Source organism: Odontesthes bonariensis, chromosome 10 (assembly GCF_027942865.1).
Source record: "Odontesthes bonariensis isolate fOdoBon6 chromosome 10, fOdoBon6.hap1, whole genome shotgun sequence".
Taxonomy (NCBI): Eukaryota; Metazoa; Chordata; class Actinopteri; order Atheriniformes; family Atherinopsidae; genus Odontesthes; species Odontesthes bonariensis.
This window is the reverse complement of record NC_134515.1, coordinates 27,267,411-27,522,281: the sequence shown is the minus strand read 5'-3', so window position 1 is coordinate 27,522,281 and position 254,871 is coordinate 27,267,411. Positions and strand designations below refer to the sequence as shown.

Here is a 254,871-nt window from a genome sequence, read left to right as displayed (position 1 = left end):
AAACCATGAGCCAGAGGAGGGGGTTTGTTATTCTGTCCATGACTTTTGTCTGAACTTATTTAGATCACAGTTCAGAGGAAAGTTTCATGATGATAATAACATTTAAAAAAAATCAAATGAAAACAAGGACATCTAGAAAATGTGCTTTTTCACTTTGCCAAGAGACAGATGAGATGTGAGTGCCACCAGCAGATGTTAGCTTACCATAAAGGCTGGCCTTAGGGATACAGAGTTTGCATGTTATGGTGATTAACTCCCTATACCGAAATCTCTAAAGCCAGCTAAATTACATTGTTACTCTTGAAGTTATAGTATTCCATATTTTTCTTTCATTCTTTTTTGGGGTTTTAAAGTGGGGCTGTTTTAGCTATCAGTGTCTCAACTGCAGCTGTCATGCCAGTTGAGACCTTCTCAAAATGAGGTCTCAGAGAAGCAACTCCAACCTTAAAAGTTTCATAGAAAGATTGTATTTTGTGCCACCTCGCGTTAGCATCAGACAATTGTTTTCACTGTCACTATTTTTTCCAACCATAAAAACACATCCATACTAGCGGCCGAACATATCCTGATCTGCTGACCTGTTGGACAGATTACCGCTAGACATTTCTTTTTGCTTTTCCAGGATCTACACAAATTTTTGTCCCATTGTTGGCATTTTTGGAATCAGACCAGCAGAGGTGTCAGTCTCAGCTAATGAGTGGCAGAATACATTACTTATCCACCACACATGATATGGAGCAACGCAGCCATTCTTTAGTTGAGAAAATACTGACTAAGTAAACAGCTGCCTGATACAAAAGTGGCACAGTGGACCTTTTGATTGGATTGCTTTGATATGATTGAGTTTTGATTAGTTTTAGATGGAGAAAAATCCCTCCTCTGTGGCCCTGTACGTGTTAGATTAGCTCCTCTGTCAGATTTCCTCCCTGATTTTCCAAACTGAGAGCACTGTCTGCCGTGTATGTTAGGTACAAAACGGCTCACTTTTAAGTACTTCACACAGTATCACTGAAAAACAACAACTGAACAGCTGGAACTGCTTCATTTGTTGGGAATTTATTTCCTGGCACTTCAGACAGGCAAAGGTTGACGTGGATACACTCGGATATAATGAGCTTTAGTGAGTTTTAGATGTGCTTTACTTGGTTTTGTTGAAACCTGACTGTTTGCCTGTCCCAGTGTTAATACTTGACTAACAACACGGCTGGGAGATAGCATTGAGTGCCTAAATAAGATATTGAGGTTATCATGGTCTCGGTGAGTAAGAAATCCTCCAAAAATGACGACCTATTCCTTTAAAGCTTACTCACTAACTTAATAACAGAATCTGTGCAGGTTGTTTACCAGCTCCACAAGCCTCTCAGACAAAGAGACAACACCCATCTATGTGTCACACATGTATTTATTCGCCTCCTCATTCCAAATGGAAAATATTTTTTATAACACTATCTAACAACATATAACTACACACTGACTGTACAAATCTGTGAGAAAACAAAAATGTGGATGTGTTTTTTTTTTATGGCAGTATTTTCTTTTTCATTAAAAAAAAAAAATAATAAAAAAAATTTGATTTTATTACCATGCATTTCAAAACACATAACTGCACCAACAAGACAAATTGATCTATAAACAATATGGACATAATACATTCTGATCAATGTTTAAAAAAAAAAATGAAGAAGTAGAAAAGACAAAGCCTGTTCTAATGATCTAATCAGCTCTTGTCATGTCACATCTGTGAGCATCTTTAAGCTTTTTTTTTTCTCGACATCCTAATCAAGACGATGAAAATGAGGATTGTTCTTATTCTATGACCTACCGATTTGTGTAAGGCAGTAGCTAGTTCCTGTTAAAATACATGTTGAATTTTTTTTTCTTCTTAATCTTTAATACACAACAGGGTTTGATTCCAGTGTACTTGTGCAACATCTTGACACATTCTCATCTGCCTGTACAATTCTTCAAGGCACATGGGAAAGTCATTCAAGAGTGTCATCACTGTGTTCAGAGCTTACTGTAACATGAGGGCAATGTAGACCCTCTCTGCAAAAAGCTTCACGGACTGCGTTTTTTGGCTGCAAAGAACTCCTGTGAACAGCCTGTGTTTCAGCTCCAGTTCCCTTCATGTGCTGCTGGACATGGCTTTGTTTGTGCCAAACGTTTGGCTTGGTCCTCCTCAGTGGATGCTCATGTAGCTCCCATCCAGGTAAAATCTGTGAGTGCCGTGAAACAAGAAGGTGTCAGATCTACTGTGTTTTTCTCATATTTTCAAGACAAGCCACCAATCTAATACTTGAGATCATTGTCAGGGATGGAAGTGGAAATACAGCAATAACAAAAACAAAAAAAAGAGAAAAACAAAAATCACAATATTTAATGAAGGTGTACAACATTGTCATGGCTTAATGGAGTAAGTGGAAACAAGTGACTGTTGGAACGCTGCTCATGGAATTTGGTACTAACATTCATGTCCCTGTCAGGATGAATGTTAAAGTGATAAATCAACTGCATTTATGGTGCTTTACTGGTCTTGCTGACCACTCAAAGTGCTTTTACACCTATTCAAACACACACACTCATAAACTTCTTCATAGTCTATACAGTGTCACCGGCTGAGCAGTGTTGTTGTTTTTCTATCTCACACATTTAAACGATTATCTTTTACCAACATCAGATCATGGTTTTAATTGGTCAAATACTTCACTGTGGTAGTACGCTAAATCCAAATTCATCAGGAATTCAGGTGACAAACATAGTATACATTGGCATGTCAACATCATCAGGGTGTGTTAGCATGCCTGCATTAGCATTTCAACTAATGCTGGACCATTAGCATTAGCAAGCCCAATGCATCTGTGTCCAATTACAGCCCCACAGAGCCACTAACATTCTTATGGACCCATACTCTTTGAAGTTTTGCTAATCTTTGTCTTTGCCTTGATGTCTGTTATGTGCATGATTGTCTCTACCATGGCTGGGACGTTTTAGGTAAATACAAAGACGTTGTCTGACGTGGTGGGAAAAAAAAGCGCAAACCACAATATGAAGAGATGATTGAATTAAATAAGCTGCACAGGAGTAACACGTGAATGAAGATAGGACATCAAAATGGAGATGACTGGCAACACAACAATAAGCGACCCGCTGTGGTCTCACCCTTAAGTGCTAGAATTGTTGTCTGATGGCTCATCTGTACTAGTGGCTTCAGCGCCAACCACATCTACTGACTCTGATTTTTTAGGCATTGTGTCAGACTCTTTGTTTTCGGGAGAACATCTGCACACATGTGGGCATTGATCAAAAGTCAGGAAGTGAAGGAGGGGAGAAGGAGAAAGAGAAAAGATCCTTGTGAGAACATTTTAGCTGAAGACTTAAAGATTGCACAAGCATTTTATTTAACTCATTCAAATGAAAATCTAGGATTATCTGTTAGCGTTTGATTGGGTTCCACTTGCATCCACGGTGTGTGGAGATTGAGTGCAACACTCACCTGTTATGTGTGGGACTGCGGTTGCACAGCGAGGTCTCAGTTCCAGGATGAGGGTGCTGAGGTGTGTCGGATGTATCAAACTCTGTCAGGCCAACTGCCAGCTGGTTGCGCCAATTTCCTGTGCTCTCTGCTGAGGAGACTATAAGAAACAACAGAACAACAAAAGCTTTGAGCTAATGTTGGAGTATTACACTCCACTAATTGTTGTTTTGTTTTTTTTAAACACAGCTGAGTTCAAATGAATGTGATCATTGCGAAACAGACAATTACCTCTAATACGGAATGACAACATGTTATTACAGTGTTGTTACTGCAAATTAACAAATAAACTTCGCTGTTTAACGTTATGGGCGTCTGAGGACCAGTGATATATTCATTAGCACAGCATCAGTATGGAAAACTTTAGACTGACATGTACTGTACATGGAACTGTTATTTTGAATGATTGTGTATATATATGTATATATTTTGGTCTAATAATTACACATTTAATACCAATCAGTTTAGAATAACTTCAGTAATACCACTCACTGTTCCACCAGGTTGTGCCTTTGGTTTCCTTAGCAAGACGATTTTTTTACAAATTGACACTATAAATACTGCCATACTGAACTGGGTTGAATTAAACTGGAATGAAGTGAATAGAATCAGACTGGAATTGGAATTAACTGGATTTGATTGGATTATGATTGGATCCTTATCCCTTAGAAGCAAACACACTTTACTTCGTGTTTATTTTAACCGTGAATGTTGGAAAGTAATTGTAATTAGACCAAACCCAGGCCTATATTTCTCCCACATTATTATTCTTTACTGCTTGGACAAGGGACTGGCGATCATAGTGTACCCCACCTCTCACACAGTGGTGGCTGGGATAGGCTCCAGCCCACCTAAATTGGATAAAGCAGGTGTAGAAAATGGATGGATGCATATATGTGTGGAAAAACTTTTGATACAACACATGAAAAACCTCCATTAGAGCACATAAACAAAATTGTCGTGGGTCAGATAAAACCATACATTAGTGAAATTAAAAGAATATGACTGATTTCTTCTAATTAACTGCGAGCAGCAACCTAATGATAAAGTATACATTATTGTGAATTCTGGTGGGCAATAGATTGAAGTGTTCAGGAAAAGCATCACACCTGAGGAGAAAGAAGTGGTTCTGCTGGAGTGGCTGAAGGCTGCCGGCATGGTTTGGTAGCCCAGGCTGAGCTGAGAGCCGTTGTCAAAGTCAGATCCGGCCATCAGTCCTCTCCCTCCCTCTCTGTGGCCTCTGCTCCGGTGGTACCAGCCTCTCAGGTGTTCTGCCACCAGGGCCTTCTGCATGTTTTTGGCCAAGAGCTCGTTTCTGGGCCCCTCTCTGCTCCGCGGTGGTCTCACTGTGGCGTAAGGATTCTGAGAAAGACTATCCGCCCCATCACTGCTGTAATGCCTGAACCTGTCATGTCCATGGTAGCCATTAATTTGGTAGGATGGGTTCACATTGTAGTGGCCTTCTACCTCATTCTCATACACGTAGGCACCATTAGCATAAGGCTCCATGTCTGGACAGGGGTAGCCGGCGACATAGTAGGCACTGGGCGTATAGTGTGTTGAGGTCTCGCATGAATAATTACAACCAGAATGGTGCTGGACCAAGTTGGGCATGCTTCCAGTATTACCGTACACTTCCATTTTCCTGTGAAGACGATGCATGGTTGAGGTACGAGAGTCCAGTGTATTGTAGTGGGAATTAGCTGCCCCACAGTAGTCCAGGCTGGACTGGCTGGTGTAGGAGGAGCAGTCTTCTAACACCTCGGTGCTGTTGCTGCGGTCAGCTGGTGACAAGATAAAGACTGGCTTCTCTAAGTCTGTGTCTTTCCTCAGCCGGGGCTGAGATTCCAGACTTCCACTGCGATGCCTGAAGCAATGAGGAGACCCCTCCAACCTGGAGAAAGGACACAACTTTTAAACTGTCAAAAGTTTGAGGTAAGATTTCTGGAATTGGCAGAAGCATCAGAGAAGAATCAATAGAGGGTTGGCAGTGCAGGAGAACAAAGACCATACCTGAGCTGGCTGCTGCTGTAGGCATTGCGGGTCATAACCGGGGTGGGAGGCATGCTGCGTGGATCTCTAGGAGGTCTTGGAAGGGTTTTATAGGGACTACTGTTGGTGGAGGAGACCTCTCGTGAATTCTGGTGGTAATGGGAAGCCTCCTGGCCATCAAAAGCTAATCTAAAAGGTTGCAGTGTTAAGAAAGGATAAAAAGAAGGATGATGTGTGAGAAAAGAAATGAGGCTGCAAATATGACACAACAAATATTCTGGACTGTGCCAATGCATGATGTCATTCCTTCACTCAACAAGAACAACATAGCTTTAAACTAAATCAAAACTTGTGAAACCAGTTACAATTTACACAAACAGAATAGTTTGGGCCATAATATTTGCTACGCACCTGCTGTGGTTCTTGAGGTGATTTCCTGCTGGAGATCCTTGCCTCTCTGTGTCATAGTCGGCTCCCAACGATCGCATCGGACTCAGCTGAGGGGAACCTTGGACAGACCGTGACCGTGGCCTTTGACCCGCACCATCGGAGTCATCTAAATACAGACAGAAGAAATGCTAATGTGCATTTTTTATAATTGTGCGTGTTAAAGTGTTTGTCTGTGCGTAGCAGACACAAAGCATTATCAAATTTCTAGCAAGTCTAATCTTAGCACCCAATGTGTGTTGTCTGACTCACCATCATCCAGTGGGAGACTAGACAGGGAGCTACAGTTTGATCGAACAAGTTCATCTGGTGAGAAAAAAATAACTCCATGTACACTGCAAGTATGGCTAAATGATTAATGCAGCAACACGCTCTACGTGAACTTGCAGCTTACCTGCTATGATGACTGATGCCCGCTGTGTGGGCTTTTTTCCTTTCTTGATTCTGTACTGGTTCATCTCATTCTCTATCTGCTGGAGTTTGTGCATAGCATCCAGACAGTTTCTCCTCCTCTTCTTCTTGACAGTTTTGCACAGTTCTGACTCATTTGCAAGCTTCTTGGCTGCCTCCACAATCTTTTGTTGAAGGGCAAATCTGCTCTCCAGGTTCCTCAGGAAGGGGTCCTGTATCAATCATGAAACGAGGCCCAAAGATTACATTAAGTGATTCAGAAGACGCATGTCAGACAGTCTATTATTGTCATATGAGTTTGCTTCTGATATGACTTAAAAAAGGTTACTGAATAGTTTTAGTTTGGTAATAATTCTGTCATGTTCTGCTCAGCGTAAACTAAAATTAAACTAAAGAGAAGCATGGGAAAAATTCTCTTTGTATAAACTAATTGCATAAAGAGACTAAAAACAACAGTGACTCCCAAACTCGTTTGTACCTATCAAAGACATCTAAAAGAAAGTTCTAAAACCGCCGGATGCTGATGTTTTTGGAACAATAAAACACGAGTACTTCATGTATTTACTATTTTTAGTTGTACTGTCAAGTATTTGACAGTACAGCAGTCAACTTGTTCCAATCATATTTGGACACTCAGTCAGAGGCCTTTGGTGTAGCACCCTTTTTGTTTAATTTTCAGAGTGCAGTGTACTCTGATAGACTTCAAAAGTGGTTCTTCAGCGATTGATAGGGGGAATCCAGATGTTGGATGCTGGTGATATTACAGTCACTCATAATATAGAAGCAAAGCTTGTTACAGGGAGGAACATTGAAACAGGGAGGAAACCAAATAGTAACTGAAAGCCAAGTGAAGTGAATTATTCCATAAACACCCTTCTAAATAAAAGTACAAAATGCAGATTAAGGTCAGAATTCTTACTGCTAAATGGTACCCAGGACACTAAAATGTGATCCCAGGTGCTCCCGAGAAGCACTGTAATGTATCGAGTTGGTAGTAAACGTATGTAGGTTCATCTAAACATAAAGAATAGTGTGCAGGTTTCATTGAACTTGCCACCAACTGCAACATGTGGGTCAGGGATGCATAATAGAAGCATATTAATAGTTTTTGAACAACTCTGGAGCTTAGAGTTAAGATAATGCTTTGGGTAAGCAAGCAATATATTACAATATCAAACTTTAACATACTCTACTAGGTACACGAAAAAGGTAAACTTGCCGCTACATTCAATCAAAAGGAATGAGTAAAATACAGACCTCATTGTAGGGGAAAAGGTCGTCTAACTTAAAAGCAGTGCCAACACGTCGTCTGACCTGCGGCGGTCTCTCCCCTGAAGAGAGGGGATACTCCTTTGGCAGCTTGCCAGTTAGTTCCTGAAAGCAGAAAACAACAAGACCTCTGGACAGTGAGATGAACTGCACTGAACAGCAAAAGCTATGAGTCTATCTGGCACACAGCAACAAGGTTTCATCAAGGGAGTTCAACAGACCGAAAAGATTATTTATGTAGCACCTCTGCAGAAGGACTGTAATTTAAAAAGACTTCTCACCGCCTCTCTGAGGCAAATCTTCTTTAGCTCTTTTGTTTTCTTGGCCAAAATATCTTGGATCTCCTGTTCTTTTTTCCTCAGTTCAGAGAGTTTTTCTTTCTTCTGTTCCTCGCTCATTTCTGAGTCTGCAGAACCTGCAAATACAGTTATGACAGAGTTTTTGCCAACACAGAACACTGCCCCCTTGGACCTGACAGTCACGCCTTTGTTACGATACTGCATCGTCAGCTTAGTCTTTAATATGTCACCTTAAAGTTTTTATTCCTCCAACAGTTCAGAGTTTTAACTCCAGACTTTTGACCACAAATGTGATCTGAAATAATCAGTTTTCTTTGAAAAACACACAACTTAATGGGCTTAATGAACAATAATAATCAGAACCAACCTGTAGACACCAAACTCCCGTTGCTGGCTGTTATAAAGTTATTTTTTAGGCATACATCTCCCAGTCTGTTTATTTTTGCCCCTCCATGCTCTGTGAGATCCATGGCAATTTCCTCCAAATTTCGAGCTGGTCCAACTTTAGCCTTCAAGAATGAAGAAGCTCGTATAAACCAAAGATTAGGGGAAAAGAACATTTAAAAAATCTGGCAATGTCTCATGATTAACACTTACTTTGCTTTGCTTCCTGTCCAAGTAGAACTGGTGCTGACTAATGGCCATGACCCAAATGGTCTTGATCAGAGAATGGCTGGCATACCACGTGTGGATGAGTAGGCCTGTCTGTCCAAAGGTGCGTTTGGTAACCGCTCTCCTGAACAGAGCGCAACAAAACGTTTGAGAAACAGCAACTGCAACTAGATGGGTAATCTCTTTGCCAGTCAGACATAAAAAAAAAAAATAATAATCATTTTAAGAAGGAGCTCCTCTGCTGCTCACCTGTGTGGGTCATTAACTTCTACAGCAAATTTTTTCTCTCGGAAGTACAAGTTTTCCAGCTGCTTCCACTGGTATAGCTGGAGGTAAAAATATACAAAAACACTTTCTGATTAGGGAGACAGATGCAGTGCTTAAAATGAACAAGAATTCACATCTGTCCGCAAACGCTTTAACCCTGTTGAATATCCGTGTGGCGACATGAGATACATTTCTTGGGGAGGAAAAAAGAAAAATGTGGCTCAAGTGTTTTGGCTGCTCTTTTTCACCCACAGTCATTAAAGAGCCAGACTCTATCATGAGCTGTCATTACAGTCTGGGCTTCCAAGTCTGCAATAATGCAGGTGTTGGAGTGAGAAAAGTCCCACAAAGGGGACATTACATGAAGACTCATCACGGTGCATAACCCTTTTTCATCCTGTGCATCCCCCTATTGGCCAGGTGCTCGCAGACAACAGCCAGATATGAATAATCCGTCAGGGTGACTGACTCACTGACTGTCGGAACAAAAACTCAGAATGACACCAATTTAACACAGTTAAGTGTGGGGAGGCAAACAAATAACCAGTCTTACCTTGACAACATGCTTCTGAGTGTGATTAAACTTTAACTCTACATACACAGATCCAGTATCTGCAGCATTCCCTCCACAGCGGACCACACAAAGGAACACAATGTCCAGTCTTACCAGTGCAATAGATGTTGGCTGTAAATCCGTAAAAAGTAAAAATGCTTCCCTGGTTTTGCTGTCAACACGGACACATACTTTGCTTTGCCTTCTGTCAGCTCCTGACTTGTCTCTTCAGGTATTCTCTGAACATGCATGAAAACGCTTAGATCCACCCCCCTTTTCTCGTCGACATCACCGGCTCACTCCCTCTCCTCGTCTCCAAAAACACACACACCGCAGCTGACTTCTTGCACAATTTCAGGATGCACCAGGCACAGCTGGCATGCATCATGTTGAGCGATTACAGAACACACAGGAAGACAAAGTGAGAACACTCACCTTTGCGCTGTGTTTTCTGCACATACCTGCCCTGGCACACACTGGAGTCGCAGACTTGAAAACATTTCTGACAGATCACTCATATGGGTGTTTCTGCTGTAAACTCGCGAGCTAAAGCAACACTTATGAAACGAGAAAAGCAAGTTCTTACTGTCTGTACGATTCTGTGTCCAAAACGCACAAGCCTCATCAAAATGAACTGACTGATTTCTCTGACTTGAGATTTTTGGCATTTTTTTCAAGTCTTGCCTCGTCTGCTGCAGCTGAAGCCAAGCTTTTGCTGAGGTGAAAGAGATGATTCATAAAATAAAGCCTGTGAATCACCACGCTTCGGTGCAGCAGCAGCAATCCTTACCAATACCCTGTACGATCATGTTCTGAGTGAGGTTAGAGAAGCAGAGAAGAGACATAGACACGGCTATGTTTGAGACTCAGCACGCTGCAGGGAAGCTGGTTTACCTTTCGGGGTTTTAATTTGTCCTGCAGATCATACTGGCCGATGCCCTTATAGCTGATTCCAAGCCACCAGGGGATCCCTTGTTTATCCTGTGTGGAGAGAACGCACCTTATATTGTTGACTTAATTCCAGTTGCAACAGCTGTCATTTCCTATGAGTCACATAAAAAGACCTACCTTAACCTCATAATAATGCACACCATACGTCGGCAATGATTCCACTAACGTCAAATACCTGGAAGAGAGACTTATTGAAACCACCACCTGCCTTTTTCACATCTGCATGCGGTTTACCTTTGGAACGTGTTAAAAAAAAAAAAACAAGTAGGAAGCCGATCTCTGTCCGGTGAATTAGTGCAATCTGACAGCAACCGAAGGGGAGCTATTGATTTCTATCAGATGATGAAAAAAGGCGTGCCGGGGAGAGAAAGAGGAATAGGGGGAGGGCTAATGTAGATGAAAGGAAGATTAATGAACTTAAAGCTTAATATAATTCACAGTGTAATTACCAGAGTTGATGAAATTAAGGGAAATGCACACTTTTGTTCAACACTTACTGCACAATGGCCTGTCCTCTGGAGACACCTTTCAGCTGCTTATAATTTTCAATTACTCGATCCTCACTGTGATGTCATACCAAAAGACAAAGACTAAAATGAGTTGGTGGAAAATAGAACGATGGCTACAATTATTAGTGTTAGTTTATCCGATCAACTGAAAAAATTTAAAACTTTTATGTTTCTTCAGACATTCAGCTTTGCTTCATTACATATAAAACATCGGACTCAGCTAACAGCCTTTTACAACACTTTGTGTTTGCTCTACAAATACAATGCTGCTGTATGCAGTAAATACCTCTCAGGCCTACAACCTGCATTACCTAAAAGACATTAGTCTGGGCAAGATTTCGAGTAATCATTCCCTGAAAGCATACCAGTATGCCAGAGATGGGTGTTCCTTGAGTACTTTGGTGGGAAGAGTTGGTAGTTTCTTCATATCAGCTCGAGTGTTTTCATCACTGAAAAAAAAAGAAGAGAAATATTGTGACAGATTTTTGGAAGAGCTGGCGATCTAGATATGAAATATGCAGGGATTTATAAGTGCTGAGGACGGTGACTCAAGTCTCCCACATCGATAAAAATTCCCCTTCTCAGTGAATAGCTTGTAAGAATTCAAGTAGGATATTTGAGGACACTTTGCAGGACTTACCTTGACTACAGTACTGTGAAGAAGTCTTAAATCAACCCTCTTTTCTTTAAACTTTGCTTCCAAGGGCACAGACTTTTTTTGTAATCCTTTTAAATGATCTCAATCAATAGTTCTTCAGTCCAGACTTTCCACCTCCCCATTTTCAGACGAAGTGTGTGTTTGTTTGTTAAGACCTATGCATTTCATGCTTGAATTCAAGCATCAAAATGGCACCTGATTTAAGGGATGAACCAGTGTTGCGTCTAAACATAACAGGCAAATTAGCAAAGCTCCATTTTTAGCTTGTATCTTGAGGTCTTTTCTTACCAGCAGACTGTTGCACAGACACCACATTTGTTTCCGTTTCTTTAGTTGCATTAAAGACAAATGCCAAAGATAACACAGTTTGAAATAAGTTATTGTATATTTTGCACCAACAAGGTGATTCCCAAAGGGCTACTGGATGAAAACTCGGCATATCCCAGCAAGCTGTGCTGTCTATCCTTAAAAAGATGAAGTAGGACAAGAGGAGAACAAAAGAAGAAGTGACACGTCTACAAAACTATCTACAGCAGATTAACAATATCTGAAAGTGATGTCCTTAAGAAACAGGCGGTAAAAAAATCATCCAAAAACCTGACACAGGACCAAAGAGATGCATCTGGACCTTCAGTTGATCAATCTACTGTTCACTGGAGCCTGATTAGAAATGGTCTCCATGGAAGGGTGGCTGTCAAGTAGCCATTCTTAAGGAAGGGAAACAGGGACAAAAGGCTGAGTTATGCCAAATGACCCGAGAACTGGGTGAAAAATCAGTAGCAACGAGTCTTATCGAGTGATGAATCCTTCCAAGAGCCTGGACTTCAACATTATTGAAGCACAAAGAGAACGAAACAAAAGGCAGCAAAGATCCAAAGAAGAGCTTTGGAATGTCCTTCAAGAAGCCTGGAGAACTGTTCCTGAAGACTATCTGAAGAAATAGCAAGAAAGCTTCTCTAAGAGAGTTTAGGCTGCATTGAAGAATAAAGATGGTCATACCAAATATTGACTTTCAAGCTAGTTCAAAGTGTACAAACTCTTTTTTTGGCCTCATATATTGCATTTCCATTTCTGTTCTGTTTCAATGAATCACTGCACCTATTTCCTCTTTTCTTGTAACCAAATAAATAAACGGGGATGACTAAGACTTTTGCATTGAAGCTGTTACTAAAGTCTCTCTTATCTCACAAAAAAAAAATGGAAAAACTTTTTCACATGTTTGGTTGATTAAGTGTGTTACTCTTTGTGGTTTACCTTTAAAGTGGTACAGAAATAACTGCTTTTGTGATTTGGCCTATATGAAATAGAATGATATACTTTCCTTGGCATTATAAGGTCACTTAATATACAAGTATATATATGATGTAGTATAAGTAGGGCTGGGAAACGATTACAATTTCTAATCTAATTAATCACATGATTTCCCTGATTAATCACGATTAATCGCATTTGTACGCAAAATCCAAAAATTCATTCAAAAGTAGTGTATAGCTATTAGCATTTAGTTTTATTTTAAATGAATGAAAGTGCCATAACATTTGTTGTGCAAACACACTTTTAACATCAGCATTTTTATGTAGTTTTTATGTAGAAGCCTCGCTCCACTGTCTGTTTCGTTGAATGACTTGGTGGTATCAGCTGTGTGTTTTGCCTTTAAGTGATATTTTAGACTGAAACTACTACGGTGAGAAGACAATTCAACTTGGCAGTGTTTACAGATGACTTTGGTTCTGTCGACTCCGCCGTCTGGAAGAACTTTAAAATGAAAATGGCCGAGTAAAAGTTCCGTACCCTTCTCCATATTTGGTGGATCCACTGGAACCAATTCCGCAGCAGACAGCAACAGACTTTTACAAAATAAAAGCCTGTGAGCAACAGTCTTTTACAATCATAAAATAAATAATAAAACCTGCGTTAATGCACGATAAAATATTTGTCTGCGTTAAATAATTAACGAGTTATAACACGATAATAACAAGTTAACTCGCCCAGCCCTAGGTAAAAGCAATATAACAATTTATTTTAGAAGCTTTAAATATTACATTATACGTTATCTCCACCTCAAACAGCTGCACCATTAAGTAGACATCTATGCATCAACGTGATAGATTTAATGTTATTATAGGCAATAATACAGTTTGACACAATAGGTTTATTCTGCATAATCAAATTGTAAAGTACTAAATCTTATGATATCAATAAATATTGGCTTAAGTAGGATTTGTTCCTGTATTACAGAATTATATTTCTTATCAAAAGGTTTGAATTCTTCTCCCAACATGTGATGAGTTAAAGAAAAAACCTGAGCTCTTCATCTGGTGGCTGTGCTGTGCTGTGGGGGGATATGTTTGCGGTCATGTCTGGGTCCCCTTGACTCTTTAGAGGGAGGAGTCCCGACAAATCAAAAAAAAGCTATCCCCTATCTCGATAGGAACGATCTCCTCCAGGATGATCCTGTCCTCAGAGCACGAGGCCTCACTGCGCTGTTCAGTCGTCAGATCTCCATCCAATTGAACACCAACTGAACACCAATGTGAGATTTTGGACTGACACGTTAGACAGCGCCTTCTTTGAAAATTTATGCTCAAGCCATGCTCGATCATCATCACCATGACCATCACCAAAACAACAAAAAAATGAATAAATGAGGGAATAATAAATACTTTGAAAGAAACAAACTAAACTAGTGTCAAAGATCTGAAGTAATGCCACATGTGGTGGGCCATCATTATACTGATACAAAGTATATCAGTTTTTTTCCTTTAATTTTTCACTAACCTGTCTCTTAACGAAAAAAATGTATGCTTTTCTTGAGTCTACAGAATATTAAATAGAGATTTTAATTGGAAATTCCTTCAAGTTAATGAATAACAACATTGTCTATGTATTTCTGAACCATCTTCTTTCTGCAGCTGGTCAGAGCCAGGTGGCAACATGCACAAAGGCCATCAGTGGTTCTCTGAACACAGCAACCATTATATTATCAGTTAAACAAAGCTAATAGCTGCTGTGTGCATTGTAAAGGTGTCTCTACTCTGCAGTACTTGGCTCCTATCAGCATTGTGAGATTCATTAGTTGTCTGGTGCAAGCTTCTCAGCACTCTGTGGTGAGTCTCACATAGTACCTCTATTGATTTTTGTTGTCTGTGCTGGAGAAACAAGTGACCTATTGAATGTCTTCGCTAAAAGCTCACTATTTAACCGCTGCTGTTAAATACTTCTTACCCTGCTCGTAATGTGCTCTTACCTTGTATAGTCTCCTTTAGCCTCCTGATGATGAAAAAACAACAACAACACATTGTTAGATTATACGTTTCTAGATGCAGCATTTACTGTCTGTTTAAGAGACTATGAAAAGCACCAACCTGCAAAGCATTTGCAGCTAATTTGAAGACGTTCTCAGTTTCCACTTCGATAATCCCCTAAAAAACACGATTGATAAAAGGATAAACAACAATTATAGAACGCTTTCCATATCCAAACATAGAATATTCTCTCTGCTGCCCTACTATAACCTTTGCTTATTCACAATCTGAACCCTTGTGTTTTTCTAATTTCTCACACTGTGCGCTTTACATTCCAACCAGCAGAGTAAGAAAAGTGTGCCCTGCAGCCAATGTCTGCTGGGCTGACGTTCAGGGTCCAGAGACAGTGAGTCATCGTAGAGCTGCTAGCAAAAAACAACTATAATAGAATCCTTTTTACTGTTTCAAACCCCACAGTAACATGGAAAGACACTTACGTTGTAGACAGCAGATTTTGCATTCAGGTAGAATAACTCCACAGTTATGATGTCCTTTAACTGCGTTATGTTTTCTACATAAAACCTGGAGAGAATAAAAGCAAAAACTTAAAACACACATATTATGGATTTAACTGAGATCATTTGTTACTGCTTCTGACAGTAAGGACTCATTCAAATGTGTCCCTTTGAGCAAATGAGACACCGAAAAACACCAGGACGGTCAAAGGTTTCCAGTTAAGGAAATCCACATATTGTCAAATTTGGGTTGTTTTTGAACAACAAACTACTCTGGAAATTTTGTTGACAGCTTCAGTATCATATTTAACGTCAGCAATGTGGCACTCCCTGCTGGTATGCCAATGCTTTGCATGAAAAAAAATGAGTGATTACCTGACCAGGAAGTTGAGGGCGATGGCACCGGGCTTCTTTGAAAAGTCGTGCTCGAGAACTCTGCGGTCCATCTGCAACCACTTACACTGACCACTGCAAAAGAAAGCAGACGCAAAAGCATCAGAAGGCTGTTTTCTGCAAATGTGCACACACGCAAATCTTCATACTGCTTCAAAAGAAAAGAAGAAAAGAATTTGCAATTTACGTACTTGTCGTCAAAAAATGCAAGTCCGAAGAATTCTTTCTCTTTGAGGTTGAAGTGGGAGGATACCAAGTCGAGGAGTTCGTACGACAGCAGCTTCGGCTGTGATGGGAAGATTTATTCTTAGACATCTGGAATTTTAGTTAATAAACATCCCTACTTAAATTATCTGAACTATTTTCTTGACGAATTTGCCAAACAGACCTTTGTTCCTGCACAGTTTCAGACTGAGAGGTCAATTCGCACTGGAGTGAGACTATCCTGCTGTGCTCATCAAAAAGCGGTCCTACTTTACATAAATCCATAGCTTATATTTTGCCAACTGAAAGCAAGTGGGAGGACACTTTTTCCACACTTATTCATCTCTTTGTGTGTTGGGTCATGTTTCAGGCTGTCCAATGAATGTAAGTCCTATATGTGCTCTTTTTAACTCTTCTGTCTCCTTTATCTCAGGAGAGAAATATCTGGTTCTTCCGATGCTAAATGCTCACTTGGGTTCACCTGCCAGTCGCCATATCAAAGATGCTCATACTGCACCAAACACTTTCACAAGTTTTTTACAAATAACGCACATCACACATCACAGTCCTTGCATTGTTATTACACAGGAGCATTCGTACCTGTACCAGCAGCTCTAGCTTCCTGTCATCCAGCAACTGAACTTGGCACAGTCTGCCCTCAGTCATCTGCAGGGTGGGGGGGAAAAGAGGAAGTTCAAGGCTTATGACACAAACTGAGAGCTATTTGTAATCGCAGGGGGCAATGACGTCAGGATCTTGTGTGTTTGGGATGTTTTTGCCAGTGTGGGAGTAAAAAGTAAAAGTGCACAATAATCAAATGACACGCCACTGCAAAACAGTTACTGCAGAGTTACTGCACTGACAATCACTCACCGAAGGCCCCGTTGCTGTGGTAATGACAATGAAGCCATTGTCTCAAGGATTTGTAGCCATAGTAACCCAAAGTAGGATTTAAAGTTCTTGCATTTTGCTTTTGGTCCCTCAGCCTCTCTGCAGTAGCATTATAGTTTAAAACACTCTCCTTCTATTGAACGCCTCTATAGCTAACGTTTCTCCTTACTTTGCAGTTTAAGATTTTTCAGAGAAAATGTATGATATTTAGGATGTTGCTGCAGATTAACTTGCTATAAGGTCATTGGAATTTGCTTTACCTTCATCTGATTTAACATGAAAACGGTGCTCAGACATGACCACAATTGCAATAATAAGACATAATATGTATTAGACCAGAGGTCTTCAACAGGGGGTCCGCGGAGGTACTGCAGGGGGGTCACGAAATCTTTGGTTGATTAGACGATTTTTAACATTTAAAAAAAAAAAATAATAATAATTATTATTTATTTTTTTTTTTTTTCAAACGGTTTTTTCTCACAAATTGTGTGCAAACGTGTGCCATCCACAGATGGTTTGAGGATTCATTGTCCCATATACATGCATGTTTAAAGTTAAAATCTGTGGATTATTTGAATAGCTCAGTGTTGTATGCAAGATGTTTGTTTATAAATGGCAGTGGCACGGCCACCCTGTACCTTGCACATGTTTAAAATAAAAACATGAATATATTAACCTGTGTATTATTTGAATAGCTTAGTATTGAATGTACAATAACAGAGTAGCTATGTTTATACATGGCACTAGGCCCCGTTAAATATAAAACACAATTGTATGCCATATAAATAGTAGGGGGGTCCCTGCTCCAACTCTCCATCAGTTTGGGGGTCCCTGGCCTGAAAAACGTTGAAGACCCCTGTATTAGACTAACACTTGTTTTTCTACAGTTTGAGCATTTTTACCTTGACATATTTTTCAGATATCTTTTTATGTGCTTTACTTCTTCATAATGTAAATTGACTACTATGAGACAGACGTCCAAAGATAAAGCAATCATCTAAAATATATTTTGCTGTGCATTAAGAAAAAAGAACTTTGTGGAGTCTGATCTCTACATTGGTTCTGAAAGGCTTCTTTGTTCTAAACATACATGAGTTAAACATTCAGCTTTTGCAAATAGGACTTGAACTAAAGGTGTAGACTTTTGACCATAGTTATTTTTCACAACAGTAAGTTAAAATCAAAAAAGATCCAGCATTTAATCAAGTTCTAAACAGAAATCAACTATGAAATAAATCACAGCTTCACATAAGATTCAGACTAAAGTCAGCATCTTCAAAACTGTCTCATTTTGTCCTTTAAACTGTGCCTCTGCTCTGGATAAAGTAAGGCTGACAGGGCTACAAAACAAAGTAAACGCTATACACCAGACACATCACTTAGCCAGAAAAATGACAGATCGAGGTCAACCAGTTTTCCCAAATAAAAAAAAAGAAGCTCCCCAGCCGAAAAAATGTTCACTACATAGATCCAGCTGCCTCCTCATCTGACAGAATGAGGCTGATCACAACTTGTTACACGTGAAGTGAACCAAACAGCTGCTGTACCTGGTAAATCTCTCCAGGGAGAGTGCAGGTGTGGATGCATCCCTGACGAGCTCTCATCCTTTACACAGTGTCTCTTCTTGGATCTGTGAAATTGTTTGCTCTGACTGAGCCGATCAGCCAGCAACTTTTTCCATTGCGGATATCGACTGAACAGCCTGGCATTTTCTGTGTGTAGCGACGGCTTATACCGTGTGAAATCAACAGCTGACCTACAGTAATGAGGCCATGCTGAGCCAGACGCCGGAACGCGGTTTCGGGTTTGTTGCATCTTAATATGAGCAATATGGGTCAGACGGGGAGGCATGAGTGGTCAAGCATGTCTAAATTGTCTGCTAATACAGTTCAATCCACTTTCAAATGACTGTGCTTTCATCAGTGTGCTATGTGGCTGAGTTGGTTTGAAACTGGATATCAGGTTTCTCTTTCTTTTTCTGTGCATTTTAACTGAGTGATGTTATTTCATTATAGAGGTTGAAGGGACAAAGGCAACCTCTTCTAATTCATTCTTTTCCAACTCTGCACTTATAAATTATTTTAAAAATTGCCCTGCTTCCTGAATGGGGTGATACTCTTTCAAATGATGTAATCGGGACCGTTTCCACACGCTCTTTGTCAAAAGCAGCTCCCTGAATGACGCATCTGTCTTACTGCCACAGCTACAAATTTTGTTTCACGATCCAAATGAAAAGTGCTTATTCAATAAATCCAATCATTTTTGAGTGGGCCTGCATGTGACAATCACAAGAGCATGATTACATTGATTTGGGCTTGATTCAGTTATGACCGCATCCCAGTGGGGTCACGTTATTAATTTCTATAATAGAAATGACAGTACTCCTGACTGACATGTACAGTAAAGACTCTGACCACTAGATGGTGCAGACATTATTATTTCATTAAACGAAGATGGAAAATGGCTCCTTAAGTAAACATTGAGCAAATTTTACAAGCTGTTATTAGCTCTGCAGATGCAGATGAAGAGGGCGAGGAGGAGGCGGAGTTGTTTTTTTTTTTTTTAAGAATCTACACCATTAATCATCTGAGAGCTATAATCACTGCACAAACTGCTATTTATATCTGACAGAGCACCACAGCAACCCTGACTAACGCTGCAATTTCTCAGTAGTGACACACAGAAGAGACTCCCTATCAAACAAAACCCGGACACTAATGACAACAAAATTTCAAACTGGTGAATACTAAATAATTACACAACAGCAACCATTTCAGCATTCATTGGGGATCTACAAATGTATGCATCGGAACTGGTATAGCTCATTATTCAACCAAATGCAAGCTACTCAATCTCAATAAAGGGTCAGCCTTCACCCTGTGGGGTTAAGACAAGCACAGGCCCGATCATGTAAAAAAGGGCATGGATGAGGGGGATGAAAGAAAAGTCAGTTTTTTTGTTTGTCTCTCCAGAGACAGGACAGGCCCTGGCTGAGTATTGTGCTGCAGGGTGCAGCTTCTGGCCTGAGGTTGGGATAGAGACGGCTTGTTATACGTATGTGTTCCACAAATATCCCAGTGGAGACTTGAAGAGGGTGCAGATGTGGCCTCGGTGCACTCCATGTAAGACATAACCCGGTAATATAAAGAGATGTAAATCTTCCTGACGGTTTGCAGACATTGTTAATGTTCATTTTATAATCATGCCAGGCAAAATGTCAACCTTGAGGGGTGAACAATAGGCCAACAGAAGAATCTCTCTGTCTCCTGAGTAAACCGGCTGACAGGTTTTAATACGTCACTCTGGTTAAATGTCATGTCCAGACTACAGCCTGTCTTATCTCAGTTTCCCATTTTCATGCATTATTGATGAAGGCTGGTATCAAACACAAGTCAGTGTCTGCTTCCCGTGCTTACATGTTCTTTTGAAGACACCTGGTGCAGTCATAAAACAGTTTTCCAACTATTCACCATTTTTTTCCAACTGCGCAAGATTATGGAGACAGAATTATCAAGAAAACAATATTTCATCTTATACATTGAGTGACACCAAGTGACATAAAAATGAATTCAAAGCAAACCAAAATATCTGTAAATACAAGTTGTGACAGACAAATAAACAGGATGTGACATCCAAAACAATATGTTGCTGAAGGGAAACATACAACAGCCTTTTTCATAGTTCCAGCTGACCTTAGTCACCTGACCCCGACTGGTAACACTACAGACCCCTGCAGAGTCCAAAAGGAAGGTTTACTGATTTTACACATGAAGCTATTTTGTGGTATTAGGGGAGCACTACTGCATATGTGGTAAAAAAAAAGGTTAATGGAATAATGGAATAGCTCTACCGTCTAATGTCAAGTATTTCATGAAACACCATTAAAACACTGGGAGAAGAGATACCAGCATTTTACGGCAATTAATTTTCTCAGAACATTACTTATATTGGGCTAGAGCAAATGACTAAATGCAGTTAGACCCTAAAGTTTAGGGCCTAAACCCTAGTTGGTGACCGAGGTTCAATGCCACCGTTAGGGCTGTAGCGATACACTGATCTCACGATACGATACGATACACGATATTCAGCCAACGATACGATTCGATACGATTCGATACGATTCGATACGATTCGATTCTATACGATTCGATACGGTGCGATACGATACGATACGATACGATACACAATATTCAGCCAACGATACGATTCGATACGATTCGATACGATACGATTCAATGCGGTACGATACGATGCGATATGGTGCGATACGATACGATGCGATGCGATACGATTCGATACGCTTACATCATTTTCTGGGGGGGAAAAAAGGGACAGTGTGATTTGACATGAATCGTCGCTGATTGGACTGGTGGTCCAACCTTTGAACCGGAAGGACAACACAGCCAGACAAACAGAAACAAATGAATATGTCACAAACGTGAGAGCTATGCACTTTATACAACATTTTTATGAACTAATTTATCACTGTTTTGTATAATGTGACCCCCTGGCATTGTATTGTATTACCTTAATGTTCTGTGTTTTCACTAATTGTAACGTCTGACTTTTCAATAAAGTTTGCTTTAAAAAAAATAAAAATTAATTTTACAAAAAATCGATTCTTTATCGGGAAACGAAATATCGATATATATCGCAGTATCGATAAAATTGCTCAGCCCTAGCCACCGTGTTGAGTTTCTTTGTGCAATTCAAACAATGGCAACTGAAAACAGAAGTTACAGGATGCAACAACAGATCTACGAATTATTGAAGTGCTAATAAATGCAAAAAGAAGCAGTCACTTCTTCTTAGATGACTGCAAAAACAAAAAGACGAAAGTTGTGTGAGATGGTGTGTACGATCCCCCGAGCATGTGCCAACTAAGCACTGCTAGAGCATGGAATATAACTACAGAATTATTCTGTTAGAATTAGGAGCCCGGTGCCATTTGCATCTATGTTGTGTTGCAACTACACGTTTGCGTCGGTGCAGTGTGTTTTTATGCAAAGTCCCATTTGCATTGAGTTTGAAGTTGGAACCCTGAACTGAGAATGATTCCCCACCTAAGTTGAGCATGTTTGACCAATTTCAAGTTGAACATCTAGGTGGATTTGCTAAATGGCGATGCTAGCTATTAGCAACAAATGTGGATAAAAATGGTAAAAATGAGACACAAATTGACAGAACTTCTAATAAACAGTTGATTGGCAGTTCTATCCATATCCTCTAAACATTTGGGGGCTTTTGATTTGAACTCTCCTATAAGAAACTTACTGATTTTGACATCTGAGTTCAAATAGAGATCACCATTACATTTCTGGGGAAGTGCAGGTCAGGTTATTATTGGGAAGCTGCAGCGTCACCGTTGGTTAAATAGCTGATGCCCTAAAAAAGTGCCCCCTACACATAAGTGCATCACAATATGGTGGAAAATAAGTCTCCACTGCTGCTCTGAGAAGTAGGGTTCCTCCTTATTCTCAGGGCAGCATGTTCTGAGAAACAAGATGCCATTGTCTAATGCTCAACTGCACTAACAAGGGGATTGTTATTCTGCAGCTCAACTTACTTATAGTATCAGAGCTTCACTGATCTAAAGTGAGGGTAAGTTAAGTACAACCTGAGCAACTAAAACTGTAAGCATACTGGAACAGTCAGGATATTATTATAATATTTCAGCTAATCTGCACAATCTTTGTACAAAGCTGGAACTTCCTTGTCCACAGCTGTAGACGACAGTAGACAAACGAGTATTTGTTGGTTGTTGGTTCATCACCTTCCTCAGAAACAGATATGTGCACAGAAAATACCTCATTGTGTTGAAATTGCAGTTATCTACTGTAATTGGAAAATGACGCAAACTCATGCAAGAGAGAAACAAAAAATTAAGGTTCCCACCTGATGACCCCAATGACATGTTGGTCAGCACTGATCCATATAGGGATTATAGGGAATTATTCACGGAGACTGGTCCATTTTTTTTCTTTAGCACAAGTTTCTTGTGTTTACCTTGAAAAAAAACTATGATATTGGTACAACTTCAGTGTAAATTTAAAGCTGTTTGATTCCTTTTACAGAAGTCATTTGAGTCAGTGTGAAGTCTGCAAGTCTCAAAACAAAAAAATCTGGGGGTGTGGAGTTTGAAAGAAGTGAAGTTAACAGACCTCTGCAGACCACTTCTCATCTGTTGGCCACTTCTGGCAGAAATCAGCCAAGCCTCTGAGCAGTATGCAGTTGGGCTACGTGGGCGTCAGGTGTTCAAGAGGAGGAAGAATGCTGAAACAACTTCACGTTTGCATCCACTGTATCGATTTTCTTGTTTTTCTCTGACAACGTTAGCAGGGCTTAAAATAAATGACTGAAATTGAAATTAATCATTTGAATGAGAGATTCGTTGTTTAATTAAGGCAAGACAATAAATGTCTGAGAGAAATCCCTCTCAAAGGGTGATTAACTAACATTTGCATTAGCCAATTAAAATGAGAATTCACCACTTAAAATGCTCAAAGAAAAGAAGGAATCCAAGCACAGAGCAAGGAGCCCTGGTTACAGCAGCGGTGAGCTGAAGGATTATCTTCTCATCTCAAATCTCATCATGACTCATTCTGTCAGCGGTCAAAAGGTATCTGTCTGCCGTCATCTCGTAAAGAGAAGCCGTCTGGCTGTTTGTTATATCCGGGAAATTCATGAACACAATGAGGCTCAGGATATTATGAAATAACCTAGTATCAGTATCATTTGGTATATTTTCTTCTGGCTGTCATACAATCAAAAAGTAGCAGCAGCTCGACGCACATTGTTTCATCACCAGCAGTCACTGTGACAGTTGTGGTCATAACTTCTTATAATGTTCTCCTAAACATGGTATTGCTGGCATTTCATAGAGCTCACAGTACTTGAAATGTACAGCCTCAGCTGCTGTTATGAGATGTCGATGTCAATAATTGTATATTTAAATAAAAAATTAAATGCTAAGTGCTTTACTCAAGGTAAGCTGTTCAAAATGAATTCGGTCTACGTTTTCCAAGAGTTTCTGCATAAAACTGTTTTTGCAAAGGATAAACAAAACAAAGAGTCTGCAGCCACAAAGCTCTCTGAAACTTAACGGAACATGCACATTAAAAAAGCTGGCCTTTAGTTGGTATAATCCAATTTTAGCATGTTTTTATGACGACAACGGTGTTAAACAAGGAGTTAATGCCATACATCAAAGTCAATTTGCAGCTAATTGATCAAAAACCAAGGTATATTGAAATATGAATAAGTTGCATTTAAAAAAATAAAATAAAGTCAAACTCAAGGTAACTTTGAAAGGCCTTAGTCAGCTTTAAGTCACCTATATCTCCCATTTTTTCTTACTATTGACGGAGTAAAGCAGTGAAATCACATTGGGACCCGAGCTGTTGATTGTGAACATTTGAATATGTAATCAAGCTAGACAGGAACAGGAGTTAATCTGGCTCTTAAGAGGTTTTACAGCTTGTATCCAAATGGAAAGAGGGTCATTTGAACGTGCTCACCTAGTGAATTTCATAGCAATGCCTCAGTTATAATTTGACCTGATGTGGATACAATACGAAATAGCATAAGTCAAGCATTGACCCTCGTAAACTATGGCCATTGAGAGCCAGTGAGGCCTAAAGGTCGAGCTGTAAGTGACTGAATGTAAGTACCTCCAGTGAAGAAATGAACACACTGGTACAGAGTGTGATAGGAAGCTGGCATGTCACAGTTGAAGGAGTGACCCAGTTGGATACTGAGAGGGTGACCCATATCTAATACATCTTTTCCTGCTATCACGGGATTTTCAACTAATCAGAAGGAATATTTTCTGTGACCTCAGTCAAACAAACCATGTCCTGTGAAGACAAACTCATCCAAAGGTTGATCGGAGTTGATATAGATCAAGATAATCAGGTTATAGATCTCTTGTATGCCTCCATCTGTTTCAATGCAGCAACTGAGTGCAGAGTTAAAATGCTAGTCAAGCACACATCAGTGCACAGGACTGCTAGAAAATAAAGATGAAATTAAAAGCAGTCTGCATGCTTGCAGTTTTTCCGAGCTATGCCACATTTTGCTTCATTCTCACAGTTTAAAAAATGTCCCCAGTGATAATACTGATATCACAAACTGCAGAGTTTCATTACAAAGTACTGCAGTGACTTTCTGCAGAGCTCAGGGACGCAGCACTGAGGCATGGCTGTGAATGGGTGGGAAAGTGGAACATGACTAAATGACATGATACAGATGAAGAGTGCCTGCAATGAGGATCATCACATCACTTGAGCATATACTTACATAGCATCACTTTGTATCTGCTGACTTTATTTTCTCTGGAAACATATCCAGGGCTCAGATAAATCTATTAAAACTGATCATTTTCAGGACAGCTGCGTATGAATAAGGAAAAGTTCTAACCACATATCCACACCTGCTCAGATCTAACTAACTAACTCCCCTGTTTACTGCTCCACTATAAGATTTCACCTTCTCATATATTCATCAGATTTACTCTGTGTCTTAAGTATGTGAATACAAGATCACTTGTCCACCCAAAAATAGATCTCCTCCTCTCTGTCTTTAGCACATTTCTCACAAAGTCTCAGGAGGCTTTGATTCCTGAATGTAAGGGTTCCAACTGAGCACTGAGACATCTCTTAGGAGCATCAAACAGAAGAAGGAGCGTCACTGCCTCCTTAGGCTGTAAAACTGACAGCAACATAAAGATGTTCATGAATTCCTGTGTGTTTGGGGTGTGACTAATGCCATACAATTTGATGCAGAAACTGGTTTAAACTGAAAGCATGTCTTTTATCAGCTCTTTGCAATGTCAAGCAGTTCGTCAGAAATGCATGAAAATTCAACTGCGATGATAAATGACAGAGGACATCCTTTCCAAGAAATCGGGAGAGCGAAGTTTTTGCGCTGGGAATGAGTGTCGTGTGGAACCAACCATCACAACAATTCCTGTTTACACTGCCTGGTGCTTTAAATACACCCTCTCTTGTGTCTCTTCCTTCAGCTCTGAGATAACAGCGGGAGGAATCAGCAGGTCAATGTCAACCTTAGCTGTGCTCATCCTTGCTTGTCTCTGTCTCTGAAGTGAAAATAGAGATGAAGAACCCGCTAGAACACTAAATCTAAAAGAAAAAGAGAAGATAGCACACACAGTTAACAGGAAGGTTGGGCTGGCCTGCCAGCAACAAAATTGTTACAACAGGTTTGTGTTCTTGCAAACCTGGCCTGGATCACCATTCGAACAAATTCACATGCATACATGTTGGCATGAAAACAATATTTAAAAAAAAAAAAGGAATTTCTCCAACAGCCCTGGAAAGGGTCAAATGGTGGTTCACTCAGCATTTTTAATATTCACCAAGACACACTTCCTTAATCAAATTTTCACACTGCATGACTCATTCAGTCCAGTTTAGCTTCTCTCTTTTTCCAACATAAACATACATGCATAAATTTCACTCAACGTCCTGCCTTTTTCTGTTATAATCTGCAGTGTAGCTCTGAGTGTTCTGTACAGAGACAAACCCACAAGGGCCACTGTGCAGGGAGAACAATGAAAGTGCTACTGTAGGTTACTGTACATGGGTGGTTTCCACCTGAGCCCCATCACCACACGGATGTGTCAAACAAAACCTTTCTCCTCCTCATTTCCCTGAGGAAACACACCGGTTGGCGCTACCAGCCAAACCCATGCAGTTGTAATCTTCACTGATGCTCTCCCCTCGGATCACATGCATGCATGACTGCTTATACTTTGTCTCCTCGCAGCTCTGAGGCGGGTCGATTGTGCCCAGCCACATCACATACAGTATTGCCTTACCTTTGCGTTACTTATATCCTGCTTTAGGTATTGATAAGGTAGAGTCTCCCCTGCATATTGATCATCCCCGTTCAGCTTTGTCCACGACCGTTCTTGGCAGGGAGGAGAGTCGCCGTGCAGCCGCTGTCCATGCTCATCTCACGGTACTATCACAGCGCACACTCGCCTGTATTCAGCCAAACTCACCACGCCTTCACCCGCCGCCGGCTATTATGTGAACAAGCCCCGCAACCCCTCCCTCCGCCGCTCCCTGCCTCCCTCCCTCCCATCCAGCAGCTGCCGGCCGGCCTGGTTCACACTGGATCCCCATAATAATGAAGTGTGATGGCCTGAAGGCTGTGTCTCTGCTGCATCCTTTACTATCATTTCAAGCTCGATCCGGGGTCAGATAGGATGTTCAACTTCATGTGCAATTAAAACCTGCTTTCGTTTGCCATGTTCTGTCTTTGTTTTTTCTTTTTTTTTTCAGATCTGTGATGACAGTTACATTCAAAATGTATTTTTCTATCTATTTTTCTATCTATTCAGAATCCTTGAACGGAAGTTGTGTCTTTACTCAATAATGATTTTATGCAAGTTATCACACGACATCAGTTTGTAATTTTTTGGTGGATCTTTCTTAGCTGTTACCATGGTAACACCTGCTCTGGTTGAAGTCCTTATTAAAGAAAAAATCTGAAAAATATAAAAAAAATTATACCTATAAATAACAAACAACAATAATTGCCAAAAGTCAAATACAAGCACAAATCCATAAAAGATGGTGGGTGTTCTGTGTGAAATGTAAATAAAGTCCACACATGTCCCAAAAGAAATAGGCACAGGGGAACAAAAGGCTGGAAAAGTAAGTGGCACTAAATAGAAATGGCTGGAGAAACATATTGCTTCTTATTGGGATAACTGGCAACAGATCAATAACATGATTAGTGCAAGAAAAGAGCCCCTTAGAGAGGCTGAGACTCTGAGGAGTAAAGATGGGCAGAGGTTTCGCAGTCTGCAGAAAACTGCGTCTATTGTGAAGCAAAATCGTGACAATACTCTTCAACATGAATTTGCAGACTTTGAATATTCCATCATATAACACATAATATCATCAAACGATTCTCAGAATCTGAAGACATCTTTTGCAAAAGACATGGCCAAAAATATCATTGAATGGCAGTGGCCTTTGGGCCCTCAGGCAGCACTGTAAGAACAGGGATGACTCTGTCATGGAAATCACTGCAGGGGCTCAGGAATTCATTGACTGTAAACACTGTGCCTACACTGTGCCAACCACAAATGCAAATAAGAAGCCATGTGCGAACATGATCCAGAGATGTTGCCATCTTCTCTGGGACAAAACTTTTTAAACCGGACTCAGGCAAAGTAAGAAATTGTTCTGTGGTCAGATCAATCTCCAGGGATCATCCAGCCTGTTACCAGCACTCTTTTCATACACCTGCATTTCTGATGGTATGGGGGTGCATCAGTGCCTATGGAACTGGGAACTTGCACATTTGGAATTTGCACAATCAATGCTTAAAGGTATTTACAGGTTTTAGATCAACATAAATTCCTATATAACTCTATGCTCCCATACAGAGAATGCCTTTTTCAGGGAAGACATGGCATATTTCAGCAAGACAAAAACCACAAACTGTATCTAAATCACATACTGTATTACAACAGGAACAATCCGGGTTCTGGACTGGCCAGACCTTTTACCGATTGAAAACATTTGGCACATCATGAAATGCAAAATGCGATAAAGAAAACCCATGGCCTTCCATTACATCTTTTATGCTCATTATCGCATTACATGCTTTTCAGTGCTATAAACATGACTTAAGTAAATCTTACCGTTTAGCTTAGATTTACCGTGTTAGCAAAGAATTTCTCACTTACAGATATAGTCCCTTTAACCAGAGATTAACAGCTCTAAAATATGTGCCACTGACGGATTTAGCGTGTGTGACAAAACTGACAAAACACAGGAAATGATCCAACAGTCTTTGCTAACATCTTTTATTTTGTTGTAGTATTTATGACCTTCTCCACCCGCTGCAGGCAAATATGGTTTGCTAATGAGCACTGACACTGTAGTGGCAAATAAAAGCATTTGATGCATGATCTGGACTCTGGGGCTTATTTTTAGCACTATGTTTGAAGCACGTTACATCTCAGCCTGTAGAATAAGTTGACCTAACTGAAATGCGGGTCAAACTCAGTATTTATGAAAGAAAATTTCCATGTGGTCCAAGAACAGAATTGAAAAATGAACCATATGTAGTCTTTGTTTTTATAGAAACTGGTGGCGCCACCTGTTATGCACACACTGTATGCTGAGCAAATATCGAAACCAGTTTGTTGCCAACTTATTACACTATCACACCAACTGTTACTTCACACATCAAGTGATTTCCCTAACATGAATGACATAGTGCTGCTGAACCAGATCGTAGGTTTGTGTTTCACATGTGATAGTGATACCTGCTCAGGACTGAGTACACTACTGAAATATTTATTACTGTCTGCACTCTTGCTCAGCTGGTAAATTTCCCCCCAAAAAAAGACACCACAGTCGTCCCAAAAATAACATTTAATTTTATTTCAGTAAATGCTAAGATTTATTTTCTATTTTTAACAATAAGAATATGAATGTATATCAAAGAGTTACAAACTCACAGCAGTAGACAGAAACTGCTGTAGCCTGCAGACAGTACCAGGCTTCCCAAACAAAAAAACAGCCCACAACCCTCTTGCTAATGAATTTCTGACAACATACATGAATAAGTGTCTCATTAATATCCCCCAAAACCATCTGTCCAGCGTGCCTCCTCCTTAAAGAAAAATACTCACATTAACAAAAGAGCAGGATTCCCTCGTTACCCCTGTTGCCCTCATTAAGATTTAAATTCTATCATCAATGGAAAACTGCAATGCTTTAATTAATTCTGGAAATGGATACATTCACTATTTCAGCTCTTCTCTGGAATGGCAACAATATAAACATTTAGCCTGCATTTTATGAAAAAACAAATTACAATGTAACCGATAGATCTGTGGTGTCCAAGAAAGAAAATGAACACACCTAAAATACTCTCCAAATCATCTGTCTTCGCCATTTTGCCCAACGACAATTACATTCCTTCTTTGTTTATGACTACTGCATGTAGTGTACTGTGTAATTTGAGATGTGCACTAGTGTTTTTTTATGCGCAGTTGACTGTGTATATCCAGCTACCTTTCAGCTTCCTTTTAAACACAGTCAAATGCTGCTTGTCAGATGTGTCATGCAAATGCATTCACACTGTTTAAAGCAACAAGGAACAACTGAACATAAAGACTCAAAGCCACTGTTAGTCATTTGTCAATGTATAAAAAAAAGAAAGAAAAATAAAATAAAAGTAATTGTGCAGAGTTGTTGCTGCTGGCAGGAATGACTTCCTGTAACGTTCTATGTTGTGCCTGAGCTGAAGAAGCCTCTGACTGAACACACTTCACAATGTTATGTAGAGGGTGTCCATTATCTTGAGCACCTTTTTCAACATTCCTCTTTTCATAATCAGCTCCAGTGGCTACAGAGCAGTCCCCAGCACAGAGCCAGCCTTCGTTATCAGTATGTTCAGTTTCCTTTAGCCACTGGCTCTGATGCTGCTGCTGCTGCTGCTGCTGCTGCTGCTGCTGCTGCTGCTGCTGCAGAGCACCGAATTGTGCTGGGAGTTGGAGGTGTACAGAATCCAAAAAAATTGAGAGAAGTACAGTAGCATGTGGTGCTCCTGTGTTGCTGACCGCCTTTATCAGACACTCAACCTTTCACTCTCACAAACTGGTCTGTTTCTGAGGTGGTCAATAAACCAGGAGATTGTGGAGGCATCAACCTCTATTTCCTGCAGCTTCTCACATAACACTGCAAACTGAATTGTATTAAAACCACTGGGAGAAATCAAAGAACACGATTCGCACAGTGCTGCCTGTTTTGTCCAGAAAAGAGTGGGCTCACTGAAGTATCACAAAGCTATAATGGATCTTGAAAGGTGCTCACATACTTACTGATTTGAGCCAGGACAGCTGTAGTTGTTGCTGGACATTTGTGTGCAGCCTAACACATTGTTGTTTTTGACCCCCTTTCAAGTTAAACCTTCATCTTGTGACATATGTGTTGTTTGGTGTTCAAAATTATGCAAATATGATAAGTTCATAAAAGCATTTCTTTGGCAGCATAATAAAACTGAAGAGTGTTATGTCAATGATGAATTTATTTAATAATATTGAATAATTATTTGATGTCCATAGAGTTAAATGCTAAAGCCTTATTTGAATGTTTTGGCTGGTTGGAGTGGAAGTCTTTATAATGAATGATAAACAGATGGGTGCTTCAGTCATAATCCCATTATATTTCAAAACATGATATAACATTAAAGTTGTTTTATAGTTCCTATCTTATTTTTGAGTGAATAGCATTATCGTGCATAGATTTTTTGGTTTCACATTTGTACATCTAATACCATTCCAAGAGTAAATACATCTTTTTCTATTGTAGTTTAAAAATAAAAGGACAAAATTTCAGGGAAATATTCCCTCCAAAATGTCAGTGTCTTGATTTTGATTTGTTGAAAGAGGAGACAATGGTTTTCTACTTTGTGAGTACAGGCTATGTGAACTACTTTACAATATCTAAATTGATTCATGCTAGTTTCATAGCATATTCTTTTTTATGTTTGTAACTTCAGAATCGTATTCTTGTTGGACTGTGCATCAAAGATAGAATAGTTTGAGCTGAAGTATGAAATATTTACGTGCAGGACCCACTTGAGGAATCACAAAGGGCATTGTAGTCTACAAACTCTGGGGGTGTCCCACAGCTGGGGGCCATGGGTAATCAGTGCCTCTATTCACCCAACTATAACATCTAGAATAATGTGTATGTGTGTGTAGTCTATTGTGTGTCAGCCTGTCTTCTTTAACCCTGCAGCACTTGCATCGCGTCTTCTGCTCTGACAGACAGAGAGCTTTCTTTTCTGTCTTTTGTCTCTGAGCAATAGACAAACTTTGATCCTGTTTGGAGTCCTGGTTTGAAGTTTGAGGCTTCATTTTGGGTTTCTAGGATTTTTCTTTCCAGCAGAGGTAAATTTGCATTGATATGCGTTGGTAAAATACCAAATATAAACCAGTTCGGCAGAATAAGGAGAATGCAAATGCTTGTACTGAACTTCCACTGGATTTCCATTTGGCCCCTGCAGACATGCAACCCTAGCTTTCTTGGCATTATACTGCCCCAAAGTGGTGGAAAGGAGTTCAACTGAGGAGACTGAAAATAAATAAACAAATAAAAAAGCTTGGCTTGCAGTGGGCAGCTCATGGGGCTGTAGAGGAGACAAGCGGCATATCAGTTATATCAGTTTGTCTGCACAGAGAACAGAGAAAAGCAGAAGCATGAGAGTCAACAGAGTCTCCGGGTTTGTTTAAGTGTAGTTTGTGGAAGCTTTTCAAATGGTTTATGTTGTTTTGATGCAAAAGAGCACATTTTGGTTCACAGTCACATCCTTCAAACAGATTTAGTCGATCCTTAGTTTGTCCTCATGACGTCATTTTCAATCATTTTATTGACTGTGCATTACATCATCAGCAGATGATTCATACTTTGAGCCTGGAGTGGTTTTTGTTGTCATTCTGCACATGCACCCCTAAAGAATTTGTTCATCGGGACTTAATAGTTATAACAATTGATCCTGCATTGATTTCCCTCTCTCATACAATAATTTTAATTTGTTTTCACAAATTAAAAATGGTTGTCATAAAAGTCGTAAAAGTATACATATCAGAGTTTAAATATATGTAGATATATATATACATTATATATATCTGCATATGAATATATGAATATGTACATTCATATGAAAAATTAAATACACCCTCTTTCAGTGCCAAGGATTACATTTCAGGACATAATGAAAATTCATGTGGTCCCCATAGGATCTTAAAACAAGGTGGAGGTGTGGTGGTTGGCACTGTTGCCTCAAAGCAAGAAGATTTTTGGTTCAAATCTCAGCTGGGGTCTTTCTGTGTGGAGGATGCATGTTCAACCCCATGCTGGTCCAGGTTGTCTCTGCGTACTCCAGGTTCCTCTCACAGTCCAAAACCATCCATCCATTTTCTATACACACTGAATCCATCGGTCAGGTCGCGGGGGGGCTGGAGCCTATCCCTGCAGTCACGGGGCAAGAGGCGGGGTACATCACAGGGCCACACAGAGACAAACAACCACACACACTCACACTCACTCCTAAGGACAATTTTAGAGACACCAATCAACCTAACATGCATGTTTTTGGACAGTGGGAGGAAGCCGGAGTACCCGGAGAGAACCCACCCATACACAGGGAGAACATGGAAACTCCCCACAGAAAAGCCCCAGCTGGGAGTTGAACCTGGAACCCTCTTGCTGTGAGGTGACGGTGCTAACCACCACATCACCGTGCAGCCCCAAAACCATCCATGTTAGGTTGTTTGATGTCAACCATGTAATGGACTGGTGACCTGTCCAGGGTGTATGTCCATCATCTTGCCTGATGGCAGCTGGGATAGGGTCAGACCTTGTAATGCTCAGACAAACTAAGTAAAACTCAACAGCTCTATCTCCACAGGCCTCAATTTGCATGCTAAATGTTAATGTTCATGACAGTACAATTCGAAATAGACTGGAAAAGACAGACTTGCTTGGAATGGTTGTTAGTAGAAAACCCTTGTCAACATGGCAGCACAGCTTAGGTTTGTAAAGTTGACTCAGAACAAAACAAAAGACTTCTGGAACAATGTCTTCAGGGCAGATGAGACCAAAGTTGAGATGATTGGTCGTAATACACAGCATGATATTTGGAGAAAACCAAACACAGCAAATAAGTGCAAACACATCCAAATGTCAAGCACAGTGATGGAGGGCTGATGATTTGGGCTTGGTTTGCAGCGTCAGAATCTGGACTCCTTGCAGTTATTGATCATTAAGTCAATCATTAACTCCTGTGAATATCAAAATTTCCATCTATCATCAATACATGCTTAATCCAATTCAGGTTTGTGGGTGTGGGGACACATACAAGACAAACAACCATGCACACTGATGTTCACTCGTGGTCATTTTAGAATCTCTAATTAACCTAACATGCATGTTTTTGGATGGTGAGTGGAAGCCTGAGTATCCGGAAAGAACCCCTGCATACATGGGGAGAAGAATGCAAACTCCACACAGAAAGATCCCAGCTGGGATTCAAATCAGGAACCCTCTTGCTGTGAAGTGACAGTGCTAACCACCACACCACCGTGCAGCCCCTAACAAAGTATTCTAGAGTCAAATGTGAGGCCATCTGTCCGACAGCTAAAGCTTGGCTGAAACTGGTTCATAGAACAGGGCAATGATTTCACAGCAAATCTACAACATAATGACTGAGAAGGGGAAGAATCAAGGTGTTCCAGTGATCCAGTCAAAGTCCAGACCTAAACTACAGTGTTGTAGAGAGATTGTGAAAGAGCTGTACAGAAAGGAATGCCTGCAAATCTCAATCAAACAGAGCAATAAAAAAAGAACAGTGGGCCAAAATGCCTCCACAATGATGTGAGAGCAAATGAGTACTTTGAGTTATTGCTTCAATGGGTGGTTCTACAAACCAGTGAACTGTTTAACATACTCAGTTTTTCACACACTGATTCCGCGCACTTTGGTTTAGTTTTTGTCATTCGTTTAAGGTTGTATTGGCCGAATTTTAAGACTTTTTAAATTTTTTTGTAAAGCCTTTTTTAATTTCTTTTATGTGCTGATACGCAAAACTAAGAACTGAAAGACTAACTTGATTTTGTTCATTGGGGTGTAATGTGATCTAGCAATAAGCTACTGTAAGTCATTGATTGATGTTTATAATTCCAGTCAGTATTTCATCTAATTGATAAAAACTAATTTTAAATAATAATAGTTATCGTAAAAAAGATCATTTATTTTGGGTTCAAACGTTGACACTTCAATTTGACTTAGTGAGCAAGTTGATCTGTAAAAATCCCCTCGGATGCTGCAGCCAATCAAAACCAGGCCCAGGTGCATCTTGGTACTTGTAGTTCCCATGACGCCCGCAGCACCACAGCCGTGCCGTTCTCCCCGCTGCGGGGGACTACAGAGCTCCGGGTCCTGGACAGAGGCGGCTTGCGTTGACAGTTGGTTGGTACTCGGAGAAGTACAGCGGCGAAAACATCGTCCGGCTGTTTCTTTTGTAAGGGTTTACGGTTTGCCAAAGGTTGACACCCGCAAATATGCAGTCCGAATCGGGAATAGTTCCAGACTTCGAGGTTGGAGAGGAATTTCAAGACGAGCCTAAAACGTACTACGAATTGAAGAGTCAGCCCCTGAAAAACAGGTCAGTTATTTGGCTGTGGACAGTTATTTCCCACGCTGGAGCGGTTTTTGGTGTTTAGGTGATAATTACGCTGCAGTCTTTCTGAGAAGTGTCCTGAGGCCGAGCATGTATGAGGCTTCCCCGGTGATGTCGCTGGAGCTGGTCCCGGCGCTGAGCTCTGAAGTGACATTCGGAGTTGCCTCTCATTCCGTATGGTTATCCTGCTGCTGGCATAAAGTTATGCAACACTTGGGTGTTGTCTTGTCAACATCAACTTCAAATATTAGCTTGGAGAGACGCAGACAGGTTAGGGTTTAGTGAGATCCTGCTCAGCCTCTTTTGTGCTGATGGTTGGCATACGGAATGCATGATGGCATGTAATTGATTCCCATAAAAAAAAACCAAAAAAAAAAACACTGAATTATACACGTGAAATGCTGCTTCATAGCAACAGGGGTGGTAAAAAAAAAAAAGCTTGTATCAAAGTCCTGCAATATATAACAATAATCTATCAAATCTAAAAAAAACTGAAAAGGGGAAAAAACTATTAACAGTGTTTTTTTGTTTGTTGTGGATTTAAGCCAATGTTCACTGGTCAACACTAGTTAACATTGATGGAATAAATCAGCACCAAGATACAACTATGGTAGTTTAAACAGTAAGCAGTTGTCAATCAAGTGTTGGGCTATCATATAACTAGTATATTAGCAGTTTGCAAGCTGAAGTAGAGGATTAAGAAAGTACTGCAGACAGAAAAACACAACAACCCTACAGGACTGACCAATTTCCAGCTTTGGCATACTGATTCCTATCCAAACAGTACCCACTTTGCTGAGTCAGGTCTCTGTGGTCTGATTTCACCCTTTTTCTCTAAATACTGCACTGCGAGCATAATGTCTTTGCGTGTCTGCTTGCGTGCAATAATCGTTGCTGTTAATGAAATGAAGGTTGCGTGTTCACTAAGGTTATATCAAAGGTTTCGTTCAATATTTTGTGTAATGTAGCCCGGAGATGGTTGTTCTGGAAAGGGCAAAAAAAAAAAAAAACAGCTGTCTGGTTCTGTCCAGCCAGCAACACGTCACAAATTAACACTCTTGTTTCTTGTTTCTCAGCAAACACTTTCCAAGAATGCGAAAACAACCCCTTTAAGGAAAAGAAAGGCCGGCATCTTGACTTGACGGACAGTGGCCTGGCTAATCTTAGAGCCTAATAGCTGTGATGCTTTTTGACTTCAGACACGAAAATGTGCACTAAACATAGCGTCTTATTCTTAAGTCGTGATGCAACAGTATGACTCTTATGTGGGAGTTTCAATACGTAATGAATCACGTTCAAGTTTTGCTGAACGGTGTCAGATTTTCTGTGTCTTGTGTCAACACCCCTCTGTTTAGAGGTGGTAAGCGTAGCCTGATTGTCAGGGCTAGACGCACCACAGGACAGTGCACCACTGTCCTCAGACAAAGCAGATTTTTCTGCTGTCACCCCCCCCCCCCCCCCCCCCCCCCTTCTCCGTTCTCCATATTTTGTTAAAGCTTTGCTGTTTACCCCCCCCCCTCCCAAAAAAAAAAAGAAGTTGAGAGAAAAGAGCCAGGAGAACATCCTGGATGGTGCTAACCTTTAACCCAGTTCTGCATTTCTTCAACTAATGTCTTCAATTTCTTCATTAGTTAAATGACATTACACTGTTACACATCCATGGGCTGAGCCTGAGCTGCGTTGTGCTGCAGCGGCCAATCCCAGTCCTGAGCTGAAGTTTCGGTGCTGGATTGTTTAACAGTATCCCTCTGAATATGTGAAGCTGTCTGAATGTTTCATTCGAACGAAGGTATCCCACTTCCTCTTCCCATCACATGAGGATGACCCAGCATAACAATAGTCATGATGACTGTGTTGTGAGACATTATTGCGCGCGGTGGATAAAATTAGTCTCATCGATTATTGACTTGCCTGACGTGTTGTAATAGCTGCCTCAGCCGTTTCTAAACTAGAAGTCTCGGGTGTGACAAAAATGTCATCTCAGCTTTTGGCAGATCGGTTTGTTCTTCTCGCTGCCTCTGAAGCAGTTTGACAGAGTGCGCAGACGATGTGCCAGACATTTTGTGCCTTTAAATAGATGTGAGACACACAGTGAACTAGTCTCCTATGCAGTGTAAATAAGTGGTGTAAATATAGCGGTGGAAGTGTTACATCTGAAACTGTGATTTTGCAGGAGAGGGGGGGGTATTTTTTTATTTTTTTATTTTTTTACCCTCAATCAAACCGATGATGAGAGCTTTAAAAGCTCAACTTGGGCCTTCTTATGCATGTCGCAACCCGACAAAAGACCAGCATTTGGATGTAAAATTGTATGAATGAATATTACAGAGTCGTAGACCTTAAAGTACAAACCATCCTGGTCCTGCAGGGACTTGGAGGTCACATCCTAAGCAAATTCTTGCTTACAGAAAGACAAACGGAACTCAACTGTTGCTTTACGGGAGGCAGTTGCACTACGCTGTAGTCAATGAAGCCATCAAATACATTTTCATCTGATTAAATGCACAGTTTATCCAATTTTGAGGGAAGCGATCTCATTGAAATGTCTATGAGTCTCTGTATGCGTGTGTGTTTGTCAGCAGCCATCAGCGTTGGTGGGTGTATTGCTGAGTTCACGGGGGGAGCGCAGCACTCAGTTTGAGTTCACGCAGATGGGCGTTTCTGTCTGAAAGTTCTTTTTTTTTTTCAGACTTTCACAACTACCGATTACCTGCAATTGATTTGTTTAGGGACCAGAGGCAAACTTCCCAAATTTCGCTGCAGTTATAGAAAAACAGTCCAAACCAGATAAGACTCCAGGTAGGTATGTCCAAGCAAGAAACTGATTCAAGCTGAGTTTCAGCCTTTTTTTCATTTTTGCAGCCAACCCAAACAACATGAGCTGTGCTCCTGATGATGGCCGATGGTTGACATGCATCACAATGACTTTTTTTTTCCTAATTTTGATTTAAAAGTCCCTGTACGAATAAGTTTTTGCATTTAATGTAAACTAGGTATGGTTTAATGTGTGACATCTTATGCCTTTTCAATGCAGAGACCCATGTGTAATGATTATCAAAATAATGTCAAATAAAGGGGAGTCTGGTGTAGGTCAGGAAATATGTGACTCAGGCTGCGATCAAAAATGCCAGTTTTTATCCTGTAAAATTGTACGAATACCCACAGTGATCACAGTACTTTCTCTTTTTCATGTTTGTTTCAGACACAAGCGACATACAAAGAAACAGATGAGTGTGTTTTACGTGGTTCTGTGTGCTCATCTCAGCGCCTTGATGCACAGGACATAACTGCCCAGTGCTCATGTTTCTGAAATACAACGGACTGTGACTGTCCCATATGAGTATTTGGCACTTTGAGGTGATAATTCTTGAATTCGAATGGGTCAATGACCTTCAAATATTCCCCGCATTGGAATGGATATTCGAACTTTGAAGAAAAAGTGACGGCTCTTAAAATCGTCAGTGCAACAAGGGAAAGCGAAATCTGCTGTGTCGGTAATGCACACGACTTAGAGACATGTTCCGTTGTCATATATCTTATGTGTGTGTCTTCAAGCTCAGAGCTTCACCTTTGATTGGTGTTTCATTAAAAAAAAAAAGGTATTATTAACAATAATTAAAACTACTTACAGGGGAAATGCAGAGTAATTCAAGAATGGAAGTACTTTCTCTCCTCTTATTCATTTCTGAAAATCAGATTGGCACATCAGTATATTCATCAGGTCCTCTCCTTTGTCGTGTGTGACAGCCATGGCAGTAAGTTCCCCATAGGTTCTTTTTTTTATTTCAGTTTGATCAAACTGTAAATATGTAAGATGGTTGTCACTGTTAATGTTGCAAAATAAGCTAAGAGTTTGCATATCCATCAGCGACCTGCCAGAGACAGGGCAGAGCCAAAGGTTGAGGGTTATGAAAGTTTGTGTTGGGAGCAGCTTGTTCCCGGGAGGAGTACCAGACAGAGATACCAAAGAGGCCGGAGAGTCTCATCCATGATCTAAGTAAGACCAAGAGGCTAATTGACACAGACAGGTGTTGTGGCTGGAGTAAAATACTGTCTGAACAGCATGTCCTGCAGACGCAGCCTCTCCTGAGTGTCAACCTCCTCTTTGGCTCTTTCAAACACGTTTTCTTAACATTTTCTGACTGAAGTAGCTTGCAGATTCATGACTTTTTTTGTTTTGTTTCGCATTCATGTGTGCAACAACACGGACTTGTGATCTTTGTCTGCCTCTGATGGTGACCACTTGGAACTGCATTGACACTGAAAAAACACGACTTTCTCTGTGTTTTCGGCTGTTTTGCTTTGAGTTTACATTTTCATCGTAGAAGCGTTTGAGCCACACTGTAGAAGAGAAACTGCAGCTGCACCATAATGCCTTTGGGGCTACAACTGAACGCGATTTCCATCATCAGTCGGTCTGCAGAGTACTGCTTGAACGAATTGCTTGTTCCGTGAGATGTAAAGATTTGCTTTCACATGACAGAAGAAAAATCTGCAAAACCTTACAAGCATGAGGACAGAGTCGGTGAATCTTTTGCACAGTCACTGCAAAAGCTGAGCAGCTGAACAATCTGTAACCCCCCCTATATGCACTTGTTTGACTTTTTTTTCTCCCCCAGGGTCAGGAGACACAGTGTAGCATATATTATTTTCATGGTCGTTGAGAAAAAGAGAACTGATCAATATTTTTCAGATGTGAATCATTAACACGTTTTCTTTTTACAATGCAAGAATGTCCCGTTAATGTCACCTTCATGGAGAAATAAGGGCAATTCATCACAAAGAGTCACAAAAACCTGGAAAGCGTACGCACTCATCCAACCCTGCCGTAGGAAGGTGTACGGTGTCCTCCTCCTGGTTGACCTTGAACACATGGTTCTCTACTTTTTAAAGTGCAGGGAAAAGAGGGAGCAGGAGCTTGAACAAGACGTCCCGCTGACAGCAAATGAGGGAAATTAAGAAGGGCACAGAACCTAATTATAGGAACAAGACTTGAAGTTATACCAAAGTGCCAGACCATCTCCTATGATGCTTTCACAGCTTATACTCTCCTCTTTTTGCTCTGCTACTGAAGCTATCAATCTCTCCACCAACAGCGTTTATTTTCGGATAAAATGGGCTGACACTATTCTCAGATAGTGTGCATTAAACACCATTTTTTAATTTCATATTTAGTTAATTTCAGCTGAGTGTCGATGTAAAGGGGATCATTTCCAAGCTCCTATTTTGAGAAATATGATGGAACATGAATAGCAATATCATTTTTGCAACATCAAAATGCCCAAATTAGATGTCACACAGACAGTATCAATATCACAAAGGAATTTTGGACTTGAATGAGGTCAAGAACTGTGTATCGATGAGGGCTGCATTCCACTCAGAGGAAGTTCTGCTTTTTGTGCACATTCTGCAACTAACAAGCATTCAGAGGTGCAGAAGGGGAATACACCCGTCTGCATTCATATGTCTTGGAGTAGCACGACAGATTGAAGTATGTGTTTATCTATGCTTATGTCAAATCATCATCATGATATTAAAGAACGATATCACATGTTTTCCTAACATTGTGCAGCCCAGTGATTACCCATCCAAAGGCCATTTTGGCAAAAATGTTTGATCTTATGAGTAAATCTATATTAATATTGTTTAGGGTTTGATCCTCGCCGGGTAAACACTCTTAAAGTCGACAGTTTTGGACTTTCGCACCACTTGTACTGCAATGTAGTCACATTTTATTGTGTCATTTTATAGTCCAGGAGAGGACATTCTGTATAACGTCAAACTGACAAATCTTTATTTATTTTTTAACGTAAACATTTATTTTTTGTGTTATTTTATTCTTCATACTCAATACAAATGAGAATATCACCTACATATACCCACTTTTTCAGTGGATGACTCTTTACTACATCACCATGATTTGTCTTGCTGATATAAGCAAAACCTTCTCTGAAGAAGAAATTGTCTGGATGGCAGCATACGTTGCTCCAAAACCTGTACATATCTATGTCTATATCTATATACTGTATATATATCTTGTTCATCTTTGGGATGCTCTTTTTATATCCAGTCACATTATAGACCAGTTGTCAATTATACTATACCATGGGTTGATATGAAGCTAGCATCAATTTCAAAATGAACAGGGATTACAATCGAAAACAAAACAATTTCTCAGTTTCAACATTTGATTTGTTGCTTTTGTGCTATTTCCAGTTGATTTGCATTTCATTGCACTGTATTTTTGTTTAGATTTTAAACAGGTTTCGGAATTGCCAAAGACGAGAAAAAGGCCACACGGCCATGAAATGATATCAATGGTTGCGGGTTCATTTCGTGTCACCTGACCTTGTCTTTTCTCTACCCGTGAGGCTTGATATCGGTTTAGTTTGTAAACCGTTTGATGAGGTCATTAAGTCTCCCTTTTAACACGATCCATTTTGTATCGAGGTACTTGGCATACAGTATGATTCAGGTATAATGCATGATAATACATAGCAATTCAATGCAATACCACGCATTAAGATTTGTTTAATGTAGATATTAATTTTCCATTCTAAATTGAAACAAGCCTTTCAATCAATTATTGAAATCGGTTAGCTACCTTCAAACAGATGTATTTAAGTCACCAGTGGCAATGTTGCAGACTCACCGTTCTCACATTGACACGTAACTCAAAACTCGGCTGACTTTTAACTGAGGAATTGGGCCATTGACTGGTTCATGGCTCATTTAAATTGATCCAAGATTCATGGTAAACATAATTATATCTGTAACATTCGAAAAAGATTCATCTCTACACCCCTACAGTTTATAGTTTGTAACTTTTGCTGGCAAGCAACGATAACATTGCGTTTTTAATGTCGGCTGATGCAAAAATTGTGCGCTGAGTCTGTTCGATCTGCAACAAAACCTTAGTCAACTCACTTTTGACTATAGCAAAGAGAAGAGGGTCAGCGTTGGTAAATATCTTGAGACTCGAGCCCTTACAATCACTGACCAAGTTCGTAACCTTGGAGTGTTGATAGACTCAGATCTGACTTTCAGCAGCCACATCAAAGCTGTCACCAAGGCAGCTTTTTACCACCTCAGAAACATCAACAGAATTAAAGGTTTCCTCTCCCAAAAAGACCAGGAGAAACTCATTCATGCATTCATCTCCAGTAGACTCCATTACTATAAAGGTCTTTTAACTGGACTTCCCAAAAAGAGCATTAAACATCTGCAGTTCATCCAGAACGCTGCTGCTGGAGTTTTAACCCGGACTTAAGCCCAATTCGCACGGGATAAGTATTACCTATGGACCCCCCGTAATTCGGAATAATTGCGGAGAATGTCTGAGTTCTTAGTCCTGTGCGAATGCGCCATGTCCGTGATTTGTGGGGTAATAATTCGGCCGCGAATTACCTACTGTATTTCGGCGAAACACAGACGTCCTGTGGTAATTTAAGTCCCGTCTGAACGCACACCTGTGTGTTCAACCTATGTGTACAACCAGGTACAACGGGGCAAAACAGGAAGCTACGACAATTACGGAATATCCGCTCATGATGTCTGTGATTTCAGTAAATTACAGACTTTTGCTTGTCCCGTCCGAATGCGCCACAAAAAATTACAGAGGTGCGGGGGTAGTTGCGAATTACCAGTGATCCATAGGTAATACTTATCCCGTGCGAATTGGGCTTAAGAGATCTGAACACATCACACCAGTTTTAAAATCTTTACACTGGCTTCCAGTCAGTCACAGAATAGATTTTAAAAGCCTGCTGATGGTTTACAAATCCCAGAATGGTTTAGGCCCAAAATACATCTGTGATATGTTCAGAGAATATAAACCTAGCAGAGCTCTTAGATCCAAGGACTCAGGTCAGCTGGTCCAGTCCAGAGTCCAGACTAAACATGGAGAAGCAGCATTTAGCTGTTATGCTGCAAACAAGTGGAACAAACTGCCAGTGGAGATTAAACTTTCACCAAATGTAGACATTTTTAAATCCAGGTTAAAAACATTTCTTTTCTCATGTGTCTATGCATGAAATCTGCACGATATCTTTGAACCTCTCTAGACTGTTGCTTGTTTTTAAATTCATTTAAATTTTTTTATTTGTTTCTTTTTATATTCTTTTATGTATTTTTAATGCTTCCTACACTCCCTGCTGCAATGTTTTTATTTTATGTGAAGCACTTTGAATTGTTTTGTACATGAAATGTGCTATACAAATAAATTTGACTTTGACTTTATAGGATCAGACCAAGCACTGTTTTGTTAGTACATTCGAATTGATCCAGGGGTAAAACCCGGGTTCAACTTATATCAGGGAAGCTTTAAACCCCTACTGTTATATATTTTCAGATGAATTGCCTTTGTGTACTGCTTCTTTGGGGTTTTTCTTAATCTCACATAGTGTTGTGCAGTAGTATACATCCAAGTGTTTTGACCAGGGGGTTTCAATTTAATCATTTGTCGGACCAGTTCTCGGTTATAATTGTTTGTACAATTTTTTTCCTGTTTTTCTTACCATGGACGTTGGTTGTTTGTTTCTTGAAAATGTCTTACTGTGTGGCCTGGGTACAAAGCTGAGATAATTGATGATCTAGACATGCTGCTTCCCATTATCACTGATTAGCTTGCTAGTTGGTGACTCCAGTGACTGATGCCAACTGCAGCAAAGTGGTGCGTGTGCGTGTAACGCCACGACGGGTCAGAATCAAAGAGTCGTACTTGAGGAGAGATGTTGCGCAGTCTGTCACTGCCTCAATTTCAGGGGAGATAAAAAAAAAGAAGGTGACAGGATTGTCAGTACAGTCACTTTGAAGGACTATATTTTTCCAGTGTTTTTCTCACATACCTTCTAATTTGACATCTCACCAATTTGTTGTTTCACACTTCCCTTGCCTGCTCTGGCTTTTTAGCAACGTAGCATTCCCAAGTTATTGTATTTTCACAAAATCCCACTATGCTCGTCTTTTATGCTCAGGATAAAAACTTAAGCACAATGGAAAGAAATGGCAGAGGAAGTGTATCAAAGAGATGGAAAAAGCAGCCACTAGTGGAGGAGAGCTTGACGATAGTCTTAGCTATTATTTTCTGAGCTAGTTACAAGACTGAAATATAGTTCAATCAAAGACCATGTGCAGCCCTGTTGCTTGATAGGCTCACCGATTGAGTATGTTTAGACATTCAAAAAGTTCCTCTTCATGCGTGCTTCTGTCAGTTAGAAAATATGTCTCTAATTTGAAAAAGAAGAGAAAAAAATAGCTTAAATTGGGCAAAGTTTCTCAATCTGTAGGAATGTGTGTTAATACTTTCTTTTCTGTTTACAATTTGTAATCAGCAGGACATTTAAAACCTTGAAGGATTAATTATTTCTTCATGAGTAAAGAAAATGACTGAAACGATGCATTTGTATTAGATTACCTTGTAGTTAAAACAGTATTGTAAGTTGACATCTGGCCAAAGGTTGGGATGTGAAACACTCTCACGGCTGAGCATCAAACCAGCTGTTTTTAAACATAGACCCTTCTGCAGCGTCACATCCAGCTGAAGAAATGATAAGCTATACATTGTATGATTAAAATCCAATTGAATTAGCTCTACTTGATGAGTGCACAAACAACACAAATAAAAACAGGAAGCGTTTATTTGCTCGTGACATTTTGGAGATGCAAGTATTTCAGCTTCCGTTCCACACGTGGCGGCACATGTCTCTGAGTGAAACAGTATCTGTGTGGTCTCACACCGTGTGCTAATGGACAGTGTGTTTCCAGTGGGCACTGGCCCTCTCCTTCCCTCTGCTCTGCTGTTGCCCTGGATGGGGCTGGTCCTCTGCCGGGGACTCTGAGAGGCGATTGGAGACTCCAGGACGGGCCCCGGAGCCCCCCCCCCCTCTGACACACTTTCGGGGCTGCGCCACCAGCATGACTTTCACCGCTCTCCAAGGGCGGGCGGTGCACCTTTAGGGAAAAACAAACAAATATGGACGCTGTAGGAGTGCAAGTGTACAGACCCTGCTCATTTGACTGTTTGTGAGTATGGCTCCTCAGCATCTGTGATATTGTTGCCATGCAGTAAGACAGCATTTTGTAATCTGTCTGTGGTACAAGACTTCAGTGTGTGGAAAGTAGATGCAATCAAAACTGTAGAAGACTTCTCCTCACACATGTTCTCTTGAATATCTGAATGGAAATTGTTTGCAGTCGGTGATTGATTTATTAATATCACAGTTAAGAGTTTAGGAATGTCTATTCATGTCTCTTATAAAGATTAGAAGTTACAACCTTTGCTCAGTTTTGCTTAATGGTTTGCGAAGCATGATTTATCTCGAGTCAATTAGAAGTGCAGTGCATCTGTACTGCAGGATCTTTTCCTTTCAGAGCTCAGTGATTTGATTGATTTGTTGCTCTACTAAACATTGCTGCTTACCTTCTCTTTTTCCAAGATGCAAAACTAATCCGTGTCACTTTTGACTTTATGTCATTAAATCCTGCATCAAAGTCTCAGCTCTGACTGACTGATGGTGGATATGATGGAGCACCACAGTGAGCACAATCAGACAAATCATGAGTTGGTGTGGGTGGGGCTCTTTAAGACTGTACAGCCATTGTTTTGTTTTTTTGTATTTTTCCCTTCAGGATACACACAAACACGGGAGGAGGTGTGCGCGCACACAAGAGGGAGAAGGTTAAAAAGGGACAAAAGAGCTTTTTATGCGTTTCAGTGGTTTGTCTGGCGAAATGCCACCAAACAAAAGGAAGAAACAGAGGGACAGAGAAGTGGAGGATTGCTCTGTGGAGATGTTTCACTTAAGGATTGAGCCCGTGATCTAGAAAACATTCAAATAATCCCACGATTCAGCTATTATTATTTATGGTCAGTAGAAGTCGAACAAAGTTGACGTCAAGCGTGGATTTGTTTGGGCGCCACGTTGTATTCTCGCTCGCTCTTAGGATGTCTTTTGTATGCACAGACCCCGATTAACTTACTTCAGGACAGTGTTTCTGCACTCAAAATGTGGAACCAGTCTCTAATTCATGTCTAATCAACATAAACAAGTATTAAACAAATTTATCGACTGCAAGTGACAAAAACAAAAGGAAATGTTAAAACAGATTTTTACTATTCACTAAATTCACTACACACAAGATCGTAAAATTAGCACATTGGGAAGTTTATTAGGCACAATTTTAGCTTGTTAATCAGCAGGTGTCGCATTCACCGTTGTGATTACTCCTGGCCAGGTCCATCTTCTTTCTGCTTTTTCCTTTCTCTATCGCTTCTCTTCTCTACTGGATTTGACTGATTTTAGCCAAACGTAACAAAATCGAACCAGGCGACAATTCTCTTAAATGTAGTTAATGGGAGAGCACTCCTTCACATTCTCTATTTATTCTGCAGATTTTAGCTTAACACAGATATCTTGACATTGGTGTAAGAATAATCAAATAAAGAAATTGTAGCACAGAAATGCCGAAGACACAGTGTGTGGGATCATGTGGGGATATGTTTAAGGTATGCTGAAGCAAAATTAGATACATTGTCCACTAGGGAGCGCTGAGCAATTAATTTCATAGCTATAAAATGCTCCCTCCAATACATATCATCATCACATTCCTTCAGAAAATCAGTTAAGGGATTTACATCAAAGGAAAATGAAGCCGACTGGTGGTTGAAACACTTACCTCTTAAACAAATGTTTAAGCAAGCTAACATGCCAAACTAGGAACGTCAACATCACCAGTTGTAGCACCAAAGTTGCTTAGTTTAGCATCCGAGCATGATGAACATCATTTTCGCTAACATCAGCAGATGTGTTTCTGTGTTTTCTCTGACTCTGGAGAGACCAAGAGAAAAAAGTTTTTTTTTTTTAACTCTTTTGTGAGTTGAAGTGCAGTTGCACCTTCAGGATGTTGTTGTGTTTGAGTCGACCGCCTGCAGGGGCGTGAAAACGGTTTTGCCCATGAGTCACTGCCAACGCTGCCGAAACACAAACATTACTGCATTAGTGTGTGTCTGTGGGGTGATGTGCAGTTAAGCTGGAGGAGCAGCATCTTTAAAGATGCCTGATTAGAGATGTTTTTACAGCATTTTGTTTATGAGCTGAATGCTATCTCTTAAACTTTGTATGTCTTTGAAAAACAGGGCACCGCTTGTATATTAATCACTGCGCTCATGCACAATAGAAACAAATGACACAAAATGTGGACCACCCCAGAATCTTTGCTCCATGGCACCACTAGTGGTCAAAATGTTGTGCATAAAAGCATCTAGATATGTATCTTTTGACAATGAAAGCATTCATGGTATCAGAATAAGATTGAACATATTTGGGGATAATGACTAATGTTGCTGCAGGATATGTTGGGTTTGGTTTCAACACATGTAAAACTATACGTTCATCCATATTTAGACAGTAACACTGTTATTTTTATGTTATTTACCAAATCATTTTCAAGTTACAGTTATGTGACAAATATGGTTTTGATGAGTAGACTCATTTTCATTTGAGGGTATACACATCCTCATTGGAGGGAGGGTTATTTTTTCCTTATAGTCTGGTTCTGAGGACTTTGAGACTAATGGACATCATTGAAGAATGAGTTTTCTTCTTTGCGATGCTTTATCAGGCGTTTATCGCTGCTCTCTGCGGTTGTAGTTTGCTTGTTCGTCTTTCTGCCTTTAGTAACTTAGGATCCGCCTCTTTGCCCCCATACTCCTTTGGCAGGAATATTCTACCACTGTTGCCTTTCCTGGATGTCCAGACTTTTTATGATGCCGATCTCACGAGTTCATTCTATTTTTTTTCTCCAAATCTGCCAAGCTGTTGCTTCGGCTGCTCCTAATGTTCCCGCTGTCTCTCCCATGTGTTTATTTTGTTTGGAACCTAAGGACGGTCTCCTTCACTTGTGCTGAGGGCCCCTTGGACCACGTATTGTTGATTTGCAGCACCCTACATTTAGAAATAATGAAAGAATAGCCACAGCTCCATTTCTATATATTTGTTCAGTTTGAACACAAATATCCTCAAATTAAAGCTAAGCGTCTGCACTTTGATTCCATATTCACGACATCAGTTGAACTGGAATACGTTTTGGTCGATAGAATAGCATGTGAAAATATTTCTGCACCTAACTGTACGATGAAGCATTCTGTGATGATGATATGCATTGTTGTTGCATGCATTTTTTTTGTATGTGGTCACATGGTTTCCTACCAAAGAAACATTTCTTTCAACAGAACATTACGTTGTTAACAGCAAACGATAATCATATCCCCTTATTTGACATTTAATAAAGGTGAAACCACAGAGGTCACCAGTCTGCCCACCGCTGCAGCAGCGGTTTGTAATGCTGCTGAAATGTGTTTCACAGCTGAAGAAGGTGAGCGGCGTCGCAGACGACAGGCTTTGTTCCCGAGTGGATCGGTCTGCTGTGGCATTATGTAGCAGCGAGGACATTTTAGGGGTCCTTTTGTTGCCCTTGTGCGGTCATTAGCTTTGTTAACTCACTAACCCTAACCTCATAAATGAAATCCAGAGGATTGCAAAATGCAGAGTTTACTTCTGATCTGTATTTAAGTAGAAGTACACAGATAAGCATAAGGTACCTGAAAGCTGTACTTAAGAACAGACCTTGATTTTGGGTATTTGTACTTGATTCCTCGCATCATTTATGTTAAAATAGAGAAAGATGTTCAAACTGATTAGAATGACTAAATGATCTGTGACAGAAATCTGTCACCGTTTCATACAGAACAACAGGCTGTCCAAAAACCCAAAGATGGTCAGAAAAGCAGCAAATAATCCCACTTAACAATTAAAACGGGACCAGTGATTAACAAATTATGAAAGTTAAAATCAAAATATGGCTCTGGTAGTTTTGCCTGCGGTTCCAAATACTCAGTGAAAAGAGTGGAACAATTGAAAGAGTTTCTGAATTCAAACATTCAAACAGGGAAGCAGATTAAAGAAAGAAAGAAAACGCAAAGCCTTTGAGCTCTGGCAGTGGAAATGACAAGTTTTAACATTAGATCCACTTTGTTTGAAATTTCTGGGATGAAAGGAAACACAATCACCACAAGTCCCACAGACCGAGGAATTAAGCATATGAACACTAAACCTGATTCCGAGCTCTGGGTTAAGTACAAAGGAACCCTCAAGAATAAAGAAATTGCTGTCAGATTCAGAGACTCAAACGGCAGCAACACTTTCATGGAGCAAGCTCCAATATGTTTGTTTGACATTATGTCCTGCGTGTTCTATGATATAATACTGCTCCGTCAGGTATAAGGTGCAGGCCTCGGTCTGTTTGGTGGGAGAACATGAGATATATGCAGTGTCTGGGGGATATTTATGGTATGTTGAGGGCTCAACACTCACTGAGTACGCTGCAGACCGAGGCTGTGTTTGACTGCACTGGCTAATTAGTGCGATTACTGCACAGCTGGATTGGCCAGACGTTTTACTGGGTTTTTTCAAAAGGATCACTCACTCGATGAAGGCTTCATCCCGACAACTTCTGCTTCAGCAGAGTCTCTCTATTTTAGGACTGCAGGACTCTGTCTGGGGAGTAGCCATCTAAATTTAAGAGAGTGGGAAAACTGAAGCAGCCTTTTCTTCAGCGTTCCTCTTTCTGTGCACATTTGCAAGGCGCTGTGGGTCGCTGCTCTCTGAAAGCATGAGAATTGTACTGTCTTCTATTTTGAAATGACATTTCAGTGGATGCATTGATAGGGAGGGGATTTAGGTTGTTGCATTTGATATTTCAAGTGTGTCATCTGTAAAGAAATTTGAAAGAATAAATTAAAAAAATCCCACAGTAGGGAAAAGGGCTCCTCATAATTTCCTCTACTTGCTTCTTTTGTCTGACCAGCTCCTGCTAATAACTGACAAAGAAAATGATTGGCATGTTACACGTGATGAAACTACAGTCTGTTGACTAATTGTTGCGGCTTCACAAACAGACTTTTCTTTTGATCTTTGCCCCTCGCTGCCAGTTCACTTTCATCGCGTTAGCGTCAGCCTCCCCTCCATCTTCTTCTAGCGTTTTCTGCTCTTTTTGCTTGACCTCTCCTTCCCTGGTTGACCTCAATCTACCCTCTCCACTATCGCTCTCCATCTTTTCGCCTCTCTTCACACCACCGTTCTAATCGGCCCTTGGCCTTCTCTCTGACCCTCTCTAATCATTCATCTGGCGTCTCTCTCCTCCCTCCACAGCAGTCCGTCGGACCAGCACAGCTCCTGCAAGCCCCCACTGAGCTCCTCGGCCATGACATCACGCATCCTGCTGCGGCAACAGCTGATGCGGGAGCAACTTCAGGAGCAGGAACGGCGGGAGCAGCAGAGACAGCAGTCCTCCCAGTACCCACAAACCACAGTGACCCAGACCCCCGCCATCAATGTCAGTGTCCCTGTCAGTTTACCACCTGCTGCACAGGTGCCAATGGAGGTGCTTAAGGTAAGCAGCCATGGCTCTAGTTGTTGAAGGCAGGGAATGTGGCAGCACGCTTAATTAGCAGTATAGTTTCCATCTCTGGAAGTTGTATGCGTCATGTTTGCAGTCTGAATGGTCCAGCTGTATTTATAGATATCGGTGACTCGTGTGTAGACAGTCAGGCAATCGTGGTTTTACTATAACTGTGTGTGAAAGGAAAAAAAAAAAAAAAAAAAGAAGAAGAAGAAGAAAAAAACACGGGTGAGTGAAGTGTGTTAAAATGCGTATATGGGGATTATCTTTTCTGAGAGAATTCCTCTTTAATGCATGCTGTGCTTCCAGCCATTTGGATTTAGCCATCTTTAATCCTATTTGCTCAGCTACATTCACATCTTTTCATAGCTTTGATTCCCTGGCAGTCCGAGGGACAGGCGACTGTTAACGTTTTCTGTGTGAGTACAGGACATTGTGTTTGACGGTGGATTTCAACAAGGTATTTCGGTAAGTTTGTCTTCCTCGTCCGTTTTTATGTGAGAGGTTAAAACGCACACAAAAAAAACCCAAAACGTGTCAGGGCTGTGTTGCGTAAACAGGAGCGTGTTCGTCTGGGACAGAAAATTTCTGTGCTGTCTTGCTACTTTTTGGTCGTTTCTAGTATTTTTCTCGTACCTTTTCCTTTTATTCTGTGATGTGCCACGTGAAGAAAAAGCTTGATGTGTGGTGGTGATTTGGGAAGTTTTGCACATGTAGTTAAGGGATTATTTTTAGTTGATCCTGACAAAGCATGTTGGAGTTTTGTGTTTGTACTTTCATGGACAATCGTGTTTTTACATCATTACGAAGAGGTCAAGGTGTTGCGGTGTATGGGGAGTTAGTCATGAGTACTCATGCCTAACAGTGTAATCTTGTGTTGGCTTCTATATTTTCATGCATTTTGGATTTTGCATTTCCCCGTGACAACAAGGAAGCGTTTGGTTTTGCCTTTCTTTGGATCTGTTCGACCATAGAGTCTGAATTTGATCAATTAAAACATGAAGACATGTACAAATATGTAACACCGTTAGTGCATTATATGTCAACACATTTGACAAACCTGGTTGCCAAAACGTCAAAACGTCTCGCATCATTAGAAAAATCTAAGTCTCTTCTTTTTTTCCCATGGAAGTGATATAAAATGATGTTATGTCAGACGTTGTTGTGATAAGATTCAAATAGATGTAGTAATAGTCTGGCTGCTACGCAGGCACGAGATCAGAAGTTGACGAGGGACATCTCCTCAGACCAAGCATGGAAGAAGATTCTTTTGGCCATAAGATCGTGTTATTTGATTACGTCAACATTCAGCAATTAATAAAAAAATGCCAAATATTGCAGTTTCTCACTCTGAGAAAAAAGGGGGAACAACAGTGAAATCCCTCAAAACTTTTTTGTATTAAATAGGTTCATTACCGAAACCCTCATAATTAGACAATTATCTGCAGTCTTCCTTAGATAACTATCACTGTAACTGGTGTGGAATTGATACGCCGCCAGTCACAGATCCACCCCTGAGACCCCCCTCTGGGAATGTCCTCCTCCGACTTTGAAAACCTCCGCTGTAGATCACAAGTCGTCGTTCAGCCCCCTTCACTGAAAAAGAGGAGCTTTGATTGAAGGATAGATCCAAGTTTTAAAGTTTTAAACTGGCCTTAAGTTTCTCTACAACCTCTTAATTAAAGTATCGTATCACAAAATGCGAGTTACTGGGAAATCTTTTTGCTGCGTCAAATCGATCAATCCAAATTTGGAGATTTCATGGTTTCTTGCTCAGCCGCCCTTTCGTCGCCCTGGACGTGTGTGGCATGCACCAGCAAAGCGGTACAAATACAGTATATCCATTGAAAACAATACCCTGCAGCATAAACATTACTTGCTTTCCATAATCTCTTGCTCTTTGAGAGGTTTAGGACGCCCCCACCCTGAACCCCTCACCCTGTACGACATCAAATTAGAGTAGTTTCTCTGCTTTGGCCAGAGCTTACAGACATTCTTCTTTGACTGAAGTCTTCATATGAAAAGGCCGTTCCAGCTTGGCTCTGTTGAGCTGGGTTAACCTGCTCCCCTGTCTGTGGATAGATTAGCAGAGTCCACACAAAGCTCAGGGGTACCAGGCAGAGCTGCTGGACCTCAGAAAGTGCAAACATTAAGCTCAGATGAGTTTATCTAAAGACTGATTGGACCCTTAATTAACCAAGTGACCTCTGACCTTGTGAGGAATAAGTATGGGATCAGTTTAGGGATCAAGACAAAGGCCTTACCACACACCAAACGCTAATTCAGTAAAGAATGCTTGTAATTAGCCCTCACTGCCTTAATTCCAGGGCATATTTAAGAGAAAAAAAAAACACTGCTTTGAAATTTGTGTGGGGTTACTTCCTAAAAGGGTTAAAAAAAATGGTTTCTTCTTTCTTTTTCTTTTTTTTTTTTTTTAACAACGGATTTATGTTTTCACAAAGGGAACAATGTGCTCCTCGATCCTGTACTACTTTCTTTTGGATTATACAGTCAGTGCAGCTCGTGACCAGAATGCAACAGAAATGATTCAGTTTGCTTTTTATTCTGTCAGTTCTTACAACAAGTCATGAAATAAGCGAGCACATTTCCAATCAGTTTGAGGTATTCAATTCAGTGTAAACATAAGTCAGTCTGCGTTGTGCACTGTAATCACTTCATGAAACAAAGCACACAGTATTATTTTAAGTGCTAATCTGCCCACACCAGCCTACGCGGCTAAATGTTCTCACACTGTTTTATTATTAACAATCTATTATTAGCTATATATTAGGAATTAATCAAATAATCCACGCCAGCGTTATCTAATGTGATTTATGCTGATTTGGACCCAACACTTATCATTTAAAGACGCAAGGTTTTTATTAGCCTACGGTTCTGATTTACCACGCTTGTGCGTAATAGCGTGACAATACGTCAGAGGGAGAGAAGACCACAAGTTGCTGAGATGAAGCCCACCGACATTAGCATCACAGTTGTTGTCTGCGAGTTCTGCAAAGCACGTTAGCAGCTTAACTGTGAGACAAAGTGGCCTATTCTTCTCGTTTGCATAGCAAATGGGGGCAGTCTTGTTAATGTATCCTGGTAGGACCATCATGGAATGCCTGTAGCATTCAAGTAAAAAGAAATACAAATCAGTGTTTGTCATTCTGCGTTCACCCTGCGTCCTCTGTCAGTACAGCAGGACGCTTTGTGCTTGTTTCTGCCGGGTTTCTGACTCTTTCGGGGTTATGTTGCTGATGCCCTCTGGCCTGTCGAGGGCTGAAAAAGAGCAGGGAAACAACAAGCTCCCTTGTTTGCTGCGGTTGCAGATGCTGCGAGTTAGAAGTTGATGTCGCATTTCCAAACAGTGTACACGAGAAAGAGTGTACAAAGTAAAGTTGGACTAAGTAAAGGGAAGGTCCTTTCCGCTGGCTGTACAATCCCTCTGGTGTTTTTTATTTTTTCACAAACCTACATAATGTATGATAAATGTCAGAGAGGCCTCACCGTGCATGTTAGACCAAGGCTGAATCCGTGCTGGACCCCACATCGTTATGGCTCCTCGTACAGTTTATACAGTGACCTCCCAGAAGCTTCTTCTGTGCACATGTCTCCACTTTATAAAGACGCCATGGAAAAGATCCCATTTTCACCTTAAAAACAGAAAATGTGTAACACTGAGCATTATTTAAAAAAAAAAACAGTATTGACAAGGCCAGGATGTTCCGGCCTGAGGTCTGTTGGCCCTTAAGGGGCTCCAATGAAGTCACTTGGAGCAGTGAGATCATCTAATAATGTGTGATAATTTAGGAAATCCCTGAGGACAAAGCAAACTTGAAAAAGCTCAAATGCTCATTTCAGTCTGAAGATGAAATGAATCGGAATTATTATTATTTTTTTTTTTAAATGTGGATTGCTGAGATTCACAAATTTAGTTGTCTGAATGCTCCACAAAATGTGAGGGCACAGAATGCAATGCACTAACCATATTTGAACTATGAAACAAAGAGAGCTGAAGCCCATCTCAGTTGTCTTTGGGCCAAAATAATGAACATTTAGGATAGATCATTTTTTATCTGTTTAAGTATTCATTTGTTTGTCTGTGTAGAAGCCTTTTAACCATGTGCTGTAAAATAGGTTCAAGTAGTTGTCCTTCTGTTGAATTGGGGCACCTTCATATTTTGTTGGGTGCTCATAATGGCCTTAATGCCCTCTTTGTTTCTATTTTAGGACTCAGCCACTATGTAAGATTGAGGGTGGGAGGGGGGTTGTATGGGGCTCCTACAGTAATCCCTTGTACGCGTTTTTCTTTCTTTTTTTTGTTTCTATTTTTAGACAGCGCCCGCTATCATTTCAGAGGAAGTGTGAGGGGGAAAAAAAAAAGAAGAAACATAAAGACAGAGTCAGAGGATCTTTGTGTCTGCGTGCAACAAAAGTCTCTCTGTAAATACAGGGTTACAGTTTCTAAGCAAGGGGTCTGGAACCCCATCGAAAGGTCATAGATAAATCTGTGCAGATGGGAGATCATTAACAAGACAGAAAAGAACTGAAAAAAAAAAAAACTATTTTGCTCTCGTAAAATCATTCTATTTCTTGTGATTGATTTCGAAACAGAACAATGAACCAACCGAAGAAAAAGTCAAACTTGTAGACATCTGTGATAATTCACTGAACAAAGATGTTGTTCAAAGTAAAGCTATATGGCAGTATAATCCAGTGTATTATTTGCCAAAACTGGGTTATGGGAACTATTGGGCGTCAGAAATAATATTAGCCCATTGCTATCCATGTCCACACCCAATGAAACGCAGAGCTGTACATGGTGTGTACACCATGGTGTGTACACACCATGTACAGCTCTGGGAACAGAATCACTATTCTATATCAACGACTACAAATCAGCAGCTGTAAAATCACCAGATTATCACATCTCGGGACGGACCAAGAAGAAAAGGCTTAAGAAGCCGGTGCCCTTATATCTCACAAAACTCTACTTTTCAGTCATTTTCCCACTGCTTTATTATTCCCACTCAGGAAGTACAGCACAAAATTCAATGGAAGCACCCGGAGTGTTGATGAGAGCCAACCGATGAGGCAGAGAAGATTTACGTTTCCCCTCAAACTAAAGTTACTTTCAAATGAATAAAATACAAGACATGTTACTGATTTGAGATTTTTTTTCTCTTAGGTCTTAAAGAAGATTTACATTCAGAGTTTGTCACAATGAGTAATCCTCTTTCCTCTGGGATGCTGGGGGGGGGGGGCGGGGGGGGGGGGGGGGGTGTGTCCACTGAAGATGCCAGTTGGCAGATCTGAATCAGCTCAAATGAAGCACCCTTTTTACACTGGTCAAAAAAGCCGCTGACACCTGGGCGTAGAGATATATTTAGGGGAGTCAGGGCTACAGAAACACACGTTTACTGTCCACAATGAATTGCATGGAGGCTCTGTAAAAAAACAGCAACAAATCAGAATCAAAACATAGAAAAAACGAGTCAATTTTACTGTATGCAAGACACCTTTGTAGCTTTTACTTTGTGGTGCTGCATGGGGTTGACATCCAGGGTCCAGTAAAAATAATAACCTTGTCTAATTTTCTCAGAGTCGTGATTATCAGAAACTGTGGTCCAAGTTGTTGTGGTTATAGGCTTGTTGCCAGGGAGGTAACAAGCTGTAGCTCTAAGGGCATTTAGGGCAAATACACTGTTACAGGCAATAGGAACAGAATGAATTGGCTTGTTTTAGAAAGCATACTTATGATTAAAAAGCATGTTTAAACATACTTAATTTGGTGTAAAAATGGTATAAGGAACAAACATAGTGTAGTTTTAACCAAACCAAACTGCTTAGATGGGAAATTACAAATGCATACTGCAGATATGGGATATTTTTTCTCCTTACTTTGTTAAATTATGCAGCTTACATTCTCATGGAGGGTGTGTCCTGCTGGGGATTCAACAGATAAATCTCCACCGTATGTGTTACACTCGGTGTAACGTGTAGCTGTTTAATCTTCAGTAAAAGTTTTTGATACTACAAGGTGAAAAAATGAAGCGAGCGTTGGCGTGATCCTTGATTCTCTATCACCATCGCTCTGCTCAGAATCAATGCTCTTAAAACGTTGGTTTTCAGAGTGGGTGCACAGTCCTCTGAGCTCCAACTTGCCATGTTGAGTATTCACAGAATTGATCCATGCTGCGTAACTGCAGTACCGGCACATAGAATCCTGTAACAAAATTATTATCAATCACGTAGAGCCTAGTGTGGCCATAATTTTAGATCTGAAAAAAAATAAAATGAGGGACAATATCCTGGTTTCTGTTTTTTAACCACAATCAACCTTAAGGCTTAAAAATCGAATTTTCAAAGTTTGTTTACGCATTATTTAAGCTTGCATGGCAACAAAACTGGGTGGTTAATTTATGGCTAAAGTATATCCACCTGGATTAGGTTTCTAAATAATCAGTCTGTAATGAGGATCAGCGCCACTGTGCTTCAAAATGTGTAAAGCGTGCCGCCATATATATTTTTTATTTGATTAAGTAGCTGGAAAAACTGACATGTCTGACATGCTAGCTTAACAATACACTAATGTGAGACAAAGGGATTTTATTAGTGATCGGCAGTAATACATCACGTTCTTTGGCCCAAAGCATGATATCACTCTTCTTAATGAGTCATTGACACACTGTGAATGTGCCCCCCTCAGTGTTGTCAGCTTTGCAACCTTGTGATGAGGATTTACAGCGTACCTGCAGGATATACGTTCTGTTAATGTGGCTCACATGAGCATCCCCTGCAGAACAGGGGAGGCTGAATCTGTGCGTGGACTCATGCTGAGAGAGTTTCTGTTCTGAGATGTGGAGAGAAGTCTGATACCCTGACCTAATGATTATTTGCAGCGACTCAGTGGCCAGTGTTTAGTGAACTGCATTTCGATACAACAGCTGTGCCCTTGATTTTAGTTTATTCGACTCAGTTTTTGCAGGCGTTTTTGGAAATTGCGTTGCATGTTTTGTAAAGGTAATTCTGCACCGGGCCACTTTCTGTGGAGAAGTGTCTCTAGAATTTTCTGCCCATGTGAACGCATAGAAGCAGTTTGAAACATCGTAACGGCACCAGTTTATGCACAACACATCACAAACTGTAACCTCAGTGCCGAAAACGTATGAATCAAACACACTTCTAAGTGTCAGATCAAAAGGTGAGCATTTCATTCACCATAAACAGCGGAACAGTTGTACTCGATTACATTAGAGTGTAAAGGTACACCTAATAAAGCGGCGACTGTTTCTGCATAATTACTCATGAACTGTGAAATTAAAAGGTAAAAGTTTGAACAAATCATAAAACAGGTCACAGTCAAAACAGTCATTTTGAGAAAGAATACAATTCAATTGTAACATTGCAAACAGCCCACACAAATACCAGTTCTATATTTGTATTATGGGACTGAAAATAGCCAGTGCTGTGACTGAATTTGCTGCTGTTTTCTGTCTATTAGACAACTTTACCATTTCAGTTGTCTAAAGCAGTATTGAAGGACTGCGGGAGAGGAAATGTCAGAGGTAGCTAAGAGTTCGTGTATAGCTTGTGACCTCCTCAGCTCTTTTAATGAAACCAGTCCTTTGGGCTTCTGCGCAACAAATACACCAGTTTGAAAACTAGAGTAGCTTTGACTGCTGTTCGTTAGTTTCGAGACGCATGTTCAATGCCGATTAGAAATGTCATCTCGAGACACGAGGAGACGCAAGCTGCAGACAAACAAAGATGAAACAGACTTCATTCTTTGTGCTCCGTTGAACTGGGAGCACACGCCAAGCATCCACATGGGTTACAAAGTGGATGGGGCAGAGCAACAGCCCCAGGCAAGTTTCAGTTAAAGAGGTGGCCCTGCCAAACAAAGACTCTAACTGTTGGCGCCACATCCTGACATCAAGTGATACACCATAAAAGAATAAATACAGATTTTACATAAAACAACACAAATTTGAAAAGGCTCATTGTGCTCCCTGAGATTCCTTGACATGCATAGCTAATTGCTTTTCTTGCCTTTTAAAAGATGAGCTGGATGTGTTTCTCCTCATATTAGACGGCTTAGTTTTCTGGAGCAGCCGAAGAGGAAGCAGCTACAGCACTTCTTAGCCTAGAAAGAAGTTAAATACAGATCTGTTTTTTTTTTAATCCTTCAAGTCTAAAAGAGGAAATGATGCTTGAGATGCTTGGATACCAGCCTTATGAGGTATGTCTCAAATCAATATGCTCAAGAAAAACGCTATTGTTCAGGCTCAGTTCTAGTTTATCGGCTTTAGAACAATCCAAACGTGCCTTTATCAGTGCGGATGCAGTGTGTCTCAACGTTTTCTGATGTTCTCTGGTGTCGTTACTTTCTGAACCACAGGATTGCTGAAAATATTCAGGCAAAATATGGGAAGCTTTAAATATACGTAGACCTCCAAATGTGAGCTGAAGCGCGGCAGCTCCGCTCCGTTTAATGTGTATTTTTATTTATTTATTTATTTTTATTTGTATTTTCATTTTCATTTTAATTTGGAAATGGCCGACAAACACTGTTTTTATTATCTGCCCGCAGAAGCTTTTCTGGATCAATCTGCCATATATAGGCAGCACAGAGACAAATCACAACTCACAACATAATGTTTCAAAAGAAAAATGCATAATGCACCGTAGAACTTGTGGTCTGTGTCCAGTCTATTTTTAGCTGTGTACGAGACGGGGGACAAGGAAGACTTTGAGCTAAATTTAAAGTTACTTTAACTTGACAAAAGACAACTTTGTCACAACACATTATCATGAAAAGTGACGTTTGCGATGTCAAGTTGCGCTTGCACTCTTAATTATTTTCAATATTACTTCTCTTTTTTGTCTTCTTCTCACATCTTTTTTTCTCTGCTATCTGCTCGTAGGTCCAGACTCACTTGGAGAACCCAACCAAATATCACATCCAGCGCTCGCAGCAGCAGCAGGTGAAGCGGTACCTGGGAAAGCTTGGTTCTCAGGCGTTGAGCTTGCCCTGCCCCAACCAGTCCTCTGACCACGGGGGCATGCCGCCAGGGCCGGGCAACAGCGCCCCCAACAGCCCTATGGCCTTACTGACCCTCAACTCCAACTGCGAGAAAGAGGTGAGGTCTCCTCTTCTACATTTCTGCTTTTCCTTCTTCTGATCGTAATCTCATTTAAACATGTTGGCCTGCGTGATGTTTCAGATGGATGATGTCATTGACGACATTATTAGTCTGGAGTCCAGTTACAGTGACGATATCCTCGGCCTGATGGACCCAGGACTTCAGATGGCAAACACGGTATGTGTGCATGTGTTTGTGGGGACTCATCAGCTGTGCTGAGCCTGCACACAGACTGACACCTCGCTTTGTTGAAAGGTTTAGAGATCACTGGATGACGAGGAATGTTAAAGGAGGCGGATCGACAATCTGCGCGTTGATGGAAATAGCGACAAATGGGCTTAACGACATAGCCATGTAGATTCCACAGAGCCAAGAAATAGTTCTGTGCTTTTTCACACAATTTTTCAAACAAAATAGATTATCTTTTATAGAGTGATGCATTATATAACACTCAACCTTTCCTGACAGTATTATTGGCTTGTTTTTAATGTCACCGGCCTTTTGATTATACCCGTACTGCGGACTCTTTTAGTATCAACCCCAGGCAGGTTTGGTCTTTGCTCAGCAGTGTTTTTTGCGGTGTCTTCTCAGATCCCCGTGTCTGCTAACCTCATGGACATGTACGGTAATCAGGGCATGTCCCAGCAAGGTCTGCCCATCAGCAACTCCTGCCCTGCAAACCTGCCCAACATCAAAAGGGAATACTCAGGTGAGCAGGACAGTCTCTCACTGCAGAGGACAAAGCAAATGATTAAACGTCTGTCTTTTACTCGTTTGTGTGAAAATGATCCATAATATGTATTCAGCTATGAATAACATGAATTTATGTGAAGTCCTACTGTCCAGGCCTTCGTGCAGCCAAAAATATCTTTTTTCCTCTATGTTATGATGTTGACCTGACTTTTTTGTTTCGATTCTTTGCATTTTGATGATTAAAAACGCAACATTGTTCATCACGTAGTGTCACAATCTCCGGCCATCATGCATATGCTGGATAAGTCTGGATCCTGTGGCAAATTTGACACCTATCAAAGGCCTGAAGGGTTCCCTGTGGGTACGTCAGAATATTAAGCTTCAAAATGTACCAGACGTTGCACTGTTGACTTCCTTGACTAATCAAAGAATTTGCTCCAGAAGCAGAGGTAAGAGCGATGGCAAAGGAAAGGCAGAAGAAAGACAACCATAACCTGAGTGAGTTTTAATGACCATACGATGCATTCTACCTCACTCGGAAACGGGAACTTAAATGTGGTTATTGTCACTGTGTTATTTTGTTTTTGCTTCGACCGTCACACAAAAATGATCCAAAAAGCGTCACATTGAATAATTCTTGATTCGATGGTTATTAATTGCAATTATTGATTTTCTTTTCTGTTTTGTTCTGTAGTCGAGAGACGACGACGGTTTAACATCAACGATCGAATCAAGGAATTGGGAACTCTGATTCCAAAGTCCAACGACCCGTAAGTCACCCGTCATTATCAGATTCCTTGCAAACAAAACATTCGTCAGCTTGTGAGCAAAAGACAGAAAAAAATGCAATTAAGGATGATACAGCAGAAATGGCCCCCCCTGTCAGTCGAATGTGGAATGCGTGACCGGTTTAAAAAAAAAAAAAGAAACAGGAATGATAGGAATCGAAGCGCAGGGTGAAGGAATAAGGCAGCATTTCTTTCAAATCTGCATCAAACTAAACTCACATGTTGTATTCTGCACTGTGAGAGTACGAGGTGGCTGTCATTGTTTGATCGCTTAATCATCCACACTGGTTGTGACTAAATCTCCCCTTTGCACAGTGAACATGAAGGAGATGAGGGAGAAAAATCCTGAGTCGTGTGCAAACATTCTAAAGTTCAGCTGAAGCTAGTAGGAAGTCAGCATCTTCCACGATTAGCTGTGTAAAATGCCCTCTTTGTGTTGCCGTGTCTGCAGCGTCCAGTCGAGGAAACAATGTCAGAGGGAACGCACGAGGGGGTTTTTTACACAAAAACACTGTAACATCTGAAGCTAACACACTTGATTTGTGTAACTGCTCGTCCTCGTATTCACTCCAGCTGAACTTTAGAAAACATACTTCCCCCATATCATGTGACTTTTAATGAGTTAACGCGTTTAGTTACACAGATCTCTGGGTTTCACCCCAAATATTAAATCAGTCATTAAATATTTAAAAAAATCCTCTGGGATAGTTTCCTAAGTTGCTAAATTTGATGTGCAGACTATGAGGTTACGGACATATTTGCCATATCTTCATGGAACTCCGCTGTTTCGCTGGTGGTACTTGGGAAATCCGAACTGCACGTCATTTGTTATGTCTGTTTGTTCTGCTAAGCCAGCTCAAACTCAGAGATTGTCTTTAACAAGCAGACCTGGATTAGATTACAACACATCATGAAAAACTAAACACACAATCGCTTTAACGTGTTCAAATCGCCTATTAGAAAGTCCCCTTGAATTTAAATGCATGATACAATCGTTTGGGTGTCCGTTACCGAAGGGCTCCGCTCACTTCTGACCCAAACCCGGAGCACCTCTGAGTGGAACTGTGGAGGAGTTGGATCTATAGCAGGGATCTTTCCCATTTGGTCTCGGAGAGATTGATTTTACACCTTCAAAAAAATTCTTCTGCAACTTTCAATTCCTCAGAGGAGCTCAGGGTCATCCGTATGACGGCTTGTGATCCCGGTGCTTCCACCGCAGCTCTAATCCTCGTTCCTCCTCATTATTCTCTAATCTCTCTCATTTCGTGCAGCTGAACAGTACTGAATCGACCGAGCGCTGTAACAGCAGACCGGGCACGCTTTAAAACTCAACTCAGTCACATTATGAATGGTGTCCCTTTTTTTTTTTTTTCCTTCAAATAAATAATTAAGTCTTTACCTGAAAGTTCCAACATGTACCACATTTGCAAAAAATGTAAGAATCACTTTGTCACCTGAAAAAGAGGCACCTACTTCTCCTCCTCACAGGCCCACTCGATGCACAGCCATGTTAAAGCTATCTCAGAGTGTGATCTTTCCCCATGTGCTTTGAAGCGGAGGCCGAGGCGGTGTTTATTCAGTTGTTTGGAATCTGCAACGTTCCCTAGATCTCACTAAACCATACACTCGGCTCCTTTTGAAGATATTTGTGGAGTTGAGGACGCAGATTGTCTGATATCAAAACTTGGGATCTGAGAGATCCGTCGGAAAAGTATGAATAATGGCGCCTCTGTGATTTTCCAGAGACATGCGCTGGAACAAAGGCACCATCCTGAAGGCATCCGTCGACTACATTCGGAAACTTCAGCGGGAACAGCAGAGGGCCAAGGAGCTCGAGAACCGTCAGAAAAAGCTTGAGCACGCCAATCGACATCTAATGCTGAGAATACAGGTAGAGACTGATGATGATATCTGTGACAAGACAATAATGTCATGTGTAGAAGTGTAAAAAGAAGGAATTGACAGTGAAAGAGGTGGGCCCATTTTTTTTTTTTTACTCCCATTCACTTGAAATGATGCATTACACGTGTATAGTGCAACTCAGGTGGTCGAAGAGGAAACTGTAGTTCTGCACCTCATCTTGTTTTCAAGCTTCAGAAAACCTAGCGATTAAAGACAATAAATCTGAATCAAAGGGTCAACAGTTGCAGATCTGTGAGCGCGCACCTGCAAATAGTCTGAGTTCAGATGCAAAGGCAAAAAAATGCTGCTGTTCCAGTGTTGGCAGCAACTGCTCTCACACTCCAAAGCAACCCCCCCCCCCCCCAAAAAAAAGGAAGATGGACCAAAAGGCCTCTGACTACTGTAGTGTTTAAATGTATGGTGGTGTGCTTGGTGAGGTTGTTTCGATGGATTTGGCAGTGCAAAGACAATGAATGGCTGTGTTGAATCTTACTTGTAGCTGAGGACTCAAAGGCTCACAGCTGCGGCTGTGGCTAATTCAATTTCGATTATGTGGGGCGTGACGCTCGTGCATATTCAAGTCAGTTGTCTGATGGGAGGGGCTTAGAACAGATAAGGAAGAGCGGAGAGCCGCAGGGGGGAAGGTTGTGTGTTTATAACTGGGGTCTTTGGGAGATTTGACAAGAGGGTAAAAAATCAAGGTACATTTCTCACAGTCACAGTCATTGTGGAATTTTTTCATGTAGTTTGGGAGTCACAACTGCAACAGACGCCTCCACTGACTAAACGCGCGTGTTTGTGTGTGTTCACGGCTTGTAGGAATTAGAGATGCAGGCGCGGGCTCACGGTCTGGCCATCACATCTTCAGCACTCTGCTCTGCTGAGCTCAGGGCGCGGAGCATCAAGCAGGAGCCTTCTCTGGAGGACTGTCACCAAGACCTGTACACGCTCCACCCCCATCACCAACACCACCCCGCCTGCACTCCCGAGCAACCCAGCACACTGGAGCTGAACGAGGGCCACTCTAACTTCCCCGAGGGCCACTACAGCGTCCACAGCAAGGCGGGCGGCAAACTCAACGACATCCTCATGGATGACACCTTGTCACCGGTGAGGGGGGGGGACCCTTTGCTCTCGTCCGTTTCCCCAGACGCCTCAAAGGACAGCAGTCGTAAGAGCAGTGTGAGCATGGATGAGAACGAGCAGGACTGTTAGCACCCCCTGGTGGAAGACACGTCACCTGCATCTCCACACACTCACAGCACCTGGAGAAGCTTTCTTCTTTTCGTGGTGTTTTTTTTTTTTTTGTCCCCTGTGTCCCCACCCGTGTTTACACGTGTTGTTTCTTTTTTTTCTTTTTTTTTTCTACCGTCTACATATTTTTAAGCCCTCGACCTTTGAAGCGGTCGTTTTAATCAACACCTTGATGACAATGAGTAACGAAAAATAGAAGTTTTTATATTTAAGAAAGGAAAAAAAAGAAAAAAAATAGGCATTTATCTTTGGATAGAGACTAGGTTGTGTGTTTTTCTATTGATTCCAAAGAATCTAGGGAAATTATAAATCGTGGTCAGAAGTGTAGATATTTTGTGGTGAGATGAACACTGCTTTTGAAATCACTAGCAATAATAGAAGAAAAGAAATATTTATTACTTTAGTGCTTTACACTATTTGTGTCTTAGGTTGAACTTGAACGTGCCAATGCCTTATTGAGATGTGTATACATCGTTGTTGTATCGCTATGCCCATGTTTTGGCTGTTAGCTGAGTCTCTGTCAGTCTTCCAGTTGAGATTTCTTGCCTGAATGGTGTTAAATCATTTGTAGATTTGATCTTTATTTATGTATCTTATGTATACAGAAATCTATGTACACATTCCCCTTAAAATCTAATTTATAACAAGGCTAATTTACCAGAAACCAAGATAACAACATCTTAAAACTCAATATTCACAAATATACAAATTTGTCACTGATAATGACTTTTTTTTTAAATGATTTTTTTTTTTCAGTATTGTGATGAAAAACAATCCAATCACAAGGCAGAGGTCAAGTTTCACCATACATCCTTTAACCCGCGGGTTCGACAGTGTTCAACAGATCTATTACCAATACATTCCTCACTCCCAACGTCTCTGATGTGTGTCAAAGAGGCAAATGAATTCGCAGCATAAAAAAGACGTGGACGATGCCGCTCGATTTGTTCTCGATGGATCCGGATGTTGGTGCACGATTCTGTAAATCTTTGTCATTCGTGTTGTTTGAAGAAAAGTGAGCTCGGTAGAACTCCCGGCTGGAGCCTTTCTGTGGGGAGTTTGCATGTTCTCCCCGTGTATGCGTGGGTTCTCTCCGGGTACTCCGGCTTCCTCCCACTGTCCGAAAGCATGCATGTTAGGTTAACTGGTGTCTGGCGACCTGTCCAGGGTGTACCCCGCCTCTCGCCCGATGACCGCTGGGATAGGCTCCAGCCCCCCCGGGTATAGAAAATGGATGGATGAACTCGTTAGGTTTTTTTTCTCCTGGCAGAGCAGGTAAAAACTGTCTCGGCACACACGGTAATACAGCAGAGGTGTTGCTCTCGGCCTTTAGAACTGTCCACTGATTTTTTTTTCTAAATGATTATTTTTATACCACTTCAGTGACATTACACTTTCAGGGTTTTTTTTTTTTTTTTCCCATTCTGTGAAATTTATGATGCCAAGGAGTATAAGGAGACTGCTTTTGGATTTTTGTATGAAATGCACGACGTTGTCAATACACTGGAATGACCTCTGTAAACTCAAATATGGTTTGTAAGCCTTTTTCTTTTCTTTTTTTTTTATGAATTAACTGTTGTATTTGGCTTGTGGAATGCACACACGGTATCTTGTGAGATTGTCAATTCTTTATGGAACACAGTTGCTGTATATTTGTAGCATGCTCAGTAACAATGACCTGCCATCCACCCCTGACTCAGCACAGCCTCCATTTAGTCAAACTATGCAATGGTTAAAGTTGTGCCTGTCAAGCAGCATCGTCTTGGGATTGTGATCTTTTTTTTAACGGAGTCGTCTGAGATGGTGTAAAAGTAATGACCTTTTCATTTAAGTGCCTTACTGTTGCTTCTTTTTTTTTTATCCTGGTGATGTACGAGGAGTAATGCAGTATTTTATTGACGTTCATACTGGTGTTTGGTGCTTCGTAGATTAACTGCCGAGGTGCCCAGGTGAGGACTCTCTGTCCGAACGAGATAACACAATAAGTCTCTCCGATTCAAGAACCACAAGAAAGGGTTTATTACAGTGGATGCCCCAAAGTGTTCAGTATTAAATGGCTTAGAAATATTCTAAAATAAAGATATGTTGGATTGTTTGGATCATCAAATAAACCTGGCAATACTTTCACTTACTCTCCTCGTAGCCACTTTATCTTATTTCCGCCTAGTTAATGAAATTTTCTGGTCAGATTTTGTCTCCCCACGGGCGCCATCATGGTTTCAGTGTGTCCATTACTTTGAATTTTGACCAAATACCTATAAAACTAACACCAGTCCCATAAACCTGAGTTAGACTGTCCTTTTTACTGCATACCAGCACGTGTCAGCATACAGTATGCGTGCTTAACATGAGCTTGTTGGTCTCTGTCAGCATGTTGGTTTGCAGCCTGACTGAGCCTTCTACCCATCGTCATGTTTTACTTACTTTACTTAAATCATCACATCATATAATATATATTTATATCTGTTTAGTACTGAACACTTTGGAATTCCATGCTTTGTAGCTATGGACTTTTCTCTTCCTAAAGTCATACAGATTTATTTTTTTTGTAGTTGTTCACAGTTGTATGCCAAAACTAAAGGCAGTGCATTTAAGTGCACTGCCTGGACTGCTCACTGATGGTGCCTCTACTTTCCACCTTACAAGCAATATGGAGCATAATGGCTTTAAGCGAAACACCGACATGGTGAAAGTCTATTCTTGCACGTTGAAAGAGTAGTTTGAGAAAAAGAAAAGCATAAAAATGTTTCACCTGCATCTCACGGTGCTTCAATCAGCTGAGCGAACCCCCCTTAATCAAGACCATGTGATGCAGCTGAGAGCCTGTGAAGAAGCTGGTAAGCGAACCTTAACTTACTGGAGGCATGAGGTCCTTATGGTGACAACTCCGGGGACTGAAACGTAGCTTTGGCTGAACCCAGAACAAGTAAATCAAATAACCCTGAAATGTGACTGGTTTGGTCTGAATGGATAGTGGCGTTACACATTGTTGCAATATTTAAAAAGCCATCACTTTTTTCTATGGTTATGGTGAACTATGGGTAAACCAATAATGAAGAATCCTGATAGTGCAGATTTTGACTTTCCCTGACAATTCTCATTCCTGTGGTTCTTACAAAGTTCTCCTGCGATGTTGCTACTGTTGTTATTGTTACAGTTTTCATGAGCTGAATGTAGCAATAGTTATTGTACCGACTGTTTTCAGATTAGTGAACTCATTGATACTTAATGTCTCAACTATCTAATTAAAAACATTAAAGTTTTATTTGAACAGAGCTTGTGTTTTCTTCTCAGTCCAAATATATACATATATATTTGTATGTATATATATTCTTTTGCTTTTATAATTTGATGGTTAATTGTCTTGGTGTTTGTGTGAAGCCACTTTTAACAGTAATAGCAAATATATTGCATACAACCAATGGCAGGCACAAAATAAACTGTTAAAATGGTTCCATTTTCACCAGGGCTTCCCGCATGGTTTGCGAGAGGATAAGAGTTCATACTGCCTGCTGGATGATATGTTCTCCAGTTTTTTATGAATAAAGAAACCATTTCATTTCTTGGCATTATACAAAGGGTTTATGACACTATACATACAGTTAAAAATACCGTACATAAGGGTGTGTTTGAAAAGGCATATTAAAGGAAAACACCTCTGTGAAGACTATGTATTCTTACGACTGTGTTCATATTCTTATATATGTTTTATATTTCATTACAACCCTTATTCTTTAGCTATTATATACATTATATAAAGCACATTATAATATGTTAAAACCCCTTATTTTAAGGTCTATATGCATTTTATGAATGTTGAATACCATAAGTTGTGATGACAAAAAGTATTTCTGGTTATACTTCTGCATATTGTGGGTTTTTTTTCCTCTTTCCTTGTCATTTGTTCCCAGAAGATGAAAGCTCATCAGTCCATTTTTGGTAAGCTTGGCAAAGAACACAGTCTTCAATCACGTCATGGAAGATTTCTGCAAAAATTGGAGAAATATTGCTCAGCATACTTCATTTCTTATATATAGATATTGTTGTTTACATTGGTTGACACCCAATGTTTACTTGGCAGATGTTTACCTGCACTTCCCAGTCCTGTGGGCAAAGGCATCCTCAGAGAGCCAGCCGAGTGCTTCAGACGCTGCTTGAGAGATTTCCGTACCAGATCCAGGGTGCAGTCCTGGTGCCACACAGGCAGCTCCAGACCCAACATGCACTGGATGATGCGCTCCTTCTCGGCTCCCGTCAGAAGACCCTTCTGGTGGGCCAAATAAACCATGAAGGACATATCGATGTTGACCGCCTCCCCATGAAGCAGCTCTGGCAATACTCTCTATGGGGTCAGAAAAGACGGGAAGACGTGCACGTTTAGGTGAAATGAAAATCTCAGACGTGAAGGTACAGCTCAGGTACTCACACCTCAGTTATACCAGCGTGTAAATGCAAAGCAAAGGCTGCACAGTTTCCACACTTAATATGCAAAACAAAAGACTCTTCATCATCGTGACCAATAAAAAAAGGGACGGTGCAAATCGCTATAGCTAAACCAAAATCACAACAAAATGTGAAATGCAGTTTCTGATGTGTTTTGCATCTTAAGGCCACCGTAAAATACAATGGAAACTACTCCTCGAACCATTTCTAACTCGGGGCTGATGAGGTGACCGAAATCCACCAGTCGATCCAGGTCATCCTCCCAAAGGTTGGGGGCTAGTTCCTCTAGCAAGGTTTCTATAGCGATGCGGATGGATGCTGTGGCACTGTCTTCCAGTTCAGAGCTGTTGCTGGTCCTGCAGGATTGCAGCTTGGCGTGCAGCAACTTCCTGCCATCAGCCTCCAGCAGCTGAAATAGGCCACGGTGCTTCATCAGGGCCATCTGAAATCATTAGAATAACTGGTTAGTGGGAAACGAATGCTACGGAATACTGAAAAACTGCGACATATAATAACCAACACTTACATGCACTGGGTTGTTGTTTTAGTTACAAAGGAAGGTCAAAGGTTCCTTTCTTTTTAAACATTGTGTTTTAATGTCATTGTGTTTTTTGGTCTAGTCGCATGCACGGTTGTTGACAAATGTTACAACGCTTTGCGGCCTAAACTGATCGAACAGCTCTAGAAAACTGGAGCACAAACAAGGTTAGCTTGGTTGAGCGTTAAATGCTTTCATTGGGCAAGGCATCTTTATTTATATAGCGCATTTCATACCACAGGCAACTCAATGTGCTTTACATAAAGACAAGGCATTTAAAAGAACAGCATAAAGCAGCATAAACACAAGCAATTTAAAGAGAGTAAAAAAATGAAATCAAAATTAAAACACGCAGTTAAAAGCAATCAAAGAAGAGGGGAAAAAAGAAAAATATAAAACAATTAAAGCAATACAATGTAACTTCTCAAAAAGCCCACTCTGGAGCTCCCCCTACAGGCTTGGAGGTAATGTACAGTTACACTGTCGTAAATACAACACCCTTTCACTTTCACTTTCACGTTTGTTGACGAACTGGCGAGGAGTCAGAAGGTGCAAGCTATGTGGACCGAGAAGGTGAGAGTAATCAAATGTACCTGGGAGCGTGAGAGGGGTCTATTTGTTTTTGCGGTAGGTGTGCCAGAAAGCAAGTCGAAGTACTTCCGCTCAGCTCCCGGGCCGCCACCAGGCCGCTCCAGCAAAGTTACATAGCGCAGTTTTTCCAACTCAGACCCCCGAAGGGCATAGGAGACAGGCCAATCTTAATATTAAAACTCATTCTAGCTGCACAATTTTTTTTCAAGCTGTTATTTTAAGGTAGAAATGTTACATAGTATTGCTTTAAGAGGATTTATAGCATTATGCTTTTAAATTATTTAAAGGAACTCAACCATATGCACAGCGAAAGAGAAATGTTTTTAACCTGGATTTAAAAGTGCTTACAGTTGGGGCTGATTTCAGTTCTGCTGGTAGTTTGTTCCAGTTGTGTGCAGCATAACAGCTAAAAGCTGCTTCACCGCTTCTAGTTTGAACTCTGGCCTCCACTATCTGACCTGAGTAGATCTCAGAGCTCTACTGGGTTTATACTCTGCTAGCATGTCATTCATGTATTCTGGACCTAAACCATTCCGTTAGAGGATGCAACTGCCAAATGTTTCTGGCCCAATCCCAGTTCCTCCTCTTTTCCCTTCCCCTCTGTTTTGCAGACTTAAAGAGCCACTTTTCTTTTTAGGTATCAAGGAGTAGTAGTCATCTAGCCCTTCACCATTTGGATGGTCTCTCCTTAATCTCCAAAAGGAAACTTTGTCAAGAGGCGACGCACACAAGAATGTCCATTTGGCGCTGAGCTACCACAGGCAAGATGTTAAGGCAAATCATTTTCCTGATCACTCTCAATGATCATGCAGACATGAGCACCTTTAACATCTCCGCCAACCCATTGGAGATCTGACGTATAGGTAGAGTCTGGAAAAATGAGCAATCTAAGAATGTGGCCACAGGTGGGACGTAACTTCCCAGCTTGTTTTTCCCGCCAGCGAAGTTGACGCCTGTTTTTGCCCCCACGCTGGCATCAACGTACGACAGTAAAGTGGTCGGCACTCGAATGTATGGAGTCCTGCGGCGATAGAGAGATGCAGCCAGGCCGACCACATCCAGACAGACCCCACCTCCAATGGCGATGATTGGCTCAGAGCGTCTGTCAATACAAAACTCATGAACTTCCTCCAAGATTTTGGTCACTAACTCCATGCGCTTGTTCTCCTCTGTGGTGGGCAGAGGGAGAATCCTGTGCACCACCTCTCTGGCCTCAAAGTATTGCGCGACCTGGGAGCCATACAGCCGATGTACAGTTTCATCCATGATGACAAAGCGCTTCACGGGCTCGGAGTCAGTTAAGGTCCCTTTCGTTTCTTCATCTCCTATATGACCCCAGAGCAGTGTGTCGTTCCTTGGGTCCAGAATGTCTTTGCACTGAATGACTTTGTAGGTGAACACGATGGGGCTGACCACGGTCCAAGAAACTCCGTGGTCCGACTTGTTCTCATAGCTGAAAAATAATTCACAGCAAAGCGACAAAATGAAACCTCGATTCAACCTCGATTGTTCAGTTATTGTGGTGCAGAAAGAGACACCTGCTAGAATCCTACCACACGTTACACATTATTCATTATTTATTTAGTCATTTATTATTATTATTATTAGTTAGTAGTCGTATTTTTATTAGAATTGGTAATATTATTGTTGTTGTTAATGTACAATCATTGTAAATATTAATAATCTTTTGAGCTACTTGACTAATTTGAATTTCCCCCTTTGGGGGATGAATAAAGTATTTTTCTATTCTATTCTGTTCTATTCTACATTTTGATCAAAATCAAATCAAATTTATTTGTATAGCACATTTCATGTACAAACAATTCAAAGTGCTTTACATAAAATAAAAGCATTGCAGCAGGGAGTGGAAGAAGCATTAAAAATACATAAAATAATATAAAGACAAACAAATAAAATAATTTAAATTAATTTAAAAACAAGCAATAGTCCAGATAAATTAAAAGATACCGTGCAGATTTCATGCATAGACACATGAGAAAAGAAATGTTTTTAACCTGGATTTAAAAATGTCTTCATTTGGTGAAAGTTTAATCTCCACTGGCAGTTTGTTCCACTTGTTTGCAGCATAACAGCTAAATGCTGCTTCTCCATGTTTAGTCTGGACTCTGGACTGGACCAGCTGACCTGAGTCCTTGGATCTGACAGCTCTGCTAAGAGCTTGATGCAGTTTGGTGACGGAGGACATGTCTTCCACACATTTGTCAGTGCCCTCAGGATGTCTGGAAGTGTATTCTTTCTACAGTGAAAAGGCACGCACAGAGATTTGATCTTGAAGCATCATTTTTCATCGTGGAACTTCTATTTGTTATGGAGCATAGTTTTCTCTTGTTTTTTTTTTTTTGATGTGGTGTCCTTAAAAAGTTCTTTAATAGATGACTTAATGTTGTGGCAGTGATGGAATAAAACAAAGTATATTTTACTGTAGTACTCCGCTTACTTTACTTGCGGCTTTGCTTTTCATGGCACTCTCCTCCTCCTCTTCTTTACTACATTTCAATAGGAAAATAAACCGCTTTTTGCTTCATTATATGAGTAGCTTTGAATGGTAAAGAAAAAGACAGCTTGTGGCTGATTGGTGTAAAGGAAACATGCACAGTACTACAGTACTTTACATTAAAGGAGCCCAACTGACTTCAATCCAGTGAGAAGAAAAAAACAAACTTTTATGAAAAACTGTTCTCCAAACTGTTCCAACTGTACCGTCGAGTAAAACCTATTTAAGTACTCCTTCCGGCATTGCTGTACATGTTTCACATGGTGTCAGTGCAGCCCGAAATAGAAAGGTATTTCACCTCCCTCCTAACTTGCTGATGTACATATAGAGACGTGTGTACGGTGTGATAGGCTGATATGGACCATTATCAAAGAAAAACATTTTCAACAAAGATAGCTGATTAACTCTAATGGAACAACCCAAATAAAAGCATTTGCCTCATCAGGTGACCTGCAGAGTAATATAGACTCCTTTTTAATGCACACCTCATACTTACATTTTGGCATCCGACAATTTTCCCTGTTCCGCTCGGCACCGCTCAGTTTGTCGAGTCCACGTTCCCTTCACTTGGACCAGATCAAACTCGGTTTGATGTGAACAGCAGGAGTTTGTGTTTGACTTCATGTTCCCAGAGCCACTGCCTGCCAAATGCCCTCAGCCTGCGCTGTCGTGCTTCATGGAGTGAGTTACAGTAGCCTAAAGGATGACCGTAAAGTGAGCGGGATGGTGGCTCAACGGCTGCATTCCTGCCCAACATACTGGACTGCATTTCAGAAGTTGTTCCCTGCGCTCTGAGTGTGACTGTAACACCTGATGCAGCAGGCTGAAATACAAACAGTTTCAAAGGGTGAAATGTGAATTTCCACGTCAGGCCAGTTCCGAAAACATTTCAGTTATTCTTTACTATACGTAGCAAAAGAAAGACGAGAGTGGCAGGTTTTTGAAAACATGAGAATTTTGTTTAAACTCTTTCAGAGGTGAATTTCTGAGTGATCTGAAAGATTTGAAAGCAAACCCTTTCATAGATTTCCACAAATCAGTCGTAAGTACAATCCAAATTAAAAAAAAAAAAAGGGGGGACGCAGGTAAAAATCAGTTTTGGACGCTTGTAGTTTTCAGGACCTCCTTGACAAGGACTCAGCAAGAATATCGGGAATGTAGCATTATGTGTTTTACTGAGACATGGCTGCAGGATCATATCCCCGACTCCAGCGTCTCTCTGCCGGGCTTCCTGACTGTACGAGCAGTTACTGTGAAGAGTCGTCTCTGCAGTCCTGACATTGAACTATTGGCAGTAAGTTTTCGGCCATATTATTTGCCAAGAGAGTTCACCAGTGTTGTTTTGGTGGCTGTTTACATTCCACCCTCAGCTGTTGCCGACACTGCATGTGATGTCATCAGTTCCGTTGTTGCTCAGATACAGACACAACACCCCAATTCTTTTGTGGCAATATCTGGTGATTTTAATCATGCCTCACTCTCTGCTACACTACCAACTTTTCAACAGTTTGTCAGCTGCTCTACCAGAGAAAACAGGACATTGGATTTGTTTTACACAAATGTCAAGGATTCATACATTTCCAAATCAAGACCTCCCCTGGGAAAATCAGATCACAACCTTGTTTTTCTCTGTTCAGCATATAAACCCCTTGTCCAGAGACTACCTGTCACAAAAAGGACTGTTAGAAAGTGGTCACAGGAAGCTGAAGAAGCCTTACAGGGTTGTTTTGATGCAACCGATTGGATTTCTCTTTGTAAGCCACATGGAGAGGACATTAATGCCATGACTGAGTGTGTGACTGACTATATAAACTTCTGTGTGGACAACACCATCCCCACCAGAACAGTGAGATGCTTCCCTAATAACAAACCCTGGATCACCAGTGAGCTAAAGGAACTATTGAACAAGAAAAAAAGAGCCTTTAGGGAGCGAGACAGGGAGTTACTGAGGAGTATACAGAAGCAGCTCAAAGTCAAGATCAGAGAGAGCAAGGAGGTGTATAGAAAGAAGCTTGAGAGTAAACTGCAGAGGAACAATATCAGAGATGTGTGGTCAGGAATGAAGAAGATCGCAGGCCTCAAGCAGAGGGAGGATCGGATGGATGGAAGTCTGGACAGAGCAAATGAGCTGAACACTTTCTTCAACAGGTTCAGTTCAGGAACAAGCTCACCATCCTCCCCTCCTGTTCCCAACCAAAGAGACATCCCACCCTCCTCTGATCCACAGCTTTCCTGTAACATCTCCACCTCCACCTCAGTCATGGATTCTTCTGCTTCCACTAGTTTGTCTTCAACCCAATCAGGAGATGCTGCTGTCCCCTTTGCCTCCCCCTCCCACTTTTCTGTTTCTAGAAGTCAGGTGAAGAGGCAGTTGGAGAGACTGAACCGGAACAAGGCTGCAGGTCCAGATGGTGTCAGCCCCCGAGTCCTGAAGGCCTGTGCAGAGCAGCTCTGTGGGATTCTGCAACACCTTTTCAACCTTAGCTTGACCCAAGAGAAGGTACCACTGTTGTGGAAGACATCCTGTCTGGTTCGGGTACCAAAGAAAACTCATCCTTCAGACATCAATGACTACAGACCTGTTGCCCTGACATCCCACATCATGAAGGTCCTGGAGAGACTCCTGTTGACCCACCTGTGTAAGCAAACCAGCACATATCAGGACCCCCTGCAGTTTGCTTATCGCCATGGAGTTGGAGTTGAAGACGCTATCATACACCTGCTTCAACAAACCCACTGTCATCTGGACAAAGCAGGCAGCACTGTGAGGATCATGTTCTTTGATTTCTCCAGTGCATTTAACACAATCCAGCCTGATCTGCTTCGTCTGAAACTCCAGAAGACTCAGGTGGAGGCCTCAACAATCACCTGGATTAATGACTACCTGACAAACAGACCACAGTTTGTCAGACTGAAGAATTGTGTGTCTAACCAGGTGATCAGCAGCACAGGAGCACCACAGGGGACTGTACTCTCACCATTCCTTTTCACTCTGTACACTTCAGACTTCCAGTACAAGTCAGACTCCTGTCATCTACAGAAATATTCAGATGACTCTGCAGTTGTCGGGTGTATCAGAGATGGACAAGAAGCTGAGTACAGAGAGCTGGTGGACCGCTTTGTGGCATGGTGTGGGAACAATCATCTAATCTTGAATGTTAACAAAACAAAGGAGATGATTGTAGATTTCAGGAGAAACAGGGTCAGATCAAACCCTGTTTCCATCATGGGAGAAGAAGTGGAGGTGGTTGAGGAATATAAATACCTTGGTGTTCATGTGGACAACAGACTGGACTGGAGACACAACAGTGAAGCCATCTACAAGAAAGGACAGAGCAGACTGTACTTCTTGAGGAAGCTAAGGTCCTTCAAGGTTTGCAACAAGATGTTGCAGATATTCTACAAGTCTGTTGTCGAGAGCGTCATTTCCTCTTGCGTCATCTGTTGGGGCAGCAGCATCAGAACCAGGGACCTAAAAAGACTCAACAACCTGATAAGGAAGGCTGGTTCTGTTCTGGGGACGACTGTGGAACCTCTGGAGACAATAATGCAAAGAAGGATTTTGCATAAAATCAAGAGAATTATGGACAACCCTGAACATCCTCTCCATGAGACTGTTATCAGAAAACAGAGTCTCTTCAGTCAAAGGCTTCTTCAGTTTGGATGCAAAACGGACCGCTACAGGAAATCTTTCCTGCCCACAGCCATCAGCATCTATAATAACTCCTTGATTTAATTGAGCTACATCAACATTTAATTTCCCTCTGGGATAAATAAAGTATTTTTGAATTGAATTGAATTGAATTGAATTTAAGATGGACTCTCATCTGGCTTGAGCGCTCAGTAAAGCCCGCAGCTCTGATGGCATGGGGTGCATTAGTGCCTGTGGAACTGGCAACTTGCACATCTCCAAAAGCACCATCAATGCTGAAAGGTATATAAAGGTATGACAACATATGCTCCCATCAAGATGACATTTTTTCAGGGGAAAGCCCTGTATGTTTCAGCAGGACAATGAAAACTACATACTGCATCTGTTCCAACAACGTGGGCACACGCAGGGCTTCACTGGAACAGGGAACAGCGATCAGCTGCTCAATGGGTCATGTCCCGCTGACCGTGTCGGCCATCATCTTTCAAGGTGGATTACCCGTTTCTGGGTGGGCTGCGTTTCCTCTGACATGACGTACAAGCGCTGGAGGTTTGCTCACACAGACACGCCGTAAAGTGAACAAGCCGACATCAGACACACGGTCCTCTCAAGCTCTTCACAGTCTCGGCCACAGACGGTTTGCAACGTACTGCGCAGTGAAAAGTGCCAAGCATCCATATTCACAGTGCTTTGTTTGAGTGGTGGACATCAGCCTTAATAAGCCCAAATCCTACTTTTGTTCAGAACAAAACAGGGAACAGGGAATTATCGGGTCATTTTGAGGTCACACAGAAAAAGCACTTTAATAAACTCCCCAAAGTCTTAATGAATTGGGAAAAATAATGAGTGAGCTTTTAAATGTCTGTATTAGTTAATAGTCTTATAATCCAATCTGTGCCATCTGCAGCCTGTGCGCGTACGTTGTTTCTAAGCAAACAACTTTGAGCAAAATCCACACATCCATCAGTTTCTGCATGCGGAGAGAGAACTGTTCAGTCACTTCAAGCTAAGGCACGATCAAACCTGTTCATTTGACAAGTAATGATGTTTGTTTTCTGGCTTCAAACATTGTTCCTGTGTAAACTACGCCTGTTGCCAGTGTGCAGTTGTATCATTTTCACAGTGGCACACTGAATTAATGCCACAGGGAATTGTTTTCCACCCACAGAGGTCACGCATCACCTGACATTAAGAACTCATAACGGTTGATAAGAGACGTGCGAGCAGGTAATATAGCTCGACTCAAACCATAATTTCCTCACGTGCGACAACCATGCAACCTTAAACTATCAAAAACTAAATCAAAGACACGTACATCATGTCACATAGATCATGAGGAATTTTAATATTCATAGAGATGCATTGGTTTACAATAACAATAAATCTATAGTATCTACTCTTACAAGCTCAGTTAAGAGCCAATTTCAGCGATGTTCATGGAAGGGGTGAAAAAGACCAACAGGTATAAAGTAGCTGTGTAATTTCTTTTGATCAACTTGTCGATTATACCTTAGATACAAATATATCAGATCATGTTGGCAGTGAACATTTCAATTTTTGAAACAAACACTTGTTCATCCTCTACAAATCTTTATACATCATGACTACTAAAATAAAATCAGGTAGTGTGGCCCCACAGCACAAATCAGCTATGAAGACGGGGGGTACTTTCATTGTGAAGTGCTAACTATCAGTGTTCCCTTTACTTTGGCTTCTCTGCTCATCATGGTCCTTTTGTTTACATTATACATATCTATCTACATATAGACATATATAGATAGATAGATATGTATGTATATAAGATAAGATAAAACACAAACGTTTCACAAATGTGTTTTTGTGATCTCATTCAACTGTACAAAAAGCAATTCGATGCTGGATTAACAAACAAAGTACGTAATGCTGAAAAATATCTTTTAAGAAAAAGAAAGAAAAAAAGTCCCAAGTTTGGTTACGTAGATGAAGCTGTTGGTTTTTTTTTTGTTTTTTTTTGGAATAGAGTCACACATGAGTGAGTGGACAGCGTGGACCTCGTAGTCAGAGAGAAGGCACGCGATCGAGATGAAGGCTGGACCTCTCCGGGCTACCGCTGTCTTCATCGCGGTTCATCTCTGGACTGTGGCCGTGCTCATCTGTGCTCTCCGGAGATTCGTAGGGGTAACCTTCACATATCTCCTCATCCTCCTGCTCTTCTTTGATGCTGGTGTGGTGAACGTGCCGGACAAAACAAACAAAACAACGCAGGATGGGAATTACATTGAATCCAAGCTAAGGAAAATACAGGAAAGAGGTGCAAGAAAGAAGGCGGCTTACAAAGCTTGGGGAGGGGACTGCGTTGCGCTGCTGTCGCTTTGGTATCCAGATCCATTAGCCAGAGCTCCATTCATCTGCTCCTGGAGAACGTGAGGCAAGGAGTGCATTGGGATGCTGCCAATAGAAGCTGGGTTGTACAGAGAGCTGCTACCATCTAGAAAACCACTCTGGACAAAACGATGAAGAAAATAAATAAACAGAAGCACATTCTCAGCCATTTATAGTGCAACGGTCACAACAACGGCCTCCTTTCAGCTTCGTCTTCCCATAGCGTCGCATTAAAAACTTGAAATATGTCATTTTGCTTACCTGAAGAGCAGACCCAGCTAAGCTCTGGCGGCTCTGAGAGTTCTTCAGCAGGGATCTACCAGAAGAAAAAATAAATAAAGATATTCTTGCATCTGTGTTTGCATTACAGCGACAGCAAAATCACTTGTTTGATGATTCACTTGTAAGTTCCCTCTAAAAAGAGGCAGCTTAGCAGCAACCGTAGCATTCTGTTAAGCCTCGGGTCTGTGTGGAGCTGGATGATGTGGGAGGATTGTCACTGTTGAGAGGGCGACGTGTTTTTAGGATAATACCAAAGAAAAGACTAAAGGATATGTACAGGCAATCAAATTTGAGCCCCTTAAGAGACCCTCGCCTCTCAATTTGAAGAGGGAAAAATAAATTATCATGTTATCTGGACAAACAAAATAAATAAATTTAAAAAATAACAGACTTATCAAGTGGAACAGATGAGTTATGTAAAAGTCCAAAATGAGGCTCGTGCAAACAGCAACAAGCTCGGCCCCTTTATTTGTACAAAGTTGGATCCATTTATTTGTCAGAATTGATCAGTAACCATTCCTGTACCTGCCCTGATCTGCTCTGAGCAAGACGGAATGTATCCGTCACCTTCTCCAGGCTTTTCTTCATACTGCTGCGGTCACATTCTGCCTAATGATGTCCTTCTTTGTCCTGATTTCTGCTGCACAGGAACGCCAGGTGTTGCTTATAGTAACTGCACACTTCCAGCCTTTGAAACTTTGATACTTGTTTACAGTAAATATTGTGCACACTCGTGAGCTGGAGCTACAAGGTCAAGTCCTTTGAATGTCTGGCATCTGGCTTCCGGAAGCATGGCGCTTGGGGCTTTACGTTCAAAGTGCACGTACCCGTTCCCGGCGGTTTTCTGCGGCCGCCTTCTGTGAAACTCGATCTCGTCCACCGTCCACACGGCTCCCTTCACGTTCTCCAGACGCACAAAGCATTTATGCAGGCTCAGATTGTGTCTGACGGCGTTCTGCAACATTCGGAACAGACGGAACACATTTTGGTTCCCGTGGCTGGACGCAAAAAGCATCAAAGGTTCACATCGTTTACCGGTTTCACGTTCACACGTGCGTCCGTGCTCATACCTTCCAAGTAGCTGCGTTGCGCCTGAAGTAGGCAAAGTTTCTCGTGAACCAGTTGTAGATTTCGTTTAACGTCAACTGATTGCGAGGCGATTCAAATATAGCCTGAAAGAGACGATTAAAACAAACAAACAAACAAAAAAATTTTTAAAAGAGGGGGGGGGGTAAGGGTTAGCACTCTGAAGTAAATAGGTTAGGGTTAACAGTCTGAGGTAAATAGGTTAGGGTTAGCACTCTGAAGTAAATAGGTTAGGGTTAGCAGTCTGAAGTAAATAGGTTAGGGTTAGCGCTCTGAAGTAAATAGGTTAGGGTTAGCAGTCTGAAGTAAATAGGTTAGGGTTAACAGTCTGAAGTAAATAGGTTAGGGTTAGCAGTCTGAAGTAAATAGGTTAGGGTTAGCAGTCTGAAGTAAATAGGTTAGGGTTAGCGCTCTGAAGTAAATAGGTTAGGGTTAGCAGTCTGAAGTAAATAGGTTAGGGTTAGCAGTCTGAAGTAAATAGGTTAGGGTTAGCAGTCTGAAGTAAATAGGTTAGGGTTAACAGTCTGAAGTAAATAGGTTAGGGTTAGCAGTCTGAAGTAAATAGGTTAGGGTTAGCAGTCTGAAGTAAATAGGTTAGGGTTAGCAGTCTGAAGTAAATAGGTTAGGGTTAACAGTCTGAAGTAAATAGGTTAGGGTTAGCAGTCTGAAGTAAATAGGTTAGGGTTAGCAGTCTGAAGTAAATAGGTTAGGGTTAACAGTCTGAAGTAAATAGGTTAGGGTTAACAGTCTGAAGTAAATAGGTTAGGGTTAGCAGTCTGAGGTAAATAGGTTAGGGTTAGCAGTCTGAAGTAAATAGGTTAGGGTTAGCAGTCTGAAGTAAATAGGTTAGGGTTAGCAGTCTGAGGTAAATAGGTTAGGGTTAGCAGTCTGAAGTAAATAGGTTAGGGTTAGCAGTCTGAAGTAAATAGGTTAGGGTTAACAGTCTGAAGTAAATAGGTTAGGGTTAACAGTCTGAAGTAAATAGGTTAGGGTTAACAGTCTGAAGTAAATAGGTTAGGGTTAGCAGTCTGAAGTAAATAGGTTAAGGTTAGCAGTCTGAAGTAAATAGGTTAGGGTTAGCAGTCTGAAGTAAATAGGTTAGGATTAGCAGTCTGAAGTAAATAGGTTAGGGTTAGCAGTCTGAAGTAAATAGGTTAGGGTTAGCAGTCTGAGGTAAATAGGTTAGGGTTAACAGTCTGAAGTAAATAGGTTAGGGTTAGCAGTCTGAAGTAAATAGGTTAAGGTTAGCACTCTGAAGTAAATAGGTTAGGGTTAGCAGTCTGAAGTAAATAGGTTAGGGTTAGCAGTCTGAAGTAAATAGGTTAGGGTTAGCGCTCTGAAGTAAATAGGTTAGGGTTAGCAGTCTGAAGTAAATAGGTTAGGGTTAACAGTCTGAAGTAAATAGGTTAGGGTTAGCAGTCTGAAGTAAATAGGTTAGGGTTAGCAGTCTGAAGTAAATAGGTTAGGGTTAGCGCTCTGAAGTAAATAGGTTAGGGTTAGCAGTCTGAAGTAAATAGGTTAGGGTTAGCAGTCTGAAGTAAATAGGTTAGGGTTAGCAGTCTGAAGTAAATAGGTTAGGGTTAGCAGTCTGAAGTAAATAGGTTAGGGTTAACAGTCTGAAGTAAATAGGTTAGGGTTAGCAGTCTGAAGTAAATAGGTTAGGGTTAGCAGTCTGAAGTAAATAGGTTAGGGTTAACAGTCTGAAGTAAATAGGTTAGGGTTAGCAGTCTGAAGTAAATAGGTTAGGGTTAGCAGTCTGAAGTAAATAGGTTAGGGTTAACAGTCTGAAGTAAATAGGTTAGGGTTAACAGTCTGAAGTAAATAGGTTAGGGTTAGCAGTCTGAAGTAAATAGGTTAGGGTTAGCAGTCTGAAGTAAATAGGTTAGGGTTAACAGTCTGAAGTAAATAGGTTAGGGTTAACAGTCTGAAGTAAATAGGTTAGGGTTAACAGTCTGAAGTAAATAGGTTAGGGTTAACAGTCTGAAGTAAATAGGTTAGGGTTAACAGTCTGAAGTAAATAGGTTAGGATTAGCAGTCTGAAGTAAATAGGTTAGGGTTAGCAGTCTGAAGTAAATAGGTTAGGGTTAGCAGTCTGAGGTAAATAGGTTAGGGTTAGCAGTCTGAGGTAAATTGGTTAGGGTTAACAGTCTGAAGTAAATAGGTTAGGGTTAGCAGTCTGAGGTAAATAGGTTAGGGTTAGCAGTCTGAAGTAAATAGGTTAGGGTTAGCAGTCTGAAGTAAATAGGTTAGGGTTAACAGTCTGAAGTAAATAGGTTAGGGTTAACAGTCTGAAGTAAATAGGTTAGGGTTAGCAGTCTGAAGTAAATAGGTTAGGGTTAACAGTCTGAAGTAAATAGGTTAGGGTTAACAGTCTGAAGTAAATAGGTTAGGGTTAACAGTCTGAAGTAAATAGGTTAGGATTAGCAGTCTGAAGTAAATAGGTTAGGGTTAGCAGTCTGAAGTAAATAGGTTAGGGTTAACAGTCTGAAGTAAATAGGTTAGGGTTAACAGTCTGAAGTAAATAGGTTAGGATTAGCAGTCTGAAGTAAATAGGTTAGGGTTAGCAGTCTGAAGTAAATAGGTTAGGGTTAGCAGTCTGAGGTAAATAGGTTAGGGTTAGCAGTCTGAGGTAAATTGGTTAGGGTTAACAGTCTGAAGTAAATAGGTTAGGGTTAGCAGTCTGAGGTAAATAGGTTAGGGTTAGCAGTCTGAAGTAAATAGGTTAGGGTTAGCAGTCTGAAGTAAATAGGTTAGGGTTAACAGTCTGAAGTAAATAGGTTAGGGTTAACAGTCTGAAGTAAATAGGTTAGGGTTAGCAGTCTGAAGTAAATAGGTTAGGGTTAACAGTCTGAAGTAAATAGGTTAGGGTTAACAGTCTGAAGTAAATAGGTTAGGGTTAACAGTCTGAAGTAAATAGGTTAGGATTAGCAGTCTGAAGTAAATAGGTTAGGGTTAGCAGTCTGAAGTAAATAGGTTAGGGTTAACAGTCTGAAGTAAATAGGTTAGGGTTAGCAGTCTGAAGTAAATAGGTTAGGGTTAGCAGTCTGAAGTAAATAGGTTAAGGTTAGCAGTCTGAAGTAAATTGGTTAGGGTTAACAGTCTGAAGTAAATAGGTTAGGGTTAACAGTCTGAAGTAAATAGGTTAGGGTTAACAGTCTGAAGTAAATAGGTTAGGATTAGCAGTCTGAAGTAAATAGGTTAGGGTTAGCAGTCTGAAGTAAATAGGTTAGGGTTAACAGTCTGAAGTAAATAGGTTAGGGTTAGCAGTCTGAAGTAAATAGGTTAGGGTTAGCAGTCTGAAGTAAATAGGTTAAGGTTAGCAGTCTGAAGTAAATTGGTTAGGGTTAACAGTCTGAAGTAAATAGGTTAGGGTTAACAGTCTGAAGTAAATAGGTTAGGGTTAACAGTCTGAAGTAAATAGGTTAGGGTTAACAGTCTGAAGTAAATAGGTTAGGGTTAACAGTCTGAAGTAAATAGGTTAGGGTTAGCAGTCTGAGGTAAATTGGTTAGGGTTAACAGTCTGAAGTAAATAGGTTAGGGTTAACAGTCTGAAGTAAATAGGTTAGGGTTAACAGTCTGAAGTAAATAGGTTAGGGTTAGCAGTCTGAAGTAAATAGGTTAGGGTTAGCAGTCTGAAGTAAATAGGTTAAGGTTAGCAGTCTGAAGTAAATAGGTTAGGGTTAGCAGTCTGAAGTAAATAGGTTAGGATTAGCAGTCTGAAGTAAATAGGTTAGGGTTAGCAGTCTGAGGTAAATAGGTTAGGGTTAGCAGTCTGAGGTAAATTGGTTAGGGTTAACAGTCTGAAGTAAATAGGTTAGGGTTAGCAGTCTGAGGTAAATAGGTTAGGGTTAGCAGTCTGAAGTAAATAGGTTAGGGTTAGCAGTCTGAAGTAAATAGGTTAGGGTTAACAGTCTGAAGTAAATAGGTTAGGGTTAACAGTCTGAAGTAAATAGGTTAGGGTTAGCAGTCTGAAGTAAATAGGTTAGGGTTAACAGTCTGAAGTAAATAGGTTAGGGTTAACAGTCTGAAGTAAATAGGTTAGGGTTAACAGTCTGAAGTAAATAGGTTAGGGTTAACAGTCTGAAGTAAATAGGTTAGGATTAGCAGTCTGAAGTAAATAGGTTAGGGTTAGCAGTCTGAAGTAAATAGGTTAGGGTTAACAGTCTGAAGTAAATAGGTTAGGGTTAACAGTCTGAAGTAAATAGGTTAGGATTAGCAGTCTGAAGTAAATAGGTTAGGGTTAGCAGTCTGAAGTAAATAGGTTAGGGTTAGCAGTCTGAGGTAAATAGGTTAGGGTTAGCAGTCTGAGGTAAATTGGTTAGGGTTAACAGTCTGAAGTAAATAGGTTAGGGTTAGCAGTCTGAGGTAAATAGGTTAGGGTTAGCAGTCTGAAGTAAATAGGTTAGGGTTAGCAGTCTGAAGTAAATAGGTTAGGGTTAACAGTCTGAGGTAAATAGGTTAGGGTTAACAGTCTGAAGTAAATAGGTTAGGGTTAGCAGTCTGAAGTAAATAGGTTAGGGTTAACAGTCTGAAGTAAATAGGTTAGGGTTAACAGTCTGAAGTAAATAGGTTAGGGTTAACAGTCTGAAGTAAATAGGTTAGGGTTAACAGTCTGAAGTAAATAGGTTAGGATTAGCAGTCTGAAGTAAATAGGTTAGGGTTAGCAGTCTGAAGTAAATAGGTTAGGGTTAACAGTCTGAAGTAAATAGGTTAGGGTTAGCAGTCTGAAGTAAATAGGTTAGGGTTAGCAGTCTGAAGTAAATAGGTTAAGGTTAGCAGTCTGAAGTAAATTGGTTAGGGTTAACAGTCTGAAGTAAATAGGTTAGGGTTAACAGTCTGAAGTAAATAGGTTAGGGTTAACAGTCTGAAGTAAATAGGTTAGGATTAGCAGTCTGAAGTAAATAGGTTAGGGTTAGCAGTCTGAAGTAAATAGGTTAGGGTTAACAGTCTGAAGTAAATAGGTTAGGGTTAGCAGTCTGAAGTAAATAGGTTAGGGTTAGCAGTCTGAAGTAAATAGGTTAAGGTTAGCAGTCTGAAGTAAATTGGTTAGGGTTAACAGTCTGAAGTAAATAGGTTAGGGTTAACAGTCTGAAGTAAATAGGTTAGGGTTAACAGTCTGAAGTAAATAGGTTAGGGTTAACAGTCTGAAGTAAATAGGTTAGGGTTAACAGTCTGAAGTAAATAGGTTAGGGTTAGCAGTCTGAGGTAAATTGGTTAGGGTTAACAGTCTGAAGTAAATAGGTTAGGGTTAACAGTCTGAAGTAAATAGGTTAGGGTTAACAGTCTGAAGTAAATAGGTTAGGGTTAGCAGTCTGAAGTAAATAGGTTAGGGTTAGCAGTCTGAAGTAAATAGGTTAAGGTTAGCAGTCTGAAGTAAATAGGTTAGGGTTAGCAGTCTGAAGTAAATAGGTTAGGATTAGCAGTCTGAAGTAAATAGGTTAGGGTTAGCAGTCTGAAGTAAATAGGTTAGGGTTAGCAGTCTGAGGTAAATAGGTTAGGGTTAACAGTCTGAAGTAAATAGGTTAGGGTTAGCAGTCTGAAGTAAATAGGTTAAGGTTAGCAGTCTGAAGTAAATGGGTTAAGGTTAGCAGTCTAAGGTAAATAGGTTAGGGTTAAAGGATAAGATCGTTTTTTTGACATTGGGCCCTTGATTTCACATTATAACATGATGTTCTACTCACCCCTGCTTGTTGTTGGTAATTTGGAGCTGTTCCGAAGATATTCAAGAGGCGTCTGGCTGCTCTCTTGAGATATTCGGCCATGAAACGGTTTCCTATGGGCAATGTTATACAGGCAGAAACTATGCTGTTTATAATTTATTAATTACTGTACACTAGCACTGATAACGTGGAGGTGCGTCGCTTACTTAAAAAAATCCGGGTTACTGTAATTTTGAATTTTTGTCGTAAAGTGGGTGTTACTGACGTCATCGTCGTGCTACTGCCACAGACAGCCCACAGACCTGCTGCCTATTTATTCATTCGGCTAAAATTCAAAATTAGTAACCCGGATTTTTTTAAGTAAGCGACGCACCTCCACGTTATCAGTACTAGTGTGCAGTAATTAATAAATTATAAACAGCATAGTTTGTGCCTGTATAAACTTGCCTATAGGAAACCGTTTCATGGCCGAATATCTCAAGAGAGCAGCCAGACGCCTCTCGAATATCTTCGGAACAGCTCCAAATTACCAACAACAAGCAGAGGTGAGTAGAACATCATGTTATAATGTGAAATCAAGGGCCCAATGTCAAAAAAACGGTCTTATCCTTTAACAGTCTGAAGTAAATAGGTTAGGGTTAGCAGTCTGAAGTAAATAGGTTAGGGTTAACAGTCTTAAGTCAATAGGTTAGGGTTAGCAGTCTGAAGTCAATAGGTTAGGGTTAGCAGTCTGAAGTAAATAGGTTAGGGTTAGCAGTCTGAAGTCAATAGGTTAGGGTTAGCAGTCTGAAGTAAATAGGTTAGGGTTAACAGTCTGAAGTAAATAGGTTAGGGTTAGCAGTCTGAGGTAAATAGGTTAGGGTTAACAGTCTGAAGTAAATAGGTTAGGGTTAGCAGTCTGAAGTAAATAGGTTAAGGTTAGCAGTCTGAAGTAAATAGGTTAGGGTTAGCGCTCTGAAGTAAATAGGTTAGGGTTAGCAGTCTGAAGTAAATAGGTTAGGGTTAACAGTCTGAAGTAAATAGGTTAGGGTTAGCAGTCTGAAGTAAATAGGTTAGGGTTAACAGTCTGAAGTAAATAGGTTAGGGTTAACAGTCTGAAGTAAATAGGTTAGGGTCCAATGTCAAAAAAACGGTCTTATCCTTTAACAGTCTGAAGTAAATAGGTTAGGGTTAGCAGTCTGAAGTAAATAGGTTAGGGTTAGCAGTCTGAAGTAAATAGGTTAGGGTTAGCAGTCTGAAGTAAAGAGGTTAGGGTTAGCAGTCTGAGGTAAATAGGTTAGGGTTAACAGTCTGAAGTAAATAGGTTAGGGTTAGCAGTCTGAAGTAAAGAGGTTAGGGTTAGCAGTCTGAGGTAAATAGGTTAGGGTTAACAGTCTGAAGTAAATAGGTTAGGGTTAGCAGTCTGAGGTAAATCGGTTAGGGTTAACAGTCTGAAGTAAATAGGTTAGGGTTAGCACTCTGAACTAAATAGGTTAGGGTTAGCACTCTGAACTAAATAGGTTAGGGTTAGCACTCTGAACTAAATAGGTTAGGATTAGTATATATATATTACCTGTCTGATGAGAGAGGCATATGTAAATGGAGGTCTAACTTCTGTGCTCAAGTAGAACTCCTTATTATCAATTATATCTGTGGGAATAAAACAATGAACCAAGATTACTTTTTACATACAAACACATCTGAGCAGTGAACACTAAACACATAGATCATAAAAATGGCATTATTGTAAACGACTACACGAGAAGCTGAACCCGTTTCTTTGATCCTTTGAAATGAATGCGTGTCGCTGCGGAAACTGTTATTGTTGCAGGTGTTGTCTGTGACCTCACCGGTACCTTGGCTCACAGAGCGGCTATATCGCCTCCGTACGGGGCTTCCAGTGAACATGCTATTGGGAGTGAGGACTGAGGGGGATTCAGAGAGCGGTGTCAGGGGTGTGGACGGTGCAGTGGCACTCTGAGAAAGGCTCATAGGAGGAGGGCCTTTGGGCAATGTTGCCTGGGAGAAAGACACATTGGACACCAGATTCACCTGCACAAAAAAAATGAAAAAGTCGGCAAAAAGGTTAGTGTGGCTAAAAGCAGAGCGATCCTTGTTTTTGATTGAAAAACGGCTGTGGCAGGTTCTCACAGGCTGTGCCGCGGGTTTGGGCTCGGACGACTTGAGATGAGCCATCATAGCTTGCAGTCGCTCTTTGTCCTTTTTCAGCTGCGTTAGACGGAAGACCAGAAAGAGAAGTTGAGGCTGGCGAATCTCATGAAATGGGTTACATGAAATTCTGTGTGGCATCCTGAGTGTAATGTACAATTAAATAAAGACACCACTTGTGTTTCCAGACCTGGTGTGGAAAAACCCCCAAAAAGCACCAAACCTTTACATGTTCACTTTCACTCCTTTGGAAGACAACAAATCTGCAGATTCCATACCTGCAGTTCCAGCTGTTGAACCACTTGCATCTGTACACGACACTGTGCCGTACTCTTGTCATCAAGCGTATGTTCACTGTTCAAATGTCTGCAGATGGATAAAAAAGTATCAGATGCTTTAGCAGCAACACTTGCTGAACAGATAACAGATTTGTGATACGAGATTAAAACATTCTCATGCTTCTAAAAGGAAAGAGAAAACTATTAACAGGAAAACAGTGGATATCAATATAATTCCAATACACGTATACAAGCTTAGTAAGGACAAATGACATTAAACAACGGCGTAAAGCGTGAGGTGGATTTAAGGACTCACTTGATAAAGGCCTGAAAGTCTCCAAAAACAGTCTCACAGCCCGGCCATTTACACATGCCATTTCCGTACAGAGGATGGCTGTTCTGTGTGTTTTCATCACTGCGAAAAGAACAGTCAACTATCAATGCAGCTTCTTAGGAATAATTTGCTGGTGAGGAACGAGCCCAACACATTGATGGAAAGTAAATTACTACACAGCCCGGGCGAGGAAGTGTGCATGACAAACCTTTCTTTCCTCTTCAGAAGGGTCTGATGACCGTTGGTGGTAGACTGTTGGCCGGAGGACTCTCTGGCATCTACAGCAGAAGACAGGATGCTGCCATTTTCACAGCCTGAAAACGCACACATACACGTAGATACATGGTCAAATGCAGCGCGAGCAGGCAAGAGTGGCAAGCATAGATGAAGCATGAGAACTTTGAAACAAGCAACAAATTCAATGTTAAATGGGCTAAAAACACTCCAGCACCCTGGCTGACAGAATTCTGAGTGCAGCGAGCGAAGCCTACCCGGGGCTACGGCGGGGGTGGTGGGAAGCACAGACAGCAGGCCTTGCCTCTGCAGGTTGAGGAGATGCTGCTGCTGCACCTGAAGGAGCTGCTGCTGGATGGCAATCTGCTGGGCCGTCAGCTGTGAGAGAACACGGGTCAGTAAAATTCACCCCATCATTTCATCACAGTAACATTCTCCTGCGGCGAAACGTTGTGACTGGCAAAAAAACCCCAAAAACAAACAAACAAAAAAAAAAAAACACCGTCAACTCTTTCTGCACTAGCTTTGATTTCAGCGCTCAAAGCTTTATGGATCGTGTTCGGAAACAATCGCAGACGTGTCTAAGGATGCACCGATACCGATGCTGGCATCGGTATCGGCACCGATACTTCACTTATATACTCGTACTCGTACTTGTCAAACAGTTGCCGATACCATGCACCGATACCACCAGTGTTTCCCGCATCGCTTTAGCTATAATCGTCCTCCGTGAAAAAAAAAACGAAGTAGTAGCCTAGGTAGTTAGACCTAATGCATTGTCCTTCACAGTGGTGCAGTCACAGCCAACATCTTTCTCTGACAGTCATTTCTAACGTCAGAACTGTCTCTTCCACTCCCTTTCGCTGCCCGCCTACCCGAAGCTGTCTGTTTTTTTATATTCACTTGCGACATAACAATTATGAAAATCCGTGTGCCTGTGGCCAGAATGTAATCCGTCAACGCGGCACCCCTTGCAACATTAGGCTATTACAACGGTAGCCGGTTACCTACTGCAAACTAATAAGAAGCACCCTAAAGCAGTTGAGTTGACAAAGCTGCGCAAAGCCAGCATCAAAAACGAACAGTGGTGCCATTTTTTCACATCTCCCTCCATTTCCATTCGCGCAGCCGGCTTAAAAAAAGCAGGTGTGGCTACACCTGCTTCACGCATATCTCTCCCTCGCTCTCCTATAAATCGAAGAATTGGTGATAGAAAACAAAAAAAGCCACCGTACCTCTATTGATAACTAATAAGACCATTGAAAAGCATTCGAGGTGATATTGCGCCAATTTTCCCTCTCCCTTCCTTTCCTCCACAGCTGTTAAAAAAGCCGACTAACCCTTCCTCTCTTCCGCATAACTTAACCAGCCCAAGCACATGCGCTAAAATATAAATAGGCTATAGTGTTTTATCACACTGCCATTAAATGTGCCCGAGAAAGGGAAAGAAGGAAAACATTAGGTGCATCTGGCGCTACCGTGAAATGAAGCGGAGCTGTTCGCTGGCAGCAGCCTAGCTGCCCCAGAACAGGGAGCAGCGGAGACTGTCAATCATGCGACCCTGCGTGCTGTCCGCTGGCAGTATATGCCAACTCTGCTCTTCCATTTATTTTACGTTGGAAAGCTGAAATAGGCTTGTTAATGCTGTAGCATTTGGTTAGTTTTCTACTTTACTTTCTGTAGGCCGAATATTTTTCTTCTTTCCATTTCTCAGGCACATTGAATGACTGTGTGATAAAAAAAAAAAAAAACATACCTTACTGACATCGTTATTTCACAACGTGCTATTTATTAGTCTATTTCACATTGATTTTTCATATTTCCTAGGCCTATTGAATATTAACACTACAACATTTACTGTGTTGAAGATTTATTTACTTTACGTTGGTAAGCTGATAGTTTAAACATGCTCATTATAATGCTGCAGTAGCCTATTCATTTTTCGGGTTTATCTAAAAACATTTCGACACCAGTGCAAAAGAGCGTGGACACACTGACACAGTTACCCCCCCACCGTCTCTCTCTCTCTCTCTCTGTTTGTGCCATAAATGAGTAGCTGTTTGTGCGTCTTCTTGTTGATTGTAGCGCAGGGCGCTGTGTTGTTCGGTTGCTGTTTTTTTTTTTTCGCTTTCAGTGCACATTTATTTTGTGAAAAGACGGCAAGTAATGTATACTAGGAGGGCTTGGTTTCGAGTAGCCTATCGTACATGTAGGCTATTGCGTATTGTGCGCTGTTCGCCGGTGTGTTTTTGTCACTCCTCGCTCTCCCCACTCCATTACACAATCAGTCTAGTCGCAACAAGTGTTCCATGACTTCGAACGTTGAACATTCTAATCCAATTAATTTTTGCAACAATGTTGCAGAAGACACGCGCTACCAGAGAGAATGGATATTATAGGCCTGCTTTTACAATCTCTGGCGCTACCGTGAAATGAAGCGGAGCTGTCCGCTGGCAGCACAGCCTAGGCCTACTCTGCCCCAGAGCAGGGAGCAGCGGAGACTGTCAATCATGCATCATTATCACCCCTGGTAGAAAACTACATTCATGGCAAATATATCATAATAATAATAATAATAATAAATTATATATATACATACATTTTTTTTTTTTTTGGCAATTTCTGAATAGCCTAAATATGGGGCATCGGTATCGGTAGTACTCGGTATCGGCGAGTACTGTAATGATTGTACTCGTACTCGTATCGGTTTTCAAAAAAATGGTATCGGTGCATCTCTAGACGTGTCTCCTGCCGTCACATTCAGGATGAGCTAATGTCTTTCACCAAACAGTCTCACTTTCGAATCTCCGACATGTTTCTATGTTGTCTTATGAATAAAATATTGGTTTATGAGATTTGCAAATCACTGCAATTCTGTTTTTATTTACATTTTACATTTGTGGACTTGCGGTTGTATTCCCTTTCGTGCCACCAAGTTAAACAAGCCACCCCTGTAATACAGGTATTGATTCTTCATATTACACAATAAACATGTAGGGAGCAAGCATGCATTAGCAGATCAAACTAAAATGAGGAAAGGTTACCTCTTGACTAACAATCCCGGCACTCTTGTGTTGCAGCAGCTGCACATTTAGCTGCTCTTGCTGATTCTTGAAGACCTCTTGAATTTGTTGCTGCAGACATAATGATATAAGTAAAAAAAAAAAAAAAAAAAAAAAAAAAAGGGGGGGGGGGGGGGGGGGGGGGGCTGAGCACACAGAGCGATCGTATTCGGCGTGGATAAAGAGAAAACACTTGGCATGCATTACCTGGTGTAACATGAGTGCCTTCTGCTGCTGGAGCAGGGCTTGGAGCTGCTGAGGACTGAGGACCTGCTGCTGTGTTGTCTGCTGCAGCTGCTTTGGAGCCTCTGCTGGTGGGGTCATCATGGACAGGGACACTGGGATCTTCATCAATGAAAAGAAATACACGAGAGCGGCTCAAATCTACATGCACATATAAAACAACAAAGCACTGTGGAAGTCACGCCTGTGACAAGACACCATACGGGTAAAATATGAGGAATAACAAATAATCCACGCACAGTACAGGGCTTTTCTGGGCGTAAATGCCTACTGCTTTTTGTTTGTTGTTGATCTAATCTATCAGGAACGTATTTTTGTATCAGTGGATTCGTTCATGCGAACAAAGCATATCTTCAATACATTATCTCTAGCTCCATTTCTGCTATTGCTTTCTCAGGAATAGATTGCATCTATATGCATTTTTCTGGGCTTTTCATAAGATCCCATGCTCGAGAAAACCAGCCGCAGACAGGATTTTCACCGTGACAGAAGCTCAGCCGGATACCAGGTTGCATTGCTCGCTGTGGTGCAACCTTGCTTCAATAGAGCTAAATCCAAAGTTCAACTAAAACCGAAATAAACAAGTCCAAGGGGAGCTTTTCACAACAGAACAGAAGCTTATTTATGAAATTCAGACGCGCACAGAAAAATGCGGGCTTTGTCTCACTACGAGCGCGTTCAGTGAGATCTGCTGCTGGTCCAAGCGTTTGGACCTGAAAAACTTCTTTTAAAAAAAAAAAAAAAGCTTTTTGTCATGAAGTATCATGAATGTTATCAATACACTTTGTGCAAGCGTTCAAAATACTGTATTAAAAAAAAGATAAGAAAAAGAGCGGATCGCTCAGTCTATTATGCACCTTTAAATGTTGTTAAAAAGAAAAATAGAAAGACGTGCATAAAAACAATGCAAGGAACGTTCCACAGTTCCTATATTATGCGAGTGCATGTCATCACATTTTCGGGTTTTCCCTTCTTCTTTCCCATGACCTCGGTCATGTAAATTTGAGTGAGTGAACTGTAGAGCGCATGGACAAGAACTTGGTATGAAGCCCAATACAACTGCACACGAAACTGTCAAAACTACTCCCGCGTAATATAAATGAGCTGCGTTCAATAAGACCAGGGATGTCCAAAGTCAGTCCACGAGGGCCACTGTTCTGCAGGTTTTTTATGTTTCCCAGCTTCAGCAGACCTGATTCAGATGAATTAGATCTCTTCAAAATATTGTTATGTTCTGCACAAGCCTGCTAATGATGCATTGACCTGAATCAGGTGAATCAGGGAGACATCTAAAACCTGCAGGACACTGGCCCTCGAGGACCGGTTGTGGACATTCCTGAATTAGACCGTATTTGACAAACTTTTTTTTTTTCTGTATGAGATTTAAGCAAATTTTAGAAAGTACAATAATGTGGATGTAATCGTAGCCCACACCTCCAGCACGTCTTGTACAACAGTTCAAAAAGCACGCGCCTTTGGTTTGCAGTCATGTAAAACGAAGAGAAAACGTCAAATCCTCACATTTGAAAGGCTGAAACCACGTGTGTTATTCAAAGATCAAAACGTTTACATTTCAATAAACATTCTGTCAATCAACTAACCAATATGGCAACTACTTTTTGCAGCCCCGTACTTTTACCCCATATTCAAAATGAACTTTATGGTTGCTTACAGCATTGATTACCTATTATTTTCACTGGCAAGCCGAACTGACTCAACCGCCATTTCAGCTAAAAAAAAAAAAAGAAGGCAACAGACCGAGCAGAAACAACAACAACATCAGATGGCTTAAGGGAATTATAAGTCCATCAAAACAACAACAACCAGCGCCACAAAAACAACAACATCTCCTGGTAGAGACGCAGCAATTACCACACCCTCCCCCTCACTGTCAGCCTCACAGCTCGAGGGATGTTTACGGTAAACATAAACAGAAGGAATCAAAATGGCACAGAGATATAAATAATGAATAATAAAAAAAAGGGCATACAGAGCATGTTTACGAAAACAGAACTTGAGATTCGTATTTTAATTAAAGGTCTGAACCACAAACAAACATTTCTCTCCGAGGCAGAGTCTGTTTTGAATTGAGTAAACAAACTGACACAGAATTTCACACAGGGTTTGGGCAAACAATAACAGTTGACTACCTCCTAGTTTGTCTTCTCTTCCGAAACTCTGCGCTGCAGAATGGCCATCAAAGCTATGAAAACAGGTCTATCTCATAGACCGAGCCAGCTGGCCCCCTCTATTTTTTTTTCTGTGGACACCATCAACACAACAACAGCCTTTGCCTAATCCCCGTTGCTATGGCAGCCAGCAAGTCCAAACATCTTCTGTTGTTGTTATTGTTGAAAGTCATACCAGCCAGCAACTGAGTGTAAACACAGATCTGTTCCGCGAGACTGGTCTTGTGAACTTTTGTGAGAGATGACTGACAGCACATAGAAATGCTGGAAACTAGCAGGGGAACACAAACAATAAGCTTCCCTTAGCAGGAGTAAGACTATATGCCTTTATAGATGTGCCAAACAAAGAGTGACTTTTACAAAACCGATGCCAAGTTTAGCCAAGTGGCATCTAAAAATATCAAATTGAGCAACCTCAAAGATGTGACTCTTTTAAACGTAGACACACAAACACATTTTAACTGAGCAAATGGTTTGTAAAAAAGCAGGCAAAATGAATAATAGCCTGGCGCTGTCATATCACAGAGCAAATAAAGCATATGTCCGACAGACCTGAGAGTCGCCATTGAAAAGTTTCTCTGCGCCGTCAAAAAACACAAATTCCGTTCAGCAACAATGACAACCTCCCACAGCCTCCCAAACCCACATGATGCGAGCGTAAACAAAACTAACAATATAGCACTGACTGATCCCTCCACGCAGCAGGAGTTGAGCTTTCCCCCCTCCCCTTCTAAACCTCCACACCACATCCCCCAACACTCGTGCTCCCCTTTTGCATAATTATGAAGGATCGTGGTGAGGAGAGTCAGAGGGGTACAGGGATACCTTTAGAAGTAAAGGATGAAACAATGTAGCACAAATTCTCCTGTAACAGGATGTCGTGTGCACTGGTTTCCATATCATCATCTACCCGATATGTTCATGGATACTGACAAGACAATATTAGATACTGGACTAGCTATGGAAAAGATTCAAATGAAACTATTTATAGTTTGGTGAAAGAAAAGCAGCTGCTTCAGTTACATTGAAGACAAAATGTTTTTACATTACAGCTAAACAGGTGTTACAGAGTACCAAAACTGCACTCAATAGAACAATAATCTTTGAACGCCACACGACTTGCTTCTTGGCTGTAGCCAAAAAAACAAAACACATCATCTCTTATTTGTGTGGTGTATAAAGAGACATCTGCAAACTACATTTGTGCTTTTAAAGCTCAATTCTGGTGTGCCGAGCAATCGCAGCTGAGAGTGACTGACCCTGGGCGCCTCTGGAGGAGGAGTCTGGCCACTCTTCAGTCGGCTCTCATTCTCAGTAGGATTTCTGCTCTCTGCCTGACTTGCTTGAACGGTGTGGCCTGCTGGTTCTGACCGAGACTCATGCATCTGGACTTCACTGACCTGCAATAAAAGAAGTTACTGTAAGCAAAAGCAACCGGATGAAGCGGTGCAACATGACATAATACAGAGAACAGGCCAGTAGAATGCCGCCGTCTCTGTGCTATTACTTCACAAGGTGATAAGAAGTCCATTCTTCTAGAAGACTTTAACAGCATTCGATAATCTCTTGTGTAAAAAGCTGCAGCAGTAAAAGTTGAAGACTTCAGTGTCACGGCCCTACCCACTAATACAAACATGTTCGTCTACTGGTGAGGGAGGAAGATGTTAAGTCTATTTGTTGAATAACCTAGTGCTGCCATGACTACTGTAAACACAGGGGCCCTGGGTCCGTGTTTATGTGCAAACATATCTTCCTTCTGGAACAATTTACCATTAACCAGGTGGTGCGATAAACGGCTGTGGCAGGTAGTACAATGCAGAAGTAGGCTTTTATGTATACAGCTTGGGAGTGTTTGAGTAAAAAGCTCAGCAGCATAAACATAGGTAAATAATGTCAGCAAACAAATAGCATAAGCAGATGGAAAGGAACACAGAAAACCTGAAACGAAACAGGACACAAAGCTCTGATGGAAATGTCAGTTCATTCAGTTACCCAAAGTCTCACACTGAGATTAATCTGTTAATCAAATCAATCTGTAATGCGCGGCTGAGAGTCAGTATAAACAGTTAAACAATCTCTGATTAGACTGTCTATACTCAGATAAAGTTATGACCAAAACAGTGCCAACAGGTAGCAAGAAAGAAACTTAAGATGAAGGAAAAAGAAGAATAGAAGAACACTTGACAACGACGAATGGATGACTACTGAATGGCAAGTTACGTCTCGCTGCAGCGATGTGTCATTCATACACAAAACAGAACTTACAAGGTTGAAAGTTCCGGCAATCTTAAACAAAAACCTATTTGTTCAAAACAGGCAGCTGTTGGTGAAGTCCACAGTGTTTACTTTAGCGCTCAGGATCAGGGTTAGTTTGGAAGACAAAGGGCAGAGTTTCCTGTAGACATTTTTGCAGAGGTTGGAGGGTGAATGTGGTTCTAAGAGCCAAACACAATTATTTGTCAATCCCTTATCAAATGTATTCATACAATATGACAGATATTATTCTATGGGCTTTTCTTTTATTTCCTCTTCTTTGTGGATAGGCTAACTAATAAGGGTATGACGATTTTTTTTAACATAGGGGCCACTTTCAAGGAATGGGGAATTCTTCAGCTTCTCAGAAGTGACAGTGTTTTAACAAGCTAGCCAATATATACCAACATGGAAAACCGGTGCCTATGATAATGGATTACTTGCTATATACTTTTGTAGCAGTGCAAAGTTGACATGAAACATAACCACATATACATTAAATACATCAAATGAAGATTAGCTAGACCAGGTGTTACATTAAATTAGCTACAACTGTAACTTGTCTGGACTTTCAAACTAAGATCTGAGACTCTAATGTCATAATGTGTTTGATTCTGTATCGGTTGAATACTTCAGCCACATTAAGGAATATGGGTTCATTTTGTCCCATGTTAGCCACACGTTACACATCCAGAATGAAGTACCAACCATTCCAGTTCGCAAACAACACCTGCAACGAGGTACATGAATGAAAGTTACGTGAAATAACGTCGATTAAGTCTTCGCAACGTTCTTATTAATAAGTTACATTAACGCGTTGTGAATAGAACCGATATCCGTTAACACCAACCACCGCAGTCTGAGGTTTCCGTTGAGGACTTCAACAATTAGCTTACATAAGGAATATGAACCAGAGAAAACATGAAGTACAACACGCCCAACGTGTAAACCATACAGCTAATGTGATCGTGTATATCTGCGATGTTTACGGAGCTATGTGAACTTTGCAGGAAAACATTTTTGTGACCAAAATTGCGGGTGGCGTTCACGTTAACAGTAGCTACAACAAAAGCTAGCACCAATCCTGACGCTAGCTTGCGAGAAAGGTTTATCTCTCATATTCATTTTGCCACCCGGTAATGTCACAATAAATTCACTGTTACACTCAATGTTCATGTAACAGGTGTCAACAAATTGTTACATAACCGTTTACTCACAGAATTGTGAACGAGCGGACAGTCTTTGACTTAGGGTGGTGTCAGAAGAAGAAGATCCCTCGGTGCTGTGCCTTCCTCGGTAGCGAGCTAGCCACAAGTTGCTAACAGAGGGCGTGGCTTAGTTAAAAGTAAACAATGGTGACGTCATGTTAACACGCGGACTGCTTCAGATCCGCTTGAATTTTGACGCATATTTCGATAGAAAAAGCCACAATATCGGTGTTGTCCTTATTCTAAAAATAAGTTTAAAAAGATGGTCAAGTATGTAAAATGGTAACACGTAAGTCTATGTGAGAGTGGATACAACTAAATAGCTTCCAAAGTAAAACTAACAGTTTTTCAATGGATCGCGAAAAATAAAAATTATTGCTTTTCCCCCGAAGACAATGTTTTTTTCAGCGTACACAAAAATCCTGACGACAAAACAAAACTGCAGTGACATTTCTGAAAACAAAGCCATAAAAAACGGCGCCTTCAATGCTGCGTGCTTTGGTGTCATTTTTCGAAAATGTCGTTTTCTCTTTCATTGTTAGTCGCGTACTGTTCGCGTGTTCTTCATTTCACTTACGTGTTTTGTATCTCAGGTCAAAAGTCAAACATGCTTTAAGTAATGATCACTACATTTCGAAAATTAGAACTTCAGTGTTTTTTATGCGCTTGCTTCGCTCATGTCAAAATGTCTCACATTTGAGCTGAAGTTTCTGCTCCGTCCAACCGGGCAAACCTTCAATTTCTTTACTGATGAAAGACATCAAGTATTGGGGGGTGATTCAAATGCGGATCTAACCGTGTTCAGCATTGTGAGAGGGGGTAGTATTATGGGCCTAGTGGTTGATCAGATCACACAAGCAGTGATGCCACACATGGTAGTGGTCACTAATCTTCAGAGAATGTTAAATCTTAATATAATGAACAGTCTTGGGAGATGAGACCCAAGTGTCATTCCAAATGAATTCATATAAAATATTTTTGCCTACACTGGTGAGACCACAAGAGGGAGACATTTTCTGTCAGGTTGCTATGAAATGAGAGCAAAATGTGCAAAGATTGTCCTTAGATATTAAGACAGTTATTTACGTTGAACACTAAACTGAATACACAGACATGGGTCTTTTAATAAGGCAGGCAAAACTTAGGTAAACTGTGTTACTAATACAATCCACTGCTCCGCTGGACTTCACGTTGAAACTTGAAGCCTACCTAAACATTTTGCAGACCAGTCACAACCCCCATATGGCCACAGCACTCGGTAGCATCCTTCCCGGCACAGGACACTCGAAACTCCCAAGATATCAATCTGTTGGCATCTGTGGAAAGCGAGCCCAATCCACAGAGACCTTTTCCAACAATCAATATGGTCCAAAAGATCTGTTTCTAATCTCCTGGTACCAAACACTTCAGGTCCACACCGTTATTGGGTTAGACCTGAGCAGCATGAGGAGGACCTACTCCACATTAGGCTGGTTGTCATAAGGTTATGGCTGACAGTTTAATGTGTAGGACTTCATTCACACAAGAATCTACTTGGAGTGATAAAGAACACCTAGATGATGATCTGACCATCTTTGTCTACAAAAAAAACCCTAACCCAAACAAAAAAACCCCCGTAACATTTCAAGTCCAATTTGCCTTTCTACACAGAAATGCAAATAATTCAAACTGAAAAAAGTTGAAAGTTAAGGAATCTTTATTTTCAATTCATTTCAACATATAAAACTAATAGAGAAACTAATGTACACAATTTCAACATGCTGAGCACAGGACTTTTAACAATGTAAACCACTGATAAACACAAGGCACCATTCAAGAGAAACAATCAGTTACAAATCTTGGATCTAAAGTGAGCTATTAGCAGTATAAGTGCAAGTATTGCTATTCTCAGACTAGAGCGTGTGCTTTATCATCATATGAGCAGCTGAACTATACAAGAAACTAAAGCAAGTTTGGCAAAGTGTGGTTTGAAATAGAATTCCCTCCGTCACTGTTGACGAGAATGCAGGGTAAGCCGTCAGCATGACAAATACCTCCAACATTCGTTTTGACGGATAAATGAAGGCAGCTCTCAGAGGGTTTCAACGAATACCTCATAGTTCTGTAGAAATTACCTAAATGTGGTAGCATTTAGGCACAGTACTTTTGTTTTATTAGAAAATTAAAAAAAGAAAAAAGAAAAAAAAAAAGTCAAACAAACGCAGAAAGGCGTCTTTGGTGGGAAGAAATGACATGAAAATGAACATGAAGTGATTACGATTTAAATTAATATAGAGAATAATGAGTACAGAAAAAAAAAAAAAAAAAAAAAAGAGATGAGTACGAGAGTTTCTTAAATTATTTGTTGTAGTAGCAATAAACTATCTCTGATGAACCCAAATTTGTTTCATGCAGCTTTTGGTCTGTGATTCAGGCCGTAAATGCACCCTGTGACAGGGTTCCGTATGTCACGTGTTCATTGGTTATTGTTCTTGGGGCCCCATTTTATTTTCTTTAAAAAAAATAAAGCTATGCAAATTTAATTTGAACACAGATCACATTGAACTAAAAAAAAAAAAAAACCTTTTCAAAACAAACAAAAAGACACACAGATTTACAAAGTGGCACAAAACCACTGGTCTCAGGTATCACAACTCCGTACGATCCAGGCGGATCTATGGGGGTAGCTTACGGACACAGTAAGAAACAAAGTGCATGATTTAGGGCAGAGGCTAAAACAAAAATGTCAACCACAACACAGCAAATCTGCCACAAGTTCAACTGAATAGAAATTATTGCATATACTCCACAGAATCTACTCAAGGTAATCTGTGCGCTGAGGTCATTTCATACTCCTCTCATCCTTACGAGAAAATAAAACACAATGTGCAACGTTTTGCTCATACATTAGCAACACAGCTCACTGAAGAGTGATGCTGCTCAATACAGGCAACAGTGTTCTGGCTCGTGATTTACAAAAGAATATAGAGAAAATAACAGTAAAAAATCCGTCTAACACAATGTCGTGGATATGGGTTGCTTTGGGGGGCTCAACTTTCTCTAACGCAATAATAAGATTCAATTCAGAGATCTGTGCACAGGACACTGTTCAGCCCGTGTTAGAATGGGTCTAAAACAGAACGAAAGCCGTGCAATCTCTTGTTTTGCTTTTATAAAATGTTTCAGTATAAAAACATACAAACAATGTTGTGGATGATATAAAACAAAAACGATTTAGGCTTATGAATGAACCAATTGGATTTTTTTTTTTTTTTTCTTGAAAACACCTTCGTCCACGAAGAAGAAGAAAGTACACCTCCAAGAGTCTGACGTGTGAAATGTGCTAATGTCTCGATCGACCTCTTTCAAAAGCATGATGCTCCTCGTGAGCTGAAAACAGGAAGAAAAGAAAAAAAAAGTGAGAAAAGAATAACCAAATGGCTCACATTTCATCAACCCATTGCCGTTCCTTTCCAAACGGCCGATGAGAAGAGGATACTCACGCTTGTAAAACACAGCTTTAAAAGATATCTGCGGAAGGAGCTCGTAGATTTTCCCCATGACGTTTGACTCGTTGGCACAGGAGGCGTTTCCATTCCACACCTGAACGATATCTTCTCTGTCTCTTACGCTGACACTGACGCCGACCACTTCATCCCCTGTAAGCACAGACAGATCCACGTCACGCTCAGGAACTAAAGCCGACATATTTTACATGTTGGAAAATTCTTTTTCAAAAAGACACTTACCAGAGGCACAATAATCGCTGAACTGTTCTCCGATAGTAGCCAACAGCAACTCCTTCCACACGGAGGACTGTAAACGTGAAGATAAGTGAGTTAAACGGTGAAAGTCGGAGAAAGAAGAGTTTGTAAATCTCATTAAGCAATATTTCACTTTTTATTGAACACAGAAAAATATCCAATGTTTAAAGTGAGACGCATTACCATTTCACCAATAATAATAATAATAATAATAATAATAATAATAATACTAGCTGATCTCGAATTTGATGGCAGCGACACATCTCAAAAAAAGAAAATTGGAACAGCATCATGTTCATCGCTGTGTAAAATACCCTCTTCTTTTAACAACAGCCCATATTTATCTGGGAACTGAGGAGACGAGCTGCCGGTGTCCCCTTCCTGTCTGATACAGGATTCTAGCTGCTCAGCAGTCCTGGGTTGTCGTTGTCATTCTTTGCCTTTCACAATGTTTTCAACTGGTAAAAAAGGCCCAGCATGACACGCCATGCTGTCGTAATAGATGCAGCATGTGGTTTAGCGTTGTCTTGCTGAAACATGCGAGGCCCTCCCTGAAAAGGAAGTCGCATGGATGGGAGCACATGTTGCTCTAAAGCCTGTATGTACACCTTTCAGCAGGGATGGAGCCTTTCCAGAGGAGCAAGCTGCCTATCCCACTGCCTATCTGTTTTGAATTAGCTTTAGCTCCGACGGAATGGCGGCATTTCTGGATCACGGGAACGTACTGCTTCTTCTTTGAACGAGAGATTTAATCTGGAAGGCACAGTTAACTGCGTCCACAGATAATGATTCATGCATTCCGTTTTCATTGACATTTTCCATGCTGTCCAAACGTCGCCTTTTTAAAATTGGGGGTTGTAAATGCATAGGAATACTTCAACGTGTCAAATGACTTACTGTGCACTCTTTGGGTACTTTCATTTTCCAAACACCACCTTTAGCGTTGCTTTCTTCTTCCCTGTATGCAGACCAGCAGGGAGCATTAGGAAACCATACGTGCAGTATCCCTGAGTACTGTGGAAATGTAGGTCAGAGCGCAGGTTCAACTTACCAGAGAGGCTTCCTTTCTCCTCTCATCAGGTGATAGCTGCATCTCAGAGGCAGGCTGGAGACGCCAGGTATGTTGTTGTAAACTCTCCAGAAGTTCTACCCCGGTGTAAAGTTGAACAGAGGAAATAGGTCATTTTTTTTTATTTTTACTGGAACACAGTTGTCCCTATCAATAATTCACATTTCCCCCTGTGGACGAAATCACAGACCTACAACATTTTCCTTGTTGCTTATAATAAGACACGATCCCGTTTATTACCCCAAGGAATAATAAAACGCATGTGACCTGGTTTGATAATAACTAAACAAGTTGACGGGACCTTTTTGTTTAACGACCTTGAAAGCATCTTACCTGGACAGTCTCCACGGTGTAGATTTTCTTCAGATTTGACTCGCATTCGGCTGCCGTTGTCCCCGGTAGAGATCTAACCAAATAAGAAAAACAAGTGTAAAGAGCCGTTTCATAAGCTTTAATTAAAGGGCTTTCTTTTTTCTCCCCTCTTCCTAGTGCTACATTCATCAGACATGTCAGAGCGCTGCCCTCTGAGCAGACAGGTCAGGGTGGTGGTGGCTGTGCTGGGGGGGAATCAGATGACAAATAGGCCAGTAAACAGTAAACAACACTGACCTCATTTGAACATCAGAAGTACACCCCGTCTCTGCTGAGGCTTGTGTAACTCACTGTAGCTTGGGATCAGCCATGTGTACTTAACATAATTCCTAAAGTCCAAATGTTACATGTAGAAATCTAATATTCAGATCAAGTGGGCCAAAATCTTAATCTTAAAATAAATCCACTCAACACGAGCAGACATGACAGCACTGACTCGGTTCGTTTAGAACAATTGCAACGACGCTCACAAAAATCTCACACTGACATGCTTTCGAAATCCATTTGACTGGCCGTGTTGAGCCATTTGGTCATATTGACACTCTGTTGCTTATTTCAGGATCCTTCCTAAAGGAGGGCGCTTATGTAAGTCACATTGAAAACAAGTTAGAAGAATTGCAGCCTCTGTGTTATTAAAAGGCAGCTTGTTTTAATTCTACTCTCCTGGGTTTTTACTAAAAAATAATGTATCCAAGCACCAAGTCCAAATATCGCTATGAAACAAACCCACAATGGTATTTGGGCTACACTCACGGTCCTTATCACAGGCCTGATAAATTCGTCAACCTTCTCCTTTGTTCTCTTAAAACGGTTTAGCTTCAGAGTTCACCCACTTGACACCGGCAACAGCTTACTAAGAAAACAAGAGGAAAAACGACCCCAAAACAAGACACTTTCTTACCTATCAAGCCAGAAAGTCCAGGGAGAATGTAAGGGCAGGGTGTCATATTCACTTTTAAGTGAAATCCTTCCCACATCTATGTCGCTGGTGTGAATGCTGTGCTCCAGCAGACTCGGGCTGGATGGTGAGCTCAGTTGTATTGCAGCGACAGGCACTGCCATTGTTGTCGATAGCTCTGAAAGCTGAACAACTTTATTCAACTTTAAATAGCAGCCCTGTTGCGCAAACGTTTTCACCGTTGCTGTGCTGGTTCTATATATATATATTATCTAGGTTTGTTAGGTAAAATAATTCAGCTGCTGACTCATGGGTCGCTTCGCCGGTGTACGCTACGCCGCCACAAATAGAAAAAAAAAACAAAAAAAACAGGATGACGTTCGATGATTGCCTGCGACATCCACAAGCTCAACAGAGCGATGGTGAAGTTCCCGACACCAAAAGCGCGCACCTAAAATTAAAAAAATAATAAAAAATCAAAAGCGTTGTGGGTTTAAGTAATATTTAAATTGTGCCGATTCATTATTTATCTACGAGGGTATTATATCGTGTGTTTAATCTTCGTCTCTTCCGCAGGTGAATACGCAACTCTGGGCATGCGCAGTCTACACTGCCACCAGCTTTGTTGGGTTGCTACCCATGTTGCTACTTGCTAACTGGACTGCTAACAAGCAAGTATTTCCTGCCTGTGACTGGACACAGCCATGGATATCGACGCAATATTGGAAGCGTTTCAAGGCAATGTTTACATTTATTCCAATAAACGCTGCATGTTTAGCGATTTAAACGATAATGCACATGATGTGACTCTATCGGCAAAATCTGTACTATTTGCTAACTCCGTTACGCACGTTACCGTCCGAAATGTAGCTTACCAACAACTTGAATTTAGAATAGGCACTAGGATACCTATTTCAAGTCTCTGCTTAGCCTGGCTACTCTGACGTTACATTTAGCAAGAAAGCAGTCCGTTGCATTCCACACTTTTCACCAGTTTCTACGCTGACTGACATTTAACGATTATGTAAACAGCTAGCTTGGTAACGTCACGACATACTGCTAACAATTCACTGCTAACTTTTTAACTTTCACGAACTTCGCGCGATGATAACTAAAAGTTGTGTTTTGTAGCATGGCATTTGGCTTGTTCTCTGCCTTAATTAAGTATATTTTTCATTGACTCAACTGTTGAGAAGCACACATTCGTTACATTAATGACATAATTTATTCCATGTGTCATAGGCTGCTTGAAACCAAAAGTGATTTAACAGATTTTCATACATCGGCAAGAAAAAAAATCGTTAGAATTGATTTATCGAAATGTCACCTGTAGATCAGGCTTAATGCAGGTGCACACCAGACAGTTGGGTCTTCCAGCTGGCATCAGATTTGTCTGCCAGTTGGATTAGTGTTATTAACAATGAACACCCTCTTCTGTTCCCAACAGACTTTGAGAAGAAGGGGAAAAAAGACATCTGTCCTGTCCTGGAGCACTTCTTGTGTCATGTCGCTAAGACAGGGCAGCCAATGTGAGTTGCAACTTGCTGACAGCTACATAACCTCAGACATTAAACTCTTAGAAATTTTGCCTCACAGAAATGATTAAATCAGTTTTTCCTGGCATCTTTTTTTATTGTTAAAAGCAAACAAACAAAAAAAGTCCCACATTTTTTTATTTTGTGCTTGTAATGAGCGGACTTATACTTTTTAATGTCTTTCAGGATCCCGTGGTCGCAGTTGAAAACATATTTTATGTTTAAGTTAGAAAAGGTCATGGATGATTTCCATGATTCGACGCCGGAGCAGAGAGAACTGCATAATCCGAACGTGGAATATGTTCCCTTTGAAGAAATTAAGAAAAGGATCTTAAAGATAGTGGATGGTTACAATGGGTGAGTTGAGCGTAACTAAACGGCTTTGCAAATTGCCCAAAAGTCTCAATCGCAAACCTGCTAAATAACATGCAAATTTATGCATAATTCTGACTCATTGTGTCTGCAAGATTTGTCATTTTCCTTCTCATTAGTTGCCAAAGTATTTATGAAATCATTCAAAACTCTGCTTCAAAATGGAGACAACAGCTGCTGGATCTGATCCTTGTAATTTACAGTTGAAGCATATCATAATGTGGGTGTGTTTTTAGGGAGGGTTTTGTTTCTAAACAAGCCTGATCAATTATTCAAATAGCCATATATATATGTATTTGTATATATTTGCCATGTCTGTCCAAACTGTTCCAACATTTATTTATTTTTTCCCCCTAATTGTCATCAGTCAGATCTTGTTTGCTTCGCCACGTTTTCAAAGGCAGCGCGATGCTTATGCGGGAAGCATTTAAAATCCCGAACATATGTCTGATACCTGTTTCAGAATTCCATTCACCATCCAGCGCCTATGTGAACTCCTCATGGACCCCAAGCGAAATTATACAGGTACAGACAAGTTTCTCAGAGGTTTGGAAAAGGTGAGCACTTACTTACTTTGGCAATATACGAAGTTTTAAGTCAAAGGCTTTAAATCAGTCTGAAATTGTTGTCACTGTTTGTTTATTGCAGAATGTAATGGTGGTGAGCTCTGTGTACCCGTCATCAGAGTAAGTACATTAGTTGGTAACTTTATGCCCCCTTTCTCTTCAAGCTGCAGTATTTTTGTTAAGCTGCTTCTGATGCTTATTTTTGAGGTCCCTTGAGTTTTTATTCTGACTCCTTTACACTTGAAAATTAAAGGTAAAATTAACAGACAGTTGTTTTTGTGCCTTTTTACTTCTTTCAAAGGAAAAATGGGGCATCCAGTGTAAACAGAATGAATGGAGTGATGTTTCCTGGTAACTCCTCTCTATATTCAGACAGGTGGGAGGATTGCACTTGTCAGTGATTGACTTTGATAAACCTGACATTGCCACACATAAGTGAAAGATAATCGGGGTGTAGTCAGGATAGATCTATCTTGCCTCTCAGTTTGGGTCAGTTTCATTCTGCTGATAAGCTTTGTGATTCAGCTGTGGACGTTACACATGTTAGAAACGGCCGTTGTCTTCTTCTGCAGCCGAAATGTCAACGGACCGGGCACGCCGAAGACGCTCCACAGACCAAAGCTGTCCTTGTCCTCTTCGCTTTCCACCAATGGGCTCCCCGACTGTCCAGTCAGTAAAGAGCCAGAGCCAACCACTGAGTTGGAGGAGCGCCCTGTGAGGTAAGTGTGAGTGAGCATGCACTATTCTCTGGGAGTCTGCACGGTATGATAATAGCTAATTGTTTCTGTCAAGCCAAGACCTCTCCTCCATAATAAGATCATGGTAATATTTGACATTTAAAAGAAAAACATGAGCAACACATTGCTTTTATCACATGATGGGACAATATACCAGTATGCACAATAATCGTGATGTCAAATTAAGAAAATAATAGATATTGTGTTAATAATTCCAAATCCAGCAATAGCGTGATATGATTAGTCTCATATCGCAGTAATATAGTTACTGCGAATGCTTTTGGCCACGATGGCTGTTGTGAAAATGAGGTAATGCGACAGCCCTCCTTCAAACTTTAGCATTTTAATCTAATTATTAGTTTGAATGTGTTTGTGACAGTAAAACTGCACCATCAGCGGATAAAGAAGCGGGATCACCAAAAAGCGGGATAAAGAAGAAACTCCCAGAGGAGGAGGGGGAATCGGATGGAGACAAACAGGACGTCAAGAGGCTGAAGTTTGACGAAAAGGAAGAGGATGAAACGGCGAGTGAAGAAAAGGAGCCATCGGGCCACGAAGGACCGGAGAGCGCGTCCGTTAAACCAGAGTCTTTGGAAGACTCTTGTGGTCAAGAGGACAAAGGTGGAACATCTTTTGACTCACCGAATATTTCAAATAAGCATCGTAAGTGTGAATTCATCCTAATTTTGGCACCTGTTTGCCTACTCACTCTGTACAGTCGGATTATGCGGTGCATTCATAGCAAATTCGAGGATTGTAGTTTAAGAGCAATAATTCAAACATGGAAATACCGAGGGGGTTGTACAGAAACTAAAGCCGATGTTATAGATGTTCTAGTGTTTGTCTGCGACCGCATTGTTACATCTCTATATTTCAAAGTGAATTTGAGCTATGACTAAAAACTGATTCCAGTCGACCTCAAAGCTGACTTTGCACAGGTTTCAAGCGGTTGGTGATATGGTTGGATGGGTTTGGGGAAATACATCAACACCCTCTTTGACTCTATGATTGTCTAGCTGTGAAGAGAATGGGAAGACGCCAGGCGTACTTCTCTCTTGCTTTCTTAAATGACCTTTAAGGCACTTCTGAGTTAGAAGTGTTTGCCCTAATAGATGCACTCCGAACACACAACAGAAAAATACAAACAAAAAAAATCCTAAACAGCAACACAGACATTAATGTGCTTCGCTATTGTTATTTGTTTTTCAAATTAACCCTTACATCCTACTGGTGAACGTATTAAGAGTTTTAAAAAAAAAATGTTTTATATAAACTGTTGTTTATATTACATGCAAAAGTGTCACTTTTTTAAGTGACAAATGCAGCCTCAGAAGCCTTGAAGATAGGATTGAATCACTAGAAGTGATTATTTACCACTGACAATGTGCAAATAGTAAAATGCTGTGCTCTTTTCTCCCTAGAGCCTGGCAGCACACAAACAGAACCCTCTGAGAGGGAAGGAGACTCATCTGAGCCCCACAGTGTTCAGAGCGACGGCGCTGTGGACCGATCTGAGGAACCAACGGACACGAATACGAGCTTTGAGCAGGACAGTGGGGAAAGCAGCAGCAGCAGCAGCAGCAGCGATGGGGAGAGCTTAACCAGTGACAAGCAGGTTTCTTCTTCCAGTAATTCACCTGAGTTGTCAACAGAGGGTGGTGCTGACATTTCAAACAACCCAGAGACCGCAATAGAACCCGGGGAACACGACTAACGCGAAGGCCAGCATGCCAACTGGACTTTTTTTTTTTTACACTGTATGATACCACATTAAGGGTATATCTGTAGCACTGTGGACCGTTAGGACCAATAGCAACGTCGACCTCGAGACTCCTCACGGAGGTAACTTTTTGTCCTCTTCGACTTCAGCTTCTCGTGGCCACTCGTCGCCTGGTCTTTAAACTGGAAGGAGATCATTTAAATGAGATCATGGAGACTACCTTTTTCACTGCTGACTAAAAAAAAGTTTTCTAATCTTTTTTTTAATTATTATTTTTTTTTATATATATCTATTTGAACATTATAATTCAACCTTGATAATGTATCCAGTAATTTCATTAGTCATTTGGCTTTTATTCCAAAGAGATCCATTTGACCAAGTTGTGTTTTAGCCTAAGCACAGTAGTTTCAGCTTTCTTTCGGATGAACGTGTCTCGAGGTGCACGGGGAACGCCTGTCATGAGGAATGTGAAGCAAAACTTCACAGATGTCTGCGTTTTCTATGAAGCACATACCATGAAATATATTTCTTGTTATCTTGCATATATGTTTGCATTGACCCCCCCCCCCCCCTCAAAGTTGCGGGGAAATGTTGTATTCTTTGCTTTTGTCACTGTGTCCCCGTCAACTGTGTATGAGGTCAACATTACACATTTGTGCTAGTAGTGACCCCTTTGGTTAGACAGAACACTGGTTTGGTGTAAGGGTAGCCATTTCTGCATCAAAGTTCCGACAAAACACAAGGTACTTACACTCTCTGTTTGTCATACCGTAATTGTACAACTGTCCCTTTTGATAATTAGGATTTTTACAGTACATATCTGTAAATCAGTTTTTGTAGACTTGTAATACATGTCCACTGCCTTCGTAAAACTGTTTGCTGGAAGTTGAAGGCTTGAGCTTGTAAGATAGAATTCATGGAAAGCAATAAATGCTAAAATACGAATAAGAAGTGATTTATGTGAGTTTTTCTTATGTATTATGTGACTGGGGATAGCAACGTTTTCTGACTGCTCTGTCAGCCCAGAAATGTAGCTGTTGCATACATTGGCTGTCCGTTGTCGTCTGATGATGGATGGCGTTTGTGGTCACCCAGCAAGAGCTGAATGGATTACTCAAAACCCATATGTCAATTATAAGACGATACATCTCTAAGAGTTATGACGAGATCTCTGCCTTAGGCTAATACCTTTAGATGAAAGCTGCCCATGTATGCTGACCGATGTGTATGTTTTAAAACCTTCATGTTTCCAAAATAAGTTCTGGACCATTTAATGTATTAGGTTTGAAATTCAACATTCTAAGCATCCCTACCTATGCTCGTGTAAAAAAGAAAGCACACCCTTTTTCAGTTGGAAGGTTTTAAATAACTGGTCTTAAACAGGTTTTTAAACACATGACATATCAAACCATGCAAAAACTAAGTACATCCTGCGATTCTTATCACGATTAGCAGCAGTAGCTCGAAGCAATTGTTTTCTGTATAATGTTAGAAACCTCTGACATCATTGTGGAGGAATTTTTTAGGTTTTTTGGGTGCCTTTGTTTACGCACAGCTCCTTTAAGGTCCTTCAACCCCATTTCAGTCAGGTTGAGGTCTTTACTTTTACTGGACCCATTGCAACTCCATGATTATATTCTTTAACATACATTCTGTTGTAGATTTTCTACTGTGTTTGGGATCACTGGGCCTCATGCAAGAACATTTTCTTCTTGCACCACACCTTCTGGCATGCCAGATTTCTCTGGGCTATAGAGCAGTTTGCCCTCCGCTGTATCGAGACACACCCACCTGGCCTTCAGCTCACCAATAGTGCGCTCCACAACAGCACGGGTGCTCTGATGCGTATATGTGTGCAGTCTATTGGTGGGTGGAATTGGGTTTGATCGGCATGTTTCTCTCTGGAGTTGTGGCTCTAGCAAGCTGCATATTTGCAGCAGCACAGTCCTTGGCAGTCTAAATCGCGATGTCAGCCATTCTTCTTTCTCCGCAGGATATCTACACGGTCTCTTCCAAGAGCCTGACGCACTAAGGCATCCAAAAGTAACAAGCCAACTGCTGGTTACACTTCCCATTGACCTTGTTATATCCAGAGTCAAATTAACCTTCAATTAGTGCATAATTTAAATCAAACAGAATAATGTCAGCATCAATATGGTGTATAATTTATATATTTATTTATTTTTGCTTCAAAGTAATTAAATATACAATCCATTAGTCAAGCAAACTTGATTGGAATAACAGCGGATTATTTTACAAAACTCCTACGACAGGTCTGGATCACGACTTAAGAACAAATCTGTTCGTACGAACGGTTGTTGCATGAGGCCCATTGTACGAAAAGATAAAGTTTGATGATAATTGTTCGAATCCGTAGACACAAGTTGAAGGGAATCCTCATTTGTATTAGGATATAATGAACACTGATGCATTATTAACCCTTTACCTTTTGAGTTAAAAGAAAATGGGGTTTTGAAACAGTCCATTTCAAGCACATAATTGCTAAGGAGCCAGTGGCACCAATTCTATGCAAAATAAACAATCTGAGTCACAGGAGATTAATCACAGATGGCCTCATGAAAAGATGCTTTTAGTTGCAACACAAGAAATGCAGGATACAGTGTTTCTTTTCATTATTTCATGCTAGCCATATTCGATACTCTCCAGACTTTTTTGAAGGGGTAAACAGTGAAAAGTGGGCTTCATTATGTAATCTTTCCCAAAATAGCAAGTTCCCAACCAGTCTGACATTTCACTGGGTCAAGTGTTCGGTTATTTCTGGAGGAGCTCATCACTGTTTACATACTCGACAGCGTTCTTCTCTGTGATAAACATGTCGTCACCAATGACTGACAGTCACAGGCTATGTGTCAGGCACTCTGTGGTAGTTATTTGGAAATAAGTACATGCTTTTGTTTTTTCTTTTAGTAGAATGATATCATCATTGCTCATAGGCTTGGTCTGGCCCAAAACCTTCCTGGTCCATGATATGTGCTGACAACGGGGATAGGGATAATCTTAGCTTAGAGGTGTCAAGGCCATTGAGGAGTCACAGGATGTTATCCTCTCACGATTAAAATGATTCACACCGTCTGGTCTTACACAACAGATATTTTTCCTCTCCCCGTCACCTTAACAAATTTCTGTGCTAAGGAATAAAGACCATCACTATTTGTTGCTGCCCATCAAAATGGGAAGGGTTATAAGGCAATTTGGAGTTCATCATTCTACAGAGAAAAAGATTATTCACAAGAAGACAGACTGATGCCAATCTTCCCAAGATTTCATCCAGCATGTTCACCCCTAAGACATACCATGCAATGCTCAGAGAAATTAAGAAAAATAAAGGTGTGGGGGGGGGGGCAGATTCTGCAGGCCTCAGTTAATGACAGTACTTCTTCTTCTTCTTTTGGCCTCTCCCGTTATCAGGGGTCGCCACAGCGAGTCGATCTCGCACCATTGACTTGGCACATGTTTTACGCCGGATGCCCTTCCTGACGCAAAGTTAATGACACTGCAATTTGAAAAAAACTGAACAAGTGTGGTTTGTTTAGAAGTGTTGTCAAGAGAAAGCCTCTTCCCTCTGAAAAATAAAAAGGAAAGCTTAGGTTGGTATCGTCTGAACAAACCATAAGACTTCTGGAAGGTCCTTTGGAAAGATGAGACCAAAGATAAGATGTTTGGTCGTGACACACAGCACGACGATTTGGAGAAAACCAAACCAACTATAAAGCATGGTGATGGAGGGGAAAACTGCTTGAATGGTAGCCTATTCATTTATGTCATTTAGCTGCAATCCCGTGGGGGAGAAGCGCACTTTGCAGCAGTGTAAGATGAAATATAAAAACATTGTTCAAACAGGTAAGAGCTCGGCATGGAGGTACCTCATTTTGATCATGTTTTACACTGTAAAGTAAATATTAAGTGGCTATTTCACTGTGCAGTTATTTTATCCCCAACATAATGCTTTTTTCACACACATAAATGTCTTCTCATCTATATCATGTTCAGTTAAATAATCAAGCCTATTTAAACTAACAAAGATTTCTACTCAGCCAACAAAAAGAAGGCAGATGCCCGTAAAACGGGTGATGTCCCAGCACCGCCACCTCTAACGGAGGCAAAGGAGCTGGCCCTAAACCAGAATATTGGAAGGCCAGTGGCTGAGGGAATCCCTGGGGGGAGTCCACCCCCAAGACACAAGTGCCTTTATAAAATATAATAGGACAAAAGATGTCCTATTAAAGAAGCCTATTCATGCAAATATGTATTTGTTTTTTATGTATTTTTTTCTTTTGTCCCAACAAAATTCTGATGGTGCCACTCAAAAAGATAATTGTCTGGAAATGCTAAAACATCTATTTGGTCTGATAACCATCTCCAGACGAATATTTAATTCTCTGCGCAATAATGCTGCACCTTCATCCACGGTATCGTTGTCAAAAGGATGTTCGTGAAAAAAGTCGTTTCTTACTGTGCCTAATGGACTTCTAGAAGTAGAAGAACTCGCTCTGCTGACTGAATGAATGAGGAAATAAAATGGCGTGTGTGGCAGAGAGAAACTCGAAGTTCATTGAGTAAAACCTGGTCCCGACCAGGTTAGGTTCATAGAGTCTGTTACTACGTTAACTGACCGAGAGCTTAAGTTACCTCTCTTTGTGAAACAGGCTAGAGTTACCCCTCTTTCTCTGGTTTGAGTTACCTCCCTTTGTGAAACGGAAAACTCAGTTTCCCTCATTTCAGAGTTAATAAACTCAGAGTTTTCACTAAACATGCTTTGTGAAACGAACCTCTGAGCACCTTCCAGTCATTGAGTCATCAGTGAATTCCTCCGTATACTAAAGCTTTCATGAATCAAATATGAGGCCTTCTGTCTGACAGCCAAAGCTTGGCTGAAACGGGGTCATACAACGACAACGACAATGGGTCTCATGCAACAACCGTTTGTACGCACAGATTTGTTCTTAAATCGTCCGTACGAATGATTTAAGAGAATTTGCGCATTCACCAATCTTTTCGTATTTTACGTTTTCTTTCAGGTACGAACAGAATTTACGAGTGATCCAGACCTGTCGTAGGAGTTTTGTAAAATAGCCCGCTGTTATTCGATTCAAGATGGCTTGACTAATTGATTGTATTGTATTTAATTACTTTGAAGCAAACATAAATAAATATATACATTATACACCATAATGATGCTGACATTATTCTGTTTGACTGAAATTATGCACTAATTGAAGGTTCATTTGAATCTGGCTATAACAAGGTCAATGGGAAGCGTAACCAGCGGCTGACTTTCTACTTTTGGATGCTTTAGCGCGTCAGGCTCTTGGAAGAGACCGTGTAGATATCCTTGCGGAGACAGAACAATGGCTTACATCGCGATTTAGATTGCCAAGAACTGTGCTGCTGCAAATATTCAATTCAATTAAATTCAATTCAGTTTTATTTATATAGCTCCAAATACAACAAATGTCATCTCAAGGTACTTAAATAGTATAGTCCAATTCAAGCCAATTGGAATTTGCAGCTTGCTATAGCCACAACTCCAGAGAGAAACACGCCAATCAAACCCAACTCCACGACACGTCCAGGCCCTCACCACCCTTGGATTTTTGGTCACGGAAACCTTTCAGAGGGAAATTGGAGACAGATCGGGTGTGTCCCAGTCCTCTATGAGTCGTGCGCTCCCCTTGGTCATCCAAACTCGCATCAGTTTATCACCCATGGTACATCAAATTCCCATACACCACTGTCCAACAAGTACAAATTAAGAGGGACTTTCATGCCTTGGCTGGACTGCCAAAACATAATCGGAGCAATAGACTGCACACATATATGCATCAAAGCACCCGTGTCGTTGTGGAGCGCACTGAGCTGAAGGCCAGGTGGGTGTGTCTCGATACAGGGGGGGGCAAACTACTCTATAGCCCAGAGAAGACATGCCAGATTTGCGCAATATTGCCATGAACGAGGGTCTCCTACTACCCAAACCAGCCCAGGCAGACCAGAAGGTGTGGTGCCAAAAGACCCCCCTCATGGACCACCCTATCAAAGAGCCATCATAAGGCAACAACTGATTGCACGGCTTTAGTTGCAGTCATCGAGCGCCTGGCCATGGCGAGACGTTTTTTTCTTTTTAAGCCATTTTCATATCAAACCATTTCTTCTTTATTTCGGTGACATTATGAAATACAGTTGACACGGAATTAACAATTGCTTCCCATTTCTTCCGTTTAGCAGGTTGTGTAATTCCACTGCTGACATGCTAAAAATGACAGATTTTCCTTTTTGGATCTTTGAAAGCAGAACTTCAATCTCAGAGCCCGTAAAGTTGTTCTTTTTACGCCTTGATGCCGTTCTCATGACTCAACACTCAAGTCCTGATACAGGAGAGAGGAAGCTTAGCCTTATTTGGTATTATTTAGGGCATGGAGAATGCAAATTTACTATCCTCGTGCATGTGCACTTAAATAGGCACGGGTGGCATTCATCATTTACGCAGGTCGTTTACACACTTTTTCCAAAGTTAAGAGCGTTTGTTGAATCTGACATGGCGTGAGAAATTTAGAATAAAAATATAAAAAGGTTCTTGCATGAGGCCCATTGCCTTGCCTTTAAAAAAAACAAAAAACAAAGAAACTTGTAATTACCCTGACTGGCCCCCCTTTTTTTTGGTCCATCATATCACTAACTTTACCTCAGCATGTTTTATCTTAACTCACCTAAGTAATTCATTTTATATCTGCATGAAAGAAGCTTCCAGAATCGTGGGAGCTATGCGATTTCTGCTTCTCGTACAGCACACATGTATGTTTCCTCCTTAAGTATCAGTACAAGCAGCAGCAGCACAAAGGAAATCCCCTCATGATTTGTGTGTCGTAATGTGATCTAATTGATTTTGACAAGTGTTCATTTCAAATCCCTTACCATGTGATCCATAGCAGTCTGTGTCTCAGCCTCACTTTCAGAAGGGATTTGCCACAATAAGGGGCCAAATTACACCTCTGCCCGTATGGACTTTCATATCATATTGATTCATTTGGTTTTTGTTGATTAGCACAGTCAGCTGCCATCACTGGCTCTGCAACTGTGCGTTCATGTTTATGGATTTTGTATCGAAGAGGAGGAGGTTATAAAACAGAGTTAACCAGGTCAAACGGGTCTATGTAATGCAAGAATCATTTCAGTGTTTGGGAAGTTAGAGAAAACCTTCCCATCATGGGTCAGCGCCTGAGCGAAGAAAGTGACCCAGACAAGGAAATCGATGTGGCAGAGCTGCAGGAGTGGTACAAAAAATTTGTTGTGGAATGCCCGAGTGGAACGCTGTTCATGCACGAGTTTAAGGGTTTTTTCGGCGTCACTGATAACAAGGAGGCCGCAGATTACATTGAAAACATGTTTCGAGCCTTTGACAAGAATGGCGTAAGTATAAAGTCAGCCTGCCTGGTGTTATAAGCAGACATAAACATTGTTGTTTGTTCCAATTCTTGATTGGATTCCACATTTTTGATTCTGTGCTTAAGTCTGGTACATCTATGCTTAACAGTACTGGTTTATTGAATGCATTATCTAGATACAATTTTTACTAATGCTGTTTGTTATTTCATCATTTGACAGGCGTAAAGTTAATCTGGAGATATTTTGATAGTTGTTTGTAGTGCAAGTAAGACCAAAAAAGCCAGTAATGAACAGGTTCCAGCATCTGATATGTTCAAATATCTGTAAAAACATGCTGGTTTTCATTGTATGGGGAAAGTATGATAGTTTTATTTGACTATTTTCTGACAGCAGTCTAGGGATTAATAAAGATAATCTCTAATTTACTCTGGAGTTGTCCTACTTTTTGTAGCATCTTGCAGAATAGAAACACGCCTTGTCAAATCAAAGAAACCCTTAACTCCTCCATACCTCTAACGAATGAACTCTTTCTTTCTATGCTCGCAGGACAACACCATTGATTTTCTGGAGTATGTGGCAGCTTTGAACTTAGTTCTCAGGGGGAAGTTGGAGCACAAGCTCAAATGGACATTCAAAATGTATGATAAAGACGGAAGCGGATGCATCGATAAAACAGAACTTCTTGAAATTGTGGAGGTGATTTTTTTAAAGTGTTTTCATGGGACTCGTTCATGCAGTATCATTGAACAGGAAATGTCTAAAGTAATATTTCAAGATTAATGAGTTGACTGCATTGAATTGTAGTTTGCGCAGGAGTCATTGTAACACCCTTTCCTGTCACAGTCTATCTATCGGCTGAAGAAAGCCTGCCATGGAGAGCTGGATGAAGAATGTAATCTGCTTACCCCAGACCAAGTGGTTGACCGGATATTTGAGCTCGTTGATGAAAATGGAGACGGTGAGAGTTTGTGACAGTTTTTTGAGAGTTTAAAGTGTTTCATAGGTCCTCTGATCTTTTGAAAGGTCGGTGGCTGTGTGTCTTGTTGAGCGCAAATGTAAAACTTTGCGTTTGCTCTTTTTTGCGGGAGTAAAAAGGAAAGGGAAGACAGTTTCAGCTGTACGTTGGTCATCCAAACTGTGAACTCAAAACGGAGGAAGGTGTGGTCAAACAGATCAATTGTCCTTTGTCATTTAGGGGAGCTCTCGCTGGATGAGTTCATTGATGGAGCACGGAGGGACAAGTGGGTGATGAAGATGCTGCAGATGGATGTCAACCCCGGGGACTGGATCAATGAGCGAAGACGCAGTACTGACTCTTAAAGCTGCCGTCGGCAGGTTTTCAAAATTCCGAGTCTAAAGTCGGAAAATTCGAACTGATACAACTTTCAGGTCCCTCCCCCAACCTCTAACAAGCTCCGAATCGCCCCCCAAACCCCTCCCCCTCTGTGGACGAGGTTGTGCACGTGAGTTCACACCAGTGTGCGCGCACACAAGCTGGGGCAGACTCACGCTCAGCAGCGTGTGCACAAGCTGTGATTGACAGGTAGGATTCCTCCACCCTAACGTGATTGGTTAAAAACAGTCGGGAGCGCTCGATTTTTGCAAGCATGATTACAGGCTTTAGAGGGAGCTACAGATTTCGGGATTTTTCCTAAACAGCCTATTTAATATTCTACTTCCAGAATCCCATGACAGTTCAAGCTAATATGACTAAAAAAAAGTTGCCGACGGCAGCTTTAAGTCTGGAACTTGGACTGTCAGTCTGTCAGTCTGTCACACAAACACACACTCGTAATGTGTGACCATTCACATGATTCACTTGATTTTGTACATATTTGTATATACATGTCATATCATTCTGGCATTACGCTGAATGATGTTGTACAAGATTTAGATCCACAACAATGCTTTTTTGCTTCAAAAGGAGCCCGGTGTTCAGAGAAGTTGCACATTCAGTCCAGCTGTGGAGCAACTGAGCAACAATAGTCTTGACCTTATTTACTGCTACCTGTGATGATGTAGGTTTGTTTCTCTGTTGTGTTTTACAAATGCTGTAATTTTAAAGTGTGTATTCTATATTGTTTTGTGTTTTGTGTCATAAATTAAGCATACATGATATTCAATAAACACACTTGAACCTCAGAAAGAAGTGTTGTCACTCACTTAGGGTGAATAGACACGGTCTGTTGACGATGATGGGATTTTACTTTCCTCAAAGAGTTTTGATGCATCTTGACATGATAGAGCAGGGATTTCCAAAGTCGGTCCTCGAGGGCTGCTCCTGCAGGTTTTAGATGTTGCCCTGCTTCAACACACCTGATTCAGATCAAGACAACATTAACAGGCTTGTGCAGAACTTAACAATCTGTTGAAGAGATCCATTTAATCTGAATCAGGTATGTTGAAGCAGGGCAACATCTAAAACCTGCAGGACAGTGGCCCTCGAGGACCGACTTTGGACATCCCTGGGATAGAGTAATTTCTACTCTATTCCTTTCATAACTTGACATGATTTAACATAAACAATCCACCATTCTCTATACTCACTTTATCCCGATCAGGGTTACTGGGTCTGCAGCCTTTAAAGAAAAGGCTTCTCCATCACAAGGTTGTGAAAAACTTCAGTACAACAAAAAAATCAAATTGGCATGCTTATTATGAATGATTTTTTTTAACTTATATGGATTATATTTAGGGGTTTCAGTGAGAACATATTCTGTTTATTTTTGTTTAAGACAAACAAACAAACAAACAAACAAACAAACCAACAAACAGCACAAAACCTTCCCTCTCAGGTAAATTCAGCAGACAAGCTTCCTGCATAAAATCTCGTGCTTTCTCGCGACAGGTTGGGCGGTGTTTTGGTGTCAGCTCCTGTCCTGCTCCAATCCGACGAAACTAGAGCATATTAAGCATCACAGAGGCAACCGGCTGGCAGTATTTTGGTATTTATGAAAGCCACTCCATTGCAAAAAAATAGTCTTCCAACTGAAAGTGCATGCCGATAGTTTTGCGCGGTTTTTGTTTCTTAAATAGACTTTCTACGGTGTGTCACGGCTTTTAGCACAACAACAAGTCAGTCGACAAGACCATAGTTCCCTGTTGTCAATGTCGTCCGGAACTCAGACAGCATCTCGGGCCGACATAGTGAAGGTAAAACCTGAAAGTACATTGAATTACAGTTTATACAAGTGTTTAAAGCGGGTTGCAATCGATGCAGACGTTCACCTCTTGTGCCGTCGTTCTACTTGATCGCATGGTGTAATACTGCCCCCTGCTGGCTAGCTTTCAGATGACGGATGGAAGCCGAAATATGTCACCGGAGACCTGTTCAGTTGCCCCGCAGACGACGCCTTGGCCCATTGCATAAGTGAGGACTGCCGCATGGGGGCAGGCATAGCAGTGGTGTTCAAGAAGAGGTTCGGCGGGGTGCCTGAGTTAAAGGAACAGAGTGAGTTGACTCATTTATGAGAAATGAATCAAGAGTCAAACTGATTTTGAGGGTACTGAATCCCATGTGATCACATTGTCAAAAAATTCTTTATAATGTAGAGGACTGAAAAATGTGATTATTTTCACGTGTTAGGATCTGAACAGCAACTTATTTGTTCGTTTTTTTTATTTCCTTGATAGAACATTAATTTGAGTTTTTTTTGTTTGTTTGTTTTTTTACCAATAAAACAGTGAGGTTTAACTTTTAAAGCATTATGGTGTGTGAAGCAATATGTTAAATCTTTTTTATCAAATCTTGCTCTGATGTATTTTTTTGTCCCCCCCCCCTATTTCCAAACAGAAAAGCTGACAGGACAATGTGCTGTACTAACAAGTCATGGACGCTTTGTCTACTATCTGGTAAAAATGCCACGGCCAATTAACTTTGTTATAGCGCACTGGATAATTTATTGAAGGGGTGACTATGTTTAGTGTTGCAAGTGTGAGTTTCCCAATTTTTTTTTTTATTTTTATCACAGATCACAAAGAAAAAAGCCAGCCACAAACCGACCTATGACAGCCTGGGACAGAGCCTGGAAGACATGAAGTCTCACTGTGTAAAGAACGGAGTGACAAGAATATCAATGCCTCGGTTTGTATCGGCTCCAGTATTTTTTATTTATTTATTTTTTTTGCCTGACAAATTCACAAAGTCCTTGTGTAGGTTCAGTTATGAGTGTGGTTCAGCTGCGTGTTTCTCTCTCTCTCTCGCTCTGACAGTATCGGGTGTGGCCTGGACAGACTGGAGTGGTCAGAAGTGTCGAAGATACTGGAGCAGGTCTTCCAACACACGAACATCACCATCACGGTGTACAGCCTTCCTCAGAGAGCAGAGACCACAGTGATGAAGGAAAACATGCGCAGATGATTTAAATGGAAATGTTTTTTTTTTTTTTCTTTTTAATGTTCACTTCATGCACTTTTTTTTTTTTTTAATTCTTACAATATGAGATCGAAATCTTTTCTAGTGGAGAAAATGTTGTTTTCTGGAATATATGGAAATAAAATGTTCTTTTTTTGTTCAAATCAAAGTCAACTGAACCTTGTGCAAGTCAATGACACAGAATTGTACAGTTCAGTCCGTTGGTATTGATATTGTGGCTCAGATCTGCAATTTGATTTTATATTTTTGGGTTAGTTGTAAGCTGCTTCCAAAACGTGTCCATGTGGCTTTATTACTTAATTAGGATGTAAATAGGGCTGCCTTAACACATTCCCTTTGGTTTAGTTTCACACAATAGCAATGGAAAATTGACAGATTACGTACAAATCTTCACATGGGCAGAATCAAAAACACCATTCACACCCTTTAGTTCTTGTTTAAAGCACCTCTGGCAGCAATGGCAGTTTCAAGTCTTCCTTTGAGTCATCTTGATGCTTAGTAAACCTTTCCTTTTGAAATATTGTAATTTCGTTATGCTGTAAGGTGTAATGACAATAAATTCATCATTCATTCTCCTTAGCAGACACCTTCAAGCTCGGCCAGGCTGGACGGGGAGCACAGATGCACGCACCCTCAGTCAGGAGATGCTTTGCTGCGTCCAGGTGTGGACAATAGATGGCGCATCGTCACCCTTTGATTTGTTCAGTCGTCTTTTTCTTTTTTAATTGAATTAAAAAGAAAACGGCAACTTTAGATTTCAAAGCAGAGGTGGTGTGGAAGAGAGCTTGTCAACATAATTAGTTTCCACTGAGTAGAGGCAACATCACACACTTGTCACTCAAAGCTGCCACACTTAATAGTCTGTAACTTTTAAGTCTTAATACAGATCAAATGTTTTATAATTAAGGTTCTCTGAGATGACTGGCTCTATATCAATAATCCAAATTGAATAGAATATAAAAATGTGCCTCCAAACATTTGTTATAAAGGGACAGTGGAAGCATTTATCTCTGCTGTGAAGTCAGGAATTTCAACATGGAGTTCTCTCTAGACCGACATCCATTTGCTGCTATTTTAGGAACTCCTGCTTTTGGCATCTGTAGGTTTATTGGCTCTATATGAATTAATTGGATTATTTCATAAATAATTATGATTACAATGAATTGAATTCCAATTGGCTTGAATTGGACTTTATTATTTAAGTGCCCTGAGATGACGTGTTGTATTTGGCGCTATATAAATAAAAATTAATTAAACTGAATTGAATTAAATAGGTTTAGTTAATTCTTTTTTTTTTTTTTTTTTTTTTTACCCTGGATGTTGCTTTGTTATCCTGACTTGGGATACAGTCAAATACACATTAGTTGCATTCTTACCAAACTATATTATATAGATCACATTAAGGCATTAATAATTAACTGCCAATGTTTGTAATTTTAGAAAGAATTGTGGGATGGCACTTTCCCCCTCTCTTTCATAAAGCATGGTCCAGCTTTTACTGTGCCAAAGGAGAAAGGAGCATTAAAGCTCCTTAGCATTGAGAAAATTCAACCTGCTCTCATCATGGCTACCACTTAGGTAATTGTGGTTAATTTCAATCAGTGAGAAACTTTTCTAGAAACTATTTGGCTGCACCGTTGCTCTGGTCAGGAAGAAGAGTTTTCGAAAAGCCACTTCTTCAAGGCAATTTGTTTTTGTAATGTCGACCGCCACCTGAGCAGCCTTTAATACTGAGCTCTGTGGGAAAGGCTTTCTCTCATAATTGCTTCATACATATTTTCCTCCATCTTGACCAGTCTCCCATCTCATCTAGCCAGCATACACACAACCCCACAGCACGATGCTGCTCTCACCTTGTTGTATTTCAGGCGTGGTATTGCTGAGATGATGCTTAGGATTTGATTTATGCGGACACATGCCACTGAGCACTGTCACCAATTAAGGCAATCTTTATTTTATTAGATCAGACAGTTTTGCCTCATTGTCTGAGAGCTATTTGGGTGGCCTTTTGGTAAACTGCTAGTGGGGCTCCCATGTGCCGTTTCATGAGGAATTGTGTCTGTCAGTCCAATCTACCATAAAAAGCCAGACAGACAGCTGGAACAGTGCACTGCTGATTGTCCGTCTGTAATGTCCCACCATTTCCAAACAGGAAACCTGAACCGGATTTGTAAAAAAAATTGTCCTACCTGACCAAAGCCCCATGTCCCAGAATACTTACTGTGGCTTGGCAGCTAGATCTAAGAACTCTGTTTGCCCCAAATATATTCCATTTGAACATTTTGGAGGCAGAAGCGCTGTAGGACACTTTAAATGCTTTATAAGTTTTCCTGTGATACCTCAGATATGCGCCTTGACAAATCCTGTTTTGCAGGTCCTCTGACAATTCTGCAGACCTGATGGTTTGCAGTTTACTCTGACACACACTGTCAACAGTGAGATCTTATTGAGAACGATATGCGCATTTTTAGTAGTCCAATAACTTCAGTTAGACAGAGGTGGGCTTGAATGGCAAGGAGCACTGATATAAACAGGAAGTAATAAGGACACTGTGTTCGACCAATGAGAAAAAATATGGCATTTTAAGATGAATGTGAAACAAAAAAGAAAATTTGGTCAATACTGTATGGTATTTTACACCTGGGCATTTAAGCTGAAGCATCAGGTATCTCTCAATTTTGTCTATTCATCCTTCAGCCATTTATATTGTTGACTGAGCAAACAGTGCACTTGCATTTCTCTGAGCGCATCATATAACTTCTGGAGTGCCCATTGTGGCACGATGCAGATGGCCGAAGCATTATATGATCCATTATTGATCTGCTCATGTACTGCTCTTGAGTGCAGCTGGGACACAATGGACCAGATGTGAGTGGGGTAAACCGAAACAATAGAGGCAGGGAATCTGACACCACAAAGTCAATCCCGCACATCCCTTTTCCTCAGCTGGGGAAAGCCTTTTAAAACATTGTGAAAAACAAGTGGAGAGAAGAGACATAATAAGGTACAACTCCCTTTAAGGGCTCTGTGTTTAATTAGTAGAATTCACCAATCTAAATAAAGCGGACTCCATTTAACAAGTGAATATGCACAGGTGTTTGTAATTATCATAAACCTCAGCGGCAGTGAGACCGTCTGAATGGGCTCAGTAGTTAGCCGCCTGCAGCCCTCCCATTCTCCTTTGGGGCACCTTTAATAATTTATGAGTTAAAGGCATTAAGTGGTGTGTACGCTGCAGCTCGCTGCCCATTCCCCCCCATATAACCAGGCCGACTGGAAGACTGTACTTCAGTATCACTGCAAGCAGCCCCCGCTCTCCTCCTCCTCCTTCTCCCTTCCCATCCCCCTTCTTGCCTGGCAGTCAGACTCACACTGCAGCAGAGCCACCTAACCGTGCTGCAGTGAGTGCAGGGAAACGTCCCTTCATCTGACCTGCCGTCAAAGTGCTGCAGCGGGAAGAGCAGCACATCCACACCTGTTCTCACCCCACCTGATATCCCCCCTTTTTCTCTTTGTTCCCATGCAGCCGCCGCTTGTCCCACCGCAGTCCATTGATTCGCCTCTGATGCTCTCCCCCATCGCCACTCTCACTCTTTTTCTCTCCCATACACCCCTCCTCCCTCTGTCCTCCATTCCTTTTTTTATTTTTTTCAGTGCTCGACGCGTATGAAATTGCAGAGCTCAGCTCTTCTCCACAGGCACTTGGGAAAAAAAAAGAAAAAAAAAAGAAAGGAAGAAACAGAGATGAGCTGGGCGGGAGGGTTTCTGCACCACATAACTGGCCTCCTTCCAATTAAAGAAGAGACCTTATGTTATTGAAGAGCTGCTGAGCCAATCAGGAGGCAGTGCAGGCAAAGATAGCAGGAAAAAAGCAGTCAGAGCGAGTGTGCAAGAGGATGAAAAAAAACTGCAGTGTGAGAGTGTGTAGTTTTATCCCTCCCCTGAGCAGATCTCTATCAATTTGGGTACTCCAGTCTTGGGGTGCGTTTGAATGGGTATCTCTATGTGTGTGTATATGTGGCAGAGTTTATAGAGAACAGAGTAAAGGTGTGTCCACAGGGCTATTTTAGACTCATTCATTCTGAATCTGGAAGTAAGAGAAAGTAAAGGGAGACTGACCATTTTTCTCTCTATCTCAAAGTGTCTCGGAGCCCGAGCAAAAGAGGGAGAGCTCAGCGTTCAGGAGGGCGTCCTGCACAAAAGGTAAGCGGCTACATTCTCCTCAAACAGCAGACGTGAAGGGCTTTTTCACTTCTTAAGTTGTTTTTTGTGTTTTTTGTCATGAATGTTCCACTTATCTACCCTCTCCTATTCTTTGCCGAGTATTAACATTTGAATATGTACTGGCATTTATACTTTTTCTTCAATGTTTTTCACATCACAAAGACTTGACAGAAAAGCAGAGTGTCAGGCTGAGGCAGAGAGGAAGGGAGGGGGAAGCTTAGTGCGGGACTCCCTGATGCTCCTGGGCAAGTTTCTGTGCACACGGTTCTCTAGTGCTGCAGTATCCCATTACATCTCTGCGCGGAGCTGCCTCAGCATCCAGCTAGTGCCAAGCTGAACGACTCAAACAAGCCACAATCCTTCGAAAATATCTGTTTGCGTTGTCTTATTTCCATGTCCTTTCCCCACCCCTCATCCTTTCAAATTCAGTGCACTCTTACAAGCTCAGTGTGGCGAAGAGAGTGCTGCAATTCATGTTAGTTTTGTCGTGCATGCTGTCATTGTGTATTCTGGGTGTCAGCGGGGTTGCTTAGATAACAGACTGAATTGGCTCTGATGATGTTCAAGTCTGGTGATTAGATTTTGTTTGGTTTATCCGGTACTCTGGGACTCCTGTCATTCCGAGCTTGCAGCTAGAGTAGGCTAATTCATTAGTTGTTACAGGATGACTGACTAAAAGAAAAAACAAAACAAAACAAAATTAGTATCGCATTTGTGTATCTCCAGTCATGTGTTGCAACACTGAAGATATAGTCTATCATAACTTTACAATGAACTCAGAAAACAAAAGTAAACTTGACGTTAGAGGTAAAGATGTAATTCATTAATCCATATTTTCTTACATCCTGAACTCACCACCAGCTTTCTTCAAGAGTGGGTACAGTTAATTAATTACATCCCTCTGTCTTTATTTATTTGTTGCAATCTGACCTTCATCATTTGCAGATGAAGGTTTGATGCTGTCCATCAGTGGGCACTGTGTATTTCTCCTGTCTGTACACACCGACCTGCTGCAGAATGGGAGGAAATAATGGATGCATTGTGGGTTTTGTGTGCACACACTGTAAAAACAACCTGAGACAGGATGAAGAGCACAGTGTGTACTAACCTATTAATGTCACTCAGAATTAAGGCTACTTCAGGATCTTTCACCCTCTGATGGTGGATATGAGACACACATAAATTTGACCAGAATTAGCTGATCCTACTAATCCTCATTATTCAGGACTAATTGATATGCAGAGATTCAGAGAGGATTTGGAGAACAGCGAATCTGTTTCAGCACCATGGACAGAGCACACAGCAGCTACTCCTTGTAAGAGCCTCCCTCGCGTTATTCAAAGCATCCCAAAGTGTAAGAAGTTGGATTAGCGGACAACTCTTCGTCCGCTCCGTGAGTGTAAGAATTTTATTGGTTATAAACATTACCAAATCCCTATTTTCACATGCCATTGGCTGAGCACGTCATCTCCTCTGCTTTTTCAGCTTATGACGCAAGAAAACATTTTTCATTATTCATCCACTTCTCCTTGTCTGGAACACAGTCTCAAGAGACTCTGGAAACACAGTCACTCTCTGGTTCAGTTTGAACACCTCTGCTCTGTCCTTGTCTTGCCTTTATTATATCTGTACGTCTCACCTGAGAGTGTCTCCATTGTGGTTTTCCTCCGGCTTCTTTATCACCGAGAGCTCAGACTGAGACATGTGGGACAAAACAGAGAGCAGCAAAAAAAGACTGGTCAAGTATGACATGAAGATATTTCATGGATTTATTTGAGTCGTGACATAACATCAAAAGATGAGACACATTCACATGTGTCATGAATGTGACCTTCAGTCTGCTAACAGCGGCTTATAATCAGTTATGTTTCAGAATAATTCATTACAAAAGGAAAAAAAAATACACAAAAAACTGCCGTGTTTTTTAATTTTCTGGGAACAACTTGTAAAACTCTGTAGTGTCTTGAGTACATAGAGCTCTGCCACCAGCTGTGACACAAAGCTTTGTTTCATGTCAGGGTTGAGAGAGACCAGGGAAATGTCTCAGTAGGATGCTGCTGGCACAATGAGAAACTCATTCAGATGGCAATGATCAGAAACCTTTAATGGGAAACGGAAATGAGACCCCTCACTGTTCAAAGACTTCCAGGCCATCATCCTTTTTGAGGATATCTAGTTTTTGAGTGCGAGAGGTGGAGAAAGCTGAACATTTTTTTCACGAGACAGAATGGCAGATTTAAACTGGCAGACATTGATGCTGGGACATGTTTACCAAAGTTTGATGTATCATTTAAGCCATCACTTAATTCAGGATTTTTCGCACCACAGCATAAGCAATTGCAGATCATGTTCATGTACTAACTCAAGTAAATGTCGGGAAAGACATTGCAAGTTGTGTAAATGAGCACGTCAGCTTGTGTAGCTCTCTTTGGAGGAAGTTTTTTTTACAAGGAAGGTAGCAGCTGCTGGGCTTGTCATTGCTCATCCTCTGAGCGTGACACCCTCTGTCCCAGCATGTGTGACATGGGCGTTTAGTATGCCCATGTAAATGATGGTCTGGGCAACGTAGCAGAGCAGCAACGGCTGTTACTACAGTTGGCAACTGTTCCAAAAGTCAGGCCGAGAAGAGATGCCGATAAAGCTCAGCAAATAATGTTGCTGAGGTTGTTGAGATAAAAACAGAGGACACTGCAGGTGTTAGAGGTGAGTTGACTCTATTGGGGATGCACCAATGACACCTTGATGAATGCATTGAACGCATGTGTCGTAATGCTCATGCTTTGGAGGCAAGAAACCAAGTCTTGATAACATACATTTTTAAATGTTTGGATGAAGAGGGTGAGTTTTAAGGTTAGGATATTTTTAGGTTCAATTTGAAGCGTTTGGGTTTGACAGGTAGTTATCATGTTTAGATGGATTCTCCTGTTCGATGCCCTCTAAATGGACGAAAACCTGAATATATGTGTATTTGTTGTTGTTGAGACCAGTGTAGTTGGGGGTCTGACAGCTCTGCGTGGACCAAAACGTATTATTGTTAGAGCTTTTATTTAACCTGGAAGATCTCATTGAGATCTGTTTCACTTGAGCATCCTGGAGAGTTGACATAAAACAGTCAGACATTCCAAAAAAAAAAAGGTACTCAAAATTCATTAGAAATCAAGAATGCAAGATATCATGCCATTATCATGAGCTGTCAAAATGCCAGGGGTAAATCATTCAAAACATGTACAACTTAATGCAATTTAGCTTCTAAAGTTTCTGGCATTTTCCATGCAAAGGGAGCAGCATGTTTAAATGCCCTTTTCCCAGTTCGGTTTGAACTCCGGTAACAGGGAACAGGAATAAATCTTTCTTGAAGACTGTGAGTCTTTAAATATTAAGGAGGCAGTCTAAGAATAACTTTTTAAGTATGATAAATCCTTTTTAATCATTTTTTTTGAAGCTGTAAAAGAGAGAATCATCAATGAGATGGGAGGTTCAGCTATTTTGATTTTGAACTTGAGAACGTCGTCAGCTCCTCATTGTTGAACTCCACAAGTTTGAAGTCACACAAATTTGATTGTGTCGAATGTGAGCTAGCTGACTGAGAGGCCGACTGGGTTGATTTTAGGCTTTCAGGAAGTACACTGTGTTAGTTCCAGGTCTTCGGAAACATCGTTTTTGAATAGAAAGAAAGGCAAGTGGCAAATAAACTCCACTCAACTTTGATCGTACGATTTATTGTTCTGGTTGTTTGCTGTTTTGTGACCACATGCAGCAGAAACATTTTCAGTATGTGCAAACTCATCTGTGTGTTTGCTGAATACATTTTGTTTTAACAAATGTGAGGCACTCATTCAAGATTTCTGTCCATTTCCAAAAATCTAGATAAAAACCCTGTCAGCCTTTGGTCTTTATGTAAGCCCAGAAATACCCCAAGCTGTTCTCTCATTCTTCACGTTGCTTCAAATTCAACTAAACGCACTCTCACAAAACGTGGTCTTTATCACTTAATTTGCATTTTGTATGCACTTTGTATTTCAGGGAATTTAGCTTCTCTCCAGCGTCTTCATATAATCAGCATATAAGTGTGCATGTCTGAGTGCATGCAAAAGGAGGATGGCAGGGTTGTTTAAACGAGGAAACATAAAAGAGACATGGATTACAATCTACCTCAGGAGTGTGGAGAAAAAAACGGGCATGGAAAGGACAAAAGCGCAGAGAGCAAAGGGAAGCGAGGAGGAAAGACAAATGATTCAGGCATGGGCCAGAGAGGGTTAGAGAGATAGAGTGAGAGATAGAGTGAGAGATTGAGAGACTGTCACAGGCAGAGCGAGAATGGAAGAGAGTGGGTGTGCATAGCAGCGCTACGAGCACTGCAGTACATTGCAGTGCCCAGCCCCCGCTGCGTTCTCTGCTCACCATCCGGTTCCATGCACTGAAAAGACCCCTGCAGCAGCAGAGCTGTGCAGCACACAGGGCTGCCTGCTGATCAACAGCAACCTTGCAAAGACCTTCTTGCCCTCCGCTGCGCAGTCCGAACATTGGACGATGCACTGGTTTTTTTGACAGAGGAGTGGTGGAAATGCGACGGGCAAGAACAACTGACCTGCGACTGCCAATGCATTGTCATGTAGATGGAGGGAGTAGTCAACTGACGCTCCCTGTGGATTATGTAAGTGTGTTACACATTCACTTTCCCAGATACCAGCTGAATGATCCCACCTTCCCTGGCCATGCTTTCCCCAGCAGGGGCATCCGGCTCTCTGTTTGCTTTCGTTCCAGAGGTAACATCTTTGCAAACATAGACGAGGTATTTATTGAACTCGCTGAAATGCCAACAATGGGAGAGGAAAAACACGACTATGCCCTCCTGTCTCACAGATAAGAAATAACGATGCCATGAATAACTGTGAAGAAGACCTCTATCTGATGTGGGCCCTTATTAAAGAGAAGAAACCCCCCCGTTGTTTATGCACTTAGGAGTCAGCCAGAGTACAGTGTGCACTAATGACTGACACCGTGTAGCCTCGCACTTAAATTCGGTTGGATTAATTATACAGCTTTTGCCCAGGCAATACTCCCTCTGTCGCGCACGAGCACACGCACGCGAACACATGCAAGCAAATGTAAAATGAATCTTCATCACGTGAATAGCTCAAAGGAAACGAAGGAGACGCATTTTCTTCCGCTTCTATAAACAGTTGCTACGCTCCCGCCCACTGCCTGTCCTGGAGGTTCTGTTGGCTAAAGCGAGACAGCCCCCCCCCAACCCCCCCTCCCCGCTGAATACTCTCTGGTTTCCCTCCACTTTGCTGATGCGGCTGATTCAGGACTCTCTCTGCTTCCTGTGACATGGTCTGATGCTGTCACTTGCTCTGCTGTTGAGCAGCTGAATCAATTACACCTTGTCGGATAGGTGTTGGGGCTGTTAAGTGTGTTTGCCCCGCCACATCAGACTGTTTGCCTCTGATTTGCACTGGAATCGGCGTCAGGCTTTGGGACTGAGAGGCCACAAAAATAAATAAAAAAATATCCATCCGCTGCTCGTGAGTCACGCTGCAACTAAAGATAGCAGTACAACTCGTAATTATTGTAATTGTGTTCATTCACATCAAATATCTGTAATGCTATAATGGAGTGTTTGACACGTGGCTGGACTGTCAGGTTTTCCTGTGAGGCGTCTCACGCGAGTAGTCGTGGTTGCTTTGAAGGATAAATGCGTGTGACTGCTTAATAGTGCAAATGGGAGAGAGATTGCGATAGGTAATTGTACATGTTTGGAATAAATTGCTTCTTTTTTTTTTTTTAGAATACTAACAGTTAAGAAGATGATGAAAAATATGGAAACACTGGTGTGTTGTGTGTGTGTGACAGAGACAGAGAGAGTGGGAGAAAGCGGTTTTGTATTGTGGTGTGGGTGAGCTCCAGCAGGGATTCGGAGTGCTGCATTGAGCTGCATAATTAATGTTAAGAGGGCGGAGCTAAAGGCGGAGATAAATTGCTATAAGAACAGGCCGTTATTATACTGCCAGAACAGCAGATAGCTCTTTTTAAACCATTATAAATATGTACATATATCTGTAAGCCCTCCCCGCGCTGTTCTGATGCAAAATCAAAGAGGAACAGGGAGTCGTGCGGTCCAGCTTTATGCCCCACCGTCCCATCTGGTCCCCTCGGCCCTCAAAGCCAATCATTCTCCACTGAGCTGCCTACCGCAGCCAAATGTCTCAGTGCTGGCTGCGCTGCTCTGTTAACCATCCAATTTGTATCAAAACCTCTTCCTATATGACACATCTGGTGTAATTCTCATCTCATCTGTCTGAATGGGATCACGAGGGAGGAGGGGGAGTTGCTTTTATCCAGCGGGATGCAGTTATATTTAGCCGGATTATAAGTTTTCTTTCTTTTTTTCCCCCTTTTTCTTTTTACATAGTGAGATTGTGTGAGCTGTTTGTGAAGTGACGTGTGCTGTTACAGGAAACCTGCAGTTAGGCCCTTTTATGCACGGCTTCTACTCTGTACTGTTTTAATTTCAAACAGCTTAGTTCACATATAAAATGTATCTATTCACATTGATGCTCATGTATGCGGTTGGATGTGACTATGTTTTTCTGAACGTATATGCTTTGAATGCACTCAGGCTTTCATGGGTATTAGTATGTTCCTCTTCTGTGCTGTCAGAACTCACAAACCTGCTTAGGCTCTCTGTCTCCAGGGCAATATTTCTTGTCCACTGACCGCATCTTTATTGCACTGCTTCCTTTTGCACCTCTGTCACCAAACCTCATCGTCACTTTAGCTGTTCTGAGCACTCCTCTGCTTGAGCCTTCCCAGCCTCTGTGCCCTAACTGCGTTAAAGTCAATCTTTGCAGGCTTGAGAAGAAAAAAAAACTAAGTGTTGTGAGTGTCGAAATACACGACTGCTCTTTTTTGAGCTGTTTCTGTCAAAAGCTGCTGTGCAGACCTGCCCTTGTCAGGAGGGTTAAGGGATTGAACAGAGACTTCTGAAATGAACCCCATGTTTGTTCCAAGCCTTTTTACACACGGCTTGAAAGCTGGTACAAAAGATATGGCGTGATTTTTTATTTTTTTGACACTGGACCCAGAAAATCACATCGAAATTACAACTATATAAGACGCAAGGCAAACACAATTGTACTTTGATGGTAGAAGCCCCAGAAAGGCACAGGATGATTCATATAGCTGCAAGTTAGGCTTTCTGGGGAACATGGCTTTAATCTGTCCAAATGATTACAACAAGCTCCATGATGGCCTGATAACACTTGTCCACAGAAACATACCTTAAGGGTCTGAGTGTGTTTAAATTCAAATGTAAGGGATTTGTCTATGCTTTCTTCATTTTTCTCTTTCCATCTGGCAACACAGTCTGAAGGTCTTTTCTATGCAGAGAAACAACACAAAGCATCATTATAGATATATTTTCTGGCCACTGAAATCTGAAAACTGTTGAGACATTTTCTGTTCTTTCTGCATTCCACGGGCTTTAGCAGTGGGAGAGCTGAGTTGCCATTTCTCACTGTTGCCAAGAGAGAATCCTCCATCTGACATGCAGAACGCATGGAACAGTGCAAACATCAACAGAAAACCTTGAGGAGACAAAAAGAATGCCACTCTTCTCTGAAATAAACCCAATCTCTGAAATTCTTTTGAATGTGTCATGCTGGGAAATGTCCTGAAATCCGTTTAAACCGCAGGTTGCACTGGAAAGGAACGTCGAAGTCTTGTTGTAAACCTACACCCCTCTGTGCTCTTTGACTTTTTAGTTTGTTCACAGATCAGGTGTACAACAGCTTAAGTTTTTCAATAGATGAACACGATGCAAGGCAGATAGAAAGAAGCACACTGGAAAGAGAAGAGGAGGGAGAATATTTTAGCTGTGTGAGTAGGTGTTCGGCATGAAGGCTGCTTTTCTTCTCTTTGAGATTTTCGAGGCCAGTGTGCAGGTGAGGGGCAGCAAACAGAACCACGCATTCTATAGTAGGACTGAGAAATAGCAAATAGTAGGATCAAAGTAAAAGGAAGAGAAGTTAAGTTTACTCAAATTGAACAGTTTCAAAGTACATATTGTGGATTGTATTGTGCTGACAGACATGGATACATCACATACATTTTACTTGTTGTTTATCGTACTTCAGATTAATTCTTAAGAGAACTGCAATTCCAAAAAAAGTTAGGCAGCTATGCTAATAACACAGAGTGCAATGACTTCCAAATCTCATAAAGAAATATTCTGTTCTCAATAGAACATAGAATGCATATCAGATGCTGAAAGTGGGACAGTTTACTGTTTTATAAAAAATATTAGCTCATTTTGAAATTGAGGGTAGCAACACATCTCAAAATAGTTGGGACAGGACCATGTTTACCACTGTGTAGCTTCCTCTATTGTTTTACCAACATCTGGGAACTGAGAAGAACAGTCACTGGACCTTTGGGAGAGGAATGGTGTCCCTTTGTGGTCTGAGATAGGATTATAGCTGTTCAACAGTCTTGGGTTTTATTTGTGGTATCTTGTGTTTCATGACATGCCACATGTTCAGTTTGGTGCAAGGTCTGGACTGCAGGCAGGCCAGTCCTGCACCAGGTCTCTTCTACGACGAAGCCATGCTGTTGTAATAGATGTAGTATGCGGTTTAGCATGGTCTTGCTGAAATATGCCAGCTGACATTGGGTGAGAGGCAGGGTACACCCTGGAGAGGTCGCTTTTAGAATTCAAAATGAATCAGTGGGCCTCATGCAAGAACCATTCGTACTCACAGATTTGTTCTTAAATCGTCCGTACGAGTGATTTAAGAGAATTTGCGCATTCACCAATCTTTTCGTATTTTACGTTTTCTTTCAGGTACGAACAGAATTTACGAGTGATCCAGAGCTGTCGTAGGAGTTTCGTAAAATAGTCCGCTGTTATTCAAATCACGTTTGCTTGACTAATGGATTTTATATTTAATTACTTTGAAGAAAACATAAATAAATATACATTATACCCCATAATGATGCTGACATTATTCTGTTTGACTTAAATTATGCTCTAATTGAAGGTTCATTTGAATCTGTAACGGGAAGCGTAACCAGCGGCTGTCTTGCTACTTTTGGATGCCTTAGTGTGTCAGGCTCTTGAAGAGACCGTGTTGAGACAGACGAATGGCTGACATCGCGATTAAGATTCTCAAAGACTGTGCTACTGCAAATATGCACCTTGCTAGAGCCACAACACCAGAGAAAAACATGCCGATCAAACCCAATTCCACCACACGCCCAGGTCCTCACCACCCTTGGATTTTTGGCCACAGAACCTTTCAGAGGGAGACTGGAGACAGATCGGGTGTGTCTCAGTCCTCTGTGAGTCGTGCGCTCCCCTTGGTCATCAAAGCTCTCATCAGTTTATCACCCATGGTACATCAAATTCCCATACACCGCTGTCCAACAAGTACAAATTAAGAGGGACTTTCATGCCGTGGCTGGACTGCCAATCATAATTGGAGCACGAGACACATATACGCATTAGAGCACCCGTGCTGTCGTGGAGCGCACTGAGCTGAAGGCCAGGTGGGTGTGTCTCGATACAGCGGGGGGGGGGGCAAATAGCCCAGAGAAGGCATGCCAGATATGCACAATAATGCCATGAACGAGGGTCTCCACCTGAACCAGCCCAGGCAGACCAGAAGCTGTGGTGCCAGAAGACCCCCCTCATGGACCACCCCATCAAAGTGCCATCATGATGAGGCAACAACTGATTGCACGGCTTTAGTTGCAGTCATCGAGCGCCTGGCCATTTTCATATCAAACCATTTCTTTTTTTATTTCGGTGACATTACGAACTACAGGTGGCATTGAATTAACAGCACTCGTAATTGCTTCCCATTTCTTCGCTTTAGCAGGTTCTGTAATTCCACTGCTGACATGCTAAAAATGACAGATTTTCCTCTTTGGATCTCTGAAAGCAGAACTTCAGTCTCAGAGCCCGTAAAGTTGTTCTTTTTGCGCTTTGATGCCGTTTTCATGACTCAACACTCAACAAGTCCTGATACAGGAGAGAGGAAGCACAGCCTTATATGGTATAATTTTGGGCGTGGAGTATGCAAATCTACTATCCTCGTGCACGTAAACTTAGATACGCACAGGTGGCATTCATCATTTACGCAGGTCGTTTACACACTTTTCCCGAAGTTAAGAGCATTTGTTGAATCTGACGTGGCATGTTCGGACGAAAACTTCTTACGAAAAAAGTAAGAGAAATTTAGAATAAAAATACGAAAATGTTCTTGCATGAGGCCCAGTGTTCTCTGTTTTTATTGTAAATAGAATATTGGTTTATGAGATTTCCAATTATTGTATTCTGTTTTTTATTCGCATTTTAAACAGCATCCCAGCTTTGCCCTTTTTCGTTTCTTTTACCTCAGCATGATGACACAGATATCAACGTCATTTTAGAAAAATTGTGTTTGGCAAACAACAACTCCATGCAAACAAATCATGTTTGCTGGGCTTCTTCACAAACTTTCCTGCATTGTGGCTCCACAGTTTCTTGTGACTATCTTGATAACTGAAGTTGTGTGAGTGGCAGGTCACTTATGGTGCTTTGTAAAGCTTAATGGGCTCCACTCAGTGTTGAGCCATTCTTTTAACTCATTCTCCACTCAGGTCATTGTGCTGCTGTCATTCCCCTGCTCATTTGTATTCAGCTGGCTTGTTTTTAGCCAAACCGCATTTCCACAAAGGTGTCAGAATCAAGCCAAAGTAACAGGCAAATACTTAACTTTCTCTAAAAAGAGTGAGGTAGGAACTCTGTGTATCAATGAAGTTTGGGAAAATCTTGCAGATTCGATCTCTCCCAATGAGATTATTGACTTCACAGCAAATTGGTTCATGCCTCCAAGAGCATGATGGAGGGTTGCAAAGTCTATTACCTCCCATGGTAAGGCTGGTAATAGTTGGGCCTCGCAAGAAGGACACGAAATTCATTGTACTATATTGATCAAAACAATTACTCTCATCCTTTTGCACGGTTCTATAAACCCTCACACAGCATCGTTATTGCAATCGTCACTCTCATCTGGAGTTGGTCTGAGTATTCAAAAAGATTAACATGCTCAGACCCCCATTGTACATTGTCTTGCCAAATGTGCGTCTTTTTTCATTGAAGCAAAGCTGTGTTAAATGCCAAGAGCTTGCATGTACAATATCTGAAAGCTCAGGAGAAAAAATAGATAAACAAAAAGGGGGAAAACAACAAGAGGCCTCTGTTGTGACCTTGTATCCTTCTGTATGCTGGAAGGTAACAAACGCAAAGCTTCAGTGAATCATTCGGTTCCACTGTCTGGTTTTGCTCTGTGTTTTGTTTTTATAAGTCAACAGCAAGATTACTTTGATTTTCTATTTCCTTATCCACTATAAAACCAGCTGCTGCAGTTCACATTGGAGGCCAGTCTCTCTCTTTACCCTTAAGTCAGTTGGAAGCATTGGTCTGTCACATTTGACCCTTTAGCGACCCAACACTAGACACCCCCAAACACACACACATGCGCACACAAACAGCCCTAAATAGCCCCAGCCAATATGAAATTGTTCATGACAAGGGATCCATGGTTTCTATTCTCAACCACATGAACTATATCAGTCTTGAGCAGTGACTGTTTTCAACACAAACTCAAAAACAGGTTTTTGTTTGTTTCCTGTCCTGTTCAGATCACTTTTTATAAATGAACTGATCTTTCTTTTTTTTATTTAGAAGATGCCATGCAACATTTCCTTTCCTGGTCATTAAAATGGATGCTTTTCATCCACAATCTTTCTCACATGGAGCTCCGGAAGTGACGTGCAGCCCTGTGAGCTGTCCATTGTTATGTAAACCTGAATGCCATAGAGAGCCTTTCAGTGCAGTGCTGAATATTGTTTATGCAGCACTTGGCTGGTTTGCACCCACTCTCTGGTATGTGTCCAAAGGACTTTGATATTTGAATATTTTTTTGCCTCGCTCTCTCTTCTGAAAAAGTTGTTGACACACCCGTGCAGGGAACAGTTGGTCATGTGATCAAACAAGCAATTACATTTGACAGCTGTCATCAGTGGTGGATGAAGAAATCAGGTTTGACGTGTCCTGAACGGATCCTAGGGATCTTCATCAGGACTGATTCTGATCTAAGCTGATAAACTGGTTTAATCTAAAAGTTACCAATGCTGCTTTCTTAGTTCTGATGCTTTAGTATCTCCATCTTGACAGGAAGTACCAACTGACCTACTGGGAGACACTAATTAACGTAAACCAGTTAAAGTAGAAGCATGAGCTTCCACTACAGATGTAATGAAACCATTTCCTGAAGTCTTGTACATTAAAGTTGTAAGATTGAACTTTTTGAGTGTGAAACCACCAACTGTTTCACTTTCCAGACTGAGCTATTATATGTAAAACAAATCTTAGGGGACAAAAACAAAACTGGAAATCTGTTTCTTGCGAGCAAATAAGGGGACGACTTCTCAGCTGGTATGCGTTTCGTTTGACCCCATGCTGGCCAGGTTTCTCTGGTGATCGGCTCCATGAGAAATGAATGGGCCCCTTGTGACTTGCTGATTGTGCTGCTCTCGGTCTGAAAGCATAGTCAAACTGTGAATTACGGAGTAATTCACACAAATACCGAAACTGACATTTTCTCCTTATCTAGTTCCCAGCATGCGGCGGAAAAGTCTCGGAGTCTCTTTACAAACGTTCGTTTCATTTTTGCCGCCTCACCATTTTCACATTACAAAATGAAGAAAGGAATCCAAATTGGAAAGTTAAGCTGCAACAGTAGTTAAACTGTGCATTATAAATTGAGGCACATTTGAAACAGCTTGTGTTGCCTGCTAGGCTGTCACTCCTTGTGGGATTTTGATGACATAATGTTGGAGCGTTGAACAAATGCAAACCAGAACCCCTGAAAACGAAACATTATGAACTAATTTCAACATGACATATGTTTGTTGTCTTTTTTAAAACTGTTTGTTTTTCCTCCAAGTGGCAAATTGCCTTTTTACTGAGCTTTTTTAAATGGTTAGATCCCGGGTACCCTTGTACAGGCGGTCTGGATGGGCTCTCCAGCTATACGGCTTTGTGTGGTAGAACCTTATGATATGCAGTTGATATGCATAGAGGTTGTGCGAGGATCTCAACTTTCGTGACAAATTTCGGATTTTGTGACAAGTAAGCTTTCGGAACTGAGGTCCAATTATTTGCATGTTCATAGTTTTCTGATTTTTGAGTGAGGAAGGTAGCAAACTGTGCATAATCATTTCTTTGTTGGCGTTTTCAGTTTTTATGGAACCCCCCCCCCCCCCCCCCCCCAAAAAAAAAAAAAAACAGACAATATGTGGTTTTTGGGGGTCTACGGTGTTGGAGATTGAGTGGCCATCTTTCATTCAAAAGATTAGCTGTCAATCCCCATCCTTTTATGTGTTGAAGTGTTCTTGGGGGGACACACTGAACCCTCAAACTGCCCCAAAATATACCCCCAAATATAAAGAGTGCAAATGTATGATGGTATAAAATAGTGTTGCATTTGCAAGGGTTCATGTGAATAAATGATTCCATTTACCAATTTATGCTGACATATTGTGTAATGGTTCAAATATAGGTGTTTACGTTAAACATTGTCAAAGTTTCAAATGATTAGGCAAATAAATGTTAAAGTAACCTCTTACAACCAAAAGCTTACGCTTCAGAAGGCTCTGAACAGGTTTCCAACTGTTTTCCTCTTATTTTGTGATGATCTGACATTATTTCAGCAGAGATTTCTTCAGTCATTTCTTCTTTGAGCAAGGCACCATACCCCCATGCACCTCCAGTGTATAGCATCTGTCTCTATGAGTGTGTGACCCTGTGCATGGGTGTGTCAACAGGGGCCAACTTGGATGGGTTAAAAGCGGAGGACAAATTTTGTGTGTATGCATGACAATAAAATCTGATCTTAAATTTGATTTTAAAAAACAAGAATTCGTGGCACTTTATAAGTTTGCAGATTGCTCCTAAAACTGGCACACTCAAGGCTGAGGCAGTATCCACAGGCAAAGGCTTCCACAATGTCACCAATGAAAATACAGAAGCGGAGGTCTTAAAGAGACAGGAGCAAAATGTTTTGGACTGAAGCTCAAATTAAGGGCTGCATAACAGGCATTATGAGAAAAACATATATATTTTTTTAAACTATGACTCATCTAAAGTTACACTAAGTCAGAGTTATAGGTCCTCCGCAACATTTTTAAAAGCAGTTAGAATGGACTAACTACTGCTGAAGCGTCTCATAACGAGACATCAGGAAATACAGCACAAATAATTACATTGGTCGTTTTTTTTGACCCGGTGAATGACAAAGCGCACTATTGAGTTTGACATGCAGAATAGCTGATAATCAGCAGCATAATGAGAACTGTGGTGACTTGATCAGCTTTGATGCTGCTGAAGTCATTTAAGTCATGAACCTTTTACAGATACTGAATGGAAGAAATTCTGTTTTTACAACACAAAGTCAACTTGTTTATCAAAATTGTTGCTAAAAGTTACTAAAAATTGCATATCCTAAATGATAATCAAATTGTATTGCTTTAACGGTGGTATTTATATATAAAATATGGAGAATTGTTTTGTTGAGAGTCAGAACCCCATAACTGGCAAACTGAACTTTGCCAGTGGATACTCAGACAAGCCAGCCTTTAGTCCCGAGAGGGAAGGCTTTGCATTGTTGAAGTCTGAATATGGGACATTTTTAGGAGGTTAAAGCTGCAGTCTGCAACTCTTTTTCAAGCATAATGCCTGGAACTGTCCGGGGATTCTGAAAGTAGTACATGAAATACCCCAATACAAAAAAAAATAGTTCTCTAGGTCCCCTATATGTCCCGCTAGGTCCCTCCAAAGCCAGCAGGTTTGTTTACAAAATTGCAGACCGGACCGGTAAAAGGTAACCAATCAGGTTTACGAGCTGGGCTCTGTTGCCTGTCAATCACCGATTGTGCACGCCCGATACAAGGTAGGCTCGTCCCCACGCTTATTTATCTAGACTATTGAACTTCATTACGGGCTAGTCTACTTACTGTGTCTTCCATGATCGCAAATGAGAGGTGAGTTGATGAATGAGGAGTCGTGTAGGCGCATCTGGCGTGGACGTCTACGTGCACGAGTTCTCATGTGTTTTGATGGGGCGGGACAGGAAGTTGAATAACTTTTTATTTTTCGGTTAAAAAATAAGCATTTCTTGCATTTTGCGACTACGGAGGTCACCGTTTTCAACTTCAAGCGTTCTGATAGATCATGTAAACTCTTAAAATGCCAAAAAGTAGGACTTTACTTATGACAACAACAAATCTTGCAGACTGCAGCTTTAAGTGTTGAAACACCAATGATGATGAAGGAACCTGAAGATGACACAGAATCATTGTTGCATTCCATCTTCTGAGTCTCAATATATAATGATATATTTTTTTCTTTATACCATAAAACACAGAGAAATGATTCCTCTACTGTTTCCCCTCCAAATCATTATTGTTCACTGCCTAAAAATGACACAAGTGTATGGCAAACAAGTGGAGAAAAGGCATATTTCCATCATACAGCGTTTTACCAGCACTTTCTAATCTATCATCCACAATGGAAATCAACCTGGGCTGGACTACACTCCTGTGCACACAGCAACCGATGGCTTTTGACATGCAGCAGATGGTGTGCTATACAGTGATTTACTGCTGCGTAGCCAGGAGTGCAGGACTTTTTGTGTGCCTTTCTCTTCCTGAATTATTGATAGACTACAGTCAGTTAGCTGTGTAGATTTCACATTTTGCCAGTCAAGTGGAGAGCTTGGGTATGTTGTATGGGTTTCTTCAAGGCTGTCTGGTTTTTAATTATCAGAAGATTAGCTTTGCTCAAATCTGTTGGGAAGCAATAAATTATAGGGACTCTGTGGTTGTTTTTAAACCTGGAATTATTAAGCTGTGTTTTTTTTTTTTTTGTCCTGCCTGTGTCATTGGGCACTGCAGTTATTGTTAGCCATTCCACTTCCCTAGTTGGCACTGCAGTATCCTACTGGGATAATTTGATTAGCTCATAGACCATACCCATGTTTGAAAGTGTGGCCCTTTTGGAGGACTCAGAATGTATTTTGGCCAAATAAATTAAGCAAGTTGCACAAGACCAAAAATTGTTTGTGTTTTACCTGCCAGCTCACACAGACATCTGGATGATTCCATTACAGCAAAGTATTTGGATACTTTCCTTTGCGAAACTAGCAAAAGTCTCTTCTTGGGTTACTTTCTTATGTGGTGTGAAAAGGATTTTATCACACTAAGTAGACTGTCATCCTATCCGTCTGTCAGAATGAAATATCTTAACACTGCATTGGATGAATTTTGTGTAGAATTTTGAGCAGGATAGGCATGATGGCATGTTTTTGACACTAACTTTTCATCCAGCGCCAATGTGAAATAAAGTTTTAAGATGGTGAAATATGCTGGTTTATGACCAAAGATCATCAAAAGTTGTTGTCTAATTAGCAATTCTTCACAGGCTAATATGCTTGATTTAGATTGAACATAGAATCCCTTTGGATTCTATTGAAACCATTTGGCTAAAAGCACCGCTGTAGGGTGTTAATCCTGCAAATACTGCACATTACTGCTATTTAGTTTTTGTGATTGTATTCTTGACCCCTGCAGTAATGACACTTTGTAATACCCTCGTACTTTCTCACATGACACCAAGTGCTTCACATCGTTATTTACAGAGAGGTTTTGGGACACTGCTGCTGATCACAACAACCAAATTCTAGGAGAGAGCAGGAGTAAGCTTGAAAGCAAAGTAAAGTGTATTTTTAGATTATAGAGTTATAATACACCTATTTATAGCTGTTTGTAAAAAAAAGAGAAAAAAAACGTAAAAAGATTATAAAAATTTGAACTGAATACAATACAAAGACTGTTAGATAAATAAAATCAAGTACGCTTTGGCTTGTGTGTGACAGTTACCCCAAGTGTTTAAGCCTCTGCAGTAATTTTTGAATGGATCTCCAGCTTTACTTAACTTTAAAGTTATAGCTTCCACAACTTTAAACTCTATTCAACTGTGCCAAACAGAAGAATTATGTGTAATAAATCTATACATTTCCAACTCGTGAATCAATTGTGAATCGAAGAAAAATAAGAATCCGGATTTTCAGGTGAATCGATTTTTTTTTTCTTCCCCCCAATACCCCCTAGAAGTTTTATCTACTGGTCAACCAGCTCAGGCTCCTTTGGGTTCACGGCAGTTTGCTGCTGTGGAGTGATAAGTGCACAATTACCGTAGTGTTTCTAACAGGCATCGATTGGTCTCGTCTTCTTTTACCCTCCCACCATTGATTGTTGATGCCATTCTCAGATTACAGGGCTATGTGAGGGCAGGTGATAATGCACTGCTGTCTGGCTGCAGGGACATCCCTAATATATATCCTCTTATCTTTGATTATACCTGTGATTGCTAAGAATTCTGTTGTTTGAGAACACTTGTTCAGAAAGATGAGTCTTATACAAATGCATTTATTTATTGTATGAATAGTTCATGAGTACAAGCTGCTGTGCAGCTAATGACTATAGATATTAATCTCTTGACAAATCTTTCAGCTGAGAGCACTCTCTTTGGGTTTGATTAACATCACACACAAACATCCTCAGCACGTGTAGCTTGCAGGTCATGACGAGAAAATCTTATGTATGTATTAAAGGATAAGACCGGTTTTTTGACATTGGGCCCTTGATTTCACATTATAACATGATGTTCTACTCACCCCTGCTTGTTGTTGAACATTTGGAGCTGTTCCGAAGATATTCGCGAGGCGTCCGGCTGCTCTCTTGAGATATTCGGCCATGAAACGGTTTCCTATGGGCAAGCTTATACAGGCACAAACTATGCTGTTTATAATTTATTAATTACTCTACACCAGCACTGATAACGTGGAGGTGCGTCGCTTACTTAAAAAAATCCGGGTTACTAATTTTGAATTTTAGCCGAATGAATAAATAGGCAGCAGGTCTGTGGGCTGTCTGTGGCAGTAGCACGACGATGACGTCAGTAACACCCACTTTACGACAAAAAAATAAAAATTACAATAACCCGGATTTTTTTAAGTAAGCGACGCACCTCCACGTTATCAGTTCTAGTGTAGAGTAATTAATAAATTATAAACAGCATAGTTTGTGCCTGTATGAGCTTGCCCATAGGAAACCGTTTCATGGCTGAATATCTCAAGAGAGCAGCCAGACGCCTCGCGAATATCTTCGGAACAGCTCCAAATGACAAACAACAAGCAGGGGTGAGTAGAACATCATGCTATAATGTGAAATCAAGGGCCCAATGTCAAAAAACCGGTCTTATCCTTTAAGGCTGTGGTGAATTTTAGGCCTGCAGAGGGGGGCTAAGCTATGTTGACCTCTTCAAAGGAAACGTTTATTGCCTTTGTATCAAAGGACTAAATGAGAGATTGATAGTGGAACAGAATGCAACATCATAACTGTTTTATTTCAGTGATGTTGTTTTCATATTAGTTGGAAGCCAAAATTGAATGAAAAACAGAAACTGGTTAATTGCTCAACCCTCTAGATACTTTGCTGAAACCCAATTGAAGAAAAAGATAGAACCATCTTGATATCATTAAGGCATGTTGTTTGGAGGCAATTTCTTGATTAAATGGAATTCAATGAACCCTCGAAACATTTTAATTAGAGAGAGATGTTTTAAAAGCACAAGTCTACCTTTCTCTCCTCTTCCCTGTGCAACTGTGTTTCAAAGGTCAGTGTCTAATTTAGTTTTTAATGAGCACTTAATTGAAACAGACTCTCCGTCTACTTTACAGATGCTCTCAGTTAAATATTGCAATGTTATTGGGTCAAATCTTTCCATCGCCCAACAGGAGACACAGGTTTTTTTTGAATACTTAAGGAATCTGGTGAAAGGTAACACCTCCTTTAGTTTTGGAAAAGTGAGCGGTGTTAACTCTCTTATACGCAGGTGGATAAACTGTCAGAGCTGAAATGTTAAAACTGCAGTAATCTCTTTCAGTCGTGAAGGAGCCGTAAACGAAAGACATGTTCAGACTTTAAATGAGAGATCCTCATAGTGGGAAGCAACAACTTGCAGTAAGCCCACTAAAGCCTGCTGAAGCTTGTTGTTGCTCATCTGTATGCACCATTTAATCAAGAGGAGTTTCTGATAGCCGGAGATGAAAGAATATCTGTTTATCTATTATTCAAGATTTTTATTTTGTATTCAACTAGGTCTGATGCCACCACACAAATGTATTTTTGCTTTGTGCTATAACAATACAACAAAGCGGATTTTAGTGCAACATGATAATGGGGAAACAAAAGTCAGCTTTTATATGGTGCATGGAGATCATCAGGGGTTAGCTGTCACACTCGATCTGTGTTTGACTAATGGCACCGTGGTTTCCAAGATTTGGGCCTGACAGATAATGGAGTTCACTGCCGGTCTGAAGGTGAAGGATCCCCATGAGCAGCCACTTGCGGCTTGTCTATCGTTTGTCCTACAATGCCTCTGACCGCAACACTAGGAGTAAAAGAGAACAGCTGTCCTCTTCAGACAAGGTTTTTTTTATTTGAATTTTTTTTTTGTTATCTGGAGCTTTGGCAGTATTATAGTAAGACTGTGCTCTTCATTGTCATGCATTTCAGATTGACTTATTATTAAATGCAATCGGAGCATCAAGGATGCAAACCAAAGAGATGAGCTGTTGCTTTACAAGAGAAATGTGGCTCTGACTGAACACTGTGAGGAGAAAGTGTTCCTCCAGTAATAGATAGATCTTGGTAGGTAACATGGTTTGTTATGATGAAAGGCAATGTCCAAATAAAATAGTTTCTTCCAGAGCACATTACGAAAACCTGTTTGACATTTATAGGAGTTTATTGGCCCCACTGTTCTCAGGAAGCATGAGACACTGAAATCTGGATGCTTTCGTTGGGTTCTCCCATTCTGCATTTGTTTTTTTGGCGCAGATTGTCCACCAATAATTTTTAGTCAGGCAACAAACTCAAAGCAGCACACCGTTATTTCTGCCAGCAAATCAGGCCTGATTATACAACATCTCTGCACAAAAGCAGAAAGTAAATTGACATGTTTCATAATTTCCTTAACCATATTCAATCTCTCTTTCTGTCTAATGGGGTTTGTTGTGTTATGTTTCATTCCTTGGGCAGGCAAAAAGAGACGCAATTAATCTGGAATTGTTTGCCGTTTTGTCCCTGCTGTTGACCATTTCTCTGGGACTGGATGATGAATTGCCTTATTTCGTCACATAAACACAGGTCTTGTCTCCCAGCGGAGCAGGTTACCAGAGGAAAGTAGGCACTCTCCGCCAGGATTTATGGACAGTAGGTTTGTGAAAAATGCCACTTTCATTAAATAAGTGAAGTGAGATCATTGTTTTTCGAAAAAGCTCTGACCACTGGAAAAAAAAGAAAAATTTGTGTAAAAAGCCAATTTTTCATGTTGGCGTTTCTGCTGGGTCATGTAGCTGATTGAGCAATTGCTTTTTATCTGCTGCCAGGCAGGACACTGAAATTGATTTGATGTAGCCATTTTAGATTCATTTAGACTTGCTGTTCTAAATAGAATGTGATCTCTGCCAGGTCTGATGCAGGGTAGTTTCAAACCATCAGGGCTACATTTCTGCAAAATGGTGTTAGATCGAAGATCCTTTGTCATTCTTGTATCCTCATGCAGTCTGTGCGCAGGAGCGTGAGCTATATACAGAGGGCTCAACTTACTTTAAATAAAGGCGGACGACACGAGAAGGCCTTTGGGGCAAACCCAGTGATTATGACTCCAAATCAGAGAATGCTGGGATTCCACATAACACAACGCTTTGTTCTGCTTTGACCTATTTTGGCAGTGCCTGATGCTCATTGACTCATGAAAAAAAAGGATGAATAATAATTTTCAGGTGTATAAATACCCATTTCTAGCATGGATGATTTTGTCCAAGATGAGTATTGATATAAGTGGCAGGGATTCACTTATTAATCAGAGATTTATTCCTGAATCACTCGTCCTAACGTTCAGAGAAGCAGTCTTGTTCGACACCTTGACCTGTCTGTACCAGCATTCGGCACAGATTATAGGCTGAACAGTTGTTCCCCACATCACTGGTGAAATGAGGGTCCCACATGTGGTTGAATCAACCTGGTTTGCTTAGCAATTAGATGTTAAATCTCCTGAAGTCACGCTTACTAATAAAAATGATTTAAAGTCCAAGTGGGGCAAATTGAGAGATTTGCATAGAGACACGTTATATGTGTGAGACGGTAGTCGCTTAAAATGCTTTAAAAAGTCAAGATCTGTGTTTTTATTGAAATGTGGAATTGATTTTTGGGGTTTTCAGAGCATTCCTTGACGCAGGGGAATGAGTATACATGGTCAGAAAAAGCAGACTCCTTTCCACTTTGTACTTTTTCAAACTTTAACTGGAGACGGCTGGGTTTAACAGATACACTGGTGAAATATTATGGTTTTCAATTTAGCTTTAATGTTACCAGATTAGACCGGCCACACCAGCTTGCGTGAGACGTGCGTCTCAGCTGCGTGCCTTCTCGAATTTCGGTGAGTTTTGAACGAACGATTCTCCGTCCATGAACCGTGAATTTCATAAAACTGTGCATTAATGGTCATTATCAGAGGCATCCCTGTGTCGTTTGAAAACAATTGTGCTGAGCGTTACTTCAACGCAGCAGCTGCAACCAAGAGGTCAGTGGTGTGATACACACATACAGCCGAGACCTATCAGTTCAGCAAGGCAGACACAATGAACACGCCATGTTCCTGGTGTAAAGGTGGCCTCTCTGTGCCCTCATCGGCAACTAGGACATACCCGCAATAAGAATGAATGTTTCACAATTTAACAGTGTTTGTGACTTAATCCACATCATGAAGGGGATAATTCCTGAATAAATGCTGTCTGCACTTTGGATTTCAGATTTAAGCAGTATGTTTCAGCTCAAATGAACTCTGCACTGTTTGCCTTGTTAATGAGTTTCAGTTGAGCTAATCTTAGATCTGTCAATCAGGGGGTTGTGCTGCTACTTCCCAATGTCTGAGAGCACAGAGCACCGCAAATTATCTATATATTCTGTACACTTGATGATTATTTGAATCATTCATGTTTGGCTGGGTGTTAGGTAATACATTTGTTGCGACAAACTCGGATCATATATTTATTTATGCTCTACAGCCTTTAAGATTGATCTCTGCTTAAACAGTTTTAGATACCACAGGGAACAGTGACGAAAAGAAATGGCCAGTCGTTTAATCTAAATGTTAAACACTGTTATGGAATAATTAGCACCGCAATTAGTATTCACGAGAGCAAAAGTAAAAGAGTTAATTACACAGCTGTTAACACAACAGTAATTCAATAAATTAAGCTTAATGTAACTCCAGACATTACAGCAGCTAGCATGGGTAGCTAGCCACTTGCTAGGCGAATCCCACAGAAACAAACGTACAAATCATCAAAACAGCCTTAAAAACAAATGATACATAGGTGAGAATAAGATGTCATTCAGTATTTGGTCACATTTCTGACAAAATGGTAGATTTAACTAAGTCATGTAAACTGCTATTGCTAAGTTGCCACTAGCTACAAAATGTTCCACTGAATGATGCAGGAAGAGTCTGGGGTCCATTTTCAACCTCTCAAATTCTATAGGGTCATCATGAAGACATATGACAAATATATGTAACATATGACACATAAAACAAACAGGAGAGACAACCTGTCAGGGCAGGGGAGAGCACATGGTTTTGCCTGAAGAAGAGAGCTGCTTGCCATAAGTCACTGTGAATAAGAATTAGGACAGCCAGGTAGGATAAATTCTTATTTGTTATTCTTATATTTATTATTATCGTTATTTTCTATATTTTTCAAAAGGTTATCAGGTAATTGATGTATATTACCCCGCATACAGTTCTGATCTATTGCTTAATACAGCTGCAGATGACATTCTCAAATTTAAAGAATGTTTGACAGACAACACCGGGTCTCTGTCTTTCCTATGTGTACCTGTTTGTATCAGAATACGATAAAGCCAAACTGTCCTCAATTGCTTGTTTCCACTGACTGTAAAAGATTCTCACAGTCAGCAGTCTGTCATGTAACCAATCATCCCTCACACTCCTCACCTTGTAAATTCTGAAAACTGCGTAGGCTAAAAGTGAAACCCACGGCGGCCTCCCTCCCTTGATTTATGTTCAGAAGAATGGTGTAATGTGTACACTGATGGAAACTTGCAACAGAGAAATAATGCAAATAATCAAAATGCAATTCTTCATGAGTTATTGTGTCAGTTGATAATCTGAAATCATCCGGATTCCATAGCAACCTTTTTGATACTAGTTTAGTGGATTTAAGTGGGAAGGATTTGGTCAGAACAAGGTGATGTCACATGACTCTGACACCAATTGTTGTAAATATGAAATTAAAGCAAGATGTTTGGAATTTGAACAGGGCTTTAATGAAAAAATCATTCTAATCTGACTGGTTAGCATGTAAAGAGTTTTTGTTTTTTCACGTTTTGTTTGTGTGTTCTTCTAAAAGTCCTAACTGACACCTCTCATTGATTAAACATTTTTTTCGAAGGGATTCCTTTTCCTTTTTATTTTCTCACTCAACTGAGTTCTGTTGGCCATTTCTGCACCTTTAAAACATTTGGCATCAAAGCTGTGCTTCACTTTGCTTCACAAACCTGCCCGAGCACTTAAATGTTACACATGGCCCACAGCTGTTGTAGGATAAGCTGCTTTATTCTCATTATAAAATTTCATTCCTTTGGCAGTGTATGCAAGTTTCTCTGCACCAGTGACAGAAAGCATCTGGAGCAGGTGCAGAGAGCCTGTCAGCCTGTGAACATGTATGACAGGCATTAGGCTAATATATGGTAACTAATACATGTTATTATGAGCAAGGTGCCAGCTAGTCACCAGCACCACGGAAAAAGGAGTAAGTTTGAAGTCTGGTCAGCGTGGAATAGTATCCAGTAGAGATGTTGTACATCTTACTCAAGCGCTTGAAAAAAAAAAATCTCCTCATATCCTGTTCGAAAGATGCAATTTTAAAGAATCATCCTTTCATTTTTAAAAGACTGTGTCACATCATTTCACCGTATTGAAAACAATCTTTCCTGTTTATGCAGCAATTTTTAGATCAATTGGACTCATCCATCTGTGTGTTCTCATGTTTGTGTGAAAATATGCGTCTGTTATCCAAAGGCATGTTCTTTAATGTGTTTGCCTGCCTTCTGGCTCAGTGTTAAACCCCTGCATTGCAGCACTGCCAGTGGGATTTCAGCAGGCGCGGCCCCCCCTTTTTTTTTCTCCCTTCAACCCTCCGTCTTCACAATAGAGAGATTAAATTTGGGCCAGATCCCTCCTGCGCAGAAAGCTCTTCACTCACACATTCACATCTTCCAGTGTTCATATGCCACGCTCCAGAGACCCTGGGGCAGCTGAGAGCCCCCAAAAGTCTCCTGTAGCAACAGTCATGGAGAGCCACGTGTCTTGGAGACAGACACTAAGCGAGAGAGAGAGCAGGAGACTGAGAGAGAGGGGAAGAAAGCGTGGAATCCTCAGGGGACTCAGCAATTCAAGTGCTGTCTGAGAAGCAGCACACTGATTTTATTAAAGAATGGAAAGGCCTTGTAGTTTTGTGCTGTGTGGCTTTACTAGTTGTTTGGACAACATGATACTCCTCATTAAACAACCCAGTTGGTGAGTAAGAGTAATCAGAGGATCCTTTCTGTCGGGCAACAACGTGATTTTATCAATTTGGAATATTAGAGAAAGGCGAGTCAATACAAACGCACAGACAGCACAGACATTCATAGAAATACTTTGTAATTGCTTGGTGTAGAAATGCTAAAGAAAAAACTCCCGAAAGCTTGAACATGGGGCTGTTGAGTTGATAAGATCTGATTGGGATTTGTGACGAAGTTTGATCCCAGTGTGGAGATCAGTTCATATGATATTAACACAAAAGCGTATTTGAGTGACAGCCAATCTTTATAAGTTTTGCTTTATTATATTAATAAACAGTATATTTATGGTGACGAGATTGAGCATTTTATGAATCATTAAAACGCTTCCATTTTTGATGGACATTCGAACATGGAGAGTTAGAAATGATTCATGTTTAATAACCAAAACTGTTACGGCTTGGGTTTAGTATATGATCTCACTGCATGCAAGCTGATTGAGAAAATATATTTTCAAAGCTGTTAAAGACGAGGCGCAGATCTCATCTAAACTAGCACATATCACAATTTTATGGCAAGGTGAAAGCCAAGGTGAACATCTGCGGTTTGGTAGATATGTGAAAAGCATCTGCGGTTCCACAACACAACAACACACCATTCAGTGTATGTCTTAAAAAATGATTCAGACCCATGAAGAAGAATTATGCTGTGTTTAACACAGTGTGTTTAACACAGTGATTATTCCGGGCCTCCTGTAGTTACAAGGCCGACACTGACCTTCAGTGATTGGGCTTGTCCATTCTCTTTTTGATGTGACTCCACTGCCAGATTAGTTCACTGGTGTTTTATCAAGAAATTCTGTCTTTATTTTTTTCCCCCTGCCTAGTTCGGTCCCTTAGGGACATAAATAGACCTGGAAGGATGCAATTATGTTCACCAAGAGGCAATTCCCTTTAATGTGATTCTATCTGAGAATATGCACATTAGAGCCTGTTGCCTCAGTCAGATGGCAAAATTACCATCTTTGTAAAGTTTATTATATTTGTCCTTGCAGGGTAACGTTTACTTGTGCCGGGAGGATGTTGTGTTCGATAGATGTGCTTGATTTTTTTGGAGAAAAAAAATCGTAAAACTCTTTTGTTTTGTTTTGTTGGAGAATGTCACTTGCATTGTCTGAGTGATGCAGTGTTGGAGTTTTCCTTTTTTGTCCCCTGTCACTGCTGCCCCTCAGCTAGCTGCAAACAGCTCACTTTGACGTTTTCATTGTGTTTCCAGTCTGCAGGTATTTCACTGTGAAGTCACATAAAAAAACTTACTGTCCTCACTCCTCTATTTACCACAAAGTCATTTTTTTTAAAGTAGTGCTGATATTCTGCATCAGTCACCTTATAATCTGTACACTCCTTGAGATGGGTCTGTTAGCGTTAAAATGTCACCACCATAAGCTGCAGTAAACGGTCTCTTTCAGTGTGGTTGGCTGACTTTTTTAAAAGTACGAATTGTAAAGCAGGTTCAAAGGACGGATGAATCGTAAGAGTGTCGACTGCTGAAATAGATGTTTCACTCGAAAATTTAATGGTTTGAGTGTCGTAAGGCATTTATGATGCACAAAATTCACAGAGGAACTCAACCTTTCTTGGTGCACAAATGAAGTTGTTTATGTCTCCCTGTGGATGTCATTCATGATAGAGCTACAGTAACGAAATTAAGTCCAGTGAGTCATGAAATTGATTGATTTGCTGAAACTGGGGATGAAAATTGTTCCACAAATAGAAAAATATCCCCCCGAGGCCACGTCTGAGTGCAAAGATTGAATTTGACTGAGAAGTTTGTTGAAAAATTAGGATTTGCTAAAACATTTGATGTCTTGATGTGATCTTAAATCTAATTGTTTAGTTGTTGCTGCGCCTCCAAAGAGAAGAACAATGTTTTGTTTTAGTCTTTATCTCTTTCCAGTTTTTGGTAAAACCAAAAACATCTGACTTGAAAGCCTCCCAGTGGGATGATCGAGACCAGCTAAAACTGTGAACCACTGTTCAATGAGTTCGTCTTGTCCACGGAACACAGTGTTTACGCTTGGCATTTCCCTGTGTTTCTTGGTAATCCAGTCACAAGTGGACGGCACGAACTACAGATGAGCAAGCATTCAGAATGTTTTGAGAAGGTACTGTGATTCAATTGCTGAGACCAAATTCGGAGGTTCATGTGTCGTGAAGGACCACCTGCTCAACTGTCGCACGTCAACGTTAGCATTGCAATTCTTTTCAAGTTTAATATTGCTCCTCCAGTATCCAGAAAAAAAAAGAAGAAAAAACCAAGTCGAATTGCACCGAATGCATAATTTGTTGAATACCCCCTGCGCCTCGATTATGTTAATTTATGCAGTGAAGCTTTGGGTCAATACTGTTGGTTCAAGATGCTGCCCCTTATTAATCAAATCAAATATAAAGGGCCGAGTCCAGCATGTCTTGCACTCAAAACTAGTACTTTAAGACACGGCCGATGGATTTATTACAATTAATGAGGTTAATTTTGAGTGAGCAGAAGTGTTTCCAGTGTTTCTGCATTTTCTTCAAATTTCTGTTCAGATCCTGGCCAAGAATAAGAATAAGAATAATCTTCATTTGAATATTGTTATTGCTCATCTGAAATCGATCATTTTCAATCATTTTCTTTGTTTATTGCTGTCTCACATCTCTATCTCTGTACACTCCTTGGCAGAAATTCATTGGGTGCTTTAAACAAAACCGAACTGGTTTTCGGAGAAAAATTGACCTATAGAAGCAAAAACATGACTCTATAGTGGCTCTTTGGCCTGTAGCAAAACAACTGTCTGTTCGTACACGGTTCATGAGAGGAACCCACTACTGATTGGCACCAGCAATAGCCCAAAACCAGCATCCAGTTGGTTTTGGCTTGCAGAAATGGTTCTGTCAGTAAAATCTTCTGGAATTCTCAGAATGTGACATTGTGTGAAAATAGCAGTTACGTTTTCTGGGGCATTCACGTGCGTATACATGCTCAGGAGAGCGATAAAAGTTAGCTGAAGTGACAGGTCCATATTTTCCATCAAGATCATGAGTCTTTTGTTAGTTTGGAGAGTTTGTGTTTGACACACATGTTTCACAGTGCAAGCGCTACTTGTATTGTTTGAAGTGCATCAGGGATGGCAGCGCTTGTTGACAACAGATTTCTCAATCTTGGACATGCTGCTGAGAAGGAGTGTCTCTGCATCCTGGAAACTGAACTGTTGTCTTTGAGATTCCGTCCATGTTGTCTGCCGAAAGACTTCCCCTGTTTTACCTGCCAGTGCCGCTTGTGACCTCATCAGATCAGATGTTGCCAAGCTGCAAGCATAACACCCCAATTCTTGGAAATCTCTGGAGATTTCAACGACATTTACAAACTACCCACAGTTTGTTGATTAATTAGTTTGTCCATCCTCAATAATTTATACTGCAACACCATAAGATACTATTCAGTTCAGTTTGATTAAGCTTCAAGGTGGTTGTTACATTCCTTGAGATGATGTATATCCTTTCTTTTTATAGTGATTATTTCTTATTATTCTGTATTAGTTGTGACATGAAGCTTCATTGAATTTGCACATACATGGAGTTCTTTTGTTTTCCTGATTGCAGCTGTGGGGAGTAAAAAGGGCTCTTTTAACTGGAAAATGCCCCTCTGCGAAACCACACTTAGGGCATCCATCAGGCTCAAGTGGTGAAGGGACAGGAAAACAGAACCATGCAAACCAGGCATTAAAAGATATACTGATCTGGTTTATCTATTATTTTCCTACCTTGGTGGCATTTGTCAGCACTTTGCTGTTTTTTTTTTTCTACGAATAGAATGACTCAAGTTGCTGAAATATAAATCTTTGATTATTTATCTATTTTATTGAATATATATTATGGCAACAAGGTCGAGAGACCAAATCAGCATCGTTTTATAAATGTGTGTTTTGAATTTGAGACTGTGTTGACTCTAAACCCTGTGTTTTCCCAACACATCATAGATTACTGTTATAGTAATGGCAATGACTTAATTCGATAATTGGTGAGCAGTGGTGTGCAACAAATAGCTGTCAGTGATAATTTATCCGTCCTCCAGCTTCAGGGATCCCAACTGATTTTGGCATTAACGTGCTTATGTGAGCAGGAGACAGTTATCAATATTCTTGCATTGGCACAAGAGGATTTTTGTCATGGCAAGGTTGTGTAGAGTGTTGTTAAATCATACAAGCCTGTTATTAACATCCTTCAGATCAGTCGAGAGAGGATTTAGTTTAAGTAGACAATTGAGTTTAACTTCATATTTGCCAAATTTCTGTCAAAAAATCTAATTTGATGTCTCACTTTGTCTTTCTCTTACAGGATTTCTGACAAACAACACTCTCACTGTGATTACTTCCAGCCACTTCTCGAGATTCAAGATTTTGGCTGTAAGTATTCTACGAGCAGATGTCGTGTGCTCGACGGCATCGGCTGAGTCGCTCGAGGATTTCTGAGAGGCGGAAAGAGGGTGGAGGAAAACGTTCTCCACCTCGGCAGTGCAGTCCAGAACCATTGCTGTGACTGTTCTGTTTGAGCAGAACAGATCCCACACTTTGCTACACGCCTCCATCCTCTGCAGTGCCCCTCTCAGAAATGCAGCTTGCATGTTCCCTCACTGTCCACTGAAGGCATGGCCCAGATGGCAGACTGTCTATGGCTGGATGCTTTCTCAAACTGTCCAATAATGTCACGCTCTGATGAGCTGTGGAGTGAAGCACTAGCTGACCTGAAAGGAAAATCCTGCTGATTATCATAAGTTGTGTGGGAGAATTGAATTCTTTTGGAAGAATGAAGTTGTTTATACATCATATCAAATCATTTTTGTCGAATATTTTGGGCTGCACAGGCAATCCAAAGAACAGTCAGTATTCTACAGCAGAATATGCTAATAGAACTGAACTCAGTGCAATCACATGTTTTGGATTCCACTAGATGTCAGCAGGAAACGTGTGTTGGGTTTTCCCTGTTCGCCCATCTGTTCTTGGAAAAGCTGTGCATGTGCCAGGGTGGAGGGAGCCAACTGCAGTGTGAAGTAAGCAAGAAAGGCGCGGTGAGGAAGAGGGTGCAACCCACTGTGAACAAGCATGATTTACTGTCGGTTTTGCTCTTTGTGCACGCCATCGCACACTCCAGCACTCATCTGATTAATCAGAGTAATTTCAATGAGTAAGGTAAGCTCGAGGCTACAGAGAGCTAATAAAACCCAGCAGACAACAGCCACGCCTGGAAGGACAGTTACTGGGTGCTTATACTGCTACTGTCCATCAACCATTATACTGCCCCATCTGTTTCAGCATCGTTTTTTAACGTGGGTCAGCTCCATATCTATTTAAAGTTCATTCATGCCGTGGAGACTGGTGGTTCACAATTATTTGTTTGAACGTAGCTGGAGCTTTGTCAAATATTAAGATCATAGTCTTAATACATCTATATTTCTTTATTTATATTTTACATATTCATAGAAACATTTAGCTTATTCTTCGGTTTAAGTGAGGTTCCACTGTTGAATGACTAACTTCTAAAAGCTCCTCCAGCAAATGGCTTACAACATCCATGTAAGAGACAAAGAGTTGGTCTGTGGATGCCAGTTCACACCATGAACTGGCATTTTACTTCTACAGAAATAAAATGGAATCTTACGAATTAAATTTAATTTGGTACAATAAACACTTCTACCTAAAAGTAAAGTCATATCTCTACTAGTTCTGATTTTATTCTCACTACATATCAGTATTGTCTTTTAATAATTTACATATAGCTTCATATGTGTTCGCAAAATAACACAAGTTATACACTGAAACTGAGACCTCTCAGACCTCTTTAATACAAATGGACTCAAAATCAAAGAATTTGTGTCCATGCTATCACTCTGACTCCCGATGTTTTACAGGGGATGTTGTTCGCTTCAGATCATGGACCATTTTGAGCCTTCTCTATAATTTCATCCTTTTGTCCTCGTGGTAAAGGTTGATCTTAATTTCATGTGTCTAAACAATGTGGTTCCAGAACGGCTCTGGCTTATTATGATAATATTTTTGCCAAAGTTGTCTTTTTTAAATGTTTTTTATTATTTATAAAAAATTTTTTTTTTTACCAATCTGATGAAATCCAATTCAACTGCTCTATAATCCATTTTTTATTCATTATTAAAGTCCACCACATGTACATGCGAGTGGGAGGTTAAATATTAGGAACACTTGAATTTCTGCATGCCTATAAGATCATGATCACGTTATTAAATCCCATACACAGTTAGCAAGTGTGTTTGACATTATCAGACCTCACTGAATACATACTGAAAAAGGTGCAAGAAGCAATGTACACGACCACTAAACCCCATCACAAACATTTCAGCTATTCTTTTGATAACTTGTCTATTATTTCCTCACCCCCACTCATTAAGCCTCCCCTGAAACAGTTTTAAATTCCCCATTGTGAGGCCCCCCTTAAACTTTGAAAAGCTCTGCTGTGCTTCATCCTTCTCCACTATGAACTAAACAGTAAGCATGAAAACCGAATGAAAAAAAAATCACCTTTTTGACATCAACAAAAAGAGGTTTTTGCAAAAGTGTGATTAAAAAGCAGAGCTTTGATAGATTTACTCACCTAAGTGTCAAATCAGTCACAGAGGCAGAAAAACCTTGAAGTCAACATAGTGCAGAAAGCTACCTATTAAAAAAGATAAATAAAGCTTTTACAGCCAGTAAAAAGAGAGGCAAAATTTCCAATTTCAATATTGTATTCAATTATAGGAAAAATATCCGCTGGTTTTAATATTTAAGCAATTAATAGAAATTCGAGTGAAACTACCCCCCAAAATGGGGGTTTTATATAAGATCTGTGGTGATTTGTATGCTGGACCAGACACCCTTTAGTTGTGTATATCAAACAGCTTTTCTTTTTGGGTGTAATTTTCTTATTACTTCATATTTAATTTGATGCAGCTCGGTGCTCAAATTTCAACCTCAATGAGACTTAAAAGTAACAATCAGATTTAGCTAGAAGGGCCAATTTGAAAGATTTAATAAATAGGATTTGGTGTACAGTTTTAGGATTTTGTAAGGTCCTAGAAACTTAGTAGATGTTCCCATGGTACATTTTTTTCAACATAATCCATTATAGGAACTGGGAGGGTTAGATTCATTTCCACAGTATGATCCAAATAAAATATGCTTTCTTTGCCTTTTTGAGTGTTGGATCTTCTTAAAGCTGTTGGTTTTCTAACAATAATGTACATCTTGGAGAATAATGATTAAAAATAACATGACATTGCTGATTTGTCAAGACTACAGCAACTGAAATTGACATAACTGCACGATGTGACGTTCAGTCTTAAACCTATATTTCTACATGCAGTAAATTCACCTACGGCAATACATTTTGCAGCACTTTCTGAGCAGCAGTCTTGAAGCGTGTTGGGGAAACATGACCCCCAGCAGTGAGGTTTGCTTCTCACTTCTCACTCTAATCTAAAATGAGCCAACACAATGAAATGCAAAGTATTGCATTGTTGCATCACATCACATCTGCAGCAGCCCATCCCAGCACAGCTCCAGAAGCAGATCTAATCCTTGACTGCCAGCCACAGCGTGGAATATTAACCATGTGAACATGAAAGCAGAAATCACAGAAATGATTTGGAGATGGTGCAGCGGCAGCAGTCCTTCAAAGTTTCATGTTAGAAGACAGCACAGACATGAATCTTAAGAGTGCCCTTGATAAAACAAAAAGGGACATCGGGTGCTGTCATATGTTTGTGCATGCAATGGAACAGCACACACCTTTTTGTATGCAAATGCATTTTCTGTCACTTACAGATAAATTAAGAATCAGGGTTACTTTGTCTTTACCAGCCTTTCTGCTTTCTTATGTTTTTTCCTACTTTCCTCTATTGCTGTTGAGCATCTATGATGGCTTCTAAAAGAACTAGTACAAAAGTTAGAGTTAGATAATAAAGAAAACTTACCTAAAGCCAAAAACAAGAGCTAATAGGAACACTTGCAAAAAGAAAAATGTGACACCAAATGAGCCCAGGGACACCACGGGGAGTGATGTGCTCAATTTAGATAAAACACAAATAGTGCAGTCACAGTGATGAGAGTAAGCCTAAGAGGCCCACAGAAGTATCAGTGAGATTGCTGCTTATCCAAGCCCATCACTTCCAAATGTCCCAAAGCACATTTTGTGGCAGTTTTTTTTTTTTTTTTTGCTTGTGTTTTCGCAGTTTTTTCTTTACGTTTTTTATTTTTCATGCGATTCACTAAATATTTGCGCTTCGACTTGTGTATGTGCTGCTTTTTAAGGGCCACTGTGAGGCTTTTCCTCTAGAATACACTCACTACAGCTATGTGAGAGTCGTCACTGCACAGAAAAACACATGGCTCTGCACGTGATTTTCTTTTTTTTTGTCCAAAACAAAGGGTAGTGCATTTTAATAGCTACACACAGTCATTGATGGCTGTAAGCTCCATGTAGCAGGTCTACACACGTCTGCCTTATTAAATATGCATTCTTAGTTGTACTAAATCTCTCTGGAGACTTGGCCTGTTTAGTTCAAAGTAAGGTCTGATGGAGTTTTTTCTCCCCTCTTTCTTCCTACTCACTGAAAATGTACTTATGATTAATAGACTGTTATTTAATTGAGAATCAGCTTGGGCAGCCATGACCAGAAGCTTAAAACTATGATGAGAGCATAAATAGAAGTCATCTGACAATACAAGCCAATGTCCATTTTTGTTTCTTGCCTCATGGGACAGGTGCCAGTGCTGGTCACGATGGGTTTACCCACCAAGCGATGAATCTCGCTTGAATCAATATCCTGTTCCCTCTTAGATACTGAATCAGACATGCAGGTTTTTTTTAAGGGCACAGGGCTGCAAGATTTGTCTTACAATGCGGAAAAGGTTCCATAAAGTAAAGGGGGGGGGGGGGGGGGGGGTGACTGAATACGATAGAATCCAGTAAAATATCACGGATTTTAGATAGGGAAGGAACAATGACTATTGAGCTGTTCAGTGCTCGTTGCAGTAGAATGCAGCCATTTTACCTTCACCCTTACACAAACCGGTATTCAATTGAAGAACTGCAGGAAGAATGGAAGTGCCTCCCATCAGGGGTTGATTCTGTCTCTGGGATCTTAAAGGCAACATGCTGTATTTCCTGTCAACTAATTGAGCTGAAAAAGACAAAAACAAATTCATCCTGCTGACAAATATTGTTTATACAGCCTTGTGAAGCTTATTCCTCAGCTTTTTTGTTGCCCTGAACCAATTAAAACCACACCAGTGGGCCACACTGTTGCACTGAGGGGCATGTTTCTTCATTACATTAGCAGTGTGGTTATTTTGAATCTGTCCCACATTTGCTGTCCTGCTTGTATATCAGTCTGAAAGTGAACATAGAACCTAACCAATACACTAGTTGGTCCTCTTTGAGAAATGTGTGCAGAAAACCACAGTGCTCAACTAGTTGAGAGGCAACTCTAGATTTGGGCCCAGTTTGCTTAAAATTAAGTAAATAAATTGGCTTTGGGTTGAATTCAACAGATAGGGTTGGGACGTTGCAAATAATTTTGATACAGAATAACAGATTGTTGCTTTGTCGTGCACTTCCGAGATATAAAGTACAGTGCAAAGGTCTTAAGGCCGCACTCATTTCTTTTTATATTGCCAGGATAAATGGAAATCAGTGCAGTGTTTCATAAAAACATGTGCAAACATCAATTGAAATGCAGTATATGTGGCAAAAACAGAGTTTGTGCTATTCCAATAAACTGAAAGTAAATATTTCACATGTCCACCTTTATTCTTTCTTTCTTTTGTATTCTTCAGCACAGCCCGAACTCTCTTCGACCAGCTTTCCTAGCATGTCTTTAAGCAGTCATCAGGACTAGTTCTGAAGGACATTTCAAAGCTCCTCTTGGATGTTGGTTGGTCGACGTTCTCTGTCGAGATGATCCCACACCGCTTCAGTAATGTTGAACTCTGGGCCAATCCTTTTCTTATAGTGTTCCATCATGCGCTTTTTTTTAAATCCAGGTTAGATTTTACTGCCCTGGGAGTGTGTTTGGGATCATTTTCAGGCTGAAAAATTAAACTGTTACCGGTCAGACGTTGCTTTGACTGCTTTGCGGTGGGAACTTTTCTGTGTTCGCAATTCCATCAAATTTGACAAGATTCCTAACACCACTGGCTGAAATGCAGCCCCAAACGATTACAGAGCCTGCACCATACCTCAGCCTGTGCTCTATTTCCTTTCCTTTATAATTGGGTTCTTCACAGCCACCCTTCCATGAAGACCATTTGTGATGAAGCTTCAGCAAACATTAGATCTATCAGATGAAGCTCCAGATGTGTCTCCCAGGTTGTGTGTGCTAAACTATATGCTTTTTTAGGCCTTCTTCTTCTTCATATGTCCCAGTTTTCCCCAGATTCTTAAGGGCACAGTACCCACTATGCTGAGATATGCCATGTTTTCAGCTCTTTAGGAATCATCTCTTCAGCATCTCTTTTTAAAGTTTAACCACTTTAACGTCAAAAAATGTAAAGATACATGGTTAAGATACACGAAAGAGAACATATCGAAAGGCACATACCTGGGCTGGGCCAACTTTTCTACATAGGTTTTATTGGGGTTGCCTTCACTCTACTGTTAATTACTACATCATTTTTAATTCAGAGCCAGCGACTATACATTACCACAGGAACCCAACCCTGAGAAATGCTATTGCCACAGACAGATAACAAATGACCTTCTTCTACCTGCTGCTGTATCTTTTGAATTTACAAAAAAAGCCATCCCCCATTTTCTCTGTCTTCCATTTTTTACTGATTGAGACTTTATTGATTTTTGGATCAAGCTCTCATTGCTGGCCAATCAGCTGTGTGATTCACTTAGGGAACGACGATGATTCTCAGTGGCACACAGAAATACCCGAAGGGCTCCAAACTGTCTGGCTCACCATCGGTGTTAAGCGAAGGAGTGCGTCACATATTGTCATTAACGAGCAGATTTACGGGGACATATACGGACTGGAAAGGGAAAAAGTCATGTGAGCAAAGTGGCCTGCGTGGCATCGGGACAATTTTGCAACAAAAAAATCCTCTTCCTCAAGCTTAAGAGGTTTATATAGAGCAGTGTCAAAAGGCGAATATTCTTTGGTCGACAAAAGGGTTTTGAATCATACCAATGAGACTCATATTTATACGCTCATGTAAGCTGTGTAGATATATGTGTGTATATATATATATATATATATACATGTGTATGTGTCTTGTAGATATTAAAGATTAAAATCTCTTGATGACAGTGGAAGTGGTGCAGGTCGAAAGACATAAATCAGATAAATGAAATGAGACGACAAGTGAGACAAAGTAGCAAATTACTGCAGCAGTACCCACACAGCAAATGACAGGATTCATATAGTCCTCCTTCTGTTATCTTGAGGTGTCATCTCTCATGTCAAATCTTTTCTTTTTTTTTTTTTTTACATCCACATTTTTTTTGACTCAGCTGCAGCTCTGAAACATATTTGATTCCAATGGATTCCAGAGCTGGTTGAATGAGGGTACGGGTGCTGGTCGCTCAGACAAGCATATTGACGCTTTTGGATTGCCCTTATGCGTTGGGACACAGCTTGCTGCATACAGCACCTTGTGAGCAGCATTGCAAATCAGCCGTCCGAGCAGTGAGTGCCGGAGTGGATCGAGAGATGTGAGACGGAGTGAAAGCAAGGGGAAGGGAGAGGTGAAAAGGAAGGGAGGGGAGGGGGGATCCTTTCAGTGAAAGAGACAGAAAGAGTGGCGAGAGGGAGAGGAGGAGGGGATTGAGAGAAACAGAGGTGGGGGTAGTTACAGAGAGAGTGACTGAATGTGTGTGTGTGTGTGCACGAGAACAAGTAGTGCTGCAGTGGAAACAGTGCGAAGAGGACTGCAGTTTCTGGTGCTGATGGGAGAGCGGTCGAGGGACGTTATTAAGGCACTGTCACATTAACCCTAAGTGCCTGTTTGGTGAATGGGTTTGCTTGTTGTGGAGAACAGGATTACGGAATAACGGTAGTGCTGGTAAGCGTGTATTTCAACTCTCTTCTCAGCATTGCTTGAACACTTCCTTTGAGGAGTCTGGAATAGGCTGATGGTTTTCGCTGTAGTGATGGATTTGGACCTGCTACGTCTAACTTAGCATTTCTTCTTGTTGCTGGTTCCACCACGATGTAGGTGCATGTTAGTTTCTGGTGCATGTTCACTCAACTTTACCTCGAGCTATTTCATAAGCCTTTTTTATTCTGTTTTATTTCTGTTTTTCTGAGGGACACACAGAACATTCTCTGGATCATGAGCTGACCCAGGATCAAGCTATAGACCCGGTTCTCATGCAACTCTTGCGTGAATTTTTTAGAAGAGGGGTGTTGCACTGTATCTAGATTATTCTCATTGATCATGCCTCATTTAGCTTGTCTGGTGGGTGTACTTCTTTCCTGGAGAGTGTCCAGGAGGCTGCCCTGCTAACAGATGCTCTGCTTACCCGTTTAGCTTCACCAGCATCTCTCACAACCTCACTGAACACTGAGAAAACAGCCAAGAGGAGCCAAAAAGCAGTACAAAACCAAAATAAAAATGTCCAGGTCTGTTGCATTGTTACATTGCAGATACAAGCTCCAGGGCTCTTTATCTCCCAAAGCTGAGTGGTCAAACATGAAAAAAAGCTGACAGTTTTGCTGAGAAGTATAGAGAGAGGGGTGGGGATTTCATAAAGTGCTGCAGGATGCTCTTTTTTCTGCTGTCTCCCATGGGACGTATAGCTCAGGCGGCACTGAGGTGACAGTACCAAGGACAAAACCTATCTTGGGCTGCTTATACTTCTTACTGCCTGCCTATAGCTGACTCTTGCAAATCTGCATTGGGCCTGGCATAACAAAATGATCAAATTCATTTAATTTCTATGTAGCAAATTTACCATGAATAGCGAGTGTATTGTTTTAATGGTGTTTTTGAAAGATTTTTTTTTATTTTAGCTCGGTATGAACCAGTATCCAAACTAAAGCGCCTATGACATCATTTTTACATCATACTCAAAGAGAACTCTGCTCTCCTGTTTTCTGAAGTAACATCTTGAAGCATAAACCAGATTTATTCTCACCCCAGAGTATCTGGTGCTACAATAATGAGTGACAGCAAATGACTTTGATTCTGAGTGGTCACATGATTGCTCATGTTTCAGTAAACAAACAGGATGTATTAAAACTGATTTTGGACTGTACCTGTTTGTGTGTTGACCACAAGGTTGAAACCACCTGCCTGATATTTATTAGGTCCACCGTGTGCTCAAAAAAAAAACAGCTTTTACCCTCCGAGGCAAGACCAAGGACCTCTGGGGGTCACACATCCTGGAAATACTCGATTGGATCTGGGATCTGGGTAGTTTTAATATCGAGTCAACCCTCTGGGATCTCCGTCTTGTTCCCAGAGCTGTTCCTTTGTAGGAGGCCACAGCCATCAGGGAGTGCCTGTGCCAAGAGTGGGGGTGGGGGGTGCTTAATCTGCAGTTATCTTAACATGGATGTTACATGTGGAGGTAAACGGAACCTATGCAAGGACCCAATGTTTCCTAGCAAAGCATTGCATTGTAACAGTGAGGAAAAAATACCTCACTAAACGGTGGTTTCAGTGTTGTGGCTTGTCACCATGTGTTTACTTCTCTAATACCCATATAGCAGGAGACTATTTGATACCGAGCATGCTCTGAAGATCCCTTTTTTGTCAGACTCTAAAATATTCAGACAGGCTCATTAAGTCCGTACCCCAGGCAGCCGCTTCCAGTGGCTCTCACACTAAGAAATATTCTGAGTGTCTCATACATAACCAGAAAAATGAGAGGAAGCTTTGAAGTTCACCAATCTTGTTTTTTTTTTTCTGTTGGCTCCCTCCAAGAGGGCAGCTGGTGCCTGAATGCTGGAAGTGCTCAAAGAGAAAGCGAAAGAAAAGAGGCGTATTCTAACTGCGCAGCCCGCATACTGCATACCCTTCCAACATTATATTACAGGAGTGGGTGTGCCCTCTTGAATGCACAACACTGTTGTTGCACAAATTTAGGTTTCTTTATCAGGTTGAAATGTTTTCTCCAGGCGCACATTTTTAAGTACTAATGCAGAACAATGCTGAAAAATGACAAAACTAAGCACAGTGGACTTTAAAGATGAGTCAGCGATTTTTAATCGGACACACTAAAACAGCTATCGCTGTGAAAGCTCAGCTGCTGTCAGCTCATCACCCCAGGTGAAAGCTGAGCCTTCCCAGTCTTGGCCCCAGCCCATGTGATGGTGTGCTGCTGGCAGAAGATGGCAGGGAGCTTCGTTGTTAAGCGGTCAGATGCTGTCGCCAGTCACAGCATCTTTCTGCGCTGACAGGACAGTTTGGCCACTCTTTAAACTTTAGAGGGTGCGAAACATGCTGGTTGTCACTGTGATATTTCTAGCAGCTTGTATTTTTGGCGCTGTAGCTTCATATTGGAGGAAAGGATTTTGCGATTGTGAGCAGGGAAACACTTTTCTGTTATGAGAACGAGTGAGATGTGTTCGTGTTGTTTCATCATCCTTTGCTTTGCTTTGTTGTTGATGCTTGCAATGTTAGAGAAAGTCTTTGAATTCATGCTAAGTGTGGAAAGTTAAATACAATACAATACTCAGAAATTGGTTTAATGGAATAATTTGACTTTCTGAGTAATTAGCGTATGGCAGAGACACTCCAGCTATTAAAACTTTCTTTAAGTTCTGATATTTTCATTAGACTATCTGGTATTGTGCACATTCTTTTCTTGTAATAACCTCTGAGAAGGAAATTCTGTTTTTTTTGTCTTTGGTTTGTCTGTCAGTTTGAGCAATTACAGGTTTGCTTTTAATGAAAAGAACCCATTAAAAATGTAAAGCATCAGGGGTTTGATGTCAGAGGTGTTTTTATGGATCGAATTTTAACCACATTTGTACACTATTTTATGTGCTGTTTCAATTTTCCTTAGTTTAAGTCGAGTTCAGAATACACCGTGACATTGATTTCATTGTGAAATTCTTCACAAGCCAGTTGGATACCAGCCCTTTTGAAAATTGTTCCAATGTATCGTCAGGTCAAGCCTCACAAAGTTCAATCACTGCAGCTCTAAAGCTCTAAAGCTCTAAAGCTAAAACTAAGCTACTAATTGTAGCTTAAAGTGCAGCTTGTTGTGTAAAAGAGTACAGCTAAGCTCGGAAAAATTTAACAATAAAAGATATGGATCCAAACAAAGCACATGACAGACAGCCTTCATGAGTTGGATAAGGGTCAAAAGGACCAGGAAAGAACAAGGATTTATGGAAATTATTTTGTGGTTAACCAGTGGGGAACTGGTGTTGGCGAGTTACCAAACACTAGCTAACGATTAACAATGGAGTTTTTACAGTGCTGTAAAGTTTGCCTTCATCAGTTTTGTACAAGTTCACACTTCACAAGAACTAGTTCAACGTTCAGTTCGCATAGTTTAGAACTGAACAAAGTCATGTCGGTAGTTCACCATTTGAAATTCTGAACTAAGTTCACAGTACCAAAATGAACTAGTTTGGACACCTCTTTTGAAATTTCCTCCTAATATGGAATATAGTGATATGGAGTCCTATGAAATATGGGAACACGGGCCCCACAGCTGTATCTATTTTGTCAACATCCAATATGCTCAAAATTAAATGGTGATAAAAAAAAAGAAAAAACGCTTTTTACTTTATTTGATCATTTTCCTACAACACTTAAAGCATAATAACCAGCAGAGGTTCAGTGACAAATACTTCAGTAATAATAATAATAATAATAATAATAATAATAATAATAATAATTAACGCCACGCTGTAGGTAACTTTAACAGGGAGTGAAGAAAAGCAATTTCAAAACACCCTGCAACAACATATGATACACTTAAAAGAAAGAAAGAAATGAGAGCAGCAGCTGTGTGACAAAATCCGGTGTGGGAGTACCGCCTAAATGAAATCTTACTTCTGGGCATTGCAGACAGAGAGGAGGACAGAGTCAGTGCGCAGTGCAGCTGCTGGTGTCGAAGCCAAAACCAAAGTTAATCTTACATACAGGTGCTCACCTTCGGCTTTCCGTTGAAGAAAGTTGGATTGCAGTTGTATTAGTTGTATATACAGTGTTTCCGCTAGTGAATGGTGTGACAGTCACTACAAGGTCGGTGGCATTTGCCAAAGCACGCCCCCATAGGGTGCCTGCGGGTACAATTCACTATAGCACATAGCAGAAGCTGCTGCACAAAACAAACAGCTATATGCGATCCATCTCACACAGTTCTGTTGGGGTCTACATCCCGTCTTGGACTACTTCATATCTATGGGTAACCCCCCCCGTGTAGGATGACCACCGCACATGGTTGTGTTTGTTGCTCTAGCTTCTTCTGTTTCCCTACCTGTACAACATGAGCCCTGGCGGGAAAGCTAGCCGTTAGCTCTTTTCAGTCGGAAAAACTGTGGACTCTGTGGCTCGATAGGCTGGAGATTGTGCAATCTGCATTAAAAAAATATTCACAGCAATGAACATTTTTAAGAAATGACCAAGTAACTACGACAGCTACAAAAAAAAAAACTTATTGTCACTTATTCTGTACACAGTGCTGGAGCAAAACCACTTCTCCACGTTACAGAAAGGGACACATAAATGGGGGGAAAAGTGATTTGAAGAGCACTGTTTAGAATAGCGTTTTTTTTTTTTTCTGCTCCTATGACTCTTAGAATATATTAAATTGATTTGTGATTTTTCGAAAAAAAATTTCCTCAAGATATTATGTTTATACAATTCTTAATTTGCACTTAAAAGTGCAGTGGACAGACTGACAGAATGTTATGTCGTTCTGCTTATTTCACAGCAAGTTTCCCAAGATGTCGAGCCACTTCCATAAATTGACATTTAGGAAGTAGCTTTCATATACAGTCTCTCTGATAAGCATTTTCCTCTCTAAATGTTGGATGTCACCTATCTGCAGTGCTGCAGAAGCCCTCTGCTCTGTCACATTTCCTCTGCACCTCCTTACATGCAGATTGGGTCAGTGTCTCTGTGACAGAATGATTAATCGGCCTATCGGGGTACAGGCAAAGGACCTTTGCTGAGGGGAAGAGCGAGGTTGTATGGCAACTGGCAGTAAATGATGCATGCAGCTCCACTCTCAGTATTCAAACCCTGGCGCCTCCCCTCTCCTTTTCAAGCATACCTCTCAATAATAGCTGACTCACATTCAAGCACAGGTGAGAATGGGCATTGTTTTATCTACACAAGCAGGTTTGTAAATGAGCCGCTCTGCACCGTCCTCTGGGTCAGCGCACAATGAGATAGATGTCGGCAGGGCCTCTTGTAATTGTCTTTGGTTAGATGATGCTCAAAACACCTTCTTGACACCCTTATCTCAGTCGCTGACCTCTAATCAACACTGCCATCAGTAGGACATCTTGATGCACTTGCATTTTGTTGACACAGAGGTGTAATTGCCCTGATGAATTCTCTGATTGGTGGCCATTTATTTCCTCGCGGATGCTTGTTGTGATTATGTTTGGATTCAGAGCATTTGTGCGGCCTCAAGACTAAACACAGGGGTCCAGTGCCTCCGAAAATATCAAAGTGTGACTGAGTTGAACATCAGATGTTAAGTCTGAGTGTTTTTGGTTAGTACTAGGGACGTCCCGATCAGGTTTTATTGCCCCCGAGTCCAAGTCCGAGTCCGAGTCATTTGATTTTGAGTATCTGCCGAAATCGATTCCCAATCCGATACTTCTACAGTACATTGAAAAAAATGAAGAACCGCGAAGAAACAGATCCAGGATGTCCCGGATTTTTAAAAATACCTCCACACCGCAGACATTTGTGCCCCCAGCTTCCTGCTGCTGCCGTGTTCAGCTTCGCTTTACGGCACGCAGCAAAGTGACGTCATGCGCATGCGTTGTTTCTGTGTGGAGTTGAGACAGTCTGACTCTGTACCACCACATGACAGTAAATACTAAGCTATTATTTATTTCCATTTGTTTTGAAATATTACAGTTCTGATAAAAAAAATAAATAACGAGAATAAATATACATCTATAGATATATACGATCCCTGATCGGGATGTAACGTCCGATTCCGATCGAGTCTGAAACCACGTGATCGGATCGGGACATCCCTAGTTAGTACAGATATATATGTCAGATACTAAGCTAATACAATTGTAAGCTTACTCTAGATTTTTTTGTTTAGCAGCACTAAATAACAGCCACAACAATAACAACCAAGTGTTTCTGAAATTTGGCAAGGTATGTATTGGGTAACCTTCCTGACAAACAATATTACCTCGAAGGATGAATAAGGTGACATACACACCTTAAAAGATGTATTGATGAAAAGATTTTGCTCAACACTGACGTCTAGGCTTTGTTAGTCAAATTGTTTTAATTATGACCAAGTAGAATTATGCTGTCTAACAGATGTTTGGCGCACGCCCATCGATGTATTGTTGCTGGACACTTCAAGGCTAAAAAAACGTTCTGCACCATGTGTTGTGTTTTTGGTTTTTGCCAGGGCTTTGTCACTCTCTTGGCTCTCCGCCATGAAATGACTAAAGAGAGAGTGCTTTGTAACTACAGCAGGCTACCTTACATACATTTGTTCCAGCCATACACTCAGCATTTGTTTACGTGTGCATCTGAGCTGAAATATGTTCAGCTGTTGGTTTTGATACAAATTTCGATGAAGAGATACACAGAACTAAATATTTGGCTTGAAAGAGCATCGACGCAAATAGGCCGGCGCTACGGAAGGCATGTGAATTTATTGAATCCAATGGCGCCCCCATGATTTTTGATTTAAGCCCATGTGAAAACTTCAAATGGAGTCTAAATGAGAACGTCCGCAATTCTATGATCATGTTTTTTTTCCCTTCTCATACAACTGAATATACTCTCAGGTTTGAGTCAGGCCAAGTTCCACACAGTTTCTCATTCTCCTGTGGTAAATAACAAGCAACACAGTCACCAGTATCCTGCCTGTAATCCCATTAAAACTTGGCCAAAATGAGATCATTATGACAACTGTAAGCCCCAACTCCATTAAAACAGGGGGGGAGTTACCATAAAGTAGCTAGAGTTCAGCAACCAAGATGCACATTATCTCTAATTGGAACAACTCCTCATTTCAGTTCAGCACTCTGAATGCAGTAATGCCCTCTCTGCCGGATCCTATAAAATGCTATGTTCCACTGTACATTTTTAGCTGAAATCAAGTCCAGACCAGAGGTCAGCTGTGACACAGTTTAGTGGAGCCACTATTCTCATCTTCCAGTATCTTTAAGTCCATATATCATGAATCAAAGATGTATGCCAAGTGTGTGAAAAATGACTGACTAACCGATGCGCTCAGAATCTTATGCAACCTAACTTATTCCTAAAATAGCTCATTTGGATGAAAGAGTCACACAGCATGAAAAGCACAAATAGAAAACTAGAGCTTGCAGTTACATGCAAATTCTCAGTGAGAAATAATCTGGTAAAAGAGTTTCATCGATGGTTTGTTCAGCTCAGAAATGATAAAATCAAGGGTGTCTCTATGATTTAAAACCTTAAAAGTCCCACACTTCTTGAGGATGTTTTATCGAATCCAACTCATCTTACTGCGGCAATCACATCAGTACGATTTAGAGGAAATGAAGCTACACAGGATGCATGCAGCTCGTTCAGCTGGAGGCCAAACACTCTGCCCACCCACACATAACCCGTAATGTCACAGATGGCAGGGGCCACAGTGGGGGCTGAATGATTTCACTCGGGTACATAATTCAGTTTGCTTTGTATCTTTGAGAACCCGTGTCATCTAGTGGCCCATGACAACCGAGCAGCTATTGCTGTTTGATTCTCTTTGAATATAGCAATCTTTTCACAGCGCCTAATATTCAATACTTAATTTGCCGGCCCACTGCTCCTTACTGTTGGCCTGAGGGGCCAGTCACATGACCCCGTTGCCAGTTCACTTTCCATTTATAGAAGCCATCTTGAAAGAGGATGCCAAGATGTTTGTAGGTTTTGAACTATGTGCAGCGTTTAATTAAAAGTCTAAATTAAAATATAAATTGCAACTTTAACTCACACAGATTGCCCACCAGCAGACAGCTGTGTGAACTGCTACAGAGGCATGTTGTCAGCACTGCTGGGAAGCAAACTTGGCCGTCTGGCTGAAGATTGTTAATTAATTGCTGTTCAGGGCACTTGTTGTTGTTCAAACATCAAGTTTAGCTCACTCTGCTTAGGTTGTTTTCCCTCGGAGCTGACGTGGGTGCTAATAAGCCCTCGATAAACACAATCCCCCCGTAGGAGTTGGCCTATCTGCAGGGGTTTCCCATCACTGGAGAGGAAGTCGGGAACTGAGCGGTCACTACACACATGACATTATATGGAGCAGCAGCCTCTGTTAGGCATATGTTTATACTTTATCTTTGAGTGAGGATATGTCTGGGAGTTTGACAGGTGTAGGGCAATTAGTCACTACTCCTTTAGGCATGTTTGAGTCTTTTTAAGTGAGTCATAATGATGATGGAGACTACATATGATGTGATAAACCAACGGAGTCCATCATTTTTACTTATTATTTCTTATTTACTTCATAAAACTCTTGGACTTCATCTTCAGAATTTTCCAACATATCATAGATATACAAGTATCACAGTTAAAATCCTAATCTCCAATGGACTTAAATTATTATCCAATCTATTTTTATAAGTGTAGATAAGAACACATGACCCATTTAGAGGAAGAGTGTATGTCTGCTCAGATTGAACAAAATCTTAATTTTCAATTGATTATGTCTGCCTTCATATTCATACTTTTGGCTTCTGGTAGAGTTTTTGTGACACGTTAGACTTTTACGTGCCACAGAGGGTTTTCAAAACAATGTTGTGCCAGTGGGCTAGGTTGCTATATCCAGCTGGCTTGCACAAAGGCGATAAAACTGCTTGATCCCCTTCCCACTTAGAGCAGCGTATTTAGCGATAAGAGCCGGATCACGCTCAAGGCAGTGCTCCTCTGGGTTGTGCAGCCAAGCCTTTTTTTTTTTTTTTTTCTAAACTAATCAAGACTCAAACTCTAACGAGTAGAGACGCACATTGAGATACAGACATCAGAACTGCAAATTTTAGTAACCAAAGTATTGGTTGCAAAGTACTGCTTCCAGGGAATGATAATCAGCATCCCCTTTAATTCATTCTTGAATGTTTCCCTATGCATCAGTGCTAATGTTCCACCAATGCCAACGCTCCATAGTCACACTGTTAAATATATTTATAGCTGGAATCTGCCCAAGAACAACTACAGCTATCGTTGATCACATTTCCTTTGAAGAAAATAGGAGTTAAGCCTCTTGCTCAAGAGCATTTCAGAGGTGGAGGCAGTGTTAGTTTTCTCCAGGATTTAGGGACTAAAACAGCAGTCACTTAGAATCCCGACTTTCTTAGCATAAGGCCAAAATCAACATAGCCTAATTACAAGCTCTTTGTGTGTAAACATTTGTTTTTTTTTGCGTAGGTTGCTCTGATTATCAACTGCACCTGCTCTCAGAACAGCAAGGAAATTTGAAATACTGCTTTAGTACTGACTGAAGCATCTATAAATAAAAAAAAAATAAAAAAAACTAGTTGATATATTGCTGTGAAATTTGATGTGAACATTCATTTTTCCTTCGGAATGAATTTTAAGGAACTTGTCATTCACTTGACATTTGTTCTTAACGTCAGTAATGACCAAGAGTTTTTTTTCTTGTCCAGTAAAATTTCAACTAAGAGCAAAATGTTGAACAAATATTCACGATTCCTAATGTGGTCATTTAAAGACTTTGAGTGATCGCAGAAAGTTCATTCATTACCATTTTGGGGTGACATGTACAGCTCTGAGTAAAATGTGTCCACAGTTGGAATCATGCAAAAAAAGTATGTGCATTGACCATTTATCTTACGTTAAATTATGGCTTTTTGTAATTTTTGTACAACGGACATCTCATCCTCTTTGAAACAGATCTTACAGCTAATGGCAGAATACCATAGAAATGACCAAAAGCACAAGAAATAAGCTTTCTAATTAGTTAATGAACAAAAATATCAATTGATGTAAAGATCCTGTTTTGAAAATGTGAATGTACCCTTGGCTTCAGAAGCTAGTATTGCCCTCTTTTGCATTATTATCCACCTGTTTTACACTGATTTTAAGTTTCTTTATTTGTCTCTTTTCTGTGTAAAATTCTTTGTTTATTATGTGTACTGCCATTTCCAATCCAACATTTCTATACGATTCAAATCCTGGCTTTTAATTAGTCTTTCAACAACCCTCCTTTTGTTCTTTTTTGAGACGTTCTTCGGTAGATTTGCAAGTGTGCATTGGATCTTTATCCTGTTGAAAAGGTCCACTTCCTGTTAAATTTTTCCTGTTCAAGGAATCATCTCACTTTACCCTCAGCCTCTCGTAGGTTGGATGTAGGATTCACATTGATTTAAAAACTGCAAAAGGAAAAAAGTCATGAGGCATCACATTTGAATAAAACAAATGTACATTATATAATTGAAATGGTAGTTTCTATAGTTACGTGTCCATGGTTTAGATATGTAAATATGTACATGAGCCTATTTCTTTGAAATGACCTGTATGATATGTTAGGTGGAAGGACCTCTAATGTGACCAACTTGTAGGTTAAGTATTTTGACAGCCTCAGCTAGCAGATCATTCCTCACTTATATTAGTCCGGTCGATAAGCATGATCTGATGGTGTAAGCCAGCATGTTTCGAAGTAAAAATGGTTTATGTGGCAGATTTTCCTGGTGTGGGTAGTAAGGGCTGACCGTGAAACAGGGCTAATGGATATCATAAAGCGAAGGCGTAAATCTGTGTCCTCTCTGTCCGTCCTCACTGTCGCCCTCAAAGTGAAGGAGATAGAATGCTCGAGCACATATCCATGACTGTTAATTTAATTGGTCTGCCTTGGCCCGACGTGAGGGACAAACAGGATAAAATTTCCTTTGATGTCAGCCTTTGAAATGATCATTTCAGTATTATCATACTATCTACAGTTGTGTGTTATGTAGAGGGGGAACAGAGAGGCGCAGATTTCTGTTTTACTGAGCAACCCACTCATTTCTAAATGTGCGATAGGTGAAAGTATTTCTGAGTAATTTCTCAGTAATTTTTATGTAATAGTTCAGTTCCCAGCTCAGTATATTCAACAAACTGTTTGTCATTTGCAACATCAGCAACACAAGCATATATTTCAAGATGTATAAACTAGTCAAGGGCCCCTGAATAATATAAGCCTATCCTTACTGCTGTCAGCCTCAATTTGAATAATTTATATGCAGCAATAAATAGAAGCAGGATCTTTGGCACCAACTTGGAGAATTTGCACTTGAGAAATAGGAGGGTATAAGAGGAAATAGGAGATTCCTCCTTATTCTCATACCACCATGACTGAAATAAAATCAAGAGCAGAAGTCTTCTTGTGTTATGCTTGTCATCTGTCACTGCCTTCTGAATTGAGGTCTCGCTCAATCACTCATTGCTCTGTTGGCAGGCTGCTTTCAGCTGCACTTGTCACAGTGTGATTTCTAGAAGCGATAAGAGCTCTGATTGAACATTTGTTTGGCTTGTGGAAAAAAAAAAAAAACAGGTGGATGGTTTGTAGTTGCTCTTTTTCCTTCTCTGTGCGTTTACACACCTCTCCAGGTCAGGCACTGTTTGCTCAAGCACAGGAATCAGACAAAACAAAGAATGGAGGGGGGATTTAGGTCTGATAGTTACTTCTTGTTGGTTATTTGGTAACTTATCTCAAATCATTGTCCATGACGGACAGTGGTGTGACTGGCAACAGTTATTTTGTGCCTCCTCAGAGGATGGAGACTGTCCCAGGTTTTTAGATTTATTTTTTACAATTGTAGTCAAAGGTTTGACTGCCTAGCATGAAGACACAGATGTGTAAACAAAGTGTACAGTATGAAGCAGTGGACTTGTACTGCACTGTAACTAATTGTGTTGGTGCCAGATTTTTATCGAGGCTCGTGTTTTGTTGTTGTTAATGTGAGTCCCGTGGATAGCTGCAGCTGAGCACCGTGTGTTCAAATGGCTGCCCTTGCCCTGTTGAAGGACTTTGATGCTGCTTTTGTTGTTGGACCATTTTCTTTCTCTATTTCCTTTCCGCCAGAGTTCTCTGCTGAAATATCATTAGCGGTCTGTCCTCAAAAAAATGTGTGACAAAACATAAAAGTAACAAAATCCCCAAAAAATCTCCAAAAATATACCAGACCAGGGTAAGAAAACAAAGGTTTAGCTGGGGGATCAAAAAAGGGTGTTTTGGTCAAAAGTCTTGGTTTTGTGGGGTTCTGCCACCATACTCTCCTGCGTATCCATTATGACAAGGCCACTTCCATAAATTTCACGTGACTTATGAATTACATGCCACCACCTTGTAATTAAGTCTTAAAGAGATTATTCTCACTCCAGAGATATCTCTGTGACCAGGTCACAAGGAGATAATTTCCTCCTTAACTTTTTCCCATTAGGTAGTTTTTGGTCTGTTCGTGATTCTGCATGTGTGAGATGCATGCTGTCGCAACATTAAATTTTGGTTCAAAACTTTCTGCCCATCAAAAAAAGAACCTCTGTTTAACGTTCCTTGCAACACAACAAGTTTAGGAATTGTTTTGTCCTCCATCCATCCATTCTCTGTGGCCTGTTCAAGTGCAGGTGCTGGAAGTGTTCATAAGTGCACTTGGCACCAAGAAACACTCCGTTATTGATTTTGTAATCGTACCAACAGATCTGTGACCATATGTCTTGAGCACTTGGGTGAAGAGAGGAGCTGACGGCTGTCAACTGGTAACCACACGATTTTTAGTTGAATCAGTGGGCAAGAGAGGATGCCCGACAAGCCTGGGGCCACCAAATATTCAGTGAGGATATACAAGAAGCATCTGGGTTCCACATCCAGCTGCTGGTGGTAACCAGCTATCCCATCTAAGCTACAAATATATTATTTATTCTTTTTAACAAATAAAGAAAAGTAATGTTTAGGCTCTGCTTGTTGATTGATTTCAATGTTTTAGAACTGCTCCCTACAGCCATAGACAAACTTTTCATCCTTTTAGCTGATACCATAAAATAACTGAATACTGTAATATTTACATAAAACATGCAGTTTTTCTTTTTTAAGCATGTTTCACGTGAACATTTGCAGATTTACACAGTTTACACCGTCAATGCCGGCCAGTAAAATTTTACATTCTGTGCCCACAAGTGGAATAAAATATGCTTGTGGAAAACAAGTCTGTGAAGGTTTAATGGCCTCATGTAATGACTGTGTTTCCATGCTGTTTTTCAGGGACTGTGTGTGCAGCCTAAATGACGAAGTGGAACTTGTTCAAGCATCAGACAACGCCAATGGTTGCTGCCAAGCCAACGGGGGAAAGTGACTTGAGTGTTACTCCGGCCCTCGTCGCATTAGTCTCCGCTGAAAACTCCACGGAACCCGTCAACAAGAACGATGCCTTCGACGAGATCAAAAACAAGTTCCTGAATGAAATCGACAAGATCCCACGTGAGTGCCAGGCAAAACCCAAACCTTTTCCAATCACCCAACTCTTATTGACGTGATTCTGAACAATGATTTTGGAATTAGATTTTCTCTTTTGCTGCAGGCATCGGTAACTGCATAATGTCTTTATTCATTATTGATCACTGACTGCTCTTCCTAATGGCAGAGAAATCTAATTTCCATTCAGTCTAATTGCTAATCTACCACCTCTCACTAAATACATTTGGTTCAGGACATGACATGAAGCAGACTAAATGACTGGTTGGTCAAATGTCAGAGTATTTTCTTCTTACAGCTTGTTTTGAGTGTGCCGCCTGTAAACTTGTTTGTGTGATCCCCTCAGTGCCATCCTGGGCCATCATTGCCATTGCTGTGGTCGCTGCTTTACTCATTCTAACCTGCTGCTTCTGCATCATCAAGAAATGCTGCTGCAAGAAGAAGAAGAACAAGAAGGGCAAGAAGGGGAAGGGTGACATGGGAATGAAGAACCTGAAAGGGGGAGAGGTATGTTCCACCGCGCGGGGTCATGTCCCGGCCGAGGAAATTTACGCTGCACATGAGGCTAAACAAACCACATTTAACTATGGCCTGTTCATGACCCTGTTACGAAACATCTGTGGGCCCTAATGTGAGGCATTGCTTTGGAATATAGATATAAATTACGTGTCATAACTTGGACTCAGCTAATTTATTTTATTCTAGAAAAGTAGCATTAAAACTCTCACTTAAAGTTTGAAATTTGTTGTATTGCTTATGAGATTATGGATCAAGTTGTATAAGTTTTTTGATGTTTTTCAAACCCATAATAATATTTTCCACAGGTGTTAACTGCATTCTTTATCCACCATAATTATTATTTATTTCATTTTCTCTCTCTTTCTTTGTTATTCAATGTACTTGTCATGAATGTTATTGTTGCTCTTTCTCTTTGCTCTGGGGTTTGAGTGAAAAATGACAGGGTTCTTATATACTCAGCCTCCTTTAATGACTGCTTTTCTTCCATACATAAAAGAGCCATTATCAAAAATTTGTAGTTAGTGCAGTGATGTTGCCTTTGGGTCTGTCAAAGTTATTTCTCATATACATGATTGATGATTGGACAAAGAGCAGCGAGAACACGTCAAACTTGAAGTTATTCTAAAACCCAATGGCCTTGCTGCACAAGTTAAAACTGTGCTAATGAGGAGGCTTCTCCATCTGTCATTTTCCTCACTCCCTACAGTGTAGCTAACTGCATTTGCTGTGATTACCCTTCTTTGGTGTCTGCTGTGAGTTCAATCTCTTCCTTTGTCTCTGCTCTCCTCCTTCCTGCTTTGTGTCTTATGTGTGCTCCGTGTATCTTGACTGTGGTGGACTTCTCTGCCTACGGTAGGTCTGATAGCACGCGGCACCCCTGTCTGGCCGCTCTGTGTAAGCGCAGACCAGGGCAGGGCGGGGAGCGGTGGTGGGAGTGGGCTGGGCTGGGCTTGGACGGGTTGGATTGCAGTGATGATGACAATGAGTGCTATGGCTTCCTTAGTTCTTTGCAAGCTTAGGTGCTGCGGGTGCTTGAGGACTCTTTGGAGGCAAATTAAGCTGCTTCGCAAAATCCACTGAAGTGATATGCCGCACCAATTGCTATGTCTTGAACATTAAGAGATTGCAATTTTTGGCAAAAAAAAAACAACAGAATAAATATCTGTTTAAATATTTATGGTTGGAAATGAACATGAAATTCATCCTACGGTTAAGCCTTTGAATGACGAGTGCACTGAGCAACTCACTAGAGATCACTAACATGCATGTGCAAGGGGTAAGCTGGATATTTGTCTAATAATAGCTGAAACTTTACCTGAGAGCTTAGAGCATGTTTCCGCTAAGCCAGATCTCAATTGTAGAGCCCAACCAAAAACTTATGTCCAATTATTTTTCTAAGTAATAACCTGGGTTTGAAATTGACTTACAATTCTCCAATTGTGCAAACATGCTCCGAGCCCCACAACAGATGAAGCTGTTTGTACCTCTTGACAAAGACCAGCATATTCCCTTGCAGTAGGTACCATTGAATGGCCACAACTTGACTTGAGAGTAACTTTCCTGGATGACCCATGCTGCTGACATACTCGGTGACAGTCATTGATGCCCTTTTCCTCCCTGAAGCACTTTGGACTCACTGAAGAGACATGGTGGGCCAGAATGTTTGCCTAAATTTGGAGTGAACGACTAAAAGGCCTGATTTTATTCTTTCCAAAGCTAAGGCCACAGTCAGCTGTCTGTTTTAGCACACATCATGTTTACTAAAACCTAAGTACTGAGCTTGCATTTTACTCAGTGGAGTTGCCCAAAGGGCATTCATTCAGACATACCATGTCTTTATCTTTGAGCCCCCACTGGAAGTTTGAGAAGAACTGGAAATTCTCAATATGGCATGAACCCTCCATGGATGTGTGCATTTCACTTAGTGCATAGGTACAGAAATTTTTGAGCCCAGCAAAAATTTGCCACAGAGGCTTTCAGTAACATCGAAACGTAAATTTTAGCTCAGAAATCATACAGTAATTTACATTTGCCATCAGAAATAAACTCGGATCCTGCATTGTGTGGCCTGGCATGCTTGAATGAAAAGCATTTACCACAATAAAGACACAAATAAGGATAATGTACGATAACGTGTGTGTGTGTGAGAGAGACAGAGAGAGAGTTTTTAAGCATGCATGAGAGACAGCATGAAATGTGTGTATGTGTGTGTGTATTATTTGTGTGTGTACCCTGTTCCTCTTCCAGCTCTTCAGTGAGTAGCTGGACCCTCCAGTCTTACGAAGACATTTTCAAGAAGACAGCCATAGGAAAGTAGGCCACGGCAAGATATTATCCTAACTCCAAAATAAGTTTACTTTAGTGATGTCACAGCTAATTTCTCCCTCACGATTAGTTGAGACTGCCTCTGAAGAGCTGAAACAGTGATGAGTCACTGGGCATGATGCAAAGGAAAGATGGAGGATAAAAAGATTTGATTTAAATTCTTCCTCATCACCTGATCATCACAGGGGATGTCAGTGAACTACTGAATTTAGCTCCAGATAGTGATCAAGAGTGGCACGATGATTCATATCAGAGAGAAAATCTGGACTTGGTTTGGAATAAATTTTGTAATCAGTCATGTCAGAGTACTCTGAAAGCACCAAATTCCTACCAAAATCAGTGGTGCAAAAACATTACTGAAAATGTGGGATGTTAGGAGGAGATAAATGACAGATACTGATATTGCTTGGTTTGAAGTGAATCCGGCGTGTCACGCTGCAGGCGGATGATATAGCATATATGAGATTATTTTTTAGATTAAGTTTTAGCAAGTGTGAGAACTTTTCTTTAAAAGTGTCAGGTTTCACTCCGTCAGTGCCTGATCAAAGCCCATCACTGCCTCAGCTCTGTCCTTCAATTCCTCTTAGTGAAGACACCCAGCTTCTTTTGCTTACATGGAATGGACAAAATAAGCAAAGCGTGGACTTGAGCCCTGCACGGGACTGTTTTCCCATTCCCATTTCCGCCCACTGAACATTACCTCCCTCTCCTGCCTGCACCAACAAACTTTGTAACTGTTCACACAGTAGTTGCATTAGTTTTGTGCCTTTTTTTTTTAAATGTGTTCAACAATTTTGAATATTGTGGCAGCTAACAAAGTTCAATACTTTTCCATCTTTGTCGACAACAGCTCTGTACATTTTTTGAGACATGCCTTGGCTCAGTTTTGACATGTAAGGCTGGAATCTTCTCAGATTTATGTGTTGACTTCAGTGTAGTGTCCACACAGACTTTGATTGTAAATTAGATTTTTTTTTTAGCTTCACTAAATCAAAAATGATTTGCATCTTGATTTGGATTTTGGTGTTTAATTTGGACTTAATCCTTTAACTTGAAATTACTTACTCTTACACCAAGCCCAACTATATTAAAAACAATATTATTTTAAAGGTGTGGGATTTGTAGATTAAGTTCCCAAATAAATTGAGCTTATTGGTATTCATACACAGCAAGTCAATTCTCAACTCCAATCATTATGGGAAACACTCGGGTCATATATGACATAACTTTGTATGACTTCTAAATTTGCACAACAATCTATAACTTGAGGGTATATTATCATGGCCATTGCTTGATGAAAAGGCGGCTAAGTAGATTTGCTAGCTTGTCAATGAGGCTGGGGGTGTGCGTCTTTAGACCCACACCCCCAGCCCCATTTCTGTGTCCCTTGCACACAGAAATGTCTCCAGGTAGAGCATGCACCCTACGTACAGAGGCACACTCGAGCAGACATGTGAGTTAGAAGCCTCAAGTCTTACAATGACATTTTCAAGAAGGCAGCCATAGTAAAGTGGGCCCGACTAAGATATTATTCTGACTCCAAAATATGTTTACAGCCACAAGTCATCAAAAAAAAAGAAGTTTGGACTCCATGTAAAATTAAAAATGTGAATAAAAACAGAATGCTGTGATTTGCAAATCCCAAAACTGATATTTTGTCACAATACAAAGTGTAAAACATCAAATGTTGAAAGTGATGCATTTTACAATTTGATGAAAAATATTAGATTATCTTGACGACAGCAACAAATCTCACAGTCCCGGTGTAGGTCCCGGTGTAGGTCTTCTGTGTTATATTTAGTTTTTCATGATGCACCAAATGTCTTCAGTATTGGCTGGCCACTCCAACACAGGGACTCATCTACTATGAGACCATTCTGTTATATTAGAATACTCTAAAACCTGTATGTACCTTTCAGCACTGATGGCGCATTTCCTGATGTGCTTGTTGCTAGTGCTATTCCGTTGGCACTAATGCACCTCCTTGATTCATGTATGATTTCCAAAAAGCATTTCAAATTTTTATTCACCTGGCAGAGAACGGTCTACACTTTGCCCCCGTCCATTTTAAATGAGCTTTGGCCCAGAGAAGACAGCAGTTTTTATGGGTCATGTTCACATATGGCTTTTTCTTTTGCTTTTTCTTTGCATGATAGAGCATTAACCTGCATTAGTGGATGGCACAGTGAACTGTGTTCACAGACTGGGATTTCTGGAAGTGTTCCTGAGCCCATGCAGGCATTTCTATGACAGTATCATGCCTGCTTGTAGTGCAGTGCCACCTCGGGGCCCGAAGTTCACAGTCATCCAGTATTGATTTTTGCCGGTGTCCCTTGCACATAGAAATGTCTCCATATTGATAATAATTGATACTAATCTTTTGACATTATTGTGTACTGTAGATGATGGATAACTCATAGTCTTCACAATTTAACGTGGAAGATCGTGAAGTGTTTTGCAGTTGGCTGAACCTCTGCCTATCTTTACTTTTGAGAGACTCTGCCTCTTTAAAGGGATAGTTCGCTTCTTTTGACATGAAGCTGTATGACATCCCATACTAGCGATATCGTGCATGAACATTGACTTACCCCTACTGCGTCCTGTGAGCCGAGTTCCAGCGTTTTGCTTCTCAAAACAATATGCGTTCAAAAGAGTAATACATTTGCACCACAAAATCGTTGTCCAGGAAAACGTCAGACCTCACAATCGCTTGGTGCTATTTTCTCTCCCTTTGTATCACTGCGTGCTGCCGCCTGCCTACTGCCGCACCTGTTTCATGGTGTTTACTGCTCAGAAGCAGAGGGCTGCTCAATCTACACTTCGGTCTGCACTTCGGTCTGCACTGTCTACACCTTGAAACAGGTGCGGCTGTAGGCAGGCGGCAGCACGCAGTGATACGAAGGGAGATAAAATAGCACTAAGCGATTGTGAGGTCTGACGTTTTCCTGGACAACGATTTTATGATGCAAATGTATTACTCTTTTGAACGCATATTGTTTTGAGAAGCAAAATACTTTATTTTTTTAAACCCCAGCCAACCAGCCGGACTACCTTCGTCAACAGCAAAACGAGGCTGGAACCCGGCTCACAAGACGCAGCGGGGGGTAAGTCAATGTTCATAAATGATATTGCTAGTATGGGATGTCATACAGCTTCATGTCAAAAGAGGAGAACTATCCCTTTAAGGTGCTCTTTTAAAATACCTGGTCATGTTACTGACCTGTTGCCAATTAACCTAATTAGTTGTAACATGTTCCTCTAGCTGTTTCCATTTATTACCACTTACTTTTCCAGCCTTTTGTTGCCCCCATCTCAACTTTCTCTATATGTATAGAATCCAGATGAGCTGATATTTTTCATAAAATAATAAGATGTGTCACTTTCAGAATTTTTCTATGCTCTATTGCGAATGAAATATTGGTTTCTGAGATTTGAAAATCATTGCATTCTATTGTTATTTACATTTTACACAGCATCCCAGCTTTTTTTGAATTAGAGGCTTTTAAGTGAAAGTATTCCATAATGTTCTTCAATATATTACTAACACTTACTAATCTCTGCCGATACTGCTTTCCTATGAGTGCAATATGCCACTATGAAGTTTTCTCATTTAAGATGAGTCATGTTTGGGATTTGTGTGGCTGCAGTTCTTTCAGAGTCCTTTTTCCTGACATTGTGTTATTTTGTCCACTCCCTGTAAAAGCAATCCATCTGACTGCTCCGCACATCAGTCGTGTCAATTTCAGGCTTCCTAATCACTGTTTTTAAACGTGAAGAAGAGAACTTCCAAAGATCTTTCTGAGCTGTTTAACTGGATTCAGTTGCAATGTGAGGTCCTCTTATTTATGTCAATTTCCTGTATATTGGCTGTTTCATTACCACTCCATCCTTACACAGTATTTAAAGTTTTATTGACATGGTATTTTTACACCAGATTTGGAGAAATTCCCGGCCTGTTCTTGTAGAAAATGTAACATACCTGTACTACTCATGAGAAACAGAACACAGCAAATGGTGTCACCCAAGAAATAGTGAAATCAAGTCAGGTTGCAACCGTGGTCATCGATGAACAGATTGCACTAGTATCACTGGGGTAAGTGGAAGGTAGGTGCTGTGTCTAACCCGACTGCTGATACTCGTGGTTTGAGGTTCAGCACAGCTGCCACCTCACAACCATCTTCTCACTTCTTTCTCTGCTGCCTGTCTCCCTTCTCTCGTTGCAGAAACAACAGGATGATGATGATGAAGAAGACGATGTGGAGCCAGGGCTAACTGGAGATGAGAAGGAGGAAGAAGTGAAGGAGAAGGAAAAGCTCGGGAAGCTGCAGTATTCCATTGATTATGACTTCCAGGAGAACAAGGCAAGCGCATGCTGCAGTTTATTTTTGGCTTTTCCTCTGGCCTGGTATTGATTTATAGATCTTCCGAAACAGAAAGTTTAGTTTCCCTTGGTCTTGAAAAAGCTTTTGACTGTCATTTAATCACATCACTTCACCCAGGAATAGCATTCCCACCCATAGTTTCTATTTATTTCTATTTATAATCAATTCAACTCTTACTGTTCTGCATTTCTAATTTTTATTATTTCATGTTATTGTTGAATGTTGTACTTTGTGAGTGAAGTTACCGGAGTCAAATTCCTTGTTTGTTTAGTCAAACCTGGTCAATAAAGCTGATTCTGATTCTGATTCTGATTCTGATTCTGATCACTTCAAACTCTCCAGTTGACTGTTGGAATCCTGCAAGCAGCGGATCTCCTCTCCATGGACAGCGGTGGCACCTCGGACCCTTACGTCAAGGTCTTCGTCCTCCCTGACAAGAAGAAAAAGTATGACACAAAGGTTCACAAGAAAACACTCAATCCTGTCTTCAATGAAACCTTCGTTTTCAAGGCAAGTGGAAATTGAAAAATGCTCACCCTTATGTGATTACAAAATAAAACCACATTTACAGCGTGCCATTTGATGACTAGACAGGTCCTGTTAAAGCTGAGTTGCTCCTCTGTTTCTCCTCTGTCTTGTAGAGCTTAGCAGGTACTTAGAGTCTGTCTTCTTTCACTCTTTGACTTCTTCCCAGCAGTGATAAAAAGCAGCAGACATATTGAAGGTTTCTGACATGCAGAGTGTGGTAGGGAATCATATTAAAGGAGACGGCCACCTCTAGTGCACCTTGCCTGCTGACACAGCTCCATAAAAAAACAATTCAACAGCTTTACTGGTCTGTCAGCTCCAGAGAGCCCCGCTGAAGCAGCATTTCATGAAGCCAAACAATTCAGAGCTGCAAGAAAAGGGCAAATCTCCATATTGCTCTCATGGGGCTGATTCTGCCCAGAATTTTTCACATACTCAGAGAAATGTGCGCCACGGCACTTCAGTACAGTTAGAAACCCTGATGTAAGCAGTACGTCCTGAATCTATTCAAAAGGACAAAATACAGGTAGACCAGGTAAAGAGGTACAAAGTAAGTGTGAGTTAGGCATGCAATGGTGTTAGAGGTGTTAGGAGAGGAGGTGTCCTTGGAAGAGATGCTGAAAGTAGAGAGGGGCGTAGCTACTTAGATGGCATTTCTCCTTTTTATAGATGACTAAAATTACATTGGCTGCTGTCTTTCAGATACCATTCCAAGAAATGGGAGGGAAGACTCTGGTGATGTCCGTCTATGACTTTGATCGTTTTTCGAAACATGATATCATCGGAGAGATTAAAATACCCATGAACACCCTTGACTTGGCAAAGCCGATCGAAGAGTGGAAAGACCTGGACAGCGCGGACCAAGAAGAGGTAAGGACTCATCTTTCACTAAACTCCCAGAATATTCCTCAAAAACTACTGATGCTTCAACAACATCCTGTATGAACGCGAACTGTAAGTATGCTCAGACATATACATGGGTTTTAAGCAGAGGGTCTTTTCAGGAATAGATGTGAACCAACATTATTATGGCGAGAGCCAATGTCACTAATTCTTTGCGGTTTCTTGTTATGTATCAGTTGACATACCAAGTGAGTGGTATGTCTGCGATACTGTACTGCTTCCTCAGTAGCCATGCAGCCTCTTGTGTGCTGCTTTCACTGTCAGGTAGCACTGGAATATGAGAAGCTAATTTTAATCAATGAATCTGCCTCCCCAGAGCCACCTTAAGAAGAAAATACTCTCTCAATAATTAATTCACTTGCAGTCTCAAATATTTCAACTAATCAAAAGACCAACTAGACAGAGTTGAAATTAATCCCTGAAGACAAAATTGATGGCAGGAAGAATCGTTGATGAGAATGTATATTAAAAATGTTGTTTATTTTACTTCTGTATTGCACAGGAGGTTCTGCTCTAGGTCTCCCCCCATAATTTTTTATCCTCTTCCCTCCATCTCACAGCCAGAGAAGCTTGGGGACATTTGCATCTCTCTGCGTTACGTCCCCACTGCTGGCAAACTCACCATCTGCATTTTGGAGGCTAAGAACCTGAAGAAAATGGATGTGGGTGGACTGTCAGGTGGGCTACTGCATATGCACAGAACTGAGGATCAGATGGTGATTTTATTTGTCTTGTGCTTAAGACTGTTTTATTTCTCAGCCCTGGCAGGAACACTCCTGCTTGCAGCGGGACTGCATTTTGTAAAAGAGCGTGATTGTGAGCGCAGCCATCAGTGCAGTCCTGCTCTGCTCACGTGCTGAAGCTGCAGTGCTCACCATGCAGCAGCACATCACTCACCCTGGTTTTAGCAGTGGCCCCATCTGTTGGAGCACTATGGCACTGCAACCCAGATATGCAGGCGCGCCTGATTTTTTATCTCCTTGTGATTTTGCTTGATCTCTGTTTCCAGATCCCTATGTGAAAATTAACTTGCTGCAGAATGGAAAGAGACTGAAGAAGAAGAAGACAACAGTGAAGAAGAACACTTTGAATCCTTACTACAATGAGTCCTTCAGCTTTGAGATTCCTCTTGAGCAAATGCAGGTATGGACATGGAGTCGTATTTATGAAAACCTTTTGGATTGATCAAGTCGGGAATGAGCCGTGTTTATCACTGCGTAGTATCCCCCTTTTTTTAAAAGAACAATTCACATACATCTAGAAACTGAGGGGACCGGTTTCTGGACCTTTGGGAGAGGAATGATGTCTAATCCTTGTCTGATCTAGGAACCTAGCTGCTCAACAGTCCTCGGCCTTATTTGTGGTATTTTTGCTTTTCGTGATGCGCCAAACGTTTCAGTTGGTGAAAGGTCTGGACTGCAGGCAGACCAATAGCTCCTGGTCTCTTCTACTTCAAAGCCATGCTGTTGTAATGCAGTATTATGCAGTTTAGCATAATAGTCTTACTGAAATATGCAAGCTCATTATTGAAAAATATGTAATCTAGATGGGAGCATGCGTTTATCTCAAACCTATATACATTATGCATAACTATAGTGTTGTGCGTGAACGCGTTCATTGAACACGCTCATTTTTTCGTGAACGTTGAACTGAACGCAACACATTTTTTAATAAAGAACTTGAACGTGAATGACTTCACATTATGTGTCATGAATGGCAGACATCACAGTAAATGAACGTTGGAATTTGTTTTCCATTGAAAACTGAATGACATCTGTTTTCTCTTTTGAAACGCAACGAGAGAAAGTTCCTCCCTCCTGTATTCTCGCTGGTGCCGCTTAAATCATGTATCACCAGACAGAAATGGTTTTGACATTGTGTGCGCAATGCATTGCGGGCAACGTAGTGTCCGGCTGAGAATAATTGAATAACATACTGGCTTTTGCACGTCTTTACCCGTGATGAATTGCAGCAGAGCGGGGTAGGCATAACAACGCCGCGTAGCAGGCAACGACGAGAGAATTAAAATTGTGAACTTTGAACGTGAACTGTTCACTTTGAGCATGTATGAACTGAACTTGAACTAGTTCAGAAAAGCTGTGAACTGGCACAACACTGCATAACTATATACATTCCAGCATTGGTGGTGCCCTCCCAGATGTCTAAGTTGCCAGTCTTATTGGCACCCCCCTACCCTCAGAGACTTTTGAACTGAGTGCTGATAACAATCTGGATGGTCCCTCTTCACCAGAGGATGTTGCATCCATGATTTTTAAGAAATCATTTAGAGTTTTGATTCCTCTGACCACAGAGCAGTTTTCCATTTAGCCTCAGTCCATTTTAAATGAGTTTTAAAATGAGATAAGTTGGCAGTCTTTCTGCATTACATTCACATGGCGCTCCACTTATATTCACCTCGACTCAAATCAATTTCTTGCTTATGATGTGCGTAAAATTCTTCATAGCATTTTGAACCTCGCTGTAATGATTTCTCACTATTCTTCCAGAAAATCCATGCTGTGATCACAGTCCTGGATTATGACAAGATTGGCAAGAACGATGCCATCGGAAAGATCTGGGTAGGAAGCAAGTCCACGGGGGCCGGGCTGAAACACTGGTCCGACATGCTGTCCAATCCCCGTCGCCCCGTAGCCCAGTGGCATCCACTGCAGCCAGAGGAGGAGGTGGATGCCGCCCTCGCAGCCATGACTGCCAAGAAGTAAACTTCGCCACCTCCACCCCTACCTACCCATCCATCTCCCATTTTTCCCTGAGTCCTACATTATCAGTGTATATTCCAGTAATACACCCCATCTGCTTCCTCCACCACATTCCTCTTGCACTGCCACCTCTCCAAAGATCCATAGAAAGCATTTGACATGATGGGAAAGGTAGAGGGAAAAAAACATCACATTCTATTAAATCATGTCACTGAGAAAAGAAGAAAAGTAACAGGATGGACAGATGCTCAGTTAATTTCCTTTAGATCTATTTTTGTATTGGGCTTGTGGTTCCATTAATAAGAATACAGAGTAGACTATAAAGGACCCAAGAAGCGCGATATGGGAATCTGTGTTAGAGGGGATAAAACATACATTCACTCATATTGTACTTCTTACCCTTTCCCTTTAGTGGCATAGTTTGCTTTGAATAGCGCTTAACAATAAAATGCTTTATACTGCCATATAATAGAGATATAACACAAGCAGGTCCATTCCGTAGGTGTATTGTGCACCATGTCCCACACCTGCCAGTTATCATACTAGCCGATTCTGTTAGTTTGAAGTACATTCCTAGAGTTGGGTAGCGAAGTAGGGATAGGCACATATCCAGCTACCTACAAACACACTGCCTTTTTGATTAGTTAACTTTCAACCCATCGTCTCAGGAAACCTGAGAAGAAACTGAAACTCCATGCCTTTTTTTTCTAAACGGGTTGTTGTTATTTCAAATACGCCACTGGATGAGAAAGAAATGTTGGATTTTTGGCGACCTTTGTCTCACGGCTAGTGTTAGTTAGTGTCGGGGAGGGGGGGTCGATACGTGATTTTCAGTAAAAAAAAAGAAAGAAAAGGCTGTGTGTGTACTTTTAATTGTGAAAAAAACAAAAAGAAAAAAAGCGTGTCTGTCATCTGAACAACAAAAAAGCATGGAAACATCAGAGCGATTTAATAGACTGATTCCAACCACCAATGACATGATATTTACAAGGTGTTGATTACTGCCTGCAGTTTACCACCTCCCCTCCCAACACCTCCGATTCTGTATCTCACTTGTTCAGTGCTACTGCCATTAGTCATGGACTTGACACAAGGGTTTTTACTTCAAAGGAATCCCTATAACCGTCTTACAGTCATAAAGGAGACAAGCCTTCCAAGTAACAAAATAAGCAATTTTCAACTACCAGGGACGCCTTCCAGTTAGCGGTGTTGTTCTCTTCATTTCTTATCTTGTTCTGCCTTTTTTTTTTATTTCATTGATTTATTTGACTTCAAACACTTTTATTCCTTAAGCACTTTAAATCTTTTAAATATGTACGCTCAGAAATCAGAGCTTTAATTATTTATGTTGGGAATAACTGCTGTTTCTTTTTCTTTTTTTTTTTTTTTTTCTAAAAAAGAGCAAGGGATTGCATCACTAAGAGATTCTTTTTGTCGTTTTTGTTCTTGATTTCTTTGGCCTCAGCCTATGTGAATGTGTTTTGATTGTTTGGACGTTACATTTCTCACTTGATTGCAAAGTTATGGTCTGGGAGAAGGCACTGATCCATGTGTATTTTATACACAGCTTACCAAACTGTTGAATATAATTGCACTACTGGGTGTTATTCTGTTCTGTGGAAATTTGACACTGCTCTTTGATCTGTGTTGTTTTTCTTTGTGATAAAATGTTGTGAAATGGAATTTTCCAGTGGCACATGCCGACAGGTCTCTTTTTATAAACGGATAAGAGGAAGAGACTATATTTCAGACCTATACCTCTCCCTGGTTTCTTCAAAGAATGGATCAGGTTCAGTAGAGAGAGCCCAAGATACATCCACGCCAAACGCTGTCGCATTAACTCAGCATCATCTCTCATTCTGCCTCTTTAGATTCAAAGGCGAATTGAGGTTGTAAGAAGTAGCTGAGGCCTTTACAATGTTAGGAAAGCCAAACAGTGATTAACTCAAAAGCGCAGAGGAAACTCCAGCTCCCTCTGAACAAAAACAAGTGCTGCAGTGCAGGCACTCCAATAGATTTTTCTCTAAAGTTCATCAAAGCTTTTAACTTTTGGTTGTCAAAAATCTGAGCGGACCACAAACCTCAACTCGCTCATGGACTCCCACAAGGCGCTAATATCTCAGCCCGAATATTAATGGCACGAACAACTGCATTAGATTTCTTTTTAAATGAATAACTTTCGGTTTTTCGTCAGTGCTTTGGTTCAAATCTCAACCAAAAAGGGCAGGTTTTTCTTTGGCTCTCTATACTTGTAAATAACCATTTTGTTAAAGAGAACTTTTTGAGGATGACCATTGGCCTGCTGCAAAATCCAGATTGGTTGATCAAAGCTCATTGCCTCTTAGTAAACTGAAGGCTGCTTACTTGTTTGTTAAAGGTCTGAAAAGTGTTGTGTTTGGAACCCAGTATGATTCCTTGCTGGTCTAGCTGTTTATCACAAAAACTGCTGATTGAGAGTATCAAAAGCAACAACTACCAGCTGACTGTGTAAAATATAAAGCAAATGCAGTTGACCTTTTAAGCATTACCACAGCTTTTAGGAAATTGAATGAATGTTGGCTCTTGTATTTTTCTCTCTTTTCCTTTTTTTTGTAGCCATCATACCAGATTTTTGTTTCTCATCATGCATCATTTATTTATTTATTTATTTTTCTGTTGATAAAGCAACACTAAAGAAAAGGCAACATGGAAGCAATTAAGCAACCCATTGGTGTGTAGTTTTGCCTATATACATAGTTCATACACGTTGATACTGCATGTTTATACAAAATACTGTACATAAGAGCATGTTTTAGAGACGAAGCAAAAATATCTCGTGTACGTAAATGGGTGTCATTTGCCATTTTAATAACACAACAAAGGGAAGAAAAGATGCACTGTATATTTTCTAAATAGAACAAAGTGTGTTTTTATTTTCCACGAGGGTCATTGGAGAGAAGATCGTACAAGTATAAGAGTACTATTACTAATAAGAACCTTCCCAAGCCTGAAATTCTTAAGCAAGTGTGTCGTCCAGTACCGTGTGTGACTTCATGTAGGATGAAAATGTAGCCGCATGCTTGCTATCCAAATTCCCTGTGCTCCACATTTTCATTTGATCCAATTTATTTGCCATTCAGTTTGGTTACTTTTTTTTTTTTTTTTAAATATTATTGCTCTTGTTTTGCTTGTTTTGGTGTTTCTTTTCTTTTGTTTTGTTTTTGTTTTTTCAAGAAAAAGGAAGTTTGTTTTCGGTTTTTTAATGTTTGGGAATATCCAAGTCTGTAAGATGATTATTTTCTTGTGGCAGATTTGACGCAACGCTATTCTGAAAAAGATTTTAAAAAAAGAAAAAAGATTGAATAATTCTTTAATCTGTAGGTGGATTGCATGAGTTATTTGTGCCAGCACTGATAAAGTTCGATGGAGCGTAACTTTATATAAACCTTTAGGGGCCAAAAGATGAATCACCCATTCCATCGAACACGTATGACTTGGAATCCCCAATCTCCCTTTGTTTACGTAGAAGATTTTTTTTCTCCTCTATTTGACTTGGCAGAAACACTTCACGGCTGTGTCTCTTTTAAAGTGTTTATTAATCAATGTGTACGTGTAGACAAAATAAATTAATAAGATAAAACTGAAAGCCATAAAACTCAAGCACTAACTCTTTAGAGCTCAGCCGAATAGCTAGAGTGTATTTATGAAGAAAAAAAAAAAGTCTGACATGTCTTCATTTTTTGCGGCCAATATTTCTCTTACATTCCTTTCGGAGATTTTTGTTCATCAAGAGGACAAAATCCATTCTACTGTATATGTGAGCATTGAGAACAGTTGTGAGATTAGTAGAGTGAGTGTGTCTTTTTCTACTTTCAGAGCTGTTGATGTCCTTGTTTCATAGAGATAGCTAATTTTACAGTATTGTGATTAGTAATGTATTTTCCTTGTTTTGATAGTATAAATAATAAATATTATATCACAATAGGTTCTCAGTAATAATGCTAAGATTATAATTATATATATATATATATATACATATATATATATATATATATATATACATATATATATGAATAGATGAGTTGGGCTGAGTGCAATTTATGAACCAACCTGGGTCACTCTTTTAGTTTCTCTTCTTCCAGTTTAACAGAAGAATGTACTTGTACAATCAAAAACTCATTACAGGTGGTTTGAGGCTTATTGAGATGGTTTTTGCTGTTGTTGTTTTTATTATTATTATTTGTTTATCTTTTGTTTAGAAAGCTGCTCAAACAAACAAAGATTAAATTGAAAAGAGAGAAACTGAAAATGGTGCAGCCCAAGTTTTAAGCCTGAATCCCTCCCATAGAACTATGCACATATTTATGATTTTTACAGAATCATGGCAGAAACATCTGAAAACATAGAAAAATGTTTTCTGTAATGCACATGAAGTGAAAGTAAAGAAATTGTTCAGGATTTGGGGAAACTCGCTTTCTTGCCAGGAGTTATATATGATGACAAGACACATGTGTAGCTATGCTAGATATTTAGCCAAGGTTAAACAGTACTGTTTTGTGAAACCACAGATGCAGAAAATACTGTATCAGTATTTCTCATTGACAGTTCCACCTCAATATATAGTGATGCTTTGTGAAAACTTGCAGGGTTTATTGTGTATACAGGTTTATTGTGCTTTTCTTTTTTTTTTTTTAAACTTAGCTAGGTTCTTACCCAACAACTGTCAAATTCTTTGCTAGTTGACAAGTCATGTTCCTTAAAAATTGTAAAATAGCAACACGAGGGCTGTTGAACTCTAAAACTGTGAAATGTTAACATTTTACTTGGGGGACTGGTTTGCAGCTGGAGCCAAGAGTTAGCAAGCGTAGCCTAGCATAAAGACAGGGTAACCAGGACTAAAAGTTAGCTTGAGTTAGCTTGTATTTGCTTCTCAAAGTTGCTGGACAGACAAGTAGTACCCCTTTTTAAATTATTTTTAAATTCAGTTTGTGCACAAATTTAAAAGATTATTTGTTGACTGAATATGTGTTGATTAGTTAGCTTTAGGTGTGATAGTGTATGTTTTTTCCACTTTATAAAGAGTCAAGCTAGCACATTTAGCAGAGAGAAAAGAAGGTGATTTCCCCCTACTTATTTAACTCTTGGCAAGAAAGTGAATAAGCACATTTTCCAAAGAGTTGAACTATTCCTTTAAGCTCACTCACCTGAAGTGAACTGCCACATCTATTCTGGAAACAGTCTACAATGTGTTGCAAGATATTTCACATTGTCTAATGCAATATTGTACTTATCAATTGTCCCATTACTCCCATTGACTGTGACCAAATGATGCACTAAGAATAGTTCATTACAAGATTTCAGTGCATTTACAAAATACTGCCAACAACTGATTACATTTGCCTGCATTCGTCCCCACTGTTTGGCTCTGCAAAGCCAAGATAACAATCCATGCAGAGCAGCGACAGAATGCATCAGAAGTCATGGTAAATGCTATCAAATTAAAACTCATAGCACATGTGAGGGATTTATTTTGATTCCTTTAACTGCTCGGGTCACCACAATCACATGACCATCGGACAAGTTCTATGGGGGACTGAGATTGGAAGCTGTGTGCGTGTATCTTGAATAACCAGATCAAATGGGCTCTTTAGTTGACATGGTGCAAAAACACAGCACTGGATTATACAACATAGACTACAGGTCTGCATACATGGCACACATAACTCATTTTTAGATGTATGTTTTTGTGTGTACGACCAATACTCAAAACAACAATCCTTTTCATGGTTTGAATATTGTTATTAATCTGTTCTATTGGTGGCTGTATAGATATATGATATCTTATGCACAAATGCATCTGAAGCTGTGTTGTTTCAAACAGTTTTACACCACGTTCACACAGACGTGATTCGTTGATTTTATTTTTACGTTTGAACAAACGCTGGGATTTAAAAAAGGAAACCTTGCAAAGTTCAGTAGATCTTTAACCACATTGTCAAAATGGGTCAAGAAGCCTCTCAACGGTTAAAGACACCATTTTGAAATGTGCTGTCTTGTCTCCTCTATTACTCACTGTATCTCTTCTTTGTATTCTTGTGCGTATGTGTAATCACTTCTTTGGTCATGTTTAAATTTTCTGTGATGTCTCTAATGTAGAATGTAGGACTGTGTTCAAAACCATGCCAGAGATGTGTCACCATATTCTTTCACATTTGCTTTTTGTTTGCGTCTTCGTGTTCTTTATGTGTAACTAACTACCAGTATCATTATGCTGAACAGAAAGCAGGCTCACTGATGTCTCTACTGATTCTGCTTTTGCTGAACGTAAAGACTGCCGGCCTTCATGTTTACAACATGGACATACTGTGTTCTGCCAAACATGCAGGGCCGTACCGAACTCCCTTCCTGAGCGCTTGGTCCTCCACCTCTCATCCTGATGCAGCTGTGTTTTCGAGACTCCTTTCTTTATCCTGCTTCACCACTTTCTCTTGATCATCTTTTAAAGCATTCGAGGGCAGTCAGGTTGTGTCCCCTAGCGGTGTTTCTTCGTGTCTAGTGTCGTGGTGCGCGTGTTCATGTCAGTACTTGTGCCTACTGTGGATCGCATGCTTTAGCCTTTGACTGGACACAAACGTTGCTCACAAACTCCTCTTGACCCTTATGTGGACATATGTTGGGGATCCTTATAAAGTTATCAAGGGAACCAAATAACTTATTACAAATTTATCATATGTGTTACCAGTTCTGTAAAAACAAATAGGAAATAAAGGCCTTTTAATTACCATGACTTGTTTGTCTTCAATATGCAGTTTTCTATGTCACAAAAGCACTTTATTACTTAGTGTCTGAGGCACATACAACGTATTTCAAACTGTTCAGTGCAACATTCTCTATTGTGGAGAAATAGGTGACATGGACCGTGACTACAATGTGACTAAGGTTGGATGCAGAAAAACACAAAATGTTTTTTTGCACCTCCAGTCCCCAAAAATACCACGTCCACACAGCACTGTTTTACAGTGAACTCTCCATACGCATGAAAACACAATTGAAGTAGTACATTGTACTTGCAACTTTTTTGCCAGGTGATCTCAAAGCAGTCAAATTCTGTCGCCATTCTTCAAGTGAAATGTTGTTCCACCAACTCGAGGTCCGACCAAGTCTTGTCGGAAACTGGGCTGCTGCAGCGTGGTTTTATGTTGCAGTGTATTCCATACAAAAGTCACAGATTAACTGCACAATCTAGTGCACACGTCTAAAAAGTCATGTTAGCAAAGTTAGCATCGGCCCTATCAACAAAGGGGAGATCAAAGCGTAAACCAAGAAGATAACAGCACACAATCTGATGCCACAAACCAAAAACCCCGGTTTTCCATGTTACACCCTGGAGGACACATTTAGAAAAAGAAAAAAAAAATTGGTTTCAGTGCCAAAAACTGCACTTGTCTACCAAAACCAATCATGTCTTTAAATGCAACGCTAAGACCTACATAGACAAATATTTCTTTAGTCGGATTAAAGTCTTTCTGATATGAGGATCAGACATTAGTGCTTACATGGACACATGGAAACGATATCTGAGAAACTTTGCCTTTACATTCCTCAAAGAGTATAATCAGAATAAAACTCTTGATATGTAAAAACTTCCCCTGCCCGCAAATCTTCCGAAATACTGACAAAAGAAGAAGAAAAAAATGTGCTTTTCCAGCTTTAATGAAGAAATTCTAGTGATATGGTAGAAAACAACAAGCTCGATGGAGACTTATAACATTCGGACAAAAAGGTTTTCTAAGTGGAGTTAAAGTGAGAGTGGATCTGTACAGGGCAGTTCACTCTGCCTCCCTTCCAGTAGAACTCCAGGATCCTGTGGATAAAAGTCCAAGGAAAACACTAGTGGAAACACTATATTCTAGCGAACAAACCGGTTTTGTTTGGTTGCTGCCATGTTTCTAGCTCCTGCCTGGAAACTGCTAATGTCATTTTATTCCCACATGTTTTAAGAGTGCACAGAAAGAACATATCCAACCAGAGATAAACAGATTAAGGGTATACATTGTTACATTTCCACCTCTATTTCAATACCTCTCCTCTCAATCTGATAAAAAAAAAATTCTGATTGAGGTGTATTGGATCAGTCTGATTGCAGTGTTTAATTGAAGCATTTTTTCTTCTGATTCGACAGTTAATCTTAATATAAGTTGTCCATGTACACATAGCTAGTGACAACATAATGGACTTAGGTCATGGGGAAACATAACCACTTTCGGTTCTTTCATGGATTTACTTTACCTCTTTATGGCAACTAATGAAGTTGTCCATTTTTTAAATGGATACCAAATATGAAAAAGCTTTAATGCGCTAATAATAAAAAATATTACCACAAGAATGACCACACCAGGAACTGGTAAGGTTTATAAAGTATATATTTATTTGGGGGAGGGGCTGTTATATTGGATTGCAGCGGGCGCATATACTGTAGGTGCATCAAATAAACCAGCAACAAACCACTTTAAGCAATCTATTAAATCACAGTTAAGTCCAAATGTGAGTAATCACCACATAATGAAAAGCGCTGGCATTATTTAAAAAAACTTTGGATGATACTTTTTTTTATTAACGATCAAACAAAGGCTGGGGTGACTAAATTGTCAAAAGTGTTAAAAAAAAGGGCAATGGGTAGTAAGTGGGGGATTTTTGGAATATTTATATTCATTGCTTCAGACAAAGATAGCCATGAGATCAACAAAAAAAATCAACGTACTTATTCTTTAGAAACACAAATTGAGTAAATGGAGGATAAATGTGCAATCTAATGATCCATAAATAAATAAATATATCTCTCTTATAAACATAACATAGGAAGTATTTATCTACACATTTTGAGTGTCTCCTCAGTCAGATGTTTTTGAAGATGAGATATGGGATTCAGAATATGTATATATATATATAGTGCAACACTATACACAGTATGTATATATATATATACATACTGTGCACAGTGATACAGGGCTGCTAGTGATGCCCATGTGAACACTCAAGTCTGATTTTCAAAAATACAGCAACTGAAAAATATATCTGACTGACTGGAATTAAAATAAAACATAATTAATTAAAGATCTGTCCGAGGCTTATTTTGCTCAATATGTTTGTATATATCTGGACTCTAATAAAGAAGATCATAACCTGCATTATAATTCTGTGGAAAAACACCCACGGGTCCTCCTAAGTCAAATCTGCGGTTTGCAGATTTGCAGTTTTTTTATGATTTACCATCAAGTGTAAAACTTATTTGTGAAAGCAGCAGTTGCACTTTGAACATCTAATTGAAAAATAAAAAGAAGCTAAAGGTTTTATCTGCCACTCTAATGCAGTCTGTGTCAATAAAGTACCTGTCTTTCTTTTAGGATAATGAAGGTAATATTTAAAAAAGCGCAGTGCTCAGTGTGGCAACAAATGTGAAGTGTCAATGAGATGTGTTGGTATACTATTCGAGTAAGGCATTGTCATGCAAACCCTAATATTTGCTTGAACCGGACCTTAATTTCATCCTAACAATACATCTGGTCCCTAGTTTGTGCATGTGAAAATATTCTAAAAGATAAAGGCAAAATTCAAGGCAGGACAGTGGCAGTAAAGTTTAAAATCTATGAAAACGTCACTTTGGATCTTAAAAAGTTCCAATGGGAATCAGGATCTGTTGCTGCAAATGCAGCCAAACTGGCCCATCAAGAACTCAGAGAGGAAGCAAAACATAGGACTTTGTGGATTATTAATCTGCAACTTCAGGGTTGGAACATCCGTAGAGACGGAACAGGATCTTCAGACATCTTTTCACTTGGACAGCTTGCTGATAACTCGAATGAGAGCCCCATTTTCATCCTTTAACCTCTGATTGTCTGACTTGAGCTCCGTTAAGACCTGCGAAAAGTAAAGAAAATAAAGTGATATGAGGAAAAATGTCATCTTTATACACTCTTCGCAGTTGGTTTCTGGGTAAGTTTGCGGTTATAAAGCATTAGCTGGCACAGTGATGCAATTCGACGATAGAACATCTGCAACCACGAACAATCGTGGTTCTCTAAAGTTGGAGGCTAAGCAATGAGGCCATGCTTTACAGTACTTGATCATGCAGTGAGCTGTGACATTGATAGTGTGCCCCCTTAATGTTCAAAGTGACAGAGAATGAAGTGAAACAGAGCAAAACTGAGAGAAGGTCAATTTCCCAAATCTAGGTCATGTCTCTCACGAGGAGCAACGACTGAAAATAACCACCCTCCTTGTCAAAGTATTTCCTTTCTGCTGCAGACAAACAATAATCCTCTGCTCATGGACCCGTTACTGCAACCAGCAGGACAAATGGACGAAGGTACTACTTACACTCACCATGTTCAGAAACTGTGGATTTCCTTTTCTAACCTGTTTTCGATATCACTCTCCACAGTATTTGAACAAAATGTCAATATACAAGTCGCACTGCCGTGACATGGCAACCCTCTGTGAACACGGTGTCAGGCAGAGGGAGTGTGCGGGGAAAACACTGTTTTGTGCTTGTGAATTACAGCTATCTAGTGTTATTGATTATCTGAAACTGATGTATATTCTAATGTAATTTATAATTACTATGAAATACAGTGAGATGTTATTTTCTAATCCACTGAAAATCTACATCAAGTTGTTACAGTGTTGGCCATATACATATATCGGTGTTATGGTGGATTGGTGTCATAGTTTTGTCCACAAACTTTTGTTAAGAGAGCTCAAAATTTCATTTCCTTTGGGAAACTTAATAGAACGGCTATTTCCTTGGAAAACAACTTTGTATTGATTACTACTGCATATATCTAACTTGTACAAATCAGTAACTGCTGTATTTGGTTAAATTCTAATCTGAAAGGCAACAAAATGAGCTCCTAAAGCAGTGTGCATGTTATGGAAAGTGGCATGCAACATGGATGTAGTTTAAATACACTTCAAAGGAAGGTTTTATCAGATATGTTATGAGGCAGCAGAGATGCTCTCTGACAGACATGGAGGATACTGGGTGAAAAAAAGCGTGCAAAGAAGGATGAATTTCAGTGCTGAAGGAAGAGAGCATCAAAAGGGTGCAGGACCTGCCTGAGAGGAAGACAGCAGAGAAGGAGGGAACAGGCTCCAGTAGGAAAGAGAAGTGTAAGTTATGTGTCTGAGGAAAGGGGGAGAGCAGGGCGGAAATGAGGGCAGGTGATCTCAGAGGATCAGAGGTCCTCCGTCTCCGGCATGGAGGCCGTCTCAGAGAGGCGGGCGAGGACGCGCAGCATGGCTCTGTTTTCGGCCAGGAGACACTCGTTCACCCTCCGTAAGGTCTGGACCTGAGCCAGAGCTGGAAAAGCCTGCATACAGGAGGAGAGAAAGATACAGACAGCAGCAGACAGAGGAAGCAGGCAGGGAGGCAAGGCCATGTGCAAAGAGAGAGACTTATAGCGAGTAGTGTCCATATCCATTCATACAGGCATGCACCCGCACAGAGATGATGAAGTCATATAAAGAAATATTTACACCACAGGGATATTTTGTAAAGAAACAGAAAAGCTGCAACAAGCAAGGGAAATGATAAAGCTGGGGGTTGTACTGTCAAAAACAGGGCTTTGTCTGGAAAGCGGTCGGGTGTTACTGCGCTCAGGTTCGCTGGATAAATACTAATAGAAATTCACAAAGTCTAACACACCAGGACCTAGTGAGTAAAAGTCACAGATGGGGAAATGAATCATTCCCCCTTCTTCTTGGCCCGACTTTCCGAGGTAGACCTCAATGCAGTTAGACATAAACATCTGTGGTTTGACACCATTCCTGAGGGTAAACCACCCAACACACACACACATAAATACACACAAGCTCGCTCTGCTGCCCTGCTTAGGCCATTACACTGACTTCCACTTATTGTGAACAGTCAACACCAAATCCCACCAGTAACCCTAACAAATTGATGCCTAATATATTTACCCAACCCTTAACAAGGGCCCCAGACACGACGTTTTGCCTCATTAGCCCAAGGCTTTAGTCCCCGTGTGAAATACTGCTCCTGAGGAGCCTGGTGTTTCTACCTGATATGGTCCGAGAACATGCACTCACGCAGAGATGCACACACTTGCTGTGTTTCAGGCCACCAGACACAGGTTTGAGGTGGTGAATTTGGACAAAGATGTTGTGTAAGGAGGAACTCCAGCCGCTTCTTGTAGCACCGAACACATTCGTGAAAGTAATGTGACGCAGCCTGGTTTCAGGGCTTGACAGTTCAGGCATGTAATGTTCTCTTGGCACTCGAACAAAACAGTGCAGTTTCCAGATGCCCTTGGCAACAGTGAAAAAAAGGACAGAGTGAGGGAAAAATGTACATTGAGCAGTATCCCTCATTAGGCTAACAAAATATTTAGCTTTTTGTTGTTGAATCAGTTCTGACAAGACTCTTAGATACCTCCGATTGTTCTAAAAAGTTGCTAATTAAGCTTTAAAAACAGCTCCATCTTGTGGAGAATTCGCAGATCACTCAATGTGAACAAGTGGCTTTGTGAGAGGGATGCAAGCCAGTCCCCTGAGGTGCCCCACAGTTAAAGATAAAGGTTGTGCAGCTTTTACAGTGTGAGGTATTTGTACTTTTGAAAGGATAATGAATCCACACGTGTAAACATGCCCCAGTGTCTGGCATAGCAGACACATTTGAGGTGGCAGGCAGGTGTCAGTCACTCCTCTGCATCATATTGACCACTCACCATCCCCATGCCCCTGAGACTGCCTGCCTCTCAGGGCTGGTACCCACAGCGGAACCGTTGTGGGGCGTTCTGCTGAGGGAACCACGACAACACCAGGAGACAAACGTCAGCTGCTGGCACATCACACTACTGTATGTTACATTATCCTTGTCACTCACCTCAGCCATGTTTTTTTTTTTTCATGTCGCTTCCAATGTCTAACAATCAAATTCCAATATATTTTTTTTATAATTTGCAATTACTTGGACATACAATACTCGGTGCACTGAGGCCTGAAATCTCTGTTGTCGTCTCCCATGTTTCTTTGTGAAGCAGAGCACACACAGAGCAGCACAGGAATGTCTCACAAAAGCAGGTCTTTTGCTCTTGGACGGATTTTGGTATTCAGCTGGAACTAGGTCACAATGTTCACCCTAATAGTGGGATAAGTAGAGCAGGGGAGCAGCAGCGCTGGCTCCTCCTCAGCCTGGCAGGAAGTAGACCAGCAGAACACTGTGGCTAATGAGCCTGAAGCAGCAACCTTCCCTCCCCTTGACTCCGAACCTACCTGGCTGACCACAGACCTGCAGGATGCTATATGTGTGCTCTGCTCTGTGAAAATACTTCAGAGATGCTTGATTTAGCTTGAGTGGGAGGGGCTTTGCTGGAGGTGTGTACCTTCAAGGACTGTTAGTGTTATGATGGTGTTTGGAGAAAACATCAATGAGATGAATGAAGCACAGCGTGTTCCCGAGACAAAATCAATGCCATTTATCCCAAGGTGGGTATGCACTATTTAATTTTGCACTGACTGACCTTTAAATCGTCCTCCATGTCTGACACTCTTTTCTCAAGAGCTTGTTTTTCCTGTAAATAAAGAAGAAGAAACAGGCTGCAGGTAAATTGGAGGATAGAACAACCGAAAACATATATCTGGATGTTCATCCATCTTGATGGTTCAATACAGATGAAATAAAATACCAAATGGTTAAAAAAAAAAAAAACACTTACCCTTTTCTCTGATTCAAGAACTGTAGATCTTTCTGATATTCTGTCGTGCCTCTAGAAGTCAGAGTGGTGATGTTACTGGGGAAGAATGTCTACAGAACTGTATTTCATTCGGAACACGATCGTGAAAATAAAAAGTAAGCAGCTGCAACTTTCTTTCAACACATTAAAAGAAAAAAAGGGAGAGTGTTTTTCCGTTTTTGCTGCTCTCATTTAACAGTTGAATGAGCGGTACCTGAGTGATTTTCTCCAGCTGGGAACGAATATTGACTAACTCTTGCTTGCTGTCTTGCAATCTGGACTTGAGCCTCTCATTCTCTTGCAAAGCTTCTGCATACATCTAAAAACGAGAAAGACGGAGTTTAGCTGGATAGCTTTTTTTTTTAAAGATTCTTTTCGAGATGCTTCAAACCATGCATCCTGTGACAATCAAAATTCAACTGAGAGAGGATAATAGATTAGAGGAAATGAACATAGGACAAGAACAAGTGTACAAAGAAATACAGTGGAAGAATCACAGGCAGGTTTCAGATATTTTAAGGCGCGTCATTCTTATTCTGTTATTTTTGAGCTGCAGGAAACATATTCAGGTTAACAATCAAAAATGACAGTGAATGTAAAAATATGTATGTCTGCAGATCAAGTCTGAATGTGAAGATTTGAATTGAGTCAAGAGAATTTCCAGAAGCAGAATATTTATGAATTAGTGGTGCAATAGACTTTAAGTATATTATAATAATCTATTCATTCATTATTTAACCAATTATCAGCACTTGCTTGACCTTTCACCACAGCCTGGCTGGTTAGAAAGTAAGTGAAGTTTCTGTTGCAATTCATGTAATGCTCCCTGTATATATATATCGTGTATATGCATGTATGCATGGCAGTAAATCTGATCTTAATCTTAATTATTTTAATGGTAAAATGACATTTTTGTCAGGCAACTTTGCCAAATACATCCCTTGTGGTTTTCTCTGAATCTCACATTTAGATCTGATATCAGAGGAGTCTTTAAAACTGTTGAAAACATGTTGGTGTCCCTGCAGAAATCAGGTTTTTTTAACAGTGCTGCTTGTCATGCTGCGTGGGTGCCTAGCCTTGTTAGACTTGATTATTATACTGAATTACTAAAAATACATAATGCGTAAAATCCGCTTGTACCCAACAGTCAGACTGTATCGACTGCTGCAGCTTTGAATCCATCACATAGGAATTTGCATGTTTTTCTTAAGGAGGGAGTTACTACCTTCTTATAGTCTTTGGCAGTGGAGTCTTGCTCCTGTCGATTCAGAGCAGCCAGCCTCGTCTCTCTCCGTGTGTACGAGCTGGTTCGGCCCATAGGTTTCTCTGTCGCACTTTCTCCGCTGGAGTCGTATCTAAAGGCAACGTGGCTCATACTCAGTGCACATTACAGATTCTTTTTTTTTTTTTTTTTTTCGTCAAGAAGATTGGTTCTGCTATACAGGAGAGAGAAAAAAAGATTGATTCTTACCTTGACAATCTTTCATGCTGGAAAAAAAAGAAAAAAAGAAAAAAGAGTGAGTAGTGTTGGTTAAATCTGTCAGCGCCACAGCTTGGGAACAGCACAATGTAAGCGTCTCTGGGGGTAATTACACACAGATTTATTTTTTTGATAAGAACAAACAAAGATTGGGCAGAGACATTTTTTTTTGCATTCGGAGAGGAAAGAGGAACAAAAACTAAATTTCCAGTTAAATGATCACACCATGTTGAGAGGCCCATAGTCTCAGTGACAAGAATTTGACAATGAATTATATTTGAAACAAGGTTCACACAGGTCAAGCCTGCCTGAGCCTGGCTAAGCTTTTAGAATAGGGCACTGCTGTCTCGCAAATGCCTGCAGCAGAGATGACATCATGACATCAGAAGCTAAGTATGACAGGCCGTCGTCTGACCTCACACAGCAGACTGATATCAAACTGTCCTGGCAGCTTTGTGCTGTGCGCAGTCCTTTCATGGCTGCCAAGCTGCTTGTTGTGGTCACATTCTGTATCTGCTTCCATTTCTCCACGGAGGCCGGGTGCTGTGACACAGCAGCAATAACATACAGTGTCCTTTGTCAGTTTTTCTGACGGGTCTCTGTTTGAAATCACATTTCCCCAGACATGTCCCTGTAATGAATTAGTACATATCTGGTAGATGCTGGTAGAAGAAAAGATGTGAAGTCACCCTCCTGCTGGAGAAGAAGTTGTTAAACACTTGTGTTTGTAAATGCTTCGCAGTAAACATCTTGTGTGGCAGTCTGAGTCATTCCAGACCAGAAGCAGATGTATACCGCCATACAAAAATAAGATTAAGGAGGATGATTTACTGTTACTCCTTCGTTCACATTTGGGGGGGGTGGGGGATATTCCATGCGGTGTCATTGGAGCTATTCTGTAGCAAGTGTTTACATAACTGAACCAGCGCTGCCTGTCCTTATGTGGTCATGTGCTTTAGCGGAGCTATCCTGGAAAATCCAGACCTCCACGACCTCAGATGAAATAGGGCCGAGGAAGGAGCTAAGACAAGCTCAGTCACTCGGATCTTTGTGCAACAGTGGGGCAATACTTTAATCAGACTTGGCATTCGTTCATTAATCCACAGGGATGATTGGATCCCTGGTTGTTTGCTTTTAAAGATATGAAGCAAACTCTGTTACTGTGTGCAAACCTGTCTCACATTAAAGGATTACCGAATTGGTTCCATCAGTTAGAGGAAGGATTGATTCCTTACTGCTAATGAGTCCATTGCATCCACACTGAAGGGAACAATAGCTGAAATTCTTCTCACTGATGGCAGCTGCTCTAATATGATCCCCTTGTTAGGAATTCTGAAGGGAGTTAGCAGAGGCACATGTAGCACAGAAACTATCTGAAGCAGAGCAGATGGAGGAGAAGATGATCAAGTCAGACTGGTGGAAACTCCCTCTGAAAGGGTGTGGGATTACAGTATATACAACCATATAGCACACACACACACACACACACACACACACACACACACACACACACACCGGCCAGCTGCATAAGCTACTATGGCGAATAAGTGATAAAGTTCAATTCAATAAACATTCCAATACTCTTCAAATCTTTCTCTTGCTTTTCTCATCCACAGCATCATTCCTTAGAAGCTGGCTGCATGACAGCAGTCGGAAAATCTGAGCTACACAACTGACGCATGTTTTCTCCTCATTCCCTTCAGTAGGACTGACACTGCAGTCAGAACCGTGAAAGATGTGTCCTTCGCTTTCACTCACCTTCCCTCACCTCAGCCATTCCTCCTTCTCTTCTGTATTAACCATTTACAGTGTCTGAGACGATCAGGCAATGACAAGCATCTTCTTTTAATGTAGCTAAAAGTCTATTCAAATCCCACACTAAGTAGTAGAGGACATGCTAAGATCTTTCACTTAAAAATCTGTATTTACTTGACATAAACATTAAACAAGTCATCGCAATGGTTAATAAAAAAAAAAAAGCATAGGTATATCTATGTTAAAGACTAGTTTTTATCACTCTTTACAAAGTTTGCTTCAGTCACTGGGCTGCCAGTGTCTGGAGCCTTCTAAAGCATTCAAATATAGAACAGAAATAAGCAAAGCTATACTGGGATGAATTTAAGTTCCTTTTCTAAACTGTTTCCAAATACATTTTTTGCTTTATACCCTTTTGAGGACCAGCTGGACTGACATTTGGCAAGGAAATGCTTCTTAGAGGGTACTGCTCCGAACGTTTTGGAACTATGTGCTCAATCTTTGAAAATTTGGTCCACGTTATTGCGCTCAGGCATTTCTTTTGTTATTTAATGTGAAACATAATCTATAGCTGAGACATAGCTGCAGACAGTACATTTCCATCAGTAAAAGTAGCAGATAGAGGTTAAAATGTATAAAATTCTATCTCACTCTTAACTTTGTACTAAGATGCAGTATTTGACTATGCAAATAGCTGCTTTTCACCACAGTAAACATCAGCCAAATGTTGAGCGAAAAAAAGTGTTCTTGTTTATTTGTCTTCCTGTTGCTCACAGCTGTAACACACATTGAATTTAACCAAAGAGGGCTTTCATCAAAGAATCGTAGAAAGTGCTGCAAATACTGCATCTACCGGAACCCCCCCCCCCCTTCCTGTAATGCATTTTTCTCTCCCAGCAAAACTCTGCCAGTTCAGACTGGACTGACATCATGGAAAAATTATTGCCTGAGCTTCACCATGGATACAGCAAAGAGAGGCTGACACCTTTTAGAAAAGGAAGCAGGATCCAGAGGAGAATCCCAGCACGCATTGAAGGCATTCGCCGCTGGCAGCTGTGCAACAATGAGCGCGTCTGCAGCGTTGCATGACATTACCGTACGTGTGTCTGAGTGGACGGCATCACATTGTGTAGTTTCTTTTATAGAGTACATGTCACACAAAGAGCAGTTCGGGCTGACGCGCTGACACAAACAGAACAGTCAAACTGCACCCAAGAGAATTAGCAACTTAGAAAGAAAAACATAACAGGAAATTACAGAGGGAATGTTTCAGTCCAAAAGTATTTTCCAGAAAATGCGATCAGACTCTCAGAGCTTCAGAGCAAATACTTGTCCCTTCTTCACAGGTCAATAAATAAGCCAAGATGAGTGCCTCATTTTTCATGAGAATGCTCAGAATCATGTAGAAAAAAAACTCTTATACATTGGATTTCCATCAACAATTAAGACCCAGATATCTTTTTGATCCTTCATCTAGAAGAATGTAACAAAATACTGGCAAATGGTGACTTTAATTTCCAAGTCTAAGATTATGTCTTTAAATTCTTTATATGATAAACTGTCCAAAAACTAAGCTATCTAGTTCATGACAAAGAAAAGAAGCCGAGCTTCTTATCTGAGGAGCTGAAATCACAGATGTTCACTTAGAAAGGACTAAAGTGTGACAAAATGTTGCGATTTTTGTCAATCATCAAAATGTTGAAATGTTTCGGCTCCAAGCTTATTCACACAGAGCCTGTGCAGTGCGTTGTTCTGCTGTCTTGGGAAAATCAAGACAAATCTACAGAAAAGATTGGACACTGAACAAGACAGTTCGTAATAGTTCACTGTAATAGCTGGTAATAACTTTATGAAATTACTGACAGGGATGTGAAATCATATCATCTTTCATCAGCTGTTGTACAGTTCAAATGAAAAGAAATGCTTACTCTGTAGTTTTTGTCTGTATAGGACGGAGAGGACGGTGGTGAATCTGTCACTGACTTCCTAGTGCGGGTCAGGTCCTTGGTGCGTGGGTAGTAGGATGACATCTCCCACCTCGAACCCAGACAGGCAGGTCAGCTTCTACTGTGACGCTCACCGAGACCACTGCCAGATAACAGCTGCACAGACGGGCAGATTCCCTCAAGCCACGGTGACAGAGATGTCCATGACTAAGCTCCAGGGGAATCCTCAGCAACAGGTGGGCACCTTTACATGTGTCAGTGCGTGTGGTGTTTCAGTTCCATGAGAAGGGTGAGAGCTGTGGCGAACTTTGGAGGGATTTAAGATGTGCGCCCAGGCCTTCTTTTAGCAGCAATCAGATAAAAATGCAAAGAGCAACAAAACAAAAATAATCGCTTCGGATCAGAGGAGAAACTAGGAAAACAACTGTTGAACGAGGAAAGCAACTAAAAGATTATCCTTTGGCTCCGAGCTGTCAGCATGGAAGTCCCTGATGAGGTGCACAAAAAGTCCAAAAAGAACAAGAGAGAAAAGTTTGTTTGCTATGCTGTCTCTTCCTGTGTTCCCCAAAGTTATACCCTCCCTCACACGCTCTTTCTCCCTCTCTCTGCTTCTCCTTTCTGTTTGGTCCACCTCCCTGTCCCTCCACCCTTCCAAACAACCCCCTGCCTCTCCCCGCAGTCTTCAACTTTGGCAGCTCTGTGTGGCAGCCTGCCAGAGGCTCTGCTGTGGACAGAGTCAGAGCTGGGGGCTAAAATTGTCCACTGATGTGAGCAGGCGCGGGGTGGTGGGGGGTGGTGCACAAAGCCAAAGACAGGAGGGGGTGGCAGCAGTTTGTGTTCTGGACGGTCAACACAGCATTACCTGAGGAGCCATCAACAACTGTGAAGTGCTGAATAACTGCGGGCCCCGTAGTGTGATGGAGAGGAGACATTTTCAGTATAAGTGGTACACGCTGTTAATGCAGCACTGTTGACACATCTCCTCTTAGGAAGACATGTTTAAATTACATCAGGTTTTAACCGACAAAAGTGAAGGGACTATTTATTTTACCCCTCCATGTTGCTGATTTCATTCTTGTGTCGCAGTCTGAGTTCCCGTTTTGTCTTCCAGGACATTTTTTTGTTGCTCCATCTTGGGAGATATTTGCTTTCCTGGCATGAGTTACGTGAGAAGATTGATGGCATGCTCATGCTTGGATAAAGCTGCAGCCTGTTAGCTTAGCTTAGAATAGAGACAGGAAGCTGGGCAAAACTGTGGGAAACGTGTGCTGTATTTGTTCGTTTCAACAAGCTGTGGATGTCTAGGGCACTGCACAACTTTAACGTGTCAATGAGTGAAGCTCAGTAAGGCCAGCAGGTGGATTTTGTTACCTTTGGACTGGCCCAGTAGGATACTACTTCATATTCACCATAGATAAAAGAGTTGTGGCTATCTCCTCACCTAATCTCTGGCAATAAAGGCAAACATATTTTCCATCAAACTGTGCCTTTAAGGAACCCACTAAACCCTCCTTCCATTTTCTCCCATCGTTTGCTTAAACCTGCTCTGCACTATCTTCCTTTTATAGTGAGGTTCATTCGCAGTACCTTGCCGTTACAGAACTCCCTCATCCCTGCTCGAGGCAAACAGATGAAAAGAGCAACAGAACAGATACAACCTGAACAGAAACACAAAAGGAGAAACAATAAAAAAAAACTTGAGAAGGTGGAAGTGAAGGGAAAAGAATGTGATGTGGTGTCTTCTGCTTATATCTTGAGTTTTTTCTGAAAAGGCTTGTGATGGTAGCTTCCGTGTGCTTATGTCAGCGTGCGATTTTATGACAGTTGGTTTAAAATAAAACATGCAAATTCTTAAAAGTGAAACTGGAACTAGTCATCACTTGTGCTTGTAAGCTAGTGAACCCTGCAGGATTGTACTATATTTCTGGTAAAATAAGAAAAACAAAGACACAATTAAAATAATGTATTGTGGGGGTAAAAATGGGTCTAACAGTACATGGGAAGCCAAAGATAATCAATTTAATGGTGAATTTAGAACCACATTTTCTGAAGCTGGAATGATGATCAGGTGCAGAAAGGGTTTCCCCTCCTGTCTTCGTTGAGAAACACAAATTTATCAAAGTCAAATAATTTGTGGAAGTGTGTAATTGCATGAACAAAGGAGATTCAAATTAATGCATCATTAGCAGGCTTGTGCAGAGCTTAACAATCTTTTGAAGTGATCTATTTCATCTGAATCAGGTGTGATGAAGCAGGGAAACATCTAAAACCTGCAGGACAGCGGCCCTCGAGGACCGGATATGGACGTCCCTGATCCAAAGCAAAAATGGAAGAGGCGGTCGCACCACCAGCAAGATAAAATCATTGATCACATCCAGGATTAATTAGCATGGTGGCAGAAAGAGCAGTTTTAAATGTATTCTTGTTAGTTTTAGGGCTCACCATCCAGCAGCAGAATCTATCTTGCTCCACACCTGTCTTTTTCTCTGTTGTTAAAGTATATGTGGAAAATCTGCTCAGATCATCATGGAGTCATGCAGAGGTTGGCTCTGGTGATAGACAGCCTGTCATGCGTTTGATGCAACCTCTATGATTATCACAGACAGATATAGTCCTCTTGGTAATGCTCTCATGTTACTAACAGATCTCCGTTTCAGATTCCAGAATGTTGGACGGCTGAACCGCTGACCCGGAGTCAGCCCATAGGAAAACCACTTGCCATTTATGCTGCATCATTGCATAAAGTATCCATGATTAGCTATACCCTCAACATAATCTTGTTGAAATCACGGCCTTCGTTGTTTAATTTTTATGTTCTTTATTAAAGCCCAAATTAATAGAAGACCTCCACTCAAACACCAGTGAGTTGCAACAAGCAGAAGGCTTCAGTTAAAAGGGTTCATAGTTGGGGGGGTGGAATGGTATCAGTTAAGAAGGTAGAAGAGACAACACAGTCAATCCTTTTGAATCCAAGCTAAGACCAAGCAGAGAGCATCTCAGTTTTGCCCAATATGGTATGGAATGTTGAGACACCTCAGCCATGTGATGTGAAGAAGCAAAGTGACTTAAAGGGAGTAAGGGGGAAGGGGGGATTGTTCCTCATGGACCATCTTGCTATGAGATAACAACCAGTTCCTCTAGTTAAAATAATCTCTGAACACATGTTTGACGTTTACAATTGCAGTGCATCTTCATATGTTACAGCAGAGACCCAAGAAGTGCAGCCTTTGAAACATTTCAGCTTTCAGGTGAGGCAGAGCGTGAATGTGAAACAATGGTGCAATCAATTCATTCAAAAAAATAACAGTTCTTTTTTTTGGTATTTGAATTTCATCTGACACATATTTAACATTAATATACCATTTTCCAGCAATAATAAATCGTGTTATTTGTTGTGCTTTGCATTTTTTTTGTTAAACAAAATACATCATGACTTCACTTAAGGAACAAACACTCTCTCGGGGTTTCTGTATTTAAGAGCACTTTGTGGTGGACTGTAAATTCTCCTGTGGTAAATGAGGCATGAAAAATACAATGAGCAATCCTTCACCTCCATCTAGTGGTAAAAACAAGGTTCTACCCATCTTTCTCCTGTGGTGGCTGATTGTCATCAAACCAAAAGCTAACAAAAGTTTTCTACTCACCGCTGTGTCCTCAACCAAACCCACGCGTCTGCGTCGGTGGTTTGCTGCAAAGCTCAGCAGTGCTGCATCTTCAACGGGGTTCTGATTTTCATCTCTCCACCATCTCTCACCAACTGCACGGACAGAGCAACTATTTGGTTTCAATGTATTTCCTAATCAAAGCTATTTGGTTAAAAAGTTTAACGCAAAGAATCATGTCCAGTACTGAACATTTCTTTTCTGACTGACTCAGGAGTGGGAAAATGTCTCTGGTTTAAATGATTCAAATCACGATTAACATCACACGACGGTTAACAAAGGATACTTTAAATTTCTCTGTCTGTCTTGGACATTATAGAGAGCACTATATGGCTAAACTGAAACAACATATTCACATATAGCTGTCACCAGACCAATATTTGTTAATTTAGCTCTTCATCCAAAGATAATAAAGTTACAGCTTTATAAAGAACGGGGGCTTAAAGTGCAGCTTCAGTTTGAGAGAATTTATTTCGAAAGGGTTTAGGGGAGATCAAATGTAGTATTCACACAGCTATCTCAAAAGCTCTCCAGTGGACAGGTATGTGCTATTGCTTCATTCATTTTCTCAGTGTAGCAGACACGACCATCTAAAACTGACTACAGTTTCATCTAAGAGCTATTGCTGCAAACCCAGAACACTCAGTTAAAATAAGCAAAACAGTCTGTAAGAGACTTAGCGGGGACAGTGTGCGACAGTACGAATAGCCAAATCAAGAGTTTGGTATGTTTAAGAAAATGAGAAATACTAAAAAGTCCTGGAAATCCACAAAAGAGAATAGTGTTGGATAACTGAAGGATCGTTTCAACAGGAAAACCTCTTTACAGCTTAAAGCCAGGTGAAGAGGCCATATCGTTCCCCAAGTCTGCATGAAGAGAAGACTTGACAAGTGAAACACTTGGTACATTCATAAGCTATAAGAATAAAGATCAGATTAGACTTGGAAAAAGTCTCAAAAAGATTAGACTTTAACAAGGCAAAGCAGCCGTTAAACAGGATTCTTTGGAGAGATGAAAGACTGACAGTAAGGTTAAAGAATAGGGAAGGCTTGGAATGCCTATGATATGAAGCTTTCAGTCTAATCTTTACAACAGATGGAGCCAGTGTAATGGCATGGCTGTAAACGGCTTCCAGTACCAGTACTCGATCATCAGTGTTCATTAGTATTCATTGATGACGGTGCAATACTGTACATATGGACGAGGACCTAAAGCAGTCAACCCGGGTGTTTGTGAAGGTAAAGATGAATTTTCTGCTAGGTTGATGATGTCTACGTGGCCAAGACTTCAGCAAATCGATGCCTGCAAAGGAATCTCAAGAAAATATAAGAAATTCCTTAACCCTTCCTTTGATGTGTATTTGAGTACATTCAAATCAAAGCTGAGAATCTGCACTTTGATGCCCCATTCGTTACATGCCTGTAACTTGTATTGGAAAACAGCAAACATAATAAAAAAGTGTGTCAAGTGTCCAAATACATGTCAAGTCTTGGCTGTATAACTTACTGAAAATTGTGAAATATGCGATTTCCTCAAATGTTTGTAACAAAAGAAAAGAGGATCATTATGATGTAGACATCCAGAGGAAAATCATGGAATTGTTGATTAAAAAAAAGACATGTTGATGTGTATTTCAAAAGTTAGTGTCTTGAATATAGGGACTGTGGTCATAATATTTCCTCAAGCAATGAGGAAAAAAATTAAGTAACAAAAAATTTCAACTAAACATCTCACCTCTGAAGGAGCTGTTGCTGTAGGACAGATATCTCTGGTTTGGAGACTCAGCAAAGGACTCTAACCTGCGCTCAATGTTCCCCTCCTGTTCACAAATAAGACAACGATTCAGTAGATGTCATCACAAATATCAGCAAATGTTACAAATGAACAATTTCTACTGCAGACAGCCCAAATGTGATTTTTGAAGAAATCTCTCCTGATAACCTCATCCATTTTGCTCCACTTCAGACTGATCTCGGCTGTTTCTGTGGACTCTGTCAGAGCGGCCTTATCTCCCCTGTCATCTGCAAAGCCTCTACTGAGACAGGACCTGTCATCCAGAGAGTGTCTTTCCTCCCTCTCTCCATCTTGATGAGACAGGCCGGAGGTCTTCTGGGCCTCTTTCAGGTCTGTAAGAGTCACACCCTGCAGGATATTTACACAGCTTCATGTCTGCCAACAGTCAAACAACATTTTTTAAAAACCTGAGCTTCCAAGCTGTTTGCTTTTTTTAACCTGTGTTGACCGACGAGTTTGTCTGGCATGACGAGACTTTGCTTTCCTCTGAGACTCTGCTTCATCATCCCTTACTGGAGCCAAATACAACCTAAAAAACACAGGAACACAGTAAGGAGATGTCTACCAGTGGGCACTCTGGTTGTACAGTAAGTTGTCCAGTGTATATTCCAAAAACACTACATTTTACATCTGGAATTAGGGATAAAAAAGACGTGAATATATCAGTACTGACACCAGCAGTTTAACAAAATGAACTGGAAACCATTTGCATAATAAATATTTGCAAAAAGTATTAGGCATCCGAACAATTCCAGTGTTAACCACTGAGAACTGAAATGAAATATTATGGACTCATATAAGGAACCAAATAAAATGAGGAAATGGATTAACCAGATCAGAATGAAAAAGTTCTACATCCAAACTCATGTGAGCGCATTTAACTTTAACTTTAACTAATTTAACTTCACGCTGCAACAGCAGGTGAGGCCTGCAACTCATTTCTACATTTAAATAATCGATCTAGCTGTTGTGATTAACCAAGAAAACCCACTTTGTCTGGAAATACACACAATTAGGAAAGAAGGCCACTCTGAAGAGATGCAAGCAGGATATCTGCCAGTGGCTTCACAGACACAAATAAAGAGCTGAGCAAGCAGCAGAGGAGAGGCTCCTGTTTTGCCCTCAGAGCTGTTAGCCCCTCCTCTGCTACACTTTTACTGCTATTGATCTCTTGGTTGTGGAATCACCCTGAATCCTGGTCAGCAGCATACTCTGTTGTTCATAGTGCACATAGGTGGAAATGTCCACCCACAAATGTGCAGTCTCGCTGGCTGATTTTAGAGAATGACGGAGCAAAATTAGACAAAAAAATAAATGATAATGATACAACAAATCCAAACAGAGTGAGAGGAGTTTTATCCACCTTCTCTTAAGTAATAAAACCTGCCCAATTGTGTAACTGAGCATTTGCACATTTTTATCGAATTGCTCAAAGTAGATTTTAGGAAATGCAGCCTCAAGCCTGTAATGACCAAGTACAGTTAGAACAGAAAATCAAGAAGATCAATAACTGCAACTCAGTTCCAAGAATCTACAGCCGCTGGGGTAAGCTTAGTTTCTCTACATAAAGATGATATAGATTAAGGCCTGGAGTTTTGCCAGAGTAGTACCCCGTCCTGCTGAGAATCTCGAAACAAAAGGGTTGAGATAAGAATCCAGGATTAGAGCATCAGGACTCAGGTCCTGCGAAACTTACCTGGGAACGAATGCTTGCATGTTTCCCGTAGAAGGTCAGACGCTGAAACACTGCAGCAGTGATGAGAGGGAGAGGCTGGAGAAAATGACTGTAGCAGGCTAGAGAGGAGAGAGAGAGGGGGACAGACTTCCTGCTGGATGATGCATACACAATCAATTTAGACTTTGTGTCTACAAACGGCTGATGCAAGCAAGTCTGCAGAGACCTCAGTTCAACACGTTTTATTTGAAGAAATAGTACATGAAAGAATAAAGAGACTCGTCTGGCTTTGAGTTTGCAGCAGACATTGAGAAAAAAAAGCATCTTCTCGGACTGCTTGGATAAAACCGGCAGCATGTTTTCCTTGAAATACTGAGCATAGTTTATAGTTTTGATAAAACCGGAGGCAAAAACTATAAAGATCCTTATTCACTCTAATTCTAAAGTGTAAAAACATACATTTATGAATATGTTGCATTACAAAATGTATATGCTGAAGTAATAAGTAAGAAAGTAAGTAAACTTTATTTATAAAGCACCTTTCACAGATAAAGATCACAAAGTGCTTACAATCAAATACATAAAAACAATTATAAGAAAACGCCACCAATAAAACAAATGAATAATTATAAAATCATAAAAGACAAAAAAGACCATACCAAGATAAAAATATATATATATATATAAGTGGTGACATAGGTAAGTTCACTACTGTCTAACTAAATGCTTGCTTAAATAAAAAAGTTTTCAGCTGCTTCTTAAAAGAGTCCACAGATTCAGAGCACCTTAGTGAAAGCGGCAAGGCATTCCAGAGTTTGGGGGCCAATGCCTGAAAGGAACGGTCGCCTCAAGTGTGGAAGTGTGAGGAACAACCAACAGCCTCTGACCTGCTGATCTCAGTGTACGGGCAGATGTATGGTGATAAATCAGATCAGAGATATATGCAGGGGCTGATGTGAGCTCTTTTCTTAGTACGAGTTAAAAGCTGTGCAGCTGCATTATGTACAGTCTGGAGACGATCCAGGTCTTTCTCATTAAAACAGATAAAAAGGCTGTGACAGTAGTCTAATCGAAAGGAAACAAAAGCATGGATAATCATCTCAAGTTCAGCCTTCGAGACCAGTGACCTTAATTTGGCAATGTTCCTGAGGTGAAAGAAGCAGTTTCAGGTCAGTTCTTTAGACTGCTGCTCGAGAGACATTGCCGAGTCTAAATGAACACCTAGATTCCTAAGACTAGGCTTAACAGACCAGCCTAGATCCTTATCAATGAACTGCTTGATCTCAGGGATTTTGTGATCTGGTGCAATGATTAATTTTTCAGTCTTATGTGAGTTTTAAATAATTGTTGTTCAACCATTGGTGGATGTTTGTCAAGCAGTCCATCAAAGAAGTCCGTTTGTGCAGCTCAGTAATTTTAAACGTACAGTACAGCTGGATATCATCTGCATATAGATGGTAGGACACGTTTCTGTGTTGCTTTATCATATTACCTAGAGGGAGTATATACAGAAGGAAGAGCACAGGCCCCAATACCGAGCCCTGGGGCACCCCACACCCATACCCATTTATCATAAGGTGCGATAGTTTTTGTTGGCGTTTTATCACCACATGAGGGAATTTACCTTTAAGTTAACACTCTTAGATACATTTCTCTTATGGAATACTTTTTATACAAGGATGCAACTCACAGCGAGTCGACTCACGCCACTCGATATACAATGTGAAGAAAAGTCAGGGTATTGAGAGTGCTTTAAGACTCTGCACACTTAAGAAAACCATTAAAGCTAACAAAAAAGGTTTTAATGCTGTAAGGAACATAAATATTGGACAATGGAGGAATGGATGGAAAAAGGTAAAGTGGTCCGATAAGTCCAAACCGGATTTTGTTCCACAGAGACGCTCCACCGGGGTAAGAAGAGTAGCAGATGAAGAGCTGCATCCGTCATTCCTTGTGCCTGCGGGGGCATCCTTATGATTTGGGTTTGCTTCCCTTGACCGGGTCTAGGTTCGGCAATTAGCCAGAAAATAAAGTCAGCCGTCCTTGATGGATGAAATGACCAGATTTCCTAACGAAAGATTTTTTTTTTCTCACAGGTTTTATGGGCATATTCCAAGATAACAGTCGCAGGACTCATCGGGGGAATTCATTTGAAGGCAACAGTGGCTATCAACGATTTCTTTGAACTGCTCCCGTTCTCAAGCAGAAGGTTTATAAAATGCACAGCGCATCTGTAGTTGAACGAAAAGCAAGAATCTGGTGTTCAAATTTGGATTCATCGTGGTTTTTCTTGTTCATTTTAACAACAAATTGCTTTTATAAGTGTGGCCATTCCTCTACATTTTTTTGGATTTCATTCAGTTCATTATTCACACTCGCTTGTGTGCTTTTGCTTAATAAGCCGTTCCATAAACGAAGATTGAGTAGAACAATCCCTGATCTAATCTGCAGCGTTTTAACAACCCAGTTTAATTTATTGTCTCGAGGACACCTCATCTTTTCCCCATTTTAGCCTCAGCCTTATAAATGTCCCCTTCCCTACGGCAGTTTTTTTTTATTTATTTTTTTACAAGTTAAGATGCTTAAGGAATGTCTTTATCCATGGATCTATTCAGTTTCGGTCAGAATTCCCAAAATTTTAGAGAATTTTCCTAGAATTTCTTCACTATAAGCAACTCTTTGAACTGAGAAGTTTTATAAATACGGCCTCAGGATTATAAAACACCCATCAGCAAGTGTTTGCCCAGATCCGCTGGTCATAATAAATGTAATGCAGCAGCACAGAATCAAGTATAAAAATGGAAAGAACCAGGGTTTATTTCAAAAACAGGAGAAATGTTATGCTGACAGTAAACCAAAGCCTTGGCAAAAACAGCACATTGAACATCAGATTGAGTAAAAATGCACATATACAGTATATGGTAACATGTTTGCCCTCATCACAGGTTTCATTCTGTGTGGCAGAGACCCAACATTTATCTCATTTTTGCTTTTTATGAGATTTCACAGTTATCTTCACAGCATCACAGGGAAACACAACCTAGTCTTTCAGCTTTTAATTGCTCCGTTTCTGCGGGGTAAAGACCTGTGGAGGCAGAGCCACAAACACCCTGCCTCTCCTTCTGATGTCTGCCATTGTTTTGGATCCAAGATTACACCTCCTGCTACAAAACCCTTCTGCACAACCTGAAGCCATGAAAACTCGACTCTGCAGAGTGAAGCGTTTATCCCGCTTGACTCGTATGCTGAACCTGAGTAGCTACTGCTGTGTGCACTGACCTCTCGTGAGACTGTCTCTTCAGCAATGCTCTCCATTTACATCATATGCTGTGACATAATGGTTAAGAATATTGATTTTTTTTTGTTAAGTATGACCAGCTCATGTGGGATTGTTTTTTGTTTTTTAAAGTAACTAAATTGCAGTTTAGCTGTACGGCATTTCTCAATTAATGAGGAAAATAATTTGTCCCTGAGTTATTGTTTTTTTTGCTATTTGAAAGTTACAACAGTTTTTCTTCAGAGGTCAAAGCAGAGAGCATTTGTGATTTATCGACGACCCCCCCCCCCCAAAAAAAAAGAAAATTAAATCATGCGTTTGAAAGTATAAAGTTGTAGAATTCAGATGAAGAAACCTAACAGCTGTCTGTGGAGTACTCCAGCATTTACAGTTTAAAAAAGACAATGTCCCAAACTATAGAAAGACTCCAGTTTACAGAACTGAACTACGAAAAAGAACTTCAAAATAAGGAAAAAAAAAAAAAAAAAAAAAAAAAAAAAAAAAAAAGCAATCTTAATTGCTGTACTTTAAAAACATTTTGAAAAAAAAAATTTTTTTTTAAATAATAATATCACCAAAACAGACGTCACTTATGGCTTCAAGTGCACCAATGAACAGCTCATTGGCAGCATTGGTTTCTTGTTATGTCTTATGGCTTCTTTCATTTTCCAGTTTGGTGCAGAGCCTAAGCTTGACAAAAAAGAAAGTGGGATTTATGAAGAGTGGAAAATTCTCTGTAGAAAGACAGTCATTCTTTTATGGATTAAGGCTTTTGAGGTTGTTATTGACAGGTCAACCTTAAATGGCTATGACTCACTTAACAGTCATCTGATATTGTGCGGTACAAGGACTCCAGCATAGTGACTTCCTTCTTAAGATTAGGTCTGTCTTTGAGAAAGCAATCACATAAAGAACACTGAACCTAAGCAACAGCAAACATTATTGCCTCCCTACAGTATCTGTCATGTTGTAGAAAGTGACGTTAGTCTGAGGAAGTTCCTGTTCTTCTTGATGGATGCGTCAAGCATGGAGAAAGATCTCCCTGTGGTGACATGTTCTCTGTAAAACAGTAAATCAGAGAACAGGTCGTGAGGGGATATGATAGATTATACAGGAGATACTATTTAAAAACATATATTGATTTACTGTATATCTAATGCAATTAACTTTTCTTACATTCGTCTTCTGGTAAAACATCATCCTCTAATGACTCCTCCTCTTCCTCTTCCTCTGCCTCCTGTGGCTCCTCTTCAGCTGCTACATCCTGCTGCTCTTCCTCTCCTTCTTCCTCCACATCACGTAGTTCCTCCTCTCCCTCAGATTCCATCACATCTCCTGCTTTATCTTCCTCATCTCCTTCTGCCTCCTCGTCTTCATCTGCTGCTCCCTGACTCTCCTCTTCAGGTGCCGACTCCTCCTGAACTTCCTCATCGTCATCTTCCCTGTTCTCCTCTTCAGTCTGGGCTGCATCCACATCTTCCTTATCTGATACAACAACTGGCTCCTCTTGCCGTGTCTCTCCCTCCTCTTCAGGACCAGTTTCTTCTGTCTCAGAGTCCTCCTGCTCCACGGGAGCTTCTTCTTGTTCATCTGCCTGTGTGCCCTCTTCCTCTGGAGAGGATGCTCCCTCTTCTTCGGTTGCTTCAACTGTCTCTTCTTCTACAGCGGATGCTACCGTTTCTGTCTCTTCCTCTTCGGTCGCAGCAGCTACTCCTTCCTCTCCAGTTGCTGCTCCTTCTTCTGCGTCTTCCTTTGCACTTGCTGCAGCGGTTTCTTCCTCCATCTGTTCCACAGGCTCCGCAGGGGGTTGGGTTTCTCCCACCAGCTAAGACAAGGAATGCAGATTTAGATCATAGTAAATTGGAGTTTTGGGGGAGCACATCATGTGTCAGTTGGCTATCAAGACATTCAGGTGTCTCTGTGAATTAGATGTCATTTAAATTATATTGCAAAAAGGGATCTATACCATGTGTGATTCCGTGAAAAGCAATTAGCTCCTTCAAATTAATGACATGATAATCTCATTAAGGCTCCCTACGGGCACACAGTGTACAGAAATAGTAAAGGGACCATGTGCGCTGACAGCATGTGTGTGAGTCAGGCGTGTTCTGTCATTATAGTTGACATTGGATAACATTGGATAACACAAAACTGTCTATTTTGAATAAATATTCTTTATGTGTCCTTCACACAGGCACCTGCAGTTTGTATGTTAAATCACAACCCGTCTCTCACTGGGTAGTCACTCACTACCCCGAAGGAAACTTAGAAGTAACCAACAACAACTGACTTCTTAAATGCAGTGAAACAAAAGGAGAATTGAACGGCATCATCATGCGACTTGTGATTGGCTTGTGTGCTGGTTACCTGGGTAACCTTTTTCTGTATGTTCTCCAGCTGAGCCCTGAGTTCAGATTGCAGACTCTGGCCTGCTGAGTTGTGATCCTGCAGACTCTGACGTACCGTATTTAGCTGCTCCTCTACATCGGCCTGCTGAAGCTGCTGGGACTGTTCGTTTTCAAGCAACTCCCTGAAAAACAGAACATTCTTTAGAATATATAAAAACTTAATACATTTTTTTTGCCTTGATTTTGTCTGCGAGTGATCATATAGAAGACATTCCTCATCTCACAGGTAAAAAGAAACCATCGGCCTCGTTATGTTGCTGTCTGCCAAGCTGAAAGCCTTTAAACTGCTTATCGCTGAGGTTTATATAGGCTTCAAAGAGTGTCCACTTTACATACAATGGATATCCTGAGCAAACCAATCAGCCTCAGAACTCAGCAACACAAAGGACATGTTTACACAGATCAGTGCAATCAGTGAGTCAGTGAGGCCTAGCAACACTGGACTAGAGCAACAAAGTGATGCAGACGGTGGCTGCCAACAGAGCTTTCACTAAGTCAACATAAAGTTATGGGTCAGAGGAGGTGAGCTATTTTGCTCCACAGCTCCAAAAGCTGCCTTTTTACCCCCCCATGAGCTACCTGACTGTAGCCATCTCCAGTATGCTGGCCTCCAATCGGGACTGGTATTGGTCTAGCTGATCCTTCAGTCTGAGCACCTCAGTGGCCTGACCATCCAGGGTGGCGCTGAGCGTAGCGATCTGACCGTTTTTCTCCTCCAGCTTCGATTCCGCCTCTCCCAGGCTTCCTGTTACGGCCTCAAACCTCTGGAATAGTTCACCGTTCTGTGTGGCCAAACCCTCCAACTGAGTCCTGACATCCTCAAACTCCTCACTTTTCCCCTTCAGCGTGCTCTGCAGCTGGCTCAGCTGCTCCACAGACACCGTTGCTTGCTGCATCTCTGCCAGGCGGGCTTTCATCTCGGTGTGGAGGGACAGAACCTGAGTGGGGAGGTCAGATGTCTTGAGCTGTTCAGCTGTACCCAAGGCGATGCCCACCTGCTTCTGAGTCAGAGCATAAGACTCCTCCAGGGCAGTCAGGCGGGCCTCCATGCTCTCCGACATGGGCTGCTGCAACGAGACACACAGGAGTGGTGTGAGGTCAAGCTGAGTTTTTACAAGTCCCAAGTCTCTTAACTCTCAAGGTTATGACATTTTTTTTTGTTGCTTTTCAAGTTCTGAAATACCAAAGGCAGTTTTAGGTTAATATTCTTTGGCCTTTTCAATAATTAACTCATCAGCAACACCATGTTATATATATTGAGGGTAATGAGGTTAAATAAAATCAAGTTAAATAGTACATCAAATCAATAGAACCAGTGAAAACAATCGTGTGCATTGGTTACAGAAGCATTAATTTGATCTGTCCCAGATGATCTGCAAGTATCAACACCAAAAATCTGAACAAAGTACAAAGAAACAAAAGGGAGAAGCTACACGAAAGAAAAAAGCCCTGAAGCCAATCCCAGATCACTGAACCCAGCTTGTACACGCTAAACAGGATCATGTGGTAATTCTGCATGCTTGTTTCTAAATTCCTGACTCAGCATACATCCCTGCACCATCCTCAGACTTTCACGTTCATGAGTCACCAACAGCTTGGCGATTGGGCAGGAAACATTTGCTCAACAAGACTGAACTAGCAGAGCTGCTGGAGGGCAAAACTTTTGCTACGCTGACTTTTTTTAATTGAAAGTGAAGCCACATAAGGCAAGGGAAGGCATGACTATTCAGAAACTTGAACATTGAAATCCTATGAGGTACTGTACAAGTACAGCAGAAGTACAGTGAAAGTGGAGCTGAAGACAGCCATGACATAGCAGGCTCAGTTCATTCATGCTGATGGATCGTAACATCTGCTTATGGTATGAAGTACCAAGTTTCTTCTGTTCTACCATCTTCAGATGGCCTGCACACAGCCTCTGAACCGGTGTTTGGTATCAGAATCAGACTAAATATAACCATGACCCATCACTGTCTTGTTTATGATTATTTTTAGCAGCATCTTATGCACCGCTCGGGTTTTGTGTGCCTGACTGGTATTCCAGTGCAAACTGTAAAAAAGAAAAAGAAAAACAATAAAAGAAAAACACCTTGGGTAGTGAAAAGATTTGATCAGGAGTCAGAGCTAAAGTCAGCGTCCTGGTAGGTCTGGACTAATCATCGTTGCACCCCTGAGCAGCTGTGCGGATGTTAGAAATAGCAGCGTTTTGTGTTCACTCCAGTGAAGCTGTTGGCATTTCGAAATCTGAGAGAGGCCTGCAGCTCTTGACTTTCCTAACTACAACTTAGACGTGTCCTGAGGCCCTTTTCTTGTTTTTTCGAACAGTGTTTGTTTAATTTATAGGCTGGCCAAAATAGCATGCCCTGTTCATTCATTAAAGGGGCTGTTAGGCCATTCTTCTCCTCTTACATCCTCAGTGCAACACTCGCTCTCGCACTCGCAGGGCATTCCACCACTTCCAGTCCTTACCTTACTTTTTGACTGTCGCATTTCTTCATGGAAGGACTGCAGTTTCACTATCTTCATCTGAATGCCCATGAGGTTGTCTGTTAAGTAGGTTAAAGTTTGGTGCTGCTGGAAACAGAACCACGCGCATGTGGCACCGCCGATCAAAATAAGCGCGATTAAAACCAACAGCAGAGTGTAATTATTCCCTCCTGCGCGCGCTTCTGTTTCTATAACTTCATTTTTGAAGAAGTTATCATCCTGTTTGTGGTTGCTTTTCCCTTTCCGATGCTTGGCTGTCATTTTGTTTCTACCGAGGACACAATGTTCTCGCCAGGCGGAGAGGTGCTATCCGAAGAGCCTGCGGATTAAAAAGCCTGAGCGGAGGTGGGAGAGCTGATTGACTTCAGAAGGTGCCGCTGCGCACTGGCCTGGATTCAACCACCGCACAGAGAGACGACAAGACGCCGCGGATAGTTGTCGATGTAGATGAAGAGCAGGAGGCGTGTACTGTAGCCAGTGTGTTCCTCCGTTCGGAGCAAAGCGAGTGGGGGGGTTGCCACGGGGAGTGACTGCACCCCCTCCCCCTTGCTGCCATGTGCGCTGCTGTCACTGCATGTCCGGTGGGGGACCTTACGCGTTGTGAACAGCCGCAGTGAAGGCCAGAGTTGCATGGGGTCTCTATCATAGGCAACTCTATATTATGCTGACAGGACTGGCTAAAAAGTCTTGTCGTTTTTGAACGAACACTAATTTCATAACTGCACTTTTGAAATAAGATCTGAGCGTTAAGCGCCCTTGTGTTGTGCCAGCCATGCTCAGACTTTGGAGAGGGCACTTTTCTGTCAAAGGCCACCATAAGCATCTTTTCAGACTTAGGTGAAATATTCCTTTTGAATGTGCAGTTCTCACTAAAATCTGCATTCCACCTTAATCTTATCTTTAAAGTTCTTATTTCTCTGTCTTTTGTTATTTTGCCTTTGTGTGTATTTTATTTTGCCATCTCTGTTTCCACCTTTGTTGCCTGAGCAGATGTGCACAAGGATCCATCCATCCATCCATTTTCTATCCCCGCTTAATCCGTCAGTCGGGGCCTATCTGAGCAGTCATCGGGCGAGAGGCAGGGTACACACCACGGACAGGTCGCCAGTCCTTCACAGAGACCACCACACAGAGACAAACGAGAAAAACAACCACACACACACACTCACTCCTAAGGACAATTTTAGAGACACTAATTAACCTAACATGCATGTTTTTGGACAGTGGGAGGAAGCCGGAGTACCCGGAGTACCCAGAGAGAGTGCACAAGGATGTGGAGACTAATCACCTTTCTTGAGAATCAGTTTATTTATGTTTTATGGCACGGTTCCTCCATACAGCCACTGCCCAACGTCATAGATTTCTAGTGTTGAAGAATAACACAGAAGACCATTTTGTGCTAACATCTGTTGCAGGTGTTCTTTAAAAAAATATTTACGCCAAAGTTTGACTGACAGTTTCTTACCAGAATTTCAACTGTTATTTGATTGATAAAATAGTTATTCAAGTACTATTTGAACTTTTTTGTATTTCATTCAACAGGGAACAAATCCATTTTTTAAGATATTGCACGTACAGTAAGTATTTACTACTTTAGACTTTTACCCTGTTACATTTCAAGAAGAAATGCTTCTTACGTCGCAACATATTTGTGACAGAATAATATATCAAGCTTTGAAAAAGCAACGATGCCTTGTAGCATCATACAAAAAGCTGCTGTGTGTAATGGATAACACATTTTTAAACTGTCACTAAGATCTGAAAAGCTCCAGATCGGTGTGCATCAAAGCTTTGGTTTTGTCTTCTTTCATCTCACATCAATCATCTCTCAGTTCAGTTCAGTGTTCTTAAATCCATTTATTTTGCATAAAAAGTAGTCGCTGCATCTGCAGCAGCTACAGTCCTACGATGCAACCTACACACTGGTGCTGAAAAATGTAACAATGTCATTCAATGTCACTTTAACTGTACGATATTCTCTGCTACTATATTATATTATTATCCTAAACATTCAAGGTGAAAAGTAAACCCTATTTCAGTTCAAAAGTTCTACGGACCAGGTAAAAAAAAAAGAAAAGAAAAAAGTCATTGAGTCTTGTCCCGGTATTAAATTGAGTTAAATACAACCTCAGATGAACAACAGGAAATGACAAATCAGACTGTATTATTTATTCAACAACAAAAAAAAAAAAATCAAAATGCAAAATCAGCGTGTGAGCCCATCAAGGCAAGGCAAGGCAAGGCAAGGCATCTTTATTTATATGGCGCATTTCATACCACAGGCAACTCAATGTGCTTTACATAAAGACAAGGCATTTAACAGCATAAAGCAGCATAAAAACAAGCAATTTAAAGAAAAAAAGAAAAAATAGAATAAAAATTAAAGCAATCAAAGAAGGGGGGGAAAAGAAAAATATAAACTCAACCATAAGCACACCGAAAGAGAAATGTTTTTCACCTGGATTTAAAAGTGCTTACAGTTGGGGCTGATTTCAGTTCTGCTGGTAGTTTGTTCCAGTTGTGTGCAGCATAACAGCTAAAAGCTGCTTCACCGTGTCTAGTTTGAACTCTGGGCTCCACTATCTGACCTGAGTCAGTAGATCTCAGAGCTCTACTGGGTTTATACTCTGCTAGCATGTCATTCATGTATTCTGGACCTAAACCATTCCGTGATTTGTAGACGAGTAGCAGAACTTTAAAATCTATTCTGTATCTGACCGGGAGCCAATGTAAAGACTTGAGAACTGGGGTGATGTGATCTGATCTCTTTGTTCTGGTTAAAACTCGGGCTGCAGCGTTCTGAATGAGCTGCAGCTGTTTGAGACTCTTTTGGGGGAAGTCCAGTCAGAAGACCGTTACAGTAGTCAAGTCTGTTGGAGATGAAAGCATGAATCAGCTTCTCCTGATCTGTTTGGGACATGAAACCCTTAATTCTGGATATGTTCTTAAGTTGATAAAAGGCTGATTTGGTGACTGATTTGATATGATTGTTGAAGGTCAGGTCTGAGTCTATCAGCACGCCGAGGTTCCGGACTTGGTCTTTAGTTTCTAGAGACAGTGACTCAAGATGTTTACTGACAGCAAACCTCTTCTCTTTGTTGCCAAACACAATGACCTCAGTTTTTTCTTGATTTAACTGAAGGAAATTTTGGTTCATCCACTTTCTGACTTGCTCTAAGCAGTCGCACAATGACTCTATAGGACTGCAGTCATCTGGAGACAGTGCGAGATATATCTGTGTGTCATCTGCATAGCTGTGGTAGTTGACTTTAGAGTTCTTCAGAATTTGACCCAGAGGCAGCATGTATAGGGTGAACAGAAGGGGTCCAAGAACTGACCCCTGAGGAACTCCACATGTCATAGCCACTCGATCAGATTGATTACTTCCAATGGTCACAAAACAACTCCGCTCCTCCAAGTAGGACCTGAACCATTCTAGGACTGTCCCGCTGAGTCCTGCCCAGGTTTCCAACCTGTTCAGCAGTATACTGTGATCCACAGTGTCAAATGCAGCACTGAGATCCAACAGGACCAGAACTGACACCTTGCCTGAGTCATTGTTCAACCTTATGTCATTTAACACTTTAATAAGAGCCGTTTCTGTACTGTGGTGAGGTTGGAAGCCTGACTGAAATTTGTCAAGGAGTCCACTGGAGTTCAAGAAGTTACTGAGTTGATTAAAAAACACTTTCTCAACAATCTTGGCTATAAAAGGAAGATTTGAGATGGGTCTGTAGTTGGTTAAAATGGAAGCATCCAATGTTGTCTTTTTTAGGAGTGGCTTGATGGCAGCTAATTTTAAGGGTTTAGAAAACGTGCCTGATTGAAGTGAGCAGTTTATTATTTGCTGCAAATCTGTTTGGACAGAGCTTACAATAGTTTTAAAGAAGTCAGATGGCATTGTGTCAAGACAGGATGTTGATGGTTTAAGATGCTGGACTGTTTCTTCTATGGTTTTTTGGTCAACTGTATTGAATTCTGACATCATAGTTGATTGATTCCTAGGTGGTTTTAAGGATTGCGTCATTTTATTATTTTGCTGATTTATGTTGATATTTAGCCTTATAGATTTGATTTTTTCATTGAAAAAACAAGCAAATTCATTGCATTTTTCTGTGTAACAGAGTTCTGAAACTATCTGTTTTGGGGGGGTTGTCAGCTTATTAACCATAGCAAACAGAGCACGAGTGTTGTTGATGTTCTTATTAATCATTTCAGATAAGTGTTGCTGTCTAGCCCGGAGTAACCCGTGGTTAAAATTACAAAGACTTTGTTTGTAGAGGTCATGGTGAATTTGAAGTTTAGTTTTTCTCCATTTACGCTCTGCTTTCCTGCATTCTGTTTTCAAGGCCTTTACCATCATAGTGTTCCTCCATGGTGTTCGCTTTCCGCTCAAGATCATCTTATTTTTAACAGGTGCAACAGTATCCATGACATTTGAGATTTTCAAGTTAAAGTTATCTAAGAGTTCATCAACTGTCTCTGCACTCGCAGTTGATGACATAGCTATAACTTCCATAAACTTAGCACTGGTATTTTCATTTATGTACCTTTTTCTAACAGACACACGGGTTAACTGAATGTTTGGAGTTAACTGTAAGTCAGAGAACACACAGAAATGATCAGAGAGCGCCAAGTCCTTGATATCAACAGATGAAATGTCAACACCTTTAGAGATAACCAGATCCAGTGTGTGGCCTCGAGTATGTGTGGGTCCATTCACATGTTGAAGGAGGCCAAAAGTGTCAAGTAGAGAGCAGAGTTCTTTGGCATTAGTGTCCATGTTATTGTCCATGTGAATGTTAAAATCCCCTGTTATGATAAAAAAGTCATAGTCAGTGCAGATAACTGACAGCAGTTCAGCAAACTCATCAAAGAAAGTTCCTGGGTATCTTGGTGGTCTATAAATGATTAGGAAGATAACTTTTGGATCCCCCTTTACTAAAAAACAGAGATATTCAAATGAGCTAAAATCACCAAGTAAAATTTCTTTGCACTGAAAGACTGATTTAAAAATGGCGGCAACTCCCCCGCCCTTCTTACCACTTCGGCTGCTGATGTGTGACGCAGAGAGTAAAAAATGTTGGAGCTTAGCAACTGAACTCCTGACTTGTTAAGGTGAAATCCATCTGCCTTAAAGAGGTGCCTGCGTCCCCAAAAGATGTTGAAATTGTCAATAAAGTTCATTGAATGAGCAGCACACATGTCTTTGAGCCATCTGTTTAGCATCATCAGTCTGCTGAATCTCTCATCTCCTTTCCAAACTGTTGGTAGAGGTCCACTGAAAAACACCTCTGTACTGGTGCATCGAACTTTGTTTACCAGGTCCATAAAGTCTTGTTTTAATACCTCCGATTGTTGCTTCACATTATCAAGGGCTCCTGTGTGTATGATGAGAGATTTCAGTGTCGGATGCTCAGCAACAATGTCCAGGATCTTCTTTGAGATATCAGACACCATGTCGTTACTAAAACAGAGTATTTTGGTCTTTTTCTTGCTGCAAAAACGTTTTATCTCATTCACAACTCCGTCACCCACTATCAGAGTTTGAGGCCCAGTGGTTAGCTCTTTCTGTGGCCTTTTAGCATATAATTTAGCCTCATACCTTTCTCCGGTTTTGGGAGATGAGCGTTCTTTTGGAGAGTCAGGATTTTGAGAAAGTGGAGCAAATCTGTTCTCTAGCAGTATTCCTGTGTCTTGTGGCAATTTGCTCCTGGTTTTGGTGGTGGTCTCGGTCCATCGTTGCTTTTTCTTTGGTATCGGGGTAGAGACATTCCTGTGTGATAGTGCAGGCCACTCGGAGTCATTGTGGGTCTCCAGGTGTTGGGTTCTGCCTGATAACCGTCTTCCCACATCTGAGGGAGGCGATTTGTAGTGTTTTGGCTTAGCACCAAGGGAGTTCCAGGGAGTACTGGTTGAATATTTTCCATTTACACCAGGCTCCTGCCATGTCCCGGTGGTGCCAGTTAGCTTCCTGTTAGCCTGCTCCCTTTCAGTGTTTTGGGATACTGGCAAAGTAGTTTCATTCCCATATTGTCCATTTATCTCCACGTTCACTTCAAGCCGATACATTTTTGTTTCCAGTATTGCTATCTTCTGGAGTAGCTTGTGGTAATCGTCAGTGGAAAAGGGAGGCATCTTGCTGCTAATTAGCTTCAGTTAGCTGAGCTCCTCCAAAAGCAGGAAGCTGCAACGGAATTTCCACACGACAGTTTCCAGATGACTTTCTGATAAAAATGATTAAAAAAAGTCTTGGTTCACTTAAAAGAAAAAGAATAAAATTATATGCAAGACTTGTGGAAAGAAATAAAATGATTTAAAAGCAAATAAAACAATAAGCAGCAGGAGGAAGCAGAGACACGTCTGCACTCTTCAGAAGCAGACGATACCCAAAAACAGTCACCTCAAGTCAACTAAAATGCTGTGGTTAACCCTAAAGGGGCTGTGCAGGAATAAATGCCTTCAAACCTCAATGATGTGAAGCAGTATTATAAAGAACAGCGAGTCAAAAGTCCTCCACAACAATGTGAGACATTGATTAAAATCATACAGAAAGGATTTTCTTCATGTCACTGCCATTAAAGGCTGTTTTAAAACCTCCTAAATCACATGATATACATAGTTTTCCAATCACTGTTTCTCCAATTGACTTTATCTAGGATGGGCAATATTTTTTATTAAGTCCTGTGTAACACCACTACAATATAAAGAGGATGTACTTGCTCTCTTAGTATTTACTTGTAAGCAGGGTATTTTCATGCAGAACTGGTTTTTCCAATGCAGTATATCTACTTTGACTGGAGTAGATGATCTGAATACATCTTCACTGAAACATATCATATTTATTATTCATTACTTGCTAATATGTTCCTGTATTAAACTCATATTATTGGGATGATGAGTTAGAACAAGATCCTAGTAGGCAAATAGGCAAAAAAAAAGACAGAAACAGCCTATATAAATCCTATCAGTTAAGGTATTATCTATTTTAAAACACAGTTTTGGAAGTTTCTGTGCAACCCTACTCTTACAACGATCAACTGGAAAGACATTACATGAAATCATAGCAATTTTATGATTGGAAAAATTGGACAGAATGTAACAATTTTCAAATTAAAGGCCTACGGGAATGCAACGTTTTAATAGCAAAACTGAGTTATTGCCATGTAAGCAGCAGTCCAATATACAGTAGAGTAGCGGAGTAGCACATGCAGCGATCATCAGGTACTGGAGAGCTCATCTTTAAGCACAGATGTTCTCCATTTCGTCACTCTGTACGGGAAACAAAGAAAAGCATTTAGCATCGATAACTCTCACTTTCCGCTGCTTTTAAATGTAAAGGCGGCCACGTTTTCCTCTCACCTCTGACACTGAGCACAGTGGAGCATTCAGCTCGTCCTAAACTGTTCTCCGCAATGACGGTGTACTCTCCCACGTCTTTGGGACCCACACAGAGGATTCGCATTGAGCAAACTCCGAAAGTATTAGAGATGTAATAGTTGGTATCAGTGTTTAGACTGAGGCAATTCCGATACCATGTGATCCGGGGTGTGGGGTTTCCCTTCACTGCACAGCTCATGTGGCATTCATATCCTTTGGTGGCAGTGTGAAGCTTCAAAGGTACGATGAAGGATGGAGCACATTGTAAATCACAGTGTTTGCTTGTCGGTTCACTTGCCACAATTTTTTCTGCAAGAGATGACATGTCGTATTAGTTTATTTATCATGGAAAATAGACTAATTGGAATTTTGACATTTTCTAATGTTCACAAACACACCTTTCTTCTTTTCCATCCCCCATCTTGGTGACTCCGAGGGTTCTGAAATGCCAATATCATTTTTGGCATACACTCGGAAATGATATTCCCTCCCATGCATCGTATTGCAAACTGTGAACCTGTTGTTGAAAAGTTTGTCAGCCACAGTGGTCCATGTGTGCCTGGTGGAGTCCAGTTTGGACACTGAGTAGTAGAGACGGTCATCCCGTTTTTCATCAGGAGAAGGTACCCAGATCACTGTTACTGTGCCAGGGACGTTTTCCTCCAGCTCTACTGGTCCAGGAGGCTTCGGATCGTCTGTACATTTATTTTACAATTTCACTATGTCCATTGAAAGAAAATGTAAATGAATATAGCAAAAAGTTTTATTTTTACCTGTAACCCTAACCTCCGTACTGAATGTTTCCTGTCCTGCAAGATTTTTCACTAAAATGGAGTAGATGCCTGAATCTGAGTGCTCAGAGCTGGGAATCAGAAGCTGGGATGATTCATCAGAGTTACTGATTGTAACACGCTTTGCGATTGGCACTTTGTCCTTAAACCACATTATTTCTGTCCGTGGGGAGGCCTGCATAGAAAGAATGAACAGACCAAGCAAACATAAGAAATTGTTATAAGCAACAGTAAGAAATTTAATGAGTCCACGGCTTGCCTCTGTAATCAATTCCAATTATAAAGCACGGATCTCACCTCAAAGTTTACTGTGATCCTGACAGAGTTTCCCGCCCTCACCACCATAAAACTCTTCATCTTGTTGTTTGTAAACTTTGGCCTGACTAAATACACAAACAAAATGAATAAAGTATAATTTGGTTTATATTTAAATTCAGGACCGAATTAGTACTGATTAAAAATGCTTTGGGAACTTCTAAGAGTCGTGTGGAAACAACAGCCTTCCTATCTACAACCATGGAAGGAGGTGCCTATTACATGTTAACTGGTGACACTGGGACATAACAAGCCAAAATGGATTTTGAGCAATTAATCTTATTCCCGCAATTGTCCCTTTCTTTGAAATGATAATAATAACTGGCAGAAACTTCAAGCTCTACGAGTTGTTGACATACCAGGTAAGGGCATTGCGAGGACGTAGTTGGGCAGTTCCTCCGGTGCACTTTCTCCTCCATCATTTGTAGCAATCACTCTCACCCAGTACATGTCCATGGACTTAAGACCTTTGGCATTAAAGGCTGTCGTGTAAATGGGGGTGCTATTACAGCGGGACCATCCAATGCAATCTGCCCACCGGATCTCAACGAAATATCCTTTAGCTTCATCCTGTATGTCTGGTATCACCTCAGGTTTAATCCAAGTCAGGACCATGTTGGTGTAAGACGTTTCAGTCACCTTCAGGCCTATAACTTTCCCCGGAGGCTCTGGAGTTTTACAATTGTTCATATACAAAATGTATAGTTTTTATCAGTACGCCCTGCATACGATTATTGATTAACATGTGCAAATGAATGCATTTTGCCAGTCTTTTGTCAATCATTGCATGAAAGATAGATGAAATACTTACTCTTAGGATCCCGTGCGAGAACAAACTCTGAGGCGTTGCTATATTCCCCGGCTCCTGAGAGGTTTATGGCAGAAACCCTGAACTCATATTCCACACTTTCCACAACGTCCCTCACTGCATATTTCTTCTCTAAAGGTAATTAAGATAGACAAACAAAAAACAAAAAAAACATCAATTAAATAGGCATTAGAGTTATCAGTCTCAGCTTCTGTAAACTAAGTAGAAATACCTTTAATTGGCTCGTCAGCATTGACAACAGTCCAGAGGTTACTTCCCTTCTTACGTTTCTCCAAAACATAGCCCAGGATACGTGAGCCTCCTGTTTTACTTGGGGAAGCCCATGAAAGGTTTATGCAGTCACTGAAGGCACTGACCACCTTTGGAGGTGTTGGAGGACCTGGTAACACTGAAGAATGCAAAAAACTGAATAGGCTGCTCTGGTTCATGTTGTAATTCAGATATGCTGAACTCGTCTTCAGTTGAGAAAGTCAGTTTAATTCTGGTGATGTTATAAACGTACATCAGAACATCATCATCATCATCGTCAGAAAGCAGCGCTGTGTTTTGTGTTAAATTCGATTAAATAGACACATACATTTCAGAGTCCTTGTGATTACATTAAATCAACACAAATGAACAAGAACGGACGACTTTTTCATTTTATTGTAAATTCGAAAAAACATTTTGGCTCGCTGGCAAACTGAGTTAATTAATGTGATTTGAAACACCCGTGCTTTCCCTGCTGCGAAGACATATACCTTGTAAAATTTCTTATTGCTTGTCCACTCAAACTATAACACTCAGTGTTATAGTGGTGGCAGGCCATAGAGAGGAACAGTCAGACCATCAGAGTGGTCTTTATTTCTCTGCCTCACATGGGACAAACGGTTAATGTGCCTGCTTGATCTAACAGGAGTACTTGGATCAGGAGCGTGGTGAGGACTTTTTGGGGTCGTTTTCAAGCAGTCGTACAACAGTAAGTGTACATATTCCTCTACATTAAGCAGGCTTGTGATATGCTGGTGTTTTGTTGGCAGCTGTGCTGGGTATCTTTTAATGTATTTTCCATTGGCTGTGATGGCCTCATTAGGCTTTCATTCTCGAACATGTCTATCTACTGGCCACCTGGCGGGAGAGGGAAATAGATTGCCTCATTCAACTGTATAAGTTGGTAACTACTATATTTTGTTCTTCATTTAGCCCTAGACAGACGTTGTGGTGTTTTTGTTTTCATATAGATTTATTGAAAATATTCCCATTAGGTTTGTCACATTGTATTGTGAGAAATAGTAGTTTAGTTATAGTTTTAAGCACAAAAATATCTATTTTTTTGTTGTTGCCTATTGTTAAATCATAGATGGGTGAATTTGACAAAATTCCAATTGCATTGTTATTGTATTTTCTCACCATATCTGCCGGCTTGCATTTCATCAGTCTCCATCACTTCGCTTGTGCCCTCTGATGTCACTGCTCGGATGCGGTAACAGTATTTCCGTCCACGGTCCACGTCTGTGTCGCGGAAGCTGGGCACCCGTGGCATTTCTCCAATTTTTTTCCACGTGTTTCGTCCCACTTGCTGGCGCTCCAGTGTGTAGTTTATCACTGGCGAGCCACCGTCATCCTTTGGAGGCCGCCACTTGAATTGAATACATGCAGCTGAGCTCTCAGTTACCTCTGCAGGACCCTGGGGGGAAGTTGGTTTGTCTGAAACGTATAGAAATGCTCCATAAAAGTATCTTGACTGCTTACATGTGAAGAGTTAAAACGATATATTAACAAAAGAAATAATCATAGTTAAGGTTTTAGCTTACGTTTGTTCAAGTTCTGAAATACAGAGGCATTGTTACCTCTAATTTTGATTTAGCTTCAAATAGTATTACATTAATTTGGGAGCTGCATCTTGAAAACATGTGCGCAAATGTGTACAAGTACAGATGATACATTGCAAAAAGGCACCCTGACTGAGAAAAGACATTAGTGGTAGAAAAAAAAACCCTTCTCTTTCAAGTTTTGCATTGTTCGTGATTTACTCACCAAGAACAATGAGCTGTGAGACTGCCTCAATGAAGCCGTGTTCATTCTTGAGCTTGATCCTGATCTCTCCAGTGTCCTTCCTCTGGCATCTGCTCAGCAGCAAGCAGCTGTGACCCGCAGATTTCTCTATCTTTGTAATGTTGTCAACTTGGAGCTCTTCTCCTTCTCTGTACCACTGAATCTTTATAGGTGTGTGTCCAACAAAAGGCAGTTTGAAAATGGCGTTGTGTCCCACTCTAACAGTCAAAGGCTGAGTGAAAGCATTCAGGTCTTCGGTGTCAAATCTGGGTGGATCTTTAAAAAAAAAAGGGGGGGGGCACAGTTGGGATCATTTCAGTGCTGAAGAGCTGCAACCTGATTTGGTGCTGATAATTTTCCTAATGTCACTGTAAATGTTCCTCTAAGTGTAAAAGTTCTCATACCTTTGACATTGATCATCGCTGCCGTTTTACGACCATCTGCCTCAAATCGGTATTTCCCGGAGTGGTGTTCATTGCACTTTATTATTACTAATTTATGAATTGGTCCATCTTTAGTAATGGTGAAAGGATCATCTGGGGATATCTAATGGGAAATTGACCAAACGCATGAAAATTAACAAAATAAGCCCTACTATAGAAAAAAGAATATTCAGATCAGAAATGCTATAGAGCCCAGAGGGTTTTTATCGTCAGTTGTGTTGTTCCACATGAGACCAGATTATTTGTTGTTAATTAGAGCCGAATGCATACTGACGAAAACTTGGTGGGAGATGTTGAGGGAATTTTAGGATAGCCAAGAGTGACATTGTAATGCTATTAGATAGAACGTGTGGGGACAGTGTCACATCTCACCTGTTTGATTCAGTTAGATATTCTATTCAAATCAAATGGAATATTACTTTAATTATATAACTCTAATTACCCAATGGAATTGATATTGCTGCAGTACAAGAGTGAATGCGCCCTTGTGTGTTTAGTGTCTTCGTGGCAGACATGCAACTTTGGCCCCTGTGGAAACGTACATGTTCATGCTGTAGTGTCAGTATGAGGTACCATGTTCTATCCACACCATGTTTAGTGGACCAGTCGGCGCAGTCACAACAAATTGCACGTTGTTCACATAGAGCACGGCACACACTCTCTGATGAAAGTTACAGTACATCGCACACCCCAACAATATTCTCCTCTAAGTCACGGTAACGTGCTTGGACTCCACAGCACACTAGGAAATACGCTTGACCTTTATGACTAACCTTTTTGCCATCTCGGAACCAGGCTCCTTCACAGTCTTCACTACTGAGCTTACATGTTAACTCAGCAGTCTCATTGATGATGGCATCAACATCAGACAAACCCCAGATGAACTGAACCGCTGCATCTAAGAACAGTCACCGATATTTGACACATTTCAAAATCACACATCCTAATAAATCTGTTGTGATTGGTTACTTAAGTATTTTTTTATTTTTTATTTTTTTAAACTGTGTACAGTGAATATGCATTTAGTGGTGTAGTAACCGAAAATGTATTCAATCTTTAGTGAGAAACAGATCTATTGGGCATGGTCGTACTCCTTTGATCTACAGCCAATTTGTTAATAACAATTTTCACAAACAAGTGTTGATGCATTTGCAGTCCTTGCCAGTAATTTGGTTCTCATAGAGTGGGTAGTTTATTACTCACGAGTCGATAAATCCTCTGTCAGAGGGCTTTGTCTTTTGCGTCTCGTATGTGTAGAAGAGTCATTGACGTCCGCGGTCTCGTCACACTTACAGTAGTCTTCGGGAAACATACTTTCATCTTTTTAAAATCAAAATATGCAGCACTTTACTCGCGCTGGGATGACAATTCATTTCAAAAGTTAAAAAGAATATTTCAGCCTGAATACAAAACAAGTTATACCTTTTGTGAGGCTTATCAAACTAAAACACAGTTTACACAGGTTGTTTATATACTTGAAAACACACAATTTGGTACATAAAACCAAACACATTAGCCTACTATTGACAAGCATGTTTCAGAAAATCATGAGTGTATGCTTAAACTTTCATAAAAGAACCAGTTGTAGAACAATATGAATAAGTTCTTGGAGCAGAATATCCTCAATGACACGTGTGGCCATTAATCCACACAACAACACTACATAGTCATGCATTTTTTTGTGGCCTACCATTGGCTTCTCCGTCTCCTTTTGGCTTTTTGCTTTGCTTTGAACTTCCTCGGTGCTTTCTTTGGCCCGATGACTCATCGTCTTTATCAGCGTCACTTGGTTCATTGTTACTTGCTTGTTCCTTTGGATCTGTGTTGGAGCCTAATTAAACAACACAAACGGCTTTACACGATGGGTTTCAAAATGTTCTCAACACTGTTCGATTGCTGTTTTTATACAGTTCTTAAACATCTCACTTGTTGTTTTCATCATCTAGGAGACAGATCACTGAGTTTACACTATAAGTTTAAAAAAAAAAAAAAGAATGTTTGCTGTTCAAATCAAGCTAACTTGAATCATTCAGTTCTGACAGATAAAATGAACTTTTAATTTGCATGTTTCCCCTGCTGTTATTTGTTTCCTTATCTACATTAGTTCTGCACAGCTGTGCAAATGTTTGCTGTGTTTTTTTTACATTGCCATGTGCAGCTGCCCATTTTCATGCCTTTTTGCTTTTTCACAAGTTAATTTAACTTTTAAATTACACTCCAATAAAGTGCTATAATTGCACACAAACAAGAATGCAGCTATAAATACAGTTCCTGCTTTCTCTAGTATGTCACGTAATAGATTTGCCTCATCTCATGTATATAAGTCAACTGGTGTTAATCTTGACAGGCAGAGATGTAGTCTCATCTTTGTCGTCAGCATGTTTCTTTCTTACCAGATGCGTGTTCTTTCCATTGGACCGTCTTTGATGTCCCGTCATTTCTGACTGTTGATTTAAAGTTTCCATTTCCACTGGGTTCAGCCATTTTGTGTTGACTCACGGGTAACATTTGATGCTGGTCTGCATCCACAAGTTCATCACTGGATTCTGGACAGACACGACACAGGATTGAATAACAAATGTTTCATAACACGTACTTTTGGATGTTGGATTAGCAGAAACAGTTTTGAGACAGAGTTGTCAGTCACAATGAACTGACCAGTTCCAAAATAATATTTACGATAGTTATATCTTTGTCGTCCTTATTAAATTAAGAGACATGGCAGCACAAATTAAATTGGAACCTTGTTAATTAGACTTGATTTGATACAAGAAAATCTGTCCTGTTTCATTTCACAAATCTGAAGTAAAAAAAAACAAAACAAAACTATGCTATTCCATTTGTGGGTTCACAAGTTCATACACTAAAGTGCTAAAACTGCACAAAAAACAAGAATACAGCACTAATTACAGTTGTCTTCCTTTCCATTGGCTTGGGTTAGCTACACTGGCTCTCCCCTCCCTGCAGCTTAACACTAAGGTCACAGCTCAATGCTGTTGCAACATAAAAGTAACTTAACGCTGTTTTTGATGCTGTAAGAGGTCCAGACTCGAGCACTTTGTCGCATTTTGTTGCCACTTTTGGAGACGGAGCAACAGAAAGGTTCAGCTGTGTGACTTGGAATTGTGTGCTAATCACCAAGCATCAACACCAGGAAGGAGTGAGAACAATGCGGTTTGAGAGCTCGTCTCACTGTCCTCATAGCAACACGGTTGAGGTATAATGAAACTGTGCAAATATGCTCTTCTGACATAACATGGTCAAGCCGTTTACACTGTTAAAAATACTGCAAAGAAAGTAAAGCTTTGTATTTCAGGTACTGCCAACCCTGTGGCCTAACGTTTTGGGGATTAAAGGTCGTAATAAACTTATCTGTCTGCAGATGAAACTGAAATTACAGCTAAATTCAGTACATCCAACCACACTGTGAGGAAAGAGCCGAAAAAAGGGACTCTCAGAAATGATGTGTACAGCTAACTGCAAGTGTCTCATGTGTCGATTAAATATGTTAACATGCAACTCCTCCTTAATACCACCTTAATTTGTAATTATTCTGTACACAGTATCGAACACTATATAAAGTGTCAGTTATTTTCCTTGGTATCAGCATTGAGTTTGAAATTCTAGCATTATGACAACCCTAGTCACATGTCTGACATGCCTAATTTTGCAGGGCAGATGTGATATGTCTAATCTATGTAGTCGGCGTGTTTCTTTCTTACCAGATACATGTTCTTTCCTTTGGACCTTCTTCTTTTTCATTTCGTTTTTGCCTGCTGCTTTTAAGTTTTCATTGGCACTGGGTTCAGCCATTTCAAATTGACGCATGGGTAACATTTGTTGCGCGTCTACATCCACACGTTCACCACGAAACTCTGGGTAGACACAAACGCATGCTCAAAACACCAAATGTTCTACAACAGCACAACTTTGGATGGTAGATTAGAAGAAACAGAATTGTCATTCACAACTAAGTGGACCATTTTCAAAATAGCATATACTTTATAGCGCTAGTTAACTTAAGGGACACCGACATAATGTTTACTTACTTGAAAACATACAATGCTGACCATAAGACTAAACCTATTACTATTCATCAACATACTTAAAGGTGGGGTAGGGGATCTTTTTCTGGAACATTTTTTTACATATTGCTTGAAATACTCTTCACACCCCCATTGCAACCAATTAATTAAAAGTTTTGACACAAATATGAAAAGTTTTAGTGGCCTCTAGAACGTACAATCTAGGAAAAACACTATCCAATCATACTGAACGGACTTTTAACGATGATTGGATTCTGATGCGTCTATCAAATTGCAATCTGCTCCTCCCTCCCCCTCCTTCCCTCTGTGCGTGTACCCTGCTCCGTGAACGAATTACACGTCCAGAAGCTTGGCAGGAAGCTAAACTAGAGCCAGCTTGGCTAGCACCTAGCATTATTAAATGTATAGTTAGCATATACTAAATACTAAATACGGCAACGATCGATGCTTGCTGTCAGAACAGCGCTCGTGCACCTTCGTGCTCGTGCGCGTTCATGTACTCTAGAGGCGTGCCTTTGGGGGGAAAGTGAAGAAAAGGGTTGGGACTTTTTACCTGTGTATTTTCAAAATGCAGCTTCGCTGGACTCAAAATCCAGGATCTCCTACCCTACCTTTAACCTTCCACTCATAAAAGAACAAATGATAAAACAATATGAATTGCTTCATGCAGCAGAACATCCTTAAAGAGTTGTCTGGTTATTAATCCATTCCACACTACACTACATAGTAATGCACCCTTTGTGGCCTCTTACCATTGGCTGCATCATCTTTTGGCTTTTTGTTTTGCTTTGAACTTCCTCCGTTCTTTCTTTGGCCTGCAGACTCCTCATCTGCATCAACGTCACTTGGTTTATTTTCACTTGCTTGTTCATTTAGGTCTGTGTTGGAGCCTAATTGAACAATACCAACAGCTTTACACAGTGGATTTTAAACAAGTTCTGAACACACATTCAACACGTGTTTGATTAGAAAGTAGCCTCACTGATTTCCATTCATAGTTCACAATTTTATACAATAAAGTGCTACAACTGCTTAAAAACAGGATTACAGCATAAATACTGTCTTTTGCCCATAACGTCATGTTCCTGATTCACATATTCCTCATTCAGACGGGCAAATGCAGTGCATTTTAGTGAAGCAGTCAGAATGTTTTTTACCAGGGTCATGATCGTTCCATTGGTCCTTCTTTGTTTTCTTTTGATCTCCGATAGGCTCTCTGAAGTTTGCACTGGATTCAGTCATTTCATGTTGACAAATGGTTAACATTCCATGCTGGTCTCGATCAACATCTTGATCACCGGACTCTGGGCGGACACAACGCACGATCAAAACAATAATTTTTCTGTTGCATCACTTTGGATGTTAGATTATCAGAAACACGTTTTTAGAAAGTGCCGGTCTCAAAGAAAGGGACCAATTTTCAAATAGAGCACCACAATATTATACATCTTGTTTCTTACCAGTCACCACATGCTCCAACTTGTGACCCTGCTTTATGTATTTTGAGTTAATCCCAAGTCCAGTGAAGTCCTCATTCTCCTCAAAAGGTTCTCCTTCATTTGCATCTGAAGTATGGAGATAAAAACATACGTCAGTGATAATTAAAGGTGAAAGATCAAATTTTTTAAATTACATTATATATCTGTTGTTGGAGGACACTGTTTTAATAAAATATGATTTGTTCGGTTTGGACTTTCTGGTTCACCCAAGAACCATTGAACTAAAGTCTCTGTGTTTTGATAATAAGCCCAACGTTAAATGCCGGCTATGCTGTCACTGTAGTGCTGCTGGTTGTAAGGTAAATATACACTTCACCTGTTTCCTTGTCAAAATGCACTCGAGCTTGGGTCTGTTTCTTGGGGTCAGCTGCTCTCAGTTGCTCTCCTGCTTCTGTTACACACCTGAAATGATCTAATTTCAATACTTTGCCATCTCCTTTTGAGTTTTTGCTTTTCGTGTTAGCTGTTTTATCAGTGCCACTCTGATCTTCTCCGCCAGTTGCAATTCTTTTTTCTTGTCTCAGTTGTCCTGCTGCATGTTTTGCCTTCACCGCTGCTAAAATACTCTCCATTTCCTTTTGGCTTTTTATTTGCTGCTCTTTGGCCACTTTTTCGAGGTCAGTCTTTGGTCCATCAGTCAGTGTAGTTTTACAAAGTGTCTTCTTACCACCAGAGACAGAGTTGCTCTCACCTTAAACATAAGTAGACATTAATTTATTTGGTAAAAAGTCACTCGTGACCATGGGTTATTAAGTTTACATCAGTACAAGTTAACAGAGTGTTATTGTGACATTGTATTATAAGATTTTACCTTCCACTACCAGCCAGGCACTGCAGGATGTAATGCCAGCCACAGCTGAATAAATGGCTCTGTCCTGCTTACTGCAGTCCTTGATCAGCAGCCTGTGAATCAGTTTGTGGTCTGACATGGTTATGCAGTATTTTTCTCCATCTTCTAGGACCGCGCCTTTTCTCATCCATGTGATCTTTGGTAGTGGGTGTGTGAGAACACACTCAAAGAGGGCATTGTCTCTTTCTTGAACCGCAATTTCCTGAATTTTCATAACGAAGTCCACATTGGAAACTGGAAACAAAAGTTGCAATTTAAATTTGTTTTTGTAGATTTTTTTTTTTTTAATTACATTTTTTTTAAATTTTGCATTTTTTAATTACATGTATCACCATTCATCCATGGCCTGCTTTTACATTAAGTGAGATAAGAAATGAGCAACGTCATGGGAGGTTACGTGGACAGAGGAATTACTGTATTTTATTTCCTTTAAGTTGAGACAGCAGGTTTAGCTTCATCATCCAAACTTGAATTACACGTTTCGTTCGTCAAGTTGACATAAAAAAAACACTGTTACAGTGCTGATTTTCAGTTTCACTTACAATATTTCCATCGTATGTAAAACTGTTGGTGAGATAGAGCCATTTTAAGACGCAGTACCTCGACAATACATAATCCATCTCCCAAGCAACATATTAGCTGTTGCACAAGGGTTCACTTGTGGCTCAGAAATGAGAGATGGCATTAATATGGCACTGCATGTAAATATGATGAAAATAATCCCATGAGAGTTTCTTCTTTGAACTTACGTTTGAATTCTGTAAACAGTAGGTCCTCTTCAGCAGGTGTTCCATTTAGCTGTCTGTTGCGGAGGTTGACCCCCTCAACATCTCCATGACACAGGCCTGCATCGTTTTGCTGAAGGTCATCAACAGTGATGCTATCCTTTGTCCTCCCAACACTCTTAATACCATGTTTTTCTGTTGCATCATCATCATACGGAATTACACCATCCTGCTAGGTGCACAGAAGAGTTAAAACATACAGAATAAATATGGGTTATCATGCCTAATTAATGCTAGTTGTCTTTTATTAAAAATAATCCTCTACATGGGAATTGTTTATGAAGAACTACATTAATGACTTAGCAGAGGGAAATGTATCTCTGAGTTTCCATACCATGGGCATATTTTGCCTTCTTTCTTTCTTTTTCTCTTCAAGCTTCTTGAGAACCAAGCGAAAGTCTGCAACATCATACTCAGAACAGATGCGCTCGTAGTCTCTCCTGTCAGCTTTCAGCATTGTATCCCAGAACTTTACATCATTTTCTCCATCTGCTTTTTCTGCTTTACTAAAAAATTGGGCAAACATTAAATGTCATGTCTCTGTTAAAGGGATCATTTATAAAATGCAATCTCTCATGCAATAATGTCTGGTGCAGTGTCTCGGTACCTTTTCTTCAGCAATTTTCTGAAATCTGCAGGATTTGTCAAAGCTGAAAACAGAACATTTAGATAAAGCTTTTTTTTTTTTTTGCAACAATCTTAATCTAAACTGCTCATTTGAAATCCCTTTTTTGATAGTCAGATTAACAGAATCAGGCACTTGTATTAATTTATTTACAGTTACTGTGGAATTAAAGTGTCTTTGTAATGCCACTGAATGGCTTGACTTTTGAGTTTATTCTTAAAGATAGTGCAGGTAATTGGTTCTTGTTGCAGTACCACCTCGGTTTATGTTCCAAGTAAACTGAGCATAGGGCCGAACACCAGCGAGACTGAAGATCAGAGTAAATCACTCCAATATTTGGCCACAGATTAGTCTGTGGGCAACATGAAAAATCGATGGGCATGACTTATTTTTCTGAAGACGAGAAGTAAACAGAGTAGAAAGTATAGATTTAGGACTTTTTAAAAATGTGTTCACTTATCTTTTTTATTCTTATTTTTATTCATTTATTTAGCTGAACCTACAGCTGAGAGATGAAGTATACAGCTTTTAGCTTTATTCCAAAACATGTCTAACACCTATCCTTAGGGTGCTGAGGCTATTGCTTCAACAATGCAAACCCCACTCTATGTACATACAAGTGGAAGGTTTTTGGATATGTGGACCGTCTCCCTCCTTTTGAGGGTATTCTCTGCAGCAGAGAAAAGTCCCTCAAAAACTGAATAAAGTCGAGTTGAGCTGCATCATCCGGTAAAATAAGGCTTACAGGACAGCAGATATGGGGATGTTGTATGAATACTTATGTTCAGAAATGTATTGCATGAATAAGTCTTACCATCAATCACATTTAATGTCGTCGTGAAGACAGCTTTGCCATATTCGTTCACAGCATAACATTTGTATGTATCAGTCTCCGCTGGGGTCACTCTGTGAATCTGGAAACGACAAATAGAACATGTCTCACCATGTCTTTGCTTTGTGACGAAAAGGTATGAGACGTTAGTCACTACTCAAAGGATATTTGGAATTTAGTCATTTACCTCTAATGTGTGTTCCCCCGTTGAGTCATCGTACTTTCTTTGAAATTTTTCCTTGTCTGAAATAATTCCTTTAGTTCTTCGCCATGACACATCTGGTTTTGGATCTCCTGTCACAACAGCCTTGAAAACAGCTATTTGTCCTAAAAAATAGGTGAACGAATTGAGTTTTTTTCAGGTCCTACCATCTGAGCTCTGTTTGACTTTGAGGAAGGATAAATGGAACGATGTTGTTGAGTGCTAAATGGTCCATAATTGATACTTGTTTAGTTTGACACTTGACATTGCTGTAACTACGCAGACTCATAAAAGCATCAGATCTGTGCTTCTTTTGATAAAGAGACCCACCTTCCTTGATGGTTACCGGCGCTGGTTTACATTGGAAATCTGGGGTGGTTTTACCCTCTGGCAAGTTTACTTCATACTGTGTGATCATCACCCCAGGGGTCTTAGATCTTCTCTTGACAGCAGCTAATAAAGTCAGGAAAAATGGAAGCTTTAGTTAACAACCAAAAATCAACCCAGCACTCTAGGATTTGTACTATAATGGATGTTCAGAGCAGAGCAGCTTTGTGCTCTGTTACAAAAAAAAAAACAGTTTTCTCATTTGCTACCAGCAGATGTCAGGAATGTTGAATATGTTCCCAGTGATGCTTTGTGTATTGAGTATACACAAATTGACATCATAGCGAAAAGGGTAACCATGCAAGCCTATGATATTCCTGCCAGCTACATTCCATTATACCACTTGTTCCAGCAGATTACATATTAATATGAAATAATGAGACAATCATTTCATGGTTTAAGATGACAGATATTTGAAAATAGCAACACGAAGAGCTCCAATAATGGATTTCTGGTAAAAGTTAAAAAAAAGAAAGAAAATCCTGTCATTGCAAGGGGCAATATCACTCATGTACATCTGGGATATCTAATGTTTCCTTTAGAATTCAATTTGAGTGTGTAATCACTGCAAGTCTATTTCCAAACATCCATTTGTCACTGGCAGCAAAAATGTACCCTGTCAAAGAAGACTGCAAACACCAGTGACCAAAGAGATGTATAAAATCATATGTTTTCGATCTTCAGGCACCACTACTGTTAAAAAGTGGATTTTGCACAATATGTCTCCTCTTAAAGTAATATGAGAGAATTTGGCAGATTTTTTTTTTTCTTTTTGCTCTTTGGTTCCCCTCATAGTTGTGGGATGTAACACCACTGCCATAAAAACAAATCTCCATGTGAGCGCAGCACATTTTACATCCATACATATGAATAAGTTATCATGTTTAAGAGGCCTCAAAAGTGCCATCAAAAACCCACAAAACTGCCGAGTGACTGTAAGGTAAAACGATTTGGTGCAGGACTGGAAACCAGAGAACTGCCGTATTTCTGCCCACTGGCGCTCTAGTGCAGTTTTCATATCAAAGGCTTGATTTACTTCAAAGGAAGTGAGAAGCATATTGTTTAATAGTTCACAAACTTCACTAGCGTTGCTTTAAACAATGCATTGTTCAGCTGCTAAGTACTGTCTTATCAGGCTTTAAATGTAGAAAGATAGAGAATCACACAGGAGTTGAAGAAGACCAAAGTTGATCCCCAGATTAGTGATTATTATAAGGTCCAAAGTAGCAGAACTGCCCCCTGGTCATGTCGCTTCTTTGACAAGATGTAAACACAAAAGCAGGTCAGTTCACAAGGTGCATTTAATAGAACTATAAGTATTATTGAACAATAATTCCTTTGTTCATTATGAATGCTGCGTGTCAGCATAGACATTGATTCAGACATCTAAAAACACTCAAGTTTTATCTACCGGAAAATAGAGTAGTTCTAATTTTACCTGACTTGCTGCCAGAAACGTCATTAAAACGTTGAATGTACTGGTGAACAATGGAGAAACCTGTGTGGGGGAAAAAAAAAAGGAAAAAAACATTTGATTATCTAGAAATGCGTGAGGGAATTCTGTACTAATGTTGCAGGGCATCGAGTGGTTTATGGTTAACAGATATACGGTATATATAAATATCATGTTCTACAGAAAATGGATGGAATCGGTTTCCTCTGTGAAATTGCAAGATATATTTTCCAAGTGGTTATTTAGGTTTGTGGAAATGTTATTTGGACCAGGAGAAGAACTGGGGGCAGAAAGTATGGACAGAGCTGCTCAGTTGCAGCAACGTCAGCGAGGTCCTCACGAATTAGAAGAAAGTATGCAAAGACTTTACTGTGTATCATGTGGTGGGGTTGAATAACTTTGTCATTGTCTGGTCATGTGGAAGGTTATAAATGCATCAAGTTTTTTTTTTAACATTTGGGAATAGAAGTGTAAAAAAAGGTGCAATCACAATAATGATCTGTGAAATGTGGTGCAAGTCTAATCTTGGCTCTCCAGATAAGCTCCGTGTTGGTCTCTGCCAACTGAAGAAAATGAATGTTATTTTAATTGCTTAAATGCTCCACTGTGATCAGCAGCTGGTCTTTGACTTGTCTGTCTGCCATTTGGTGACAAGCAGGAGGACAAGGTTACAGGTTACAGCCAAAGACTGCTTCTGTTTTTTGTCCGACTTATTCGTTCACATTCGTAATTATTTGATCCATTTTAGGATTATGTTTTCTCTTGTAAAACAATACAGTCTAGGGAGAGCCTTTTTTATTTTGTATTAGTAATCGTGAATATGTTTGAGTCATTTATGATAAAATTCATTCCCTTTTGAAAGAATCAATGAATCTCTGACATGTGTGAAATGTAACAGTATTCTAGCCCTGTAGTAAGAACTGTCTTCTCTGGAGAAACCAAATTAATTTATGTGTATGTTTGTGTCATATCTTTTTATTTGCACTATTTCATTGGCTCTGCTGCAGCAGGTGTCTGTAAGATGTTCATTCAAATGTAATAAAAGACATGCAGATCAACAGTGAATTGCAATACTGTACGTGGTCTGGTGTTAGACTGCCCCGCATTCTTCATTCTTTTCCACATCTTGGCACGGGTTATATGTTAAAAGGGTTACCTGCAAAAAGATGGTGAGCATGATCATTAGAGCCAATTACAAGTGAGGCCACTGTTGGCATTAAGGTAAACTTTGCACATCTATTTTTTCTTTTTTTCAGTACAGAGATTGGTTCAGAAGACTCTTGTTAAAGATATCAAATATATTCAGACTTTTTCTTTCTGCATGTGCTGTAGGCTCTAATACTTTCTCAGAACTGTTTGCACTAAAGCTGTCAAAAAGTAATGAGTACAGTAAATGAATTATGCTTTTGCAGGAAAATAATTGCAAGATTTTATTATTACAAAGCCCTCTGCATCTCTCGTGTTGGTGCTTTACGGGCTCCCAATTTTAAATGCTTACCCACACCTTTAGTATGAGGCTTTTAAGTATGATATATGTTCCTATGGGCTGTGAATGCAGTGAGAAAAATGTTTACCTTGTGTACGTATATGAAAATGGAATGATTCAACCTTGTTACAAGAAGTTTGCATTCTTCTGTAACTTCTAGAATGCCTTTATAAATAAATTCATTTTATTCATTAATTCCTTTTTGAGCCCCATTGCTCTGTGTCAGCCCGCCGCCCCACTTCTTTCCCACTTAGTTGACTGTTGGTCTAGTCTGCCCATAAATTGATCCTTTTGTGTCTAGTCTGTGCCAGTTAGAATCTACAGCCCTAACCTCGGCTCTGAAATTTTAATGCCCTAACTGCGTATTGATAAATTTATGGAGTTATTCATGCTCCTGAAATGGATCCATGGATTTGTAATTGTACCTTTTTGCCCTCGTCCTGCCCCTCTGTCAGCTTTTTCTTAGATCTATAATATTCTCTAAACTACATGCTATACTTAATTCTATACAGTAACCTGTATGACATATTAACATTTTCTGAAAGATTCCTTTTATTTCTGTTTTCATTCAGTGGAGTCTGTGTTGTTGAAAATACATCAGACTAAACCACTTTCCAGGTGATATTTTAGTGGAGACTTTATCACAGATATAGATTTAACTAAAGATGCAACAGTTCCATAATTTGTGCTACAGTACTTGGTGAACAACGCACTCCCGGTATTTAGTTACCTGCAGATGTTTTAAAAACTTCAGACGGTGACACAAAGCTTAGATAATGCTACTCTGTTGTCAAATGAATGAAAAATCCAAAGAATGAGTTTCCCTTAAAACTCAGCCACTAAGTGAACCAGTGATGAATAAGATAAGTTGAAAATTGTAGAAAAAGTGCAGAGAAGAGACGACAGTGTTTTGTTTTTTGTTTTTTGCATTCTTTGCATCGGCTACATTTTCTCACAAAAGGACGGCTTATCAAATGAAAGTCTATCTTTCATAAATCACCATGCAGGGAAAAAAAAGTGAGAATCAACCCTTTAATCTGTGACTCAAGTCTCTTGCTTCCTAATAAGAGTGGCCTCCCCTTCAGCTGTTCTATGTGTATCGGCTCTCAAATAGTAATCGACTTGACTGTCATAAAGAGGTGAGAGCAGAGCTTTGGTAGATACTGTACATACATTTGGTCACACACAAACCCAAACAAACAGACGAAAGAGTTTACCTGTTGCCAGCTCGATGTTTGCTCCCACTCAGACTAGTTTGTATATATGTGAACCTTCTGGGCTTTACTGGACATTAATTCCTTTGGGGGAAATGTCTGGTTTCGCCGCCTACAGCCTTGTGCCTAGAAAGTGACTGTCAAGGATCTTCCTCTGTTAAGGCAGATGGATGCTGAGTGCGGGTTATTATTGAGGAGAAGTGGGGTGGAGGGGGTGGGGTCTCTTGTTGAGATAAAAAAGAATGAACAGTCAGAGGTGGAGGGAAGGGCTACAATGACAAGTTTGATGTGAGGTTTGTGTCCCACAGCAGCAATTACTGATGACAACGTACTCATCTTTCACAGAGCAGCTGCTGACATGAAAAAAGGATTGGCCAGTTGATTGTGTTTTGTGGTCTCTGATTCTTACAAATGACACATTACAGATGCATAAGTTTCAGAGTGACGGGAGTGAGACAAGAATGTGTTTTAGTAGGGAGTTCGATTCCAGTTGGGCACAGCTTTAACAGCTAAAAATGCACGTATGTGGCTTATTGCTTTGCAAGAAACGGCTCAGACTGTTTCCTCAGGCGACTGTGATTTCAAACGCCTAACATTTAAAGCTGCTGGAAATACTTGAATGATAGCTTTCAGGTAACTTAGCACTGGGAAACATTAATGATAATATGGACAGTGAAACAGACTGTAACTTGAGGGCAGAATATCTACAGAGCATTTTGTTATTCTTATTAATTGATTAACATATTTTGATTTAACTGTACCCTTGCCTGGATACCAGGAATATCAAATGTTGATGTTGTTAACAAGGCACTAATCCCCTTGTCTGCAGTGTACTTCTTATGTTACGATACATGACATAATAAAGGTTGTGGCATTTATGGGGTCCAAGCGCTTCCTCTCATGTCTTTGATGCCTTCGTGACTTTGGAATAGGAACATCAAATGAAGGACGAGGCATTATTGATAAAGGTCAAGCATCAAATAGCTCAATACATTTGTTCACACGAGGAAACAAAGTCTCTATTACTGTGTCTGTCTTTAAAATGTGCACACTGAACCATTTATACTGCATTTGAAAATCCTGAAGGTGATAATCATCTGTGGCTGAACAGAGCCCCCTTTTTTCTGTTTGTTCAGTTGCTTATCTACATTCCTTACGTGACGGGACTATGTTTATTCCCTGTTATGCTCTCTCCTTGGAAACTTGAGTGTATTTTGTTTTGGGTTTTTTTGCCAAATTGCCAACATGACTCTACAAATGGAAGTACTTCTTGTTGGTAGTATGATTCACTGTGATTCCCCACTTTTGTCTGGAGAAACCTCTATTGAACAGATTACTATTCAATCGGAAGCACACCTCTGTGGTCCCCAAAAGCTGACAAGTAAGAACTTTTGTGATTAATTTTTTCTTCAGTTTCTGCTTGTTCAGAACTTTGGTACACGATGGAATATCAACTAAAACAATGACCAAACTTTCCGAATGTGAGCATGCTAAAATGTCAAGAAAAGTATGCTGAATGATCGTATCACACCACAGGAACCAGGTCAACATCTTATTTATCTTTTGAAATCTTTGAATGTATTAGTGTGATCAGTGCGTAAAGGAAATGCGAGCACATGGGTTGTATGCACCTTTTTTCTGGTTTAGCCCACAACACAGACTCCGATTGTACCTCAACCCATTCAGTAATGTTGATTTCTGATGCTCAGTAGCTATTGAGCCTCATGAATGACCTCTTTGTCTATCACTGTTCTCCACAGGATTATTTAAACACTACATTTGAAGCCTACTTTGCGGCTTACATGTTCCCAGTCCCCTAAGCTTAGTCCAAAAGACACAGGTGACAGTTGCACCAAATGTGCCTCAGTAAAATGACACATCATGGAAACTGTTTATGATCTGAATCATAGATGGAAGCAAAAGCTTGCAGCATGCTGGATATCTCTTTGAACAGCCATCGAATCCACTGGCACAAGGTCCAAATGGTGCCAGCATCCTGACATGCTTGTCCTTTCACATGCTGTTCCTCCAATTCAGCTCAATTGGCTCTTTAGTTGGCTTGAGCACACATAAACCACTAAGATTAGGAATTAAAGCCCCTCAGTCTACCCTCCTTATATTGATGAAATGTCATGCTGCATAGCTTTCATTCCAGTCATGGTAAACCACAGAGAACTGCCGCTTAGGTGCTAACTAGACACCCTGGCCTGTCTCTCTGTTGTGTGTTTGCTCTTGTGAGGGATACCTCGACAGTACACCGGCTGAGTCCTTGTTACTCACCATTCAACAAGGTGTTAGATTATCTCAATTTAGCTTTACTGTGTTGCGTTTAAAAAAAAAAAATAATAATTAAATCGGAGCTAAATTATCAGAGCTCATTTCAAAACACAATCAGGCTTTTTGATATTGACTTGACATTTCTCTGGAAATTAAGACTATAAGAAATCAGCACATCTCTGTGACAGCAGTGGCTTGCTGCTTTGACTTTTATGGACCTCACATTTAGAGAAAAGCAGTGAAGATGCTGTGATTGTAACACTCATATTTGTTGTATTGCCATTTCCCCAAGATAGCAATTGGATGATGTATCACCACATGTTGGCTCTATGTAAAAAAGTTGGTGGATGAATTGTGTGCATTATAGAAAACATAAAGATCTGGTTTTACTTTAAGGACCAATACTCAGCAACCAGCTCCTGTCTGTGGTAAATATGTGTCCATAAGTAAAAAAAAAATGGAACTGATCAAAACTAAATTAATTTGAGCAAATAATTCACGTGAGTTGTGACAGACTATCGGCGCCACTGGCAGTGAGAATCAGTATATATTTTTTTATGAATGAATGACAGCGATCTAATAGACAATGAAGGTGAAATTGCAGCCATCATCTCGCAAGACAAGGGAAAAAGAACAGGCATGGACAACTGTGAACAAAGCTGCAGGACTACCGGTTATGAAAATGTGTTACTGGATTTCAGCTACTGGCTGTACGTTAGCACAGACCATCTTAGCATGTTACCTGCCTCAGTCACTTAGCTGGCTTATTGGTTTGGTCACAGGTAGTAGGACAAACATAACCATCTTATTTGTGTAGATACTTTGTAAGAATACTTTACTTTTTTCTTTAATTAAATGTAGGGAAGTACAGGAAGTGAACAACACAAACAGAAAATTTACTATTGACATGCAGTTTGTTAAGGAATAAAGCATTTATATTTTGTTACCTATCTGCAACATGTACCCAAAATGCATCCTCCACTCATGGGTGTTGCTGAAGTATGGTTCCACTTTGTGCAAAAAAAATCCAATATATATATATATATATATATATATATATTTTTTTTTTTTTTACTCTTGGTCACCTTAATAGGCTGTTATCTGACTCTCTGGTAGAGCCTCTCAAATCAGACATCCCTGGAGCAAATTTGCCAGAAGGCTCAATCTCATTAAATCAACCACATATTCGAAGATGGGAGATCTGTATCCAGTTCAAAATGCATAAAATGTGAGTAAAACGTGTAAAGGAAAAGGTCATCAGAGAATGACAGCACAGATGGCTGGTAGATCTAAATAGTGCAGCAAGCAAAGCTGATTAGGGATTCAGCATAATTACTCACTGAGAAATATATATATATATATATATATATATATATATTATACAGTGCATGCAGGTCTGTGGCAGGAAAGATGCTTAATTGGTGTTTTAAAAAATCCATTTGTACAAATGGTCAGGTTGTGTGTATTGCTTTTTTTTTTTTTACAATATAATATATTTCATTCATCACTCCAAAATCAAATTGGAATGATGAGCCTCGACCCCAAACTTAAATCATTTACTTGAATAAAAGTTGAATCACGTTCATGCGTTAGTTGTCTGAAATACTAAAGAACTGAATTTGATTAAAATGATGTACTAATTATTGCTTGCAGCAGATAAAACACTGAATAACTTTTCCCTTGATTTTATTTATGTCATCTTCTGTATCAAACACAGTCAAAATTATGGTTGGGGCACTCATTTAACTTGCGCAGTCATATGTGTGGTATGAAGGCAGGAAAGGGATATGACTATTAAGTCTGTCCACTTGAAGGATGTGATGGAGTACTTCATTTTAAATCTTCATCACATCTTCCTGGTGGCTCCTCTCCATGCTCATTTACTCACAGCTCCAAAGGCTCTAAGCACAATTAATTCTCCTCACTGACAATAATCTGTGAGCTTTAAATACTCAGACTCTGGCTCTTTCAGTGCATTGGAATCAATGCACGTAAGAGCTGAACAATCACAACAAAGCTTTACATACTTCAAAGCTTATTTTTGGCCTGAATGGCATTCAAGTGCAATTAGTCTCTGCAAAAAAAAAAAAAATGATTAGGATTCATAAATGTGGTTCTAGCAGGTGGCTTTGCTCTTCTTTCTGCTGGGATCAGCGTCATGCAACAGAGAGGTCACAGAGATTGTTAAAATCATGGCACACAGTAAGATTCAATGCCAAGCTTATAGTCTCTCCACACAGTTCAACGTGGAGTGTCACAATTTCACCAGACCTTTTACTTACTGCTAATGAAGGACTGAACCTGCATTAATACAAGTTTCATTCTATTTAGAACATGCAGCCAAAATGCATAATTGATGCAATGGTTCCAAATGTGTCATTCTATCCGGGTGGATATTCTTAAGTACTGAACTACTTTGATATAGAAAGTGTCTTTTGTGGCTGCAAATTCTGAACTTGATTTGAATGAATGTTTTGCTGTTTTTTTTCGGGGGTATGACGGTCTGGTGTACACATCCACACTTGCACTTTGTATGAACCGTATGAATAATGCAATGGGATTTATCAGTTTAAGACGTGAGGAGTTAACCGCAAGAAGGAAAGTGCTCTGAATTCTGTAAATGGCGTGTCAAAGTAGAACGTTGTAATTGTAGCTGCTCTTGCATTCTCGGAAAACATTGAAACCCAGGTTTTTCAAAAGCCAGGAGTTCACGGAGAGCACAATGACTTTTTGTGGGCATAAATTGCCATCTCCTAACAAATGAAGTTGATTTGAGATTGTTACTCCACATGTTTATAAGTTGCAGTTGCATTAGTTAGAACCTGCTTCAAGTTTTTATGCTCTGCTGCATGATTTATGAATTTAACACAGCACACTGTTGGGAACGATCCTTTGACATTAAATAACATTTTTGAAAACTACGACTCAGAAGTATTACTTTGACTATTTGAGAGAAACTCAAGAAAGGAAAAAACTGGTTTATCGTCAACGTTTTAACTGTTTTGGTTTCCATGGAAGCAGTATACATGCAGCTGCTGTAGCATTGTCACAGATGGAGCAATTGTACAGCCCAGATAAGAGTCAGCTCAGACCTGTGGCCGTTTCTCGCAGCTTGTGCAAAGTCGCAGGAGAATAAGGAGGATGAAATGGAGAAGTTGGAGACTGCTTGTACACACATCTAAAGGCCTGCCTCTGTGGACCAAGGCCTGCGCTGCCAAAGCATGTGACTCAGGTGAGACAGTTGGAGGAGGACTGTGTGTTAGCATCGGTAGTGCTCAGACGTTGGGTGCAGTTGGTAATGATGGATGGCTTTTTTTCAGACGTCAACTTTTTTGTAGGGGATGTCATCCATGGTTTGTCCAGAAAAGTCACAAGTGTACATGATCGTGTCGGTCACGTTCCTTTCAAATCAAAATCAGATAATCCACTACAGCAACTGTATGGGGTTCCCAGTAATCACATTTGAAAATAACCAATTATTTTTTTTTCTTTACTATAGCTGGTGTTTTTAAGAAATATACCCATAACTGTTAACTTCCCCAAAGAAATACCCTGGTCAGTCCTGGCAGCTACAAAGTCCTCACACATCCTTATTTTGGCCCATTTTCCTTCTTTAAGGTTTGTTACAAAGGAACGTTTTTATTTCTACAAGCTTGTGTTGGGCACTCATAGATAAACATCTTTTTTTTTTGTTATGTATATTTCCCTAAGTCTTAACAGCATATTTTGTTTCCTTTCTGTGGCTTGTGTTCTAATAGTTTAATAATGAATGAGTGACTAAATGATTAGACTCTCCCCATATGAAATTGAGGTTTCCTGTTTCTGTTGGATTCCACTAGATGGCAGTGAATATCCTTAGTTTGCAGACATGGTGACATTAATATGGTGCCCTGATTGGAGTGCAACATGTTAATGAAGCAAGTCTGTTACTGTTTTCAGCATAAGATTTTTAAGGTGCTTCCTTAACATTATTTTTTCCCCCAATTTCTTACACAAGACTCATCGATCTGCATGTTGTGGATAAATCAGTGCTTTTTATGACCAGTGTAAAAGAAAAAACTTTAATTTAAGTATCACTTACTCACTGTTATGAAGCCATTATGTGCTCAACAGTTTTGAAAAGGCAGATCAGTTTTTAAATCTTTCTCCAACCTCTTGACAAGGACATTTTGTATTTTTCAAAGATGTTGCCAAGTGTCCACAATTCAAAGAACTCAAGGATTTTCAGCTTAGCCTTACACCCGTCAAAGTTTCAAAACTTGTCATGGTCTAAAAGTTTCAGTGTGTAATGGTGCCGAAATGCTAATCGTCATAGTTTGTTTCCATTTTTGCAAAAGAATAAAATAAGTGTTTCTTGTTTCTTTAGAACAAGCTATTTGTATCCTTTGGATCTGGTTCCTGTAACATGTTGCAGCACTATGTTTCCCCAGTAGTCTTGAAAGGACAAACCACACACTGGCTTCAGATTTTTTTGTGTTTTCCATGATGTTTACTACATGCTTGGATAGGGAGGGTAAGGAGGAGAGATATTCAGTTGGTTGCAATCTGCAATTGATGCTAGATGTCAATAAATCCTACACACAGAGCCTTTAAGGAGTTAACTTGATTAAGAATAGCTGGTAAATATCAAAATTCGACAACATAACATTAAATTATCAGTTATTAATTGTTTTTTTTTAAAGAAAAAATGATAATTGAGAGTGGAGTTCGTTCGCTTAGTTTTTAACAGTTATGTCATATCTTATTATAACTAATAATTAATTATAGGAATAATACATTTAATAAAATGGGACACCAGACGATGTATAAGGACTTAAAAATAAACAGTCATTACAGTCTTAAAAGTAGCACTTGGTCTAAATGTGCCTATCTGGGACAGATGTGGCCTTATAAAGCTTGCAGTAAAAGTTTTGGTCTCATGGGCTTGAACGATTGGGGCTCATCCTGTCTGTGGCGATCCAGGTAAAGCTCGTCTTTGTAGGCAGCGCAGAGGACCGTGAGTCAACTTAGAGGGGACACTGGAGAGGTCACTGTTCCTGGAGTTTGGTAGTTACGAATTTCTCTTCTTCAAGCATTGTAGGCCTCCAGTTACACTTCCATCTGATCTGTTTCGTGGAAGTCTTCATTGTCGTGTTCAGGGAAATGCCTGCGATATTCAGGCATCTCTACCATTGGAAAACAAGTGTATGGCTTTCTTGTGGACCATGCCAGATATGGAGTATTAGGCCTTCTGGGAACTGAGGGGTGAATCCCCAATTTTTCTGTGTAGGGGCATTATGCTCAGACTTGAATCTGTATGAATCCCATACAGACCCCTCTTTGTTTTTACAAGGATCTTGGATCAAGGGTCATGTCCTGAACAGTAAGGACGGGACGTTTTGACCATTACATTCGAAAGCACAGAACAGATTCTGTGCTTTCTAGTGCTTACTGATGAGTAAACCAGTTCCCAAGGATGTGATACAAGCCAAAGAAGCTGATAATGACTGGTAATTGAGCAAAAGGAAAATTTTAAGCTTTTAAATGTCGATTATGCGAGAGCAATTATTTGTTTATTTATTTATGTTTTATCTTTTAGTCACATTGCTTCAAGGCCACTTGATGGAAACCATTAAGTCACATTACCTATTCATCACAAACGCATCAAGGACAGCAGGTATGGGTTCTAAATGATGATCGGATCCAGCCATTTAAATACCAAATTGATTACTGGGATGGAAAAGATTCACTACTTCAAGTACTTAACATGCAGATCACTATGATAGCTTCTCTGAGGCTTAGTATGCGGCAAGAACTTGTCAAGACCTATTGATCAGCTAAAATAAATCTAGGATTATTGTTTTGTCACTGAGTAGATATTCCTCTCTTGACCTAAAGGTTTCGCATGATCTCTCAATAATACAAAAATGTAACAACTGCAGAGTGTAATCTGTATTTGATGACACAGTTTTAGTTGTGATCAAACTGGTGATGATGTTGCTGGTATTGCTTGGTGTCTATGGCTCCTTATCTCTCAGCAAATCCTGGTCTATCCACCAACGGAGCACGCTTCAGCGAGACTGTGATACTTAACCATCCACTTAACGAGATGGCGCAGCAGCAGCAATTTAGAAAAAAAAAGGGTTGAGAATGCCTATCAGTCTTTAAGCCACTGCTTAACTGCACTGCAGCAGAGGAGCCACTAAACACAGAAGATTGGGGATAAGCTGTGTGCATTTCTCGGGACATAAGTTGATCATCTAAAAGCTTTACTTTGAGAGGAGAATTATTGAATAAGCCATATGCATTGTATTCATTTTCCAATTTGAATTACTTGTAGGCTTTTTTTACTGGCCTGTCAATTACAATCATGTGTAGATGTATAAGATGAAACAAAGCAATCAAGTCTGGATTCATTGTTTCAAAGGTTTTTGGATTGATTATTGGAGAGGAAGTGAAACCACATTTCAGTCAGACCTTCCAGCCAAGACATTTGAAACATCAAACTCATGGTCGTAATTTACTAATGACGAGGATTGCAAATCGATCTTTCTTTTTTGTTAGATCTGTTTCTTCATATATGATCCAGGCAAACTATGTCCAGCTCCCTTATTATGTTCCATCTTCTATTGCATTCAACACTTCCTTGATGCCAGTTATCACAAATGTAGGTTAGACTTGAAATAATAAACCTGGCACACTTTTCAAGACAAGCTGTCATCCCCATCCTCCTCAGTCATCCTTTACTCATCTGCCAGAATCCCAAACCAGTGAACCTGTCAAGGAAAAAGCACCTTCACAGGCATCATCACCACCTTTCCTGCACTCATCTGTTCCTGTCATGGGTCACAAGAACTGGACTGATCTAGCACATTCTAATCAAGTGGTCACCCTTTATCATCTCCAACTGACGGCTTTAAGTAGCCATAAATAAGTGCAGGCCAAGCATCTCATTTGTCATGTGAAACCCTGCTTGCTGTATATCTCCCTGTGTAGAGATCATAGCTCTTCTTTAAAGCCACCTCCTTAATGTGCACTGCTGAGGAATGATGGCAACAAATAATCCTCTGATAATAATGGGCCCTACTTTCTCAATGATGATCGAAAAATG

At 40.5% G+C, this 254,871-nt stretch overlaps 13 protein-coding genes and 1 long non-coding RNA gene across 37 annotated transcripts; 5 read left to right on the top strand and 9 right to left on the bottom strand.

Annotated features, from left to right (window-relative positions):
* Nucleotides 1–1,384: 1,384 nt before the first annotated feature.
* frmd4bb (FERM domain containing 4Bb) lies at nucleotides 1,385–26,782 on the bottom strand. Of its 2 annotated transcripts, XM_075475026.1 has the most exons (24): nucleotides 26,587–26,782; nucleotides 16,458–16,523; nucleotides 15,845–15,939; nucleotides 15,636–15,728; nucleotides 15,243–15,327; nucleotides 14,866–14,922; nucleotides 14,748–14,770; nucleotides 11,208–11,291; nucleotides 10,831–10,896; nucleotides 10,451–10,508; nucleotides 10,277–10,363; nucleotides 8,812–8,888; nucleotides 8,548–8,686; nucleotides 8,318–8,459; nucleotides 7,933–8,066; nucleotides 7,640–7,756; nucleotides 6,366–6,594; nucleotides 6,224–6,277; nucleotides 5,936–6,080; nucleotides 5,546–5,713; nucleotides 4,642–5,426; nucleotides 3,494–3,632; nucleotides 3,160–3,279; nucleotides 1,385–2,216 (listed from the first exon to the last, which is right to left on the bottom strand). In XM_075475026.1, exons 2-23 carry the CDS (start codon nucleotides 16,521–16,523, stop codon nucleotides 3,162–3,164), a joined length of 2,961 nt encoding a protein of 986 aa, XP_075331141.1. In that variant the 5' UTR covers nucleotides 26,587–26,782; the 3' UTR covers nucleotides 1,385–2,216; nucleotides 3,160–3,161. The 2 variants fall into 2 exon arrangements, with proteins under 2 accessions (XP_075331141.1, XP_075331142.1); XM_075475027.1 differs by lacking the exon at nucleotides 3,160–3,279.
* Nucleotides 26,783–34,725: 7,943 nt separating this feature from the next.
* Nucleotides 34,726–64,388, top strand: LOC142389849 (microphthalmia-associated transcription factor-like). 4 transcript variants are annotated; one of them, XM_075475023.1, is made up of 10 exons: nucleotides 34,726–34,970; nucleotides 50,198–50,435; nucleotides 59,372–59,587; nucleotides 59,672–59,767; nucleotides 60,182–60,299; nucleotides 60,552–60,644; nucleotides 60,728–60,781; nucleotides 60,978–61,053; nucleotides 62,815–62,962; nucleotides 63,793–64,388. In XM_075475023.1, exons 1-10 carry the CDS (start codon nucleotides 34,867–34,869, stop codon nucleotides 64,186–64,188), a joined length of 1,539 nt encoding a protein of 512 aa, XP_075331138.1. In that variant the 5' UTR covers nucleotides 34,726–34,866; the 3' UTR covers nucleotides 64,189–64,388. The 4 variants fall into 4 exon arrangements, with proteins under 4 accessions (XP_075331138.1, XP_075331136.1, XP_075331137.1 ...); XM_075475021.1 differs by having other exon boundaries at nucleotides 60,725–60,781; XM_075475022.1 differs by having other exon boundaries at nucleotides 50,195–50,435.
* On the bottom strand, nucleotides 44,606–45,515 carry LOC142389851 (uncharacterized). The gene is made up of 2 exons (XR_012770416.1): nucleotides 45,406–45,515; nucleotides 44,606–44,936 (listed from the first exon to the last, which is right to left on the bottom strand). It is a non-coding gene; the product is annotated as an uncharacterized LOC142389851 (long non-coding RNA).
* A 3,409-nt stretch (nucleotides 64,389–67,797) lies between the features above and the next one.
* LOC142389850 (2-epi-5-epi-valiolone synthase-like) lies at nucleotides 67,798–73,010 on the bottom strand. Its single transcript, XM_075475025.1, has 5 exons — nucleotides 72,811–73,010; nucleotides 70,622–71,252; nucleotides 68,873–69,112; nucleotides 68,317–68,569; nucleotides 67,798–68,213 (listed from the first exon to the last, which is right to left on the bottom strand). The coding sequence occupies exons 1-5, from the start codon at nucleotides 72,936–72,938 to the stop codon at nucleotides 68,125–68,127; spliced, it is 1,341 nt and encodes a 446-aa protein (XP_075331140.1). The 5' UTR covers nucleotides 72,939–73,010; the 3' UTR covers nucleotides 67,798–68,124.
* A 4,277-nt stretch (nucleotides 73,011–77,287) lies between these two features.
* On the bottom strand, nucleotides 77,288–97,419 carry LOC142389847 (forkhead box protein P1-B-like). Of its 4 annotated transcripts, none has more exons than XM_075475018.1 (16): nucleotides 97,314–97,419; nucleotides 95,103–95,243; nucleotides 91,619–91,756; nucleotides 91,394–91,483; nucleotides 88,607–88,727; nucleotides 88,324–88,429; nucleotides 88,098–88,196; nucleotides 87,782–87,869; nucleotides 87,486–87,563; nucleotides 87,185–87,386; nucleotides 86,908–86,984; nucleotides 79,680–79,781; nucleotides 79,437–79,564; nucleotides 78,589–78,643; nucleotides 78,280–78,446; nucleotides 77,288–78,166 (listed from the first exon to the last, which is right to left on the bottom strand). In XM_075475018.1, the coding sequence occupies exons 2-16, from the start codon at nucleotides 95,226–95,228 to the stop codon at nucleotides 78,004–78,006; spliced, it is 1,740 nt and encodes a 579-aa protein (XP_075331133.1). In that variant the 5' UTR covers nucleotides 95,229–95,243; nucleotides 97,314–97,419; the 3' UTR covers nucleotides 77,288–78,003. The 4 variants fall into 4 exon arrangements, with proteins under 4 accessions (XP_075331133.1, XP_075331134.1, XP_075331131.1 ...); XM_075475019.1 differs by having other exon boundaries at nucleotides 87,191–87,386; XM_075475016.1 differs by having other exon boundaries at nucleotides 91,394–91,756.
* Nucleotides 97,420–100,143: 2,724 nt separating this feature from the next.
* LOC142389846 (eukaryotic translation initiation factor 4E type 3-like) lies at nucleotides 100,144–103,967 on the bottom strand. Its single transcript, XM_075475015.1, has 7 exons — nucleotides 103,390–103,967; nucleotides 102,450–102,522; nucleotides 102,099–102,193; nucleotides 101,945–102,005; nucleotides 101,033–101,099; nucleotides 100,787–100,942; nucleotides 100,144–100,673 (listed from the first exon to the last, which is right to left on the bottom strand). Exons 1-7 carry the CDS (start codon nucleotides 103,548–103,550, stop codon nucleotides 100,627–100,629), a joined length of 660 nt encoding a protein of 219 aa, XP_075331130.1. The 5' UTR covers nucleotides 103,551–103,967; the 3' UTR covers nucleotides 100,144–100,626.
* Nucleotides 103,968–103,978: 11 nt separating this feature from the next.
* LOC142389845 (serine/threonine-protein phosphatase 4 regulatory subunit 2-A-like) lies at nucleotides 103,979–109,271 on the top strand. 2 transcript variants are annotated; one of them, XM_075475013.1, is made up of 9 exons: nucleotides 103,979–104,124; nucleotides 104,834–104,915; nucleotides 105,108–105,278; nucleotides 105,757–105,850; nucleotides 105,942–105,979; nucleotides 106,161–106,235; nucleotides 106,432–106,578; nucleotides 106,976–107,259; nucleotides 108,018–109,271. In XM_075475013.1, exons 1-9 carry the CDS (start codon nucleotides 104,091–104,093, stop codon nucleotides 108,308–108,310), a joined length of 1,218 nt encoding a protein of 405 aa, XP_075331128.1. In that variant the 5' UTR covers nucleotides 103,979–104,090; the 3' UTR covers nucleotides 108,311–109,271. The 2 variants fall into 2 exon arrangements, with proteins under 2 accessions (XP_075331128.1, XP_075331129.1); XM_075475014.1 differs by lacking the exon at nucleotides 106,161–106,235.
* A 6,266-nt stretch (nucleotides 109,272–115,537) lies between these two features.
* guca1b (guanylate cyclase activator 1B) lies at nucleotides 115,538–117,037 on the top strand. The gene is made up of 4 exons (XM_075475514.1): nucleotides 115,538–115,741; nucleotides 116,264–116,413; nucleotides 116,561–116,675; nucleotides 116,913–117,037. Exons 1-4 carry the CDS (start codon nucleotides 115,538–115,540, stop codon nucleotides 117,035–117,037), a joined length of 594 nt encoding a protein of 197 aa, XP_075331629.1.
* A 1,539-nt stretch (nucleotides 117,038–118,576) lies between these two features.
* On the top strand, nucleotides 118,577–120,240 carry oard1 (O-acyl-ADP-ribose deacylase 1). 2 transcript variants are annotated; one of them, XM_075475741.1, is made up of 5 exons: nucleotides 118,577–118,870; nucleotides 119,010–119,168; nucleotides 119,511–119,569; nucleotides 119,689–119,801; nucleotides 119,930–120,240. In XM_075475741.1, the coding sequence occupies exons 2-5, from the start codon at nucleotides 119,102–119,104 to the stop codon at nucleotides 120,075–120,077; spliced, it is 387 nt and encodes a 128-aa protein (XP_075331856.1). In that variant the 5' UTR covers nucleotides 118,577–118,870; nucleotides 119,010–119,101; the 3' UTR covers nucleotides 120,078–120,240. The 2 variants fall into 2 exon arrangements, with proteins under 2 accessions (XP_075331856.1, XP_075331855.1); XM_075475740.1 differs by having other exon boundaries at nucleotides 119,003–119,168.
* Nucleotides 120,241–123,944: 3,704 nt separating this feature from the next.
* On the top strand, nucleotides 123,945–192,879 carry LOC142389844 (synaptotagmin-2-like). Of its 4 annotated transcripts, none has more exons than XM_075475009.1 (11): nucleotides 123,945–124,073; nucleotides 124,234–124,295; nucleotides 153,452–153,519; nucleotides 174,530–174,745; nucleotides 175,086–175,246; nucleotides 181,807–181,944; nucleotides 182,308–182,475; nucleotides 183,196–183,363; nucleotides 183,957–184,074; nucleotides 184,406–184,539; nucleotides 185,904–192,879. In XM_075475009.1, exons 4-11 carry the CDS (start codon nucleotides 174,550–174,552, stop codon nucleotides 186,117–186,119), a joined length of 1,299 nt encoding a protein of 432 aa, XP_075331124.1. In that variant the 5' UTR covers nucleotides 123,945–124,073; nucleotides 124,234–124,295; nucleotides 153,452–153,519; nucleotides 174,530–174,549; the 3' UTR covers nucleotides 186,120–192,879. The 4 variants fall into 4 exon arrangements, with proteins under 4 accessions (XP_075331124.1, XP_075331127.1, XP_075331123.1 ...); XM_075475012.1 differs by having other exon boundaries at nucleotides 123,945–124,139; nucleotides 181,816–181,944; XM_075475008.1 differs by having other exon boundaries at nucleotides 123,945–124,139.
* Nucleotides 192,880–194,500: 1,621 nt separating this feature from the next.
* Nucleotides 194,501–205,610, bottom strand: LOC142389842 (protein phosphatase 1 regulatory subunit 12B-like). Of its 10 annotated transcripts, XM_075474998.1 has the most exons (9): nucleotides 205,013–205,610; nucleotides 201,321–201,337; nucleotides 201,075–201,204; nucleotides 200,064–200,168; nucleotides 199,832–199,882; nucleotides 199,637–199,687; nucleotides 198,176–198,422; nucleotides 197,211–197,464; nucleotides 195,927–196,013 (listed from the first exon to the last, which is right to left on the bottom strand). In XM_075474998.1, the coding sequence occupies exons 1-8, from the start codon at nucleotides 205,112–205,114 to the stop codon at nucleotides 197,364–197,366; spliced, it is 804 nt and encodes a 267-aa protein (XP_075331113.1). In that variant the 5' UTR covers nucleotides 205,115–205,610; the 3' UTR covers nucleotides 195,927–196,013; nucleotides 197,211–197,363. The 10 variants fall into 10 exon arrangements, with proteins under 10 accessions (XP_075331115.1, XP_075331117.1, XP_075331114.1 ...); XM_075475000.1 differs by lacking the exon at nucleotides 197,211–197,464 and having other exon boundaries at nucleotides 194,501–196,013; XM_075474999.1 differs by having other exon boundaries at nucleotides 195,925–197,464.
* A 9,337-nt stretch (nucleotides 205,611–214,947) lies between these two features.
* Nucleotides 214,948–220,892, bottom strand: LOC142389841 (uncharacterized). Of its 3 annotated transcripts, none has more exons than XM_075474995.1 (5): nucleotides 220,316–220,892; nucleotides 218,426–218,910; nucleotides 217,806–217,968; nucleotides 216,615–217,263; nucleotides 214,948–216,497 (listed from the first exon to the last, which is right to left on the bottom strand). In XM_075474995.1, coding segments are annotated over exons 1-5 (1,578 nt in total). In that variant the 5' UTR covers nucleotides 220,595–220,892; the 3' UTR covers nucleotides 214,948–216,495. The 3 variants fall into 3 exon arrangements, with proteins under 3 accessions (XP_075331110.1, XP_075331109.1, XP_075331112.1); XM_075474994.1 differs by having other exon boundaries at nucleotides 218,426–218,913; nucleotides 220,316–220,891; XM_075474997.1 differs by having other exon boundaries at nucleotides 217,902–217,968; nucleotides 218,426–218,913; nucleotides 220,316–220,890.
* A 6,637-nt stretch (nucleotides 220,893–227,529) lies between these two features.
* On the bottom strand, nucleotides 227,530–238,744 carry LOC142389840 (immunoglobulin-like and fibronectin type III domain-containing protein 1). Its single transcript, XM_075474993.1, has 21 exons — nucleotides 238,482–238,744; nucleotides 237,987–238,361; nucleotides 237,632–237,736; nucleotides 237,329–237,475; nucleotides 236,924–237,061; nucleotides 235,848–236,000; nucleotides 234,519–234,671; nucleotides 233,816–233,956; nucleotides 233,329–233,445; nucleotides 232,899–233,023; nucleotides 232,087–232,228; nucleotides 231,665–231,958; nucleotides 231,038–231,334; nucleotides 229,860–230,036; nucleotides 229,631–229,759; nucleotides 229,179–229,487; nucleotides 228,802–228,887; nucleotides 228,487–228,679; nucleotides 228,112–228,408; nucleotides 227,696–228,022; nucleotides 227,530–227,605 (listed from the first exon to the last, which is right to left on the bottom strand). The coding sequence occupies exons 1-21, from the start codon at nucleotides 238,732–238,734 to the stop codon at nucleotides 227,601–227,603; spliced, it is 3,963 nt and encodes a 1,320-aa protein (XP_075331108.1). The 5' UTR covers nucleotides 238,735–238,744; the 3' UTR covers nucleotides 227,530–227,600.
* A 111-nt stretch (nucleotides 238,745–238,855) lies between these two features.
* LOC142390143 (immunoglobulin-like and fibronectin type III domain-containing protein 1) lies at nucleotides 238,856–243,929 on the bottom strand. Its single transcript, XM_075475513.1, has 9 exons — nucleotides 243,884–243,929; nucleotides 242,790–242,849; nucleotides 241,295–241,417; nucleotides 240,950–241,089; nucleotides 240,745–240,844; nucleotides 239,913–239,955; nucleotides 239,640–239,811; nucleotides 239,270–239,477; nucleotides 238,856–238,866 (listed from the first exon to the last, which is right to left on the bottom strand). Exons 1-9 carry the CDS (start codon nucleotides 243,927–243,929, stop codon nucleotides 238,856–238,858), a joined length of 903 nt encoding a protein of 300 aa, XP_075331628.1.
* Nucleotides 243,930–254,871: the final 10,942 nt, after the last annotated feature.

Coding starts and splice junctions, on each gene's coding strand:
- frmd4bb (XM_075475026.1), bottom strand. CDS start 16,523: ATGACTGAGGGCAGACTGTGCCAAGTTCAGTTGCTGGATGACAGGAAG. Junction 10,897..11,207: donor CACCCATCTCTGGCATACTG/GTATGCTTTCAG, acceptor ATGACATCACAG/TGAGGATCGAGTAATTGAAA. Junction 6,278..6,365: donor GGCATCAGTCATCATAGCAG/GTAAGCTGCAAG, acceptor TTTTCTCACCAG/ATGAACTTGTTCGATCAAAC.
- LOC142389849 (XM_075475020.1), top strand. CDS start 34,867: ATGCAGTCCGAATCGGGAATAGTTCCAGACTTCGAGGTTGGAGAGGAA. Junction 34,971..50,194: donor AGTCAGCCCCTGAAAAACAG/GTCAGTTATTTG, acceptor CTCCCTCCACAG/CAGTCCGTCGGACCAGCACA. Junction 60,645..60,724: donor GCCTGAAGGGTTCCCTGTGG/GTACGTCAGAAT, acceptor AATTTGCTCCAG/AAGCAGAGGTAAGAGCGATG.
- LOC142389850 (XM_075475025.1), bottom strand. CDS start 72,938: ATGAAGTCAAACACAAACTCCTGCTGTTCACATCAAACCGAGTTTGAT. Junction 71,253..72,810: donor AAATTGTCGGATGCCAAAAT/GTAAGTATGAGG, acceptor ATTATTTTTCAG/CTATGAGAACAAGTCGGACC. Junction 68,214..68,316: donor CACAGGACTGGGAAGTGCAG/GTAAACATCTGC, acceptor CAATTTTTGCAG/AAATCTTCCATGACGTGATT.
- LOC142389847 (XM_075475016.1), bottom strand. CDS start 95,228: ATGCATGAGTCTCGGTCAGAACCAGCAGGCCACACCGTTCAAGCAAGT. Junction 91,757..95,102: donor CTCCTCCAGAGGCGCCCAGG/GTCAGTCACTCT, acceptor TCATTGATGAAG/ATCCCAGTGTCCCTGTCCAT. Junction 87,387..87,485: donor CCAAACCCGCGGCACAGCCT/GTGAGAACCTGC, acceptor TTTTTTGTGCAG/GTGAATCTGGTGTCCAATGT.
- LOC142389846 (XM_075475015.1), bottom strand. CDS start 103,550: ATGGCAGTGCCTGTCGCTGCAATACAACTGAGCTCACCATCCAGCCCG. Junction 102,523..103,389: donor TGGACTTTCTGGCTTGATAG/GTAAGAAAGTGT, acceptor TTATTTGGTTAG/ATCTCTACCGGGGACAACGG. Junction 101,100..101,944: donor AAGTACCCAAAGAGTGCACA/GTAAGTCATTTG, acceptor TCACGTTTACAG/TCCTCCGTGTGGAAGGAGTT.
- LOC142389845 (XM_075475013.1), top strand. CDS start 104,091: ATGGATATCGACGCAATATTGGAAGCGTTTCAAG. Junction 104,125..104,833: donor AATATTGGAAGCGTTTCAAG/GCAATGTTTACA, acceptor TGTTCCCAACAG/ACTTTGAGAAGAAGGGGAAA. Junction 105,279..105,756: donor ATAGTGGATGGTTACAATGG/GTGAGTTGAGCG, acceptor TACCTGTTTCAG/AATTCCATTCACCATCCAGC.
- guca1b (XM_075475514.1), top strand. CDS start 115,538: ATGGGTCAGCGCCTGAGCGAAGAAAGTGACCCAGACAAGGAAATCGAT. Junction 115,742..116,263: donor GAGCCTTTGACAAGAATGGC/GTAAGTATAAAG, acceptor CTATGCTCGCAG/GACAACACCATTGATTTTCT. Junction 116,414..116,560: donor AACTTCTTGAAATTGTGGAG/GTGATTTTTTTA, acceptor TTCCTGTCACAG/TCTATCTATCGGCTGAAGAA.
- oard1 (XM_075475740.1), top strand. CDS start 118,826: ATGTCGTCCGGAACTCAGACAGCATCTCGGGCCGACATAGTGAAG. Junction 119,169..119,510: donor GCCTGAGTTAAAGGAACAGA/GTGAGTTGACTC, acceptor ATTTCCAAACAG/AAAAGCTGACAGGACAATGT. Junction 119,570..119,688: donor GACGCTTTGTCTACTATCTG/GTAAAAATGCCA, acceptor TTTTTATCACAG/ATCACAAAGAAAAAAGCCAG.
- LOC142389844 (XM_075475009.1), top strand. CDS start 174,550: ATGACGAAGTGGAACTTGTTCAAGCATCAGACAACGCCAATGGTTGCT. Junction 175,247..181,806: donor AGAACCTGAAAGGGGGAGAG/GTATGTTCCACC, acceptor CTCTCGTTGCAG/AAACAACAGGATGATGATGA. Junction 181,945..182,307: donor ATGACTTCCAGGAGAACAAG/GCAAGCGCATGC, acceptor CAAACTCTCCAG/TTGACTGTTGGAATCCTGCA.
- LOC142389842 (XM_075474999.1), bottom strand. CDS start 205,114: ATGTCATCCTACTACCCACGCACCAAGGACCTGACCCGCACTAGGAAG. Junction 199,883..200,063: donor AGCTGGAGAAAATCACTCAG/GTACCGCTCATT, acceptor TCTGACTTCTAG/AGGCACGACAGAATATCAGA. Junction 199,688..199,831: donor TTCTTGAATCAGAGAAAAGG/GTAAGTGTTTTT, acceptor CTTTATTTACAG/GAAAAACAAGCTCTTGAGAA.
- LOC142389841 (XM_075474994.1), bottom strand. CDS start 220,594: ATGACAGCCAAGCATCGGAAAGGGAAAAGCAACCACAAACAGGATGAT. Junction 218,914..220,315: donor TGCGACAGTCAAAAAGTAAG/GTAAGGACTGGA, acceptor GTCTCGTTGCAG/CAGCCCATGTCGGAGAGCAT. Junction 217,264..217,805: donor TACAGAAAAAGGTTACCCAG/GTAACCAGCACA, acceptor TCCTTGTCTTAG/CTGGTGGGAGAAACCCAACC.
- LOC142389840 (XM_075474993.1), bottom strand. CDS start 238,734: ATGAAAATTCAGGAAATTGCGGTTCAAGAAAGAGACAATGCCCTCTTT. Junction 237,062..237,328: donor ATGGAACGATCATGACCCTG/GTAAAAAACATT, acceptor TTGTTCAATTAG/GCTCCAACACAGACCTAAAT. Junction 231,335..231,664: donor CTCACAGCTCATTGTTCTTG/GTGAGTAAATCA, acceptor TATACGTTTCAG/ACAAACCAACTTCCCCCCAG.
- LOC142390143 (XM_075475513.1), bottom strand. CDS start 243,929: ATGTGGAAAAGAATGAAGAATGCGGGGCAGTCTAACACCAGACCAC. Junction 240,845..240,949: donor CGGGGGAACACACATTAGAG/GTAAATGACTAA, acceptor TGTCGTTTCCAG/ATTCACAGAGTGACCCCAGC. Junction 239,812..239,912: donor AGAAAATTGCTGAAGAAAAG/GTACCGAGACAC, acceptor CCAATTTTTTAG/TAAAGCAGAAAAAGCAGATG.